General features: G+C 46.5%; 3 protein-coding genes and 1 long non-coding RNA gene across 5 annotated transcripts; 1 reads left to right on the top strand and 3 right to left on the bottom strand.

The window, feature by feature from the left end:
* Nucleotides 1–22,858: 22,858 nt before the first annotated feature.
* DNAI2 (dynein axonemal intermediate chain 2) lies at nt 22,859–62,991 on the bottom strand. Its single transcript, XM_030206579.1, has 14 exons — nt 62,560–62,991; nt 52,895–53,082; nt 49,627–49,788; nt 44,733–44,854; nt 39,938–40,080; nt 38,316–38,429; nt 37,985–38,124; nt 36,497–36,619; nt 35,095–35,318; nt 30,878–31,013; nt 29,585–29,731; nt 27,373–27,609; nt 24,252–24,290; nt 22,859–22,964 (listed from the first exon to the last, which is right to left on the bottom strand). Exons 2-14 carry the CDS (start codon nt 53,075–53,077, stop codon nt 22,959–22,961), a joined length of 1,776 nt encoding a protein of 591 aa, XP_030062439.1. The 5' UTR covers nt 53,078–53,082; nt 62,560–62,991; the 3' UTR covers nt 22,859–22,958.
* Nucleotides 62,992–85,230: 22,239 nt separating this feature from the next.
* LOC115473519 lies at nt 85,231–86,897 on the top strand. The gene is made up of 2 exons (XR_003942678.1): nt 85,231–85,312; nt 86,125–86,897. It is a non-coding gene; the product is annotated as an uncharacterized LOC115473519 (long non-coding RNA).
* On the bottom strand, nt 86,663–174,037 carry TTYH2 (tweety family member 2). 2 transcript variants are annotated; one of them, XM_030208547.1, is made up of 14 exons: nt 173,841–174,037; nt 143,864–144,036; nt 142,431–142,542; nt 121,798–122,018; nt 118,572–118,667; nt 114,808–114,880; nt 100,206–100,275; nt 98,483–98,538; nt 97,631–97,723; nt 96,430–96,522; nt 91,805–91,947; nt 90,630–90,815; nt 89,848–89,926; nt 86,663–88,176 (listed from the first exon to the last, which is right to left on the bottom strand). In XM_030208547.1, the coding sequence occupies exons 1-14, from the start codon at nt 173,967–173,969 to the stop codon at nt 88,099–88,101; spliced, it is 1,602 nt and encodes a 533-aa protein (XP_030064407.1). In that variant the 5' UTR covers nt 173,970–174,037; the 3' UTR covers nt 86,663–88,098. The 2 variants fall into 2 exon arrangements, with proteins under 2 accessions (XP_030064407.1, XP_030064408.1); XM_030208548.1 differs by lacking the exons at nt 143,864–144,036; nt 173,841–174,037 and adding an exon at nt 142,788–142,831.
* An 8,057-nt stretch (nt 174,038–182,094) lies between these two features.
* On the bottom strand, nt 182,095–196,417 carry RPL38 (ribosomal protein L38). Its single transcript, XM_030208546.1, has 5 exons — nt 196,337–196,417; nt 196,091–196,118; nt 194,374–194,434; nt 184,225–184,347; nt 182,095–182,173 (listed from the first exon to the last, which is right to left on the bottom strand). Exons 2-5 carry the CDS (start codon nt 196,091–196,093, stop codon nt 182,148–182,150), a joined length of 213 nt encoding a protein of 70 aa, XP_030064406.1. The 5' UTR covers nt 196,094–196,118; nt 196,337–196,417; the 3' UTR covers nt 182,095–182,147.
* Between the last annotated feature and the right edge of the window lie 32,264 nt (nt 196,418–228,681).

Here is a 228,681-nt window from a genome sequence, read left to right as displayed (position 1 = left end):
GGACAAATCAACGGGGCCAGATGGCATAACATTTTTGTAAGCGATATCGTCAAAGAGCATTCTCTTTGTGGATGATACTAAAACCTGCAATAGGGTAGACAACACACACACACACACACACACAGAATAAAATCACGGTTCCTCACTGCTGGTAGAACAACGTAGGCTCCCTATATGCAGCTGTATCCAATTCAAAATCCTTATGTTAATTCACTGTGCGTTTATTCAAGTCTACCTCTTCATCTTGTTCTCTATGCCCATCCCTCATCCACTTGTCTCAGGTCTTCAAACACTAACCTCTTGATCATCCCCTCTGTTATTAAACTTTGGACTAATTATCTTTTTTAGAGTCTAAATGGCCCTTTTACTAAGCCGAGTATGTGCCTACGTGCATCAATTTGGAGTTACTGCCCGGCTACGTATTAGAAAAAAGGGAAAAAAGACTAAACGTCAGCCGGCGTGGCTAAACAGTAAGATAAAGGAAATCATTAGAGCCAAAAAACAATCCTTCAGAAAGTGGAGAAGAGAACCAACTGAAAGTAACAGGATAGATCATAAGGAATGCCAAGCCAAATGCAAAGCGGAGATAAGGAGGGCAAAAAAGGACTTTGAGAAGAAATTAGCGTTGGAAGCAAAAATACATAGTAAAAATTTTTTTAGATACATTAAAAGCAGGAAACCGGCCAAAGAGTCGGTTGGGCCGCTGGACGAAAATGGTGTTAAAGGGGCGATCAGGGAGGACAAAGCCGTAGCGGAGAAATTAAATGAATTCTTTGCTTCGGTCTTCACCGAGGAGGATTTGTGGGGGACACCGGTGCCGGAAAGAATATTTGAAGCGGGGGAGTCGGAGAAACTAAACGAATTCTCTGTAACCTTGGAGGATGTAATGGGTCAGTTCAGCAAGCTGAAGAGTAGTAAATCACCGGGACCTGATGGTATTCATCCCAGAGTATTAATAGAACTAAAAAATGAACTTGCGGAGCTACTGTTAGAAATATGCAATCTGTCCCTAAAATCGAGTGTAGTACCGGAAGACTGGAGGGTAGCCAATGTTACTCCGATTTTTAAGAAGGGTTCCAGAGGAGATCCGGGAAATTATAGACCGGTGAGTCTGACGTCGGTGCCGGGCAAGATGGTGGAGGCTATTATTAAGAATAAAATTGCAGAGCATATACAAAAACATGGACTGATGAGACAAAGTCAGCACGGATTTAGTGAAGGGAAGTCTTGCCTCACCAATCTAATGCATTTTTTTGAGGGGGTAAGCAAACATGTGGACAATGGGGAGCCGGTTGATATTGTATATCTGGATTTTCAGAAGGCGTTTGACAAAGTGCCGCACGAAAGACTCCTGAAGAAATTGCAGAGTCATGGAATCGGAGGTAGGGTATTATTATGGATTAAGAACTGGTTGAAAGATAGGAAGCAGAGAGTAGGATTGCGTGGCCAGTATTCTCAGTGGAGGAGGGTAGTTAGTGGGGTCCCGCAGGGGTCTGTGCTGGGTCCGTTGCTTTTTAATGTATTTATAAATGACCTAGAGATGGGAATAACTAGTGAGGTAATTAAATTCGCAGATGACACAAAATTATTCAGGGTCGTCAAGTCGCAGGAGGAATGTGAACGATTACAGGAGGACCTTGCGAGACTGGGAGATTGGGCGTGCAAGTGGCAGATGAAGTTCAATGTTGACAAGTGCAAAGTGATGCATGTGGGTAAGAGGAACCCGAATTATAGCTACGTCTTGCAAGGTTCCGCGTTAGGAGTTACGGATCAAGAAAGGGATCTGGGTGTCGTCGTCGATGATACGCTGAAACCTTCTGCTCAGTGTGCTGCTGCGGCTAGGAAAGCGAATAGAATGTTGGGTGTTATTAGGAAGGGTATGGAGTCCAGGTGTGCGGATGTTATAATGCCGTTGTATCGCTCCATGGTGCGACCGCACCTGGAGTATTGTGTTCAGTACTGGTCTCCGTATCTCAAAAAAGATATAGTAGAATTGGAAAAGGTACAGCGAAGGGCGACGAAAATGATAGTGAGGATGGGACGACTTTCCTATGAAGAGAGGCTGAGAAGGCTAGGGCTTTTTAGCTTGGAGAAGAGACGGCTGAGGGGAGATATGATAGAAGTGTATAAAATAATGAGTGGAATGGATCGGGTGGATGTGAAGCGACTGTTCACGCTATCCAAAAATACTAGGACTAGAGGGCATGAGTTGAAGCTACAGTGTGGTAAATTTAAAACGAATCGGAGAAACTTTTTCTTCACCCAACGTGTAATTAGACTCTGGAATTCGTTGCCGGAGAACGTGGTACGGGCGGTTAGCTTGACGGAGTTTAAAAAGGAGTTAGATAGATTCCTAAAGGACAAGTCCATAGACCGCTATTAAATGGACTTGGAAAAATTCCGCATTTTTAGGTATAACTTGTCTGGAATGTTTTTACGTTTGGGGAGCGTGCCAGGTGCCCTTGACCTGGATTGGCCACTGTCGGTGACAGGATGCTGGGCTAGATGGACCTTTGGTCTTTCCCAGTATGGCACTACTTATGTACTTATGTACTTATGTACCACGTGGACTGGGTGGAAATTTCATTTTTTACGTGCGTCCACTAGGGGCGTAGCCACACTTCTGTGGGAGGTGGGTCCAGAGCCTGAGGTGAGGGGGCACATTTTAGCCTCCCCCCACTGCTGCCGACCCCCCCCCCCCCCGCCGCCACCACCACAACCAACAACTTTGACCCCCCCCTGCCGACGACCCTCTCGATCCCCCTCCCGCCGCCAACCCTCCCCCACCGCCGCCGTCGCCTACCTTTGCTGGCGGGGGACCCCAATGCCCACCAGGCGAGGTCCTCTTCTTTCCGCGCAAGGCTTCGTTCTGTTTCTGACGTCCTGCCTTGCGCGGGAAGAAGAGGACCTCGGCTGGCGGAGGTTGGGGTCCCCCGCCAGCAAAGGTAGCCCATGGCGACGGTGATGGCAGGGGAGGGTTGGCGGCAGGAGGGGGTCGAGAGGGTCATCGGCAGGGGGGTCCAGGGCCAAATCTACGGGGGCCCAGGCCCCCGTGGCACCACGTAGCTACGCCACTAGCGTCCGCTATGAGCACTGGAAAATAATTTTTATTTTCTGGTGCGCAGCAGAAACCGGGCGGTAATCATCATCTTCTTTGCACGTAGATGATTACCGCACGGTTACCACATGAGACCTTACCAGTAAGTCAATGGTCTCAGACCCAAAATGGACATGTGCCAATTTTTATTTTGCCGCACGTCCATTTTTGTGAAAATTATTTTAAAAGGCCTTTTTTTTACAGGTGCGCTGAAAAATGGATCTGTGTGCGCCCAAAACATGCGCCTACACTGGCACAGCCCATTTTTCAGTGCACTTTAGTAAAGGGACCCCTTAAGTTCAATGTTTTTACTGAAAAACTCAAATACATACAATCCCTAATCCAAAGGCCTTCATTCTCAAATAACTGAGTTCCCAGCACAATCAAATATTAACATTAACAAATTGACAAAAAGCATCCAACGGTGCCCACCCCCTTTTAAACAGCTGAATTTTACATCTCTTAATATCAGTCACTTCTTCATATTTAGAACTAACCAAGCAGACAACATTCCACCAGGCATTCCTTAACAAATCACTGTTATTTCTCCAGGCAGACAAAACCAGTTATATAGCTAACCCTTGTAAGTATATCAAACAACTTAGCTTTATCCCTTGTTTAAAAGGGATTACATTTCTTTGAAGGGGTGAACAAACATTTGGATAAAGGTGAGCCGGTTGATATTGTGTATCTGGATTTTCAAAAGATGTTTGACAAAGTACCTCATGAAAGACTCCAGAGGAAATTGGAGAGTCATGGGATAGGAGGTAGTGTTCTATTGTGGATTAAAAACTGGTTACAAGATAGAAAACAGAGAGTAGGGTTAAATGGTCAGTATTCTCAATGGAGAAGGGTAGATAGTGGGGTTCCCCCAGGGGTCTGTGCTGGGACCGCTGCTTTTTCACATATTTATAAATGACCTAGAGATGGGAGTAACTAGTGAGGTAATTAAATTTGCTGATGACACAAAGTTACTCAAAGTCGTTAAATCGCGGGAGGATTGTGAAAAATGACAAGAGGACCTTACGAGACTGGGAGACTGGGTGTCTAAATGGCAGATGACGTTTAATGTGAGCAAGTGCAAAGTGATGCATGTGGGAAAGAGGAATCCGAATTACAGCTACGTAATGCAAGGTTCCACATTAGGAGTCACCAACCAAGGAAGGGATCTAGGCATCGTCGATGATACGTTGAAACCTTCTGGTCAGTGTGCTGCGGTGGCTAAGAAAGCAAATAGAATGTTAGGTATTATTAGGAAAGGAATAGAAAACAAAAATTAGGACGTTGCAATGCCTTTGTATTGATCCATGGTGCAACCGCACCTTGAATATTGTGATCAATTCTGGTCTCCACATCTCAAAAAAGATATAGTGGAATTAGAAAAGGTGCAGAGAAGGGCAACAAAAATGATAAAGGGGATGGGACGACTTCCCTATGAGAAAAGGCTGAAGCGGCTAGGGCTCTTCAGTTTGGAGAAAAGACGGCTGAGGGGAGATATAGAGGTCTATAAAATAATCAGTGGAGTGGAAAGGTAGATGTGAATGGCTTGTTTACTCTTTCCAAAAATACTAGGACTAGGGGCACACAATGAAGCTACAAATTAGTAAATTTAAAACGAATCGGAGAAAATCTTTCTTCATTCAACGTGTGATTAAACTCTGGAATTCATTGCCAGAGAATGTAGCAAAAGCAGTTAGCTTAGCAGGGTTTAAAAAAAAGGTTTGGATGGCTTCCTAAAGGAAAAATCCATAGACCATTATTAAAATGGACTTGGGAAAAATCCACTGCTTATTTCTAGGATAGTCCAAAACAAACAAAAAATGGCAACCCTCCACCTATATGTTTTGAAAAATACACAACTAACTATTGGTAGAGCAAAGAAAGTTCGGTAAACAATTCAATATTCGATGAGGGGACGTCTCATAAAGTCACTCAGGCACTGTACATCGTGCTTATAGCGAGCCTCTTATTTTGTGACAGTTTATAATCATCGACTGCCCCCAACCTCCAATAGTGCACAAAACTTGCTTTGTCAAGGGAAAGTCCTCGTATACCTGATATTAACAGCTGCTGCAGACAAAGCTGTCTAATGCGAAACAGGCTCCTGTCGGGACTTAGCGTATACCGTGGTTTGAATGCAGACAAGTGACATGGACTAAATACCTGATGTCAAGATAAGATAAATTTGTGACATCCAGCAGTGAGAAGATAAGTAATGTTTTCCTGCATACGATTAATGCTCGTATAAGCAGTACTATAACTACGTTGCAGTTTTTAAACTGGTAGTGCACGGAAAAAATAAGAAAAATATACAATAAAAATAAAACAATTGTTGCACGGTGGATGTAAGATTGAAATCGAGTAATGGACACTAGTTTGAAGCAAGTTTTGTGCACTGTTGGAGGTTGGGGGCAGTCGATGATTATAAACTGTCACAAAATAAGAGGCTCGCTATAAGCACGATGTACAGTGCCTGAGTGACTTTATGAGACGTCCCCTCATCGAATATTGAATTGTTTACCGAGCTTTCTTTGCTCTACCAATAGTTAGTTGTGTATTTCTAGGATAAGCAGCATATAATGTATTGTAATGTTTTGGGATCTTGCCAGGTTTTTGTGACCTGGATCGGCCACTGTTGGAAACGGGATGCTGGGCTTCATGGACCTTTGGTGTGTCCCAGTAAGGCAATACTTATGTACTTATGAGGAGACAAGACTGCTGATCGCATAACTACTATTTCATACCCTAATTCAATCTGAATACCCAACACAGTTGAAATCCTTTCCCAAATTGAATCCCCAAAATGTTTTAAATTCAAACAAGCAAAAATAGCCACAGCTGACTTGCAGGATCGACACTTTCTGGACTTGTGCTCAGACATCGTATAAGGAGTCCATAATGCTTTGTGAGCAACATAGAACAACGATGGCAAAACTGAGGCTGAAAAAGAAGGCCTTCAAACTGTGATCCCCAATTTTTCCTATACCAACGCAGAAAACCTCCCCTAAATCATACACCCAAATGTGCTCCAATGCAACACATGTAAACACACTTTCAAATGTAACCTTCCTATACACTGCAGAAGCCCTTCTTAGGCACCCCAGCCAGCTCAACACAAAAATCCTTTAACCCTGAATCCCCATCGACCACCTCTGCAACCAGACCCAAGCCCTGCAGACAATGCTGTATTATAGAAAAGATTAGTATTATTGCTATTTGTTACATTTGTACCCTGCACTTTCCCACTCATGGCAGGCTTAATGTGGCTTACATGGGGCAACGGAGGGTTAAGTGACTTGCCCAGAGTCACAAGGAACTGCCTGTGCCTGAAGAGGGAATCTTACTCAGTTCCTCAGGACCAAAGTCCACCACCCTAACCACTAGGCCACTCCTCCACTGTTGCTACTATTTGAGATTCTACATGGAATGTTGCTATTCCACTAGCAATATTCCATGTAGAAGTCGGCCCTTGCAGATCACCAATGTGGCTGCACAGGCTTCTGCTTCTGTGAGTCTGACATCCTGCACGTCAGACTCACAGAAACAGAAGCCTGCGCAGCCTTCTACATGGAATGTTGCTAGTGGAATAGCAACATTCCATGTAGAATCTCCAATAGTATCTATTTTATTTTTGTTACATTTGTACCCTACGCTTTCACACTCATGGCAGGCTCAATGCGGCTTACATGGGGCAATGGAGGGTTAAGTGACTTGCCCAGAGTCACAAGGAACTGCCTGTGCCTGAAGTGGGAATCAAACCCAGTTCCCCAGGACCAAAGTCCACCACCCTAACCACTAGGCCACTATTTGAATGCTCTAATTGTGTGCAACACAACAAAACCAAAGCTAGTACTAGACATAAATTAACTCTTCCCCTCTACGATTCCCTAATGTGTCTGTCACACATGAACTTTATTCTACCACTACATCACTTTGTATTTGTTCATACCGGAATTGGCGATCGCCTTTACGGTACCATGTAAGCCACATTGAGCCTGCAATTAGGTGGGGAAATGTGGGATAAATAAATAATATTGCATCACTATTACGCTTACATCGTATTATATCTCTGTTGTTTGAATTCCAGACAGTGGTGTAGCCAAGGGTGGGCCCAGGCCCACCCAGTAGCAGCACACCTATGATGTGACTGACAGGGATCCCCAAGCCCCACCAGCTGAAAACTCCTAACAACTGGCCCTCCTGCATACCTTGTAAATAGCAGATCTTTGCCTGCAGTGAGCAGCGACTGATACATACTGCTCGCACAGCCTTCCTCCTCATGTATTCCTGCCTCTGCAGAAACAGGAAGTTGCATCAGAGGGAAGGCTGTGGGGCCAATATGAGCAGTGCGTATTAGTTGCTGCTCGCTGCTGGTGAAAATCTGCTATTTAAAAGGTATGCGGGGGAGGGGGGATGTTTGCGAAACCATATGGCATGCAGATGAGAGAGGGAGAGACCAAATCACTTGTGGGATAAGGTGAAGTTCTTCTGCCCATCCATCTTGGGCCCAGGCCCACCCAAAATTAGGTGTCTGGCTACGCCCCTGATTCCAGGGCTGTTAAATGTGTATATTTTTGATCCTGTTCCAGGTAGACCTATTATTAGGTTTCAATTTGCTTTTTCAAGTTTTCCTCTTTCATTGTTTTGATGTTTATACTTGTTTGTTCTACTATTGTTATGCTGTTAGCAAGATTATAAGTATGATGTTACACTGTACCTACTGTACACCGCCTTGGGTGAATCTCTTCATAAGAAATAAATCCCAATAATTCAATAAAAATGCCTCACCTGCAGCCACTGATAATAACCTTTTGGCCCCAGCTTATACTCCCTCTTTAACTCTTTGAAAGATTTAAATTGTCGCCCCTGAAGAAGCTGTGAACAAACCAAATACCCTTCTCCTGCCAACTACACCAGCTAACTACACTATCCTGTACGTGGGCTTCTTTCCTGCCCTCACAGCCGCAGAGGCCACTGCACCACCAGGGAGGGTGGGTGACAGTGGCGTAGCTACGTGGGGCCACGGGGGCCTGGGCCCCCGTAGATTTGGCCCTGGACCCCCCTGCCGACAACCCTCTCCACCCCCTCTCCCGCCGCCAACCCTCCCCCGCCGCCGCCATCCTTTGCTGGTGGGGGACCCCAACCTCTACCAGCCAAGGTCCTCTTCTTCTGGCGCAAGAACGAAGCCTTGCAGATCAGTCCACTGGGTGGGCCCTTCAAGGTAGCACTGTGTACTGTGCGGGGGTTGTGGTATGCAGGAGGGGGGATGGCGGCGACAGCAGCAACTGTGGCGGTGGGGTGGTGGCAGCAGGTTTTGGCACAATATAAGACAAACCAATGGACTGCATTAGGGGCTCATAGTCCGTTTAGTTATGCTTAAACAAATGAGAGATCTGCACGAAATAAAATATTTTTATTATTTTGACTTATGAAAACCATTGGTCCCCGAAACATGCTCAAAACAGAATAATCCATTTGTACAAAAGAGATGAGGTGAATATGTGATTCCATGTGCCCCAGTGAAATTTTATTTCCAGTCTTTATAACACCAGGCTTCCCAAGGTAGATTACAGCAACAGTTAAGAAGAACCCATCCGTAAGCAGGATATCCCCACTGAAATCTGGCCATACTGTATTGTACGGAACAGTGTAGAAAAAAGAGCACAAAATATAACCTTTATTAGAGCTGCTTCCACCAGCTACAATAATTTTTTAAGCAGTTTTAGTGATATTCAATTTTATTTCATGATATTTATATCTACATATGGGAAGCTTTCAAATAAATTAAAAAGCTGTTGAGTAAAAAAAACAAACAAACTTTTGTTCTTCACCTTTTAAGGCACTGGGGTAAAAAAGGGGGCGGGTGGGAGAAGGGGGGAGGGAGAAAAGAGAAAGGAGAAGCTGGATCGGGGGGGGGGGGCACAAACTAATAGTTTGCAGGGGGGGGGGGGTGCCAGAGACCCCAGCACCGGCCCTGCAGGTCAGTGCACCTAAATCTATGCGCAGGGATTTATTGGTGTAAATGGATGCGCGTAGATTTAGGCATTACAGTATCAACTAAGCGTTTTCAATACACCACACCTAAATCTTATAGCGTACGCTTAGTTCCATGTGGATTTTTTAGATGCCATATATAGAATCTGCTCCTTAGTGGTTACATGTTCAGTGTACAATGCTGCGTACGTCTAGTAGCGCTATAGCAATGATAGAAGTAGTAGTAGCCTTTGGGATTCCGGAATCTTGCTACTCTTTGGCATTCTGGAATCTTGTTACAGTTTGGGATTCTACATAGAATCTTACTACTCTTAGGGATTCTACACAAAGCCTTGCTACTCTTTGGAATTTCGGAATCTTGCTACTCTTTGGGATTCCACACAGAATGTTGCTACTCTTTGGGATTCCAGAATCTTGCTGCTCTTTGTCCTTATCCCTTATTTGTCCTGCTTGTCTGTCTTGATTAGATTGTAAGCTCTGTAGAGCAGGGACTGTCTCGTACTTGTTCAGTGTACAGTGCTGCGTACGTCTAGTAGAGCTATAGAAATGATAAGTAATAGTAGTCTTTGGAATTCTGGAATCTTGCTACTCTTTGGGATTCCACACAGAAAGTTGCTACTCTTTGTCCTTATCACTTATTTGTCCTACTTGTCTGTCTTGATTAGATTGTAAGCTCTGTCGAGCAGGAGTAGCCTAGTGGTTAGTGCAGCGGACTCTGATCCTGGGGAACTGGATTCGAACATTCCCACTGTAGCTCCTTGTGACTCTGGGCAAGTCACTTAACCCTCCATTGTCCCAGGTACAAATAAGTACCTGTATATAATATGTAAACTGCTTTGAATGTAGTTGGAAAAACCACAGAAAGGTGGTATATAAGTCCCATTCTCATTACATGTTCAGTGTACAGTGCTGCGTACGTCTAGTAGAGCTATAGAAATGATAAGTAGTAGTAGTCTTTGGAATTCTGGAATCTTGTTACTCTTTGGGATTCCACACAGAAAGTTGCTACTCTTTGTCCTTATCTCTTATCCCACAGGGAGGAATCCTGTGCAGAAGGAAGGGATCCTCAGGAGCTTAGCTTAGAATGGGTGGCAGAGCTGGTGGTTGGGAGGCGGGGCTAGTGCTGGGCAGACTTATATGGTCTGTGCCGGGGCTGGTGGTTGGGAGGCGGGACTAGTGCTGGGCAGACTTATACGGTCTGTGCTGGGGCTGGTGGTTGGGCTGCGGGGATAGTGCTGGACAGACTTATACGGTCTGTGCCAGAGCCGGTGGTGGGAGGCAGGGATAGTGCTGGGCAGACTTATATGGTCTGTGCCAGAGCTGGTGTTGGGAGGCGGGACTGGTAGTTGGGAGGCGAGGATAGTGCTGGGCAGACTTATACAGTCTGTGCCAGAGCTGGTGGTGGGAGGCGGGGTTGGTGGTTGGGAGGCGGGGATAGGGCTGGCCAGACTTATACGGTCTGTGCCAGAGCCGGTGGTGGGTGGCAGGGATAGTGCTGGGCAGACTTATATGGTCTGTGCCAGAGCTGGTGGTTGGGAGGCGGGGATAGTGCTGGGCAGACTTATACGGTCTGTGCCAGAGCTGGTGGTTGGGAGGCGGGTTTGGTGGTTGGGAGGCGGGGATAGTGCTGGGCAGACTTATACGGTCTGTGCCAGAGCCGGTGGTGGGTGGCAGAGATAGTGCTGGGCAGACTTATACGGTTTGTGCCAGAGCTGGTGGTTGGGAGGCGGGGATAGTGCTGGGCAGACTTATAGGGTCTGTGCCAGAGCTGGTGGTTGGGAGGCGGGGATAGGGCAGGCCAGACTTATACAGTCTGTGCCCCGAAGAGGACAGTACAAATAAAAAAAAATAGCACATATGAATTTATCTTCTTGGGCAGACTGGATGGACCGTGCAGGTCTTTTTCTGCCGTCATCTACTATGTTTACTTATTTGTCCTGTTTGTCTGGCCTAATTAGATTGTAAGCTCTGTTGAGCAGGGACTATCTCTTCATGTCCAATGTACAGCGCTGCGTATGTCTAGTAGTGCTATGGAAATGATAAGTAGTAGTACATTACCGCACATTAACTGATTAGCACAGGATTACCACAGAAGCCCTCAACACCTGCAAAACGGGAGGCTGTAGATGCTCATATGGTAAAAACAACGATTCCCAGCAGCCCTTGAGGAAGTCTTACAACAGAATCAAAGACTTCCTATCCCAGCAGCCCCCAGTGGAGCCCAAGAGAAAGGCAGGTAAAGGTGAAACCCAAGACACAGAGGGGAGGCCAGGAATGAAGGGGGAGCCTCTATGCAGAGCTAATCAGGGGGAGGAGGATCAGCTGGGGAATGGGTGGGGCGAGGAGCCCATGGAATGGAAGGGGGAAGAAAAGCAGGAAGAAGTGAGGCAAGAGGAGCCAATGGAGATTGCAGCCCTGGCAAGATCCACAAGTAAAAGGTTCAGACAGCAGGTAATCACTTGGTGCGGGGTCTTGGTAAACAAGGGAAGGCAGTGGCTATCTTGGAGGAGCCAGGGAGCGAAGGGGTCAAGTGGGAGGAAGCCAGGAGATAGAGCTGGCCTGAGGAGGGAGGGGACCCCTGGGAGCTCTCTGCCTCTGAACTGCTGATGGGATTTCTAAACTGCTTGATTGAACTGTCTGTTTTTGTTGAACTGCTTGTTTTTCTTTGTGGAACATTTTTTGCTTTGGGGATTACTTATTTTGAATTGCATCACTGGGACTGCTGAGATTCATGTCCTGTTGGTTTATTAACTGCATTTTTGAAGCTGTGGAGATTCCTGAACTGCTTTGCTTTTGGAACTGCATTATTAAAAACTACTTTTTCTAAACTGTTTGTTTTTGGGATTGCATTCTTGAAACCGCTGGGATAATTTCCCTGGCGAATATCCGTGGAGCTGTGCTGGAATAGTACTGCTGACGTACCTCAGGTCGGAGGGTACACCTGGAGGATTACAGGGAGTTGTACCTAAGTGGAATATCATATAGAAAACTTGTGCTGGAGGCCAGAGTTTTCCTGAGAGGAGCGGAGGGATCCCTCACACTGTGTGGAGCAGAGATGCTGAAAGCCCTTGAAATGACATTGGTGGCCCATCACTAAGTCTGGAGATGACACTTATGAATTCAGCAGACATAAGAACAAAAGGAAGGGTGGAAAGATACACTGGTATGTCCTCAGCAGTGAAAATAAGAACCTCTATCAGCATACAATAATATGGAATGGAAGAGTGGCCTAGTGGTTAGAGCACTGTCTTGCAATCCAGAGGTGGCCGGTTCAAATCCCACTGCTGCTCCTTGTGATCTTGGGCAAGTCACTTAACCCTCCATTGCCTCAGGTACTGTAATGGTATCAGTTTATTACTGAAATATGTAGCATATTTGCTGGATTATATATACACCAATATATTTGTGTATCTTTTAAAAATATATATTTGACACGGCAGCAGAGAGAATAGTTTTATTTCAAGCCCCTCTCTCTCCATTCCTTTTTCTGGGAACTTCTGAGATAGTTAATCACAAACACTTAACAAACACAAAAGAGCTTCCTCTGCCCTCCCACCTAACAAAAGATGGACTAAGGTGGACACCTGAATACTCAGGAGAAGCATAAACAGGACATTTGCTTGTCAAAGGTATACCTGCCCCTCCCATCAGCTTCCAGACATGTGCAGAAAGGAAGGACTTGTAATGTGTATCTGCCCCAGAGACTGCACAGGACATCAAAAGACATTTGCCAGCAAAGTCCAGACTGTAAGTCTCGTGATGTCATAAGACATGGGACCAACTCAGGGGTCGTGTGCAGACCAAGATACCACAATGCTTTGCAAATGCTCAGGGGTCGTGTGGAAACCAGGAAATCAGAACAAAGATCCACATGGCATATGCTCCTGCAGATTGCAAAATATAAAAGGACAAGCTGTTTCCCAAGAGTCAGATTCTCTTCACTGCAAGCAAGTCAGATTCTCTTCACTGCAAGCAAGTCAGATCCTCTTCAGCGCTGATGCCTTGCTCCTAAAACATGTGCTTACCTAATGCTGTTCATACTGTGTAACAAGGACTTGTAAGTAACATAACTTTTGATCTACCTGCTACTTTGTTCTATTTTAGGCACAGATTACCTGTAAAGATTCCTCTTAAAACCTACCTCTCGTGTGCAATTGTATATTAAATCAATCTTTTTGTATACTAAAAATACGGTCTCTTTGTGTTCTGAGTATATAGAAGCTATATATACTTAATATATATTTAATTTATTGCAATTATCACCTTTGGTGATTGGTGGAGAAATTAATATCCTAAAACTTATAAATACAGCACCTGCTCTTAAATTATAAGCAGTGGCGAGTTGCTCTCGAGCTATTTTCCCCAAAATAAATCATTTCTTCCAACATATTAATTGCTGGAGAAGTGGGTAGAATTTCTTGTAACATATTAATTTGTGGAGAATGTGGGTAACGATCCCACTACCTCTCACTGGGACCAACTCAGGGGTCGTGTGCAGACCAAGATACCACAATGCTTTGCAAATGCTCAGGGGTCGTGTGGAAACCAGGAAATCAGAACAAAGATCCACATGGCATATGCTCCTGCAGATTGCAAAATATAAAAGGACAAGCTGTTTCCCAAGAGTCAGATTCTCTTCACTGCAAGCAAGTCAGATTCTCTTCACTGCAAGCAAGTCAGATCCTCTTCAGCGCTGATGCCTTGCTCCTAAAACATGTGCTTACCTAATGCTGTTCATACTGTGTAACAAGGACTTGTAAGTAACATAACTTTTGATCTACCTGCTACTTTGTTCTATTTTAGGCACAGATTACCTGTAAAGGTTCCTCTTAAAACCTACCTCTCGTGTGCAATTGTATATTAAATCAATCTTTTTGTATACTAAAAATACGGTCTCTTTGTGTTCTGAGTATATAGAAGCTATATATACTTAATATATATTTAATTTATTGCAATTATCACCTTTGGTGATTGGTGGAGAAATTAATATCCTAAAACTTATAAATACAGCACCTGCTCTTAAATTATAAGCAGTGGCGAGTTGCTCTCGAGCTATTTTCCCCAAAATAAATCATTTCTTCCAACATATTAATTGCTGGAGAAGTGGGTAGAATTTCTTGTAACATATTAATTTGTGGAGAATGTGGGTTACGATCCCACTACCTCTCACTGGGACCAACTCAGGGGTCGTGTGCAGACCAAGATACCACAATGCTTTGCAAATGCTCAGGGGTCGTGTGGAAACCAGGAAATCAGAACAAAGATCCACATGGCATATGCTCCTGCAGATTGCAAAATATAAAAGGACAAGCTGTTTCCCAAGAGTCAGATTCTCTTCACTGCAAGCAAGTCAGATTCTCTTCACTGCAAGCAAGTCAGATCCTCTTCAGCACTGATGCCTTGCTCCTAAAACATGTGCTTACCTAATGCTGTTCATACTGTGTAACAAGGACTTGTAAGTAACATAACTTTTGATCTACCTGCTACTTTGTTCTATTTTAGGCACAGATTACCTGTAAAGATTCCTCTTAAAACCTACCTCTCGTGTGCAATTGTATATTAAATCAATCTTTTTGTATACTAAAAATACGGTCTCTTTGTGTTCTGAGTATATAGAAGCTATATATACTTAATATATATTTAATTTATTGCAATTATCACCTTTGGTGATTGGTGGAGAAATTAATATCTTAAAACTTATAAATACAGCACCTGCTCTTAAATTATAAGCAGTGGCGAGTTGCTCTCGAGCTATTTTCCCCAAAATAAATCATTTCTTCCAACATATTAATTGCTGGAGAAGTGGGTAGAATTTCTTGTAACAGTACAAACTTAGATTGTGAGCCCTCCTGGGACAGAGAAATATCTAGTGTACCTGACTGTAACTCATCTTGAGCTACTACTGAAAAAGGTCTGAGCAAAATAAAAATGTCACAGGTTTGAATATTAGAGGATATGCATTGGGTTTGCACTTTTAGTTTGAAAAATTTAAGGCATATATTTTTACAAAGCCTTGGTAAGACTCCCGCAGCAATGGCATGCAGCAAATGAGCCCTACTGCCAGGCACCATTTCCGGCACTCAAGAAATCATTACTGCCAGGTTAGTGTGGCAGCCCTTACCATCTCCTAAATAGGAGGCAATAAGGGCTCCCCAGAAAATAGAAGCAGGGCAACTGCTTAACTTCCCACACAGCCATTTCCATTTAAAAAAAAATCCTTTTACCTGCTGCGGTAAAAGCAGGCCTCAGAGCATGGCAAACCCCCATGCTGACAGGGCCGTGCCAATACGGTAAGCAGGGTAAGCATGGCAGGGGGGCGCCGTCCTCTGGGGGCGCCGCCGCACCATGCTTACCTCGCCCTCCTGCTCCCATTGCCCAACTGCCCGCCCTCTTCTTTCCCACAAGATCCCTTTCCTTTTTTTTCTCCTTTTAAATTTACCTCCGTCCGGCAGCGCAGGAATCAGTGAAGGATGCGGCGCTCCCGACATGTCTAGCCTTCCCTTCACTCAGTGTTCCGCCTTCTTCTGACATCAAGGAAATGACATCAGAAGAAGGCGGGACACTGAGCGAAAGGAAGGCTAGACACGTCAGCAGCGCCACCTCCTTCACTGACGCTGCGCTGCCGGAGGTAAATTTAAAAGAAAAAAAAGGAAAGGGATGTTGGGGGGGAGGGGAGAAGAGGGTGGGCGGCCAGTTGGGACATGGGAGCGGGAGGGCGGGGGAGAGAGGAGCATGGATGCGAGGGCAGGGTTCATGGAAGGGAGAGAGGGGAATTGCTGGATAGGGATGGAGGGGGCAGGGGACAGATGGGCATGGATGCATGGGAGGGTAGGGCTCAGGGAGAGAGGGGAATTGCTGGATAGGGATGAATGGAGGGGGCAGGGGACAGATGGGCATGGATGGATATGGATTGCAGGGCAGGGCTCAGGGAGAGAGGGGAATTGCTGGATATGGATGAATGGCGGGGGCAGGGGACAGAGGAGCATGGATGGGCATGGATGGGAGGGCAGGGCTCAGGGAGAGGGGAATTGCTGGATAGGAATAGAGAGGTGTGGTAGCCGTGTTAGTCTACCTTCGAAAGCTAATCAAGAAATGTATTGTTATGTCCAATAAAAAAGGTATCATCTTATTTTATTTACCTGGATAGGAATGAATGGAGGGGGCAGGGGACAGAGGAGCATGGATGGGAGGGCTTGGCTCAGGGAGAGAGGAGAAATTGCTGGACATAGAGGGGAGGGAAGAGAGATGAAGGAGATGAAATGAAGGAAAAGGAAGAGAGGAGAAAAACTGCACGTGGCTGGAGAAAATAGGCAGAAGCTGAGGACCAGAAATGAAGAAGAAAGGAGGAAAGGAAAGAAATAAATGGAAAGGAAGCCCTGGAAATGGAGTTAAGAGGACAGATAGCAGCAGAATCAGATACTGAGCCAGCATGATCAGAAAAAGAAAGTCACCAAACAAAGGTAGAAAAAATTCATTTTATTTTCATTTTAGTGTTTGGAATAAGTCCACTTTGAGAATTTACATCTGCTATCTTATTTTGCAATGTATAGCAATTTGTTTCTAAGAATATCTCTGACAATTCCTTTCAGTGTGGCAAGTGGTGAGCGATCATTTTCACGGGGAGGGGGGGGGGGCGCCAACTGACAGTCTGCAGGGGGGCACCAGAGACCCTAGGCACGGCCCTGCATGCTGATGCCACCATAGCTTGGTAAAAGGACCCCTTAGTAAATTCACATTAAATCAGTCTCAAAATGAATATGGGTAAAGCTAATGTAGAGGCTTCAAAATATTTTTGTGTGCTTTCATCTAAAGTTTACATGTATCACTTTGTGAAACAAAAATAATCTGAAAATTGGTCAAAATGCCTAAAATAATCCAAAACTGAACTGAATAGGTTTCCTGTGCACATCACAGTTGTATCTGTGTGGCGGCTCATGGTGTGCAGTTAAAATCTCTGTGATATGATCTTTTCCTCTTACTTGGGTTAACTTCAGTCTCATGTACTGTTTATGCTCCCTGAATGCAATATTATTCATCTTGTGAATTAAAACAAAACTGTGTGAGTCTCTTCATCTTACAAAAGTAAGCAAACCTGCCATCCAGACAAGAGTTTTTACAATAAATACACCAGTTTTGGGCTATTCTTACACCTTTCGGTATCTTGTTCAAAATGTTTTTTAGGATTTACCGTAATGGAGGTTTCTTCAAAATCTTAAGCACTTAAGTATTGTCATACTGGGACATTGTCATATTGGGTCCATCAAGCCCAGCATCCTGTTTCCAACAGTGGCCAATCCAGGTCACAGGTACCCGGCAAGATCCCAAAATAGTACATTTTATGCTGCTTATCCTGCATACCAGGAAGTTGAAACCGTAAGTCTCGAGCTAAATTTTTCAGGAAGAAGGTATTTAGAGAGTATTTATTAATCAATTTTTTATTCTGTATTGATGGTCTTGCAGGATTATCCCTTGACAAAGCAGTCCAGCGAAACAGGTCCTGTCGGGATAATAAAGGCTCCTGGATGCTCCTCAATACATGCACAAGATAAGTGATTGTGATTGATAAACAGTGGTGGTTTAAACTGATGCCTTCCTACTGTTTTTTTAAGTGTGTGCCTCAAGTATTCCTCACATTAATACATATTTTTTGCACATAAAATACTCATAAAATTCGGATGGAGGGGGTCGTCAATGATTAAAGACTGCCATGGCTGGTAGACAAGAGTATTCTGTCGTATATACAGCCAAATGAGATTATATGAGACGTCCCTGAGATTCAATTCGAATAGTACTTGGTGGCACTCACTTTTCTACTTTCTATTTTTGTACATTATTGCTGTGTTCTTTTGAACATAATAAGTAGAACGCCTTAACATTTTGACAGTATCCTAGAAATAAGCAGTGGATTTTCCCCAAGTCCATCTTAATAAATGGCCTATGGACTTTTCTTTTAGGAAGCTATCCAAACCTTTTTAAAACCCTGCTAAGCTGTTTTTACTACATTCTCTGCCAACAAATTCCAGAGTTTAATTAAACTTTGACTGAAGAAATGTGTTCTCTGATTCGTTTTAAGTTTACTACTGTGTAGTTTCATTGCGTGCCCCCCCTAGTCCCTTCCCATCCCCTTTTTCCTTTATTTCAGGTAGATTCTGGGTTTGGAGGTGGCTGGGAAATTCCACAGAGAAACACATGGTCTGGAAGAGGTCACTGAACTGCCCTGCATTATCCTTTCTGATGGCGCCAGCGTCCGCTCCAAAACCTGAACATAAGTGTCCTTTCTCTTTATAAAGGGGGAAATTCAAATAATGGTGCCTAGAAAGATTTGTGCTAAGCTAGAATTCTGTATAGGCGCTCTGCATGGAACAACCTTTACAGAATACGAGCTTACCCCCGAATTCTATATAGCGTGCCTAGCGTTCCGTGCCAAAATCCAAGCGGATTCTAGAACAGCACATGTAACTTAATTGACCTAACAAGCCAATCAACGTTGTTAACAGCACTTAACAAGCAATAATTGACAATAATTACAATTTACGCGCACAAATCGCTAAGCATATTCTATAATGCAGACCGCCTAAATTTTAATGCAAGCAGGCAAAAAGGGGTGTGGTTATAGGCGGGGAAATGGGGGTTCTAACATTTACACACCTAGTTATAAAATATAGCCCAGTGTGCCTAAATCTGCGCACTGAGCAGTGGCGTAGCTACGTGGGGCCTAGGGGGGCCTGGGCCCCCCTAGATTTGGCCCTGGATCCCCTGCTGATGACCCTCTCGACCCCCCCCCTCCCACCCCCACCAGCCGAGGTCCTCCTCTTTCCGCAAAAGGCTTCCTTCTGTTTCTGACATCCTGCACGTGCAGGACATCAGAAACAGAAGGAAGCCTTTTGCGGAAAGAGGAGGACCTCGGCTGGTGGGGGTTGGGGTCCCCCGCCAGCAAAGGTAGGCGATGGCGGGTTGGTGGCGGGAGGGGGTCGAGGGTCGTCAGCAGGGGGGGGGGGCAAAGTTGGTGGTGGTGGTGGCGGCGGCGGCAATGGCAGGGGGGTGGGGGTCGGTGGCGCCTGGGGGGGGCTAAAATGTGCCCCCTCACCTCGGGCTCTGGACCCCCCTCCCGCAAAAAGTCTGGTTACACCCCTGGCACAGAGATTTACACCATGTTTTCGTTGGTGTAAATAGAGACACATAGTTTTAAGCGCTGGAATATCGACTAATCATGTTCTATATACCGCGCCTAAATCTAGATGCCACTTATAGAAAACGCACAGGTGGAAATGTTTTCCACACGGATTTTTTAGGCGTCATATATAGAATCTCCCACTTAGCATACATTTCATACCTAACTTTGGCCGCAAGCATTTACGCCTGAGAGCGCCACGTTACAGAATAAGACGTTGAGCTAATTTGTAAGTCCTAATTATTGCCAATAATTGATTATTGCCTATCTGGCTAATTAGTTTACATGTAAGTATGTGATCCATGCCCAAAACTGAGCATCCAACTTTGGGTGACACATGAGAGGTGTGTTTTGCGCATGGGAACAATAGGGGAAGGGTGTCTACACCAGTACCAAAGGAATGATCAGATGTTCTTCTATAGTTCTGGTATATGTAGGCTACGTTACCAATTTAATCTCGGAACATAAGAGTAGCCATACTGGATCAGACCAATGGTCCATCTAGCCCAGTATCCTGCTTCCAACAGTGGCCAATCCAGGTCACAAGTAGAAACCCAATTAGTAGCAACATTCCAGGCTACCAATCCAAGGAGAAGCAGTAGCTTCCCTCATGTCCATCTGAATAAAAGACTATGCACTTTTCCTCCAGGAACTTGTCCAAACCTTTTTTAAACCCAGATACGCTAAGCGTCGTTACCAAGTCCTCTGGCAGTGAGTTCCAGAGCTTAACTATTCTTTTGAGTGAAAAAATATTTCCTCCTACTTGTTTTAAAAGTGTCCCCTAGTCCTTTGTACTTTTTGAAAGAGTAGACAATTGATTCACTTCTACCCCATTCTACACCACTCAGGATTTTGTAGACCTCAATCATATCCCCCCTCAGCCACCTCTTTTCCAAGCTGAAGAGCGCTAACCAGTGGTTCCCTGGATCTCCAGATGGTTTATAACTTTTTTTTTCAGGTATAAATTCCTTCCCTAAAAATCTTACAATCTAAGGGGGGGATGCACTAAAGTCGTCGTTACAGCCATTCCGTACCGAATTCCATAGCGAATCAGTAGAGAACGGCTATGCATGAAGGAAAGGGAATGCAAATGAGCTGCTCTTTGCAGCTCACTTGCATCCTCTAATCCTTCGTAAAACCGTTGGATAATCGGCCGGTAGAGCATGCGCAGAGCAGCCAAGCGTTATGCTGGCTGCTCTGCGCATGCCAAGGACGTTAAAAAAAACACGTCCTTTATGGACATCCTTGCCCCCGCCCGAGGTCGCTGCCACCGCTCCCGGCTCCCCCATGCATTGAAATCAGAACTTTACGCAGCCCCGGCCCCCCTCCCTTCCTTCCTTCCTTGAAATGAGAGCTTCCCCGCCATCCTCCCCCCCCCCGTGGCCCCGCCGCTCCCCCTGAAGTCAGCACCGCCGCTGCTCCCCCCTCTACCCGCCCCCCTCCTCCTGCCACCGGGCCCTCACAGCGCTTCTCACCTCTGTGTGAAGGCACTGCACTGGCAACAACAGCTGATCGCCTCTCCGGATTTCCCTACTTTCCTCCCTGGCCCGCCCTCGTCTGACGTAACAGGGGGGAGGGGGGAGGGGGGAGGGGGAAGCGGGGAGCGGTGGCGGCAACATCCGGCGGGGGGGGGGGGGGGCAAGGCCGTCCATAAAGGATGCTCCTGACGAGCACTTGGTCGTTTTTGCCCCCTCCCGATTTTATTTTTTACATTTTATAAGTTTCCAAGCCCGCGCAGCCCCAACGAGAGGTACAGACCTCTCGTTAGATTTCCCAGCGTTAGGGCAAGCGGAAAAGCTTAGTGCATGTCATTTCAATAGGGTTTCTACACAATTTGTTCATCTGCTTTCCGTTTGCGTATTTAGTGCATGCCAGGGTTTACTATGTGCTCGTTAATGGCTCATTATTGGCTCGCAAAGTTTAGTGCATCTGGCCCTAAGTCGGTACCCAAGCCATCAGGAGATGAAGTGACTTGCCCAACATCCCATCAGTGGGAGAAGTGGGGATTTAAACTCTGGTTTCCCTGCTTGGCAGGTTGCTTTTCTTAAACACAGGCCACGCACTGCATTGAGCACTGTTGGACCTATCAGACCATGAACGAGCTTCCGCTCAACTGTGCTTTGAGGCAGCAGAATTCAGTAATCATAAGAAGCATTTTCCTGTGAAGAGTGGTCTTCATTCATACAGGATCTCATCACGCCTTCCCATTGCAAGACTTCAGCACGTGCTCATTTTCTTCATTGGTCTTGATGCCTGAAATGTTGGAGAAGGTGTAGGAATGATGTTCTTATTCAGCAATATTGTTTAATATAAAGAGATACTGGGAGACAAAGAGGGGCATAATTGAACGAAAACGTCTATCTCCATGGGCGTTTATCTCCGAGAACGGGTCCGTGAAGGGGCGGACCGAACCGTATTTTCGAAAAAAATAGACGTCCATGTTTTATTCGACAATTTGTGAGCTGGGCGTTTTTGTTTTTCAGTGATAATGGAAAATGAAAGCGCCCAGCTCAAAAACGAATAAATCCAAGGCATTTGTTCGTGGGAGGGGCCAGGATTCGTAGTGCACTGGTCCCCCTCACATGCCAGGACATCAACCGGGCACCCTAGGGGGCACTTTTACAAAACCAAAAAAAACAGGTAAAAGAGCTCCCAGGTGCATAGCACCCTTCCCTTGTGTGTTGAGCCCCCCAAATCCCCCTCAAAACCCACTGCCCACAAGTCTACACCATTACTATAGCCCTAAGAGGTGAAGGGGGGCACCTACATGTGGGTACAGTGGGTTTGGGGGGGGGTTGGATGACTAAATATTAAGCAGCACAATTGTAACAGGTAGGGGGGGATGGGCCTGGGTCCACCTGCCTGAAGTCCACTGCACCCCCTAACAACTGCTCCAGGGACCTGCATACTGCTGCCAGGGAGGTGGGTATGACATTTGAGGGTGAAAATAAAAAGTTGTGAAACATCATGTTTTGTGGTGGGAGGGGGTTAGTGACCACTGGGGGAGTCAGGGGAGGTCATCTCCGATTCCCTCTGGGGGTAATCTGGTCATTTAGGGCACTTTTTGGGGCCTTATTCGTGAAAAAACAGGGTCCAGGAAAAGTGCCCTAAATTCTAGCTACAAACGCATACTTTTTTTCCATTATCGGCAAAAGACGCCCATCTCTGTTCGGGTGATAACCACGCCCCAGTCCCGCCTTCGCCATGCCTCCGACACACCCCCGTCAACTTTGTACGCTTCCGCGATGGAGTGCAGTTGAAAACGTCCAAGTTCGGCTTTCGATTATACCACGTTATTCGTTTTTGGGAGATAAACGCCTATCTCCTGATTTAGGTCGCAATATAGGCGTTTTTGTCTTTCGATTATAAGCTGGAAAGGGATTCACCCAGGGTCAAATGAAGTGCCTGGGGCAGAGTTGGGGATTAGGAATGAGGCAGAGGGGGGAAAAAAAGGCTCAATTGCCCCCCACCCCCCCAAACAGTATCATTACTATAAGGGCCAGACATATTTTAATCAAAGCAGATCTGTTGAATTATACACTTGAATACAAAGAGTAAAACTGTTAAAATAAAAATGTTATAGAAAGTTTATTCGGACCAAACAGAAAAAAAAATAACAATTAGAATAAATTACTGGTGTTAAATATTCTTCTGTGTTGGGGTTTGAAGGACGATTCCCCTCTCCGTTTCTCAGGTTCAGTCCTAAAAAGACAAAAGTACAGTTAGTACATAATAGAATCTACTAATCTTTTATTATAATAGTAAAAAGACAATATTGATATATATTCATAGGCAAGGACAGAGAAGTGGCCTAGTGGTTAGAGCACGGGTCTTGCAATCCAGAGGTGGCTGGTTCAAATCCCACTGCTGCTCCTTGTGATCTTAGGAAGTCACTTAACCCTCCATTGCCTCAGGTACAAACTTAGACTGTGAGCCCTCCTGGGACAGAGAAATATCCAGAGTACCTGAACGTAACTCACCTTGAGCTACTACTGAAAAAGGTGTGAGCAAAATCTAAGTAAATACATAAAAATTTGAGATTCTACATGGAATGTTGCTATTCCATTAGCAACATTCCATGTTGAAGCCTGCCCTTGTAGGTCAGCAATATGGCTGCACAGGCTTCTGTTTCTGTGAGTCTGGCATCCTGCACGTACGTGCAGGATGTCAGACTCACAGAAACAGAAGCCTGCACGGCCACGTTGCTGATCTGCAAGGGCAGGCTTCAGGCTTCTACAGATGTCAGACTCACAGAAACAGAAGCCTGCGCGGCCACGTTGCTGATCTGCAAGGGCAGGCTTCAGGCTTCTACAGACGTCAGACTCACAGAAAGAGAAGCCTGCGTGGCCGCGTTGCTGATCTGCAGGGGCAGGCTTCTACATGGAATGTTGCCACTTTTTGAGATTCTGGAATGTTGCTACTATTTCAGATTCTACATGGAATGTTGCTAGTGGAGGAGTGGCCTAATGGTTAGAGCATTGGTCTTGCAATCCAGAGGTGGCCAGTTCAAATCCCACTGCTGCTCCTTGTGATCTTGGGCAAGTCACTTAACCCTCCATTGCCTCAGGTACAAACTTAGATTGTGAGCCCTCCTGGGACAGAGAAATATCCAGAGTACCTGAACGTAACTCACTATGAGCTACTTCTGAAAAAGGTGTGAGTAAAATCTAAATAAATAAATAAATAAAAGAAAATACAGAGAGGCAAAGGAGTGAGTGAGGCAAAGGATAGTAAGACAGGGAAAGGCCGAAGATGGGAGAATGAGGAAGAGGATGTCGAATCGGAAAAGACAGACGGGGAGGGAAGCAAAGCAGGAAACAGGGAGAAAGGAAGCTAGGCAGAGGAGGGACAGGTGGATAGCCGATAGGACTCCCTCTGCAAGATCACTGCATCAGTTGGCCATCATCTGTGCAATACATAGTCTTCTCATACATCAGCAGACCCTGGGTCTGTAGAGGGATACGAGAGCAGCATGTGTTAACAAATTACCTTGAGTTCATCCTCTTCTTTTTCATCAAAATAATCCTTCTGAAATCATATGGAAAAACATTAAGTTCGGACTTAGAAAGTGGGGTTTACATTAATCTTTATACTAATCTATGCTCCTTGCGATATGACATTTACAACCATGTAAAAAAGCTTTAGAGACTATTTACGTGTCTGTTCCTGGACCATTACCTGACAGTGAACTCTAGGGTGATAGTTAAACTCCGTTGCTAGGATCCTATACATAAATCTTAATAGTCAAACACCAGCTCATTACATTTTTCTGAATTAAACAGTGCATCCTCAGTTGAACAGTACAGAGGGCTGAGACATAGTAGACATAGTAGATGATGACGGCAGAAAAAGACCTGCACGGTCCATCCAGTCTGCCCAACAAGACAACTCATATGTGCTACTTTTTGTGTATACCCTACTTTGATTTGTACCTGTGCTCTTCAGGGCACAGACCGTATAAGTCTGCCCAGCACTATCCTCGCCTCCCAACCACCAGCCCCGCCTCCCAACCACCAGCCTTGCCTCCCAACCACCAGCTCTGGCACAGACCGTGTAAGTCTGCCCAGCACTATCCCCACCTCCCAACCACCAGCCCCGCCTCCCAACCACTGGCTCTGGCACAGACCGTATAAGTCTGCCCAGCACTATCCCCGCCTCCCAACCACCAGTCCCGCCTCCCAACCACCAGCCTCGCCTCCCAACCACCAGCTCTGGCACAGACCGTATAAGTCTGCCCAGCACTATCCCCACCTCCCAACCACCAGCTCTGGCACAGACCGTATAAGTCTGCCCAGCACTATCCCTGCCTCCCAACCTCCAGTCCTGCCTCCCACCACCGGCTCTGGCACAGACCGTTTAAGTCTGCCCAGCACTATCCCCGCCTCCGAACCACCAGACCCGCCTCCCAACCACCGGCTCTGGCACAGACCATATAAGTCTGCCCAGCACTAGCCCCGCCTCCCAACCACCAGCCCTGCCTCCCAACCACCGGCTCTGGTACAGACCGTATAAGTCTGCCCAGCACTATCCCTGCCTCCCAACCTCCAGTCCTGCCTCCCAACTCCGGCTCTGGCACAGACCGTATAAGTCTGCCCAGCACTATCCCTGCCTCCCAACCTCCAGTCCTGCCTCCCACCACCGGCTCTGGCACAGACTGTATAAGTCTGCCCAGCACTATCCCCACCTCCCAACCACCAGCCCCGCCTCCCAACCACCGGCTCTGGCACAGACCGTATAAGTCTGCCCAGCACTATCCCCGCCTCCCAACCACCAGCCCCGCCTCCCAACCACCGGCTCTGGTACAGACCGTATAAGTCTGCCCAGCACTATCCCCGCCTCCCAACCACCAGTCCCGCCTCCCAACCACCAGCCTCGCCTCCCAACCACCAGCTCTGGCACAGACCGTATAAGTCTGCCCAGCACTATCCCCACCTCCCAACCACCAGCCCCGCCTCCCAACCACCGGCTCTGGCACAGACCGTATAAGTCTGCCCAGCACTATCCCCGCCTCCCAACCACCAGCCCCGCCTCCCAACCACCGGCTCTGGCACAGACTGTATAAGTCTGCCCAGCACTATCCCTGCCTCCCAACCTCCAGTCCTGCCTCCCACCACCGGCTCTGGCACAGACCGTATAAGTCTGCCCAGCACTATCCCCACCTCCCAACCACCAGCCCCGCCTCCCAACCACCGGCTCTGGCACAGACTGTATAAGTCTGCCCAGCACTATCCCTGCCTCCCAACCACCAGCCCCGCCTCCCAACCACCAGCTCTGGCACAGACCGTATAAGTCTGCCCAGCACTATCCCCACCTCCCAACCACCAGCCCCGCCTCCCAACCACCGGCTCTGGCAGAGACCGTATAAGTCTGCCCAGCACTATCCCTGCCTCCCAACCTCCAGTCCTGCCTCCCACCACCGGCTCTGGCACAGACCGTATAAGTCTGCCCAGCACTATCCCCGCCTCCCAACCACCAGCCCCGCCTCCCAACCACCGGCTCTGGCACAGACTGTATAAGTCTGCCCAGCACTATCCCTGCCTCCCAACCTCCAGTCCTGCCTCCCACCACCGGCTCTGGCACAGACCGTATAAGTCTGCCCAGCACTATCCCCGCCTCCCAACCACCAGCCCCGCCTCCCAACCACCGGCTCTGGCACAGACTGTATAAGTCTGCCCAGCCCTATCCTCACCTCCCAACCACCAGCCCTGCCTCCCAACCACCGGCTCTGGCACAGACTGTATAAGTCTGCCCAGCCCTATCCTCACCTCCCAACCACCAGCCCCGCCTCCCACCACCGGCTCTGGCACAGACCGTATAAGTCTGCCCAGCACTATCCCCGCCTCCCACCATGCTATATCATCCTCTCTTGCCCTGTTTACTGTATCCAGGGCCGTAGTGCGCTGTACCGGCCTCTCTTGCTCTGTTGTACTGTATAGAGGGCTGTACACTGCTGAATCGATCTCCTCACACTGCGTGGACACTATACAGGCAGACGATTGGTCCTGCCCAATAAGAGTAGGGGAAATAGAAGGTATAAAGGGCTGAGTGGTGGAATAAGCTGCTGGATGGGCTCCAGAAAGATATTACTTTATAGCAGTTTCATAAGGACCCCGAGGATTATTTATTTCCTTGGAAGTCCGTTGGATAGGATGAGTTTAGGGATGGAGCACTTTCAGTTACAGTATTATGTCATAAATTTCTTTTAATTTTAATTAGATTTTATCTTTCAAGGTTTTCAGACTTTTCTCGAAATATTGTTTGTTTTATTGGCTTGTACGCAAGTTTTGAATGGAATTGCTCCAAGGACAGAGTAAACCCACACATATATAAAGCCATCAATCAAACTACCTGAGGCGAAGCAACACTTCACGGGCAGTTTCTACCCACAAGGTTTGATGCAACAATCTAAATAGTCATTTTACTTATGCACAGCACTAAGAGAAAGTACCCTTAATTTTACGCGCAGATTTGATTTTTTAAATCTGCATGCACACTCCCCCCCACCCCACCCCCAGGAATCCTTCCTAAACCTCACGGTTAAGAGTTTTACTCCGCACAAAAGGTGAGCAACCATTTTATGCGCAGAAAGGGCTTTCGCTGCTGTACATACCTTCCCTTTCTGTTCCATCTCCTTCTTGTTGGCTATTTCTTGCTCCCGCTTGCTCATTTCCGCCTCCAGAGTCTCAAAGAAATCATTCTCCGCCATGACAATCAACTCCCCCTCATTCAGTGACTTCTCCCTCGTGTCAGACTCTCTGCCTTGCTCGGACTTCCCGCGTTCTTTCAGGCGCATCTCCCGGTGGCGGGATTCCAAGATCTTTTCTCTCTTCGTCTCCCGTTCAAACATCTAAGAGGAGAGGCAAACGTCGGAAGGAGAACCAGACTAGCATCAGGTCACTGCCTGGCACAGTACCTCGAGGGTTACACAAACTCAAGACTACATGGAGGAGGCCATTTTGCAAGTAACTCTCTACTGTTGAATCAAATCTGGGTTTGGTTAAGAACACAGACATGTACAAAGCCCAAATAGAAGATCAACAGGCCAACTTTGCAAGTGCATTCAGAACTATTATTGTCAACTTTAAAATTTGCTGCAGTGTCTCTTAAAGGTGCTTAGTCAGCCAGCTGGAAAAAGAGGCTCCCTTGGGCCTGAGAAAGTGCCAGAAAAACTTCCCTTTCGTAAGTCACACAGCTCCCTGGTACCTGCCTCCTGTCGTAAGACAAAACAGCGAAGACGACTCAAGAAGTGGAAGACGCTTCACATAAAAATAACTGTTTATTGAAGGACTAGTAAAAAAGGCCCGTTTCTGACACAAATGAAACGGGCGCTAGCAAGGTTTTCCTCGGAGTGTGTATGTTTCAGAGAGTGTATGTGAGAGTGACTGTGTGTGTGAGAGAGAGAGTGAATGTGCGAGTGTGTGTGTGTGAGAGAGAGAGAGTCTGGGTGCGAGTGTGTCTGTGAGAGAGAGTGTGTGTGTGAGAATGAGAGTGTGTGCAAATGCGTATGTGAGACACAGTGTGAGAAAGAGAGTGTGTTTCACACAGATACAGTGTGTGAGAGAGAGAGAGTGTGTGTGAGACACAGACTCTCTGTGAGACTGAGTGTATGAGACCAAGAGTGTGTGTGAGTGACTGTGTGACACATAGAGAGTGAATGTGATACAGTGTGAGGCATAGAGTGTGTGAGAGTGAGAGAGAGAAAGACATTGACTGTGAGAGAGAGAGAAAGTGTGTGTGACAGAGATACCTCCCCCCCTCTCTGGTGTCAGGCCCTCCCCCTCTCTCTCTAGTGTCTGAGCGTTACTGTGCAGGACGCTGAGCTCTGGCTGTGCTCCAAGGAACTGACCAATCCTATTTAATAGAATGCACCTCCAACATTCTGAAGCTGAGAAACCTCGTGTGGTTGGTCACTTCTGCTTGTGACGAACCCGGAAGTACGTGATGTCAATTCAGGAGATGGATACAGAGAGCAGGAATGCCTCAGCCATGCAGTCGGCTTCAGAATGTTGGAGGTGCCTTTTATTATATAGGAAAGGAACTGACCAATCCTATTTAATGGAATGCACCTCCAACATCCTGAAGCTGAGAAACCTCGTGTGGTTGGTCACTTCTGCTTGTGACGAACCCGGAAGTACGTGATGTCAATTCAGGAGATGGATACAGAGAGCAGGAATGCCTCAGCCATGCAGTCAGCTTCAGAATGTTGGAGGTGCCTTTTATTATATAGGATGATGAACAAGACTCGACACAGCTGTGTTTCGGCCTATGAGGCCTGCGTCAGGAGTCTCTTGTGTTCAATAAATACATCCACTTGTAATATTCCACTTTAAATGGGAGCCTGCTGCACCTTACGCACCAAAATAAGACAGAGCTTATGTCAGCAATGAAACCTCAAGGGTGAGCTCGCAGCTCCCATTTAGACTCATTGTTTGAAGACGAATATTACAAGTGGATGTATTTATTGAACACAAAGGACTCCTGATGCAGGCCTCATAGGCCGAAACACAGCTGTGTCCAGTCTTGTTCATCCTTCAATAAACAGTTATTTTTACCCGGAGCATCATCCACTTTTTGAGTCATCTTCGCTGTTTTGTCTTACGCTACATATTTCACATCGACCTGCCTCCTGTCCACATTCCCTTTCCCCTCGTAGGTGTGTATAATCCCAAACCACAGCCTTAACTTTAATCTTCTTTTTCCCAGGGCAATTTTCTTGAATGCGCTGCAGTATTCCAGGGGTGCCTAAGTCTGGTTTCTGCCTGTTAGTTTGGAAAATCGGAACCTGCCTCTATTTCCTGCTGATGGTAATGGGAAGGACTTACGGAGGTGGCTAGATTCTTTTCATTTCTCTGCAGCGTATAGAGGCCGGAGGAGAATTCCAGTAATGTTGCTGTTCCGTTCTTGGCACCGCAGCCCATAAATCGTCCGTTGTCCTGTATCCGGATGCTGTACAGGGGGTCATCACACACCTGGAAAGACAGCAGATGCCCAGATCTCCGATAACTATGCTACCAGGGCTGAGTAGTTCGTACAACCCAAGAGCCAGCAGAGACATGGAAAGATGCGTTCTAATTGGAGCCCTCCTGTGAAACTGCTACTTCCTGCCTATGAACATTTGCTATTTAATTTAATTTAAAAAAATGTATAACTCATGCTTATGGGAACAGCTGCTATCACACAATGACCACTGGAAAACACTTGACTGCTCTGGCTCAGACCCCTGCCTTCCAAGGGGGGGGGGGGGGGGGGGGGGTGGGGGCGGTCCACCCCGGGTGCATGCACCTGTTCCAGGGCAGAGGAAGCATGGAAACGAACGACGCTGACCGGCGCGCGGCACCCTCCTCCCCAGCGGCGTGCACCTAGGGGGGTTCTTTTGCCAGGGTGGGGGGGGTCCCTTTGCCGGGGGGGGGGGGGGGTCGCGCTACACGGGGGGGGGGGGGGGGCGCTGCACCCGGGGGGGGGGGGGGGTTCTTTAGCCAGGGTGGGGGGGTCGCTGCACCCGGGGGGGGGGTGGGGCGCATCGGCGATCCGCCACGGGTGTCAGCGCCCCTCGGAACGCCACTGGGGGGGATGGGGAGGGCTCAGTAAAATGCAGCTCTGATGACGGCATCTACGGATGCATTAAAAGAGAACATCTGGGAATAGCTGCATCTTATTCTGTCTGCCAAAGACTGCAGAAAGAAAAGTGGGAAACACGGACTGTGCATCATGGAGCTCCACAGATAGTTCGAGATGGCTCCCTCATGAGAGGCAGAAAGGAAAAAAAGCATTCCTGGAGGTGCACTAGAAACACGATTTAACATAGTAACATAGTAAATGACGGCAGAAAAAGACCTGCATGGTCCATCCAGTCTGCCCTACAAGATAAACTCATATGTGTGTATACCTTACCTTGATTTGCACCTGTCCTTTTCAGGGCACAGACCGTGTAAGTCTGCCCAGCACTATCCCCGCCTCCCAACCACCAGCCCCGCCTCCCACCACCGGCTCTGGCACGGACCGTATAAGTCTGCCCAGCACTATCCCCGCCTCCCACCACCGGCTCTGCCACCCAATCTCCACCAAAGATGGAAAACAATCCTGAAAATGCCAGAACTGAACAAATCGATTGTTACCTTCAGATTGAGAGCAGGGTCGTTCTGCTTGAACACAAAATCCCAGACGTCTAGGGTTCCGTCCATTTTGCTGGTGAAGAACACGGTGGGCCTGGTTGGACTCCAGCATCCGTCCGTCATGTATGCCATTTGATACCTGTAACAAAGATCGCAGAACTCCTCAGGCAGCGGTAATGCTGGAAACAGTCTGGTCGATATTCAAAACAATATCCTGCCCTCTTAAATTGCTTGCCACTGGCTTACCACTGAAATTCACTGGCACTTAAACTTGTGGGTTTTCCTGGGGAGGAGTTAGTACTTATGTGGTTAAGAGACGATATTCGGTCCTTGACCACATAAGCTAACCGCTTAAACTGGGCCGCATAAATAGCAGGTCCTATCTTTATGCGGTTGAATATTGCACTTAACTGCATAAGCTTTAGCGGCTAATCTAAAACTGGATATTCAATGCCGATTCTCGGACAAGGCCCGGCATCGACTACCCGAGAACGGTAGTCATAAAAACGCCAACCGCCACCGTCTGAATAAGCAGCACTAAGCCATGATCAGAATAAGAGAGAGGAAAATTTTTTTTTCAATGCTTCCTCTGTCGAAGCACAGCCCTTGAAAAAGCCTGTAAGCGAAACGGATGGGGCCACCGTCGGGCAAGAGATAAGTGCTCAACTTTACTTTATTTGTGAAAATAGCTGCTTCATAGCATTTCATAAGAATTGGTAAAGGTTTTTGTGAACCAAATAAAATTTGAAGTTAGCATTGAGACTGGTAATATATTTTAAAAATTTTTTACAAAAAAGAATAAATTTGCTAAAATCTTTTTGGAAATAAATTAAAAGTTGAAGTAATTGTTTGAAGCAAGGTTTTTATGACCAGTGATGAACACCACATCCCCCCAGTTAAAGCCGCTGAAAATTGAAAGTAAGCGGTCGGACTTTTGAGGTCTTTTCTTTTGCCTTTTAGAAATATTTTGTAAAAATTAAACATTATATTTCCATATAAGTTTTACTGGATTCCTCTTCATTTGTTCCATATCAGGGCACTGCCATAAGGGCACACGGCTGAGGCGGACATCGGCTGCACGGGGAACAGGTAATTTCAAATATCTAGCTTAGACAGTTTCAAATCGTAGGTATATTCAGCTATTTGGTTAGATGGGATAGCTCCATATCCGCATATAAAGCTCAACTGTTTCAAGCCATATGTGCTGTTTGTGTGGCTCACTTGTTTAGCAGATGAATATCACTGCTTAAATGTATAATGTATGTCCCAAATCCCATCCCCTTTAACGATGGATAATTTTGACCTTATAATGACATATGCCAAAATTATCCATTCGATCCACAGCAGCTGAAAAAAAAAGAACCCGAGTGGCCGGCACTGTTGGCGAGTGACCTCTTATTGTCTGCTCAGGTAGCAAAGGGTCACTGATTAAACATCACAGAACTGCTGGACACTTGTCACTTTTCACAGTTGTGCCTAACCTTTTCAATGTGCTCCTCTGAGCATTTGGCTCAGCTGAAATTGTTCCCTGCTGGGCATCTGGAGTCTTCCTCACAACTACCCAGCATCTTCCCCCTACTTTACCTCCTCTCCCCACTTTCTTTAGTGCAGTCATTGCTGTTGACAGATGGGCAGCCCCAGGGCTCTTTTTTGCGCCCAACAATTATGGTCCTTGAATCCAAGCACTAAGTACTGCCTGCTTCATGACCACTATGAATCTTTTCCCTCAAGAGATGTGAATCCTGCCTCTGCAGCATCCCTGCACCTATCCAGCACTAGGGGCAAAAGATACAACTTGAGAATTGAATCCAGGCTCCTTGGCTGACCCATTAAGTACATAAGTATTGCCATACTGGGACAGACCGAAGGTCCATCAAGCCCAGCATCCTGTTTCCTACAGTGGCCAATGCAGGCCACATTTTATGTTGCTTATCCTAGAAATAAGCAGTGGATTTTCCCCAAGCTTTTAGAAAGCAATCCAAACTTTTTTAAACCCCGCTAAGCTAACTGCTTTTACTACATTCTCTGACAATGACATCCAGAGTTTAATTACACACTGAGTGAAGAAACATTTTCTCCTATTTGTTTTAAATTTACTACTTTGTAGCTTCATTGTGTGCCCCCTAGTCCTAGTATTTTGGAAAGAGTAAAGAAGTGATTCACATCTACCCGTTCCACTCCACTCATTATTTTATAGACCTCTATCATATCTCCCCTCAGCTGTCTTTTCTCCAAGCTGAAGAGCCCTAGATGCTTTAGCTTTTCCTCATAGGGAAAGGATAACTCTATAACAGGGCTGCATTGATGTCCAGAGGTGAGAGCCTAATTTTATAATAGCATCTGGGAGCCCCTGATTTCACAATAGAAATACTAGAATAAACCTGCACTAACATGCTGAAATTCAGGTGTGATCATTTATGCCAGGTAAATAGGCCCGTTCTGTAAGTTGGCGACTCCCCCCTCCCCCGTGCAGGTACACATTATCTCATAGAACAGGACCTAGTGGGTTTACATACGCAAGGTGACATAATTGAAGGTGTCCTGTTGTAGAATTGCCATTATTACAGTGGGGGAAATAAGTATTTGATCCCTTGCTGATTTTGTAAGTTTGCCCACTGACAAAGACATGAGCAGCCCATAATTGAAGGGTAGGTTATTGGTAACAGTGAGAGATAGCACATCACAAATTAAATCCGGAAAATCACATTGTGGAAAGTATATGAATTTATTTGCATTCTGCAGAGGGAAATAAGTATTTGATCCCCCACCAACCAGTAAGAGATCTGGCCCCTACAGACCAGGTAGATGCTCCAAATCAACTCGTTACCTGCATGACAGACAGCTGTCGGCAATGGTCACCTGTATGAAAGACACCTGTCCACAGACTCAGTGAATCAGTCAGACTCTAACCTCTACAAAATGGCCAAGAGCAAGGAGCTGTCTAAGGATGTCAGGGACAAGATCATACACCTGCACAAGGCTGGAATGGGCTACAAAACCATCAGTAAGACGCTGGGCGAGAAGGAGACAACTGTTGGTGCCATAGTAAGAAAATGGAAGAAGTACAAAATGACTGTCAATCGACAAAGATCTGGGGCTCCACGCAAAATCTCACCTCGTGGGGTATCCTTGATCATGAGGAAGGTTAGAAATCAGCCTACAACTACAAGGGGGGAACTTGTCAATGATCTCAAGGCAGCTGGGACCACTGTCACCACGAAAACCATTGGTAACACATTACGACATAACGGATTGCAATCCTGCAGTGCCCGCAAGGTCCCCCTGCTCCGGAAGGCACATGTGACGGCCCGTCTGAAGTTTGCCAGTGAACACCTGGATGATGCCGAGAGTGATTGGGAGAAGGTGCTGTGGTCAGATGAGACAAAAATTGAGCTCTTTGGCATGAACTCAACTCGCCGTGTTTGGAGGAAGAGAAATGCTGCCTATGACCCAAAGAACACCGTCCCCACTGTCAAGCATGGAGGTGGAAATGTTATGTTTTGGGGGTGTTTCTCTGCTAAGGGCACAGGACTACTTCACCGCATCAATGGGAGAATGGATGGGGCCATGTACTGTACAATTCTGAGTGACAACCTCCTTCCCTCCGCCAGGGCCTTAAAAATGGGTCGTGGCTGGGTCTTCCAGCACAACAATGACCCAAAACATACAGCCAAGGCAACAAAGGAGTGGCTCAGGAAGAAGCACATTAGGGTCATGGAGTGGCCTAGCCAGTCACCAGACCTTAATCCCATTGAAAACTTATGGAGGGAGCTGAAGCTGCGAGTTGCCAAGCGACAGCCCAGAACTCTTAATGATTTAGAGATGATCTGCAAAGAGGAGTGGACCAAAATTCCTCCTGACATGTGTGCAAACCTCATCATCAACTACAGAAGACATCTGACCGCTGTGCTTGCCAACAAGGGTTTTGCCACCAAGTATTAGGTCTTGTTTGCCAGAGGGATTAAATACTTATTTCCCTCTGCAGAATGCAAATAAATTCATATACTTTCCACAATGTGATTTTCCGGATTTAATTTGTGATGTGCTATCTCTCACTGTTACCAATAACCTACCCTTCAATTATGGGCTGCTCATGTCTTTGTCAGTGGGCAAACTTACAAAATCAGCAAGGGATCAAATACTTATTTCCCCCACTGTATATTTTTAATACAAAAATCAGACTTTTTTTTAAAAACTGTGAAAAGCATTAAACCTCCTACTTGGTCCACATGACGGATGAATCTCGGCTGTCCTCTGACCAGATGCGGGCAGTCCAGTCTCCCACCGAAATAAAGTTCTTTAAGAAGAAAGGGTTCCTCTGCAGAGCGTAGATGGGGCCATGGTGCCCGCCGTAGGTACAGACAATCTTATCCGCGGTGGTCTTGGCTTTGCGGTTGCAGGAAATCAGAATCCCTTGCTCTGTACCTACCATGAACTTTGTCGGCTGTAAACCGAGAAGGCCATCGCCATTAGTACAGAAATGAAAAAGACCATCTCAGAAAAAGGGATAAACCAGGGGTTCCCAAACTTATTCAGTTCGTGGCACCCCCCCCCCCCAACCCCCATGGGTCTCCTTGGCACCTCCCCCGGCCATATGGGTCTCTGCATCCCCCCACATGGGTCTCTCTTTCCCTGCAGCTCCCTCCTCTGCCTCCCTGCAGCCCCCTCCTCTTACACCAGCACACCGCTACCTTCATTCCTGCAGGTCCAGGATCGCTGCCGCCTCCGTCTCCTTGCCCCGCTGCCGCTAGCATTGCAGCTTACATTTTCGGGCCATCTGTAATTCACACAGGCACTTTGGGGCCTTCCCAGTCTGCCGTGTCCGGCCCTCTCTGATGCAACTTCCTATTGCGAGGGCCGGACGTGGCAGAGGGAAGTCCTCGCAGTGCCTGTGTGAATCGAGGACGTCCCGAAAAAGTAAGCTGCAAGCACTGTAGCGGCAGTGGGGGAAGAAGCAGGAAGCGGCAGATGCCGGACATGCGGGAGGAGAATGTAGGGAGCGATGCGCCGTGGCACCCCTGAGAGTTCGCCGAGTTTGGGAACTGCTAGGATAAACATTTCTCAGTAGAACTGTGTATCTTAGTAAGGTGCTCTGTGATCCCCCCGTTGCTCAAATACAGGACATAACCAGTTGAACTGCAAGCTCTGGGGAAGAGATTTATTGAACCTGTCTGTGATTTGGTGTATGCTCAAATAAAAACGTAACAAAATGACTTGGCTCCTGAATGTTCCAAACACTACACTACGGATAGCAGGGGCCAAAGGAAGCAACCTTAACTGGGTGTCCAACCTCAGCCCTCGCCAGGTTGGTTTTTCAGGATTTCCCCAATGAATATGCATGAGACCTATTTGCATACAATGGAGACAGTGCATGCAAATAGATCTCATGCATATTATTGACTGGGGAAATCCTGAAAACCTGACTGGATTGTGGCCCTCGAGGACTGAGGTTGAACAACATAGACAAATATTAAGATGAAAAAAATAAAAGAACATGAGTAGATACATAGACCCCCCCCCTCCCTTCTCCTTTATCCCCTAGAGTAGAGGAAATGCGAGAGTTTCTCCCATCCTTCTGTGCCCTCCTCATCCAGTGTCAATAAATCAAAGGAAGGCCCTTACCATGGTCGGTTCAAACTCAAGTGAGATGCCTCCTAAGGCATTGCTCAGGTCTCCTTTCTTGGATATGTCCAGAATTAGGGTCTCAGTTGGCTCGCTCATTTTACGAATGTCCCACCACAGCACCTGCAGCAGTAAAGAGGTTAGGAGGGAAGGGGAGCAGTTAGCTAAAGTTTTCACATCTTTCATGAAGTTATACATTTAAAAGGGAAAGGGAATGAGACTTGATATACCGCCTTTCTGTGGATACAATCAAAGCAGTTTATATACTATATACAGGTACTTATTTTGTACCTGGGGCAATGGAGGGTTAAGTGACTTACCCAGAGTCACAAGGAACTGCAGTGGGAACTGAACCCAGATCCCCAGGTTCTCAGGCCGCTGCACTAACCACTAGGCTACTAAAACAAATTGCAGAAAATATTTTTTCACTCAATGCATACTTAAGCTCTGCAACTTGGTAAAAATGGTAAAAGCAATTAGTGTAGCTGAGTTAAAAAAAAAAAAAAAAAAAGGTTTGGACATATTTCTGGAGATAAAGTCCATAAACTGATAAGGCAGACCTGGGGATCAGTAGCATGGAATCTTCTACTTTGTGGGATCCTGCCAGGTACTTGTGACCTGGACTGGCCACTGTTACAGGATACTGGGCTGGATGGATATTTGGTCTGACCCTGGATCTATTTGGTAGAATCAAGACGATGGGCCTGGTTAAAAGACTACTCATTCTGCCCCCACTCCCGTGTAATTAAACTCTAGAATTCATTGCCAGAGAATGTGGTAAAGGCGGTTAGCTTAGCAGGGTTTAAAAAAAAAAGGTTTGGACGGCTTCTTAAAGGAAAAATCCATAGACCATTATTACAATGGACTTGGGGAAAATCCACTGCTTATTTCTGGGATAAGCAGCATAAAATGTATTGATTTTGGGGGGGGGGGGGGATCTTGCCAGGTATTTGTGACCTGGATTGGCCACGGTCAGAAACAGGATGCTGGGCTTGATGGACATTTGGTCTGTCCCAGTGTGACAACACTTATATACTTGGGATTTTGAATGGAATCTTGTTACTCTTTAGGATTCTAGAATCTTGCTATTCTTCGGGGTTCTACATGGAATGTTGCTACACTATGAAATTCTGCATGGAATCTTGTTATTCTTTAGAATTCTAGAATCTTGCTACTCTTCGGGGTTCTACATGGAATGTTGCTACACAATGAAATTCTGCATGGAATCTTGTTAATCTTTAGAATTCTAGAATCTTGCTACTCTTTGGGGTTCTACATGGAATGTTGCTACACAATGAAATTCTGCATGGAATCTTGTTATTCTTTAGAATTCTAGAATCTTGCTACTCTTTGGGGTTCTACATGGAATGTTGCTACTCTTTGGGTTTCTGCCAGGTACTTATGACCTGGATTGGCCACTGTTGGAAACAGGATGCTGGGCTTGATGGACCTTTAGTCTGTCCCAGTGTGTCAATACTTATATTTTACCTGCCCATCTGTAGAAACTGAGAAGCAGTCGGTGCCGGTCTTTGACTGTAGCCAGATGACCTTGTAGACAGGGTCCCTGTGACTGTGCTCTATGCTGGACAGTTCCACAGGCTGCCCTCCTTTCCGTGTATCCCAGTAGGCTGTGAAGGAGTATACGGATGTTCAGGTTCCAACACAAAATGACCTCAAATTGGAACTAAAGTTGTATAAAAGTGGATTAGATAAACATCGGTCTAAAGTTAGATAACTATAGTGAGCTCCCTCCTATGCATTCACGTGCTGTACGTCTGTAATAGTGTCACAGTATATAGGATAGCTGACTAGTCCTTACTGAGCTGCCCATTGTAGCACCCGCCTGCCAGAACATGGGAGTCTTTGGGGTTGTATTCCAAGCAGATCAGAGGAGATGCAGGTTTAACAGCCAGCTCTGGTTTATTTGGGTTTTCTGCAAAGTTATAAAAAAAGAGAGAGAGGAACCGTCAGTCCCTGTCACATATAGAATGACCACCTACAAATCAGGTACAACTGGTGCTCATTTTGGGTGCCTTGGAAGGTTGACATATTGCGTTGAGTTATTTTTAAACAGACAGTGGAAAACACGTACATCATTTTGCATTAAATCTGGTGAAGGGAGCAGCAGGTCAGCCCTGGAGTACAGTATCACAAACAAACAGTTTTTTGATTTTTATGTTTACATATAGGGCTAGATTCTACATAGTAACATAGTAGATGATGGCAGAAAAAGACCTGCACGGTCTATCCAGTCTGCCCAACAAGATAAACTCACATGTGCCATTTTTTGTGTATACCTTACCTTGATTTGTACCTGTCTTTTTCAGGGCACAGACCGTATAAGTCTGCCCAGCACTATCCCCGCCTCCCACCACTGGCTCTGGCACAGACTGTATAAGTCTGCCCAGCACTATCCCCGCCTCCCAACCACCAGCCCTGCCTCCCACCATTCTATATATGGTGCTGAAAAAAATCGGTATGGAAAAAACCCCACGCTTAACGCTATTCTATAACCCGCACCTAACGTTAGGCGCGGTTTATAGAATACACGTAGCACCTGGACCCGCAACTAATTTAGGCGCAACCATATCCGCCAACTAATAGCTGGTAGAAATCCCCATGCCTAACTTAGGGGTGGATTGGGCGTATGCTATAACAGTGTGAGTAGTTTCTAGGAACGCCCATGGCCACGCCCCCTTTTAAAAAATCAGCGCATTAGTTTACGCGCACCGCTTTACAGAATACGCTTAGAAAGTTGAATGCTTAATTCTAATTAGTGCCGATAATTTCTCATTACTGGCTGATTATCAGCGCCGATTGGCTTGTTAAACAATTAAGTCGCCATAGACAGAATCTGGGGGACAGGTCTAGATTCAGTAAATGGCACTCAATGCTGTTCTACGATGGGTCCCGAAAGATGAGCGTCCATTATACAAGAGCGCTGAGGGCTGATTTCGGCACCGAAACTTAGGCGCCAGGCGTTACGCCTGCTGAATCCAGGTGTCATTCCCGGCACCCAATTTGGACGCACATCCTCGGAATTCTGCAACACTGCGTGCAAATTTTAGGAATGACCCGCCCGTGCACCTCCCACGGCCATGCCCTCTCTTGGGTTGCACACATAGGATTTTAGCGCACATTGTTCTACAATAGCGCAAATTGAAATTGGTGCCATTTAGAGCCAATTAGCATACAATTATTGGCATTAGTTGGCTCGTTAGCAAATTTATTTGGGTGCAGATCTTGGATCGGTACCCGATTTTGGGCGCCATATATACAATCCCGGGGGATAATGGAGAGAAAACTTTGCTGTGATGTCACCGAGGTATGAAACAGGTTTAAAGACACATTAGTTAAAGTAGAGAGAATTTTGGCCATTTTCTGAAGGCTGGCAGGATTCGCACAGCCCAGGATCTTGCAGTAAGCACGGCTCATCCTTACCAATGTCCCAGATGTAGGAGTCGTAGCTCATGTTTTTGGGGGCTCGCTGGAACTCCAGGCTGGAGTAAGCCACTGCCAGCTTCTTGCTTCTGTCTGGATGCCAGGACAGATGTGTCGCTGTCCGCTTGATTTCATGAGGGTCTCTTCCAAAAAAGAAAACATCATTGTGATCTTGTTACCTTCTGGTGCTTTTTAGTCAACTTAACACTTTACCAGCATGAGGAATTAACAAGGAGGGCTGGGCTCAACGGTATAGGGGGCTTACGTGGAACAAGACTGACAGAAAGGGAGGGAAAGAAAGACAAGATGATCTCTTGGGGTCCATTTCTGTCCTTTCTAGGATTCAGACTATGGAGCGAGCACAGAGTTTTATAATCCTTCCACCGCAGCTGCTCTCAGCAGTGCAGCCAGGCTCAGTGAGAGACCAACAGCTGGACAGCAGATTCTCCAACTGGATCCTGTCCCTTGTCAAAGGAGGAACGGAAACACCATTCAGAAAATGTTGAATTATATTACGTCTCCTTCTAAGGACTTTAACTCAGGGGCGTGGCCAGACAACAGGATAACATGATTCGTCATTTTCATTTCTCGATATCTGGCAGAAATAAATAGAGTAATGTTTTAATATTGCTATAGAGGATTATGGCTCTGGGTATTTCCTACTATTAGCTTTTGCCCGTTTTTTTATAAAAAAAAGAATATAGTGTAGACTCACGTTTAATTACATGGCCTCCCTTTTGGGTATCTCTGATTATTGGCTTCTGCCCGTTTTTATCCTATTATAATACAGTGTCTCAATTTTCAACTTTTTTCACCATATTAAGCTACACTCATATATAATATAATTTTATGCAGGTCCATAACCAATTGTTTCTGCACTTCTGGATGAGCCATTTGTTTCAGGATATCGACTGTATATGTGAGTTTTCTTTCTTTTTAGAGAAAAAATATCCGCCAGAAGGCGGAGAACTCTAGACGCCCCACGGACAACAACAAGAAATAAAATAAAAGTGGGAGGACGACCAAGGATTCCAAAGACTGAAAGGATATATAATAATAAAGATGTTTATTGAGGTATAAAGACTCGACACAACGTCGTGTTTAGGCCGTTAGGCCTGCATCAGGAGTCTTAATGCCGAATGCTTTTGAGAACTATTTGATGAAGGCAAATCCTCAATGCTCCCTAACTAGATCTCAATTGACTTATGCAGCATTCTATACAAGCGTTGTGTCAGAGGAGACAACGAAGCACGCTTACCTTCACAACGGTCTTTCTAAAGACCTCCCTTTGTTGAGGATTTGCCTTCATCAAATAGTTCTCAAAAGCATTCTGCATTAAGACTCCTGATGCAGGCCTAACGGCCGAAACACGACGTTGTGTCGCGTCTTTATACCTCAATAAACATCTTTATTATTATACTAGTAAAAAAGGCCCGTTTCTGACACAAATGAAACGGGCGCTAGCAAGGTTTTCCTTGGAGTGTGTATGTTTGGGAGAGTGTATGTGAGAGTGACTGTTTGAGAGTCAGAGTGAAAGTGTGAGTGTGTGAGAGAGAGAGTGAGTCTGGGTGTGAGTGTGTTTGTGAGAGAGTGTGTGTGAGAATGAGAGTGTGTGCAAGTGTGTATGTGAGACACAGTGTGAGAGAGAGTGTGTGTGTGTGGGCAAGAGAGAGAGTGTGTGTGAGACACAGATTCTCTGTGAGAGTGAGTGTATGACACCAAGCGAGTGTGTGAGTGACTGTGTGGCACATAGAGAGTGAATGTGATACAGTGTGAGACAGAGTGTGTGAGAGTGAGAGTCAGAAAGACATTGTATATGAGAGAGAGAGTGTGAGCCGTGCCCTCCCAATCCATGGCCATCTGTCCCCTGCCCCCTCCATTCATCCTTTTCCAGCAATTCCCCTCTGTCCCTGAGCCCTGCCCTCCCAATCCATGGCCATCCATGTTTGTCTGTCACCTGCCCCCTCCATTCATCCCTATCCAGCATTTCCCCTCTCTGCCTGAGGCCTGCCCTGCAATCCATATCCATCCATGCCCATCTGTCCCCTCCATTCATCCCTATGCAGCAATTCCCCTCTCCCTGAGTCCTGCCCTTCCAATCCATGCTCCTCTGTCACCTGGCCCCTCCATTTTTCCCTATCCAGCATTTCCCCTCTCTGCCTGAGGCCTGCTCTGCAATCCATATCCATCCATGCCCATCTGTCCCCTCCATTCATCCCTATCCAGCAATTCCCCTCTCCCTGAGTCCTGCCCTTCCAATCCATGCCCATCCATGCTCCTCTGTCACCTGGCCCCTCCATTTTTCCCTATCCAGCATTTCCCCTCTCTGCCTGAGGCCTGCTCTGCAATCCATATCCATCCATGCCCATCTGTCCCCTCCATTCATCCCTATCCAGCAATTCCCCTCTCCCTGAGTCCTGCCCTTCCAATCCATGCCCATCCATGCTCCTCTGTCACCTGGCCCCTCCATTTTTCCCTATCCAGCATTTCCCCTCTCTGCCTGAGGCCTGCTCTGCAATCCCTATCCATCCATGCCCATCTGTCCCCTCCATTCATCCCTATCCAGCAATTCCCCTCTCCCTGAGTCCTGCCCTTCCAATCCATGCTCATCTGTCACCTGGCCCCTCCATTTTTCCCTATCCAGCAATTTCCCTCTCTCCCTGAGTCCTGCCCTCCCAATCCATGCCCATCCATGCTCCTCTGTCCCCTGCCCCCTCCATTCATCCATTTCCAGTAATTCCCCTCTCTCCCTGTGCCCTGTCCTCCTAATCCATACCCATCCATGCTCCTCTGTCCCCTGCCGCCTCCATTCATCCTTTTCCAGCAAGTCCCCTCTCGCCCTTCCATGACCCCCCCCCCCCCCCTCGCATCCCTGCTACTCTCTCTCCCATGTCCCAGCCTGGCCCGCCCTCTTCTCCCCCCCCCCCCTTCGCATCCATGCCTCGCATCCATGCATCCCTTTTTTTTTATTATTCTTTTTAACTTTACCTCCGTGGCGGTTCGTGCAGCGAAGCGTCAGGGAAGGAGGCGGCGCTCCCGACGTCTAGCTTTCCCTTCGCTGTGTTCCGCCTTATTTTGAAGGCGGAACACAGCGAAGGGAAGGCTAGACGTCGGGAGCGCCGCCTCCTTCCCTGACGTTTCGCTTCCCGATTTGTTTGTTTTTTTTCGCGAGGGCGGGGCAGAGACGGCTGGCTGGCTTGAAGGCTTCACACCACGAATCCACGAACCCTACAGCTTCAGTGACGTCAGATGGCTTCAGGGCATGGCTTCAGGGCTTCACAGAACGTTGTCCTCATTAGAACGTTCACGGTGCGTTTTATTATATTAGATATCCTTTCAGTCTTTGGAATCCTTGGTCGTCCTCCCACTTTTATTTCATTTCTTTCTTTTTTACATATACTTTTTCATGGATTTTTCTTTTGCATTATTTTTCTATTGCAACATTTCCCTTCTCTATAGTTGGTCATTCTCATTTCTATTTTTTATTTTTATTTTTTCAGTTGCTCTTATCAGCATATTTCTGTTTTCGTAGTGGAGAACTATTGTATAGGTGGGTGCCTTTTGAATCATATTATTGAAGATGGTTGTCTGTTGTTCAGTTTGCTGTTGTGTTTATAATTACTTTCCTGTACTTTTTATAAACATTTTTTTTTTATTTATTTATTTATTTTTTTTTGGATGTTCTCAAATCACTTTTCTGGATTTTTTAAATATGTATTTGTATATTTATGTTGTGGATATATTAACCACTTGTGATCAATATATATGATGTCTGCAATCTCTGACTATCTAACTCAGCTGTCCACTCTGTGAGAAATCATACCTATTCATTCATGAATAGTGAGTCTGTGGGATTTTGATGTTATAGATTTTAATGTTATAAATTTATATGTGATCATATTTTTAATGTCATCTGGTTCTTGATGTTACAAATTTATACGTGACTATATTTTTAAAGTCACCTTATTTTTTACTTTTTTAATTTATGTAATTTCTATGTTATTATGCTATTTTTATTATCTAGATGTTAAGATCTACTACTTATTATTTTGTCTTTTAGCCCCTGAAGCAGCCCAGTTGGGCGAAACACGGCCTGTGTTGGGCTACTGTATGCATATTTTAACTCTTGTTATATCAATAAAATATATTTTGGTTTATTAACGATCTTATATATATATATATATATATATATATATACAGCATACACAAACATCTACATTTGTCAACGATCTGCTCCGTTTATTTTCCACCAATTAGGAGTTATGCACGTAACTGCCCTTAGGCACCTGCATTTGAAGCAAACTTTTGGCTGGTGTAAATGCAAGCACCTAAAGTAAGGCAGTGCACACGCCCAACTGCCTGACATGCCCCTCCCAGGTCCATGCCTCCTTGGAGCTGTGCGCTCTGGAATTTGAGTGCACAAGGCAGTCACAGAATCGGTGCTTAGTGCACATCACTCCAGCCCTAACTTCTGACAATCTATTGAGAATTTACCCCCTTACTGTACTATGAGTCAGATACTGAGTCCCTGACCCAAGAAATAAAGAGATGACTCAGCAAACAGAGGATACTGTATACATAAGAGCGAAGAGGTGTGATCCACTAGGGACCTATCTCTGTGACATGACATGCACGTCACTTGGCCAGATTCTGGGTCCCCAGCACAGGTGAAAAATCTGGTTTCATCCGTCTTGATGTGTCTCGGTATCCCCTACAGCAATACTTTCAACGCATGCCAAAGACATCAAGTTAATTGAACAACGGGATTTTAGGCGCAAAAGGTCTCCAGTATCACCTGAAGATGTTGATGGTCTTTGCTGAAGGAGCCTCATCTGTTCCCTCCACCGCAGTGTCCTCATCAAAGTATTCTTCGTATATATTGATTGCATTATTCTGTTTGATACAATGCTCCATCACCTGGTGCATGAACAAAAGACAAGCTAGTCACAATTCTGCCTACCTTTCAAGTGAGAAGAGAAGGAAAAGGGGTGAAGAGTGGGCCCGATAGTTCAGCTGTCACATGTTCTCAGGCCTCTTGACATCACTTTTGCAAAAACTCACCAACTGCAATTCTTACAAGTCATCTATTGCTGATCCATCTTAAAGAACTCCTAACAACACTTCCTGAGGGGCTGATGACTTTCAATGACTATCACAGATTGCAAGGATCACTGGAAACTGTGTTAATCATTTTGCATAATATCGCGTGCTTCGTAGCTCATTCTCTAAGGTACATTAGGGGGAAAAGCTTTTGCATCTATGCAGCTTTGTAAAAGGATCCTAAAGTTTGCATCTGAGAGGGTAAAATCTAAACCCCTTCATCTATGCTGATGACGTCACCATATTCATCCCATTCCATTCTAACCTTGATGAAATATCGGAGAAAATAAACACTGGCATGAACATCCTAGCCTCCTGGGCTAACGCTTTCAAGATGAAACTGAATAAAGAAAAAACTCAGTGCCTCATCCTCTCATCACAACACTCCACCCTGCTCTCTACCACCCTGATCACCCCCGACGTTACAATCCCAATATCCGACAATCTAAAAATCCTAGGTGTAACGTTAGACAACCACCTAACTTTAGAAACTCATGCAAAAGCCACGATGAAGAAGATGTTCAACATGATGTGGGTACTGAAAAGAGTCAAACCATTCCTTCCCCCCAAAACTTTCCGCAATCTGGTACAATCCACAGTACTCACCCATGCCGACTACTGCAACAGCACTGGTTGCAAAGCCCAAATCCTGAACAAACCGCCCAAAACACAGCAGCCAGACTCATTTTTGGCAAATCACAATTTGAAAGCGCAACTCCACTCCGTGAAAAACTCCACTGGCTCCCTATCAAAGAGCGAATAAATTTCAAAGTCCACACATTGATACACAAGTATCCTCCTTGGAGAAGCCCCAAGCTACATGACCAGTTTGATCGATCTTCCAGCCAGGAACGGGTCCAAATCTTCTCCAACATATCTCAATCTTCACCTTCCCAGCTGCAAAGGTCTCAAATACAAAACCTATTACGCATCCAACTTCTCAGGCATAGGCAGCCAACTCTGGAACGCCATACCAAGACACATCCGAACAACCAAGGAACACCTACCCTTCCGAAAGCTGCTGAAAACTTACCTCTTCAAACAAGCCTATCCAAGTGACCCAACTTAATTCACAAACCTAATCCACACCACTAACACTACCCTTATCTCTTTCCCTCCCCCCACATCTCTTCCTCTTGTCCTAATCTACACAATTGTGTTATTTCTGTGATACTTTGTACCATACATTGTAAGCCGCACTGAACCTGATATCAAGCGGGAAAGAGCGGGGTATAAATGCTACAAATAAATAAATAAAGTGTCTTGTCCAAAATCACAAGCAGCAGCAGGTGGGATCTGAATTCTGGGTTTTCTGGTTCTCCGTCCACTGCTCTAACCTCAACGCTATGCCTTCACACCACTAATCTTTGTCTAGATAACTTTTCTAAGTAACAGTACCACAGGGACTCAGTTACAAGGGACAAGGTTGTATACTTCACTAAGACTCCATGTAGGAAGGGGGATTAGGGCCAGATTAACCGCAGGTCAAGCAGGAGACTACCCTAAGAATGCAGTCAGTGATGGAAAAGAAACACTTCAGGGACTCCAGCAGACTTTCCAACTCTAGAAACAGGAACCTGGGAACTATCAGACACTGCAGAACACAGCCAGGCACTCGAGAAGATTTTCTGTGCAGCAGATGGCTTGGTGCTAGACTTACGGACTCCACTTTACACCCCAGGATAGGAATGCCACAGTTGGCCTTGCTGAGTTTAAAGGGGGTTTGGACAGATTCCTGAAGGAAAAGTCCACTGAACATTATTAATTTAAATTTTTGTTTTTGGGTTTTTGCTGGGTTCTATAGAGGCCTGGATTGGTCACTGTCAGAGACAGGATGCTGGGCTTGATGGTCTTTTCCCAGTATGGCGGTGCTTATGTATTTATAAATAACCCCAGGGCCAGCCTGATCACTATTTGGCAGGGCTTTGATGGGGTTCTTGGGGGTACTGAGTACCGGCACCTTTTCCATTATCTGCTAAAATTGACCCATGGTTCCCAAGTTTTAATGAACGAGCTCAGGCTCTACACACCAATTCTGCCTTGCCATAGATTATGTGACTGGTTGAAGGGGGCCTGGCTATTGTGGGGTGGGTCCCTCAGTGATCACCCCACCCCTGAAGGGTGGCCTTGCATTTGAGTACTGGCACCTTTTTTTGCTAGAAAAAATGCACTGCTATTTGGTCTAGGCATCCACCAAGGCTGGCAAAATTTGGGAGGGGCAGCATCAGTGCAGAAGTTAGCAACTCTGAACAAGAATCGGGCCAGCCTGCGAGGAGCCGTGAACATCTGTGCTCAGGACTATCATATCCTTATGCCCTGCAAAGTTTGGAGGACGGGGAGGAGGGAGGGAAAGGACGGGGAGATGCTGGATACTTCAGGGGGAGTGGGGATAGGTAAAGGGCCTTGAGCCACTCCTGGGGGGGGGCACATGGTTGAAGGTTCGCCTAGGGCATCAGATACTCTTGGCCGGTCTGGCTAAGCTGAGCGTCAGTGGTATCAGCAGTTCCAACATTCCTCTTTGTCAATCAGAGACAAGAACGGCGTAACATTAGGAACAAAGTGACCACGGGAAACATTTTCATTCATGACAGATAAGCAACCAGTTATTCTTTCTACGCCACAGTAAGGAACCTGCGGTAATGTGATGCCGCAGACAGGCAGGGAGTGCTTTCAGACACAGGCAGACAAAGGGGTAAGAGTAAACAGAATTATTCTTTATCACTGTGTTCTAACATACAAATGTTCCATCACAACTTAGTGCAGTGCTGTCAGTGTTCTTGTCGACCCTAAGGAAGCAGTCTAACTAGGGCTGGCTCCTGGCTGCACCCCAAACACAATGTTACTATTCCAAATCAAAAAGACAACTTCAGACCGCCCAAAACACGGCAGCCAGGCTTATATTTGGAAAAACGCGATTTGAAAGCGCAAAACCCCTCCGTGAAAAACTGCACTGGCTCCCAATTAAAAAACGTATTGCTTTCAAAATCTGCACCATGGTTCATAAAATCATCTACGGCGAAGCCCCCGGATACATGACAGATCTACCAACCAGAAACACAATCGGATCAACACGAACATACCTAAATCTCCACTAGCCAAACTGCAAAGGACTCAAATACAAATCAACCTATGCATCCAGCTTTTCCTACATAAGCACACAACTATGGAACGCACTACCCAAAGCCGTGAAAACAACGTATGACCACCTAAACTTCCGGAAATCACTAAAAACTTACCTGTTCAAAAAGGCATACCCTACCGATCCAACTTAAATGCCTGAACTCTGCAACACAATGAAACCAAAGCACGTAATGGATATAACTCTTCCGCTCTACAATTCCCTAATGTGTCTGTTCCACATGAACCTTATCCTACCACAACATCATTTTGGCGAATGTCCCTCCGGTACTATGTAAGCCACATTGAGCCTGCAAATAGGTGGGAAAATGTGGGATACAAATGTAACAAATAAATGAATAAACACGGTCCCACACAGGCTTGCCTTCAGCCCGGACACACAACATGCAAGTCAAGGTAACTGCAGAAACTTTCTACCTTGACTGTCTTTCCCACGTAGACTCTGGAGATATAACCTTGAGGGCCACTCTGCTTCCCCGAGCCTCCCCTAGGTACTATAGCCCAGCCAACTACTTGGAAGCAGTAGCGTGGCCAGAGTTTAATTTTTAGATGGGCCTGGAGGTGGACTGGGTGGGCACAGGCCTCGCATTTCCTCTCCACTCGCTACCACCACCTCCACCCCTGCTGCCCGCCGCCGCATTTCCTCTCCATCCACCCACCACCACCGCATTTCTTCTCTACCCACTATCCCCCCCCCCCCCCCCCCGACAGCCCCCTGCACATGGTCAGTTCTGGTCATTTTTACTGACCTGAAGCGCAGTTCTCCCTCCAGCACCGGTGATTCCCATAGCCAGCCTTCTGCCAGCGCACGTCGTCGGAGCCTCTTCTCAGGCGCGTCCCGCCTACTCTGCAACTTCCTGTTTTCCGCAAAGGTGGGATGCAGGAAATTGCAGAGTAGGTGGGACGTGCCTGAGAAGAGGCTCCAATGACGCGCACTGGCAGAAGGCTGGCTATGGGAATCGCTGGTGCTGCTGGAGGGAGACCGGCGCTTCAGGGCAGTAAAAGTGAGCAGACCACGCGGACGGGGAGAGCAGGCAGAAGAGGCTGGGTGGGCCTGGAGCATAAGTGGCTGGGCCTGGGCCCGTCCAGGCCCTCCCATGGCTACGCCCCTGCTTGGAAGGATTCCTTCTCTCACAGACTTCCTCCAGCAGACCTCTGTATTCGAGGTCTCACTCCTGGGGACCTCTTGCCTCCCTGCTCTCCTCTTTCTCAGGGCATTTAACTACCTCCCTGCCTGAGCCCCGCCCTTCTGACTCTGTCTCCTGCTCAGTGGGCTAGCACCACCTGCTGTAAGGTGGTTTAACTGCAATTATCAGTGAGGGAGTTGCTCTCAGGGACACCCTGCTGCTATATCACTTCCTCCCTCACAGAACCATAAAGAGATAACATACACGGGCAGGTCAAAGGTAGGAGTGACAGACAGACAAAAGAGCGTGAAACGTTGCTCTTACACTGCCCAGCTGTACGATGGTATTCACATAGTTTTCTTCCTTCTCCACTTTTTTCCGATAACGGATGGTCTGCTCTACTTCATGAGGGTTGATGTCCTTAGGCCACCCACCTTCCACGTGGTTGATACCCCGGGATTCCATCTCAAACCTTTCTGTGTTGACCTAAAACAGAAAAACAGAGAAAGAGAGAGAATGAATGAAAACTAAGAAAACATATTTGCTGTGCTGGGAGATTAAAGCAGGCTGAATCCGGTGTACAAAGCGCTTCAACAAATCCACGGAACAGAGCATGAGCGCGAAGCAGCCAGACGTCAGACTCACAGAAACAGAAGCCTGCGCGGCCGCGTTGCTGATCTGCAAGGGCAGGCTTCTACAGGGAATGTTGCTAGTGGAGAAGTGGCCTAGTGGTTTTTTTTTTTTGTTACATTTGTACCCCGCACTTTTCCCACTCATGGCAGGCTCAATGCGGCAGGCTATGGAGGGTTAAGTGACTTGCCCAGAGTCACAAGGAGCTGCCTGTACTGAGTTCGATTCCCAGCACAGGCAGCTCCTTGTGACTCTGGGCAAGTCACTTAACCCTCCATAGCCTGCCGCATTGAGCCTGCCATGAGTGGGAAAAGTGCGGGGTACAAATGTAACAAAAAAAAAAAACATGGGATATTGTTACTATTTGAGATTCTGGAATGTTGCTGTTACTTGAGATTCTACATGGAATGTTGCTACTATTGAGATTCTGTTGCTACTATTGGAGATTCTACATGGAATGTTGCTATTTCACTAGCAACATTCCATTTTTAGATTGTGAGCTTTTTGAGCAGGGACTGTCTTTTCATGTATGGTGTACAGCGCTGCGTATGCCTTTGTAGCGCTATAGAAGTGATAAGTAGTAGTAGTAGTAGCAGTAATGTAGAAGCTTGCCCTTGCAGATCAGCAATGCGGCCGCGCAGGCTTCTGTTTCTGTGAGTCTGACGTCCTGCAGGATGTCAGACTCACAGAAACAGAAGCCTGCGTGGCTGCATTGCTGATCTTCAAGGGCAGGCTTCTAGATGGAATGTTGCTAGTGGAGGAGTAGCCTAGTGGTTAGTGTAGTGGACCATGGGATGTTGTTACTATTTGAGATTCTGGAATGTTGCTATTACTTGAGATTCTACATGGAATGTTGCTACTATTGGAGATTCTACATGGAATTCCACTAGCAACATTCCATTTTTAGATTGTGAGCTCTTTGAGCAGGGACTGTATGGTGTACAGCGCTGTGTATGCCTTGTAGCACTATAGAAGTGATAAGTAGTAGCAGTAGTACAGCTGACAAACATTTAATAGCAAAGTTTAATGGCGCTAGTCAGTGAGATGAAAAAAGCACTTGCAGTGTCAGCGATCGGTGACAAATCAGATTAATATTAATTATTGAAAGAACTACTGCTACTGCTAAGATATTAAACAGTGTCAAACGTTTATGGCCTAATGTTCAAGAAATTAGAGAGTGAATTAGAACTATGTTTATTCTGTCATTAAAGGGACAATAGTATCTCTTTGCAAACCTATCTTGTTAATCATTTGGAATATTTTCTTTCAATGGTTTAAGGTGTATCTGCATTGGGGGGCCTGAGAAGTAATAGTAGTTATCAAATTTTATTTTATTTATTCTTCCTATATATTTTTTGGCGTTCTTTGCTTGTTTTTTGTGTTTTTAATGATTTTGTAAATCGCTTTATTTGCTAAAGAGGTGATTCATCAAATTTGAAGAAACATAAACATAAAAGAAATAGAATATAATTAAGTAATAGCTTTCGACAAGCATCAGCAAACTCAGAGACACCTCCTTGGTCCCTCATACAAGGAGATTAGGAATTTGCTGCTGTTCAGGGCTGTAACACCCCTGACATTTGATGTCAGCCATCCTTGGGAAGGTCCTGTTGAGCAGTGTTTCTCCAGCTAGACCTCGGGGCACACCTAGCCTGTCAGGTTTTATTTATTTATTTTATTGCATTTGTATCCCACATTTTCCCACCTATTTGCAGGCTCAATGTGGCTTACAGAGTTTGGTTATGACATAATCATTCCATGATATCGGTTACAATTAGTAATGTTCAAAGATTAGGTAAGGGAAGAGAGAAGGAAGGTGTTAGGCAGGGTAGAAGGTGGACTGTAATAACTGTGTGGATTGGTGAGGTAGTTTTGTAAGGCTATGGGTACTCTTTGTAGGCCTTGTGGAAGAGATGTGTCTTCAGGGATTTGCGGAAGTTAGTTATTTCGTCAATAGCTTTCAGGGCTGTAGGTAATGCATTCCACAGGAATAGCCATAATGAATATACATGAGACTGATTTGCATGCATATTCGCTGTGGCTATCCTGAAAACCTGACTGTCTGGGTGTGCCCAGAGGACTGGGTTCAGATAATTTTACCCCCACCCTCACCCACTCTACCCCAGGGAAAGATGTTCCATTTACGCATTCCCCTCTTTCTCTACAGGGCTACTGAAGGGGGGGGGGGCAAAATTTCCTGGGCCCAGGCCTCCAAAGGGGGCCCGGCACTGGGGTCTCTCTCTCCTGCTCCTGACAGGACCTGATTGATCACGTCCCGACTGGAGCAGGAGAGAGAAAACTCTAACGCCAGGCCCCCCTTGGAGGTTGGGGAGGACCCGGAGCTTCCTCCACCGCTGCTCTTCTGCCCATTGCTGAGCGGCTGCTTTTCCTCTCAGGCGCGTATGCTCGGTTTTGAAACCGGACATGCCCTGAGAGGAAAAGCAGCTGCAGGGCAGGCAGTCAGTGCTGGAGGAAGAAATACCTGCCAGCCAAGGTATTTCAATCCTGTTGCGGAAGCGGCAGCAATCGTAGGGGGGAGTGCCAGCGGTCGACGATTTGGGGGGGAAGGGCCAAGGTATGTGGAGTTGTGGCAGGGGACAGGGAGGTGGGGCAAAATGTGCCCCTGCCCACTTTGGGCTCTCCCTCCCCAATTTTTGTGGTCTGGCTACGTGACAGTGACTGGGGGGGGGGGCGGTCATGGGAGCGGGCCCAGCAGCAGTGGCCCTGCCCCAGGACTGTCTCAGTCTCTCAGCGGCCCTGGCTGTAATTCATAATTTGACTGTATGCCACTTTGAATGGAGGGTGACACTTGGAATAGAAAGATATAAAAGTTAAATTAAATGAAAAAAAAAAAAACCTTTAATATAAGTGTTCATCTTCACGGAAAGAAGTTTGCAGCATTACACTGCCGTTTCTTTCGTTCCAGTGTCTGCAATATCTGGGACGTCTGAAGGGAGTTTACCTCATGTTCCGACATGTCTTGGGAACACTGGCTTGCCGTGTCGCATGGGTTCCTCTCTATGAAGTTCAAGGCCTGGGCGGGATCTGGGAGGATATCCACATGGAGCTCAGCTGGACGGTCTGAGAAATTACACTGCCGGCCAAATTCACTGCGCTTCCTTGTGTAAATGTAAACAATTTCCATGGTGCCTGTAGAGAAATGTTTTTAGAAGGGTAGCCGGTCATATTTTTGTGCAAGCTATTTTGCTTTCCTTTTTTTTTGTTGTTGTTTTCTACTTAGAGGCAATCCCAGTCATACCACCAGGTCCCCCTTGACTCATTTTGAGTCCCCCTTGAGTCCAAGCTTTTTGTCTTTTTTTTTTTAATGACAAAAAGCTTGGACTCATTATTAACCAGATAAAGCAGCTATAAGTCTTGGAGATCCACTTTCATATCCTCTGAGGCATCTGGAGATGTTCAGCAAAGGGAAAACACCTCATCAGCATTTGCACTACTGCGGGTGGTACCCTGGGTAACAAATGAATGTCAATAGCACCCTCTTATCAGCTGTTCCCAGCCCCAGAGGTATGAGGTCTTCTTGCAACCTTATTCACACTTTAGTAGCAGGGGCGTAGCTACTGTGGGGCCACGGGGGCCTGGGCCCCGTAGATTTGGCCCTGGATCCTCCTGCCGACGACCCTCTCGACCCCCCCTCCCGCCGCCAACCCGCCGTTGCCATCTGCTACCTTTGCTTGCGGGGGACCCCAACCCCCACCAGCCAAAGTCTTCTTCCTTCGTTAGGTTTCCGAGTCAACGTGCAGGACGTCAGACTCGGAAACCAAACGAAGGAAGAATACTTCGGATGGCGGGGGTTGGGGTCCCCTGCCAGCAAAGGTAGGCGACGGCGGAGGCGGGCGGGGTCGAGAGGGGCAGCGGTGGGGAGAGGGGGTCAAAGTTGTTCGTGGTGCTGGCAGCGGCGAGGGCTCTGGACCCCCCTCCTGCTGCCAACCTGCCGTTGCCGTCTGCTACCTTTGCTGTCGGGGGACCTCAACTCCCGCCTGCCAAAGTCTTCTTCCTTCGTTAGGTTTCCGAGTCAACGTGCAGGACGTCAGACTCGGAAACCAAACGAAGGAAGAATACTTCGGATGGCGGGGGTTGGGGTCCCCTGCCAGTAAAGGTAGGCGACGGCGGGGGCGGGCGGGGGCGGGCGGGGTCGAGAGGGGCAGCGGTGGGGGGAGGGGGTCAAAGTTGTTCGTGGTGCTGGCAGCGGCGAGGGCTCTGGACCCCCCTCCTGCCGCCAACCTGCCGTTGCCGTCTGCTACCTTTGCTGTCGGGGGACCTCAACTCCCGCCTGCCAAAGTCTTCTTCCTTCGTTAGGTTTCCGAGTCAACGTGCAGGACGTCAGACTCGGAAACCAAACGAAGGAAGAATACTTTGGATGGCGGGGGTTGGGGTCCCCTGCCAGCAAAGGTAGGCGACGGCGGTGGCGGGCGGGGGGGTCGAGAGGGGCAGCGGTGGGGGTGGGGTCAAAGTTGTTCATGGTGCTGGCAGCGGCGGGGGGGGGGGGGCAAAAATGTGCCCCCTCACCTCGGGCTCTGGACCCCCCTCCTGCCAAAGTCTGGCTACGCCCCTGCTTAGTAGTAGGGCCCCAGATAGATTGGGAACAGCAGTGCAAGTCAGGATATCATCAGTGACTCAGAGTTCTTGGTGATGCCTCTCGTTGCACAGCACACCTCATCCTGCTCTAAACCTGACCCTGCAGTTAACTTCCACCCAAGATATACGAATACTTCCAGAATATTAGTGCAGCTCAGCACAGGGCAATGGTAAAATCTTTTTCACATTTTTATGTTTCAGAGGAAGTGGAAAGATACCCGTTTCTAAAACAGCCACACCATCTTGGCTCTCAAACCATGGATCAACCCAATGCTTGCCCATTTCCCCTGTAAATGTTTCATAAGTACGTAAGTGTTGCCATACTGGGACAGACTGAAGGTCCATCAAGCCCAGTATCCTGTTTCTGACAGTGTCCAATCCAGGTCACAAATACCTGGCAAGATCCCAAAAAAGTACAAAACATTTTATGCCGCTTATCCCAGAAATAAGCAGTGGATTTTCCCCAAGTCCATTTTAATAACGGTCTATGGACTTTTCCTTTAGGAGGCCATCCAAACCTTTTTTTTAAACCCTGATAAGCTAACCGCCTTTACCACATTCTCTGGCAACGAATTCCAGAGTTTAATTACACGTTGCGTGAAGAAACCTTTCTCCGATTTGTTTTAAATTTACTACTTTGTAGCTTCATCGCATGCCCCCTAGTCCTAGTATTTTTGGAAAGTGTAAACAAGCAATTCACGTCTACCCATTCCACTCCACTCATTATTTTGCAGACCTCTATCATATCTCCCCTCAGCCGCCTTTTCTCCAAGCTGAAGAGCCCCAGCCGCTTCAGCCTTTCCTCATAGGGAAGTCGTCCCATCCCCTTTATCATTCTCGTCACCCTTCTCTGCACCTTTTCTAATTCCACTATATCTTTTTTGAGATGACGTGACTAGAATTGAACAGCTGGCACAGCAGAGCTCACTATTCCTTACGGTCAACCCTTCTTTTTTTTTTTTTTTTTTATTTTAAGATTTTACACTTTATAATCAAGTACATACTTGTTTGAAAAGCAATACATTGCAAAACTGATATAAGGAAAATAAAAATAAATTGCAAGAAAAACATTTAACTTCATGCTCAAGTCCACAATTGGAAACAAGGTATTGGAAATGGAATATATTTGAAGTATTTTTATCAGGATGGAGCTAGTAAAGATAACAGGTCAGTGTTTGAGAGCGTTTAAACATAATCAATGGGTAGATGTTTAAATGCCCCTATTCTGCCTTGAAGTAAGAAATGTTGTTAGTTGAGCCGGATCAAAAAAAGTAAATTTATTTGACTGGTATCTTACCACACACTTACATGGGTAGCGCAAGAAAAATGTGGCTCCCAGCTGAATTACTGCTGGTTTCATTAATAGGAATAATTTCCTGCGCTTTTGTGTCTCTCTAGAAACATCAGGAAACATTTGAACTTTCTGACCTAGAAATGTTATGTCCTTATTCTTGAAGAACATAGACATCAACCATTGCTTGTCTGGTGCAAGCGCCACAGTCACTATTAACGTAGTTGGAATTATATCTTCAATGTCTGTAGTTTCTAGTAACGCTGTAACATTCATTAATTGGTCTTGTTCTTTTTTATCAGAATCTTCTTTAATTGGAAGATAGTAAACATATGTAAAAGGAGGAATCAACTCTTCTTTTATCCCAAATATCTCCATCAAATATTTCTTCCACATTTCTCTAGGGGGTTTGGTTATATGTTTAGGGAAATTTAACAAGCGTAAATTATTACCTCTAGCAGTATTTTCAAGAAGTTCAGTTTTTCTCCTTAATGAAGATAAGTCCTTCATCATTGCCTCCTGGTGTGTTTGAAGTATTTTTATATCTATATCATTTTTCTCCCTTGTCTTTTCCAATTCCCCTACTTTTATGTCCAACTTCTTTATTTTTTCCTCATGATTTTTCATTTCCTGATTTAATGTATTTATCTGAGGAGTAAGTGACTTTCCTAAGTCTGCTATCAGAGTCCACAAAGAGTCCATAGTTACTTCAGCTGGTTTGAGCATTTGAAAAGAAAAAAGTGGTGGTATTATTACCTCTTCCTGTAAGGACAGATCCGTATTCAAACCAGCAACACTTCGCACCGTAGTAGTTGATATAATCGGCGTTTCAATCAAGGCACCCTGCTCTCCAAACGGTCGTTGTTCTGCCTCCCGACTCTGGTCGGTCTCACCACTCTCTGGGGAACGGTCTAGAGTCGTCTCCGAAGGAGTGCTAAAGCCAAAAGGCTGAGGGGGCGGTTCCCGTATGTCGGGGCTGAGCGTGAGCTCGAGCCCAGGAGACGCCGCTGTGCTTCCATCTGCACTAGCGTGTATCAGCGGGCTGACTCCCGACAATCCAAACGCAGTAGATGATGGTACTGCAGTCATCTGTAAAAAGGACCGAATGTCTTGAGACGAAGATACCGTGCGTTCTGGGGCCCGGGAAGCGGACTTGCCTCGACGCTTCGGCATCTCTAAAGGTAACGTTAGAGAACTGCAGGAACACTGCCTGTTAGCGTATTAGCTCGGCAGCCATCTTGTTTCCACGGTCAACCCTTCTTTTGCAAAATCACCTCTTCCTCTAAAGCAGTGTTTCCTAAATTGGTCCTGAAGTACCTCCTTGCCAGTCAGGTTTTCAGGATATCCACAATGAATATGCATGAGACTGATTTGCATACACTTCCTCCACTGTATGCAGATATCTTCCGTGCATATTCATTGTGGATATCCTGAAAACCTGATTGGCAAGCAGGTACTCCAGGAACAACTTGGGAAACACGGCCCTAAAGTCAGCTGTGTGTGCTAAGTCGCCCTGTGGGTTGTTTCAGAGTGAAGCTAGAACAGTTATCTGATGATGAACAGTCCAGCAACTCACTGACTTACGTTAACCTGTACCGCTGGCAGTGGTTACTGAAGGTAAGAAGTTGTTGGAAACTTGTGCCTCCATCAGGGTGAAGTAAAAAAGTGAAAATTAACAAAGGACTTACTGATTTGTACCTGCCGCTGCAAAAAAAACAGACAGCTAAGACCTGTCGCTTCTTCCGCTATAATATTAGCAAAATTCGCCCATTCCTCTCTGAACAGACCACCCGAACCCTCGTCCACTCGCTCGTTACCTCTCGTCTTGACTATTGCAACCTTCTCCTCGCTGGCCTCCCGCTTAGCCACCTATCCCCCCCTTCAATCTGTCCAAAATTCCGCCGCACGTCTCATCTACCGCGTGAACCGATACTCTCATATCACCCCTCTCCTCAAGTCGCTTCACTGGCTCCCGATCCGCTACCGTATACAGTTCAAGCTTCTCCTATTGACCTTCAAGTGCACTCAATCTGCAGCCCCCCCCATTACCTCTCTACCCTCCTCTCCCCGTATGTTCCCACCCGTAACCTCCGCTCTCAGGACAAATCACTCCTATCTGTACCCTTCTCCACCACCGCTAACTCCAGACTCCGCCCCTTCTGCCTTGCATCGCCTTATGCCAGAGCCCATACGCCGTGCGCCCTCCCTGCCCATTTTCAAGTCCTTACTCAAAGCCCATCTCTTCTCCCTTGCTTTTGGCGTCTAACCACCTTCCCCTTTCCTGATACCTACACTGGCTACATAGCTTGTTACCGTTAGATTGTAAGCTCTCTTGAGCAGGGACTGTCCTTCCCCATGTCTAAACTTGTACAGCGCTGTGTAACCCTGGCAGCGCTATAGAAATGCTAAGTAGTAGTAGTAGTAGTGAATCAAAGGGATACTGGAATGGTAAGATGTGCGGAAATAAATCAGCAATCTTACATGTTCAGAGTTCACTGGTACACTAATAAAATACAACAAAAAGGCAGAACAATTAGCAAGTAATAATCAAAGCAACTGTGAAATGGATCAGTTGGCAACTTTGGTTCACTTAAGGCAGGGGTAGGCAACTCCGGTCCTCGAGAGCCGCAGGCAGGTCAGGTTTTCAGGATATCCACAATGAATATGCAGGAGATAGATTCGCAAGCACTGCCTCCATGGTATGCAAATCTATCTCCTGCATATTCATTGTGGATATCCTGAAAACCTGACCTGCCTTCGGCTCTCGAGGACCGGAGTTGCCTACGCCTGACTTAAGGCATTAAAGCCCAGATGCACAAAACCTAAGGAGCCAGCAGCATGGTTTTTACACTGGTTTAAGCTGGTTTAGCAAACAAGGAGTAAAGCGAGACATGCACAAAAGGTTTCTCTGAGTTCTTTTCCTGTCACGGTAGTGGCTAACAAAATTTGTATGCAAAGCTATTATAATGATCTAATTACTATACAAATGTGCATGCAAAGTGATGCATAATCATTTTCCCAGTGATGCACAGAAGCAGCTCCTACCTTTACCGTGGAAAATTTAACAGGTGGTCAGGAGCTGCCGGGTACTACCTAGAATGACAGCTGAAAGAGTGGAGGGAAGGGGTGAAGGGAAGAATCCAGCTCGGCAGAGCTTTGAAGATCTGGACCCTCACTGAACTGCTTGCCCACAGTGCTTCCAGCCTAGCACAAAGCCCCACTTGGCCTCCCTTTCTCTGCTGGTATTTCTGGAGGGGTTGGCCCGATGATCCAAAAGCAGAAAGAAAAAAAGATCAAGCTTGAAAGCGGAAGCGCCAGCTCCTAATAGAAAAAGTTTTTTACATTGTCGGGGCGGCCGGTGCAGATAGAAGAGGTAGGAAAGAGGAGAGATCCCGATCTTCCGGGACCAGGGTGTGGGCTCAGGTGTTCGGCAGGGAGCAGCATATGGGACACATGCAGGACATACAAATGGCAATGAAAGGGGAACCCACAGAGGCTGCAGCAAGAGCTGGCCTGGCAATGTTCACCTACGATCAGGGGCATTGGCTTGCTCTCTGCCCGGAGGAGCAAGAAAAAGACGAGGGATCCCAGGAAAGACCAGACCAGCACTGAGGCACCGGGAGAAAGAGCGGAAAACAAACAAAACAAAAAGGCTTTCATACATGCAGCTTGTCTGTGTGAATAAAAGCTGTCTGTGGCATGCGCAGAGCAGCCACGCTTAGCAATTGGCTGCTCTGCGCATGCTCAGCTGACCGACTGACTTCACCCCCTATGGAGGAAATCGCATGTAAATAAGCTAACAGCGAGCAGCTCATTTGCATGCGATTTCCTACGTGCGTGCCCGGCTTTTTAAAAATCAGTGAGTGGCAATGGTGATCGGTAAGGTAGGAAGTATTTGCATGGAGTTTAGTGCACTGGGCCTAAGACAATTGAGTATTTTTATTTGGATTTTGGACATTGCTTCTTCCCAAACCTTCTGCCAATATAACTCTGTTTTAACACTTGAAAATTAACATTACCCCAAACAATTAAAAACAAACATCCCTGATATTCAAAACTATTTACCCGGCCAGGAACGGCACCTGGGCGGTTAAATGGCACTTAACCGTATATCCAGCGATATTCAGTGGAGGGATAGCCAGATATCCCCAAATATTCAATTCATAACCAACTATTGTAAGCGACCTCATCGCACCACTTAAAGAGCTGGTATATCTTTGGCTGGTTTAAAGTTAACCGGCTATCTCCAAATATCGACTTAGCCAGTTAACTTTAAACTGGCTAAAAAAGTAAACCAGCTATCCAATGCTGGTCACTGGAAATTGCCCGACATTGAATATCCAAGCTGACCGCTGACCATCTGAACACTGACCGCACCCTCCCCATCTGAATATTGGCTCTAAAGTGTCTGGAGTGGAGGTGTAGCCCTAATAGTTAATGCAGTCAGTCCTGGCCTGAGAATTGGGGAGGCCGGGGTTCAGATTCCCAGTGCCGCTGAGAGACTGGGCCGGGCCCAGGGCAAGGACGCCCCCGAGGCCGCCGCGCTGCAGTCCCCAGACGCCCACCCCCAGCCCCATCGTCAACCCCCCCGCCGTCCGCCACCAGGCCCCCCTGCATTCAAATCATAGCGCCTCACCTCCGTGTGAAAGCGCAGCGGCAGATCGCCTCCCTTTGGGCCTTCCCTTCCTGTGTCCCACCCTCGTGGAAACAGGAAGTTACAACAGACGAGGGCGGGACACAGGGGGGGAAGGCCCGAACAAAGGCGATCTGCCGCTGCGCTTTCACATGAAGGTGAGGCGCTGTGATTTGAATGCAGGGGGCCCGGTGGCGGACGAAGGTGGGGCTGTCGAGAGAGCCGAGTGCGGGCGGGTGAAACCAGGGACTGCGGCGCCGGGGAATTTTGTCCTCCTTGCCCCCCCCCCCCCCCCCCCCCTCTCGGCGGCCCTGCAGATTCCACACTCCTTGTGATCTTTGGCAAGTCACGTAACCTTCCATTATCTCAGGAAAAAATTCAGAGGCTCTTTTAGAGGGCATTAGAATCTGTGATTAATGTGCCTTAATGCTGGACTTTCCCAAATGCTAAGCCCAAATTCAATGTGGCAGTATTTTGGGCTTTTTAATTTTGCAGGCTCTGTGCTGAATTTTCCATTAATGTGTGGGACTTGCAAAAAATTAATATGGGAGCACTTACCACCTCCTATTTAAGAGGCACTGATGCCCCAATATCAAAAGCAAATGTGGGCGCTACAGACTTTTAGCTTCATACTAGCATCCGCGTTTGCTCCCATATCACAACTGGTGAGTGCATAAAACAATGAGCTTTTTGGCTCTGACCGCAAATAGCATGCAAATGCATGCAACACAGGGTATTATCTATTCCTCCCCAATGCTCAGCGGACAGCGCACTAAACATTGGCGCTGCTCCTGCGGCAAACCCAATGCCAGCTCAGAGCTGGCATTAGGGTTTGCACAGCATTGAGGAAGAATGGGGAGCCCTGTCCAGTATGCATTTGCATGCTTACAGGCCTCCCACCCCTAGACACTGGACCTCCAGCTTTCCTAATCCCCCCCCCCCCCCCTGACAAATTTCCTTGGTGGCCCAGTGGCTTTCTCCCTAACCTTCTTACACAAGGGCACAAGGGGCTGGAGGTCCAGTGGACATCTAGCCCCCTAATCCCAATTTCACTGAAAAAATGTCCCTGGTGGCCCAATGGGCAAATCTACCGCCACCTGCCCTGGTGGCCTAGTGCTCCCCAAATCCCCTTTAGAGGGGAGGAGCGAGTAGCACTCCTTCCTCCTGGAGCACTGCCTTCAAAATGGTGGCACCCTGACCTGCCCAATGCATCTTGGGATGCACAGGGTGTGGCTTTAATAACATATAAGGGAAAATCTCCCTTATATGGTATTGAAGCCCTGCAGCCCTGCCCAGTGCATCCCATTTTGAAGGCGGCACCCCAGGAGGAAGGAGTGCTACTCGCTCCTCCCCTCTAAAGGGGGTTTGGGGAGCACTAGGCCACCAGGGCAGGTGGGGGTAGATTTGGCCACTTGGCCACCAGGGACATTTTTTAGGTGTCATGGGGAGGGGTTTGGGGGCTAGAGGTCCATCGGACCTCCAGCCCCTGTGCTCTTGTATCCAGCGGGTGGAGAAAGGGAGAAAGCCACTGGGCCACCAGGGAAACATCTGTGGGAGGGGGGTTGGAGGTCCACCAGATCTCCAGCCCCTTGTGTGCAGGAAGGGGGGTGGGGGTAGAAGCTCCGCTTTCACAGTCCGGACCTGTCAACAACTTCTGCGGGAGGATTGTGCCTTGGGCCGTGTCAAAACTAATAGCGTGCATAAATTTGCATGCAATTAGTTTTGGTCATCGGGGCTTTAATTCCTCTCGCTGTTCCAGGGCTAATTTTTCAACGCTGTTTGGAACAGAGCAGGGAATTTTCTCATCGACCTCTAAGTGCTCCCATGTTAACTCAGTGTTAGCCAGTAAGCGTGCACTAATTGTGAATGCATTAGCTGCTTAACGATTCCATGCCATTTTCTACCCACGACACACCCACTGTAAAAAAAAAAAAAAATTAAATAACATTTTCCACCCATAACACATCCATTCTAAAAATATATATTTTAAAATAGCTAACAGGCCAATAACAGTAGCCTGTTTTTGCATTATGGTTTAGCCTCCTTTAGTAAAAAAGACCCCTTAGATTGTAAATCCTCCAGGAACAGAAAACCTCCTGTAACTCACCTGGAGCTACTAGTGACACACAGTTTGAGAAGCAGCTTTAGTGGACTTACTCCCCCTTTTAAGGCTGAAGCTGTGATCAGCAAAGTCTCCGTTCCTGATGGGCTGAATCAGCGGCATTGTTATACCATAGTAACCAAGGCAGTGACATCACCCGTTACCAGGGAAACCAAGCCACGCCCCCCACGCCGAACAGTCCTCCTTAGTACTGAGGGACCCGGAAGTGGAACCGGACCGGAGTCGGAAGCCCCCCTTCCCTCCCTCCTCGTCTTTGAAATCTCCGTCAGCGGGGGCCACTCATAACAGCTGTCAATCGCGATCCCCCCCCCCCCCCGGCGTTTTCCGTCGGTCACCTCCCGCCACGCCGGAAACAGGAAGTTACGTCAGATGAGGGACGGACGCAACGGCGGGAATGCGTCGAGGCAGGGGCCCGAGGTGTTGCTATAAATGGGTCGATGGACGCGTCCGGGGGAAGGAGAGGAGTCGAGGGGGCCCCACTGGGCCGGCTTCCACCTCGTTAACGACCCCATGGTGGGGTTGTCCGGGACTCGGAGTCAGGACCTTGCGCGTGTCTAGTGAAGCGCAGCGCGAGCGCCTGCGGACCGCCCTCTAGTTTACCCTCGCGCGCGTGCAGGGACGGACTGCCACGTGCTCACGTACCGCGCCTTAAATCTGCTAAATCAAATGCAAGACATTTCTTTTGCATTTAATCTGGATGAGTCTCACTCACACGCACAAGGAGTGACTCGGGCTGCACATACTGCAGCGGGACATGTTTTTGTTTGCATTTGTATCCCACATTTTCCCACCTATCACTCCTACTAGTTTCTATAGCGCTACTAGACGTACGCAGCGCTGTACACCTGAACATGAAGAGACAGTCCCTGCTCCACAGAGCTTACAATCTAATCAGGACAGACAAGGACAAAGAGTAGCAAGATTCTGGAATCTCAAAGACTACTACTACTTACCATCAGTGGCGTAGGAAGGGGGGGGGCGGGAGGGGCTGTCTGCCCCGGGTTCCGGGGCAGGAGAGAGCAGGGAACCAGCGAGGCCGACGCAGCTCTGAGTGATGTGCACTCAGGGCGGATCGGCCCTCCCGCAGGTATGAATGCGGTCCAGTGGGGAGGGGTTTCGCGGGCCGGAGGGGGGGTGCGCAGCGGCGACCCGCCCTGGGTACCATTTGCCCTCGCTACAGCACTGCTTACCATTTCTATAGCACTACTAGACATACGCTGTGCTGTACACTGGACATAGAAAGACAGTCCCTAAAGAGCTTACAATCTAATTAGGCCAGTCAGACCGGACAAACAAGAGATAAGGGAATATTAAAGTGAGGATGATAAAATAAGGGTTAGGAGTTAAAAGCAGCATCAAAAAGGTGGGCTTTTAGCTTAGATTTGAAAACGGCCAGAGATGGAGCTTGACGTACTGGCTCATGAAGTCTATTGCTACCCTAGCTGAGATAATATTTACCCATCTCTCAGACCTCACATGCAACTTGTTTTCACATCAATCACCTTACTTTGCCTTACCCCTCACTACCAATTATAATGTTCTAGTACATATTGTGTTGTCATTGCAAGTAGTATATACCATGCCATACTTTGTATCGTTGTTCGAATATTTCTACTGCTCTAATTGCCTACTGCTCATGTTTGATCTATTCTTACTGTACACCACCTCGAGTGAATTTCTTCAAAAAGGCGGTAAATAAATCCTACAGGAAGCAAGCTTCCAATTACAGATCATTCTTTCCCAGGTTTTTATTAGTCCACCATAATGGAAGAGACCCAACTGGCAAAGCTGAGGAAATAGTGGAAGAAATAAAAATAGGGATAAGTAAAAAAAAAATAATAAATAAACCATAATAGCAGTTCCCGCAAATCCTCTTAACATGCAGGAGAACTTGTCAGTAGTTATGAAGTCCACTGGAAACCTGAGGCTCCAGCGTCGTCTCGGTGCTCACAAACGGAAAAAGCTGCTGCGGTTCAAAGAAAATACATATACAACACCCTTATATTTAATGAAAACAACATAGAAATCTAAGGAAGAATCAAGATGGCGTCAGTAGCGGATGTGTGCTCCCAAAGCTCCTGAGACACATCGTTGTTTTTTTCGAGAGAAGTTCTTTTCCCCGATTTCAAAATGGGGAAAAGAAAGGGGAAGACGGCGGTTCCTACCTCCGTGGTTCCGCCGACGACGCCAATCTCCCGACAAACAACTTTGGAAATCTTCGGAATTGGGAGCCATGGTGAACAGTTTACTGCTTCGACGGGTTCGGCTGTTTTAGAAGCGGACCGCAGCATTGAAGGAGCGACGTTGAGCCCTCCTTCTTACACCGCTCCTCCACAACCCGGAAGCGAAAGATTTCCTGAAGGGCCACGGCAGTTGGAAATGCTATTTGCAACGCCGTTGGGAGGAGGACCTTCAGGCACTTCAACCCCGGGAAAGGAGATAACAACGCAGGAGCAATTGCTGGTCAATGCCCCTGCTCCCCGAGGTTCCGCCGCCGAGAGTAATGGAGGAATACAGAGACCTTCAGTGGTGACTATGAATTCATTATGGGACGCAATTCAAGGGGTTAATAGTACATTCCATATCATCAAGCTGATCAATCCATAGACTGGTGGGTTGTGTCCATCTACCAGCAGGTGGAGATAGAGAGCAAACTTTTGCCTCCCTATATGTGGTCATGTGCTGCCGGAAACTCCTCAGTATGTTCTCTATCTCAGCAGGTGGTGGTCACACACAGCAGCAGCTCTGGCTAGGCCTCCAAGCCTAATCCTTAGGTTTTGTTGAGGCCTGGGGTTGAGGGCTCTTTTGAGCAAGTGCAAACCTGGTGGTGCCAGGTCCCTCCTTTTCTCCCCCCTCCCGCTGGCTCCGCCTAAAAAAAAAAAAAAAAAATTTTAAACGTCCTTAAAGGCGTTTATTTCGACGTTTATTTAAACGTTCATTGCAGCTACTCACTGGGACACCAGTTCGTTACAGCTCGGAGCGGCAAGCAGGTAATTTTTACCTTTTTATAGCGGGCAGGGGGTTCCCCGATTCTTCTCCTCGTGGCATATGGCGTCGGAGGGCGAGGGCGCAAAGGGTCGCTCCCCGGATCGCTTGAGCGCTTCTAGAGGGGATGCGGGGGTCTTACAGCCTGATTCGCCCTTGTTGGGTGACAGTTTCGTGACCGATGAATGTCCCGGTCCTTCCTCCGGCGTGGCGGTTTTTCCCGCCATAAACGCCCATCCCCCGCTCCTCGCCTCCGCCATCTTGGCCGGCCACGCGGCTCGGACGGCTTCTTCGGGGCCGCCCTTGAGGTTGGAGACATTAATGCCATGAACGCCCTTAATTTGGGCGAGGGCACAAAGCGGCTAAAGTAAGCGCCGCTCTTCCCGCGCGGCTCCTTCGCGGAGTGTCGCGCCGGACGCCATTTTGGATGCGCAGCATGTTTCTCCCCCGCTCTTGCGAGCGCCGGTTGAGGGTGCGTCTAGGGCTGTTGCCCAGGCTGCGGAAGTGCACAGTCTGGGGGGTTTCTCCCCCGAGTTTGTTTTGCTGCTGCATCAGGCTTTCCTCATGCACAACGCTGCCCCTGCTCCCTCTTCTGATAAAGAGGTTGAGGTTCCCAGAGGTAACGCCCTCGGGTTGATTTCCAGGCCTTGGAGGACTGTGTCTCCTCCGATGTAGATGAGGGCAGCGTGTCTGAGGTCTCCCAACGGTCCTTTGCGGATTCCTTGGAGGAGACGGATCCCCGCTCGGATGGAGCGGATGACCCCTCTGCAGCGCGTTTAGCCCAGAGGATTTGCCCAACCTGTTAGTGCAGGCCATGGGCATTTTGAAGATTTCCTCTCCGGAGGACGTCTCTCCCTCAGCCCCTGTTGGCTCTGCCATTATGCTGGGGACGAAGCGCCCGCCTAGAACCTTCCACGTGCATGATGCCATGCACACCTTAATTTCGGCTCAATGGGATGTCCCGAAAGCGAGCCTCAAGGTGGCTAGGGCTATGTCCCGCCTCTATCCTTTACCTGAAAGTGAACGTGAGGCCTATCTGTGGCCTACTGTGGATTCTTTAATCACTGCGGTGACTAAGAAAACGGCTTTGCCGGTGGAAGGTGGCACGGCCCTAAAGGACGCCCAAGACAGAAGATTGGAGGCGGCCTTAAGGTCGTCCTTTGAGGCAACTGCTTTAAGTTTGCAGGCCTCGGTTTGCGGTTCCTATGTGGCCAGGGCGTGCCTGACTATGGTGCAGCGGGCTTCCCCCTCGGATCATTCCTTGAGGGTTGATTGGCCGGCCCTGGAATCGGGCCTAGCCTATTTGGCAGACTTGCTGTATGATGTCTTGAGAGCCTCAGCTAAAGGCATGGCTCAGACAGTCTCTGCGCGGTGGTGGCTTTGGCTGAAACATTGGTCTGCTGACCACGCCTCTAAATCCCGCCTGGCTAGATTGCCTTTTAAAGGCAAGCTGCTCTTTGGGGTCGAGCTGGACAAAATCGTGACCGATCTCGGCACGTCTAAGGGCAGAAGTTACCAGAGGTCAGGGCTCGGGCTAGTACTCGTCCCGGTACCTCCAGAGGACGGTTTCAGGAAGCCCGTCGGTACCGCCCGGGCAGGTCGGGCTCCTCTGCCCCCTCTTCCTTCAAGAGGTTTTTCTCCCCCAAGCAGCATTCATTTCGCAGAGACCGCCGTCCCGGAGGTGCTCCCTCCGGTCCTCCCCCAGGGTCTCGTACCCAGTGACGGGGCCTTGGTCCACGCCCCAGTGCAGATTGGAGGACGGCTGTCCTCGTTTCTGGGTGAGCGGACCACAGTAACTTCACAAGCTTGGGTGCTGGAAGTCATCAGAGACGGCTACAAGCTAGAGTTCTGCCGACCCTTAAGAGACGGGTTTGTACTCTCTCCCTGCAAGTCTCCGGTCAAAGCTGTGGCAGTGCAGCAGACCTTGGACAACCTGATCCGCCTGGGTGCGGTTGTTCCGGTGCCAAAAAAAAAAAAAAAAAAATCAGATTGGCAAGGGACGTTACTCCATTTACTTTGTGGTACCAAAGAAAGGAGATTCTGTCCGGCCTATCCTCGACCTCAAAGGGGTCAATCGGGCCTTGAAAGTGGAGACTCTCCGCTCTGTTATAGCGGCAGTGAAGGCAGGAGAGTTCTTGGCTTCCTTGGGCATCTAGGAAGCGTACCTGCATATTCCCATCTGGCCTTCTCTCCAACGCTTTCTGCGTTTTACAGTCCTGAGACGACACTTCCAGTTCAGAGCCCTCCCTTTCGGGTTGGCTACTGCTCCGCGGACCTTTTCCAAAGTAATGGGGGTCATAGCGGCCTTCCTGCTAAAGGAAGAAGTACAAGTCCATCCTTATCTGGACGACTGGTTGATCCGAGCCCCCTCTTATGCAGAGTGCGGCAAGCTATGGACCGGGTAGTTGCTCTTTTGAGCTCCCTAGGATGGATCATCAACTGGAAGAAGAGCCAGCTGCGCCCGACTCAGTCCCTGGAGTATCTGGGAGTTCGATTCGACACCCAAGTGGGCAGAGTGTTCCTGCCAGACAATCGGATTGTCAAGCTTCAGGCTCAGGTGGACTAGTTCCTAGTAGCCTCTCCTATTCGGGGCTTCGGACTACGTGCAGCTGTTGGGCTCTATGACGGCCACGATGGAAGTAGTGCCCTGAGCCAGGGCTCATATGAGACCACTACAGCTATCTCTGCTGTTGCGCTGGACTCCGATGTCGGAGGATTATGCTGTGCGCCTTCCCTTGGACCCAGCAGTGCGCAAGGCGCTGAGCTGGTGGACGCAGACAGTCAAGTTGTCTGCAGGAATGCCTCTGGTGACCCCGGAGTGGATTGTCGTCACGACAGACGCCTCTTTGATGGGCTGGGGAGCCCAATGCTTGGGAAGGACAGCGCAGGGGCTCTGGTCTCCTGCAGAGGCAAGTGGTCTATCAACCTCCTGGAACTCAGAGCCATTCGGTTGGTGTTTTTGGAGTTCATCCCGGTACTGGTGTTGAAGCCTGTACGGGTCCTGTCGGACAATGCCACGGCTGTGGCTTATATCAACCGCCAGGGAGGTACCAAGAGCGCCCCTCTAGCCAAGGAGGCTATGAGTCTAGGCCAGTGGGCGGAAGCGAACCTGGAGCAGCTTTCAGCGGCCCACATTGCCGGAGTCATGAATGTCAAGGCGGACTTTCTCAGTCGCCATACCTTGGAGCCCGGAGAGTGGCAACTATCTGCTCAGGCGTTCTTGGACATCACGAAGCGCTGGGGCCAGCCGAGCCTAGATCTGTTGGCGTCATCGGCCAATTGCCAAGTGCCGCGCTTTTTTCAGCAGAGGACGGGACCCTCGATCCCTGGGAGTAGATGCTCTTCTCCAACAGTGGCCGACACAAGAGCTTCTCTATGTGTTCCCGCCCTGGCCCAGGTTGGGCAGGGTGCTAGACCGGGTGGCAAAGCATCCCGGCAGGGTAATCCTGGTGGGTCCGGATTGGCCCAGACGTCCCTGGTATGCGGACTTGATCAGGCTCTCAGTCGACGATCCTCTGCGGCTCTCAGTGGAGCAGGGCCTGTTACATCAGGGTCCCGTGGTGATGGAGGATCCCTCCCCCTTTGGTCTTACGGCCTGGCTATTGAGCGGCAGCGTCTGAGGAAGAAGGGCTTCTCAGACAAGGTCATTGCCACTATGCTAAGAGCGAGGAAGCGCTCTACTTCTACTGCTTACGCCAGGGTTTGGCGTATCTTTGCAGCGTGGTGTGAAGCAGGCTCACTTTCTCCCTTCACTGCTCCAATTTCTTCAGTGTTGGCGTTCCTGCAAGAAGGTCTGGAGAAAGGCCTGTCGCTCAGTTCCCTTAAAGTCCAGGTAGCAGCTCTGGCTTGCTTCAGGGGCCGCCTGAAGGGTGCTTCCCTGGCTTCGCAGCCAGATGTGGTGCGCTTTCTCAAGGGAGTTAATCACCTGCGCCCTCCTCTGCACTCAGTGGTGCCTGCGTGGAATCTCAACCTGGTGTTAAGAGCCTTGCAGAAGCCGCCTTTTGAACCCTTGTCGAGGGCATCTCTGAAAGACCTGACGTTGAAAGCAGTCTTTTTGGTGGCTATCACTTCAGCCAGAAGAGTTTCCGAGCTCCAGGCGCTCTCATGTCGAGAGCCTTTTCTGCAGTTCACTGAGCAGGAGTGACTATTCGCACAGTGCCTTCCTTCCTGCCCAAGATTGTTTCTCGCTTCCATGTGAATCAGCAGCTCTGTCTCCCTTCCTTTCGGAGGGAGGACTACCCAGAGGAGTACTCTGCTCTTAAATATCTGGATGTGAGACGAGTCATCATCAGATACTTGGAAGTGACCAATGATTTCCGGAAATCGGATCATCTGTTTGTCCTGTTTACAGGTCCTCGTAAGGGTCTGCAGGCTGCTAAGCCTACAGTGGCAAGATGGGTCAAGGAAGCCATTGCAGCGGCTTATGTGGCCGCAGGGAAGGTGCCGCCTATCCAGCTGAAGGCTCACTCCACGAGAGCTCAGGCGACCTCGATGGCAGAGGCCGGGTCCGTCTCCTTGGAAGAGATATGCAAGGCGGCAACTTGGGCTTCGGCTCATACATTCTCCAAGCATTACCGTTTGACTGTGGCTGCACGGGCGGAGGCCCGGTTTGGAGCTTCAGTGTTGAGGTCAGGGATTTCAATGTCCCGCCCTGGGTGAGTACTGCTTCGGTACATCCCACCAGTCTATGGATTGATCAGCTTGATGATATGGAAGGTAAAATTATGTATAATCATACCTGATAATTTTCTTTCCATTAATCATAGCTGATCAATCCATAGCCCCTCCCAGATATCTGTACTGTTTTTATTCTGGTTGCATTTCAGGTTCAAGTTTAGTCTTCAGTTTCTTCAGAAAGACTTCGTGTTCAAGTTTTTTCACTTGGATTCTTCAAGAGTTGAGACGAGTTTGTGTTACAGTGAGCTGCTGCATTCCTCTCCCCTCCGTTTTACGGGGCTGGATTGAGACATAAATTCTGCCGGCACTCCCTCCCGCTTCGTGCGGCTGTAGGGCAGCTTTGTACCCTTCCCGCTTCGGCGGTGTTAGGGTCAGTCAGCTCCTCCCGCGGTTGCGGTTGCAGGATAAGCCAGATCCCCCCGCATCGGCGGGTGTGGTGTCCCTCCCCCGCTCCGCGGGGATGAGCTGGACGGATTCCCCTCCCCCACTTGTGTGGGGATGAGCTGGGTTAATTCCCCTCCCCCGTTTCGGCGGTGGTGAGCTGGGCAGAGTGTCCCTTCGTGGGTGTAATTCTCTAAGTGCTGAGTCCTGCGGATGGAGCTTTGATATCGACATACTGAGGAGTTTCCGGCAGCACATGACCACATATAGGGAGGCAAAAGTTTGCTCTCTATCTCCACCTGCTGGTAGATGGACACAACCCACCAGTCTATGGATTGATCAGCTATGATTAATGGAAAGAAAATTATCAGGTATGATTATACATAATTTTACCTTACTCCAGATGAATATTACTATTAATGGTGAAATTAAGGAAATTAAACAGACTAGTGAAAATCTGTCCAAAAATTTTCAGGAACAGAAAGAAAAAGTTTTGAAGATAGAAGCTGAAGTTGGAAAACTTCAAAATCTAACGTTTTCCTTAATTAAAGAAAGAGAAATACAGGAAAAGAAACTAGAAAATCTGGAAAATAATGCCCGAAGGAACAATCTAAGGCTAATTAATTTTCCAAAATCACCCCTTGTTACTGCCATAGATATGCTTAAGAGATATTTTACTCAAATACTGGGAATCTCAATGGAGGGTTATCCCCCTATAACGAGAACCCAGTATATTACGGGTGTTTCTAAAATCCCAAAGGAGCAATTATTAGCTGCTCCAGATTTAAACCTGACAGAATTTCTAGAGAACTCTCTGGAAGTAGTTACAGAGAGAACGACACTTATTGTGACTTTCGCACTGGAAATGGACAGAAACAATATTCTGAGACTTTATTTTCGCCATTTAAATGAAATCTTCTTGGGTCAAAAAATACAAATTTTTCCGGATTTGGCAAGGAGTACGCAAAAAAGAAGAAAAGACTTTTTGATATATAAAACTAGAGTCTTGAAGCTGGGTGCTACATTTTTGCTTAAATTTCCTTGCAAATGTTATATTACCTGTGAATCAGTTAATTACATATTTTTTACTCCCTCGAAGTTATTAGATTTTATTGTTTCCAAGGAGAGTGCTGGTATACCTGTTGTCTTGCCTCCCTAATTAGAAATGCTGTTTAGTTGGCTGCAGTAATCTGTTTTGACCCCTCCGCTTAAACAATTTAGTTTATATTAATAATCTCTTGTATAATATTTCCTAGTATCTTGATTCAAACTTATTGAGGACAAATTTGAAATATTATTTTCTATAAGTAATGATAAATGTATATTTCCTTATTTAATTTTCTGATATTGCTGAACTTTATATTTTGATGTAAATGGAAAATTCATAAATAAAGAGTTAAAAAAAAAACCAAAAACATAGAAATCTAAGAAAACATAAAGCTCCCCAATTGTAACAAAAGTCTCTTCTGTGTATCGTTGGCTACATGTGGGAGGTGGGGGAACAACGACCTTACAGTTCATACACATAGCAACATTGGTACAGAAAAACATTTTAAAGAGTCAGTCTCTGCGAATCAGATCTTTGGGGGGGGAAAAAATCACTTATTTCTAAACACCACCACCCTTTTTCTTCTTCAGCTCTGGGAGTAGTATGCCCTAACCAAAAGTGGGAATTGATGAACCTTAAATACACTTGTTATACTTTTTTTTTTTTTTAATTCATATCCAACGCTGGTGCCGTAGGTATACCAAAATATCTCAAGTTTCAATGTCATTAGCCTTCTCTAAAGCTTTTTTAAAAAACTTTATAAACAATTTTTACATAGTAACAAGCAATCCTCATCTAGAAAATATGATAACCAAAGAAGTACCTCAATGCAAAAGGAAAATAATACAAGTCAGTTATCTCCTCGTAGTCCCATGTATCAGGGGATCTATTGGTAAAACAGGTGAAATACAATAGGCAACAGATAATAATCAAAAACATTCTCTAAAGTGTCTAATTTCCAATGGATAAGGTTTGAATCCTTCATTGTAGCTGTTCCGCTGTTGCACTTAACAGACTTATCTGTGTTTAAACCTGTTTTAAATCCAGAAAACTCCAGTCCGCGTTGCACTTTGCTGTTAGTTACCATCTCCATTTTGTTTCCATTTAATGCGCTGTTCAGACCAAAGACTATTTTAAATGTAGAATTCCTTCCCACAAAACCTCTAAAGTAAAAGTTGTCTTATGAAAACTGAAGCAGGAGTTGGACTAATAGAAGAAAAACAGCACTTCCCTATCTTCTATCTAGATAGAAGACCCATCCGCTCACTCATACCGGTGGTATTACTGTCTATTTCCCAACTGAAGCCCAGGCCACTTCAGTCTTCGCCTGGAATCTCTGCCTCAGATATTGGGATGGAGGAAGGGGCTCCAGGATTGATCGTTTTGTGGGCTTCCATTCAGCCTTTCTGGGACCATCCATTGCCCAGGACCGTGAAGGAAATCATAGGCCTATGTTTTCTGCTCTTATGATTTGTACAGTCAGTGAAGGAATGTTGGGGGCTTGCGGTAGCAAGTATTTAGCAATACACACTGAAGGCCATGGAAAACATACAGGAGGGGGGTCTGCTCAGAAATGAAATGGTCATGTAGAAGTTATATAAATAACAGGGATGTGTCTTAGCAATATACTATGTGCCCAGTATTTTATATATCATACAGATACAGACTGGTTTTGGGCAGAACTTGTTTTCCTCAGAAGTGTGTGAAGATGTGAGAGTTCAGACATAAGAATAGCCATACTGGGTCAGACCAATGGTCCATTTAGTCCAGGATCCTGTTTTCCAAACAGTGCCCAAGCCAGGTCACAAGTACCTGGCAGAAACCCAATTAGCAGCAACATTCCATGTAGAACCCCAAAGAATAGCAAGATTCCATGCTACCAATTCCAGGGCAAGCAGTGGCTTCCCCATGTCTGTCTCAATAGCAGAATATGGACTTTTCCTCCAGGAATTTGTCCAAACCTTTTTTTAAACCTAGATATGCCAACTGCTGCTACCACATCCTCCGGCAAAGAGTTCCAGAGCTCAACTATTCATTGAGTGAAAAACTTCCTTGATTGTCCCCCTAATCTTTGTACTTTTGGAATGAGTATAGAATTGATTTACTTCTACACCACTCAGGATTTTGTAGACCTCAATCATATCTCCCCTCATCTGTCTCTTTTCCAAGCTGAACAGCCCTAACCTCTTTAGTCTTTCCTCATATGAGAGGTGTTCCATCCCCTTTATCATTTTGGTCTCTCTTCTTTGAACCTTTTCTAATTCTACTATATCTTTAAGATACTGCGACCAGAACTGAATGTAATACTCAAGGTGTGGTTGCACCATGGACTGAGAGGCATTATAATATTTTCGGTCTTATTCACCATCCCTTTCCTAAAAATTCCTAGCATCTTGTTTTGCTTTTTTGGCCGGCGCTGCACACAGCAGAAGATTTCAGTGTTATTATCTATAACGCCACCTCGATCTTAAGTGCTAACCCTTAGCATCAGGTAACTATGATTCGGATTATTCTTTCCAATGTGCATCACCTTACGTTTGCCCACATTAAATTTCATTGACCTGTTGCCCGACTTTCACTAAATATGCATGTCTACACTGTATCATTTATGTACCTTCTGTGAGGAGCAGTTAACAAGATTAGCAAGTGTTACTAAGCAGCATTACTAACAAGCCATTATTATGTTGGGTTGTACTTACCCAATATTGTAACGCTATATAAGGTGCAGCACAATGCTTTGTAATTCAGACAGAGAATCTGATTGCCAAATCCCACTCTCTCAGCACTGATACGGTAAACACTTTCTTTTAAAATGCTATGGGAACTGGTTGTTTGACCATTGTTGGTGGATGTTAATCTGGAGACTTTGAATTGGACTGTTTTGGATTGCCCAGGGATACCGGTTACTGCTTGGCATCAGTTAAGAATATTTCTTCTTACTACAGTGCTTTTTATGGCTAGGCTTTCTCTGTAGTCCCTTCAGTGGATAAAATTTGTCCCCATCCCTTGGGTTCTGTCTCCATCCCCACCCTATCCCTGCAGGCCTCGCCTCCATCCGCATGGGCTCATCTGCAGAAGCCTCGAACACTTACTTTTTATTTAAATATTTTATTAAAGTATAAAAAGGAACAATGTTGTGTATAAATTACAAATAGAAAACAATAACAATGAGTAGCTATGTTAGCCCTCTCCACCACCACCCTCTACCCTTCCAACCCCAACAGCTGACTTCTACTGCCCCCAGGCATCCTAATCCACCCTAAAATGTCCAGGGGTACAAAATACAACCTGTTCCGTATGCTCTAGAGGGGAGAAAAATGCCCTATGAAGCACGATTTTTTAATCTGTTGATGAATAAGAAGTCATCAACAATCTCAGGATTCAGTCGAGCTCTCCTGTCTTCCACAGTCCTTCCTGGAACAGAAGTTGTCTTCTTGGAAGATGTGCTGGTAGCAGGATGTACAGGATCCCCCATGCAAAGTTTGCTAGCTGTGGCCAGCATGTTTTTCCCAAAAATAAAAATATTGTTGTCTGCATCAATCAAACAAATTTTATTTATTTTTGTTAGTTTGTACCCCGCGCTTTCCCACTCATGGCAGGCTCAATGCGGCTTACATGGGGCAATGGAGGGTTAAGTGACTTGCCCAGAGTCACAAGGAGCTGCCTGTACCTGAAGTTGGAATCGAACTCAGTTCCTTCCTCAGTTCCCCAGGACCAAAGGCCACCACCCTAACCACCACTCCTCCACTGTTGCTACTATTTGAGATTCTACATGGGCAACATTCCACGTAGAAGTCGGCCCTTGCAGATCACCAATGTGGCCGCGCAGGCTTCTGCTTCTGTGAGACTCACAGAAACAGAAGCCTGCGCAGCCTTCTACATGGAATGTTGCTAGTGGAATAGCAGCATTCCATGTAGAATCTCCAATAGTATCTATTTTATTTTTGTTATATTTGGACCCTGCGCTTTCCCACTCATGGCAGGCTCAATGCAGCTATGGAGGGTTAAGTGACTTGCCCAGAGTCACAAGGAGCTGCCTGTGCCTGAAGTGGGAATCAAACTCAGTTCCTCAGTTCCCCAGGACCAAAGTCCACCACCCTAACCACTAGGCCACTCTTCCACTGTTGCTACTATTTGAGATTCTACATGGAATGTTGCTATTCCACTAGCAACATTCCATGTAGAAGTCGGCCCTTGCAGATCACCAATGTGGCCGCGCAGGCTTCTACATGGAATGTTGCTAGTGGAACAGCAACATTCCATGTAGAATCTCCAATAGTAGCAACATTCCATGTAGAATCTCCAATAGTATCTATTTTATTTTTGTTACATTTGTACCCTGCGCTTTCCCACTCATGGCAGGCTCAATGCAGCTTACATGGGGCAATGGAGGGTTAAGTGACTTGCCCAGAGTCACAAGGAGCTGCCTGTACCTGAAGTGGGAATCAAACTCAGTTCCCCAGGACCAAAGTCCACCATTCTAACCACCAGGCCACTCCTAGTTCAGTTCATTAACAGGCTTCAAAGTAGAAAGTGACATGGGGACAAAGTTTGTCCCCATCCCCGCGGGTCACCATGTCATTCTCTATCTCTCACTGTTCTTTCCTCCAGCTAGTACAAAGACAATATTATAGAAACTGTGAAGGTGGTTTATTTAGCTGAAGAATTTGGCCAAATATTTCAGTTTGCAGTTCTATTAATCCGTCTCATAGCTGGGAATTTTTCTGTTATCTCAGTGTTTCACTCTCAGGGTTGGTTTTGGGGCTACCTTTCTTTCCAGTTTGAAGGATCCTCAAACCCTGTCTGGGTGACACCTGTTGTAGGAGGTGGAAGGCACAAACACACCCCTCTTTCTTGGTTGAGGGGATCCCAGGTCTGTCCCATCACCAGAGAGACTGCCTCCATTGTATGCAGATTCGTAGTGGGGATCCCAGGTCTGTCCCATCACCAGAGAGACTGCCTCCATTGTATGCAGATTCGTAGTGGGGATCCTGAAAAGCAGACTTGACTTGGTGTGTCCCAAGGCTCAGTAGCTGCTTGAGATTGAACGAGACATTCACAGACCAGTTGGGGAAGACCAGTAATGGATCTCATGGCCATGGCTTGCACTGCCAAAGTTCCCCAGTTCTTCAGCCACAAATGGCAACCAGGATCTGCAGGATTGGACACTCTTCTCCAGCCATGGCCGGAACAACAGCTACTGTATGTTTTTCCTCCGTGGCCTCTGACAGAGTTCTTTGCCGCATAGGGCGGCATCAGGGGCCGGTCGTTCTAGTGACCACAGACTGGCCCCAACGGCTGTGGTATGCGGATCTCGTTCGAGCACTCTGAGCCACCATTGTGACTTCCAGTGACTCCCGATCTGCTGCATCAAGGGCCGGTTTAGACAGAAAATCCCTCCCGCTTTGGTCTTACGGCCTGGCAATTGAGAGGTGGCAGCTGAGGAAGAAGGGATTTTGAGGAGCAGTCATTGCCACTCTTTTGGGGGCACGGAAGCAGTGTACTTCAGCAGCGTACGCGCGAGTGTGAAAAGCTTTCTCAGCATTGTATGCTTTGCGTGCTGAATCACCTTTTTGGGCAGACATTCTGGTTATTCTGGAGTTCCTTCAGGATGGTCTTCAAAAGGGATTGGCATATAATTCCCTTCGAATGCAGGTGGCCGCATTAGCTTGTTTTAGGGGCAAACTGGACGGTTCCTCTTTAGCAGCTCACTCTGATGTGGTCCGTTTCCTACGCGGTGCTGTTTGGCTTCGGCCTCCTCTGTGGCATCCGTGCCCTGCGTGGCATTTGAATGTGGTACTGCGAGCCCTCCAGGCCCCACCGTTTGAGCCGTTGAATAACATTTTTGAGAAGGATCTAACACTGAAGACAGTGTTTTTGGTGGCCATTGCTTCGGCTAGGAGGATTTCTGAAATTCAGGCTTTGTCTTCCAGAGATCCTTTTTTTGCGGTTTTCTGAAGCAGGGGTGTCGATCCGGACGGTGCCGTCGTTTCTACCTAAAGTGGTTTCGGCTTTCCATGTCAATCAGGCAGTTTACCTTCCATCTTTTCAAAGAGAGGATTATCCGGGGGAGTTTGCCTCGCTACGTTTCCTGGACGTGCGGAGAGCCTTGTTTCGGTACTTGCAGATCTCTAATGTGTTTTGACGCTCGGATCATCTCTTTGTGCTCTTCTCAGGATCGAAAAGAAGTGAGGCGGCTTCTAAGGCTTCCATTGCTTGCTGGATTAGGGAAGCCATTGGAGCAGCGTATCTGCTACACGGGCGGGCGTCGGCTTTATCTCTGGAAGAGATTTGTCGGGCGGCTACTTGGGCGTCTCGTCATACTTTTGCGAAGCATTACAGCCTAGACGTGTCTGCTTGGAAGGAAGTGAGTTTTGGGGTGGGAGTGTTGGTGTGGGGAGCGTCGGCTTCCCACCCTACTTAAGGAATGCTTTGGTACATCCCACTGGTTCCTGGATTCATCTGCTGCAAGTGACAAGGAAGGTAAAATTATGTCTTACCTGATAATTTTCTTTCCTTTAACGCAGCAGATGAATCCAGGATCCCTCCCTAGTTCAGCCGACTGTTTTTTCATTTTCCGAGCAGTGTGGCTATTTTTTCCTTCCGGGTTCTCTTTTGCAGAGTTCAGACAGATATGGGAACACAGAAAGGGTTCCGATTTCTGGATCAAGTTGCAGTTATTTCGAAGTTCTTATTTGGTTTTCTGTTTTTCAGAGTGAGGATGGTTTCTGGTTGTTATTGGTTTTTCATATTTTTGGCCTTGGCAAATGCTTACGAATGACATACTAACTGAGGAAGGTGGCCGTCTGGTATCACTACCTTTAGTTTGTTTATCTCTATCTCCACCTGCTGGTAGGCGGACTTAACCCACTAGTTCCTGGATTCATCTGCTGCGTTAAAGGAAAGAAAATTATCAGGTAAGACATAATTTTACCATTTAATCAGGCTAATACAATATCCCCAATCCAACAGATATAACTAAAATGATATGTTTCAGTTAAGGCATATTGGTAAGTTTTAAAGATGCTTTCTAAATAAGACATAGGATATAATATGCCAGAGCTGAATCGGGATACTGTTCCAAATTTTAACACTTTGAAAAACAAAACAACGTTCCCCAAGCTAATTTGCAATTTATATTCTTCATAGAAGGAAACTACTACTTAACATTTCTAGAGTGCTACTAGGGTTAAGCAGCGCTGTACAGTTTAACAAAGAAGGACAGTCCCTGCTCAAAGGAGCTTACAATCTAAAAATTCAATAAACTTGCTTCTGGAATTAAATCCACTACCTGGAAATATTAAACACTGAGCTGTTATTGCAGGATTTAATCTATAACAATTACGACTATCCACATTAAGTCAATGCAGATCATTTAAGAAAGGAGTAGCTTTGTAGTATCTTCAACAGGACCAGCCCAAGGGTAGCTGACACCTTAAGTCAGGGGAGTCACACTGCAATCCCAGATGCCACAAAAAAAACAGTTAAGTTTTCAGGATCTCTGTAATGAATACGCATGCAAATATTTTCTGATTATTCATTAGGGATATCCTGAAGCCTAGATTGATCCGTGGCTCTCCGGGATTGCAGTGCTACACCCCCATCCTAGGCAAACCTTCAGCATGGCAGATTATGGCAATCTGCTGCATAAACTACAGGATGAAGTAGTGCCCTCCCCCCCTCCCTTGAAGGCATCCAGATCAATAACATGAGACCACAACTCACTTTTTTTTTCAGATTTCAAGGCATGGAATGTTTTGAGAAAGTGGCAGTGCAGATTCCTGGATGCCTTGTGCAGGAATAAAGTCTAACAGGAGAGGGTCCTGGTTACTAAAACACTGGTCTGCTAGGGTTACCTTAGCACATAAGCACTGCCATACTGGGAAAAGACCAAGGGTCCATCAAGGCCAGCATCCTGTCTCAGACAGTGGCCAATCCAGGCTTCAAGAACCCGGCAACCCCCCCACCCCCCAAAAAAATATATATTTACTAATGTTGAATGGACTTTTCCTTAAGGAATCCGTCCAACCCCCCCTTAAACTCCATAAGGCCAGCTGCTGTCACTACATTCTCCAGTAACGAATTCCAGAGTCCAACTACAAGCTGAGTAAAGAAAAACTTTCTCCTATTTGTTTTAAATCTACCATAGTCTAGCTTCATCTTGTGTCCCCTGGTTCTATTCTTTTTTGAAAGTGTAAACCCCTAAGAGAGAAACTTCATTAGCTCCCACTCAAAGAACGCGTGGCGTTCAAGATCTGCACGATTGTACACAAAATCATTCACGCAGACACCCCAATCTACATGTTAAACCTTGTGGACTTGCCTCCCAGAAACGCAGTAAGATCATCCCGCAAATTTCTCAATCTGCACTTCCCCAGCTGTAAAGGACTAAAATACAAGCTGATACATGCCACCACCTTTTCCTACTTGAGCACGCAGCTATGGAATGCCCTACCTACAGACCTGAAAGCTACTGACGAAATAACTAACTTCCGCAAATCTCTGAAGACCAATCTCTTCCAAAAGGCTACAAAGAAAACACATTGAGGGGCATAATCGAACAGAAACGCCTATCTCCATGGGCGTTTTATCTCCGAGAACGGGTCCGTGAAGGGGCGGACCGAATCGTATTTTCGAAAAAACATGGACGTTTATCTTTTTTTGAGCTGGGCGTTTTTGTTTTTCAGCGATAATGGAAACCGAAAACGCCCAGCTCAAAAACGAATAACTCCAAGACATTTATTCGTGGGAGGGGCCAGGATTCGTACTGCACCGGTCCACCTCACATGCCAGGACACCAACCGGGCACCCTAGGGGGCACTTTTACAAAAAAAAAAAAAAAAAGGTAAAACAGCTCCCAGGTGCGTAGCACCCTTCCCTTGGGTGTTGAGCCCCCAAACTCCCCCTCAAAACCCACTGCCCACAAGTCTACACCATTACTATAGCCCTAAGGGGTGAAGGGGGGCACCTACACGTGGGTACAGTGGGTTTGGGGGGTGGTTTGGAGGGCTCCCATTTACCAGCACAAGTGTAACAGGTGGGGGGGGGGGGGGGGGGATGAGCCTGGGTCCACCTGCCTGAAGTCCACTGCTCCAGTGACCTGCATACTGCTGCCAGGGAGGTGGGTATGACATTTGAGGGTGAAAATAAAAAGTTGTGAAATGGCATATTTTGTGGTGGGAGGGGGTTCGTGACCACTGGGGGAGTCAGGGGAGGTCATCCCCGATTCCCTCCAGTGGTCATCTGGTCATTTAGGGCACTTTTTGGGGCCTTATTCGTGGAAAAACAGGGTCCAGGAAAAGTGCCCTAAATTCTCGCTAAAAACGCATATTTTTTTTCCATTATCGGCGAAAGGCGCCCATCTCTGATCGGCAGATAACCACGCCCCAGTTCCGCCTTCACCACGCCTTCGACACGCCCCCATCAACGTTGTCCGCGACGGAGTGCAGTTGAAAACGTCCAAATTCGGCTTTTGATTATACCGCTTTATTCGTTTTTGGGAGATAAACGTCTATCTCCCGATTTGGGTCACAATATAGGCGTTTTTCTCTTTCGATTATAAGCAGGATAGTGTACGAAACTACCTCAACAATCCACACAGTTATTACAGTTCACCTCTATCCTACCTAACACCTTCCGTCTATCTTCCTTTACCTAATCTTCAAACTTTAATAATCGTATTTGTTACCATGTAATGATTATGTCTATCTTCACTACCTAATCTTCAAACATTAAGAATTGTACCTTCTATCATGAAATGATTATGTCATAACCACACTCTGTAAGCCACATTGAGCCTGCAAAAAGGTGGGATACAAATGCAATAAATAATAATAACAAACTCTTCACATCTGTCCGATCTACTCCGCTCATTATCTTGTAGACTTCTATCATATCACCCCTCAGCCGCCTTTTCTCCAAGCTGAAGAGACCTAACCTCAGCCTTTCCTCATAGGGAAATCGTTCCATCTTTATCATTTTCAGCCAGGGGCGTAGCCACGGGTGGGCCCAGGCCCACCCACTTTCCGTCCAGGCCCGCCCGCCCACGTCGCTCGCAGAAATTCGTTGTCCTCCCCAGTCCCCACCAGCGCTGCATTCTTTTCTTCGATCGTCGCCGGCAGCGCTGCCATTCACACAGGCAGCTCCGCCCCCCTTTGCCACGTCCATCTGGCCTTACGTACACAGGAAGTGCATCAGAGTGGGCCGGATGGACGCGGCAAAAGGGAGCGAAGCTGCCTGTGTGAATGGCAGCGCTGGCGGCGACGATCGAAGAAAAAAATGCAGGGACTGAAGCTGCCTCGTCTCTTCTGCTGCGCCGGTTGAAAGGGTTGCTGGCAGCGTGTAAGAATCACTGCTGCTGGCTGAGTCTCACCTGAAATCCTTCCCTCTGCCATGTCTTCCCCCCAACTATGAAGTAATTTCCTGGGAGGAACGCACAGCAGAGGGAAGGCTTCTGGGTCAGCAACAGCAGTGCAGCAATTCTCTCTCTTACATGCTGCCAGCATGGAGTGGGGGTTGGAGAGAAGATAAAATTGTTGGGCTGCTTGGTCATGGGAGTGGAGGGGAGGGAAAGAAAAGAGATGCTACACAGGGGGTGTAGGAGTGAGGGAAATTGTTAGGGAGGGGAGAGATGCAGGGGGGTGTAGGAGAGGGAGAGATGCAGGGGGGTGTAGGAGAGGGAGACATGCATGGGAGAGTAGAAGAAAGGGGATCATTATTGAGATATGGGGGGAGAGAGAGGGATAATTGCTGGATGTAGGGTGGGGAGGGAAGGAGAAATGTTGGACCTGGGAGGGAGGGGAGGAAAAGGTACTGCACAGGGGAGAGAGGGATGAAGGAGAAATGTTACATGGTGGTGGAAGAGATGCTGCAAGGGGGGAAACAGATGTTAGACTTGGGATGCAAGGGTGAGAGAGAAGAGGAAAAGAGGGAACAATGTTGAACATGAGGGCGGAGGAGGGGGAAGAAGGAGGGACATGTAGGATCCAGGGGTAGAAGACAGTGAGGGAGAAATGCTGGAATGTGGGTGGGAGGGAAGAGGGGGAGAAATGCTGGCCCCTGGGGGAAGGGGCAAGAGGAAAGAGAGAAAGGACAGGAAGACGCTAGGAGGGGATAGAGGGTGGAGAGAGGAGAAAGAGGGAGCAGGTGCTGGGCTAGAAGGGTTGGAAGGAGGCAGACACTGGGATGGTGGAACCATGTGGAAGGCCAAGGGGTGGTAAGGAAATGAACGAGAGGATGATAGTGATTACGGGGAGTAGATTGAAGATGGAAGGCTGGAGGAGGAGTGAGATGGGGAATAGGAGAGCTAGTGGGTGAAAGAAGGAGATGGAAATCAGATAGGTATCTGAAAAGTAAAAAGGAAAAGGATTAGAAGATGAAATTTGAGTGGACAGAGAGCAGGAAAGAAAGAAAAAAGATAGGAAAGAGCTAAAATGAAACAAACATCAATATGTCAGTGTAGTGAGGGAATGGAATGAGAGTGGAGAAAAGACAAATGAAGAGCAGCTGCTTGAAGGAGAATTAACAGAAAGACAGGAAGTGGAAAAGAGAAATTTGAACCAACATAATGGAAAAATAAAATGACCAGACAACAAAGGTAGGAAAGACATTTTATTTTGAATTTATTAACTGAAATTTGTTAGCTTGAGAAATGTGCACAGCGGATATCATTTTATTGTGTTCAGTAGAAAAAAAGAAATATATTTATGATTTTATTTCTCCACTGTAACATGCCGAGGTTCCGAGTTCAATTTTTGTCTACATATTTTTATTTCTAATTTGTGATCCCTTGTTCTGTATTTGGTGAGAGTCTGGGCCCTAGCATGTCTAACACTAGTCCCGACCCTTGCTGTAGCTGGTGGGGATCAGCTGAGGACCTCCTCTAAAAGCAGCTAAAACTCCCTTCTACTAAGCTTGGCAGATGGCGGCAACATCCTTGAGCCACCGATAACTAAGCATGCATGGGGTGCCAGCATCGGTGACTCAAGGCATTGTTGCTATTGCTGCCTGCCAAGCTTGGTAAAAGGGATTTGTGGCTGTCTTCGAAGGAAGTTTTCAGCTGACAGGGCTTGGGGATCTTTATGAGCTAAAGTATATTTTGAATTGGGAAGTGCCAGGGGAGATGTGGAGAGTGTGGGGAGGAGGGGGCGGAGACAGAGAGAAAATTTTTTGCCCACCCACTTTGGGCTCAGGCCCACTCAAAATCTGGCTACGCCACTGTTTTCAGCACCCTTCTCTGCACCTCCTCCAATTCTTTTATATATTTTTTGAGATGCGGCGACCAGAATTGGACACAATATTCGAGGTGCGGTCGCACCATGGAGTGATACAATGGCATTACAACAGCCTCGTGTTTGTTTTCCATCCCTTTCCTAATAATACTCAACATTCTGTGGGCTTAGCCGCCGCAGCACACTGAGCAGAAGTTTTTCAACGTCTTATCAACGATGACTCCCAGATCCCTTTCTGTTCAGCATTAAGGTAGGATTTATTTCCTAAAGCTCTGAAACGCTGAGTGCCTTGGGGGGGGGGGGGGGGGGGGGGAGGGGGCATGGAAGCACAAGAACACCCATAAGCAAAGTTTCTATTTCCCACTCATATGTGAGCTGCTGCTGCTCCTCCCTTCTACAGCATCTGGGAAGGAAAGACAGGAGACAGTGCTGTAGTTCAATTTTTTATTCCCCTCTCACAAGGGGGACTCATAGAAATCAAGCAGGACTTCTTTGCCTTGGATCTGCCAAGGCAATTTACATGCATTACAAACATCCCTGTTCATTACAGACAAATGACAGTTTCACACCTACAAGTAGAGTTACAGTACAGACATACAAATGACAGATCAAGGTATGTACAGGATAACACAGCCATAGAGGACAATTCCCTGAGACCCCGCATTGAGCATCATTAACCCATTTTTTTGCTTTACTGTTCCAAAATTGTGTTTAGAAAATAAAAACAATTGAGCAAAACCAGGTTAAACAGCCAACTTCAAAGACCTGCCAGCTTCTTTCTATAAGCAATGGAAGGCAGCTGGAAAGAACACTGGACACGTGACCCCGATGGTTCTGACATGGGAGTCCTGGATTAGTCTCAGAATTTTTACAAGTCAGGAGGAGAAGCTGGCTTTGGCCAAGATACTTACAGAAGGTCCATATACAGCAGAGCTGGGAGTCTTATACTGGGCTCATAACCCGTCTAAAATTAAAACAGTTTATTAAAAATTGACAGTCTTAGACTTTACAAGTTACAAAAATTACAACAAACTTTTCATAAACTCAACTTTACATATTTGGAGTCAGCCAGGAGCCCAACAGGTTAGCCATGGTACCCAATGGAGGACAGCACCCAGTCCCTGGCTCCTGTACCTCCCAGGAGCCAGCACCATCTCCTTTTAAATCGATCAATTTTCAGAGAAACTGGATGATCTAGCATTAATATTGAAAATTAATGATTAAAAAAAAAAACCCAGCTGGACGCTGTAAATTATTCTCTGTAAATTAGGAAAGTAGCCATCAGTACCCCACGACAAATGAGCAGATGACTGCTAATCCAGCACAGCTTAAATTATCGAGTATAAAATATCTCCCAACCAGTTCACAAAATACAGGTATTCTTAAAAGGCAAACCATTCACATTTATGATATACTAGTTAAAAAAGGCTCGTTTCTGGAAGAAATGAAACGGGCGCTAGCAAGGTTTTCCTCGGAGTGTGTATGTTTGAGAGAGTGAGAGAGAGAGTGAATGTGTGTGTGTGACAGAGAGAGAGAGAGTGAATGTGTGTGTGTGTGACAGAGAGAGAGACTGGGTGCAAGTGTGTCTGTGAGATTAAGAGTGTGTGCCAGGGGCGCCCCCCCTCCCTCCGAGTTCCAGGGTCGTTGTCCCCTCCCTCCGAGTTCCAGGGTCATCCCCTCCCTCCAAGTTTCAGGGTCCCTCCCTCCAAGCTTCACGGTCCATCCCTCCCTCCCTCCGAGTTCCAGGGTCCCCCCCCTTCCCTCCCTCCCAGTTCCAGGTTTGTCGTCCCTCCCTACGAATTTTAAAAGTCATCTTCACTTAATTTGTTGGGATTACGTCGGCCGCCAGCAGTGGTAAAAGGCGTGCAGGCTCGGCCCTTCTCTCTCAGCTGTGGTCCTGCCCTCATTATCTGTTTCTGCAAGGGCGGGACCACAGCTGAGAGAGAAAGAAGGGCCGAGCCTGCACGTGTTTTACCGCTGCTGCCGTCCGCCATAACCCTGACTTGGTCAGTGAAGATGACTTTTAAAAAATCGGAGGGAGGGGGCCTGGAACTGGAAGGGAGGAAGGGAGTGACGATGACACCCTCATACGTGGGACGAACCAGGAAGTACGCTAACGTCACAACAGGAGATGGATACAGCGTTACAGGCAGCACGAACCCCACAACCCTTCACTGCCACGGAGTCAGCTTCAGAACGTTGGAGGAGCTTTTTATTATAGTAGATTAGGGTTTCTTAATATCAGGTGCAGCAACATTACTGCACTAAGGGGTCTTTTTACCAAGCTGTGGTAAAAAGGGTCTGTGCTAGCAGCAGGGTCCGTTTTTGCTACGGCAGATTAAAAAAAAGGCTGAAAACAGCCGTGGCCATGCGAGGGGGAAAACAAACCCAGAAGTAACCGGGTAGCAAGCAGCGCTGCGCACCGTGCTAAAAATAATACAGCCCTATTTTCCCCAGCGTGGAAAATGACACGCACTGGGGCCGGAACTACCTGCAGATCAGCGTGTGTTAAACTTGCGTTGGGCTTACAACCATTTTGTAAAAGGGCCTCTGAGTGAGGACTCAACACAAAATCCAACCCATGTGGGAATGACTGTTATCTACCAGCAGCAGAAAGTCAACATGTTAAAGCTGGAAGGATAAAATCTACTGCACCCTTTGGACCTGGCTTCCCAGCTCCAAAGAGAGAAGCCTTTATCAGCCATGAGTTGGGAAGCCTCAAGAGAGAGAGGTGAGGTTCTTCCTGTGCCATAGGAAACAGTTTTCTATTTCTACACTGCAGGTGATAAGCATCATCCCTTTTGAAACAGGACATTTTCCAAACACTTCAAGTCTCTCTCTAACAAAACTGCCGGCTTCTGGTGACACTGCATGTGATGATGGAGGCATGTTGGTCCTAGCTAGAGATTTGATGGTTTAAATGGTTTGTCCTGCTTATTGGTATAACAGGAGACCCAAGATTAAGTGGCATTGTGAGTGTTTTTCTATTCATAGGGTTTTTTTTTTTTTTTAAATAACTTTTTATTTAACTGCAGACAGAACCACATCTCATAACTGCAGGTTCCCTCATAAACAACCAAGAACAGAGCAAACAATATTAAAAAAAAAAAGCCCAAATAACATAAAATTGTCTTTAACCCCCACATACTTTTTAAAAATATGATACAATTAACCTTTACTTTGAGGTGTGCTATTAGCAGCCTCCATTTTTCCTCCAAGTTGTGGTTAATAGAAGACAGTGAACAACCCAATCCTTTCCCTGTGTGCACATTTCCCCACTCGTGTGGACCAAACATCATATTCTGTCACAGTAAAGGCATAAACCCAGACAGCTAAAAGTATTTGTTCATTTTATCAATGGCATTGCTAACGACATTTCTGTGTGCAGAATAAAAGGGGAGTTAGACAGTACATTTTGCCAGCCCTTCCTATAATCCCAAGTAAAAAATCTCCCATTATTGGGGGTGCCCGAAGATGGTGCTTGTCTCTCGCATGTGCTTGGTTTTGGTGCTGGCCTCAGAACTACGATAGAAGCAGAGCTGCTAAGGGGGGCCGACCTTCCGAGCGGGAGATTTAGGGCCCACCCATAGCTCTGCCCCGGCACACACATTCGCAACCAGAGGCACTAGAAGTAGCCTCCCTTCCAACAGCAGCAGCCAGGAGACACCTTCACAGAATGTCATCTGCTGCCATGGGACCAGCAGGAGATGATGTTTTATGAAGGCATTTTCTGCTGTCGCTGGAAAGGCTGGCTGTTCAGTAGGAGATGACCCGCCAAAGCAGAAGGTGAAGCAACGAGAGCTGTTCAGGTCCGGGGTCGCTGTCTGGGTGGAAGCCGATGTGCTTGCTGAATCTTTAAGTCCCCCAAGTGCAACAGGAGAGTGGGAGTGTAAATAAAAAGTCTGTGTCAATTCCTCTTGTCACTCTTCCAGGTGTCCCCCAAACTAGAGAAAGATCCCAGAGCATGCCTGCAGCATAACGGTCCACGGCTTGTTCCATACTACGGGGTGTCTTCTGTACTTGGGAATCTTTCTAGATCCCCTCGTCTCCAGTAAAAGGGCATTGCAGCTTCTTTTCCTGGCGTCTTTGAGGATTACGGTACCTTCAGCTGTTTTATATAAAATTATTCTAAAAACAGTATCCCAGCCCCTTCCCAATGTCTATTTCTTGGTGTTATTTTGAAAACAGGAAGGTAAGGTGGTCTTAGGCTGGAAGCTCATTCCCAAAGTGTCTCTGATCGTCACTGATGGAAAGGTAGGTGGCTCTCATGCTAGGAGAATACTAGATTTTGTTGGGGGGGGGGGAGAGGAGAGAGACAGAGAGAGAGAGAGTTAAAAACAATCCTGAACAGTCGAAAACCTACTCACTAACTCATTCTTTATTATTCAAGGATCAACTTTACTTATTTATTGCATTTGTACCCCACATTTTCCCACCTATTCGCAGGCTCAATGTGGCTTACGTAGTACCGTCAGAGGCGTTTGCCTAGTCGGTTTACCAATTAATGTATGGAATCTTTTTTTAGTTTCTCTTTACAGGTCACTTCACTTGCTTCCAGAAAAGAATCTTTATGAGCCCAACATCCACCCCAGACCTCAGATTCATGAAACTTCTCACATAAAAGAGAAATCTCCACTTGTTTGGTGTATTAGGTTTAAAATTTGTAGTTTTCATATATGTAAGGCATTGAGTAATAATGCTCCTGTATTGAAAATCTATAGACCTTTCAAAAAAAAAATTTTTTTAATACTTATATTTCATTCAACTTCCCAAATTCCTTACAAGGGTCCAACCCCAACTGTAAATTCTCATCTCCTTATTCTGATAGTTCAGGACTTGATTCTCAGTATATCAAAATCAGACTGTAGCACATGCTTGGATAAACAAAAATGTTTTCCGTTCCTTTTTAAAGATCAAGATTCTTGTACAAAGGGATTACTCTGTGTTCCATCTTTTCGCCATTTTGAAAGATCTCATACAAGAATGTTTTCAGTGGCTGGGTCCACAGTATGGAATTTGCTCCCTGAAGAGTTAAACACAATTTCTAATCTGCTGACTTTTCATAAGACCCTGTTCTTACACGTTTTTGATGGATAGCCATATTCATAGGTGATGTATTTATTTTAATGCTGTTTTATTGTTTTGTTATTATTCAGTGGTGTAGCCATGGGGGAAGGGGGGGCTTAGCCCCCCCCCCCCCAACTTTGGGCTCAGGCCCTCCCCCAAAATAGCAGCTCCTCCCCTTACTCCACCACGCAGAACTGGCATCTATCTGCAGCTGCTCACTCCGCCCCCCCCTCTGGGCGGATCTGGCATCTCTGTGCTCCTCCTCCCCAGCTCCGGGCAGTTGGTCCTCTAGTCACAACATGCAACTGGCAGAGGCAGTGAAACAGCCTGCCTGCGGGGGCCTTTCCTCTTATGTCCACCCACAGGAAGTTACATCATCTCCACCTCCTGTCTTGAACTCCCCTTCCTTTCAACAACCCCCTCCCCCAAGATCTTTATGTACTTCCTGCCCCCCCAAGCTCATTTTAACACAATGAACATCAAAGTTGCCACACAATTGGGCAGGTTTCTGTGACCTGCCGTGGTTTTCTCAACAGCCACGGGTTGCAGGATTTTGGGTGGCTTTTTGCCGCCGCGGCCAATAGAAGCCCCGTGGAGGTGGGCTGCAAGCTTCTATTGGTCCAAGTGGACCAATAGAAGATGAGGCTGCAGGCTTTATTTAAATGCCTGCAGCATGCACCCTGGACCCTCTCTTGCCCCTGGCCCCTACAGGACAGCAGCACGCCATCAAATTTTATCCATTCAGTGGACAAGAAAGCAAGACAGATGCAAAGATTTCTCACCAACAAAGATGAAAAATATTGGTACTTCTGAATGATTTTTAAGAGAGGAAAGCAAAGGAAATTTTGCACTAGTGGAATGATTTAGCTTAGAAGCCCAGTGTACCGTGGGAGGAGGGGATCCTCTTCCAATCAGTGGGACATTTTCGTAGCGTGGGTTTCCTCCAAACAGCACCGCCTGGTTCCTGCAAGGGTGAAAAGGGTGACAGCATGTTAGAGCTTTCACAGGTTGTACAGAGAAAGTGATAGTGTTGCTCATAATGGTGAGAGTGGTGAACGACATATGTGGGAGCTGAGGGGTGACAGCTGTTGACAAGCCACATCTGTAAAAATGCTTATACATTCTGCAAATATGCAACAGGAAGAACAGCAGTGTGGAAGATGGAATTGCACATGGACAGAGACAGATAAACCAGGGCTGGACACAGCCTGGCCAGCAAGAGAGCTGCCCTATATGGTGGTAGAAGACAGGCAGGCATGGAAGGAAATGAGCCGAGATGTAAAGCAGAGGTTTTCCAAGGTTAAGAACCTGCCTCAAAAGCCCTGGCGAGGGTAAATATAGCACTTCTCTTACAGGACAGAATGGGAGTGAAGAACAGAGCATACAGTAGGTCTTGAGGATATGACACCCATCTCAGCTTCAGCTGGTACCAGAAAGCCGATGTAATGGAAGGAGAAGGACAGAAAACGGTGTAACAGGAGTAATGTTGTCCAGTAGATTTCTTAAAGATTAGCCTTCTAAGAAATCTGGAACTATTCACCAACCCATCTAGTGGAGGCTCTGCAGTCAGGATGGGGATCAGGGTGAAACAGGAAGGGGATGTTGGTTGGGGCGAGTCCTGTCGAGAGCTGGCTGTAGCATCAAGTAGATCGTGCAACTGTCCTTACATGTACTCTGAAACGGGTGCATTGGAGACGGCCTGGGCTGGTGGGGGGAGGCTGCCCTGACTGCCCAGACTACTGCTGTAGCTGCAGAAACTGCGCATCTGCCCCAGGGGAGGATTGTGCCCCGCAATGCGCCGAGCCTGCGGGTTAAAGGGGTCTTCCTCATCGATGTCGTCATAGTCTCGAACACTGAAAGAAAGGAAAGAGTTCAGGCTTCTTTACCCTTTCACTCCTGGCCTCTTTCCTTAGATTGTTGACCGACTGAGTGATTACAAACAAATGCTTTTTGCAGTGTGGCCCACTGAAAAGTACAAGGGGATCCACCCATTTCAGGTGCTTTCTGTCCCCTTCCTAGCCATGGGCAAAATGGGAAGGTGCCCCTGATACAGACTTGTACAATGCTGCTGGTTACCTCTAGAGCAGGGGGTCCTCAACCTATTCTGGTTTTCAGGATTTCCACAATGAATATGTATGAGATCTATTTGCATGCAATGGAAACAGTGAATGCAAACAGACCTCATACACATTCACCGTGAAAATCCTGAAAACCAGGCTGGGTTGAGGATCTCTGCTTTACAGCAAAAATTCCCCCCATTTTCAAAATCACCACTCAAATACATCACCTACACAGATCCAGAACACTCTAGAACAGCTAAAAGCCAGGTCACCTTGCTGCCCATAATCATTCATACCAGTGGCGTAGATTTGGCCCTGGACCCCCCTGCCAACGACCCTCTCAACCCCCCCTCCTGCCGCCAACCCGCAGTCAACCCACCGTCGCAGTCTGCTACCTTTGCTGGCGGGGGACCCCAACCCCCGCCAGCCGAAGTCTTCTTCCTTTGTTTTGTTTCTGAGTCTGACGTCCTGCACATACAACGTGTAGGACGTCAAACTCACAGAAACAGAACGAAGGAAGAAGAGGACCTCGGCTGGTGGGGGTTGGGGTCCCCCATCAGCAAAGGTAGGCGGGGGGGGGGGGCTAAAATTTGCCCCCCTCACCTCGGGCTCTGGACCCCCCTCCAGCCGAAGTCTGGCTACGCCCCTGATTCATACTACACAAAATAGTAAACTAGGACCTTGAGGTGCCACATTATTGCCTATGAGGTTTTAATCTGTAGTGTATTCCTACGTGGGAAGTTAAAAGCACAAAGAGAGAGAGAGAGAAGGCATGCGCTTACCTGCTAGCAAGACATTTCCAGGCACGAGGCATAGCACATATCATAGCTGAAAACGCAATTACTGCCAGAAGCGAGAATAAGGTCAAATACAACAGTCCCTCCACCCCGTCGTAGCAGATGCCAATGACAGCGTCCAGGTAATCCTGCAATAAGGCAAGAAAGGGGTTAACCTTACTCTTAAAAATACAACACACGCCAGCTCATAGTAAGTACGTGCATAACAGTGCACACTCACTAAACACACAGACACGTGGAGACTGCCGGAGAGGTCACTGGGTTTACCAGGGGAGAGAAAAAGCAAACGAGCTCAGATTAACAGAAGAGAGAAAAACAATTAAAAAAAAATTTTTTTGTGGGAATATCATCAAAATACGTATACATCTTTACAATACTGAGTGCTACCACATTAAGGAGCACTTTTACCAAGCTGTGGTAAAACGTGGCCTTAGTGCGTCCTTACGCGTGTTTTTCCCCACGCACTAAGGGGGGGTCTTTTGTTAAGCCGCGGTAGCGTTTTTAACTTGTGGTAGAATCCTCTGGCGGTAAACGCCGAGATGCTCAAATTCCTATGGGTGTCTTGGTGTTTACCGCCAGCTGATTTCTACCGCGAGCTAAAAACGCTACCCAGCTTAGTAAAAGGCCCCCTAAAGACGTTTTTACTGCAGGCGTAAATCTGGCCTTTTTCTATTTTTTTAAAAAATATTAATGGTCATGTTCTAATGTTGCCATTAAAAAAAAAAAAAAATTACCGCGTCAGCACTTACTGCCACCCAGCCTGTAAGGGCTCGAGCACTATCCATGCAAAACCAGTGGCTGCGGTTATTAGCACAGGAACACACACTCTCTGCCCCTTGACATGCTCCCCTCAAAAAAAAAAAAAAAAAAAGTTTTAGCCCATGGTTAGTGTGCACAGATTTGGAAGTTAGTACAGAATGCCTGAGCGCGTCCCATAGTACAACATTTTAAGCCTAACACAGCTTAAGAAAAAAGGCCCCAAACTTCAATTTAGACATGTGGGTGTTATAATCAGACACTCATGTACTTGCTCAGATTTCTCTATTTTCATTTTTACACGTGTACTGATTTAAATAGAGAAAGGGAACGGTCTTGATATATCGCCTTGCTGTGGTTACATTATTATTAATTGCAGGTACTTATTTTGTACCTGGGGCAATGGAGGGTTAAGTGATTTGCCCAGAGTCACAAGGAGCTGCAGTGGGAATTGAACTCAGTTCCCCAGGATCAGAGTCCACTGCACTAACCACTAGGCTACTCCTCCACTCTTTCCACCAATAAGAGCCAACCTCATCAGTGATGTCACAATGGCTTGATTGCCCAATACAGTTCCCCAGGATCAAAGTCCACTGCACTAACCACTAGGCTACTCCTCCACTCATTCCACCAATAAGAGCCAACCTCATCAGTGATGTCACAATGGCTTGATTGCCCGATACTTGGCTCACTTCTGATATTGTGATGTCATAAGGGAAAGGGGGAAATGGGACTTGATATACCGCCTTTCTGAGGTTTTTGCAACTACATTCAAAACGGTTTACATATATTCAGGTCCTTATTTTGTACCAGGGGCAATGGAGGGTTAAGTGACTTGCCCAGAGTCACAAGGAGCTGCAGTGGGAATCAAACCCAGTTCCCCAGGATCAAAGTCCACTGAACTAACCACTAGGCTACTCCTCCATTAGCAACATTCCATCTAGAATCTCAATTAGTAGCAACCACTAGGCTACTCTTCCACTCCTTGGGATTCCGGAATCTTGCTATTCTTTGGGGTTCTACATGGAATGTTGCTACTGGAATCTTGTTACTGAGACGATACACTGCCTTTCTGAGGTTTTTGCAACTACAGCAGTTTACATATATTCAGGTCCTTATTTTGTACCAGGGGCAATGGAGGGTTAAGTGACTTGCCCAGAGTCACAAGTTGCTGCAGTGGGAATCAAACCCAATTCCATTGGTTCTCAGCCCACTGCACTAACATTAAGCGACTTCTCCACTACATGCCTCAACCCCATCAAAAGCTGATTTTCCAGCTACATTAGGCCTTTTATTTGCAGTACCCCCATAAAACAATTTTTTTCTGATTTGTTTTTAATAGAACGGGCTTCGTTCTCGGAAGTTTGAACTCTTCTGTGAGTTACAGTTCTTTTGATTCATTTTGGTAAGAGGATAGAGTTCATTAGATTTAGGGAAGTATGAGGTTCTGGACAGAAACAATCCTGGTTCTGGGGTGCCACAAGACTCACCACTCAGTTCTTTAGGTGAGTATTTTTCAAACAGCGAGATCTCTGTGCTGTCTTATGCAGACGTCTTCCTTTTCTGTCCAGTATTAGACCATTTTGAACACACCTTAAAATCCATTAAATATTTTATCTCATTCAGAGATGGATGGGCCTCTAATCATTTTTTAAAAAATTGAACAAAGATATTGTGGTTTAGTGATCTAAATAAGGGTCCAATTAGATTGGTCCAGGCAAAATTCTGAAAATAGATGATCATTCTACAATTCTGGGGGGTGTAATTTTAGATTCAAATCTGTTATTTGACAAGCACATAAGAGAGATTTTTTTTTTTTTTTTAAACGTAGACAATTGTGAGCGATTAGGTCATTTTGGCAATGTGAAGACTTCAGGGTCTTAGCTCAGTTGGATTACTGCAATATGCTGTATTCACAGGTTACAAGAGCTGTATAATCAACAACAACAACAACCATTTCTAAAGCGCTACTAGGGTTACGCAGCGCTGTACAATTCAAACATAGAACGACAGTCCCTGCTCAAAGAGCTTACAATCTAAAAGACAAGAAAACAAACTAAAGACAAGTGAACAATCTAGAGGACGAGTGAACAGTTAATCTGATAGGGTGGATAGATTGAGGTATTTTATATTTATCAAGCGGTTAGGCACCAAAGGCAGCATTGAAGAGGTGAGTTTTAAGCAGAGATTTGAAGATGGGTAGGGAGGGGGCATGGCGTATGGGTAAAGGAAGATTATTCCAGGCATAGGGTGAGGCAAGGCAGAATGAGCGGAGCCTGCAGTTGGCAGTAGTGGAGAAGGGTACTGAGAGAAGGGCTTTGTCCTGTGAGCGGAGGTTGCGGGCGGGAACATAGGGGGAGATGAGGGTGGAGAGGTAGTGAGGAGCCACAGACTGAGTGCATTTGTAGGTAAGGAGGAGGAGCTTGAATTGTATGCGATATCTGATCGGAAGCCAATGAAGTGATTTAAGGAGAGGGGTGATATGAGTATATCGGTTTTGGCGGAATATAAGACGTGCAGCAGCGTTCTGAACGGATTGAAGGGGGGATAGATGGCCGAGTGGGAAGCCGGTGAGGAGTAAGTTGCAGTAATCGAGGCGAGAGGTAATGAGAGCATGGACGAGAGTTCTGGTGGTATGCTCAGAGAGGAAAGGGCGAATTTTGCTGATATTGAGGAGGAAGAAGCGACAGGTCTTGGCAGTCTGTTGGATATGCGCAGAGAAGGAGAGGGAGGAGTCAAAGGTGACTCCGAGGTTGCGGGCAGATGGGACGGGGAGGATGAGGGTGTTATCAACAGAGATAGTGGAGGAAGAGGAGAAGTGGGTTTAGGAGGAAAGACAATCACTTGCAAAATACTGCAGCCAGACTGATTTATGGTCTTGGTCGGTTTCACATCGTCACCTATTCTGCAAGACCTGCATTGGCCTGGCGGTGTGCAAATGTTTTAAGTTTTAAGATGATTTGCTTAATTTTTAAATCAATTTTTGGTCTGAACTCAGAGGGGTTAAGCAAATTCATTGTTTTTCTACCTTCTGAAAGAAGTTTGGGGTTTTGTTTTTTTTAATGAACATTGAAATCAGGCTTTCCCTCTCTCAAAAATATCAATTTTAAATCAGTTTACAAAGGTTTCTTCCCATTTGGGGGGCCAAGGCTGTGGAAGAAGCTGCCTTTGGATATGAAAACTCTGCCCTCTTACCCTGTCTTCTAGGAAAGTTTTGAAAACTCGTTTATTTAGCCAGCGATTGTCATTTCTATCTAATCACATTATGTTACAGTTTCTAGATGTTAATTTTATTTTTCTCGTAGTTTTTTTAGACTTGTTAACCGCTGTGAATCCATTGGAATTTAGCTGTATATAAAACTCAAATAGAATAGAAAGAAAGTGCACAAGGCCGATGTGTTATTGATTTGGTATAATTTTTAAGTGACATCATGTGCCTGAGAATTCGATTTTATGTATCTTCAGAAAGGGAAAAGATTGTAGAGACAGACATCTGCTGAAAAGCTCTGCAGAACATACTGGAATTAGATAGAGATCTCGTTGGCCTTTCTATATAAATGTACTCAGGTTTTTAAAAATGTATTATTTATTTTCCCCTTCCAGAAGTTTCAGGAAATAAAACTTAAACGATGCATCATCACAGCAGACAAACTGGCTTGCAGGCCTTCTGTTTTTTGGGCTTTTTCGCCCTGCCCTTGATTGAAACATTAAATCTGAAACTTTGCTTATTACAATGTATATAGATCCACAGCCACAAGCCCCACAAATCTTTCACATGACAGACTCATTCCAGTGGAGCACAGAAAAATGCTCCCCATGCAGTGAACCGGCAGGCCGCAACGTCCTCCACTCACCTTGTGTAAGCCACGGCAGTCCAGCATGGCGGTAAGCTGGTGGAGGCTGGTCTCTGAAGAGTTCAGTAACTGCTGGATGCCTCGCAGGTCCTTCTGCAGGAGAAAAGACGACATGAAATGGACAGATACCTAAGTTACGGCATCCAGTAGCCACAGAGAGCAACAGGTGACTTCTGGAAGACACCAAAGATGGACCCATGTAGGACTCTAATGATTTACCATGGAAATGGCTGAATGTTCATCCTGGTGTTTCATCCCTTATCCATCTGGGCCCCCCAAAAAAGGGCAACTCTCTGCTGGGCCTGCTGAGTCGTCATCACAGACCCACAAGGGGCAACAGAATCAAATTGAACTACCGCTACACAGAGTCGGGTTCAGGCCAACTCATGACGGCTAATAGTGGATTATGTCCTCATCTCAATCCTGTAGAGTTGCAAACTATCAGCGACATGAGCTCTGACCCTCCTGCCTCACTTCAGTCCTCCTTCCAGGACATCTGCAAGTCAGGATCCTCAGTAGTGCAGATCAAACTGAGATCTTCTGTCTCTCACCCTTCCACCAAGTCCTCCTTCCTCCCACTGCTCTCCTTTTTCCCCACCTCCATCTTCCTCTGCTCTCTCCTATTCCTTTCTTCTCTCTCTCCTTGTGGAAAGGGTGCAGAGGCCAGAAATGTGATAGGTGAGCCACGTGGAGCCAAACACTCATTCCCAACCAGAACTAAAGTAGATTTTTCCCGCCAAACCCTGTCTGTTGATTTTTCTCTTTTTTGGTTCTGTCACTTCATTTCTGAGATTTTCCTTTCTGCATTCTTGCTCTTTGCCATCTTTTCTTTTTTTTTGTTACATTTGTGCCCCGCACTTTCCCACTCATGGCAGGCTCAATGCGGCTTACATGGGGCAATGGAGGGTTAAGTGACTTGCCCAGAGTCACAAGGAGCTGCCTGTGCCTGAAGTGGGAATCAACACAGTTCCCCAGGACCAAAGTCCACCACCCTAACCACTAGGCCACTCCTCCACTTCTCTTCATGTCCCCCTTCCTTCCTCTTCTCCCAGCCTCCTTCTGTTCCTCTCCCCAGAAAACAACTACTGCAAAAATCACCCCGAGTCAGACGTCTAATCCTAGCTCTGCTACCTGCCCGTAGGTGACTTTAGGGCAGGTCACTTCATTCTCATGTGTGCTAATACTGCGCCGTCCTGCTTACCTCGGCTGTCGGAAAGATGGGCACAGCAAACTGCAGCAAACCTTGAATCTGGATTTGCATCGTAGTCAGAGATCGCTGGAATGTGGTCAGTGCCTGGACAGTTAAAACAAAACGAGTTACTCTGGAGTTAGCGATGGGCCCACACTTTACTGCTCCTTTCCCCTCACCCTCTCCAAAGTGGCTATCCACGATATGGGAAACCACGCACAAAGCTAACTCTCTCCCCCACCACTCCGTTGACTGTATCAGGAACACATCATTCACTGTGCGCAGAACACGGAGCTAGAAAAGCAAATTCTGCATCTGTATGAGCTGGGTCTGGCTCATGCCTTTTTTCAGGTACAATAAGTATTTTTATTTCCTCGGAGGGTGTACAATCTAAGGGGCCCTTTTACTAAGCCGCGTTAAGCGTCTACACGCACCCAACGCGTGCCATAATGGAGTTACCGCGTGGCTCTTGTAATTTCATTTTTGGCGCACGTCCGAAAAATAATTTTTATTTGGCGCGCACCAAGTGGCATTTGACGCATGTAGGTCATTACCGCACGGTTATCACATGACATTTTACCACTAGGTCAGTGGCTGGCGGTAAGGTCTCAGACCTAAAGTGGATGCGCAGAAATTTTCATTTTGCCTCACGTCCATTTTTGGGCAAAAATTTTAAAAAGGCATTTTTTTACAGGTGCGCTGAAAAATGACTCTGCGCACGCCCAAAATACACGTCTACCTCAGGCCATTTTTCAGCGCGCCTTTGTGTGGGATTTGAACTGGGCTCCCCTAGTTCTCAGCCTGTTCTTTTAACTACTCCCATACTCCACTCACCCAGAAAGATTTGTGCCAGATGTCACATACCTGCTGGAAGGGGTTGCTGAGGCTCTGGCTGCAGTACACATAGTAATGGACGACTTCTGAAATGCAAACACGCATTTTAAAAAAACCTCTTTTAGATCATCTACAATTCAAGGGTGTAGCCAGACACCCAATTTTGTTGGGCCTGAGCCCAAAGTAGGTGAGAACGAGAACCCCCATCCCCTGCCCGGCATTTGTTCCACCCCTCTCTCCCCAGGCGATCAGGTGTCTCTCAACTCCCTCCCCCTCCATACCTTTTAAATATTTCAGTTCTTCGCTGGAAGCAACTCCTACCTGCTGCTCGTGCCAGCCCCCCAAGTCTTCCCTATGCCTGGCTCTGCCTATGTGGAAACAGGAAGTTACATCAGAGAGAAGACTCGGGACCAGCAGGAGCAGTGGGTTATGAGTTCCTGCTTGCTGTCAGTGGGGGGGTGGGGTATAGAGATGCCCGATCGCCTGGGAGAGGAATGCCGGGAGTCTTCAGCCGGTGGGGTTTGGGGAGCCCTGCCAGCCATATCAGAGATGTGCCAGTACAATTCTGGGCAGTATACACACAGAAATACATAAAGACAATGCGGACTAAACCCCAAATACAATAAAATAACTAAAAACTACCACAGTAGTGCAAAATCAAAACTATACCTACAACACAAAACAGTAAATAAAAGATACCTTCAATCTATCCCGCAGTGAGGCTAGCAGGCCCAACCCAACCCCCCTTTCCCCAGGGAATGGAGTGATGCCTACCAACAGGAGGAAGGCAGCTATGCACATGTCGAGCAAAATCCCCTGACACTGCCATCCCCGGCCCTCGAATCAGTCTGGGTGAGCTTGGATAAGTCAATTCCTCTTGGTTTACCTATCTAAAAGTAGGCACAAGCAGCACCTTTTGGGAGCTTCAGGTGGCAGGAAATGTTCAACAAGAATTCACCCCAGAAGTGGCTGCAAGCAGCTTTCTAAAGACTAAGGGCAGATGTACTAAACCTCTTCTCCACAGACACAAGGAGCGAATTTTGAGAGCGTGCCAGTACTTTCTACCTGCTTTAAATATTTCAGATCTTCAGGGGTACTCCTCTCTGTTCCCTCTCCTCTCCCCCCTTTACCCCTAGAGGTAAAAAAGTCTGCGGGCCGCTTTACAATGTGTAAACTTACCTACACAGGGAAGAAAGGTTCCAACATGCTTTTTACAAGCGTAAATCTCTTCACCCTCATACAGAGTTCAAACCCTTGGATCCAACCAGCAGGCCCCTGGCACTTTCATGCCTACTGGGATCCTGTTTGGATGATGTGCAATCTTGAAAAGCCAAAAAATACCAAAATATCCCAAGAAGCAGCCTTTTGTCCAGTCCTGTGTTTAGGGGATAAGTGGAACAGACACGGCAGCCTTTTGTCCATCCCTGTTGGGGGGGGGGGGGGGGGGCGGTCCGCCCCGGGTGCACGCCGCTGGGGGGGGGGGGGGTGCCGCGTGCCTGTCGGCTCTTCATTTTCATGTTCCCTCTGCCCCGGAACAGGTTACTTCCTGTTCTGGGGTAGAGGGAGCATGAAAACGAAGAGCCGGCAGGCGCGCGGCACCCCCCCCCCCAGCGGCATGCACCCGGGGGGGGGGCATCACACTGTTCCGGGGGGGGCGCTGCACCCGGGGGGCGGGGCGCATCGACGATCCGCCCCGGGTGTCAGCCCCCGTAGGAACGCCACTGGTTGAGGGTCCTACACATCTGTCAATTACCTCCACTTATTTCATTCTGTGTTTGGTTCATTATGAATGTGTGTGGGGCGATGCAAAAATCACTTGTTCCCTATAAGAGACAAAAAGGAAAAAAAAAAAAAAAATCAAAGTGATTAGTAAGTTCCAGACATTTAATAAGAACATAAGCGTTGCCATACTGAGACAGACCGAAGGTTCGTCAAGCCCAGTATCCTGTTTCCAGTAGTGGCCAATCCAGGTCACAAGTACCTGGCAAGATCCCAGAACAGTAAAACAGATTTTATGCTGCTTATCCTAGAAATAAGCAGTGGGTTTTCCCAGGTCCATCTTAATAATGGCTTATGGACTTTTCTTTTAGGAAGTTATTCAACCCTTTTTTAAAACCCCGCTAAGCTAACTGCTTTTACCACATTTCTCTGGCAATGAATTCCAGAGTTTTAATTACACACGGAATGAAGAAATATTTTCTCCGATTTGTTTTAAATTTACTACTTCTAGCTTCATTGCGTGCCCCCTAGTCCTAGTATTTTTGGAAAGAGTAAACAAGTGATTCATGTCTACCCGTTCCACTCCACGCATTATTTTTATAGACCTCTTTCATAATCTCTCCTCAGCTGTCTCTTGTCCAAGCTGAAGAGCCCTAGCCGCTTTAGTCTTTCCTCATCGGGAAGCTGTACCATCCCCTTTATCATCTTCATCGCCCTTCTCTGTACCTTTTTTTTAAATTCCACTATATATGTTTTTTGAGATGCGGTGACCAGAATTGTATTTATGCTGTACTTCTCAGAGGAAGTACAGCATAAACAGGAAACAAGCTCTACCTCAACTTATAAACATTCTTTTAAATGTGCTGGTAATGTAAGGTGAAGTGCTCCATTTATTTACAGGGCAGGCAGAGCATAAGCCAGGCATAGGTGCACACAGAGCCCCACCACAGGACAACCAAAGATAGCCAAACCAGTCTGTGAAAGCACAAATAATAACTGATCAAACTGAATATGTAATTTAATGACTTGAAACAATTTTTACATTACAAAAAAAATACTGTAGAAAAACTTAACAGGCAGTTGTATGAACTTTCCATCCTGCCCTGCTGATGAGCTTCAGTCCAAAGGGTCCCCTGGCATGAGCAATTTTTGGTCCCTTTGCTGAGACCATAAACTTGAGGTGGAATTACTATCATGTCATGGCTTTCAGCTGATAACTATTTTAAGTTGCTGGACTTGAGTCAGACTGAACTACTGACTTATAACACTTAGGTCCAATATTCAGAAAAAAGCTGATCTCCTAAATATGTGCCCTATTTTCAGCCAAAGTTAGTAGTGTATGTTTTCAGCTGAAAACGCATTTTAATTTAGGAGCTTAAAAGCTATGTTTATAAATTTAGGTCTGACATTTCATCTGCCTAATTTATGAGCCTAGTGCTGGAAATCAGTTCTGTGCAAATAATGTCTTTCCCTGCCCTAAATCTGCCTTTGTAACCACCCACTTTTTATGCTCCCAATTTTAGGAGTTTAATGAAATTTTAAGTAAAAATGTATGCACTCAGCCCCATCAAAGAGGCCAATTTATGAGCATAACTCAATAGTCAGGAGCATAAATCCTTTGAATACTGGGCCCCCCCCATTTTTTTATGGTGCTACTGAATGTATACTGAGTGGTGCACTTGTGATACGTTTTAAGTACAGTGTGCTCCCGTCTCGGGGAGCTTAGAATCTAAATGGTACCTGAAACAATGCAAACGAACCTTTTCCGGAGATGCGAAGGCGGTAGAACGAGAGGACATGAAATGAGATTGAAGGGGGGCAGACTCAAGAAAAATGTCAGGAAGTATTTTTTCACGGAGAGGGTGGTGGATGCTTGGAATGCCCTCCCGCGGGAGGTGGTGGAAACGAAAACGGTAACGGAATTCAAACATGCGTGGGATAAACATAAAGGAATCCTGCTCAGAAGGAATGGATCCTAAGGAGCTTAGACGAGATTGGGTGGCAAAGCCGGTGGCGGGAGACGGAGATGGTGCTGGGCAGACTTATACAGTCTGTGCCAGAGCCGATGGTGGGAGGCGGGACTGGTGGTTTGGAGGCGGGGATAGTGCTGGGCAGACTTATACGGTCTGTGCCAGAACCGGTGGTGGGAGGCGGGGCTGGTGGTTGGGAGGCGGGGATAGTGCTGGGCAGACTTATACGGTCTGTGCCCGGAAAAGGACAGGTACAAATCAAGGTAAGGTATACACAAAAAGTAGCACATGTGAGTTTATCTTGCTGGGCAGACTGGATGGACCGCGCAGGTCTTTTTCTGCCGTCATCTACTATGTTACTATAAAGGTCACAAAAGCTGTCAACCCCACTGCTCCAGCTACTAAACCACATCCTCTCTCAGACCTAGAGATGACAGATGACATAACCTTGTGGCAAATGCTCTCGTAGCTCACAAGAGAAACCCTCAGCAGCAGAGCCTGATGCCTAAAGGGTTAAAGGAGACCAAGTTTTGCTTTGTAATTACAGAAGAAATCTTTGCCTTTCCCTTCCAAAGCCACGAGCAGCCCTCCATCTATCTTATTCCACAATTAATGCCAAAAGCTCGGAGAAAAGTCAAGATAATCGTATAGGAGGGAGGGGGAGGTGCCAAGGGGGATTTATATATGCTGATACCAGGTTTTCATGTTCTGCTGTTGTGTGGAATTCTTGTTTTCTAATAAAAGCTTTTAAAGTTAAAAAAACAAAACATAATTGTATGCCTCCCCGTTAACAAAGATTAATCACAGGGAGCCTAATACTTAATACACTTTGAGATGTGGGTATACATTGATAGGACAACAACCACAGTAAAACTTTAATGGATCATAGGGGAGGGGTGGGGAGGGGGAGGTAGGGATAGGGGGAAGAGGGGACGGGGGGGAAAGTTCATAAAGAATGTCCATTTTTGAACAAGCTTTAAAGAATTATAATGACTAATAGCCTAACTCAGACACAACAATAATATTTATCACACAACAAGGAACATCAGTTGATTTAATCACTTTATTGTGCTGTTAGTTTCACGATATCTGTAAACGTTTGGGTCATCATAGGGGAAGATGAGAGGGAGGGGAATTAAAACACTGAGGATAACAGTTTAGGTTGTATATACATAAGTAGGAAGTATAGTACCAAATGTCAAATGTTAATTACACATTATACAACTGTTAAAATATCAATGAAAACTGTGGAATCTAGCAAAGAGGATAGGGGAGGGATGGGGAGGAAAATGTTTAAAAAATTTTTTTTTGATGATGGACTATATAAGTTTGTATAAGCTGTGTACCAGGGGCGTATCTGCGTGGGGCCTCAGGGGCCTGGACCCCCCTACCGCTGCCAACCCTTCCCCTCCGTTGCTCGCCTACCTTCGCTGGCGGGGGACCCCAACCCCCGCCAGCCGAGGTCCGCGTCCTCCTGCCGCTGCCGGCTGCCTTTGGTCCTTTAATTTTTCCATTGAAGCTGGCGCCGACGAAAGTTTCTTTTGAATCTGACGTCGCTGCACGTTGTACGTGCAGGACGTCAGACTCAGAAATTGTTTCTGAGTCTGACGTCCTGCACGTACAACGTGCAACGTGCAGCGACGTCAGATTCAAAAGAAACTTTTTCGTCGGCGCCAGCTTCAATGGAAAAATGAAAGGACGAAAGGCAGCCGGCAGCGGCAGGAGGACGCGGACCTCGGCTGGCGGGGGTTGGGGTCCCCCGCCAGCGAAGGTAGGCGAGCAACGGAGGGGGAGGGTTAGCAATGGCAGCGGCTGGGGGGAGGGGGATCGGCAATGGCGGCGGCGGCGGCGGGGGGGGGGGGGCTATAATGTGCCCCCTCACTCTGGCCCTGGCCCCCCCTACCGCCGCAGTTCAGATACGCCCCTGCTGTGTACAATTTCTTATTTGAATCTCTGTATACTTATATTATCTGGAGGTGTTTATTATGAACTGTCATCAATAAAAATGTTGAAATATAAAGATTAATCACAGGTTTATGCCTCATCTTCAGGAAATTCCCCCACTGACTAAAGTGGAGATGCCTGACTTTACTGGGCAGATTCCAAGGCAGACTGGGGACACGGATACAAAGCAGTTTCGCATTTTATTTACTTCACCCCCAGTTTTTTTTTTTTATTAAGGGTCTGTGTGCTTTTCCATTTGAAGAACTCAATAAAAAGCGTGCAAACTCCAGAGGACAGACCAGAAATCAGGAACAGCAGCAGAAGAGGAGGAAGTGGAAGGCAGTTATTAGGGGAGAAAAAGAGAGTTTGGTTTCATTTATGACACACACTGCTGGTGTTAAGACGTGCTGGGACCCAGTGGCCAGAAATTTGCACGGAGGTCTCAAAGCCTGCCAGCAGACTCTGCTACTTTCAGTTTTGGACAGGCTTGGGGGGGGGGGGGGCTGCCCTGTTTTCACCTCCCTGACAGCGGCCCTGTGTGACAGAAATTAAAGTCACAATACTAATGGTTGAGGGTAGGAATCTTATCACAAAGATAAATCAAGAAACAATCAAAAGTCCAACAAAAATGTCTGACAGACTGCACCACTCATGTAACTCCTGAAGGAAAAACCTCAGAACCCACTTCTCTGTGCTCAGGTACATACGTACATATAAGTATTGCCATACTGGAAAAGACCAAAGGTCCATGAAGCCCAGCATTCTGTTTCCAACAGTGGCCAATCTAGGTCACAAATACCTGGCAAGATCCCAAAAAAGTACCAAAACATTCTATACTCCTTATCCCAGAAATAGTGGATTTTCCCCAGTCCATTTAATAATGGTCTATGGACTTTTTCTTTAGGAAGCCGTCCAAACCTTTTTTAAACTCCGCTAAGCTATCCGCCTTTACCACATTCTCTGGCAACGAATTCTAGAGGTACTCTGTCATTGTGTCGGCATAAAAACCTTCTGGTTTTCTGAATTAAATTTATAAGAAATTTTTCACAAAAACTACTTTTCCTTGAAATAATATATGGAATAGACTTTAAAATCTTATCTTTAAGTGTTCAATCTGCAGAGACTCGGTCCACCTGACGATGGCCAGGGTTTCACAGTATAAACACCAGTGCCTCAGGGACTAAATTGGGCCGTCATACTTTTTTGTGCATTTCATTCTTCACCCATCTGATTGAGGCATACAAAACAGTATGAAGGGTCCGATAAGAGTCCCCGAGGCAGCGGCGTTTTCACTGCAAAACCCTGGCCATCATTAGGTGGACCGAGAATCTGCAGATTGAACCCTTAAAGACAATGTATGGAAGAGACTTCCAAAAAGTAGTTTTTCTGAACAATGTCTTAATAAAGTTATTTCAAATAACCAGAAAGTTTTAAAGCCGATAACCTGAGCACGGAAAGTCCCATAGCGGGTTCTGAGGATTTCCCCTTCTGGAGTTACATGAATGGTACAGTCTGCGTCACACATTTCTTTTGGAGTTTGGTTATTTCCTGATTTATCGTAGGAGTTAAAAGTCAAGCACTTATTCTGTCATGTTCCAAACCGCAGCCCCCCCCCCCCCCCCCCCCCCCCCAGCTGCTGCTAAAAAAAAAAACAAAACAAAAGATCACAGCTGTAATTGTACAACAGATTCATCTTTAGCAGGGGTCGACTGACCGTTGGGACAATAGGGCAGTGCCTGAGGACCCACAGTTATAGGTGGCCACTCACCCCATAACATCTATCTAGATTAATCACTTCTTATATTTTATGTTATTTTTGTTACATTTGTACCCTGTGCTTTCCCACTCATGGCAGGCTCAGTGCGGCTTACATGGGGCAATGGAGGGTTAAGTGACTTGCCCAGAGTCACAAGGAGCTGCCTGTGCCTGCAGTGGGAATCGAATTCAGTTCCCCAGGACCAAAGTCCACCACCCTAACCACTAGGCCACTCCTCCACTGTTGCTACTATTTGAGATTCTACATGGAATGTTGCTATTCCACTAGCAACATTCCATGTAGAAGTCGGCCCTTGCAGATCACCAATGTGGCCGTGCAGGCTTCTGCTTCTGAGTCTGACGTCCTGCACGTATGTGCAGGACGTCAGACTCACAGAAACAGAAGCCTGCGCAGCCTTCTACATGGAATGTTGCTAGTGGAATAGCAACATTCCATGTAGAATCTCCAATAGTAGCAACATTCCATGTAGAATCTCCAATAGTATCTATTTTATTTTTGTTACATTTGTACCCTGCGCTTTCCCACTCATGGCAGGCTCAATGCGGCTTACATGGGGCAATGGAGGGTTAAGTGACTTGCCCAGAGTCACAAGGAGCTGCCTGTGCCTGAAGTGGGAATCGAACTCAGTTCCCCAGGACCAAAGTCCACCACCCTAACCACTAGGCCACTCCTCCACTACTATATGTAGTTAGGCATCCATGAACCTTATTGTCCATGGGCCCAGATTACTGTCAATCCACCCCTGATCTCTAGAAATGTCTCCCCCAGTGTCCACTTGTTCTGACGGGCGATTACATCAAAATCTGACCTTTAGTCACCATTTTCATCCATCCACAGCTGTCCTAGTCCTTCACTCTCCTCCTCATCCAATCGGAAGCCTACGTTTGTGATGGCTTGTGCTAATTAATGGCCCAAAGAGCTCCGGAGATGGCCAAAGCTCCAAGCTGAATCATGTGGGCAGGGGACCCCATTCTAATAATTCTACCCCTTGGGGAAGAGGCACACGAAGGCCTCATCTCTCTCTCTCTGGCAATCTCCTTATTTCCCTGGAGGGCAAGGTGAGTTCCAGGGCACATATGGCAAAAAAACAGAGCTCAGTAGCAGGGCACAGATTGTTAAAAAGCCTATACAATTCAATAAAATGTTACACAGTGCTAAAGAATGTCCAGTGGGAAGGGTTTTTGGGCTCTCTCCTGATAAGTAACAGTTCCCCCAGGCCTTCAAATCCAATTAAGCACACAACCAGCTGATTCTACCTCTCAAGTACCCACTAACCAAATTAGAAAACAAAGCTTTAAGTGCTGGAGCTCAAACATGAAGATAAGACGGAGAAACCCTCATTAAGGGCCAGACATTGAAATGGGAGGAAAGGCACAGACTTAGAAGCTGTGGGTTTTTTTTAAATACAATTGCATTGGTATCTCTTGTCAAGTCTCTGGATGCCGTAGGGAAGAACCTGTCAAGCTACTGCATTGGGCTGGAGAAGACAGTCAGATGCTTTACTTTTAAAGTCAGCCGGTCTTAACATTCAGAGAGGCGCAGTGCCCCCTTGGGTGCACGGAGCCGAAGATAACATGGCACCGTGCACCGAGGGGGCATGCGCGTTCGGGGGTGCCCAGGACAGGTACAGGTGGTCGTGTACCGACGCAAAGGGGCACCCCACTGGGCGAGGGAGGAGAGAAAACGGGGTATAAAAGCCCCGGGGAGGAGCCCGGATGCCCTCTTTTGCGTCCGGGCTCCAGGTGCACCTGATCAGCTCACCTCCATTCCAGCGGCGATCCGAATGACCCAGCGGTGCTCCAGGACAAGCGACACAGCGGCGATCCCCCCCCCCCCCCCGATAGCGTTAAGAGACGATCGAGGAGCACAGAGCGACTGGAGCCAGAATTCACTTGTTTCCGACATCCGAGCGTTTATAGGGGACTGAAGCGATTGCCGGTTTGGGAGAGCACGCCGAAGGAGAGGCCAGGCAGAGGTCCGGGGCAAGCTATGCTTCCCCGGCCTGGTGGCGGGGTACCCAAGCCTGATGGTGTAAGCTAGGCAGCTGGGGCAGCTGCGAGTACGGTGGAGCTCCCTTGCTAGACGGCGGGGAGCTCAGGTTACGATTGGTCAGTCCTGCTAGGACGGCGGACTGAGGATGGACATTGGGTATACCCATATGTAAGATGTTTGTATATAAATAAAGCTGCGGCCGAGTTATACCAGATTAAATACATTGTCTCTTGTGATGATTAATGCTGTTACTGCTAAAAATTGTAAACCGAGGTCTCTCGGCTGCCTATGTTATAGATTTTCCTGAACTCCTAAAAGGGAGCACCATGATTCATGATGAGAGAGAGACGACAGAAACTGACTTGAACTTTTGAAAATGTACCTGAAAGAAACTTTACAACATCCTCTGGCCAACACATTATTTTATGTTATGAGAAGCTTCGAGGGTCTTTTACTTAGCCACGGTAGTGTTTTTAGCTGCGGTAGAAATCAGCTGGCGGTAAACACAGAGACGCCCAAAGGAATATAATGGGAGTCTCGGCTTTTTTCCGCCAGCTGATTTCTACCACGAGCTAAAAACGCTATTGCGGCTTAGTAAAAACACCCCCTTTAACGAGGAGGGAGATTTAGAGCAGATAGTTTCCGCTGACAGCCTCGATGTATCTCAATTCCTAGAGTCTTCTCAAGACTTAATTAGTAAGCGACCTGTTTTATTAGTGAAATTTCACTCTAAAGTTGAAAAAAATAATGTACTGAAACTATATTTTCCTAAGAAGAATATTCTGTGGCCAGAGAAACAGCTTCGTAGAAGGTGAAACCTAGAGTTTGACTCCACAGGAGCTGTGTTTCTTTTAGATTCCCTTGCCAAGTGTCTGATCACGTATGGAAATAATTGTTCTGGTTTTACAGATCCCACCCATTTAGACATGTTACTTGAATGGCTTTTTCCCAAGGTTCTTGGGGTTAATAAGTGGATAACTTCATTTAGTTTATATCCTGTCTTTTTTTTGTTGTTTTTTTGTTACATTTGTACCCCGAGCTTTCCCACTCATGGCAGGCTCAATGCGGCAGGCAACGGAGGGTTAAGTGACTTGCCCAGAGTCACAAGGAGCTGCCTGTGCCTGAAGTGGGAATCGAACTCAGTTCCTCAGGACTAAAGTCCACCACTCTAACCACTAGGCCACTCCTCCACTGTTGCTACTATTTGAGATTCTACATGGAATGTTGCTATTCCACTAGCAACATTCCATGTAGAAGTCGGCCCTTGCAGATCACCAATGTGGCCGCGCAGGCTTCTGCTTCTTTGAGTCTGACATACGTGCAGGACGTCAGACTCACAGAAACAGAAGCCTGCACAGCCTTCTACATGGAATGTTGCTAGTGGAATAGCAACATTCCATGTAGAATCTCCAATAGTAGCAACATTCCATGTAGAATCTCCAATAGTATCTATTTTATTTTTGTTACATTTGTACCCTGCGCTTTCCCATTCATGGCAGGCTCAATGCGGCTTACATGGGGCAATGGAGGGTTAAGTGACTTGCCCAGAGTCACAAGGAGCTGCCTGTGCCTGGCCCTTGCAGATCATAAATGTGGCCGCGCAGGCTTTGTTGCTAGTGGAATAGCAACATTCCATGTAGAATCTCCAATAGTAGCAACATTCCATGTAGAATCTCCAATAGTATCTATTTTATTTTTGTTACATTTGTCCCCTGTGCTTTCCCACTCATGGCAGGCTCAATGCGGCTTACATGGGGCAATGGAGGGTTAAGTGACTTGCCCAGAGTCACAAGGAGCTGCCTGTGCCTGGCCCTTGCAGATCATAAATGTGGCCGCGCAGGCTTCTGCTTCTGTGAGTCTGACATCCTGCACGTACGTGCAGGACGTCAGACGCACAGAAACAGAAGCCTGCGCAGCCTTCTACATGGAATGTTGCTAGTGGAATAGCAACATTCCATGTAGAATCTCCAATAGTAGCAACATTCCATGTAGAATCTCCAATAGTATCTATTTTATTTTTGTTACATTTGTCCCCTGCGCTTTCCCACTCATGGCAGGCTCAATGCGGCTTACATGGGGCAATGGAGGGTTAAGTGACTTGCCCAGAGTCACAAGGAGCTGCCTGTTCTGGAAATCGAACTCAGTTCCTCAGTTCCCCAGGACCAAAGTCCACCACCCTAACCACTAGGCCACTCCTCCACTCCTCTTTTAATTCCTCCCCCCCTTTTTTTTTTAAATGTTTTCTACGTTTTTTTCTAATCTCAAGTACTTCAGCCTCTCTGTCTGTTCCGAAGATGTGGACTAAAAGATTTGCTTTTTTGTGTGTGTCAGGATTCTTTTATGAGACATTTACTATTTCGTCTTCATTTTCTGGAATTGTAATTCTGTTAAAAAAAAATGTTTTTTGAAATAAAAAAAAAAAAAACATGATGTCAGAAATGGAGAAGTTTGGGCACCCGAGTTTGTAGAGAGTTTCACTGCTAGGTCACCTTCATGTTAAGAATGAAAATGTTTACCACGTTGGTTTGGAGAAGTGCATGTTGGTGCTTGAGGGGCCCTTTTACAATGCAGTGGTAGGGCTAGCACACGCCAAATCGACACTACCACTCGCTTAGCGCACCCACCCGGCGGTAATTTCGGTTGGCGCACGCCGTTTCCCACAGTAGAAAATATTTTTCTATTTTCTACCTGGGGGGCGTTCCCAGCGGCAATCGGCAGGGCGGCCACATTGGCGCACACTGCATGAGTACCGCATGTGCAGCGTGTGAGCCCATACCGCTAGGTCAGTGGGTGGCGGTAAGGGCTCAGGCAGTAAATAGACGCATGCAACTTTTAATTTTAGTGCACATGGCATCAACAAGTGAAGAGTCCAGTATATATACTTAATCAAGTTAATCAACACGATGTATTCAAAGTTTCAAATCTTCCTTTATTCCCATAAGTACATAAGTAATGCCACACTGGGAAAAGACCAAAGGTCCATCGAGCCCAGCATCCTGTCCATGACAGCGGCCAATCCAGGCCAAGGGCACCTGGCGAGCTTCCCAAACGTACAAACATTCTATACATGTTATTCCTGGAATTGTGGATTTTTCCCAAGTCCATTTAGTAGCGGTTTATGGACTTGTCCTTTAGGAAACTGTCTAACCCCTTTTTAAACTATGCCAAGCTAACCGCCTTCACCAAGTTCTCTGGCAACGAATTCCAGAGTTTAATTACGCGTTGGGTGAAGAAAGCTTTTCTCCGATTTGTTTTAAATTTACTACACTGTAGTTTAATCGCATGCCCCCTAGTCCTAGTATTTTCAAATCTATGCTGAAAACCCACCTTTTCACCACTACTTTTAGCTCCTAACCACTACTCAATTGCCCTCCCCTTGTTCCTTCTGACCCAGTACTTCCCTCACCCTTAATTGTCTTGTCTGTCTGTATTTTAGATTGTAAGCTCTATTGAGCAGGGATTGTCTCTCTGTGTCAGGTGTTCAGCGCTGCGTGTGTCTGGTAGCGCTATACAAATGCTAATAACAATAATATATAAAAATACAACAAGAAAAGAATGTCTGAGAATAAAGGAAGATTTGAAACTTTGAATACATCGTGTTGATTAACTTGATTACGTAAATATACTGGACTCTTCACTTGTTGATCCCTAATCACTTGCGTTAAGTCATAGCAGCCTTCCTCTCTTTGTTACTACTAAATTTTAGTGCACAGCCATTTACTGCCCCCATTAAAAAGAGCCTTTTTTTCCCCAGCTGCGGTAAAAAAAAAAAAAGTGGCCCAGCGTGTGCCAAAAACATGCGCCCACACTACTGCGGGCCACTTTTACCGTGGCTTAGTAAAAGGACCCCTGAGTTATTTCTCTGAGGCTGGGAGACATCATTAACCGTGCACTTGTGCTCACAGTAGCTTTCTATATCAGCCTCTTAGGGCTTTTCTCTTACAAAGCCGCGCTAGTGATTCCTGCGCAGAAAGCCCATTCAGTTCTTAAGGGCTTCCTCTCATTTACTGCATAGGAATCGCTAGCGTGGCTTTGTAAAAGAAGCCCTTAGTTGGGTAAATATGGCTCTTTCCAACAGAGAGAACTCACCTAGCTAGAATGCTCCTATCTGATGTCTCTTTTTAATGGGGGCAGTAAATGGCCGTGCACTAAAATTAAAACATGGCTGCTGTTAGCGCCTGAAACGTTTCTGCTTGCATCTAGTCTCCTTTTGCCTGTTACAGCGCAAGCTATGCATGCTTCAAAGTTGCATACAATTTGTTTACTGCCTCGCCGCGCAATATATTCTTGTTAATCTTGTGGTAGACGGTCGTAATGCTCAGCCACTGGCATAGGCTTTCTGCATCGACCTCTCATATAGTAAAACCTCCAGGGACATGGAAATACCCACAGTACCTGAATGTAAACTGTGTGCTAAATGCAAACTCCTTGCTGCCTGCACAATCCTGAGCAGGAGAGGGCTGAATGCCTCTTCATAGGAACATATGGGTCAGACCAATGGTCCATCTAGCCCAGTATCCTGTTTTTCAAACAGTGGCCAACAGTGGTCACAAGTACCTGGCAGAAACCCAAATTGTGGCAACATTCCACGCAGAATCTCAAAGAGCAGCAACATTCCATATAAAGCCCCAAAGAATAGCAAGATTCTGGAATCCTAAAGAGTAACAAGATTCCATGCAGAATTTCAAAGAGTAGCAACATTCCATACTACAAATCCCAGGGCAAGCAGTTGCTTCCCATGTCTGTCTCAATAGTACACTACGGACTTTTCCTTCAGGAATTTGTCCAAACCTTTTTAAAACCCAGATACGCTAACCGCTGTTACCACATTGAAACATAGAAACATGACGGCAGATAAAGGCCATACGACCCATCCAGTCTGCCCATCCTCTGTAACCCCTAATTCTTCCTGTTCCTAAAGCGATCCCACATGCTTATCCCAATGGATAAAAACATCCTCCGGCAAAGAGTTCCACAGCTTAACTATTCGTTGAGTAAAAAAAATATTTTCTCCTATTTGTTTTAAAAGTATTTCCATGTTAACTTCCTCGAGTGTCCCCTAGACTTTGTACTTTTGGAACGAGTATAAAATCGATTTACTTCTACTCGTTCTACACCACTCAGGATTCATGTCAGAGCGCTTTCACCTTTTGCTGTTTGCTATTTCCTCTCATCTTTTTAAGGTTCCCTTCTTAACTTTTAGCCAGTTTACCTCAGAAGCTGTGATGCATAAGGGTAAACAGGCAGCTCCTGGGGGTTTGAAGTGGCCTAGTGGTTAGGGTGGTGGACTTTGGTCCTGGGGTACTGAGTTGGATTCCCACTTCAGGCACAGGCAGCTCCTTGTGACTCTGGGCAAGTCACTTAACCCTCCATTGCCCCATGTAAGCCGCATTGAGCCTGCCATGAGTGGGAAAGCGCAGGGTACAAATGTAACAAAAATAAAATAGATACTATTGGAGATTCTACATGGAATTTTGCTACTATTGGAGATTCTACATGGAATGTTGCTATTCCACTAGCAACATTCCATGTAGAAGGATGCGCAGGCTTCTGTTTCTGCACGTACGTGCAGGACGTCAGACTCACAGAAGCAGAAGCCTGCGCAGCCTTCTACATGGAATGTTGCTAGTGGAATTCCATGTAGAATCTCAAATAGTAGCAACAGTGGAGGAGTGGCCTAGTGGTTAGGGTGGTAAACTTTGGTCCTGAAGAACTGAGTTCGATTCCCGGCACAGGCGGCTCCTTGTGACTCTGGGCAAGTCACTTAACCCTCCATTGCCCCATGTAAGCCGCATTGAGCCTGCCATGAGTGGGAAAGTGCAGGTACAAATGTAACAAAAATAAAATAGATACTATTGGAGATTCTACATGGAATGTTGCTACTATTGGAGATTCCACATGGAACGTTGCTATTCCACTAGCAACATTCCATGTAGAAGGCTGCGCAGGCTTCTGTTTCTGTGAGTCTGACGTCCTGCACATACGTGCAGGACGTCAGACTCACAGAACAGAAGCCTGCGCGGCCACATTGGTGATCTGCAAGGGCCGACTTCTACATGGAATGTTGCTAGTGGAATAGCAACATTCCATGTAGAATCTCAAATAGTAGCAACAGTGGAGGAGTGGCCTAGTGGTAAGGGTGGTGGACTTTGGTCCTGGGGAACTGAGGAACTGAATTCGATTCCCACTTCAGGCACAGGCAGCTCCTTGTGACTCTGGGTAAGTCACTTAACCCTCCATTGCCCCATGTAAGCCACATTGAGCCTGCCATGAGTGGGAAAGCGCAGGGTACAAATGTAACAAAAATAAAATAGATACTATTGGAGATTCTACATGGAATGTTGCTACTATTGGAGATTCTACATGGAACATTGCTATTCCACTAGCAACATTCCATGTAGAAGGCCGTGCAGGCTTCTGATTCTGTGAGTCTGACGTCCTGCACGTATGTGCAGGACGTCAGACTCACAGAAGCAGAAGCCTCATTGGTGATCTGCAAGGGCCGACTTCTACATGGAATGTTGCTAGTGGAATAGCAACATTCCATGTAGAATCTCAAATAGTAGCAACAGTGGAGGAGTGGCCTAGTGGGTAGGGTGGTGGACATTGGTCCTGAGGAACTGAGTTTGATTCCCACTTCAGGCACAGGCAGCTCCTTGTGACTCTGGGCAAGTCACTTAACTCTCCATTGCCCCATGTAAGCCGCATTGAGCCTGCCATGAGTGGGAAATGCGGGGTACAAATGTAACAAAAAAAAAATGTTTTTTTGAGTTCAAGGGGGAGACCCATACCTATCAGAGGTATCTCTGCGATGGATTTTTACATGCATGGCTTAAAATAAATATATTAGAAAAGTCTTAGCTGCTCACTAACACACAGCCATAGGTGCATGTTTCAAAAACTGCACACATTGTTCACAGAACACACAAGCGAACATAGACAGATGGGTTTACCACAGCTGTAGCAGTGTCCACGGCCAAAGAGATCCAGCTGAGTACCAAAGTCAGCAGCGTACAGCCCAGCATCCTGAAAGAGAAATCCATCGACAGGTCACACAATCCGGGCCAACAGCCAGCAAGAAGCCTGACAAGGTTATGAAGAAATGCACCCGGTTCCCTCAGAGTTTGCCATCAGGTGCATGCGTTCTAGTGGATGGAGTCCAGGAGCAGGATGCAGAATTTCTGCGGCTCCAATCACGGCTCTGCCACCAACGCATGTTATTTTGGTCATGTCACTATCATTACGTGACATTTGTATCCCACACATGCCAACAAAGTTCAGTGTGGCTCGCAAAAGAATAGACTGGGCCAATTCCAGGAACCAATTACAAATAATTAAAAACAAATCAATAATGAATTCAAACTCAAATACTTTCTAAACAGATAAGCTTTAAACAGCTTTCGAAATACTACATAAATTAGTTTGAGCTCCAGTTTCTAAGGGTAATTCATTCCGCCAAGAATGCAAATGACCCAGCAAAAAAAATGTTTTTATAAACCACCTTTTTTGGATCTGGATACTGAAGAATTAGAAAACATCTGGACCCAGGACTAAAGTTTCTAGCCAATAATCGGATTAGATTTGGCATAAGCGGGAGTTTCACCATACACAATAAAAAAAAAACAACAACACACACACACACACACACACACCCCCCAACAAAGCTTAAAGACAATACGTGACTGAACTGGTAACCAGTGCGGTTTCAACAGCAATGGTGTGGCTCTATCGTACTTACATACCCTAAATATTAATCGGGCAGTTGTATTTAACAAGGTTTGAAGTTTCTTTGCAACCAAATCTATACAGCCCATACAAAAGATGTTACAATAATCAATATAAGCCAACACCATTGATTGCACAACCCATCGAAAACACCCCTGGCTTAAAATTTGATCTTATACGACGTAGCTTCCGTAATACTAGTCTGAATTACTCCCAGCTACGGCACTGCCTTTACTGTCCATGTGCTTCAGTTGTAAGCTCTCTGGATGATTTCAGACAAGTCAGGACTGTCCACAGCATCATTTTATGGAGCTGCAATGAGTTAACTTAAGACCCAAGAACCAATGCAGAAAGCCTCACAGCTGCTACTGTGAAATTCGCCAAAAGAATTTCATGACTATGTAGTAAGCAATGAGCATGAAAAATTACTAGAGCATTAAAAACATGGCAGTATTCCACAGCTCACTGTGAAATGCCCCCCCCCCTTCCTGTCAGTACATGAGAAGTGATTGGCTCATGCATTGACTGGAAGGGATACAACCCCCCCCCCCCCCACAATCTCTAGTGTCACCCCTCACTTCCCACACCCCCCACTTGCTTCTGCTTCTGTTGCTGCCATCTTGAGAAACGGCAGCACCTGACCTCACACAGTGCATCCTGGGATGCACCAAGTGGGGTTGGTCTACCAAATAAGGGAATTTTTTTCCTTCTTTCGTAGTCTCCGTCCAAATTACCTAGGATTTTTCTTGAAAGGTTTGAGGTGGCTGGGGTCCACTACACTACAAGGGATTGTTGTGTGTTTTGGGGCAAGGAGGTCACTCAAATCCAGGAGGCCATCTGGGGTGAGGGGACTCTCTATGCTGCCTCAGACCTGGGGGTAAGTTTCTCGCCTTGTGTCCGTGCTGTAGACATCAGCGTACAGCTCCGCATTGCTACAGGTTAATTAACAGGCTCCTTTTTTTAATATGTTGTACGCCAAAGTCTACTGCACGAGTTAACTTCAGCGCAGAAACCCTTTCTGCGTCCAGCAGCCATTAATGAGCAAGTAAACTGCTCATTAACCAGGTGCTTCTGCCGCGGTAGCTTTCTGTATCGGCCCCTCGGAAGCCTCCAAAATTCTCCAAGAACTTTCTGGTACTATAATTTCCCCATTTACATTACACATCAAAGAGCTGATCAGATCTACGCTGTGACCCTTGGCCTCAGAAACAGAAGGTCCCTCAGCCTAATTATCACGCTAAACGTAAGGAACTGCTGCACGGTAATTAGCAGACAGATTGCATAATTGCCTCCAGCACAGACCTGATACCCACTCAGGCTTTGTAGCTGGTGCTAATTTCCGAGCTCTGACCATTTCTGAATTATTGATAGGAGTCAGTCAGTCAGTTCTTGGATTAGCAGGGTTGTTGTTTTTTTTTTTTTTTTAACCATCCTTTTAAGTAATCAGCCTGCCTGCCTCCAGTCCATCTTGGCCTTCCCACACACACCACAGCTCCACAGAAAAATCAATGCCCCAGAAGAGTGAAGTTTTGAGATTGGCCGAACACAACCCTGGCAGGGATACCCTTGTCTGCACTCTTGGCACTGCCCATACCAGGGGCGTAGCTACTATGGGGCCAGGGGGCCTGGGCCCCCGTAGATTTGGCCCTGGACCCCCTGCCGTGATCCTCTCGACCCCCCTTCCCGCCGCCAACCCTCCCCCGCCGCCGTCGCGTACCTTTGCTGGCGGAGACCCCAACCCCCGCCAGCTGAAGTCCTCAGCCACACGGCGTTGCTTGCTGAATGATCTGATCAAGTTTCTGTGCGTGCATCTAATGTCCTGCACACACACAGAAACTTGAACAGATCATTCAGCAAGTAATGCCGCGCGACTGAAGAGAGGACTTCAGCTGGCGAGGGTTGGGGTCCCCCGCCAGCAAAGGTACGCAGCGGGAGAGGGTTGGCGACAGGAAGGTGCGGTCAAGAGAGTTGCGGGGGGGGAGGGGTGAAAGTTGGCGGCGGCGGGCGGGGGGGGGGGGGGGCTAAAATGTGCCCCCTCACCTCGGGCCCTGGACCCCCCCCCTCCCGTCGAAGTCTGGCTATGCCCCTGGTCCATACACAGGTCTGAGTACACAGGACAGGAGTGGCTTTTTCCTTGGGTTTTAGAAACAGCAACGCATCTTAAAGGTAAGGGTCAGGCATTTTGATATTCTACCTTTCTGTGGTACAACCAAAGCAGTTTTGCATTCATTGTATGTAGGTATTTTCTCACAATCTAGGTTCTGTACCCGGGGCAACAGACGATTAATTGACTTGCCCAGAGTCATAAGGAGCTGCAGTGGGAAATGAACCCAGTTCCCTAAGTTATCAGCCCACTGCACTCCTCCACTCCTTTCATGCACCCCCCCCCCCCCCCCCCCCCCCCAAGAAAACTGCTGATCAATTGGAACAGGACACAATGCTCGGAAGGTGGCAGAACAGTGAGAATGTTGCAACGGAGGGGATTCACATGCAGCAACGCTTATAACCATGGGATGTGTGCGTCGCTGGCCAGTGTACGCATGACTCTGTATGGACGCATGTCCAGCGTTTAGTGGCCATAACTTGCTTTACCAACTGACCTATTGGTTGGACCATGATGCTTTATAGCTGAATGGCCATTCTAATTTCATAGTCACAGTTACCCAGTGAACAGATGTTATCTGAAAATGGCCCCTCCATGCCTGGGTAACAACATAAAGGCTCTTAGCTGGACTGAAAGTACATGAACTACTCAAATCAGCCCCATAACGTAAACTAATAAGGGACACAGGGAAGCAGGAAGATGCAAAGGATCTCTCCGTTACTTTAACTACCTCTGGCTCTGCTGTTTTTAGGGCCAACTGTACAGCATTGAGAAAAGCCGGTACATAACCTTCCACATGCTCCAGCCTTGAATGTGTCCAGATGTTACCAGATTGCAAGGACAAGGGAGGAAAAATAAAATTCCAAAAACACACAGCTTTGCACTTACAGGATGAGAAGACACTTCGAGTACTTGGCCAGAACAAAGCAGGTAATGAGGCACACGACCATGTCTAGGCTGAACAGCAGGAGATACGAAAGCCACCTGATAAGAGACAGAGAGAGTGTTAGAGGTCTCAACACACCAACTTACAAAACAGTCACTGGTTAGAGTGACAATCACACGTCCGACTAGAGGGGGTTCAGTGAAGGTTGGCAAATCTTTTACGGTGTTGTGTCTAACAAACACACAAGGCTAACAGTGCATAGTAACATAGTAAATGACAGCAGATAAAGACCTGAACGGTCCATCCAGTCTGCCCAACAAGATAAACTAATTTTGCATGGTATGTGATACTTTATACCAGAGTTTGATTTGTCCTTGTCATTTTCAGGGCACAGACCGTAGAAGTCTGCCCAGCACTCTTCTTGTACTAAGTTCTGAAGATTCTGGAATCCTAAAGAGTTACAAGATTCCGGAATCCCAATTAGTAGCAATATTCCATTTAGAACCCCAAAGAGTAACATAGTAACATAATAAATAACAGCAGATAAAGACCTGAATGGTCCATCCAGTCTGCCCAACAAGATAAACTCATTTTACATGGTATGTGATACTTTATACCCGAGTTTGATTTGTCCCTGCCTTTCTCAGGGCACAGACCGTAGAAGTCTGCCCAGCACTGTTCTTGTACTAAAAGTTCTGAAGCTAACGTCGAAGCCTCTTAAAATTTACACTCCAGCCCATCCATATCTATTCTTCAGATGTGGTTTCAAAAATTCAGGTCCTTCAACTTGGGACAGAACTTATTCTGGCCGTACAGAAGGTATCAGAATGTGCAAAGAATTCAGCTCTTCCAGAACCAGGGTAGTCCTTAGGCTTCCGCACACCACGTCCATCGCTGCTGTTCCGTGGCCCATGCGTTATCCTCACGAAGCAGCAGCAGACTTGTTACAGAAGGAGAGCAAACAGGACACTGTGTTTTAAGAAGTCTCAGCCATTTCGTCCCCAGTGTGCTGCACAGGGAAGAGCCCAAGGACAACTCGGTTCTTTAAAAGAACAACCTTATGCTAATGTAATTATTTTCAGGGAGACAAAACTGGTTTACACATTAGTCGCAGCTGTTGGGTTTTTGCAGTAATTTCATCATTAACGCCACAAAGAGAGAACAGGAAAGGGAGCAGAGATAAAATGCAGGTGAGAAATAGAAAGAACCAAAGAGGAAGGCGAGAGAAATGTAAGGGCATAACATACAGAGAAAAGTGAAAATGGAAAGAGGAGAAACCGACCGAGGAGCTGTAACTGGAGCCCGACCACTTCATTTTCAGTGTACAGAACACTAATGGACTGCGGGAACAGGTCAATTACAACATTCATCTAAGAATGATTTTAATCTGATGGAATGGCACAGAAAACAGGCAAGAGATCTCGTTTAGATTAATCTTTGTAAGTGAACTGAGTGGGAAGCAATGGGAAATAAAGAGATGAAATCGAAGGTCTCCGAGAACTGCAGTAGAACAGAGGGCGGACGACATGGAAGGACAGCTGAAGAGTGAGCTCCAGGCCTTCTGCCCCCTGAGGGCTGAGCCCTGGATGGGTCTTGTCCTTGGGCTTGTGGCGAAGACGGCAAATCTGCCCAGTACTGAAACTCAGCCCCCAGTGGAGATATAAAACCCTGGCCAAACCAGGATTAAACCTTCTGCTAAATACAATCAGATTTAAAGAAGGGGCCCAGCCTAGCTTTTCCCACATAGCAACACTATTTGAACTGAGAAAGGAAGGAAAGGAAAATGGGACTTGATATACTGCCTTTCTGAGGTTTTTGCAACTACATTCAAAGTGGTTTACATATATTCAGGTACTTATTTTGTAGCAGGGGCAATGGAGGGTTAAGTGACTTGCCCAGAGTCACAAGGAGCTGCAGTGGGAATTGAACCCAGTTCCCCAGGATCAAAGTCCATTGCACTAACCACTAGGCTACTCCTCCACTAGCAACTAGGATGTCAGACTCACAGAAACAGAAGCCTGCGCGGCCGCGTTGCTGATCTGCAAGGGCAGGCTTCTACATGGAATGTTGCTAGTGGAATAGCAAAAATTGTAGATATCTCTTTGGAGAGAAGCATCATACGCTTTTTGTGCTTTTTAGCACATTTTATATATATGTTTTTCTAGAAGAGAGGAGTATACAGATCTTAGAGATTTTCCGCTCAGATATTTGCCTTGGAGTACATACCTTGATATACATCTTCTGAGGTTGCAAAGACCCCTGAGGCAGGCCTTAGGGCCGAAACACGGCCGTGTCGGGTCCGTTTTATACTTCATACAACCATTGTTAATTTTTTAATTTTGATTTTTTTTATGCGAATAAACACATTTTTTGGTATCCTCATCCATTTTCCTCACTTTTTTCTTTCTAGCTAGTGGAATAGCAACATTAACATTCCATGTAGAATCTCAAATAGGGAAAGGGAAATGGGACTTGATATACTGCCTTTCTGAGGTTTTTGCAACTACATTCAAAGTGGTTTACATATATTCAGGTACTTATGTTGTACCAGGGGCAATGGAGGGTTAAGTGACTTGCCCAGAGTCACAAGGAGCTGCAGTGGGAATCGAACTCAGTTCCCCAGGATCAAAGTCCACTGCACTAACCACTAGGCTACTCCTCTTAGATATTTCCCTCCCCCTCTCCCCCCCACCATGTTCACTGCTCACCACATTCTTTACAACTAAAAATTCACATAATTTATATTATGTGCCATCAGCACATTAGACTTCAATCTGATCGTTCACATGTGCTCTGCCACTCACTGTGTCTCTAAGCAGTATACACATAATCACATAATCAGCTGATCCGCAAGGCTTCATTCTGCGAGTCTGATGTCCTGCATGTTGTACGTGCATGACGTCAGAAACAGAAGGAAGCCTTTTGCAGGAAGAAGAGGACCTCGGCTGGCGTGGGTTGGGGTCCCCCCGCCAGCAAAGGTAGGCAACGGCAGGTTGGCAGCGGGAGGGTCGAGAGGGTCGGCGGCGGGGGGGGGGGGGGGCTAAAATGTGCCCCCTCACCTCGGACTCTGGACCCCCTTCCCGCCGAAGTCTGGCTACGCCCGTTTCAGTCTCTTTTTCTGCTGCTACGCGGGTTTGCGGATCCCCGTCTCTTCTGTCGGTTGTTTTACACTCAAGACACCTGTATCCCCCTCACGTGTATGGTTCCAGCTTTGTGCCTTGTACTCGCCTGTAGTATTCCACGTAACTGGTCTTGCTGACCACGTCTCCCAGGTTCACGCTGACGTTGCGCCAGACGGGCAAACCCGAGAGCTGCACAACAATGTTTTCTGCCATCTGCTGCATGAACTTCAGAGACAGCACATAATCACCTCGCGTGGCAAAGATCTCATTCAACCGTGCCAAATGCTGCTCCAAGGCCGTGTTCATCCTCTTTGAGTTGGCAGAAACCTACAATGGAAGGGAAAATGCCAGAGTTCAGGAGAAGGAAAAGTAACTTCAAAGCTAGGTGAGTGCCAAACTGCTCCTTCTGTCACTGACAATGTGGTGTTCATTTGTGGTTCTAAGGATTAGTAAGGCCATGGCCCATGTTGTACACACATCCAATGACACGGACAAAGTACTGGAGCTACGTGGTTACCCGGAAGACAAAAGAGAAATTGTACAGCTCCTCCTCTCCCAATACACCTTACTCTTGCCCTCCAGTACCCTCTGCTAGCCAGGACCCGAGACCTCCCTCTTTCCAATCTACACACAGCTCTCCCAATGCACCTTATTCCTGCCCTGCAGCACCACCAGTACGGTCAGCCTCTCCAAAACACCTCCTGCTGTACCTCATTCCTGCCCTGCAGCACTCCTCATTATTCCAGTATGGAGATACATATCCAGCTTTGCTGTTTCACCTCATTTCTACTCCACTATTCAAGTATATAATTCCAGAAAATTATCCAGGGCACCAGCACATAAATCCTCAGGCCTGGCAGGAGCCCTAGAATGTAGGAGTAAGAAAGCACAGCTGTCCAGACCAAAACACAGCCTACTATGGGAGTAATGAGCAGAGTTTAAAGCCACAGCACACAAAACATGCGCGTGTGTGTGTGTGTATCTGCATGTCTGCAAACATATGCTGACATTCACGGCGAGAGTAGTGGATGCTTGGAATGCCCTCCCGCGGGAGGTGGTGGAAATGAAAATGGTAACGGAATTCAAACATGCGTGGGATAAGCATAAAGGAATCCTGCGCCGAAGGAATGAATCCTCAGGAGCTTAGTCAAGATCGGGAGGCGGGGCTGGAGGTTGGGAGGCGGGGATAGTGCTGGGCAGACTTATACGGTCTGTGCCAGAGCCGGTGGTTGGGAGGTGGGGATAGTGCTGGGCAGACTTATACGGTCTGTGCCAGAGCCGGTGGTGGGAAGCGGGACTGGTGGTTGGGAGGCGGGGGTAGTGCTGGGCAGACTTATACGGTCTGTGCCAGAGCCGGTGGTTGGGAGGTGGGGATAGTGCTGGGCAGACTTATACGGTCTGTGCCAGAGCCGGTGGTGGGAAGCGGGACTGGTGGTTGGGAGGCGGGGATAGTGCTGGACAGACTTGTACGGTCTGTGCCAGAGCCGGGGATGGGAGGCAGGGCTGGGGAGGTGAGGATAGTGCTGGGCAGACTTATACGGTCTGTGCCTGTGCCAGAGCCGGTGGTGGGAGGCGGGGCTGGTGGTTGGGAGGCGGGGATAGTGCTGGGCAGACTTATACGGTCTGTGCCAGAGCCAGTGGTGGGCAGCGGGACTGGTGGTTGGGAGGCGGGGATAGTGCTGGACAGACTTGTACGGTCTGTGCCAGAGCCGGTGGTTGGGAGGCAGGGCAGACTTATACGGTCTGTGCCCTGAAGAGCATAGGTACAAATCAAAGTAGGGTATACACAAAAAGCAGCAAATATGAGTTATCTTGTTGGGCAGACTGGATGGACCGTGCAGGTCTTTTTCTGCCGTCATCTACTATGTTACTATATGTTACTATATGCGTGTTTGTATGTGTACATATCAGAGACTGGAGGACAGACAGAGTGAGACGAATGATCATTTCTTCTTTCATTAGGCCTGGTGGCTCCAGGTTTACTGTAGGCCAAATTCTACAAATGGCGCCTTAAAAATCAGTGCCGAACCATGCGGGTAGCATGATTCTATAAACTACACCTAAAGATGTCGATCCATCCGAAGACTATCAGTGACATCCAAAACTGACGAAAACCGAGGCGATCAATAAAAAAGCACAAAAACACTGGAAAGCAATGGAATTGTTTGGCTAGACCCGCGGGGTGATGATGCTCACACAACGAGAAACGAGCAGGAGAACGCGTGTTTTCGCAAAATTAGCAGCAAGGTTACGTGGGCACGCCGATGAAATCCGAGACAAATTTCTCACGGAAAAAAAAAAATCAATGAAAACCGAAACCAACGATAACCGAAGTCAACGAAAACCAAGGTATTACTGTAGTTTAAAGAAAATGCTCACGTGCCGTTCTTGTGACTAAAATTTAGGCCTCCTAAAATCATGCCTTAATACCTACGTGTAAGTTAGGCGCAGATCGGGTATATTGCATAACAGTGCGCAAAATATTTTGCAAATGCCCACGACCCGCCCATTCCACACCCCCTTTCTGACCAAATGCATTTGAATCTATGCACGCCGTGTTATAGACTACGCCTAGAAAGTTGTGCACGTAAATTTATTTATTTATTTATTGCATTTGTATCCCACCTCTTTGCAGGCTCAATGTGGCTTACAATTCATCATGGATACTGGAAGTAGAAGAGAATATATATTTGGTTTTACAGAGGGTTATGGGTTACATGGTGGTGTTAAAGCAAAAGATAGTATAAAACATTTCTGGATAAATTATTGATTGTACAGTTACATGTGTTGATCTTTGTGATATATCTTGTCGAAGAGATAGGTTTTCAATAGTTTGCGGAAATTGATCAATTCATAGACAGTTTTCAAGTTGCGTGGCAACGCGTTCCAGAGCTGCGTGCTCATATAGGAAAACGTAGATGCGTAAAATGATTTGTATTTCAGGCCTTTACACTTGGGAGGATGAAGATTGAGGATAGTGCGAGAAGATTTTTTTTGCGTTTCTGGGTGGAAGTTCTATTAAGTCTGACATGTAGGCTGGGGCGTCACCATGGATTATTTTGTGGACTAAGGTACAGAGTTTGAACGTGATGCGTTTTTTGAGTGGGAGCCAGTGTAGTTTTTCTCGTAGGGGTTTTGCGCTTTCGTGTTTTGATTTGCCGAATATTAGTCTGGCTGCCGTGTTCTGGGCTGTCTGTAGTTTTTTTAATTATTTGCTCTTTAATTCTAATTAAAGCCAATTAGTGCCACTAATTGGTTATTAAGCAGGGACGTAGCCAGACCTCGGCGGGGGGGCACAATTTAGCCCGCCACCGACCCCCCCCCCCCCCCAACGATGACCCTACCCCGCCATCAGGTACTTTTGCTGGCGGGGGTCCCCAACCCCTACCAGCCGAAGTCTTCTTCCATGACGGTCTCCGGCGCGTTCACTGATCTGTTTCTGTGAGTCCTGACTCCTGACATCCTGCATGCACGTCCATACCTGGCAGCAGGGGAGGGTCGGTGGCGGCGGGAGGGGGGTGTCGAAAGTGGTGAGGGGGGAGTCAAAAGTAGGGGGGCCAAGGCTAAATCTGTGGGGGCCCATACCCCCGTGGCCCCACCTAGCTACGCTCCTGTTAATAAGTATCAATTATTGGCACCGATTGGCTTAATTATGTTGGGCGTACAATTTGGCCATGCGGTAAGAGAACTCTCACTGCATGGCTATGTGGCAGGGAGCCCTTAATGCCTGTCCTGTGCACACTGACGCTCCTTCTCAGTTTCATGTAAAGGAGTGTCAGCGTGCACAGGAGGAGCAAGAAAGAAAGAAGAGCAGGGCAGCTAACGCGGCTGCGCCGGAGACCGGCGCTGAAGAAGGCTTTGGCTGGCAGGGGTTGGGGACCCCCGCCAGCAAATGTATTTGTTTTTGCAGGGGGGAGCGACGAGGCGTTGAGGGGAAGCGGCAAGGAGGCAAGGGGAGACGGTGGGGGAGGGGAGGCGTGGTGGGGGAGCGGGGCAGCACTCAAAATGTGCCCCCAACCTCAGGCTCTGGCCCCTCCCACTGTGAGGTCTGGCTACGCCCCTGGTTTACACACATTTCATCAAGTACACACGGACTTCGCATGTATGCCCTTGCTCCATTCAAATTACACTCCCGTGCGTGGTCTGTATGAAAAGTTTGCATGCTCTTGTTAGCATGTGGGACTTGTACACGTGTGTTCATCTGTGCAATTTTATAAGAGCTATTTCTCTATTTAAAATATGCTTCTTAATGATAACGTTACCCCTAACTGGTTAATAATTTCCTTCCTAGGAGTCTAGAACATGTTTCTCATAAGCAGGAGTTTGTCAGAACAGCCGCTAGGAAGTGTGTATTAAAAGGAGACTAGCACCATATTGGATAGCTAAACCTGTACATCTACGAACTACGAAAATGTCCTATTTGTGTTATTTATTTATTTATTAGAGTGACTAGGAATATCTTAATTGATATTGAGGGATACGATGCACACTCTGTGGCATGATCTGATCACCTTCTACCGACTTTTACTCTTCTGCGAGGCCGTTCTTAAATCTACTCCCGCTTCAAGGAAGTCCTTCTATGGGCAAGATAAATAGTTGAGGAGCGACACCGAGGCAACGACGGTGGCAACTTTGGTAGCCACTGTTGCATTAATGCCGGATAAGAACTGGTTCATGAAAATGTTCCCGAGATAAGACCTTTTTAGGTCTAAAAGTTCAACTTTCTCCTGATGTACCTAGGGATACTCAAAAAAAGATGTAGGCAGTTCTTGCTGATGAAACAGTGTTCTTCGACTCAGTGCTACTTCCTTAGATATCCGTATAAACAGTGGTGTAATGAGGCCAGGGTGGTGGGGGCGGACCGCCCCGAGTGGAAGCTGCTGGAGGGGTGCAAGGAGCAGCCGCACGGCTGTCGGCTCTGCTGGTTCCCTGCTCCCTCTACCCTGGAACAGGTAAGAATGCACCCGGGGGGGGGGGGGGGGGGGGGGGGGGAGTTGTCGTGCTGCACCCGGGGATGGGGCTTCGGTGATACGCCGGAGTGGGGAGGGGTGTCATGCTGCACCCGGGTGGCAGCCGACCAAGGATCGCCACTGCGTCTAAATGTGTCGTTAGCTACCAAGCCACAAAATGTGGGCCCTGTATACTACGCCGCGCTAGAGGCGTGTTAGCAATTTTAGTGAGCACTAATCACGTAGACACCTATAATATTCCTTAGAAAATGGGACTCTATGTCCTTTTTGAGCTGTGTCACCCAGCGGTGTTCCTTGGTCGGCTGCCTTCCGGGGCAAATCGTCGCTGTGAACTTACTCTCCCCCCCCCCCCCCGGATGCAGCGTCATGCCCCCCCCCCCCCCCCCCCCCCCCCCCGGTGCATCACCTCCATACACACACACACCCCCCTCGGGTGCATTGTTCTTACCTCCTGGGGTGCTGGGAGCAGCCGCACAGCAGTCGGCTCCGCCGGTTCCTTGTTCCCTCTGCCCCCGGAATAGAAAGTAACATCAGAGGGAGCAGGGAACCAGCAGAGCCAACAGCCGCACAGCTCCTCCTTGCACCCCCCCCCCCCTGCAGCGTGCACCTGGGGCAGACCACTCTATCGCCCCACCCGCTGGTCTCACCTCTGCTTTCTTAGCTGTGAAAAGTATTGTGGGCAACCAAGGTGGTGGTGAAATGGTGGCAAGTCCTTCACGTGAGAATATTTGTGTATCTGTCAGTGTTTCAGGTATAAATTGCTTATTTTAAAAGTTTTATTACTTTTTTTTGTAGTCTTAAATCTGTAGTTGTGGACTTGAGCGATTTAAATGTCATAAGGCACGATGACCAGTTTTCTTTTCTTTTTTTGTATTTCACTTTACTGTACAAGTATATTGCTTGGTTGTAAATTTAAAATTTCACAAATAAAACATTTTTTTTTTAATAATTAAAAAAAGCCGAGGAGCATCATAACTCCAAACTGCATCCTTAAAGACTGTACCTGAAAACCTGGCTTGGAGAGATTGCAAATCTTGAATTATTTGCTAAAAATATGTCATTAGATCCTATTGCCCCTCTTAAAATGTGGGAACACTATGAAATATATATATATATATATATATATATATATATATATATATCTTATTAATTGCCCCTTGGTATAATTCTAATTTGTTAAAAATGAAAGTGGAAGGTCGCTATACTGAAAGGCATTGTCTAGCTTCAGTCGATCCTGTTTTGAAGACTCAATGGTGATCTCATCTCATGCAATATAAAAAAGTGATTATGAAGGTTAATATTCAACTTTGATAATAAAAAGCATTAATGAATCCAGGGAGCTGTTTAGAATAATGAAGCGTTTGACTAGTTCAAAACAGATAACGGAATTAGTTATTACGGTTTCCACCTTAGCAACCTTTTTTCAGTCTAAAATTGGAGAGGTTCGCAAGTCCATCTTTTGAAGATGTGTGGGATGATTCACTACAGATAATGAATCGCTTATGCATATTGATTGGCCTTTGATAGATATTAAAATGCACCATGGGTGGGACCAGTTTTACACAGCATTTGTTGGTTCGTTAATAAATTTGCAAGTGGAGTTTGTTCACCTTATCAGGAGTGGAGAAGCACTGGGTTCAATTGCCACTGTGGCTCCTTGTGACCCTGGGCAAGTCACTCAACTCTCCACTGTCCCAGGTACAAAAATTCAGATTGTGAGTCCACTAATGACAGGGAAAGTACCTCTCTACATTATATTTATTTCTTTGATTTGCTCATACCTTTTTCAGTAATAGTTCAAGGTGAGTTACTGTCACGTGCACGAGGACCTTGGCACACTGTCAGGCTTCTTCCCCGGGAGCACTGGTTTCGTGAGTCCTTGGACCACTACCGTGGAGCGGCAGTGGCAGGCAAGATCACCTACAAGGTAGAGATAAGACAAGACTGGACCGGAACTCCGGACTGGAGTTCTACACTGGAATACTCGGAACTGGAACGCACCGGACAGGTGCGCACTGGAGTGGGGCCCGCTGGACTGGACACACTGGAGTGGCCCTACTGGACAGGAACATACAGGAGTGAAACCCGCTGGACTGGAACACACTGGAGCGGAACTGGAACACCCTGGACCTAGGCTTCACCTACACTTGACTGCCTTCCCCCTCGGGTTGAGCCCTCAGGTTCTGGCAGCCGGTAGGACTTACAGGAACAGCAGGAATGAAGATCCAGGAGTGCCCCCTGGCACCGAGGTGAAGGCAAGGCAGACAAGCAGGAACTGTCCGGGTTCTGGCAGTCAGCAGGAATCAACACAACGACTAGTAGACTGTACCCAGGCTAATAGGAACGCTATACCCAGGCAACCAGTCATACACAGGAACATACACAGAGCAAACTCAGGAGACTTAGAAAAGCTATACACCAGCTAACAACAAAGCTGTGCCCAAGCTAACAAGTCATGCACTGGAAACATACACAGAGCAAACTCAGGAGACTTAGTAAAGCTATACACCAGCTAACAACAAAGCTGTGCCCAAGCTAACAAGTCATGCACTGGAAACAGACACAGAGCAAACTCAGAAGACTTAGTAAAGCTATACACCAGCTAACAACAAAGCTGTGCCCAAGCTAACAAGTCATACACAGGAAACAAACACAGAGAACTAGCAGAGCTAGACACAGAAGGATAGGAAACCCATAGAGCCATAAACACAGAAGGGCTGAAACCCTACAGAGCCATAAACACAGAAGGGCTGGAAACCCACAAGCGATAAACACAGAAGGGCTGAAAACCCACAGAAGGGTAGGAGACCCACAGAGCAATAAACACAGAAGGGCTGAAACCCTACAGAGCTATAAACACAGAAGGGCTGGAAACCCACAAGCGATAAACACAGAAGGGCTGAAAACCCACAGAAGGGTAGGAGACCCACAGAGCAAATAACACAGAAGGGCTGGAAGCCCACAGAACAATAAACACAGAAGGGCAGAAAACCCACAGAGCAAAAGACAAGGAAAGCAAACGGTGCTAACAGCACACTAACCTCGGGACCTAAGGCACTGCGGAGGAAATGGCAATGCAAAGGCCAGGACTGTAGTTTCCAAATCACTAATAAAGCCCCTCAACACCAGAGCCACAGGTGCAGCAATCACCTTGCAACCAAACAGAGGCTTGACACTCAGAGCAGGCATCCCATAGAAAGTAACAGCGGGAGCCATCTTGGATACTGGCAGAGACGAAGAGGCGGCAGCCATCTTGGAAGAGGCAAAGCCCACACAGGTGAGATTCAGTAGGGCAATCAGCACACAGAGCCAGAGAGAAACTAAGACAGAGACAGACACAGAGACACGCAGAAGCCAGCACAGCCACTGACTCCCAGAAACAGGGTGAGTATGAGGGTGGTCACGGCCACAGACGTGACAGTACCCCCTCCTCAAGACCCCCCTCTCGGTCTCCCTGAGGAGGTCAGGTGTCCAGGGGTAACTGTGGTGAAACCTTCTGATCGGTTTCAACCCCCAGACATGGATCACTGGACTGGAAGTCACAAAGAAGTTCAAAACTGGCAGACAGGAGCGGAACTTGTCAACAGGAGGCTCCTTCCAATCACCGCTGGGCCAACTCAGGAACTTGGATGCATCAAGAGGAACCATGTTCAAAAGGGACCCTTCTCTGAGGGAACACAGACTGAACTCAGGAAGCAAACCGGGACTGGGACCCGGACTAGAGTCAAGAAGCAAACCGGAACTGGGACCCAGGCGGGCGTCAGAAGCTTGACTGGAACTGGAACTCAGAGCAGGCTCAGCATCTTGGCTGGAAGTGGAACTTGGAACTGGCTCAGCATCTTGGCTGGAACTGGAGCTCGGAGCAGGGTCAGCATCGTGGCTGGAACTGGAACTCGGAGCAGGCTCAGCATCGTGGCTGGAACTGGAACTCGAAGCAGGCTCAGCATCGTGGCTGGAACTGGAACTCGAAGCAGGCTCAGCATCTTGGCTGGAACTGGAACTCGGAGCAGGTGCAGCATCTTGGCTGGAACTTGGAAGAGATTCAGCTGCAAGGCTGGATGCCCCCCTCTGGCCGGACTGGGACGTCTCTCTAACATTAGCTTCAGGCAGCGTCTGCCGAGCAGGGTTCAAGAGGAGACGGCCCTGGGATCCCCAGAGCATGCTAGCAGGCTGAAATGCAGAAAATGGGTTTCTCCGGGCCCCAAGCCGTTGAACACATCTTCTCTCAGCTATTGCTTCGGACTGAACAGGAGCTGCACCGGGACCCGGACTGGTATCAGAAGCTTGACTGGCAGGGCCCCTCAAACTGGACTCAGGAGCTTGGCTGGGAGCGCCCCGCGAACTGGACTTTAACTGAGGCTTGACAGAACACACCCTTTGGACAGGGATCGGAGGCTCGAGCGGAAGCGCCACTCGAACTGGCCTTCGGAGCTTGATTGGAGGTACCCTCCAGACTGGAAGCGGAGGTGCCACCTGAACCACCCTGTGGACTGGCATCGGAGGCTTGGTTAGAAGCCCCCCTCGAACTGGACTTAGTGGCTTGACTGGACGGGTCACTTGAACAAGAACCGGAGACTTGACCCGAAGCGCCACTTGCAAAGGAATCTGAGGCTCCATCGAAGGCTTCCCTCGGACTGGACTTGGAGACTTCAAAGGGCGTGCCACTTGAACGAGGACTGGAGGCTCGACCTGGAGCGCCACTTGCATAGGAATCTGAGGCTCCGTCAGAAGCACCCCACGGACTGGACTCAGAGGTTTCAGAGGGCGTGCCAGTTGAACGAGGACTGGAGGCTCGACCTGGAGCTCCACTCGAACAGGAATCCAAGGCTCCATCGAAAGCCTCCCTCGGACTGGACTCGGAGCCTTAAGTGGCATCGTTACTTGGACTTGAATTGGAGGTTCAGTATGAAGCATCCCCTGGACTGGACTCAGGCTCTTAAGCGGCCGCGCTACTTGAACTGGGGTCAGGGGCTTGGTCCGACGCCTCACTCGGCCCGTCCTCAGAGACCTGGTCAGGACCGTCCCTCGGAACGAACTCAGAGGCTTAACTGGCGGCTTCACTCGAACCGGAATTGAAGGCTCCACTTGAAACTCTCCTTGGACTGGACTCAGCGCCGGTGGACTGGAATCCCGAATAGGAACTAACCCGCTATGGTACCGCAGGCTGCTCTGCTGAGGAGACCAGAGCGGAGGAATTCCCCGGCGTCTTCTTTCGGCCTCAGCTTCTGGAGTATCCCGCAGAGCTGGCTCCTCCAGGAGTCTGAGGCGGTACTCACAGAGCGAGATAGCAGGATTCATGTCAGAGACTGGGCTATGGCGGACCAGACGCCACCAGAGACGCTTTCTTTCAGCTGCTGCTTCAGGAGTAGCCTTCAGGGCTGGATCAGACAAAAGTTTATCTCGGTACTCCCGAAGCGTCATAAAAGGACCCAAAAAAGAAACTGGGCTGACATAAAGATCAGAGTCAAAATCAGAAACTGCACCCGGATTGTCCACAGGGAACGAAGCTGTGGACAGGTAGCCAACCTGGACGGCTGATCTTGCCGGACTCATGGCCTTTGCATTCTGTCACGTGCACGAGGACCTTGGCACACTGTCAGGCTTCTTCCCCGGGAGCACTGGTTTCGTGAGTCCTTGGACCACTACCGTGGAGCGGCAGTGGCAGGCAAGATCACCTACAAGGTAGAGATAAGACAAGACTGGACCGGAACTCCGGACTGGAGTTCTACACTGGAATACTCGGAACTGGAACGCACCGGACAGGTGCGCACTGGAGTGGGGCCCGCTGGACTGGACACACTGGAGTGGCCCTACTGGACAGGAACATACAGGAGTGAAACCCGCTGGACTGGAACACACTGGAGCGGAACTGGAACACCCTGGACCTAGGCTTCACCTACACTTGACTGCCTTCCCCCTCGGGTTGAGCCCTCAGGTTCTGGCAGCCGGTAGGACTTACAGGAACAGCAGGAATGAAGATCCAGGAGTGCCCCCTGGCACCGAGGTGAAGGCAAGGCAGACAAGCAGGAACTGTCCGGGTTCTGGCAGTCAGCAGGAATCAACACAACGACTAGTAGACTGTACCCAGGCTAATAGGAACGCTATACCCAGGCAACCAGTCATACACAGGAACATACACAGAGCAAACTCAGGAGACTTAGAAAAGCTATACACCAGCTAACAACAAAGCTGTGCCCAAGCTAACAAGTCATGCACTGGAAACATACACAGAGCAAACTCAGGAGACTTAGTAAAGCTATACACCAGCTAACAACAAAGCTGTGCCCAAGCTAACAAGTCATGCACTGGAAACAGACACAGAGCAAACTCAGAAGACTTAGTAAAGCTATACACCAGCTAACAACAAAGCTGTGCCCAAGCTAACAAGTCATACACAGGAAACAAACACAGAGAACTAGCAGAGCTAGACACAGAAGGATAGGAAACCCATAGAGCCATAAACACAGAAGGGCTGAAACCCTACAGAGCCATAAACACAGAAGGGCTGGAAACCCACAAGCGATAAACACAGAAGGGCTGAAAACCCACAGAAGGGTAGGAGACCCACAGAGCAATAAACACAGAAGGGCTGAAACCCTACAGAGCTATAAACACAGAAGGGCTGGAAACCCACAAGCGATAAACACAGAAGGGCTGAAAACCCACAGAAGGGTAGGAGACCCACAGAGCAAATAACACAGAAGGGCTGGAAGCCCACAGAACAATAAACACAGAAGGGCAGAAAACCCACAGAGCAAAAGACAAGGAAAGCAAACGGTGCTAACAGCACACTAACCTCGGGACCTAAGGCACTGCGGAGGAAATGGCAATGCAAAGGCCAGGACTGTAGTTTCCAAATCACTAATAAAGCCCCTCAACACCAGAGCCACAGGTGCAGCAATCACCTTGCAACCAAACAGAGGCTTGACACTCCGAGCAGGCAGCCCATAGAAAGTAACAGCGGGAGCCATCTTGGATACTGGCAGAGACGAAGAGGAGGCAGCCATCTTGGAAGAGGCAAAGCCCACACAGGTGAGATTCAGTAGGGCAATCAGCACACAGAGCCAGAGAGAAACTAAGACAGAGACAGACACAGAGACACGCAGAAGCCAGCACAGCCACTGACTCCCAGAAACAGGGTGAGTATGAGGGTGGTCACGGCCACAGACGTGACAGTACCCCCTCCTCAAGACCCCCCTCTCGGTCTCCCTGAGGAGGTCAGGTGTCCAGGGGTAACTGTGGTGAAACCTTCTGATCGGTTTCAACCCCCAGACATGGATCACTGGACTGGAAGTCACAAAGAAGTTCAAAACTGGCAGACAGGAGCGGAACTTGTCAACAGGAGGCTCCTTCCAATCACCGCTGGGCCAACTCAGGAACTTGGATGCATCAAGAGGAACCATGTTCAAAAGGGACCCTTCTCTGAGGGAACACAGACTGAACTCAGGAAGCAAACCGGGACTGGGACCCGGACTAGAGTCAAGAAGCAAACCGGAACTGGGACCCAGGCGGGCGTCAGAAGCTTGACTGGAACTGGAACTCAGAGCAGGCTCAGCATCTTGGCTGGAAGTGGAACTTGGAACTGGCTCAGCATCTTGGCTGGAACTGGAGCTCGGAGCAGGGTCAGCATCGTGGCTGGAACTGGAACTCGGAGCAGGCTCAGCATCGTGGCTGGAACTGGAACTCGAAGCAGGCTCAGCATCTTGGCTGGAACTGGAACTCGGAGCAGGTGCAGCATCTTGGCTGGAACTTGGAAGAGATTCAGCTGCAAGGCTGGATGCCCCCCTCTGGCCGGACTGGGACGTCTCTCTAACATTAGCTTCAGGCAGCGTCTGCCGAGCAGGGTTCAAGAGGAGACGGCCCTGGGATCCCCAGAGCATGCTAGCAGGCTGAAATGCAGAAAATGGGTTTCTCCGGGCCCCAAGCCGTTGAACACATCTTCTCTCAGCTATTGCTTCGGACTGAACAGGAGCTGCACCGGGACCCGGACTGGTATCAGAAGCTTGACTGGCAGGGCCCCTCAAACTGGACTCAGGAGCTTGGCTGGGAGCGCCCCGCGAACTGGACTTTAACTGAGGCTTGACAGAACACACCCTTTGGACAGGGATCGGAGGCTCGAGCGGAAGCGCCACTCGAACTGGCCTTCGGAGCTTGATTGGAGGTACCCTCCAGACTGGAAGCGGAGGTGCCACCTGAACCACCCTGTGGACTGGCATCGGAGGCTTGGTTAGAAGCCCCCCTCGAACTGGACTTAGTGGCTTGACTGGACGGGTCACTTGAACAAGAACCGGAGACTTGACCCGAAGCGCCACTTGCAAAGGAATCTGAGGCTCCATCGAAGGCTTCCCTCGGACTGGACTTGGAGACTTCAAAGGGCGTGCCACTTGAACGAGGACTGGAGGCTCGACCTGGAGCGCCACTTGCATAGGAATCTGAGGCTCCGTCAGAAGCACCCCACGGACTGGACTCAGAGGTTTCAGAGGGCGTGCCAGTTGAACGAGGACTGGAGGCTCGACCTGGAGCTCCACTCGAACAGGAATCCAAGGCTCCATCGAAAGCCTCCCTCGGACTGGACTCGGAGCCTTAAGTGGCATCGTTACTTGGACTTGAATTGGAGGTTCAGTATGAAGCATCCCCTGGACTGGACTCAGGCTCTTAAGCGGCCGCGCTACTTGAACTGGGGTCAGGGGCTTGGTCCGACGCCTCACTCGGCCCGTCCTCAGAGACCTGGTCAGGACCGTCCCTCGGAACGAACTCAGAGGCTTAACTGGCGGCTTCACTCGAACCGGAATTGAAGGCTCCACTTGAAACTCTCCTTGGACTGGACTCAGCGCCGGTGGACTGGAATCCCGAATAGGAACTAACCCGCTATGGTACCGCAGGCTGCTCTGCTGAGGAGACCAGAGCGGAGGAATTCCCCGGCGTCTTCTTTCGGCCTCAGCTTCTGGAGTATCCCGCAGAGCTGGCTCCTCCAGGAGTCTGAGGCGGTACTCACAGAGCGAGATAGCAGGATTCATGTCAGAGACTGGGCTATGGCGGACCAGACGCCACCAGAGACGCTTTCTTTCAGCTGCTGCTTCAGGAGTAGCCTTCAGGGCTGGATCAGACAAAAGTTTATCTCGGTACTCCCGAAGCGTCATAAAAGGACCCAAAAAAGAAACTGGGCTGACATAAAGATCAGAGTCAAAATCAGAAACTGCACCCGGATTGTCCACAGGGAACGAAGCTGTGGACAGGTAGCCAACCTGGACGGCTGATCTTGCCGGACTCATGGCCTTTGCATTCTGTCACGTGCACGAGGACCTTGGCACACTGTCAGGCTTCTTCCCCGGGAGCACTGGTTTCGTGAGTCCTTGGACCACTACCGTGGAGCGGCAGTGGCAGGCAAGATCACCTACAAGGTAGAGATAAGACAAGACTGGACCGGAACTCCGGACTGGAGTTCTACACTGGAATACTCGGAACTGGAACGCACCGGACAGGTGCGCACTGGAGTGGGGCCCGCTGGACTGGACACACTGGAGTGGCCCTACTGGACAGGAACATACAGGAGTGAAACCCGCTGGACTGGAACACACTGGAGCGGAACTGGAACACCCTGGACCTAGGCTTCACCTACACTTGACTGCCTTCCCCCTCGGGTTGAGCCCTCAGGTTCTGGCAGCCGGTAGGACTTACAGGAACAGCAGGAATGAAGATCCAGGAGTGCCCCCTGGCACCGAGGTGAAGGCAAGGCAGACAAGCAGGAACTGTCCGGGTTCTGGCAGTCAGCAGGAATCAACACAACGACTAGTAGACTGTACCCAGGCTAATAGGAACGCTATACCCAGGCAACCAGTCATACACAGGAACATACACAGAGCAAACTCAGGAGATTTAGAAAAGCTATACACCAGCTAACAACAAAGCTGTGCCCAAGCTAACAAGTCATGCACTGGAAACATACACAGAGCAAACTCAGGAGACTTAGTAAAGCTATACACCAGCTAACAACAAAGCTGTGCCCAAGCTAACAAGTCATGCACTGGAAACAGACACAGAGCAAACTCAGAAGACTTAGTAAAGCTATACACCAGCTAACAACAAAGCTGTGCCCAAGCTAACAAGTCATACACAGGAAACAAACACAGAGAACTAGCAGAGCTAGACACAGAAGGATAGGAAACCCATAGAGCCATAAACACAGAAGGGCTGAAACCCTACAGAGCCATAAACACAGAAGGGCTGGAAACCCACAAGCGATAAACACAGAAGGGCTGAAAACCCACAGAAGGGTAGGAGACCCACAGAGCAATAAACACAGAAGGGCTGAAACCCTACAGAGCTATAAACACAGAAGGGCTGGAAACCCACAAGCGATAAACACAGAAGGGCTGAAAACCCACAGAAGGGTAGGAGACCCACAGAGCAAATAACACAGAAGGGCTGGAAGCCCACAGAACAATAAACACAGAAGGGCAGAAAACCCACAGAGCAAAAGACAAGGAAAGCAAACGGTGCTAACAGCACACTAACCTCGGGACCTAAGGCACTGCGGAGGAAATGGCAATGCAAAGGCCAGGACTGTAGTTTCCAAATCACTAATAAAGCCCCTCAACACCAGAGCCACAGGTGCAGCAATCACCTTGCAACCAAACAGAGGCTTGACACTCAGAGCAGGCATCCCATAGAAAGTAACAGCGGGAGCCATCTTGGATACTGGCAGAGACGAAGAGGCGGCAGCCATCTTGGAAGAGGCAAAGCCCACACAGGTGAGATTCAGTAGGGCAATCAGCACACAGAGCCAGAGAGAAACTAAGACAGAGACAGACACAGAGACACGCAGAAGCCAGCACAGCCACTGACTCCCAGAAACAGGGTGAGTATGAGGGTGGTCACGGCCACAGACGTGACAGTTACATTCAGGTACACCAGGCATTTCTCTGTCCCTGGAAGCCTAAAGCAGCAAGAACTGCTGACCAAACTCTTCACACTTTTTTTTTTTTGTCTGTGAGGAAAGAGAAATGAGGAGCAGCAGGAGAGGGCACGGGATGGAGGAGGGATTTGGCTCCACTAAGTGTACCCCAAAGTACGTAAGTGTTGCATTACTGGGACAGACCGAAGGTCCATCAAGCCCAGCATCCTGTTTCCAACAGTGGCCAATCCAGGTCACAAGTACCTGGCAGAAACCCAAATAGTAGCAACATTCCATGTAGAACCCCAAAGAGTAGCAAAATTCCATTCAGAATCCCAAGTACATAAGTATTGCCAAACTGGGACAGACCGAAGGTCCATCAAGCCCAGCATCCTGTTTCCAACAGTGGCCAATCCAGGTCATAACTACCAGGCAAGATCCTAAAACAATACAATACAAGTTATGCTACTTATTCTAGAAATAAGAAGTGGATTTTCCTCAAGTCCATTTTAACAATGGTCTATGGACTCTTTTCCTTTAGGAAGCCATCCAAACCTTTTTAACCCCCCGCTAAGCTAACCGCTTTTACTACATTCTCTGGCAAAGAATTAGAGTTTAATTATACATTGAGTGAAGAAATATTTTCTCCGATTCGTTTTAAATTTACTACTTTCTAGCTTCATTGCGTGCTCCCTAGTCCTAGTATTTTTGGAAAGAGCAAACAAGCGATTCGCGTCTACCCCCTAAAGCAGGCACTGCTCAGCCTAAACACCCCCCAAGCTCTACTGAATTGGAGACCAAGAACAGGAGCTATGAGACCAGGAGCTTGTGCGAGACCATCCACTGCCTTCTGGAGACAGAGATATGCTGGAGCGTTTCTCACGTTGTTGGATCTCAAGGAAGCCTACTTCCATATTAAGTAACCCCAGGATTGTTCGAATTACACATCTCTTGCCAATGTTCCTATTTTAGCTGAGCTTGCTGAAGCTCTCTGGTCAGTCACTCTTTTTAGTTCTGTAATGCACTTTGATCATTTTATAGGAGGAGCGGCAGAGCAAATGTTAAAAATAAAATAATTTGCTGAATCTGACTCAGACAGGTTTTCAGGCTTCATTCAGCACTGAAGCCTAAACCAGGGGCGTCGCTGCTATGGGGCCACGGGGGCCAGGGCCCCCGTAGATTTAGCCCTGGACCCCCCTACCGACGACCCCCCGCCTGCCCGCTCGCTGTCGCCTACCTGTGCTGGCGGGGACCCCATCCCCTGCCAGCCAAAATCTTCTTCCTTCCTTTCAGGTTTCTGAGTCTGACGTCCTGCACGTACAACATGCAGGACATGAGACTCAGAAACCTGAAAGGAAGGAAGAAGACTTCGGCTGGCGGGGAATGGGGTCCCCGCCAGCACAGGTAGGCAACGGCGAGCGAGCGGGGGGGGGGGGGTCGAGAGGGTCGGCGGCGGTAGGAGGGGTGTGGGCGATGATGATGGCAGCGGGGGGGGGGGGGGGGGTAAAATGTGCCCCCTCACCTCAGCTTTGGCCCCCCCCTACCACTGAAGGTCAGATACGCCCCTGGCCTAAACGTCCCTTTTTTCATGAAATTCGATTATTACTTGATCAAGCGGGTCAGGGGATCGTGGTGCTGTTGGATCGTGCTGTATTTCTATTAGAGAATTTGAACAGCATTGGAATGGCAGGAGCCCTTAATGACACCTCAAAGAGTGGCAGCGAGTGCTCTCCGCTGCATGGTCACATGGTAAGAGCAATCTTATTTCAGCCTTTTTACCCGCTGCAGTAAAAATGGCCTCAGCAAGTGGCAAAATCAGCTCCCGTTGCTAGCGCAGGGCCCTTTTTAGCACAGCTTAGTAAAAGGGCTGCTAAAAGCCCAGGTGAGGTTTCAGAGCACTCCTGCAAATGATGGTTAGTGGACTGAGAACTGGGTTCAATTCCCACTGCAGCTCTTCGTGACCCTGGGCAAGTCACATAACCCTCCACTGGCCCCAGCTATAACATACATATAATTTGTGAGCCCACTGTGGACAGACAGCTGTATGCAATGTGTACATCACTTTGGTTGTACCACAGAAAGGTGCTACACCAAGAATAGAATAATAATAATCCTATATAATAATTTGCACCTCCAACGTTCTATGTTTGGATGCCTGGGTTCGTAACACAATTCCCATTGCTCCGCCCTCTCGTCGGAATGTGATGACGTCAGAGGGAGGACCAATGAGAGGAAAGAGAAACCAGCACCAGCCAGCCACAGAACGTTGGAGGTGAGGATTCAATCACGGGAGAATCGCCTCCCTGCCTCCCTCCCTCCCCCCCTGGAACGCGGAGGAGAGGGGGGGGCTGGAACTCAGAAGAGTTCCAGGCCCCCCCTCTCCTCTGCGTTCCAGGCCCGCCCCCTCCCTCCCTCTCCTCCTGCCCTTCCGGAAACAGGAAATTAGGACGGGACCAGAGGCAAAGCTGAGACAGAAGGGAAGGCAGGCTGAAGCGCCGTGCCTACTCGCCTTTTACTGCTGCCGGCGAACCCCGAGGTAAAAACTTTTAAACTAAAGCGAGAACGCAGGAAGGCGAGGGGCAGGCGGAGGACTGGGAGAAGAGGGCAGACAACGCAGGTAGGGCTGCCACTCGGAGGGGAGAGAGAGGGAAGAAAGCGTGGGGGTCTGGAACTCAGAGAAGAGAGGGGGGTCATGGAACTCGGAGGGGAGGAGAGAGAGGGAGGGAGGCATGGAACTCAGAGTGGAAGGAGAGAGGGGGCCACGCTGGAACTCGGAGGATAACCTTGCTAGTGCCCGTTTCATTTGTGTCAGAAACGGGCATGTTTTACTAGTAATAATAATAATATGAAGGCAGCACCGTTCAGCCAGTTTTGTCTCCTGGGCAACATACTCAAAAAATCAAGCGCCCCACGTATGCATTTCCAAAATTCCCAAGTGGCCTGAGCTGAGCTACAAGGTGACATGTCTAGATTCACTATAATCAGCAGCAGCTGAGCAGAACCGAGGCTGGGCTGAGCCTTTGGCAGTATATCGTATGCATTTTCAGGATTTGCTGGGCTGAACTATCAGACAGACATGCTTCTGGGAGTTGATCGCCAATGGGTCAGAGCTCTGTCGGGCTTCCACAGACTTTGCTGGACACAGTGACTGCTCAGCATTGACTGGACAGCACCTCAAAAGGCACTTATATATATATTGTTTAGCCTTTACATTTTTGGATTTTGTATATTTGGAAGGCTTGTTTCATTGTTAGTTACCCCTTAATTTTTGATATATTTTGAATTTATACATTATGAATTACTAATTATTAAAACTTCACCGGCTACCAGTACAATTCAGGGCTAAATTTAAAACTCTATATCTGATCTTCAAGGCCCTTAAATGGAAAGGGAATTGGAACTTGATATACCGCCTTTCTGTGTTTTTTTGCAACTACATTCAAAGCGGTTTACATAGATTCAGGTACTTATTTTGTACCAGGGGCAATGGAGGGTTAAGTGACATGCCCAGAGTCACAAGGAGCTGCAGTGGGAATTGAACTCAGTTCCCCAGGATCAAAGTCCACTGCACTAACCACTAGGCTACTCCTCCACTCATTCCACCAATAAGAGCCAACCTCATCAGTGATGTCACAATGGCTTGATTGCCGGATACGTGACTCACTTCTGATATTGTGATGTCATAAGGGAAAGGGGGAAAGGGAAATGGGACTTGATATACCGCCTTTCTGAGGTTTTTTGCAACTACATTCAAAGAGGTTTACATAGTATATAAAGGTACTTATTTGTACCTGGGGCAATGGAGGGTTAAGTGACTTGCCCAGAGTCACAAGGAGCTGCAGTGGGAATCGAACTCAGTTCCCCAGGATCAAAGTCCACTGCACTAACCACTAGGCTACTCCTCCACTCCTATGGCCCCTAGTACTTCAAAAACAGAATGACCCTCTAAACACCTCCAAAGATATTAAGGTCCTCCTAACCACACCCTCTCCAAAAGACATTACGCGATGTGATACCCGCAAGCGAGCCTTCTCCGGAGTAGCCCCCACACTCTGGAATGCATTGCCTGAAAGGCTCCGCTTAACAAAAGACTACCTCTACTTCAGGAAGCAGGTGAAAGCTTGGCTCTTCAACCAAGCCTTTAATGGAAGAAGTAACTAACTTGTTAGTCTCACTCACACACACAAAGATTGACTCGGGCTGCACATACTGTAGCAGGACATGTTTATTCAGTCCTACCCTAGCTGAGATAATATTTAACCATCTCTCTGACCTCATGTGCAGCTTTCTTTAAATTAGTCGCCTTACATTCTAACTCCTCTTACTCTCTTACCTATCTCTATGTTCCATCTTTGCTTATACCCTACACTGTCAATTAAAATATTCTATTACATATTGTGTTGTCATTGTAAGTAGTAACTATGCCATACTTTGTATTGTTATTTGAATATTTTTACTGCTGTAACTGTCTATTGCTCCTGTATGATATATTCTTACTGTACACTGCCTTGTGTGAATTCCTTCAAAAAGGCGGTAAATAAATCCTAATAAGTAAATAAAATAAATTTGCAAGAAACATGGCAATCACTGAGCCTGGGAGGGATACTAGGGCTAATCTGATGTCAGAGTAAGGAGAGAGTGACATCACAGAACTTAAGAATGGCAGGAAAATTCTGGGGACAGTGTGATGTCACAGAATCAGAGAGCAGCAAAGAATAACAGGGATATTGTGACATCACAAAACGTATTAACACAGCCTCCTCCAAGAGATGGATTGGATTCCTAAAAGCAAGTTTTATCCAAGGAAGATGGCAGTTTACATTCTTACTAGCCCACATCACTGCCCTTCCCAACCCCTACCCACATCATCCTTACCAGCTCATCAATGCCAGCGAGGGTGTGATTGGCGTTTTCAAGGGAATACGTCAGCTGGTAGACCCCATCATTGGTTTCACTGTTTCCATAGAATCCAATCCCAATAGCGACACTGGTGAACAAAAACAAGTTGAAAAGGAATTATTTATATTTATAACTTTGCTCTACAATCTTAAAAAATCCTTTCCTGCTCTCCATTACCCACACCCTCTCTTCCCTGGGTGTCTCTCGATTTTTAATCTACCATTCTGCATAAGCCCAGGATTTAGAATTTAGATTACTATTTTAGCCTCAAATCTCAAAAATATAAAACCAGCATAAGGACTCCGAGTGAGTTCATATCGAGAGGAGTCTTACATTATTCCAGAGACAGAACCAGGAGGCACTGAATGTCACTGCTCAGAACACACAGGGGACTCTTCTCAGAATAATGCGACTCTCGCTGGGAGACAGAAGCTGAAACCCTTCCAGTCCTGTCATGCTGCAATGGAGAGGAAGAGGAACGGGTCAGCTCAGCGACACACAGCCCGTTACCTCCAGAAACAGAGGGCTCAGGAGACTAGCACAGCGATACATAAGTATTGCCACACTGGGACAGACCACAGGTCCATCAAGCCCAGCATCCTGTTTCCAACAGTGGCCAATCCAGGTCACAAATACCTGGCAAGATCCCCAAAAAGTACAAAACATTTTATGCTGCTTATCTCAGAAATAAATTCTCCTCTCTTCAATAGTCCCTTATCCCTATGTGTCCTTCTGTCTGTCCTGAATTAGATTGTAAGCTCTCTTGAGCAGGGACTGTCTCTTCTTCATGTTCAATTGTGAAGCGCTGCGTACGACTGGTAGCGCTATAGAAATGATTTGTAGTCGTAGTAAATAAGCAGTGGATTTTCCCCAACTCCATTTTAATAATGGTCTATGGACTTTTCTTTTAGGAAGCCATCCAAACCTTTTAAAAACCCCGCTAAGCTAACTGCTTTTACCACATTCTCCAGCAACGAATTCCAGAGTTTAATTACACACGGAGTGAAGAAACATTTTCTCTGATTTGTTTTAAATGTACTACTTTTTAGCTTCATTGTGTATCCCCCTAGTCCTAGTATTTTTGGAAAGAGTAAACAAGCGATTCACATCTACCCATTCCACTCCACTCAGTATTTTATATAGCTCTATCATATCTCCCCTCAGCCATCTTTTCTCCAAGCTGAAGAGCCATAGCCATTTCAACGTTTCCTCATAGGAAAGTCGTCCCATCCCCTTTATCATTTTCGTCACCCTTCTCTATACCTTTTCTAATTCCACCATATCCTTTTTGAGATGCGGTGACCAGAACTGCACCCAAGCCAGTCTCACCTAGTCCCTTCTTCCACCTGCAAGAAAAGTTGAAATTCCAGGGACAGGTGAGCTAGCTTTGGGTCAAGCCCAGAACTCACCAGCAGATGAGTCCAGCAACCACAGCCGTCCATGTTATGCAGCAGGATCTGGGCCTCTTGGTCTCAGCTGCCTCCTCTCTCTTACAGCAGCAAACACAGAGCAGGTACACAGCGAGGGCAAACAGGTTCACACCCAGGCAGACGGCAGCAGCAGCACCCAGAAACAGCAGAGACTAGAAAACAAGAAATGTTGGTTCATTACCACGGTTCTGTATGAAGTCATTCTCCATCAGCAACTGCGTAATGGACATAACTCCTCCTCGCTACGATTCCCTATTGTGTCTTTTACACATGAACCTTATTCTACCACTACATCACTTTGTAATTGTTCATACCAGAATTGGCGATCGCCTTTACGGTACTATGTATGCCACATTGAGCCTGCAAATGGGTGGGAAAATGTGGGATACAAATGTAAAAAATTAAAAAAAAATTTTTTAAATGAAGACAAATGTAGCTCCCACAATCCTGTTACATTTCCACAGAATTAAATCAGATACCAAGAGAGAACTCTGTAACGAAAACTCAAGGCGGCTTCCTGTCCAAAGATCACCTGACTAGGCTAATAGTGTAGGAAGGAATTTTTTTTTTTTACAGGGGTGTGTCTCCCCGCCCCCTCCCCCCCAATACCTTAAAATCCTCTCGGCTTTAGTCTTCATCCAGGCACTTGTAGGTTGCCTGGGACCTATTCTGGAACGTTCTCCCGGAACCATCCCGCCCTTCACAAAACAGGAAGTTACATCAGAAGGGGCGTGACGGTTCAGGGAGAAAGTCCCAGAGCAGGCCGCAGGCAACCTATGAGTGCTGTTCAAAGGGTGAAGACTAAAAGTGGGTGTGTGTGTGGGGGGGGGGGGGGATTCGTCACCAACACACCTAGTTTAAATACGCCGCTGGACCGGACAGTTTTAATGTGCCTTGCAGATGCAGCTGCGGGCAGCCATTTTGTGCTGTCAGCCTTAGCAATTACGGGGGATCTATATGGATACGTTTGGTGCCCCCCACCCGACTAGGACTTAAGATTTCAAATCAGGTGTCAGGGATTTATTTAAACAGAATTCTTTAAATTGCCAACAAATATTGTAATCTTAGTGATTGACAAGCTTGGGATACCCTGGACCCCAGAACTAGTACAATAGCAAAAACAGAGAACCACTGAACAGACATTTATCATCTAGCTGACACTGCTATATTGTACCACCTACTTATTTCAATGTTTAAAAAATAAAACATTAACTTATAATCATTTTTAAACTCAACTCTCGGTGGCCATTTTGAATCAGCGCCGAGTATCACCAACAGGAAGGATGCATGCAGGGCAGCGCTCCAGGCAGGAAAGAGGGGGCTCTTTCCTGCCCCGAAGGCGGAAGAGGTCACTAGACCACCAGGGCACTAGTAAGTAAAGGGAGGGGAGACTAGCAATCTGCCCATTTGTCCAGAAATCCGGACAAACGGGTAGATTGGCAAAACCCGCCCGGTTGCCCAGACATGCCCTCAAAAAGAGGACATGTCCGGGTAAATCCGGACATATGGTAACCCTATGTGTGGAGATTAAGCTGAAGACAATACAATGACACTATTCATCTGAGAAGCTCAAAACCAAGGATCAAGGGGGAGTGAGAGGGAGGAGCTGTAAAGGCTGGCCTGCGGGTGCCGTGGAAAGAGTAGAGTGTGTCAGTGCTCAGGAGCACGATTATCTAGGGGGAGGGGGAGAGAAAAGCAGCATAAACATTAGGTCCAGTGTTGCCAGGTGGGCGGTTTTACCGCCCAATTGGGCGGTTTTCCTCGACCCGCCGCGGGAAATTTTTGCCTGCGGCAGGTTGCGGTTTTTTGGGCTTCTTTTTTTTCTTTTGGGTGGTTTTCAGGCGGATTTTTCGGCCGAGGGGGGCGGGGTTAGTGACGTTCTGGGCAGGGCCGATGATGGGGGAGGCGGGGCCGGTGACTGGGGAGGCGGGACTGATGACGGTGGGGGCGGGGTTGATGATAGCGGGGGCGGGGTTGATGACGCGGGGTGGGGGTGTCAGGGGCGGGGTTTGAGTTTGGGCGGGTTTTGGGCTGGATTTAGGCTGGTTTGGGTGGGAAAAAAATTTTCCACCTGGCAACCCTGATTGGGTCAGTTGCCAGTTGCAAAGCTGACTCAGTTAAGCACTGGGCCCCCTAGGAGAGTCGGGCCTCTGTTGTCCCTGCTTAAAGCCGGCCTTCATCAACACCTGGGAAGTGAAGTGGATGACTTAGGCTTTTGTTTTATAGCTAGCAGTACAAAGACCTTCTTCAAAGCAAGCTTCCATGCAGTCTATGTGGTCTCATACTTCCCACTCAGCAGGAAAATACTTTCCAGGGATGTGTGTGCGCTTGAAATGACAAAGGAAGTCTGAACATTTCTCAGGTTCATGTCATTTTTAAACTAAAACAGGACAACCCTCACCCCCCCCCCCCCCCAATAATTTGTCCTGGGTTATTGATAGTGTGCCACTATTGCTCAGACAGTGTGTACTATGGACACCATCCTGAAGTGAACCCCCCCTCCCCCACATAAACCCCAAATTAAAAAAAAGAAATACCATAAACTAAACAAGCAAACTTTTTGACCAGCCTCAGGTTTAACAGTTTGAGATAATCAATAGAAATCAAACAAAATTAAAACATGGAAAAGAAAATAAGATGATCCCTTTTTTATTGGACATAACTTAATACATTTCTTGATTAGCTTTCGAAGGTTGCCCTTCTTCGTCAGATCGGAAATAAGCAAATGTGCTAGCTGACTGCGTATATAACAGTCTCTCATAGACAGTCTAGCAGGGTGGGTAGGAGATGTGTATGGGGACTTCAAAGCATTCCATAGTCTAGCAGGATGTTTGTGGGGAGGGGAGGGAAGGGTGATAAGCAGTGAAATACAACTTATGGTTTATAGTGGGCTAGAAAACCCAGATCCTTGTTAAGTCCTGTCCGTTGGGTGTCAAAATATTCAATCATTCTGACTTCAAAGGTCTTACGTTCTTGTATTGTTTTACAGTTACCTTTCAGTATTCTCACTCTGAAATCACTGGTACGGTGTCCTGGTTCTGTAAAGTGCTGTCCCACCGGGGTTGGGGCCCTACTGGCAGTATTGTTCATGTGATGTCTATGTAAATTGAATCTTGTCTTAAGCATCTGGCCAGTTTCTCCAATATAACAACCTTCGTTGCATTTTTTGCACTGAATGATATATACCACATTGGAAGATGAGCTAGACTATGGAATGCTTTGAAGTTCCCATGCACATCTCCTACCCACCCTGCTAGACCATCTATGAGGGACTGTTATATACACTGTCAGCTAACACATTTGCTTATTTCCGATCTGACGAAGAAAGGCAACCTTCGAAAGCTAATCAAGAAATGTATTAAGTTATGTCCAATAAAAAAAGGTATCATCTTATTTTCTTTTTTATGTTTTAATTTTGTTTGATTTCTATTGATTACCTTTAAGAGTGGACTAACACGGCTACCACACCTCTCTACTACAGTTTGAGATAAAAAGTCTCCAGGCTCATCTGCTGTGGGGGTGGGAGGGAGGAGGAGAAAGATGAAGGGTCTGTATCTGAAGCCTTCCCCTCCCTTGATTCCCTGAAGTCAAGGCTTCTGTTAGGCATCCAGGAAACAGAAGAACTTGTTTCCTTCAGTAAACAGAAATATTTAGGCAGATAAATGACCATATGGCCTATCCAGTCTTCTCCTCTCCCTATCACCGCTTTAGAGATCCTGTGTACTTGTCCCAAGCTCTCTTGAATTCAGATACTGTAATTTGTCTCCACTATTTCCATCAGGAGGCTGCTCCATGAATTCACCACCCTTTCCGTGAAGAAGTAATTGCTTAGGTTACTCTTGAGTCTGCTCCTTTCACCTTCATCCTATGCCCCTCATTCCAGAGCTTCCTTTCATTTGAAAGACTCGCCCTCCTGTGCATTTATGCCGTGTATTTAAATGTCTCTATCACATCTCCCCTCTCCCGCCTTTCTTCCAAATACATATTGAGATCTTTAAAGTCTGTCCCCATACGTTTTATGACAAAGACCACTGACCATTTTAGTAGCCGCCCTCTGGACCAACTCCATCCTGTTTATATCTTTTTGAAGGTGCTGTTCCCAGAATTATACACAATATTCTAAATGGGGGTCTCACCAGAGGTCTTACACAGGGGCATCATCACCTTTTTCCTACTGGTCATTCCTCTCCCTCTGTACCCAAACATTTTTGTAGCTTACACCGTCACCTTTTCTACCTGTTCCACTTCCTTAAGATCATCACATACAAACACACCTAAGTCCCGCTCCTCTTTTGTACTCAAAAAGTCATGCCGTCTCTAGTCATTAAACCTCATTAGTCCTTCCACTTGCTGAAGACAGAAAATACTGAGGAGCTGGACTGGATGCCATGAGAGATGTCTCAGTTTAGTTTTCAGTTCTCTATCTCCACCTGCTGGTTGGTGGACACAACTATACCAGAATAGTAGGAAACCACATTAATGGAAATACTGCTTGCTCTCTTGGGCTCTCTGATTGCGCTGGTAATTGAGACTCTTCTTGTTGCAAACCACTTAAAAATGCCATTTTGGGTTAAGGCATACAAAAATTGAACAAAATGAAGAGGGCAGTTTCCAAACACCATTTATTTGGGAACGGCATAGCTAGATGGGTTGGGAGCCGCTGCTCCCCCAAATGGACGTCCAACAGCATTGGCGCCTATTTTTCACACAATTTGTTGCATTTAAAAGATGCATCAGTGGCGTCGGCAGCCCGCTCTCCACTCCCCCCCGCGCCCTCAACCCGGTTACGCTTCTGGCTTTGAGTCTGTGGCTGAAAGTCTATTTCTTTTGACTGCAGCTGCCCTTTGCTAACTCAGGTGACTTCCTATTCTGTCTAATGGCTACGCCAGCCTCAACCCCATGCTCACCTCTCCAGTCTGAGCATAATGGGGCACAAATGCAGGTACATGTCATGTCGAAAACATGAAAAACAAAAAAGGCAACAGTCTACTTGCTACATAAAAGTCTATTATAAAAAGTAGACCGATACACATATATAAAAACAAAGAAATAATGTATTCAAACCAAGATAAAAGCAGTACCCGACGTGGCCACGTTTCGCCCGCAGGCTGCGTCAGGGGTAAAACTAAAAATCAGGGGTGATCAACATACCCCTTCAAAAAAAAGCTGTGCCTGTCAACAGACACTGCTCTGGATCAAAGTGCACAGCTTTTTTTGAAGGGGTATGTTGATCACCCCTGATTTTTTAGTTTTACCCCTGACGCAGCCTGAGGGCGAAACGTGGCCACGTTGGGTACTGCTTTTATCTTGGTTTGAATACATTATTTCTTTGTTTTTATATATGTATATCGGTCTACTTTTTATAATAGACTTTTATGTCGAAAACATGGAAATACGTAATGGAAGTATGGGCCATATCTGTCAGTGCTCTTGGGGCAGTGTGAGCTTCTTTGGTAAATTCAGCTATCTCCCAAAATTCAGCAGCCCAGCATTCCTCTTTGATGTTTTCATCATGAAACACCAGAACCCTGTTGCTTATTTTCTTTCTGCATATTACAAAAGTATGAAGCTGCCCCGAGGTCACTGTTAGAAAGCCCGGGACCCCTGCACTCTGGAGTTAAAGGAGCCCTGACCCACAGCAGCGTGACTGACTGCTGACACTGACTCAGAGGCTCTTATGAATGGAGCTTCTTGTTAACCCATTTCTTCCTGAGAGTCTGAAGCCTGGTCGGGCCTCCCATTGTGCTGGATTTTCCTTCCAATCCCAGTCTGCAGGTTCATCAAGGATACCCGGAGGCAACAACTGAACTAGGGTCAGAAACTTGTAGGAAGAAAGCAGCCCCTCTAAACATGAAGGCCTCACATTACAAAGCACAGATCGGGAACAAGCGAGCCGCAGCTATGGGGGGATGTGTCTACTGCCTTTGTAAAGAGAATAACAGGACTTGAAAGCTTCTAGCGGGGCTTAAAAACCCTCATCAAAATTATCAACATGGGTTTTTTTTTTAATTTCTAAGTTTGAAAACCCCTTCCTAGTCTGCCTCATCAATGTAGGTTAGCAAGGATGCTGCTGAACTGTTTATAATCAAACGGCCGTCTCTTTTCTATATTTTATGGCGTTCTTTTATCAATATTTCAAAGTTTTCATTAAATTGTGACTGTTTCGACAATGCCTTTATAGCAATTTTTAAATAAATGAAATGATCTCAATATATCAGTGAGGAGGGCAATTTTCAAATGATTTTACCTGGGTAAAACTGGTAGCTGAAAATCACCCTTTGAGGGCAGAATTGCCCTCAGTTTCACAGTACAGGCAATGTTACTCATGCTGCAGAGAGGCAGAACTACCAAGCAACATACATAACATAGTAACATAGTAGATGACGGCAGAAAAAGACCTGCATAGTCCATCCAGTCTGCACAACAAGATAACTCACATGTGCTACTTTTTGTGTATACCCTACTTTGATTTGTACCTGTGCTCTTCAGGGCACAGACCATATAAGTCTGCCCAGCACTATCCCCGCCTCCCAACCACCAGCCCCGGCACAGACCGTATAAGTCTGCCCAGCACTATCCCCGCCTCCCAACCACCAGCCCCACCTTCCAACCACCGGCTCTGGCACAGACCGTATGTCTGCCCAGCACTATCCCTGCCTCCCAACCACCAGTCCCGCTTCCCACCACCGGCTCTGGTACAGACCGTATAAGTCTGCCCAGCCCTATCCCCCCTCCCAACCACCAGCCCCGCCTCCCGATCCTGACTAAGCTCCTGAGGATCCATTCCTTCGGCACAGGATTCCTTTATGCTTATCCCACGCATGTTTGAATTCCGTTACCGTTTTTCATTTCCACCACCTCCCGCTCGATTTAACATAGTACAAGAAACACCTCAAAGTACACAGATTCAACATTAGACTCGAATGACGTATTCCAACCTTTCTGTACATCAAAAATATGAGCAACCCACCCCTCTGATCAATTGTTTTTAACATGTGGGATATTCCTTTAAACACCAACTTTCCCACTTGTTAGGAAGCAGGAACAGAAGCGCTTTAATTTTGAAAGGGAAATGCCATCTTTTAAAATTTGCTTGCAGGTGTGAGCTCATAGATCTATTCAGGATATAGGTGTAAGGACTCCACCCATCACAATATCCTTCTGCCTCCTCATCCCCACCTGCTTACTCTCCAGCCCATAACAACATCCAGAAGAAGGATTCATCTTCCCTCATCACCTTCTTTGCAGCTGCTTCACACCCCCCCCCCCCTCCATTATTCCACTGCACTTCTGTGCCCTGTGTCTGTGCCCTTACAGTCAATGCAGACTGGGGCTGGCGGTGTGCCAAGTGCTGCTGTACAATGCCATGGATTCCACCAGTCAAGCGCCAGCTTTATAGATCATACACGGTCATAAATCATCATCAAACATCAAAAGTACAAAACATGCCAGACCCATTAAGTTTCTGTTTCTAAATAATGTAGCAAGCATTAAAACTTTAGCAGTAAGTAAGCAATGGACAGAGTACAGACCATTGGGTATTCCGTGCTATTTTTCAAGTCCCTCCAATACTCCTTCTCAACGTTCACCAGCTCATGTATTCCAAGTATAGGGCAGATGTTCCAGGGCAGCTCAGGTGTGAGGTGTACAGCTGTGCCCCTCAGTGCTGCAGAAGGGACTAAAAAGCAGGTCAGTGGAGGGGAAGAGGTCAAGGAAGGACCTGGTCCACTGCAACAGTAGAGAATGAAAATAAGACACATTCTCTCTAAGAAATCCAGTCCAAGGAAGAGAGACTGAAAAAGCAATGGGGTGGGGGGAAGCAGGGAGGAGGAGGAGAAGGCAGCAGAGGGTGCAAGTGGAAGGGAAGAGGTCAAGATTGTTCATAAAATCATTTATGGAGATGCCCCGACGTACATGATGGACCTCGTTGACCTGCCACCCAGAAATGCTAAAAGATCTGCCCGGACATTTCTCAATCTACACTTCCCCAACTGCAAAGGATTAAAACACAAACTAACACATGCGACTAGCTTCTCATACATGAGCACGCAAATGTTGAATGCACTACTAACTAACTTGAAACAATCAACGAATTAGCTAACTTTCGCAAATCTCTGAAAACCTACCTTTTCAACAAGGCCTACCAAGAGAATCCTTAACCTAACTATAGCACTCCTCCACTCCACCCTCTTACTCTGAAGGTCTTTTCTATATAACCGCTTAGATAATTCTTTTTGTCATCCCTTGATCTCATTGTAACACCAATTGTATTGCTTACCCTGTACGGCGATGCCATAACAGGTTCTCTGTAAGCCACATTGAGCCTGCAAATAGGTGGGAAAATGTGGGATACAAGTGCAAGAAAGAAAGGAAGAAAGAAAGGAACTGGTCCATTGCAACAGCAGAGAATGAAAATAAGACACATTCTCTCCAAGAAATCCAGTCCGAGGGAGAGAGGCTGAAAAAGCAATGGGGTGGGGGTGAAGCAGGGGGGAGGAGGAGGAGAAGGCAGCAGAGGGTGCAAGTGGAAAGGAAGAGGTCAAGGAAGGACCTGGTCCATTGCAACAGTAGAGAATGAAAATAAGACACATTCTCTCCAAGAAATCCAGTCCGAGGGAGAGAGGCTGAAAAAGCAATGGGGTGGGGGTGAAGCAGGGGGGAGGAGGAGGAGAAGGCAGCAGAGGGTGCAAGTGGAAGGGAAGAGGTCAAGAAAGGAACTGGTCCATTGCAACAGCAGAGAATGAAAATAAGACACATTCCCTCCAAGAAATCCAGTACAAGGGAGAGAGGCTGAAAAAGCAATCGGGGTGGGGGGAGGCAGGCAGGGCCACCGAGAGACTGAGCCAGGCCCGGGCAAGGCTGCCCACCACTGTCGCCTTCCAAAATCATCTCAGTTTCCTTTTCCTCTTGTGTTTATGTGTTGTCACTATTATCGCTCCTCAGTTTCATTCACTTTCTTCTTCCCACCCTGCCAGGACCTTCTTAACTCACTTATCCATTTTATCAAAGTCTGTATGTTTGGAATTCAGGACTTTGATTTTTATCTCTTTCTTCTCTGCCTTGGCTGCTATCAAACCATATTATCTTCTACTGATCGCTGGTACTCAGGGATGAACCTACCCAGGCATTGCACACACTGCATATAAATACCAGGTTCAGTATTGCCACTTCCCTTGCGAATTCCATCAGGTTTTGTCTTTGTCGATGAAGGAAATATTTTCAATATTTTCAACAAAATTACCTTCCCCGAGGGTGCAAAGTAAATGAAGAGTGATCAAATGCTTGGAAATTCAAATTTGATGCCAAAAAAGTGCAGAGTTACATAAGTACACAAGTAATGCCACACTGGGAAAAGACCAAGGGTCCATCGAGCCCAGCATCCTGTCCACGACAGTGGCCAATCCAGGCCAAGGGCACCTGGCAAGCTTCCCAAACGTACAAACATTCTATACATGTTATTCCCGGAATTGTGGATTTTTCCCAAGTCCATTTAGTAGCGGTTTATGGACTTGTCCCTTAGGAAACCGTCTAACCCCTTTTTAAACTCTGCCAAGCTAACCGCCTTCACCACGTTCTCCGGCAACAAGTTCTCCATTTGGGTTGAGAAATCTGAAGGAGAACATGAAGCCAATATACATACTGAACCACGGCAGATGTCTACTATCGAGATAGACATAGGGGAAGCCACTGCTGTCCCTAGGATCGGTAGCATGAATCTTGCCACTCTTTGGTACTTGTGACCTGGATTGGCCACTGTTGGAAGCAGGATACTGGACTAGATGGACCATTGGTCTGACCCAGTATGGCTATTCTTATGCAAGACCTGTAGGGTCCATCCAGTCTGCCCAACAATTTGCCTAACATTTATGATTAAGCTATACCACACCCAAAAATCAAGGTGCCATTATATTCATCTCTATATTACAGGGTTGGCAAGCTTCAGTCACACAGTTACAGAACCTGGAAAAGAATCTGAAGGTTAGCAGCTCTCAGAATTGCTATAAATGCATACGCATGTAAAAGTCGCTGTATAACGCCATCTTTTCACTTAACTGAGTCACTGACCAGGCAAGAGAATCAATGGTGATAATTGCTTAGGATTTCAAGGTGGTCAAACTGTGTGAGAATAATAGAGGTGGCAGACCAGAAGAATGCCAGAGTTCAGGTAACTGGTGAGGTTTCACAAAGAATACAGTGCTCAGTTCTAAGTCAGAAGGAACATTGACAGACTAGAGGCAGCCCAAGATGTTGGCATCTACAAACGGACTTCACCCACTACCTCACAGAATGGAACAAAAGATGCAAAAACATATTGGATGAAATAGCACCCTTACGAACAAGAACCTTGCGTAAGCATAACTTGATACCATGGTTCAACGATGACCTGATAAAGCTAAAAACACATACCAGGCAACTCGAACGAGCATGGAAAAAAAACAAAAAATAAGCATACACTCAACACATGGAAACAAATACAAAGAAAATACAAATATGCAATAAGACAGACCAAAAGATCCTACCACAAAACTAAATTAGGGACAGACTACAAAGACACGAAGAAACTATTCCAACTTGTGAACAAACTTTTAGACACCAGCTTGGTCACCATAACAAATACAGGCATCCCATCTGCAGATAAACTGGCTAATTATTTCAATGAAAAAATTGTAAACCTATGCAACACACTACCTCAGGATAACCCCGAAAACTTCATCAATGAGTTGGACCCAACCACTGGTGAACACCCGGCCGACCGGACCTGACTAAACGTCACCCACCATTACCGTCAAAACTGTTGCCCAAGCGATAAGCCGGTTCTCCAAGACCCACTGTAAACTAGACACCTGCCCCATTTACCTAATGAAATCCGCCCCTGACCGCTTCATAGCAGACCTCACATCCTACATAAACTACATGCTCCAGCAAGGTCTCTTCCCTAAGGAAAATAGCAACATCCTACTCACCCCAATACCAAAGGATACCAAGAAAAAAACAACCAAAATCACTAATTACCGTCCAGTAGCATCTATCCCGCTGGTAGTCAAACTAATGGAAAGCATGGTAACTAAACAACTCACAGATTATATCATCAAAATCTCAATACTTCACGAATCACAATCAGGTTTTTGCCCCCTCCACAGCACTGAAACAGTACTAATTACTCTCCTAGCCAAATTCAAGCAGGAAATAGCAACAGGCAAAACACCCTCCTCCTCCAATTCGACATGTCTAGTGCATTCGACATGTCAAACCATAATATACTAACAAGATTACTAGATAAGTTCGAGATTGGTGGAAACATACTTAGCTGGATCAAGGGCTTCCTAACCACAAGAACATATCAAGTAAAATCAAACTCTAACATATCATCACCGTGGAAAGCAGACTGTGAAGTACCACAAGGATCACCGATCCTTTTCAACCAAATGATGACCCAACTAGCCAAGTCCTTATCCAGCCAAGGCCTTAACCCTTTCATATACACAGATGATGTCATCATATACATTCCTTACATTACCAAACTGACAGAAATCACCGACGAAATAAACCTCAGCTTGAACATCATGCACTCATGGGCAAATGCATTTCAACTAAAACTTAATAAAGAAAAAACACACTGTCTCATCCTCTCATCCCAACACAGTGCGGACAACCCCACAAGTGTCAACACCCCAAACTGCACCCTTTCTATCTCAGACAGCCTGAAAATCCTCGGCGTTACAGTAGACCGTAACCTAACGCTAGAGAGCCAAGCGGCATCCACAACAAAGAAAATGTTCTACTCAATGTGGAAACTCAAACGCGTGAAACAATACTTCCCGAGGAAAACCTTTTGCAACCTGATACAATCAATGGTACTAAGCCACATAGGCTACCACAATGGAATTTATGAGGGGTGCAAAGAGCAAATTCTAAAGAAACTCCAGACCGCACAGAACACGGTAGCTAGGCTCATATTTGGAAAAACGCGATTTGAAAGTGCAAAACCGCTCCGCAAAAAACTACACTGGCTCCCAATCAAAGATTGCATTGCTTTTAAAATCTGCACCCTGGTCCACAAAATTATCCACGGTGAAGCCCTGGGATACATGATTAACTTGATCGACTTACCAACTAGAAACACATCCGAATCATCACGGACATACCTAAACATACACTATCCAAGCTGCTTAGGACTTAAATACAAATCAACTTACGCATCCAGCTTTTCCTACATATGCACGCAACTGTGGAACGCACTACCAAAGACCGTGAAAACGACGTATGACCTCCTAAACTTCAGGAAATCACTAAAAACTCATCTGTTTAAAAAGGCATACCCTACCGATCCAACTTGGACAACGGATCCCTGCAACAAAAATCGAAATACGTAATGGACATAACACAACCCTCCCAATGAACGATTCCTTAATGTGGCTATGCCACACGAACACGATCTTACCATAACATCACTTGTATTTGTTCACACCGGAGTCTGCAAACGCCACTCCGGTCCTATGTAAGCCACATTGAGCCTGCAAATAGGTGGGAAAATGTGGGATACAAATGTAACAAATAAATAAATAAACCTTATGAGATGAGATTTAAGGCCCTAACTATATATTCTCTAGAGGAAAGAGAAGACGGGAACAACAGAACAGATTATCACCATCATGCCTGACGTGCACGAGTAGCAAATCTTTTTCAACACAAAGCTCTGGAACTAGGTTCACAATATGAAACTCTGAAGGTAGGAATGTCGTCTCCATGGAAAGGGGTGGTGAACATCTGCAATACCTTCCCAGAGGAGGGGAAGAAAACAAAATGCCATGATGAACAGAGCAATTGTTTCACTCCATCACCAAGATGAAGACACATTCCAGATAATGTCTGCTCAGTCTTAATCAAATGGCCTCTCTACTGTGTTTCCCCGAAAATAAGACACTGTCTTATATTAATTTTTGCCCCCCAAAATGCGCTAGGTCTTATTTTCAGGGGCTGTCTTATTTTTCGGGGAAGCATCGGGGTTGGCCCGCCCGCCCTCCGTCGCTCCCGGAACTAACCTTAAACGCCTCCTTTCACCTTCGCAGCAAGCAGCAGCAGAGCAGGCCACTCCTTCCTTCCGTGTCCCGCCCTTGCCTGACGTAACATCCGCGAGGGCGGGGCACGGAAGGAAGGCGAGGTCTGCCCTGCTGCTGCTTGCTGCGAAGGTGAAAGGAGGCGTTTAAGGTTAGTTCCGGGAGCGACGGAGGGGGGGCCCGGCGACCTCGGGTGGGGGGGCGGCCCGGGGGCGGCCTTGTCTGGCTCTCGGCGGCCCTGCTTTCAAATACAAATTTGCTAGTTCTTACTTTCGGGGGAGGCCTTATATCTACCAATTCAGGAAAACCTCTACTAGGTCTTATTTTCGGGGGATGTCTTACTTTCGGGGAAACAGGGTACAACTAGATAGTAAACATAGTAAATGACAGCAGAAAAAGACCTGCACGGTCCATCCAGTCTGCCCAACAAGATAAACTCATATGTGCTACTTTTTGTGTATACCTTACCTTGATTTGTACCTGTCCTTTTCAGGGCACAGACCGTGTAAGTCTGCCCTGCACTATCCCCGCCTCCCAACCACCAGCCCCGCCTCCCACCACCGGCTCTGGCACAGACCGTATAAGTCTGCCCAGCACTATCCCCGCCTTCCAACCACCAGCCCTGGCACAGACTGTATAAGTCTGCCCAGCACTATCCCCGCCTCCCGCCACCGACTCTGCCACCCAATCTCGGCTAAGCTCCTTAGGATCCATTCCTTCTGAACAGGATTCCTTTATGTTTATCCCACGCGTGTTTTAAATCAGGCCTGTCTGTATTTGTTCTCGTGTTTTTGGGACGCTGCACAAGCGAGAGATTTAGGACATGTTTTTAAGTCCCCTTTCTTCCCATTAGGGCTTCTTCGTCTGAACACGTCTTGAGAAGTCAGCTGGTTTGCTCTGGGTGACTTAGGATGAAGTATCCTGAGGAGTAGGGGCAGAATCGCTCTGTAATAATGCTCAGAGATGCCTCTTCACACGGCATTTGCTGGCACCGTGAAAAGCTTTCCTCGTAATAGCCTGGATGTGAGGAATGCCTTCAGCCTATTATGGCCCATTAGATACAGCAGCCCACTGACTCCTGTGACCATTTACTGGAAGAGGTGTACGCCATGTAAATGTTAAGAGCTTAAACCTTCTCCATTCACTTACTGACTTTCCATTTGTGGGACTCCTCTTTCCCACAGCTAGCCATCATATGCCAGACCTGGGGACAGAGTAGTCTGTCCCCTTCTTGGATATGCAAAATGATGTGACAGGGTGAGCATCGAGTCCGACACCCAATTGATTCAACACTGTGTGGCCATACACTCAGTGGCGTAGGAAGGGGGGGGCGGTGGGGCGGTCTGCTCCAGGTGCACGCCGCTGGGGGGGGTGTCGGCTCTGCTGGTTCCCTGCTCCCTGTGCCCCGGAACAGGTTACTTCCTGTTCCAGGGCAGAGAGAGCAGGGAACCAGCGGAGCCAACGCAGCTCCCAGTGACGTGCAGTCGGGGGCGGATCGGCCCTCTCGCCCGCCCCTCGCTTCCTAATATAAGTATGAATGCGCTCCGTGGGGGGGGGGGGGGTGCGCAGCAGCGACCCGCCCCGGGTGTCAGCCGCCCTCGCTACGGCACTGCATACACTTCCTCCCATACAAAACCAATACCTTCTCAAATGGCTGAAAAAAAAGATCCCCATTTCCCAATGGCTCATTCTTACAATTTTATGACAAACACCTCATCCCGATAGATTTCTCACAAAGTCCTCAGAGCATAGAAGCCAGCTCAGTGGGTGCTTGAGCACCCCCAATATTGAGAGAATTCCTTGTATATGCCCAGGGAGGGGCTATTGCCATTGGGTTTAGCACCCCCAATAATTCTGAAAAGTTGGCACTTATGCCTTAGAGCACACCCAACTGATCAGGTTTTCAGGATACCCATAATGACTATGCATGAGACAGAGAGTTGCATACTAAGAAGGCAGTGCATGCAAATCTCTCTCATGCATTTGCAGAGTGAATATCCTAATAAGCTAACTGGCCAGGTCTGTGGCGTTCCTAGGGGGGGGCTGGACACCTGGGGCGGATTGCCGATGCACCCCGCCCCCCCGGTGCAGCGCCCCACCGGATGCAGTGCGACCCCACCCCCCGGTGAAAGGACACCCCCCCTCCGCGAAAGACCCCCCCCCCCCCGGGTGCACCTGGGGCGGACTGCCCCCGCCCCCTTGGTACGCCACTGGGCCAGGTGTGTCCCATGTTGAGGAGCACTCTAGGGTACCTTTCTATCACCTATCCTGGGGGACCACCCACCACACATAACTGTCACCTCCATTATATGCAAATCTCTCCTATGCATATTCATAAAGCATATTCTGAAAACCTGTGTGGCGGGTGGTCCCCCAGGACAGGTTTGAGAATCACTGACCTAAAGTACGGAGCTCTAAAATGTATCCCAGGGCACTTCTGGACAGCTGTTAGCAGCTGCACAGTCTGTAATCCCAGACAGCTGTTGCATCGCTTCCTATAGATCTCCTTTCCCACATAGATTCTTGTTTTCCAGAGGAAGTAATTAGATACACTGAGGGTGGGGGGGGGGGGTATAATGGCTAGGATTTATCGGGGCTGGACACCGGCCCATTTCCTGCAGCTGAAAATCCCTTAGCACACAGCAGATATGCAGAAATATCACGTCTGGGTCAACGCCAACCATTAGCTCAGCGCTGGCTATGGAGAGCGTTCTCATGAGAGAAAAAGTCCCTTCTGGCTGCACAGACAGCGGAATTAGGATCAGCAGGGAGGACACACTCCGAGATCAGAGAGGTCTCAGAACCTACCAGATTCCTAGACCTGGCCTTTCTCAATTAGAATAAGAGTGGAGGAGTGGCCTAGTGGTTAGGGTGGTGGACTTTGGTCCTGGGGAACTGATTTTGATTTCCCACTTCAGGCACAGGCAGCTCCTTGTGACTCTGGGCAAGTCACTGAACCCTCCATTGCCCCATGTAAGCCGCATTGAGCCTGCCATGAGTGGGAAAGCGCAGGGTACAAATATAACAAAAATAAAATAGATACTATTGGAGATTCTACATGGAATGTTGCTATTCCACTAGCAACATTCCATGTAGAATCTCAAATAGTAGCAACAGTGGAGGAGTGGCCTAGTGGTTAGGGTGGTGGACTTTGGTCCTGAGGAACTGAATTTGATTCCCACTTCAGGCACAGGCAGCTCCTTGTGACTCTGGGCAAGTCACTTAACCCTCCATTGCCCCAGGTACAAATAAGTACCTGTAAGCCGCATTGAGCCTGCCGTGAGTGGGAAAGCGTGGGGTACAAATGTAACAAAAATAAAAACAATAAAAATAAATAAACTCATTTTACATGGTATGTGATACTTTATGCCTGAGTTTGATTTGTCCTTGCCATTCTCAGGGCACAGACCGTAGAAGTCTGCCCAGCACTGTTCCTGTACTAAAAGTTCTGAAGATTCTGGAATCCTAAAGAGTTACAAGATTCCGGAATCCCAATTAGTAGCAACATTCCATGTAGAACCCCAAAGAGTAACATAGTAAATGACGGCAGATAAAGACCTGTATGGTACATCCAGTCTGCCCAAAAGATAAACACTTCAGGCACGGGCAGCTCCTTGTGACTCTGGGCAAGTCACTTAACCCTCCATTGCCCCAGGTACAAATAAGTACCTGTATATGTAAGCCGCATTGAGCCTGCCATGAGTAGGAAAACACAGGGTACAAATGTAACTAAAATAAATAAAAGAAAATAAAAATAAAAGAAAGCAAAAATTGAAGAACAGGGTGAGTTTCAGAAGCACAAAGAGCCCCAGATACAAAACATTTTCTAGAACCAATCACTACTTGCTCCCCTCCCAATGTTCACCAGCTGGTGTAACAATCAAGATGAGACACAGCTATTTAATAAAAAGTCACGTTAATATTTATTTTTTTTTAATTTCATTTATTTAAAAAGTAAATACATTCCACATGATCTCAGCAAATTACAACTAAAACATTTACCATAAAACACCATCAACATACATAGAGTACTACAAATCAGGGGTGTTGCCAGACACCCAATTGTGGGTGGGCCTGGGCCCAAGATGGGTGGGCAGAAGAACCCCACCCTGTCCCACAAGTGATTTGGTCTCTCTCTGTCTTGCCTGCATGCCATATGGTCTTTCAAGCATCCCCCCCTCTCCCACATACTTTTTAAATAGTAGATTTTCACCAACAAGCAGCACCTAATACGTACTTTCATGTTGGCCCCACAGCCTTCCCTCTGATGCAACTTCCTGTTTCCACATAGGCAGGAATACATCAGAGGGAAGGTCGTGGGGCTTGTGCGAACAGTACGTATCAGCCGATGCTCGCTGCAGGCGAAGATCTGCTATTTACAAGGTATGCAGGAGGGACAGTTGTTAGGAATTTTCGGCTGGTGAGGCTTGGGGATCCCTGCGAGCCACATCATAGGTATGGTGCTACTGGGTGGGTCTGAGCCCAAAGTGGGTGGGGGCCTGGGCCCATCCGGGCCCACCCTTAGCTACGCCACTGCTACAAATACTCAAAATCCAAACATAAGTTCACTCCAATAATACAAAACTCTATTCCCAGTAGATCACAATTACAATGTGCCATATGTCTCGACAAGTGCTTGTCCTCTCTTAACCCCAACAAAACGGGAATCCATTCTCATGTCAGTGTTAATCTCCACCATATGCCTGAATGAACAGAAACGCCTTCAATTGCTTTTTAAAGAGATCGAAGCTCCCCTCAATATTCTTTTCACACAAGAACAGCAAAGCTAATCTACTGGCTCTTGATGCCGATTTTGAGATGAAAACTTTTAACAGGGCTGGTTTATTTATAACACAGAGACTGCTCGATAAAATATTTAGGCGGTTTAGAAACATCACATCCGTAGTAAAATTAAACAAGGACAAAGTCTTCCATACAAAAACAAGAAAGTAACACAAACAGTTCCCCAATCGAGTAACATCCGCAAATTACTGAAGACCCACCTCTTTGACAAAACATACCACAACGATCAACACATGTGAACTCTTCCACATGTAACCAGAACTATCCTACTCTATTATGTGTTATAATATGATCATGTTTTATTATCATCACGCTATCCAAGATCCTTTCGCAATACTAAATGTATACTTTCCTACAAATTTCCACAATTCATGATGTATTGTAAGCCACATTGAGCCTGCAAAAAGGTGGGAAAATGTGGGATACAAATGCAATAAATAAATAAATAAAATCAACTATTAGCCTGAGAAAAAAGATAACCCTGAAGCAAATTTCTAAATTGCAAATAATTCTCAGCCAGTGGTGTTCCTAGGGAGGCGGACACCCGGGGCGGCGCCCCACCCCCCCAGCGAAAGACCCCCACCCCCCCCCCGCAAAAGAGCCCCCCCCCGGGTGCATGCCGCTGGGGGGGGGGGGTGCCGCAGCGCGTGCCTGCTGCGAGTTTACTAACTTTGCTCGTTCGCTGCAGCTCCCTCTGCCCCGGGACAGGAAGTAACCTGTTCCGGGGCAGAGGGAGCTGCAGCGAATGAGAGAAGTTAGCAAACTCTCACAGCAGGCGCGCGCCGCGGCACCCCCCCAGAGGCGTGCACCCGGGGCGGACCGCCCCCACCTTGGTACGCCACTGTTCTCAGCCTTTCTTAATTCAATGGGTAACTCATTCCACAAACGGGAACCTTCAATATAAAATGTTTTGGATCCGATATCCTCCAATTTAACCCGTTTATAAGAAGGAACAATAAATAACAGTTTATCAGCAGATCTAAGCGGTCGTGGTGGACAGTAAATTCTTAAAGCCGAGGCTAAAGGAATAGGGAGCTCACCCTTTACAACTGTAAATCAAAGTCAAAGCCTTCAACTGAACTCTCCACTTCACCGGTAACCGGTGTAATCCATACAAAACCGGAGAAATGTGATGAAATTTGTTGGGCAGATTGGATGGACCGTACAGGTTTTTATCCGTCGTCATTTACTATGTTACTATATGTAAATCTAGAAACCCCTGAAATTAAACGGGCTGAGGCATTCTGGGCCAGCTGCAAAGGTTTCAACAGATAGCGAGGTAAAACCCAAGAATAACAGATTACAGTAGTCAAATAAAGGGACCACAAGCGATTGTACCATTGTCCTGAAATTCAAACTCGAAAGCAGAACCTTCAGTCTACACAACATTTTCAGCTTATAAAAAAAATCTTTTTCACCAATATTTTAATATGAGACTAAAATAACAGGGTAGAATCTAATATAAACCCCAAATACTTAATCTCAAGCAAAGTTTGAACAGTATTTCCACCTATCTTAAACTCAATCGGGAACTCCCATCAGAGAGGATTAAGACAGAGCCAAAAACCGTGCTTTTGATACATTCAGTTTCATTCTATTGGCGTTCATCCAAGAATTAACAGTATGTAAACACAGCCGCAGGAAGTCTAAAGATTTCTCCAAAGAACCAGAAATTGGTATAAAAAAAATTGAACGTTGTCAGCAGAGATCTTCTAAAATAGTCCCAAGCCTGACAGCAATTTACAAAGAGAAAGCATATAAATGTTAAAAAGTACCGGGAATAAAGCAGAGCCCGGAGACTACCTTAACTCAAGAACTATCCCGCTCCACCTCCACTAGAAAAAAAAATCTATCACTATGAAATGACTTAAATCATTTCAAAACTTACCCCTGGATTCCCATAAATTCTAACCTCTGAATCAGGCGGCAATGATGAATGATATCAAAAGCTGATAAAACAACTTTTTTTTTTTGTTACATTTGTACCCTGCGCTTTCCCACTCATGGAAATTTATTGGAATTTAGTTCCCACCTTTTCCAGTAGTAGCTCAAGGAGAGGTATATTCAGGAAAACTAGTCCCTAGTGGGCTCACAATCTGTTTAAGTGTCTTGATTCAAGATCACAAGGCTGAAGCGTAGCCAGGTTGAAGGCGGTGGGGGAGCAAAGTACATAAGCGTTGCCATACTGGGACAGTGGCCAATCCAGGTCACAAGTACCTGGGAGAAACCCAAAGAGTAGCAACATTCCATGTAGAACCCCAAAGAGTAGCAAGATTCTGGAATCCTAAAGAGTGACAAGATTCCATGCAGAATCTCAAAGAGTAGCAACATTCCATGTAGAATCCCAAAGAATAGCAAGATTCCATTCAGAATCCCAAGCACATAAGTATTGCCATACTGGGACAGACCAAAGGTCCATCAAGCCCAGCATCCTGTTTCATCAGTGGCCAATCCAGGTCACAAATGCCTGGCAAGATCCCAAAAAACATTCTTTACTGCTTATCCCAGAAATAGTGGACTTTCCCCAAGTCCAAAGAGTGGACTTCCGACGGCGCATGTTATAAATGAGACAGATCACGTAAAGAATAGGTGCCGGAGGAAGTCCATTTGGGGAAACAGGCACTCCCCTGGTGCCTGCCCCCCTCCCCCCCCCCCCCCCCATCAACAGCAGGATTTGAACTAAGCTTCCCTGATATCTAACCAGTGTATCCCTGGGTCGCACCCAGGCAGTTGGGTTTTCTGGATATCCACAATGCATGAGTGGAGGAGCAGCCTAGTGGTTAGTGCAGTGGCCTGAGAACCAGGAGAACTACGTTCAATTCCCACTGCAGCTCCATGGACTCTGGGCATGTCACTTAACCCTTCACCGTCCCAGGTACAAAATAAGTACCTTTCTATACTATGTAAACCGCTTTGATTGTAACCACATTGAGGCAGTATATCAAATCTCATCCACTTATATGTGTGACACAGATCTGGAACCAAGCAGGCAGTGCATGCAAATCTCTCATATGCATAGTAGATATCGTGAAAACTTGACTGTGTGGGTGTGTCCGATGACTGAGTAGAAGTAAAATCGATCTTATTACTCGTTCCAAAAGGACAAAGACTAGGGGCACTTGAGAAAGTTACATGGAAATACTTTTAAAACAAATAGGAGGAAATATTTACTCAATGAATAATTAAGCTCTGGAACTCTTTGCCGGAGGAGATGGTAACTGTGGTTAGTGTATCTGGGTTTAAAAAAGGTTTGGACAAATTCCTGGAGGAAAAGTCTGTAGTCTGCTATTGAGACAGACTTGGGAAGCAACTGCTTGCCCTGGGATTTGTAGTATGGAATGTTGCTACTCTTTGAGTTTCTGCATGGAATCTTGTTACTCTTTAGGATTCCAGAATCTTGCTATTCTTTGGGGTTCTACATGGAATGTTGCTACTCTTTGAGATTCTGCATGGAACCTTGTCACTCTTTAGGATTCCAGAATCTTGCTATTCTTTGAGATTCTTCATGGAATCTTGCTATTCATTATGATTCTGGAATTTTGTTACTCTTTGAGGTTCTAGAATGTTGCCACAATTTAGGTTTCTGCCAGATACTTGTGACCTGTCTTGGCCACTGTTTGGACAACAGGATACTGGGGTAGATGGACCACTGGTCTGACCCAGTATGGCTACTCTTATGGGTTCAGAACCAGTGCTTGCTCCACTCCTTGGAAATTACACTTGAGTTCCGATTAAATAGGGGAGATCTGTGATTTTCTCCAGGGCTGTACTCACAATCTCTAGGATTTAGGCCAGCTGCTTGTCCACTTTTCTTAATGAACTGTGTAATTATTTCCCTGAGGGCTCAACTGCCAGTTAGTGAATTCACTGTTTCTGAAAACAGACGACTAGGACTCTGTTCATAAATTTTCCCCAGAAACCTTATCCATTCTCTGCTTTTTATTTCTACTTAAATAAGCTTTTAGAGTGGCCCTTCCGTTTTGGAATAAGAGCGGTGAAGGCTTCAGATGGGCCACCATAACACCCCAACACACAGAGGAGCTGTGGAGAAGGACAAGGCAATGGCAGTGCTTCAAAATACTTTTTCCAAATTTCGCACCTGTTGCAACAGCAGTTCTCAAACACGCCAAAAGGCAGCTGTTTACTGCAGAATTAAAATAACAGTACCACTGGACTATCATAGCCCCACCCGGATGCCAAGTTACCCAGTTCCAGGCTGGAGATTTTGGAATAGCCTTGGATTTCTGACCAGATAAAATTTAATGTGGGCAAATGCAAAGTGATGCACACTGGAAAGAATAATCCAAATCATAGTTACCTGATGCTGGGGTCAGGGGTGTGCTGGTAAATTTTTAACAACAGGCCCTGAAATTTGGGGGGGGGGGGGGGGGGGAAATACATGCCTCTCTCTCCCCTCCCTTGTGCGGGCACGCTAGGCATACCTTTGCCGAGCCCCACCAGCCAATAAATGGACTGCCACCATTCTCTGCTGCTTGTTTCTGGCTCTGAGCGGCATGATGGAACCTTCTTGCGCTTGCATGAAAAGTCCCAGCCTGATGCTCAGAGTCAGAAACAAGGAGCAGGGAGCAGCAGCAGTCTATTTACTTGGCTGGTGGGGCCAGCATCACTGCCAGCAAAGTAAAAGAGAATTCAGGAGGGGGCCCAAGCCCACATTTTGGGAGTCAGTTGTTAAAGTAGCTATGGGGAGGCCTACTTTAACAACCGGCTCCCAAAATTCTTAAAAACTTAACAAATGGCTCTCGCAAGCCCGTGAAAGCCCGCTCCAGCACACCACTGGCTGGGGTCCACCTTAGGAGTCTGCACAAGAAACAGATCTAGGTTTCATTGTAGACAATACACTGACATTTTCTGCCCAGTGTGAAGCAGTGGACAAAAAAACCAAACAGGATGGAAGGAATTATTAGGAAAGGGATGCAAAATAAGACCATAAATATTACAATGCCTCTGTATCACTCCATGGTGCAACCTCACCTTAAGTATTGCGTTCAATTCTGGTCGCCGTATCTCAAAAAAAGATATAGCAGAATTAGAAAAGGTTCAAAGACGAGTGGCCAAAATGATAAAGGGGGTGGAACTCCTCCTGTATAAGGAAAGGCTAAAGAGGTTAGGGCTGTTCGGTTTGGTAAAGAGACGGATGAGGGGAGATATGATGGACGTCTACAAAATCCCGACTGGTGTAGAATGAGTAGAAGTGAATCGATTTTTCACTCTTTCAAAAAGTACAAAGACCAGAGGACACTCAAGGAAGTTACATAGAAATACTTTTAACACAAATAGGAGGAAATAATTTTTCACGCAAAGAATAGTTACGCTCTGGAACTTAGACGCCGGAGGATGTGGTAATAGCGGTTAGTGCATCTAGGTATAAAAAACAAGTTTGGACAAGTTTCTGGAGGAAAAGTCCATAGTCTGTTATTGAGGTGGACATGGGGGAAGCCACTGCTTGCCCTGGAATTGGTAGCATGGATTGTTCCTACCCTGTGGGATTCTGCCAGGTACTTATGACTTGGACAGGCCACTCTTGGAAGCGGGATACTGGGCTAGATGGACCATTGGTCTGACCCAGTATGGTATTCTTATGTTCACCCCATCCTGCTGCATTTCTCCCAACCACTGATTTCAATGGGCAGAATCTGCCACTACCTATCTCACACTGCTTTGGGATAGAAGTTCAAAATCAGAACTGGGAATAAATCTCCAGCCTGGAACTGGGTAACTTGGCATCTCTGCACTGTACAAACCTAAAGAGAGGAAGGGGCACCCAATGCATGCTCCCACCCTGCTCCACCTGCAGAAGGGGACACACAATGTGTACTCCGTGACATAGCCACTAAGCACGATTTTATTTTATCCGTTTCCTTGTTCTCTGTTTAATTATAATGCTGTGTAGACCTTTGATATAATCTTGTTTCCATTTATAGGGAGCAATGCACTTACGGAGCTTTCCTGTCTAATAGATTTCTCCATTTATGCGCACAAGGCCTGAAAAGTGGCTGACCTTAAGCCTGAATGCACAGCTCCCAAACATCAATTTATTATTCATACAGTGAAGCACCTACACTTCCTGCCCCTGACAGCCAATGCTCGAAAGCTATTGCCAGCGTTAAAGGCATAAGACTAGCATGCACAGTAATGTGTGCGTAATGCTCTAATGCTTTTAGCGCGGGCGCTGAAACCATTAGCACAGACTGCATTTAAATGCACTCATTAGATACCATGTAGCAACGCTGGGAAAAAAAAAAAAAGAGAAGTTTCTCAGGCGGGTTTAGCACCAGGTCTGGGTCAGTGTTAGAAAGGTTGGTTGAGAAGTGTCTTGCGGTACCTCTTCTCTCTCTCCAACCTGACCAGCCTGCCCTGAACAGGCTTCTGTTAAAAAAAAAAAAAAAAAAGCCTGGTAGCCACGGACCCCTCCCCCCAAACCTTAAAAAAATGCCCTGGTGGTCCAGTGACCCGCCTCCTTTCTTTTCCTTCCTCCAGTCACAAATAGTCTGGTAGTTCAGTCCTCCACCACCCCCAGCAGTAATTTTAGTCCAATGGTCTAATGGTTTCCTAGCCTTTTTTTTTTTTTTGCGAATTTGGCTCCTACAGTCATTGTAAGAAGCTTGTCCGTTTGCTTTGACCGCCACAGCATTTGGGTAAGGTCTACAGCTTCAAATCGGGAGTTTATTGTTTGACCCCTTAAGTAGACGCTTGTGCGCGTCGAAACACGGCCCGTGTCATGTCCTTCTTTTAAGCATAACAATAAAGACTGTTGGGTTAATATCTCCTGAGGTGATTCGTCTTTGGTCAGCCTCTACTTTTGCCTGCTGTGTTTTGTCGTCATAGAGGATTTTTCCTGTCTCGTACTTCGGTTCCTAGCCTACCCCACAGACCCCTTATACCTTTAGCTGGAAGCAGGAGTGATGCCCACTCACTTCTGCTTCACCAGGCCACCATCTTCAAAATGGAGGCACCCCACCCCTGGATGCAGGGAAGCCCCATTTTGAAGACGGCAGTCTGGAGAAGCAGGAGCGAGTGAGCATCAGTCCGGCTTCTGACTAAAGGTTGGGAGGGGGAAGGTTACCACTAGACCACGAGGTCAAAATTACCAGGGGGGCATGCCTAGCCTAGCTGGGGGGGGGGGGGGGGGGTGCTATTGGACTACCAGGGCATTTTTTTAATGTTGGGGGAAGAGGTTGGGGATAAGGGACTTGCTGTGGCTTTGTTTTGTTTGTTTGTTTGTTGTTTTCAATGTCAACTTTCCAGTCAGTGTCTAAGCCAATCACTGCTCAGGAAGTGAAAGTATGCTTTCACTCGGGTAATTTTCGCAAAAACTACTTGGTTGGGAGTTAGGAGTTAGAAGAGGGACCTGCACTTCCAGTTTATGGGTCATAAACCCACGGATTCTGTATAGATTGCCCAAAGGTTGGGTGCAGATTGTAGATTTGCATGCTAACTAATTTGGTGATAGTAGATGATGGAAGGAAAGACCTGCCCGGTCCATCCAGTCTGCCCAACAAGATAAACTCATATATGCTACTTTTTGTGTATACCTTACCTTGATTTGCATCTGCCATTTTCAGGGCACAGACCGTAGAAATCTGCCCAGCACTAGCCCCGCCTCCCAACCACTAGCCCCGCCTCCCACCACCGGCTCTGCCACCCGATCTCCGCTAAGCTTCTGAGGATCCCTTCCTTCTGAACAGGATTCCTTTATGTTTATCCCACGCATTTTTGAATTCCGTTACCGTTTTCATCTCCACCACCTCCCGCGAGAGGGCATTCCAAGCACTTAATTGGCAGTAACTAGCAGTTACACGTGAATCTGCCCTATGACTCTATTCTATAACTTACACACTTAAATCATGGGAGGGGCATGGGCAGGTCAGAGGCATTTCCAGAAATTAGGTGCAGTGTTAAAGAGCGCCTGCTTTTGTTCCTGCCATCAGAATAAGGCATACGGTCTTTAGATGTTTTGTTCTTCCTTATTGCAGATTTGACTATCAAAGAAACATGAGACAATTGTTGCTTGCCATGTCCTAAAACTTCCTACACTCAATATTTATTATCTGAATTTCGTTTAGTTGGTCTAACTGAATTAGGAGTTGACCAAATGGATATGTACAGGTCTTGAAGTATTTCATCTATAGGGAGCCGCAAAATACTCTCCTTATGAAGGTCATATACTAGTACTACTTATCATTTCTATAGCGCTACTAGATGTACGCAGCGCTGTACACTGGACATAAAGAGACAGTCCCTGCTTGACAGAGTTTACAATCTAATTAGGACAGAGAAACAGGACAAAGAATATGCAGTGGATTTTCCCAAGTCCATCTTAATAATGGCTTATGGACTTTTCTTTTAGGACTTTATCCAAACCTTCTTAAAAGCCTGCTAAGCTAACTTCTTTTCATACATTCTTTGGCAACAAATTTTCCCTGGTTCATTTTAAATTTGCTACTTATATAATAGACATATAATAACTCTTCTTCTCTACGATTCCCTAAGGTGTCTATACACACGAACCTTATTCTACCACAACATTACTGTATTTGTTCATAACCGGAATTGGCGAACACCTTTACATTACTATGTAAGCCACTTTGAGCCTGCAAATAGGTGGGAAAATGTGGGATACAAATGTAACAAACAAACAAACAAACAAACAAATAAATAAATAAATAAATAAAGTTAGTGCAGAACAATTACTGCTGTGATTTCAATGTGGCACTAATTTGCAAGCTCCTTACTCTGAGTGTGCCATGGCAATTTTTCTGCAACTAGGTTTCACTCTACTGCAAACCTTTGAGCATCGGCCCCCTGGGCTGCAAAATACACATGCACACATAAGCTACTTTTGGTAGAAGTGGATAGAAGATACTCAAAGAGGTGCAATCATGCAAAACCTTTTTAACTTGCTCCTTTTTCCTTCCATTTGCAGCTCAAGTGGAAGGCAGAGACCTCCACCGGCCCTGACCTGTTACCTTAAAAAGAAAAAAAAATTACTGCTGGAGAAGAAATGTCAAAACAGCCTAATGCAGATTTCCTGCCCAGTTACTCTTGCGGTTTCTATTCAAAAGGTTCTTCAAAGCAAAGCAGGCAACCTCATCTGCTGACAATCTGCATAGCAAGACAGGAACACTGCAAGACAGCCTGGTTATGGAGACCAGAAGAAAACGGCCTGCTTATCCGACACTGGTGCCTGGATGTCCAACCGCCACCCGAAACTGAACATGGCCAAGACTGAGCTTATTGTCTTCCCTCCCAAACCCACTTCTCCTCTCCCCTCACTTTCTATTTCAGTAGATAACACCCTCATCCTACCTGTTTCATCTACCTGCAACCTCGGAGTCATCTTCGACTCCTCTCTCTCCTTCTCTGCGCATATCCAGCAGACAGCTAAGACCTGTCGCTTCTTTCTCTATAACATCAGCAAAATTCGCCCTTTCCTCTCCGAGCACACCACTCGAACACTCGTCCATTCTCTCATTACCTCTCGCCTTGACTACTGCAACCTACTCCTCACTGGCCTCCCACTTAGCCATCTATCCCCCCTTCAATCCGTTCAGAACTCTGCTGTGCCTCTTATTTTCCGCCAGGACCGTTACACTCATATCACCCCTCTCCTCAAGTCACTTCACTGGCTTCCGATCAGGTGCCGCATTCAGTTCAAGCTTCTCCTACTAACCTACAAATGCACTCAATCTGCAGCCCCTCACTACCTCTCTAACCTCATCTCCCCTTACGCTCCTACCCAAAACCTCCGCTCACTGGACAAATCCCTCCTCTCAGTACCCTTCTCCACCACTGCTAACTCCCGACTCCGCCCTTTCTGCCTCACCTCACCCCATGCCTGGAATAAACTCCCTGAGCCCATACTCCAGGCCCCCTCCCTGCCCATCTTCAAAGCCTTGCTCAAAGCCCACCTCTTCAATGTTACCACCTAACCATTATACCTCCATGCAGGAAATCTAGACTGCCTCAATTTAATTGACTACACATTTTTGTCCTTTAGTTTGTAAGCTCCTCTGAGCAGGGACTGTCTTTCTGTGTTAAACAAATGGTGAGAGCTCCAAACAAAGTTTATTGGGTCTCAATAAACTTTGTTTGGAGCTCGCACCATTTTTTCTTCCATCCTGTGTTGATTTCAGCCAGAAGAAAACAGCACATATCCAGCAGTCTCCAGCGGTGGCTAATCCAGGTCACAAGTAGTCACCAGAGTCCTAAAGTGAAGGTTTAAGCTGTGGTTTGAGAAGCGCTGTCGCAACAGCTGTGAAATTTGGAAAAGCATTTTACGCTGTGGTTTTTCTCAAGTCTTCCTGGCTAGTAATGGTTTATGGACTTGGCCTCCAGAAACTTGTCCAAAGCCTTTTTAAGCCCAGCTTTGCTACCTACCTTGACTACATCTTCCTGCAACAAAGTCCACGGCTTAATTTTGCAGTGTTTCTCTAATTTGTTTTAAATGTTTAGGAGATTCTTGATATATCGTCTTTCCATATTACATACAGGTACTTTCTCTGTCCCTCGTGAACTCACAATGTAACGTTTGGTACCCAGAGTAATGAAGGGTTAAGTGACTTCCCAAGGTCATAAGGGGCCGCAGTGGGAATTTCTTGAGAAATAAAGGGGGATCCAGAGATGTCATCCAGACCCTCCGTATCTGATTTTAGGTTTAAGGACAAGTGATGCACCCTGGAGCAGTGAACAGGTAAAAGCTGAATCCTCTCCATGCTAAACCCAATTTCGTACTCAGGAACTTTCATGTATTACCATAATTTATCCTTAACATATATATGCACATGATATATATCTATACCATGATCTGTTCATGTATGTTATGCTAAATGTATGTTACCATGTATGTATACAACTTAACACATTACCATTTGTAATTCTATTACCCGGAAATGGCAACCGCCATTACGGCAAATGTAAGCCACATTGAGCCTGCAAATTGTTGGGAAAACGTGGGATACAAATGCTACAAATAAAATAAAAGTTGTCTCCAGTAATTTTTTTTTTTAAAGAATAACTTCTACCATTTCCCCTAAACCTGTCTCAGCAGTTGATGCTTTTCAGAATCGCCCCAGAGACTTTTCCCAAAAGCTGGTGCTACTAGTCCTTATCATTTCTATAGCTCTACTGGACACACTCCAGCCTTCATTTAGACACTGTTGCTAATTTCATGCCAGATAAAAATACCAGGTCTGTAAGTTTCTTTTTGAGTTTCCACATCCTTAGTTGACCCCTTGCAGCTTCCTCCCCACTCCATGGAAAACCTCCCAAACCTCATAGTAATAATACCGCCTATTATGAAAACTCTCCTTGCTTAAGAAACGAAAGGAATTTCTGATAAATCTCCTCGGGTGATGGAAGTGTTAGGAACAAAATGCATCAGCCTGGAAGAGATCAGCCTGTGTGAGGTGGGGGATGGGCGAGAGTAGCTCATATATCCTCCTCCAACTCACCCATTATCAGGCAACCCGTAGAGTTTATGTAGACCCGAAGCCAAGCAATAAAGAACGTTCCTATTTATAATCTGATTAATTCAAGACAACACAAGCAGGAGGAGGGCGAGAACAGCCATCAGTAGACTCACAGGTCACACAACTTTCCTATTTCCAGGACAGCTGACCTGCTGGTCAGGCGATCAATCGTGATTAAACACCTACAGAAAGCATTACAGGACTAAACCCTAAAGAACTCCGGGTGTGGGGTGGTTCATTCACCAGAGTGCCTCGGGATCACCCTGTGAACACAGAAGTGTCTTCCTCCACCCCCCGCCGCCTTTGCACGATTGTTCACAATTCCCCTCTCCCCAGCGTGCAAATTCCAAGCATGGTAGAGGAGGTGATAAATACACGAGCAGGATTTTACCGATTTCCTTGCACTGTAAACCACCAGGGTGTGCAAAAAAAAAAAAAAAAAACAACAACCCATGTCTGTGTTTGTGCAGAATTTCAGATAACAGAATTAAATCCTCCCTGTACACAAACAAAGGTGATGGCCACAGAAGAGAAGTTTCTGCTGAACCCACCCCACACCATGGCAAGGCTACTACTACCACTTGCCAGTCTCCGGAACACACTGACCTGCTGGTAGCTTGAATTTCCGGGCTGGAAGCTGCTATCCACGGGCCGGAAGGTGAAGTCCAGATGGGGCAAAGAGTGCAACCAGTAAATCCACCAGGGAGCGACGTAATCCACCCTAGCCGCGGCCATGGCTCGCCGGCGCCCAGGGCAAAGTGGGAGCAACCCCACTGCAGCAAGCAACAGCAGCAGCCACGGGACCTGGCGAGAGGCAGGGGCGGAGCCGTGTGGGGAAACACCCACAGAGGGCGGGGATGATCTGTGACCACTCCTCCGGAGAAAATTCCCTCCTGCATAACACAGCCTTCACAGGGTCGAGCTGGATCATCAAACAACAACCCGGATGGAGGAATGTTCCAAGGAACGAACAGAAGTCAAATTTTCCAAGAGGTTACTTTCTTTTCCTTAAAAAGTCACATGAATCACGTTTCCGCTGTTATGCCTTCTTCATGGGTGACATATGTGACCATCAAGCTCATTTTCAAAGCACTTAGCCTCCCAAAGTTCCATAGAAACCTATGGAACTTAGCCTCCCAAAGTGCTTTGAAAATATGCCTCTATGGTAACTTTGAGAAAATACTTCAAGAGAAAACAAATGTTGTAAGCCTTGAAAGTATAAAAATCAGGGCTTTTTTGAGGGTACTGAGTATTGGCACCTTTTCCATTGTCTGATAAAAATCGACCCATGGTCCCCAAGTTTTAATGAAAGAGCTCAGGCTCTACACACCAGTTCTGTCTTGTCATAGATTCTGTGACTGGTTGCAGGGGACCTGGCTATTGTGGGGGTGGGTCCCTCAGTGATAATGCACTGATAAAAATGCACATAGTGATTACAGCGGTGAAGTGTCTATGAAACAAACTGTAATCACTACGTGCATTTTTAGACTTCCAAGGATTCAGGTATTTGTTTTCTTGCAGATGTTTTCTCAGAATTTACCTGTGGTCACATATCCTCAGCTATGGCCCATGAAGAAGGCATTACAGCCAAAACATGGACCATGTCAGGAGAATAAAGCTCTTGGAAAATGTGACTTCTGTTGTTCTCTGGAACATTCCTCCACCCTGTTGCTTGCTTGATTGCTGTGGAAAGACTTTCCCACTCTTTCTGCTGGGACAGCTGGATCATCAGCCCCATTTCAGCCAGGTCTCTATTCAAAAATGAGTTATGGTGTTTTCACTATATTGGGGAAGTCACGTTTGCCCTGCTATACTGAGAATTTCAACATGAATCTGCTTTTTCCTTTGACAGTGCATCGCGCACAGACTTTTTAAAGACCTACTCATTGTTTCCAGTCCCCACTATCATAGTAAATGAAATGACTGTAAATGACGGCAGATAAAGACCTGTACGGTCCATCCAGTCAGCTCAAGATAAACTCATTTTACATGGTATGTGATACTTTATATCTGAGTTTGATTTGTCTTTTGCCATTCTCAGCACACAGACCATAGAAGTCTGCCCAGCACTCTTCTTGTACTAAAAGTTCTGAAGCTCACGTCAAAGCCCCTTAAAATTTACACTCAAGCCCATCCATATCTATTCAGTCACGATCAGGGCGTAGACCGTAGAAGTCTGCCCAGCACTGGTTTTGCTTCCCAATTACCAGAATAGCCACCCAACCTCCGCTAAGATTCTGTGGATCCATTCCTTCTAAACAGGATTCCTTTGTGTTTATCCCATGCATGTTTGAATTCCTTTACCGTTTTCATCTCCACCACTTCCCGCAGGAGAGCATTCCATGTAGCCACTACCATCTCTGTGAAAAATTACTTCCCGTCATTACTCCTGAGTCTGCCTCCCTTCAACCTCAATTCATGTTCTCTAGTTCTACCGCCTTCCCGTGTCCGGAAAAGGTTTGGTTGCTGATTAATACCTTTCTGTATCATGTCACCCGTTTCTCCTTTCCTCCAAGGTATACATGTTGAGGTCGGCAAGTCTCTCCTCATACGATTTGCAATGCAAATCCCATACCATTTTCGTAGCTTTTCTTTGCACCGCTTCCAGTCTTTTTACATCTTTAGCAAAATGCATCTTTAGCAAAACTGAATACTCCAGGTGGGACCTCACCAATGACAAATAGAGGGGCATCAACACATCCTTTCTTCTACTGGTTATGCCCCTCTCTATGCAGCCGAGCATCCTTCTGGCCACAGCCGTCGCCTTGTCACATTGTTTCTTCACCTTTAGATCCAACACCAACACCCCAAGGTCTCTCTCCTGAGTCAAGCTTACTAATCTCTCCCCTCCTATCCCGTATCTCTCTTTTGGGTTTCTGCACCCCAAGTGCATCAATCTACACTTCTAGGCATTACATTTTAATGACCATTCTTCTAACGTTTGGAGATCCCTTCTCATTGTTTCTACTCCCTCCAGGGTATCCTCTCTATTGGCTATTTTCATGTCTTCCACAAAAAGGGAAACCTTTCCTTCCAACCCTTCGGTAATATCTCCCACAACTATATTAAACAGAATAGGCCCCAGCACCAACCCCTGAAGACCTCCACATGGATTCCATTTACCACAACCCTCTGCCACCTGTCAGTCAACCAGTTTCCTATCCAGTTCACCACTTTTGGTCCTAAGTTCAACTCTTTCAGTCTTCTGTGGGGGACTTTGCTGAAACCCAAGTAGATTACACCTAGCGCATGTCCTTCATCCTTTTTATACCATCAGACTCCTGAAGCAGGCATGTTGTATGCCAAAACACGGTTGCCATGTCGCATCTTAATATTGGTTTTAAGAAATATATTGGATTGGATGAAGGGAAATGGGACTTGATATACTGCCTTTCTGTGGTTTTTACAACTACATTCAAAGCAGTTTACATATATTCAGGTACTTATTTTGTACTAGGGGCAATGTAGGGTTTAGTGATTTGCCCAGAGTCACAAGGAGCTGCAGTGGGAATAGAACTCAGTTCCCCAGAATCAGAGTCCACTGCACTAACCACTAGGCTACTCCTCCACTGAGGTCTGTCTAGCAGTCCTTCATTTCCCACTCATAGACTTGCTGTTGGTTGCTCCGTGGGATCTTTCGTGTTCAGTTACCGTTCAGTTTATGATGTTTTCTGCCAGGACTTTCTCCAAACCCCTCCTGAACTCAGCTATAAGAGGTTTAGTGGACTCGATTTCTATCAAAGCGGTTTATAACATTCACACTCTGTCAGACTGTCAAAGTAATGCTTTGATGTTTCTCTCATATATATACTATCTGCTACCTCATTTGCTTATTTCCAATCTGAGGAAGAAGGGCAACCTTCGAAAGCTAATCAAGAAATGTATTAAGTTATGTCCAATAAAAAAGGTATCATCTTATTTTCTTTTCCATGTTTTATTTTGTTTGATTTCTATAGATTCTACATGGAATGTTGCTATTCCACTAGCAACATTCCATGTAGAAGTCGGCCCTTGTAGATCACCAATGTGGCCGCGCAGGCTTCTGCTTCTGTGAGTCTGACGTCCTGCACATACGTGCAGGACGTCAGACTCACAGAAACAGAAGCCTGCGCAGCCTTCTACATGGAATGTTGCTAGTGGAATAGCAACATTCCATGTAGAATCTCCAATAGTAGCAACATTCCATGTAGAATCTCCAATGGTATCTATTTTACTATCATAGTAATGCTTGAATGTTTTCACTTATATACACTGTCAGCACATTTGCTTATTTCCGATCTGACGAAGAAGGGCAACCTTCGAAAGCTAATCAAGAAATGTATTAAGTTATGTCCAATAAAAAAGGTATCATCTTATTTTCTTTTCCATGTTTTATTTTGTTTGATTTCTATTGATAACAATTGTTACGGTAAACTCTAAAATACTATACTCTGAAACAGCTTCTTCATGAAACCCTGACAGAAACTATTCTATAGTCTAAACTGACTTTGCTAAATAAGCAAGGGGTCTTGACCACAGTTTTTGGCAATAAATTTCACAGTCCAGCTGGACTGTGTTTGATTTAAAAATACTTTCCTCTGCTGGCTTTGATATGATGTGCTGCCCCTTAGGTCCATCATAGCATGCTAGTATGAGTAAACTATAGCTTCCTGTTTGTTCCATCCCGCTCATTGACCCTCTCCCCAACATAGATTTTGTTGGGCAGACTGAATGGATCGTGCAGGCCTTTGTCTGCCATCATCTACTATGTTTATTATGTAACCGGTAGCATGCTCATTCAATAAGGCACAGAGACAATGTCCTTCTGTTCATCAGTCTGTATAAAACAAAGGTGGCAATCCACTATCAATAGCAAAAAGGGCAACACACTCAGTTCCTAGACTCATTATGCAAGATTCGCATTGTGTTCTAAGCAGGGGCGTAGCCAGACTTCAGCAGGAAGGGGGTCCAGAGCCCAAGGGCAGGGGGTACATTTTAGCCCCCAGCCGGTGCCACCGACCTCCCGCCATTTTTGAACCCCCCCCCCCCCACTGTCACCACCACCACCTTTACCTCCCCCCTGCCAACAACCCTCTTGACCCCCTCCCACCGCCAACCCTCCGGCGCCGGAGCCTACCTTTACTGGCGGGGGACCCCAACCCCCACCAGCCAAGGTCTGCTTCTTCCTTCGTTCTGTTTCTGAGTCTGACATCCCGCAAAGGTAGCAGACGGCAACGGCGGGTTGATGGCGGGAGGGGGGGGGGGGTTGAAAGGGTTGTTGGCAGGGGAGTCCCAGGCCCCCGTGGCCCCACATAGCTACGCCCCTGGTTCTAAGCGAGAGAATTCTTGCAATTAATACTTTTGTGAAGGTAGCAGTAGTGCAGGCAGAGGGGAGGGGGGTCTGGACCTCCTTCCAAACCTGCAGCACTCCTTAAGTTGCAGGGATGCCAAAGTCCTGCCGCTCCCCCCTCCTCTTTGTGCTGCTTTTGTAACATGGAGGTCCGCAGTGTGCCTCCTGCTGCCGACACCACCACTTCTCATACATGCTGTTTGCGCAAGAACTGGGCATGTTCAGAGTCCTGGAGTCAGCTGCTGAAGGCAACACTGCCAACTTCATTACAAAAGCAGCTTGGGCACTGAGGGGTCCTTTTACTGAAAAAATGGCCATAGGGCAGGGTGTGTTACCACCACCCGCTGAGGTGGCGGTAAGGGCTCAGGAACCAGGCAGCACCACAGCAATGCCCGATTATCGCTGAGTTAGTGCTGCGCTAGGCAAAGAAATTTAATGGCACACTCTCGAGACGGGACTTAGCGTGCAGGAGGCCCACATTGGACTTACCCTACACTTTGTAAAAAGGCCCCTGAATTTATTTAGCTTGCAGGGTTTAGGCATTCCCTGCCAACAAAGGTATGTTTAGCGGGGGGGGGGGGGGGGGGGTGCAGGAAAAATGGAGGAATGCATTCCCCCCCCCCCCCCCCCCAAAAAAAAGGTATAAAACTTGATATTAGTTTAAAATTAACTGCACCCACCATTTCAAAGCTGCTGCTCCCCTCCCCCAGAGGATTTGTAGTCAGTGCACAATTAAGTTTGTATGGAAAACACTACTGAAACAGCAATGCCACCAGCTGCAAGTAACAACGGAGGTCTTCTCGCTGAAGTGTAGTCCCAGAAGATGGTTCATACAATGAGGATTTCACAAAATACGGATTCACTGCGGACAGGTAACTGCTAGCAACTCGGAGCCACTATCAAGGCCAGCCTCCACATACACATGTAAATTTACACAGACATGTCCTGGTAGAATGATCCATCCCTGCACTATAATGGATTTTGAGAGAAACAAGCCTGCATCATATAAGGTTTACTAAATTTCTGTATCATTTCATCAACAGTTCTCAATAGAAATCAAACAAAATAAAACATGGAAAAGAAAATAAGATGATACCTTTTTTATTGGACATAACTTAATACATAACTTAATACAAGAAATGTATTAAGTTATGTCCAATAAAAAAGGTATCATCTTATTTTCTTTTCCATGTTTTATTTTGTTTGATTTCTATAGATTCTACATGGAATGTTGCTATTCCACTAGCAACATTCCATGTAGAAGTCGGCCCTTGCAGATCACCAATGTGGCCGCGCAGGCTTCTGCTTCTGTGAGTCTGACGTCCTGCACATACGTGCAGGACGTCAGACTCACAGAAACAGAAGCCTGCGCAGCCTTCTACATGGAATGTTGCTAGTGGAATAGCAACATTCCATGTAGAATCTCCAATAGTAGCAACAGAATCTCAATAGTAGCAACATTCCATGTAGAATCTCCAATAGCAGCAACATTCCATGTAGAATCTCCAATGGTATCTATTTTACTGTCATAGTAATGCTTGAATGTTTTCACTTATATACACTGTCAGCTAGCACATTTGCTTATTTCCGATCCGAGGAAGAAGGGCAACCTTCGAAAGCTAATCAAGAAATGTATTAAGTTATGTCCAATAAAAAAGGTATCATCTTATTTTCTTTTCCATGTTTTATTTTGTTTGATTTCTATTGATAACCTTAAGAGTGGACTAACACGGCTACCACACTCCTCTAATCAACAGTTCTGAATTCCCCACTGAGGATTTAATTAACCTGCCTCCATGATAATATGTACAGTTTATTAAATAATAATTCAGGGGGATCTCAACCTACAATGCATGAAAAAAGATGCTATGCACCCTTTAGGCAGTATTAAATTCTACCGAGCACTCGCATTTGATCATGTGACTGCTGCCACCTAGTGGCCCCAACCTTTTTCTTCATAAGGTGTTTATATAGGACTTGTCTAGTTTGAAAGTAATGCCACACAGGAGTTCATGTTTATAACACCTAAAATACGAAGTAAGACAGTTTACAATCAAACTACTCTAACAAAACATTTTGAAAACAACACAATAGGAAAGTAGGCAATAGACATAGTATAAACAATAAAGACACTGGGCTACTGAGCAGATGAGGTCCAGCCCTGCTCAAGTGTTCACCGACAGACAGCTGATCAAAACCCTGCGCTGGGGCATTATTAGACCTATGATCAGAGATAATTGCATGCAAATTTAAGCACGCAATCATCTCTGATCATGGGGTAGAAGTGCAGGCGAATTGTGCGCTCAGCACAATCCTCCCGCACTTGTTTGACAGGTCTGGGCTGTCAAAAGCCCAAAACTGTCAAACACAGGGGCTGGAGGTCCATGGGACCACCAGGCCCCAACTACCCCTGCCCCGAGCAATGGGGGCAGGAGGTCTGGTGGATCTCTGGTCCCCCCCCAGGTTCAGGGAGGGCTGGAGATCCGGTTGGTCTCCAGCCCCCCTTAACTCCCCAAGCAAAGGGTCCCTGGTGGCCTAGTGGGCAACCGACCAACCAACACAACCCCCAGCGACAGGGGAGCTGGAGGTTCACTGGACCTCCGGTCCCTCCCCAGGTTCAGGAGGTCCAGTGGGTCTCCAGCCACCCCCTAGTCCCCCAAGCAAGGGGTCTCCCTACCTTGTGTGTTGGAAGGAGGGTAGCCTGCCTCCCTCCTCTTCTTGCAACGCCGCAAAATGGCGGTACCCAGCCCTACCCAGTGTATCCTGGGATGCGCTGAACGGGGCTATACACCAAAGCACAATTGATATATTTGTGAGTGACACTGCCAAAGGGTTAGAAGGTAAAGTTTGCCTATCTGCGGATGATACTAAGATCTGTAACAAGAGTGGACACCCAGGAGGGAGTGGAAAACATGAAAAAGGATCTCAGGAAGCTAGCAGAATGGTCATTGTACATGACATTATATAAGGAGATTCTTAAACAATTAAGGATTGTGGGCAAGACGACAATGAAACTAATACCACACTTCATTGAACTGAATCAGAAAAGTTAGTCAGAGCTCATTCTAGGTCATGTCCCAAGCTTAGATTTAAACCTAATCCTTTCAGCCACAAAATAGGGGATGTTCCTTTAACTCTTGTTTAATTCTGGACACCATTTGTGCACCCATAATTCTATTCTAAATGGGGAGGTTCCAACAGAAACAACCTTTCAAAACTCCCAGGAGACGGTATTAGATATCCAGGGCTGGTGGCAGAGCCGGTGGTGGGAGGCGGGGCTAGTGCTGGGCAGACTTATACGGTCTGTGCCAGAGCTGGTGGTTGGGAGGTGGGGCTAGTGCTGGGCAGACTTATACAGTCTGTGCCCTGAAGAGGACAGGTACAAATCAAGGTAGGGTATACACAAAAAGTAACACATATGGGTTTACCTTGTTGGGCAGACTGGATGGACCGTGCAGGTCTTTTTCTGCTGTCATCTACTATGTTACTATGTATATGTTTTTTTAGGTAGACAAGACAAAGTGCATTCCATGGGGTTTTTTAAAATTTTATTATAATACAACAGTGAACGTTGCACGCAGAGTTTACTTCAGCTCCTTGACAGCCAAACCTAAAGAAATAAGAAATAGATGAGACGATGTTTTCCATAACTTCACCAAAACTCCTGTCCCTTCTACTGTTCTTGCATCTTGCAGATCAGACATTACTGTAGCAGCTTACATTAACTACATAATTAATGCAACAAGCTGTAACATCCTTAACAGTGGAAACCCAAAACCAAAAGGGTACACTGGGTACCAAGACCACACTTATAAAGTTGTCAATCGAAAACCCCTGCACACCTCTCCTTCACATATGCTACTTACCTGCTTCTGCACATCTGATATTTGGATTCAGAGGAGGCAGTAAGAAACAGCTGTGAAACCTACATTTTTTTTACATAGGCACTTAAACCCAGCAAGATCCCATAACAGCTCCCTGCGGTTTACACAAGATTCAAAGTACAAGGCCTGCCTTGCGAGCTACAAGTTTTTAAGAATACATTTCATTACTTATTAAATAGTTTAGAAAAAAAAACAAAAAGATGTGTTTTAAGAGCTTTCTTAAACCATTTCGATTGGCCTGTTGTTCTAAAACTCAAAGGTAAAGAATCCCACCATTTCACAGACTGAAAAGAAAATAATCCATCAAAAACAGGCCTATAAATAACATCCTTAGGACTAGGATACTACAATAAAAAAAAGCTAGTCTATCTAATGGGGCACCATGACGTTGTGAAAAAAAAAAAAAATCCACAAGATCCGATAGATATGCAGGAGCAAAAGCATTTAAAAACAGACTGTACACAATTTAAAGGTCCCTCCCAGTAGATTCTGTGCCCTAGAAACAATTCCTTGCTGATTCACCCAATTGGGTTGGACGGTCCTCGTCTTCAGTTGGACTTTACCCACTATCCAGACTCTGAACGCTCCTGAAGCTGATTATTTAAACAGACCCCACTGGTAACTCAAAAGACTCCTTCCCCTTTGACGCCACCTTCGTGGTGGCCCTCTCAGCAATGCTGCAATAACATATTGTACATCACAGCTTTATGCCACATGGGGCTACCAAGTACTTAAACGTCATTCTCCGAGATGGCCTAGTCACATTCAGCAAGCTGAGGTCGGACCAGATTACTCTTTTAGGCTTTCAGCTAGGGCCATGAACCATCAATCAACTACGGTATTTTGCAACCTGGCTAATATGGACCCTAAATCTAACCAGTAGATGTTGCTGTTGAGCAACGGTTGATATTCTGTCCCCCCCCCCCCTCCATCCCTAGACACCATTAAGCCAACCGGTAGTCAGTTTGTCCCAAGTGTCATTCTCAGGAAGGCTTTTTCCCATGTCCACGTAGGGAGTACTTTGAGGAAGAGGTCAGTTAAGGGAGGCAAACACATGTGACTTTTCTTTCATAAGCTGTCCAAAGCCAGTTCAGCCACCCTTTGACCAGCTGTATACAGCTGTATATCACCCCTCTCCTCAAATCACTTCATTGGCTTCCAATCAGATATCGCATACAATTCAAGCTCCTCCTCCTCACCTACAAGTGCACTCAGTCTGCGGCTCCTCACTACCTCTCCACCCTCATCTCCCCCTATGTTCCCGCCCGTAACCTCCGCTCACAGGACAAAGCCCTTCTCTCAGTACCCTTCTCCACCACTGCCAACTCCAGGCTCCGCTCATTCTGCCTTGCTTCACCCTATGCCTGGAACAATCTTCCTTTACCCATACGCCATGCCCCCTCCCTACCCATCTTCAAATCTCTGCTTAAAACTCACCTCTTCTATGCTGCCTTCGGCGCCTAACCGCTCTAGATAGACAGAATGCCCCAATCTATCCCCTCTATTAGATTAACTGCTCACTCGTCCTCTAGATTGTTCACTTGTCTTTAGATTGTTCTCTTGTCTTTTAGATTGTAAGCTCTTTGAGCAGGGACCGTCCTTCTATGTTTAAATTGTACAGCGCTGCGTAACCCTAGTAGCGCTTTAGAAATGCTAGTTAGTAGTAGTAGGAAATGTTTCTGGCACATCCCCCCTTTCACCTATGTGTACCTACTATTCAACAGGTGCAAACCAACTTTTGCTCACTCAATCTAACTGAAGCATGCGTGGTACTGACCTGGAGGCAGGGACTGTTTCAGTTTCTCAGCCTTCTCCTTGTCTGTGATAACCAGGGTGTACAAGTATTTACTACAGCGCACTTTAAATTTCACATTGTCCTTGTTTTTCTTTATTTTAACAGCTGCAAAATTAGAGAGAGAGAGCACACGCTGAGACATGCACACCAAAAGACTGTATTGGGTCCTAATGAAGGACCAAGAAAACATCCTACCAGCCAAGTCAGAAACTAGACTATCACTACCAGACCGAGTCATACTCCACACACAGGTCCAAGAGCTCTGATGTGCTAACGCAGCACCGGGTATGTAGTACTAGAAATATTTAGTAGTCTATCCCAAGCAAAGCTCAGAGCAGTTACATAAGGGTTATTGATCTGGGGATGCAGCACATTTCCTTGCAGGGATGGGACGAGTAAGACTCCAGGCATTTTCAGATTAACTTTCCTCGTTAGCTTCAAACAATTTTTATTACGCTTAAAAGAATATAACAGAAAACATACAAAACAGGTTTGAATTACATCAAATCAGTTCTCTCCCCCCCCCCCCCCCCCCCCAATTACAAATTACAGCACAATGATTCATAGCAAAAAAGGGGGCTTTGACTTTTACAGACCCTCCCTCCCTTTACTAGTTTAATAAATGGTACAATTTGGGGCCTTTAAATCTTCCTGGCTTTCTACTATAATCACTCCAGCTAATGAGGCAGGACCCCGGGACCCTCAATTCTTTCACATGTTCAAAATATAAAAAATGTTAAATGTCTGTTCCCAATCACCCCCTCGTAAAGATATTACAGCTCCTCTGGCACTATTTAGATACATATCAAGAAAGCCCCCATTAGGTACAGAACTATCAGGTTGAGATCTGGTTTTCTATAAACGAACAAAATTATAACCCTAAGTGTAAACTTCACATGAACTCCTTTCTGCTGTGTATTCACAAAGAATGTGTTTGTATGTATTGATTTTATGTTTGATTTGGGGGCGGTTTTAAGGTTTGAAACCATGGGCTAAAGTGGCAAATTTAATCTCTAGGTAAGATAACACGTGCCTTGAGTGTGAGAAACTTTAATGTAGTAATTTTTAGCTATTAAAAGCTGCCCAAGGTGGCTTAAAAAAAACAAACAAAAAAAACCCCACACAAATCATGCGTACAGATAATATCACAGCTCCTTAAATCCCATGCCAATATCCATCTACCAGGACTTGGACCCAACACTCAGCTCCCACATACAGGCTGCCTACTAATAAGGGAACACCCAGGTTTTCATATGCTTTCTAATCACCTTAAGATTTACCGTACTCTCTCACTTCGAGACTTACTTGGATCAGGAGTAATCAAAATTCTCTTCACCCATGTTTGAAACAAAACAAAACAAAAACAAAAAACCCACCATAAAACCCCCCCCCCCCACCATTAAAAAAACAAACAAACAAAAAAAAAAAAAACAACGCCATATACCTCTTACTTCATAAAAAAAAACCAAAAAAAACCCCAGACTAAATTGTTGTCAAGATACTCTAACTAAAAATATTAGTCAAGTTGCTTTTTATTAAAACCTCTTAGCTACTATCATAACAGAATAAAATTCCACAGCTTTGGGCCTACTTAACTAAAGTACCTTCATCAGTTAATTGCAGTCTAGTCCCTTTCAGTATTTCTAATAACTCATTCTGCTCCAACCTCAATGCACGTCATATTCCACCACTGAGAGCGAAAAATTTTATCTTACAGGCTAAATTTTCTTTCCTTTAGTTGAAGAAGATGAATCCAGAGACAGGTGGGTTGTAATCATCTACCTGCAAGAGACAGAGTACAGAGCACTCTATCTTATTGGAGGGAGTTCTCCTGGCATCCTCAATATTTCTCATAACCACAGCATAGGACAGAACATGTAAACCATACCTTTCCTTCCTCACAGCCCCCTCCCATATCCATGTAAACAAAAGCCTGAATACCAACAAGAAACAGTTACCACCACCAACACAGTTCCAGTGTGCACTTCCCCAGCTCCTTCCTTGTTGGCACCGGGTGAGACTCTGGATTTATCTGCTGTGACTAAAGAAAAGAAAATTATCAGGAAAAATATTTAAAAATATATGTTTCATAGTATCATCAGCAAAAGAATCCAGAGAAAGGTGGGATGTAGCAAAGCAGTACCTAAACTGGGTGGGGAGCCCAAACTCCCGCCACCAGAACAGAGATCCCAAACACTGCCTCCGTGCTTGCAGTCACATCTACATGATAATATTTGACAAATGTATGCGCCAATGTGAAAGTCGCCACCCTACAGATGTCATTTATAGTCACTAAGCAAGAAGTCGCCAACGCCCGAGTGGAATGCTCGCAAAGCCCCGTCAGTGGCTTGCGACCTGACAGAACATATGCTGAAGAGACAGCTTCCTTAACCCAACAAGACGGCAGAATCATTCATCGCAGCATCGTAGGAGAACACACCTCACATTCATCAAATGTAAATTGAGAAAAGTCCTCTGGATACTGGTCCACGTGAAACAAAGGCAGAAAGAAGGGCTGATTCAGATGAAAAGCGGAGACCACCTTCAGGAGAAAGGACGGCACTGTGAACACCGTGACCCCTGCCTCCGAGAAAAACAAAGGGCTCCCTGCAAGAGAGAGCCTGAAGCTCAGACACTCTTCAAGCAGACGAGACTGCAACTAGAAACACCAATTTCAGAGTAAGATCTTACAGGGTGGCTCTCTGCAAGGGCTCAAAGGGTGCCCCCTGCAAGGATCACAGAACCAAATTAAGGTTCCATGGGGGACACAGTTGAGCCAGCGGGGAGATGGGACACAGCCGCATAACCCCTTAATAAACTGGATGACATCCGGATGCAAAGCCAGGAAGGAGCCTGAAACCCTGTCGCGATAGCAGACAAGTGTCTCTACTTGCTTTGCAGAAAGGTAATCGCAAAACCCTTCTGCAACAAAGCCAAAATCTGCATTAGGGAGACCTGAAAAGGAGATCAGGCTCTACAGCAAGTGGTCTCAAATACGCCACATCAGTGCGTAAGCCATGTAGACAGCTTTTTAGCGCAAAGTAAGGCAGCAATAACCTCATCCGAGTACCCCTTCTTCCTCAATCTCGACCACTTAAGAGCCAGTCCCTGTAAGACCAAAGGGGAAAGAATCTTTCATAACCAGGGGACCCTGGCACAGGAGTCCCGAAGCTGTCGGAAGGACTGATCGACCAACAGAGTTACCAGGTCTGTGTACCATAGCCGTCCTATTGTCATGATGGTCCCTTGTGTCTGGACCAACGAGTACGTGACCTCGATTTTGAATGCGGTGAAGAACTCGCCCGATAAGCAGCCATGGGGGAAATATGTAGAGGAGGCCGGCCATCGGCCACCGCTATAGCAGTGCATCGCCCTCCAATCCTTAGCTCCGCCTCCTGCTGAAAACCCTGGGGGCTTCGCATTGTGATGTGTCATGAGGTCTATCACTGGAACCCCCCACTTCCGCATGAGCAAGTGGAAGGCCACCTCCGATAGCTCTCACTCTCCCAGGTTCATATTGTGCCAACTGAGAAAGTTGGCCATTACATTCTGCGTTCTCGCTATGTAGCTGCTGACAGCAGAGACAAATCACGCACCGCCCAAATCAACAGCAAATCCACCTCGTGTGCCAGCACCGTGCTGCGAGTGCCCCCCTTGCGGTTGATGTAAGCTACTGTCGTCATGTTGTCCGAGAACACTCGGACCGGCTTCCCCTCCAGCAGATGAGCGAACAACCGGAGCACTAGGTGCACAGTCTGGAGTTCCAAGCGACTGACTGACCAAACGACTTCCAGAGTCCCTGAGTGTACTGGGACAGACAATGTGCTCCCCAGCCAGAGAGGCTGGCATTGGTGATCACTACAACCCAAACTGGGAGGAGCCAACGGAACCCTGCAAATCAGATTGGCGAGCAAACTGGCCTTTGCCACCGGCAGCAACTGGAGATGCCACTCATAATCCTGGGACTTGGGGGGGGCCATCATGACAATAGGGAGAGCTGTAACGGGAACATATGAGCCCGAGTCCAATGTACCACCTCTACCATTGCCGCCATAGACCCCAGTACCTGTGCATAATCCCATACTCAGTGCGGGGGATTGAAGCAACTGAACTGAGCCCTCAGCTTGTCCCGTCTCTGGATGGGCAAAAGCACCCTGCCCTGCACTGTGTAGAAAACCACCCCAAGATACTCGAGAGATTGAGATGGCAGAAGATGACTCTTGCCCAAATTGACAACCCAAGAGCGCCATGACCCTGGCCATCGCTATCATACTCTCTTGCCAGGATGACGCCCTGATGAGCCAATCGGCAATGGAGCTGGTGGACTCTGATGCCCTCCATCAGCAACGCCATCGCCACCACTACCACCATGGAAAAGGTTCATGGGGCTGTGGCCAAACCGAAAGGGAGGGCTCAGAACTGGAAGTGCTAGCCCAGCACTGTGAAGCGAAGGAAGAGCTGATGGGCTGGCCAAACTGGAACGTGTAAATATGCCTCTTTGATGTCCAACGCCATGACAAATTTACCAGGTTGAACTGCCGCGATCACGGATCGGATGATCTCTATGTGAAAATGACGGACCTTGAGACAACGGCTGACACCCCAAGGTCTAGAACTGGGTGGTAGGAACCCTCGCTTTTTGGGAACTACGAAGTAGACAGAATAATGCTCTGTTCCCACTCCTGGCACGGGAAGGGAACCACCGCCCCTAACTGGAGTAAACGCTGAAAGGTGTCCTGCACCGCTGCCCTCTTGCAGAGTCCAGTGCACGAGGAAACAAGTCACTTAGCCCTCCATTGCTCCAGGTACAATATACTTAAGATTGTCAGCCCATCCGGGTCAGTGCAAGTACCTGAATAGTTATATGTAAACCGCCTCGATTAATGCTTCGAAAGAGACAGTACATCAAATTGGGATTGAGTGGTCCGAGACACCATCATTGCAAAGGCCAGGGGGCCGAGGGGGTTCTACAATCAGTCCCCTCGGAGCGCCTGTCTGACCCAAAGGACTGCTTCTGCCGATACAGAGATTGCTGGGAAAAACTGGAACGTCCTGGCTGGTATTTCTTTTTTTATTTATTTATTTATAAATTTGCGTTTACATCAATAAACAAACATAAGAATATCAGAAATCAAATTAATAGGTAAAAAGAAATTTACAACCAATTTGGTTTAAAGTACAAGATACTTGATTTACATTTGTCCCCAATAAATGGATCAAAAGATACTAGGAAATATTAAACCTATAAAATAAGGAAAAAATTAATTATAACAGTAGGGGCAGCCCGGGTGTCTACAGCCGACATTACAGCGCTCTAATTAGGGAGGCAAGACAACAGGTGATTTAACATGTTCCTTAGATGAGATGAATTCTAACAATTTCAAAGGGGAAAAAATATGTAATTATTCAATTCATAAGTTACAAAGCATTTACAAGGAAATTTTAACATGAAAGTAGCACCCTAAATTAAGTACTCTAGATTTACACTTACTATCCTTGAACCACAGCTTCGACTGCCCAGGTTTCCTAGAAGGCCTGGGCTTCCAGCAGATGCAGAAACTTCCAGAGTCCCCCAGATCCTTAACCAGTTTCTCCAAGTCCTGCCAAACCAAAAGCTTGTCCTTAAAAGTAGCCTAACCAGCTGCTGTTTGGAGGCAGCATCCGCCACCCAATGGCTGAGCCACAACAAGCGTCATGCAACAACTGCCAGGGAGATCTACTTGGCTGACGCACGCACAAGATAAGTGGCCAAAATAGGCCAGAATAATTTCTACATCAGGACACTCCAAGGGATGCTGTGCCCCGGACTCCAGAATGACATCTGCTGCTTGATGCACGCACAAAAGGCAAGCTTGAGAGACAGGGCCGAGACCTCAAAAGAAAGCTTTAAAGCCGACTCCAGCTTGTGGTCCTGGACATCCTTAAAGGCTATGCCCCCTTTAGTGACTGCCACCACCAAGACATCCACTCCCAGCAACGCCAAGCGGTTCAGCTCCGCCTAAACCACCGGGCAGAGGCAAGACATCTCTTTGGCCACCTGGAGGCTAGCCTCCAGTGTGGACTAACTGAGCAGAAATAAGCTCCTACATCACATCATGGACAGGAAAGATCCTTGGTGGTTTGTGGGTATTTGCCATCTTAGGATTAGCTGCCACTGCAGGCTGCGCCTCTGGGGCCAAAATATTTAAAGCCTGCAAGACTTTAGTAACGAAGGTCAGGAGCTCCCCATTATAGAACATCCAGAACGCCGTGGGATCGTCCGGTTCATCTCAGACTAGTTCCCCCTCCTCCAGGTCTTCCACCTGCTGCGAGGAAAGGGATGGCACTGAAATACGCTCAACCAAGAGAACCAGAGAAAGAAGAGCAAGCGATCCGCTCAATGAGAAAGACCCCAAATGCGGTCTTTTTGCCGTACCCGCTTCTGGGACAGATGGAGGGCCCATAGAGCTGCACTGGTCCTTCAGGACTCTGCTGTGTTTTCTTCAACAGGAAAGCTCTGTGTAAGAGCAAAATAAATTCCGGGGAAAATGGGGCCTCCACATCAGGGCTCTGCAAAACAACCCCAACTACCGTGGCATTCGACATGCAGGAATCCAAAATGGTTGCTGAAACTGCGGTAGCGAGAAGCCGGTCTTGCGTCCAAAGCGTGGGAAGAACTCGCACCTAAATCCACTGCCACATCTGAGGCTGAACATCTCCCTCCCCCCCCCCCCCCACCCAGAGGGTCCCCGATGCCGTTCTCCGCTTGCTACAGCACTTTACTTTCACCACCATCTGAGGGACCGACATCGCAAGTCTCACCCTGCTAGTAATAAAAAAAAAAAATCAAACTCACCCTGAGGCGGGTCTAGACGTCCCTAGAAGGCAGTGCTGCAACTGAGACAATAGCGCTCGCTCTCCTTCAAAGCCCAATAGTACTAACAGTGCTAATATTCACCAGATAGCGTTCTTAAAAAGATCCCCCCCCCCCCACAGAAACTGGAGGTGCTGTAAGGAGAAGGTGGAAGAGGCCTCACCAGGTGTACCCCCTAAAGTTGGCACCGCTCAGCCCAGCACTCACAAGCTTACTGAACCAGTTACCCGGAACAGAAACAGCAGCCAGATGAAGCCAGAAGCACCTGCCTGCTGGAGATAGGGAATACTGACCAGGAGCACCCTGTCCAATAAAACGGGGTACAAATTGGGACTCTCCAGCTTCGCCTGCTGGTAGATAGTCACAATCCACCCACCCGTCTCTGGATTCATCTGCTGCTGATGCTAAAGAACATCCTATTCTGGAAACTACCTTCTTTCTTCACCGAACACAAAATATTAAAACAATTTCTCAAGGGACAAGGTAAAATGCCAATCTGCATGCTATACAATCCCATATAATAATTCTCACCTCCAACAGGATGTGCTTGGGACCGTGCCTGCCGGAAGTGGTCTGCTAGGCAGGCATGCACTGACCTCAGTGACATCAGTGACAGACAATTTGGCAAAGCAAAACAATCTGAATGCTGGCCATTAGGACACAGGGTTGATAGGAGAGTTTTAAAAGACTGAAGGAACCAAAAGTGTTAAATGGGGGGAGGGGGGAGTTCTGAACGACTGAAAGACATGAACATTTGGGAAAGGAAAACAATCTGACAGGGTACATAGGAGAGTTTTAAAAGACTGAAGGAAACCAAAGGGTTAAACTGGAGAAGGGGGGGGGGGGGGGGAGTTGTGAATGACTGAAAGACATGCAAATTTGGGACAGGAAAACAATCTCAATGCTGGCCATTAGCACAAAGGTTACATAGGACAGTTTAAAAAGACTGAGTGAACCAAAAGTGTTCGGGGGGGGGGAGTTCTGAATGAATGAAAGAAATGAAAATTTACGAGAGGAACACAATCTGAATGCCGGTCATTTGTACATAGGGTAGATAGGACACTTTTTTTTAAAAATGAAGGACGTGAAAGTATTACATCTTGGGGGAGGGGTGAGGAGGAAAGCGGTGGGGTATCCGGATACTGGGCATTAGGGCCACGGGGGTACATAGACTTTTGAAAGCCTTAAGAAACCCAAAGTGTGGGAAGGAGGAGGAAAAGGAGGGGAGGGAACGGGGTGAGAGGCATTAGGAACAGGGGAGGGGGCCCTGTCACACACTTTTTCACACACACACTGTCACACAGACAGTCTCACTCTGTCACACACCCGCACATTCACTCTGGCTCTCTCTCTCTCAAACATACACACTCCCAGGAAAACCTTGCTAGCACCCGTTTCATTCGTTCCAGAAACGGGCCTTTTTTACTAGTTAAATATATTTACACACATACAACACGTGTGAATGCTGCCCAGATTTCACAAAACAAATGCATTTTTACCCAGTAGAAAGAGACTTTCCCAGGTCAGCTGAGCAACTACACACAGTAAATGCTATCCAGCCGCAATTCAGCCCATGGGAGGCAGGCCTACTAAGTGCCACAATCGGCGCTGATCTCAGATATTCAATGCCAGAAAGTTTCTGGTGGCCAGCACTGAATCTCTTTTGTTTTTTTTGCAGGCTTAAACTTAACCAGCCAGGTTAATGCTGAGTGCTGGTTGAAGGATAGGAAACAGAGAGTGGGGTTAAATGGGCAGTATTCACAATGGAGAAGGGTAGTTAGTGGGGTTCCTCAGGGGTCTGTGCTAGGACCGCTGCTTTTTAATATATTTATAAATGATTTAGAGATGGGAGTAACTAGCGAGGTAATTAAATTTGCTGATGACACAAAGTTATTCAAAGTTGTTAACTTGCGACAGGATTGTGAAAAATTACAAGAGGACCTTACGAGACTGGGAGGCTAAATGGCAGATAACGTTTAATGTGAGCAAGTGCAAGGTGATGCATGTGGGGAAAAAAGAACCCGAATTATGGCTACGTCATGCAAGGTTCCACATTAGGAGTTACGGACCAAGAAAGGAATCTGGGTGTCGTCGATAATACACTGAAACCTTCTGCTCAGTGTGCTGCTGCGGCTAGGAACGCGAATAGAATGTTGGGTATTATTAGGAAAGGTATGGAGAACAGGTATGAGGATGTTATAATGCCATTGTATCGCTCCATGGTGCGACCGCACCTTGAGTATTGTGTTCAATGCTGGTCGCCGCATCTCAAGAAAGATATAGTAGAATTGGAAAAGGTGCAGAGAAGGGCGACTAAAATGATAGCGGGGATGGGACTTCCCTATGAAAAAAGATTAAGGAGGCTAGGGCTATACAGCTTGGAGAAGAGACGGCTGAGGGGAGACATGATAGAGGTATATAAAATAATGAGTGGAGTAGAACAGGTGGATATGAAGCGTCTGTTCATGCTTTCCAAAAATACTAGGACTAGAGGGCATGCGATGAAACTAGTGTAGTAAATTTAAAACAAATCAGAGAAAATTTTTCTTCACCCAACGTATAATTAAACTCTGGAATTCGTTGCCAGAGAAAGTGAAGGCGGTTAGCTTAGCAGAATTTAAAAAGGGATTGGATGGTTTCCTAAAGGACAAGTCCATAAACCGTTACTAAATGGACGTGGGAAAAATCCACAATTCCAGGAATAACATGTATAGAATGTTTGTACGTTTGGGAAGCTCGCCAGGTGCCCTTGGCCTGGATTGGCCTCTGTCGTGGACAGGATGCTGGGCTCGATGGACCCTTGGTCTTTTCCCAGTGTGGCATTACTTATATACTAACAGCGGCCAAAGATAGGACTGATATTTAGATTGCTGGCTAAGTTTACCGACCAAATTGGACAAAGTGTTGAATATTCACAGCTAGCCAATTATATCATGCAAAATAACCTGTTAGCCACTGTGCGCTAATATTCAGCGGAGATAGCTGGCTATTCTGCAATGAATATTAGCACTTAGCCAGCTAAGTCGTATTTCACAGGCAAAAGCAGTTCCAGGTCCGTTAAACAGAGCTTAATATCAGCTGATTTTTTTATTTTTAAACTAGCTGACACTACCCCACCAGTTCTTCCAGGACTCCAGCCCTCATTCTCTATTACATGGGAGTGAGCTCCTTCCACTCAAATCAGGTTCCTTGCAGAAGGAGGAACCGTACAGGGATTTTCACAATCACTTACTCCCTAAACCCAACTGCATTTAGAACCAAATCAAGATCAAACTTACATTTTGCATCCTTTCTCCTGGCCGTCAACAGGAAGTCTTTAATCTCTTCAATTTTGCGAGGCTGAAACGAAAAAGAGAAGATGAAACCATATAAAATGGAATTTGGCTACTAATGGAAAAAAAAAAAAAAAGCAATGGAGAATTGAGGGGTCCTTTTACAAAGGCACGCTACCTTTTTTGGTGAACGCTAATGATTAGCGCATGCTAAACGCTAGAGACGCACATAGAAATATATAGGCGTTTCTAACATTTAGCGCGTGCCAAAAATGCTAGCGTACCTTTGTAAAAGGACTCCTAAGTGACTTGCCCAATGTCACAAGGTGCAGTGGTGGGATTTGAACCTGGGTCTTAGCCTGCTGCTCTAACCATTAGGCTACTTTTTTTTATTTCTTACATTTGTATCCCACGTTTTCCCACCTATTTGCAGGCTCAATGTGGCTTACATTGTACTGATGAGGCGTTCGCCATCTCCGGCATAGAAACAAATACATGGAGTTACTGTGGTCGGTTAAGGTTCATGTGTTAAGACACACATTGGGAATCATAGAGAGGAAGAGTTATGAATAGTCTGATACAAGCTTTGGTATCGTTGTGTTGCAGGGTTTAGGCACTTACGTTGGGTCGATGGGGTATGCCTTTTTGAACAGGTTGGTTTTTAGTGATTTCCGGAAGTTTAGGTGGTCGTACGTTGTTTTCACGGCTTTTGGTGGTGCGTTCCACAGCTATGTTCTTATGTAGGAGAAACTGGATGTACAGATTGATTTGTATTTGAGTTCTTTGCAGCTTGGGTAGTAGAGATTTAGGTGTGTCCGTGATGTATAGAACGTTTGTACGTTTGGGAAGCTCGCCAGGTGACCTTGGCCCGGACTGGCCGCTGTCGTGGACAGGATGCTGGGCCGCTCGATGGACCCTTGGTCTTTTCCCAGTGTGGCATTACTTATCTATATATATAAAAGGCAGCCCCCAACGTTCTATGAAGCCTCCAGCCGGAAGTGTGAAGCGCCGGAGATATCCGGTTTCCCCATGAGTGAAGGAAAACAACACAGCACGAAATCCCTCTCTCTGTAACAGTGAAGGACTCAGAGGGGGGAGGAGAGAGATGCCCTCACTCTCTCTGTAACACAAACACAGCACAGCTTAACACTGAAGGATTGGGGGGGAGGGGGAGGGAGTGAGGGCAGGGACACTCCCACATGCACACTCTGAAGAAAACCTTGCTAGCCCCCCCCCCCCCCCCGTTTCATTTGCATCAGAAACGGGGCTTTTTTACTAGTGTATTTATATGATCCTGTTGTGTTTCTTGTTGGTAGGTCACTATGAGGTCTGTCATGTACTTGACACACACAAGACTCTATTCAGTGCAGCTACTTCATAGTGAAAAAAAGCTCGTCAGTATAAGCAATGGAGACCCCCCCCCTCCCCATTAATATAACCCCCCCAATAGCACACAGGACACTAGCCCTCTCCCCCACCAAATTTGTAAATATAGCATCCCCCCCCCCTCAACAGAACACAGAGCACCAGCCCTGCCCCCTATAGCATCCCCCCCCCCCAACAGAACACAGAGCACCAGCCCTGCCCCCCTCTTTATTAATATAGCCCCCCCAGAAAAAAAAGAACACCGCGCCCCAGCCCCCTCCCCCACCCTCCCCCACCCTCCCCTGAACCAAAATAACCCAAACACCTCCCCTCCACCAGGCCCGTCCTGATCCCTCACCATAGCGACAAATCCTGGAGTCGGAGACCTGGGAAAGAGAAGAGAAAAATGAAACATGGCGTCAGCGTCAGGCCCGTCCCCAAAACACTCGCCCTCCCGCTGCTTTCTGCGTCGCTGCCTCCTCCATATCGGCCCAGCACGTCTCAGGGAGACCACGGCCTCGGGTCCGAACGGGACCCGGGTCAGTCCAGCCCGTAACGGCCCAGGATGGAGCCGGATTCCCCACGGAAGCCGGAAAATACTTACTCCACTCGCTAGCGACTGTGGCAAGAGAAGAAAGACCCGGCACTTCCGCATCCGGGGACTTAAAGCGGCGGCACACGACCACCTACGGCAGCTGCTGAGGGACAGAAGACGTCAACGAGCGCTGCTGTGCTTTATATTCAATCTAACTGATACCATAATTCCGAAGCATGTTTCAGCGACAGAGTTTGTGCAAAGTCTCCGTTTCCCAAGCGCCCCAAATATGCAGCCATGAGCTGTGGGTCAACTCTGAATTATTTTTGCAAGAAATGTTATGCTCATATTTACTTTTATTTTGTATTCTAAAACAGGAAAATCATTCCAATATGTAAATTGGACGGGCTTGACTTTAAAAGTGAAAATATTATTGGACTTTTGAATGAAACCATGTATGTAATATTCTGTGCACAAAACAAAAGGGAGCATACACAGTAACATAGCCCTGTACTGTCCATCCCATCCAGTTTGCCCAGCAAGGTAACATAGTAGATGACGGCAGAAAAATACCTGACCGGTCCATCCAGTCTGCCCAACAAGATAAACTCACATGTGCCACTTTTTCTGTATACCTTACCTTGATTTGTACCTGTCTTTTTCAGGGCACAACCGTATAAGTCTGCCCAGCACTATCTTCGCCTCCCACCACCGGCTCTGGCACAGATCGTATAAGTCTGCCCAGCACTATCCCACCTCCCGCATCTCAAGAAAGATATAATAGAATTGGAAAAGGTGCAGCGAAGGGCGACTAAAATGATAGCGGGGATGGGACGACTTCCCTATGAAGAAAGACTAAGGAGGCTAGGGCTATACAGCTTGGAGAAGAGACGGCTGAGGGGAGACATGATAGAGGTATATAAAATAATGAGTGGAGTGGAACAGGTGGATGTGAAGCGTCTGTTCACGCTTTCCAAAAATACTAGGACTAGGGGGCATGCGATGAAACTACAGTATAGTAAATTTAAAACAAATCGGAGAAAATTTTTCTTCACCCAACGTGTAATTAAACTCTGGAATTCGTTGCCGGAGAAAGTGGTGAAGGCGGTTAGCTTAGCAGAGTTTAAAAAGGGGTTGGACGGATTCCTAAAGGACAAGTCCATAAACCGCTACTAAACGGACTTGGAAAAATCCAAAATTCCAGGAATAACATGTATAGAATGTTTGTACGTTTGGGAAGCTTGCCAGGTGCCCTTGGCCTGGATTGGCCGCTGTCGTGGACAGGATGCTGGGCTCGATGGACCCTTGGTCTTTTCCCAGTATGGCATTACTTATGTACTTATGTTGCAGAAGGAGACGTTTTGGCAGGTCTTGGTTTATATCCCAAAGGCGTGTAGTATTTGTAGTCCCTGATTCTATCTATTGAAAACCAGTGCAGCAAGTCCCATAATGCATCAGGATGAGGTTGACAGAAATCCTGGACTGGCCAAAACGTCTCCCTCCTGGAATGGGTAATTTGGCAGCTCTGGAGTTGAATCTGGCACTCTGCACAGGTTCCATTTCATGATTAAACACTGCTATACTTTATCTCCCTCTCTTCTTGTCAATTTTGGGGCACAGAATGTAGAAGGCAGCCCAGAACCACTTCATGGTGATAATTAAACACTGGTATGCTGAGCCCGGATATTCAATGCTGGGCTGTTTCTGGTGACCGGCATTGAATATCTGGTTTATTTTTGGCCGGTTTAAACATATCAAAAATGGCCCTCCAAGTCTATCAAAGGCGGCACTTGAGCCCAATAGAACCAGTAAGACATCATTCCCGTTTTCTAAATATTTCCAACAATATCCAACAGTTTCCATATGGAAACTTCCTAAAGCCAGAGAGAAAGAACCCCCTGCTTCTCAACAAAATCAAGCAGTTCTGTTAATAAAACACCGTTTCTAAAACTTTAGATAACAATGTCAAAATTACTTGGCAGACCTGTCATTGTGTACAGCTAAGATGTCCCCTTTTACTTTTTTCCATAGTAAAAAGGTATTCAAATTCTGGTAGGACCTCGATAATAGCAACACAAAATCCTTTCACTGCCAGATTCTTAAAGATTTACCCCCTTCTTCCCCCCACCCCATCCTCCCATTTACTAAGCCGGGCGGCAGTACTGACAGCCCATTCAAAGTGACTGGGCTGTGTCAGCATTAGCGTGTGGATTAGTAAACCGGGAGGGGGGGGGAGGGTAAATCTTTAAGCTTCTCACTATGTAGCAAACCTTAACACCACCAAGCCTGAACACACAAATTCCAATAGCAGTGAATATACACAACAGCAATACGTGTCCCATTGGAAAAGCCAGATAAGTCAGACTAGTTACTGTAACTACATAAACTACATGCAGAATCTCCCACCTTGGGTCACATGCAGAACTCAGACAAACCTACACCAATTACAGAATAAAGGATCAAAAATTAGAAATTGTTCTGTAGCCTGGCATCAGCCCTGTCCTTCCCTACCTCCCATAGCCCAGCATCAACCCTCCCCATCAAAGAGGCACAAGCAGGTTTAATAAAGACAGGAGACAGCACCAGCCTATCTGGCCCCTTATCTGTGCTGAAGCCAGTGGGCGGAGTTTGCCTCCATATATAGTGACCCAAAACATTTGCAGATGCTCTTGAAAACAATTGCAAACTTGTGAGGGTTTATATTGTTTTATTAAACCTCCTTAGTTTTGCATTCTTTCTGATAGGAGGGGATCGGGTGGGGGGGGGGGCAGATGTAAAAGAAGTTGGGAAGGTTGGTTGGTTGGAGTTTTTGAGAGGTCTGTGAAGGGGGTGGGGGGGATGGTTATATTCAAAATGTTTTTCTCAGTGCTCCGGAGCTTGCTTTGTTATAAGTACATAAGCATCGCCATGCTGGGACAGACCAAGGGTCCATTGAACCCAGCACCCTGTCACCGTCAGCGGTCCAAAAGAACAAACAATTTGTCCCGCCCATCCTAGAAATAGTGGATTATTCCCTCGTCCATTCAATAACATTCTATGGCTTTTTCCTCCAGGAAGCCGTCCAATCCTTTTTTGAAGTCCGCTAAGTTAACCGCCTTAGCCACCTTTTCCGGCAGCGAATTCCAGAGTTTAACTACACGTTGAGTGAAGAAAAATTTCCTCCGATTCGTTTTAATTTACCACACTTACCACACTGCAGCTTCATCGCATGCCCCCTTGTCCTAGTATTTTTGGAAAGTGTAAACAGACGCTCCACATCGACCCGTTATGTGCAATGCTGTATTGTGGATTTCAGTACCGCGCTACATGCCCTTAGTTTTGCTTATGATGACAAAGATATTTCTACATAAAAACAATAGCAAATGCTTATGACTACCTATGTGTGGATTTTTTTACAGCTTTTTTATTTACTTGAAAGCTTCCTATATGTAGATTTATATCATGAAATATAACTGAAAAACACTAAAACAGCATAAACACTTATTGTAGCTGACAGACACAGCAGTAATAAACTCTCTGTATTTTGTGCTAATTTTTCTAAACTGTTCTATACAATGCAGTAATACACGGCCACATCTCATTGAGGGTATCCCGTTTCCTGATGGGTTCATCTTAACTGCAGTGGGAAGCCTGGAGGGGCATAATTGAAGAAAAACGTCTATCTCCATGGGCGTTTATCTCCGAGAACGGGTCCATGAAGGGGCGGACCGAACCGTATTTTCGAAAAAAAATAGACGTCCATGTTTTATTCGACAGTTTGTGAGCTGGGCATTTTTGTTTTTCAGTGATAATGGAAAATGAAAGCGCCCAGCTCAAAAACGAATAAATCCAAGGCATTTGTTCGTGGGAGGGGCCAGGAGTCGTAGTGCACTGGTCCCCCTCACATGCCAGGACACCAACCGGGCACCCTAGGGGCACTTTTACAAAAAAAAAAAAAAAAAGGGAAAAGAGCTCCCAGGTGCATAGCACCCTTCCCTTGTGTGTTGAGCCCCCCAAATCCCCCTCAAAACCCACTGCCCACAAGTCTACACCATTACTATAGCCCTAAGGGATGAAGGGGGGCACCTACATGTGGGTACAGTGGGTTTGGGGGGGTTGGACGACTAAGCATTAAGCAGCACAATTGTAACAGGTAGGGGGGGATGGGCCTGGGTCCACCTGCCTGAAGACCACTGCACCCCCTAACAACTGCTCCAGGGACCTGCATACTGCTGCCAGGGAGGTGGGTATGACATTTGAGGGTGAAAATAAAAAGTTGTGAAATGGCATATTTTGTGGTGGGAGGGGGTTTGTGACCACTGGGGGAGTCAGGGGAGGTCATCCCCGATTCCCTCCAGTGGTCATCTGGTCATTTAGGGCACTTTTTGGGGCCTTATTCGTGGAAAAACAGGGTCCAGGAAAAGTGCCCTAAATGCTCGCTAAAAACGCATATTTTTCTTCCATTATTGGCGAAAGGCGCCCATCTCTTATCACCCGATAACCACGCCCCAGTTCCGCCTTCACCACGCCTTCAACACGCCCCCATCAACTTTGTACGCATCCGCGACGGAGTGCAGTTGAAAACGTCCAAATTCGGCTTTCGATTATACCGCTTTATTCGTTTTTGTGAGATAAACGTCTATCTCCCGATTTGGGTCACAATATAGGCGTTTTTCTTTTTCAATTATAAGCTGGCTGGTGTTAATAAAATGGAATATATTGAAATTAAATGGAAGTAAAATTAAACTCTCCTTTCATTGAGGCACACGGAACCACACCTTCACTTCATCTCTTTTGTAGAAGTTAACATTTTAGATGCACAAATGGATTATTCTGTTTCGAGCATGTGGTTTTATAAGCCAAAATAATCAAAATACAAATGTTGTTTCATGCAGATTTCTCGTTGGTGTTCTTATAGTTTTTTCTTGTGATGACTTACACTGTACCAAAACTGAAAACTCTTTCCTCTGCTTTCTGCTGGATAATAAAAGGAGCTCATTGTGAACACTATCCACCGTAAAAGGTAGTCTTGTGGCAGTATATGAGGAATTGTGATATTTCATATGTGTGCATTTGTGTACCTAGTCATGCATCCACAGGTTATGTAATCCTTTCAAGAAAGCCAGTTAGGGTCCTCTTTGGTGTGTCTCTTGGGCTTATATAATGAGAGGGAGTCTTGGGAGGAGCGGAAATGGTTGCACTGGGGGTTGACAGCGGCTATAGCACAGTATTGGAAGAGGGCAGACCCCCCCCCCCCCCCCCCCGACATTGGGTGACTGGACATGTAAATTGGGTCAGTTAATACAAATGGAGCGACTAACGGCATACCACAGGGAGGGAGCATTGAGACATACGGGGGGGGGGGGGGGTGGATGGGATCGATTACAACAGCGATTGACAAGTATTTAAGATCATGGAGCATTAAAGGGAGGTGGAGGGATGGGGGGAGGGGAAGGGGAGAGAGAGTGTCCCAAAGTACCAGGGGGCACTCTCAAGTTGAGTTGGGGTAGGAGGTGGTTAGAGGGTGGGGAAGGGGATGCTGTATATTAGGGATGCACAGTTTAGTTGGGAAGCGTATATTGTTTAAGGGATTATTTTGATTACATGTGTTTGTAACGTACATATAGTGGATAAGTTAGTTCTAGATGTAGTAGTTCAGTATCTATGAGCCCCTGCGTGGGCAAATGTGAGCAGGGTGTGCTCTTTGCGAAACTACCTGTTGTAGAATTATTATAATAAAAAAAAAATTTTAAATGAAAAAAAAAAGAAAGCCAGTTAATCGTTTAACGTATTAGTGGAACATAACCACAAAGGCATGGTATGGTTGCATTTTCAATATGGTAATACTAGAGCCCCACTAAGGAAGAGGTTATTTTGAGGTAGTCTTCAGTGGACCAACCTTGCTTTCCTTGTGCCCTCACTATCCAGTTGGACAGGCAATGCCTTAAAAAGGGAGATTTTGGTAATTAAATTCAATATTTAAAATCATTCCAAAACCACTTTTCCAAACAATTCTAGAAAAATGCATTATTCAACACCACACTTTTAAATTTTAATGTTTTTTTTCACATAGTTAAATATTGAGGCCATTTTCCAGAATCCATTTACACAGCTAAATGGTTATTTTTCCTGGGCAAATGGGTTATTTGAAAACTGCACAATTACTTGCAGGTAAAAATACGCTCTAATGCGTCTTTCAGTTTTTGTTGTCTGTCAGGATCTAAAGATGCTGCTTTGACTGCAGCTGTCTCGCCTCCCCCTCAGAAGCTGCTGCCCTGGACCACTGCAGAGACGCCAAGTCTCACTCATTAGTGTGTCACATTCATTTGAAGGCTCTCTCACTCTCATGCTGAGTCCCTTCTCTCAATCTTTAGGAGGATGTCACACTCATTTGAAAGCTGTCTCTCTCACACTCTCTGAGACCCTTCTGTCACTCATTATGAGGGTGTCCCACTCATTTGAAAGCTGTCTCACACTCTCTGAGACCCTTCTCTCACTCTTTAGGAGGATGTCACACTCATTTGAAAGCTGTCTCTCACACACTCTCTTTTCTCACTCTTTAGGAGGATGTCACACTCATTTGAAAGCTATCTCTCTCATACTCTCTGAGACCGTTCTCTCACTCAGGAGGATGTCACACTCATTTGAAAGCTGTCTCTCTCACACTCTTTGAGACCCTTTCTCACTGTTTAGGAGGATGTCACACTCATTTGAAAACTGTCTCTCACACACTCTCTTTTCTCACTCTTTAGGAGGATGTCACACTCATTTGAAAGCTGTCTCTCACACACTCTCTTTTCTCACTCTTTAGGAGGATGTCACACTCATTTGAAAGCTATCTCTCTCATACTCTCTGAGACCGTTCTCTCACTCAGGAGGATGTCACACTCATTTGAAAGCTGTCTCTCTCACACTCTTTGAGACCCTTTCTCACTGTTTAGGAGGATGTCACACTCATTTGAAAACTGTCTCTCACACACTCTCTTTTCTCACTCTTTAGGAGGATGTCACACTCATTTGAAAGCTGTCTCTCTCACACTCTCTGAGACCCTTCTCTCACTCTTTAGGAGGATGTCACACTCATTTGAAAGCTGTCTCTCTCACACTCTCTGAGACCCTTTCTCACTCTTTAGGAGGATGTCACACTCATTTGAAAGCTGTCTCTCACTCTCTGAGTCTCTTCTCTCAGTCATCAGTGAGTGTAGTGTGTCTGACTCATTTGAAGGTTCAAAAGAAAAGCAAATGCTTTGCTGTTTTTATTCATTTGTAAAGCAACCTGCTACTACAGTTAAATCTTTCTTAATTTATAGCTTGGATGCACCATCTAGAAAATGCCACTCAGAGGTGGGTCACCCTTGGCATTTCTGGAATTGTCTAGTGTCCCCAGTGGTTAAGCCAATTATGTTCAGATACATAACTATTTTCCTTTCCCTGCTAGCTGTGCCTCTCCCTGTGTACCCACATCTCTTGTGCTCTAGGCACTGCCTTGTCAGGTAGTTTTACAGCATCATCCCCAGGTCTCTGCCCTGGCCAGTACACAGCAGCTCCTCCCCTCCCCCTTCCTCCATCATATACCATTTCTTTGGATTTCTGCATCCCAAATGCATGATGACTCTGCACTTTTTTGTACTAAATTTTAGACCTGAAGATTTTTTTTTTTTTTTAGATCACTTCTAATTCTGTCTACTCCCTCAGGGGTGGCCGCTCTGTTGCTGGTCTTGGTATCATTCATAAAAAGACAAAGTTTTATTTCTAACTCCTCCACAATTTCACTCAGAAAGATATTGAACAGAAGCAGCCCCAGGACCTGGTCCCCAGAGGAAACTCCGCTAATCACTGCTCTCTCTCCTCAGAGTCAATTCCATTTACTACCCCTCTGTGTCATTACACCGGATTGTAATCCAGTCCTCACCTCCAGTGACCCGTCCTCAGGCTGCTCATTTGATCTGTGAGCCTCCTCTGTGGGAGGACATCAAAAGCCTTGCTGAGATGCAAGCAAACCATATCCAGTGCATGCCCTTGATTTAATTGAAGAAATGAATCAGATATATTTGACTCAATAAACCAACGGTGTGAAATCAGGCTGCCTTGAATCCTGCAACCTGCTGGACTGCAGTTAATTCACTATCCTTTCCTCCAGTAGAGTCTGAAATTGGGTGGCGGGGGGGGGGGGGGGGGGGGGGGGGGGGGGAGAGGGGTTGGTGGTTGAGAGGCTAGGATAGGGGAGGACAGACTTATACGGGGTCTGTGCCAGAGCCGGTGATGGGAGGCGGGACTGGTGGTTGGGAGGCGGGAAATACAGACTTATACGGTCTGTGCCCTGAAACAGACAGGTACAAATCAAGGTAAGGTATACACATATGAGTTTATCGTGGGCAGACTAGATGGACCTTGCAGGTCTTTTTCTGCCATCATCTACTATGTTACTATGTTACTATGTAGAACCCCAAAGAATGGCAAGATTCTGGAATCCGAAGAGTGACAAGATTCCATGTAGAATCTCAAATAGCACCAACATTCCACAGAAGCTTAACTGAAATTGGGTGGCGGGGGGAAGAGGGGTTGGTGGTTGAGAGGCTAGGATAGGGGAGGGCAGACTTATACGGGGTCTGTGCCAGAGCCGGTGATGGGAGGTGGGACTGGTGGTTGGGAGGCAGGAAATACTGCTGGACAGACTTATACGGTCTATGCCCTGAAAAAGACAGGTACAAATCAAGGTAAGGTATACACATATGAGTTTATCGTGGGCAGACTAGATGAACCGTGCAGGTCTTTTTCTGTCGTCATCTACTATGTTACTATGTATTAATTTTTCCAGCACCAGGGTAAGATGAACCAGCCCGTAATTTACAACTTCCTGTTACTACTCCATTCCAGGGGCGTAGCCAGACCCCCAATTTTGGGTGGGCCTGGGCCCAAGGTGGGTGGGCAGAAGAACCCCACACCGTCCCACAGATGATTTGGTCTCTCCATCTCTTGCCTGCATGCCATATATTCTCTCAAACATCATCTCCCCTCTCCCACATACCTTTTAAATAGCAGATTTTCACTGGCAGCGAGCAGCAACTAATACACACTGCTCATGTTGGCCCCACAGCCTTCCCACTGATGCGACTTCCTGTTTCCGCATAGGCGGGAATAAGACTGTGGGGCCGGAGTGAGCGGTATGTATCTGCTTTCTGCAGATGAAAATGTGTGCAGAAGGGACAGATGTCGGGAGTTTTCAGCTGTTAGGGCTTGGGAATCCCTACCAGCCACATCATAGGTGTGCTGCTACAGGTTGGGCCTGAGCCCAAAGTGGGTGGGCCTGGGCCCATCCGGGACCACCCTTGGCTATGCCACTGCTCCATTCACTCTTTGCCAGTCTTGTGGCATCACCTCATGTTCTTTAGCAGACTGGCTGGAATCTCTCATAATACCCTCAGGCCTTTGTTCACGCTTTGTTTTTTCCAGTTCCACACAAACACATTGGGGCCCCCAATGCAGAAAGGTTCGTGGTAGAGCCACACGTGGCTTCTTCTGACAGCGTAATACTGTGGCATGCGAAAAGCTAATTATGTGCAAATTTTATGCCTTGGCAAACATGGGGGGGGGGGGGGGGGCAGGATGCTGGATGCATGCACACAGGGTTTTGCAGTAAGTGTGGCTTCTCTTGCACGTGTCCCAATCACAAACAAAAGTGTTGCACACATCAACGCCTGTTCTTCTGGCCTGAATATAAGCCTTGCACTTGAAATTTTTCAGAGGTGCAGAAGGACAGGCATCGAGGTGTTCTAAAGGATTTTAAAAATTGCTTTTCAACTCTGAGTGACCGACAGTGCACTCTGTCATTAAAGTGATAATTCTGTTTGTGTGAAAATTGTTGGATTATTTGTAGTAAATAATTAGCAGATCTTAGTACACACAGCTTCAGCTTTAGAAATGTTAATTTCTTTCTTCATCTCTCTCTCATTCACCCCAGAATAATTCACTGCTGAGTCACTTTAAAGTTGAAGTAACAAAACATCTGTTTACTCACAGTTTGTAGTTAGATTATAATCAGACAGGCTTATATATACATAATACTATACATTTGTATTATCAGCTCCTTCCATGTGCTTAGATGGTAATGGATGCTCACACCACCATAGATCCTCTCAGGTTAGGAGAGATCATGAGCTCCATGTGCTGTGCCTAACCCCCACAGGAAGTTGCATAGGTGTGACCTCTCTAAGTAATTCACATCAGAGGTCACAGAGTAATCACAGAGAAATAATAGGTGACAGGCAATGCATGTAAAATACAATACATTCCAACAAACCCCTTCTCATGCATAACTGTCATGCAATTATTTATTCATACAAAGTCCAAGCTTTATACGCAGATTCACAAAATATTCTCTGGGTAATGGTTTGGTCATGATGTCAGCTGTCATCTCACTGGTGTGACAATAGTGTAGACTGATGACCCCTTCTTTCGCCAACTCTCGAACATTGTGGTATTTCGTTGCGATGTGCTTGGTGCGTGACTGAACCTTGTCATTCTGTGACAGTCGGATGCAGCTCTGATTATCTTCCATTATCTGGATTGGTCTCTGTTCAGCTATTCCAAAATCCAGCAAAAGTTTTTCAATCCACATCAGTTCTCTGCACGCTTCCGATACGGCCACATATTCAGCTTCTGTAGAAGACAGACTCACAATACTTTGTTTATGACTGGCCCATGAAATTTGTACATTTCCATACATAAACACATATCCACTTGTGGATTTATAATCAGAATGATCCCCTGCCCAATCTGAATCACAGTAACATATTAGTTTTGGATTACTATTGGCTGAAATCTTTAATTTACAATCAATGGTACCCTTTAAATACCTTACCATCCTTTTAACTGCAGTCCAATCTGATTTGGTAGGTGAGCTGACCCTTCTGCTCAAAATTCCTACTGCATTTGCTATATCAGCCCTGTATGTGGTAGTCAGATATAAAAGCTTACCTATGGCTGATCTATATTGGATGTTATCTGGTAAAGGTTCTCTTACTGTTTCATCCTTCAGAAAATCAGTGATCATGGGAGTGCTTACAACTTGGGCATCTTGCATACCTAAACTTTCAATAAGCTCATTTATTTTCTGCTTCTGGCTTAGAAGATAAGAACCATCATTTTGTTTCTCAATTTCTATACCAAGATAGTATGACACATTACCAAGTTCTTTTATCTCAACATTGAGGTTTAAATATTTTACAATGTCCTTGTACTCTTGCTCACTTTCGCTTGCAATGAGCAGATCATCCACAAAAGCTAAAATGTATGCATATTGTCCATTTCTGCACCTAGTGTACAAGCATTTATCTGCTTCACCTTGCTTAAATCCTAAATTTGTCAATATTTCATGCAATTTTTTCATTCCAACATTTTGCACTTTGCTTTAATCCATAAAGACCTTTGTTTAATTTACACACTAGCTGTCTTTGTTTTGTATTTATGAAACCTGTTGGCTGTTCCATGTACAAGTCTTCAGTTATATCTCCATGAAGAAATGCTGTTTTCACATCAATGTGGTTGACTTGCATGCCTTTTGAGACTGCAATGCTCAGAAGTGTTCTAATTGTCGTGTGTTTCACTACAGGTGCAAACACTTCATCAAAATCTTCTCCATATTTTTGAAGATATCCCTTTGCCACTAATCTGGCTTTATACCTTTCCACTTTTCCTTGTGCATTCCTTTTTAACTTGAATACCCATTTGCATCCTATAGCTTTCTTGCCAGGAGGTAATTTTGTAAGAATCCAAGTATTATTTTTATCCAATGCATCAATTTCTTCTTGTGCAGCTTTTCGCCATTCAGCAGCTTCTTCTGCTGGCATTTTCTCAATCTCATCCCATGTTAAGGGCTCTTGAGCTTCTGCTGACTTTGTTAGGTAAGACAGTCTTGGGGGTGGAACACCTTTGTTTTCCCTGGATGAGCGTCTGACAACAGGTTGGTCTGACCTTTCCGCATCCTCTAAATCTGAGAGTCCTTCTCCAATTGATTCCCCTTCTCCAACTGTACTGTCTTCTTCAATGATTCTTTCTGTGTCTGCTTCCTCTGCCTGTTCCTCGTTAGATACAGATGAGTTGCTTTCAGACATCTGCCTTGGTATGGCATTTATATACACTGGCATGTCTATTATGGTTCTAGTTTCATATTCTGGATGATAAGGCTCATCTGGGATAATCCAGCCTTTATCAACCCTTTTGTTTTCATCAAAATATGTAACATGTCTTATGCCAACAATGCCAGTTTTCAGATTCAAAATTCTATATCCTTTGTGTCCTGGAGCATAGCCAACTAAAATGCCCCTTTCTGTTGTGGAATCCAGCTTATGCCTTCTTTGCTTTGGTACATGAGCATATGCTGTACTTCCAAATGTTCTTATGTGTGACAGGTTTGGCTTCCTACCATGCCATGTTTCATGTGGTGTGCGCTCAGCGCCTTTAGTTGGCATTCTGTTTTGTAGGTACACTGCTGTGAGAATGGCTTCCCCCCATAGCCTTTTAGGGAGATTGCTATCTGACAGCATACATCTGGTCATTTCCACAAGTGACCTAAATTTTCTCTCTGCAACAGAATTTTGCTCTGGTGTATTAGGTTACTGTTGTGATATGCTGAATGCCTTCTTGTTCTAGAAATGTGCGCATGCTTTGTGAAGTGAACTCACCACCATTGTCGGTCTGAAGAACCTTTGGTTTTCTTTCAAATTTATTGCTCACCATGGCTACGTATTTCTTCAGCATGTCTGTGACTTGACTTTTTTCTTTCAGCAAATAGGCCACACAATATCTAGAGAAATCATCCAAGAATATTAGCACAAATCTGTTATTTCCCAATGATGGGATATTAAACGGTCCACATAAGTCACTGTGTATTAAGTCCAGCACTTTATTACTCCTATTTCCTGTGTATGCAGGAAATGAGGGTCTCACACCTTTTTGAGTAACACAGTCTATGCATTTCTCCATTTTACCAGCATCTGCACTTATCTGAATGCCTGTGGCTAGTTGCTTACTGTAAAGATCCTGGATCACCTTAAAATCACGATGTCCCAGGCGGCGGTGCCAGATTTCCAGACTACATTTACCATCATTCTTCCTTACTTGCGCCAGATGTGAGGCTTCACCTGAAATGCTCAGTTTATAAACATCATTATGCATAAAAGCTTCAGCATACACTTCATCATTTTTAGAGATTGTGCACTTACTGTTTTCAAAATGAATCACAAATCCCTTCTTATCTAATGTAGATACACTAAGCATATTACAAACTGCTTGGGGAATATACAAGACATCACTTACAGGAATTTCTTTAACTTCATTAGACACTTTGCATTTTAAGAATCCAATGCCTCTTGCTTGGATCTTAGCAGTCCCTGCGTTTGCAGTTTTAAGAATACCTTCTTCTGGACTCATTTCCTGAAAGAAATCCTTACAATTGGTTAAATGGCATGTGCTCCCCGAATCCAAAATCCAAGTACTTTCATTTGAATTATTATTTACCATAGTCAAAGATTTTTCTGCCATTAGAAAGCCCTTTTGTTTATTATTGTCCTTCATACATTTCCTGGTTTGAAAATTCTTTAGTTCCATTGGCTTAGGTGAGCTAGAGGGAGTGTTTTGTGTTTCCTTACACCATTTAGATACATGTCCCTCCTTTCCACATGAGTAGCAAATCAGCTTGCCCTTGGGTGGAGTTTTCCCATAGCTCCGCCTTCCTCTGTTCTTTGCCAAGAAATTTGTTTCATTTCTCTCTGACTTGCTTTGAGAACACATCTCCTCAGAATCATTTATTATGCATTCCTGCCTTAGTTTTGATGTTGCCTGTTCAAAAGATTGCCCTTCAATGGCTTCATTTACAGACCTAAAAACATCAAACTTCTTTGATAGTGAGGTAAAAGAAATGCTCTTTTCAATGCATCACACATGGGAATTCCAGAAAGTTCTAACTTTTGAAATGAAGACATAAGATGCATAATGTGATCATTACATTTACTTTTATCCCTTAATTTGGTTTCATTCAACTCTGCTAACCAAATTGGTTGCTGCTTTGCATATGTAGTTGCATACATAGTTCTCAGTTTATATAAAATGTCCTTTGGTGTATCTTTTCCCTCCACTAATATGGCTTGTTTCTCTGAGAGAGCTTCCAAAAACATGCACTTCACATAATAGTTTGCATTGTCCCATTCAGCCATATTTTCAGCTGTTCTGTCTTGGTCTAAGCATATATTTAATCTTTTTGCTCGAAGGAGACATATGAATCTTAGTTCCCACTGCTGATAATTAAATTCAGTTAATTTAGGCACCTTGAGAGAGTAGAAAAATGGTGAATTTCTTCCCTCAGCCATTTTCTTAGCCTTCTGTCTGCTGTGTGGGGGGGAGAGAGAGACAGACTGAATCTTTCTTTTAAAACTTAAGAGAAAAAATGTGGCTTTTTTTTTTACTGCCTGGTAATATTTCTCTTCTTTTTCAATTCCTGGGCCCTGGGCCCATAACCCTTTTGTTGGATTATTTGTAGTAAATAATTAGCAGATCTTAGTACACACAGCTTCAGCTTTAGAAATGTTAATTTCTTTCTTCATCTCTCTCTCATTCACCCCAGAATAATTCACTGCTGAGTCACTTTAAAGTTGAAGTAACAAAACATCTGTTTACTCACAGTTTGTAGTTAGATTATAATCAGACAGGCTTATATATACATAATACTATACATTTGTATTATCAGCTCCTTCCATGTGCTTAGATGGTAATGGATGCTCACACCACCATAGATCCTCTCAGGTTAGGAGAGATCATGAGCTCCATGTGCTGTGCCTAACCCCCACAGGAAGTTGCATAGGTGTGACCTCTCTAAGTAATTCACATCAGAGGTCACAGAGTAATCACAGAGAAATAATAGGTGACAGGCAATGCATGTAAAATACAATACATTCCAACAAAAATGATATGGAATGTGGAAGAAGATAAGATGCGAAGAGGGAGGTGGAGCAAATTTTGAGTTCAGGCTGGCCACCTGGATGGAGAAACATGTGACCACATTCAAGCATATTTTGTATGGCTTGTTTAGCAAAACAGAGAAATTCTCAAGATTTGTATAATTTTCCTTAGCTCTGAACATGAGTTCTAAGCCTAATAAAAAGGGGAATTTTTGCCAGTGAAATGGGGAGCTTGTCTGTGACTAACGTACATACTGTGCAGAGAACTATATTTCCTGGTCAAGACTCCTGGCTTTCGCTGTGAATGCCCCCCCCCCCACCCCCCACCAGCTGATGATAAGAGCCTGGATGTAGAGATTAATGATCAGTGATGTATGTATATTATGTATAGTGTATTATTGCTTCTTTTCCTGGTCAAGAGACTCCTAGTGTTGCTTGAATGTAGGAACCAGTGATGTAATGATTGTTTCTTTTTCACTATAGTTAGGTATATATCCTAATCATTGTGTATCTTAGACAATAATGAACCTCTAATAAAAGTCTCATTTACCTAATAGAATTCAGAAGAATCCACAGTAATTATTGAGTAGTCTGTGTTAGTGCTGTGTTAATGAGGCAGGCTGTAAAACCAGATCAGGTGTGCTTTCACTTTCAGTTTTGTTCGGACCTGTACATATTTGTTGCTTACCATTTGCCTTTAAAACTTTCACAGGCTTCCTTTGGCTCCCAAAACAAAACAAATGAGTGGAGGAGTGGCCTAGTGGTTAGAGCACTGGTCTTGACATTCAGAGGTGGCCGGTTCAAATCCCACTGCTGCTCCTTGTGATCTTGGGCAAGTCACTTAACCCTCCATTGCCTCAGGTACAAACTTAGATTGTGAGCCCTCCTGGGACAGAGAAATATCCAGTGTACCTGAATGTAACTCACCATGAGCTACTACTGAAAAAAGGTGTGAGCAAAATCTAAATAAATAAAATAAAACCAGCACTTAAATATGAAAGATTGACAAGAAATTCTGGGGCCCTTTTACTAAGCTGTGTAGGCACCTACTTGCGGCCAACGCACACCAATTTGGAACTGTCACCCAGCTACCACGTGGCCCGAGCAGTAATTCCATTTTTTACACATGTCTGATACGTGCGTCGGAAAATATTTTTTAGTTTCCACCGCATGATGCTAACCAGGCAGTAATCATCAGTGTACACACGCTGATGATTTCTGCCCGGTTAATGTGTAAGACCTTACCGCTAAGTCAGGCCAAAATGGACGTGCACCAATTTTTATTTTGCCGCTCATCCATTTTCAGCCAAAAAAAGGGGCCTTTTTTACAGGTGTGCTGAAAAATGGACCTGCGCATGTTCAAAATATGCGCCTACACTAGCGCAGGCCATTTTTCAGCGCACCTTAGTAAAAGGACCCCTCTCTTCTCAAAACCTTCTATGCCATCCTGGACCCTGGCAAAATAATTCTTGCATTGTGCACGTGTAAAAAATGGGCAGAGTACGCTCCGTTTTGCACAGAACACCTAAGGGCTTCTTTTTACAAAGCCGCGCTACTGATTCCCGCGTGGCAAATGAGAGGAAGCCCAGAGGAATTGAATGGACTTCATCTCCTTTGCCGCACTGAGAATCGGTAGCGCAGCTTTGCAAAAGAAGCCTTGAGTACCATTAGCATATATTTTAATACAACCTGTGCTGTGTCTTCTCACACAAGGTAACACCCACACACAATTTCCTCTCTGCATCGCTCAGTGCGTACCAGTGGCGGGGGTCCCCGAACCCCACCAGCCGAAGAGAGTCTTCTTCAGCGCCAGAGTAGCGCCTTCGTTCAACGAAGTTCCTGGTGTGATCAGTTGTTTCTGATGCCTTACGTCCTGCACCGTGCATGTAGCCCCGGGGCAGGCGGCAGCGACGGAGGGTTGGTGGCGGGAGGGGGGTTCAAGAGAGTCGTCGGCAGGGGGGGTCCAATGTGGAGGCTGCAGCGGCTGGGGGGGGCGGCGAAACACCCCACCTCGGGCTCTGGCCCCCCCTCCCGGCGAGGTCTGGCTACGCCCCTGGTGCGTACAACCTGCGTTCAGCCTGCAGGAACCCTGCGGCTAAACCCATGGTCGCTATCCGTATCGGCCCCTCGGTAAATGATGTTGTATCCACTTTACTTGCCAATAATCAGTGGTCCTTGTCCAAAGCAGCCTTCGGTGAATACCCAGCGGAAGTATTTCTGTCTGTTCCTCATCTCCCTCCACACATGGCCTCCTCGTCATCTATCTATATTACAGTTCCACCTCTGGCCTTCCTCCTTTCTCTGACATACTTTGCTTTACCTCTTTAGCTATTTCTTCTCCCATGGCTGTGACTATTTGAAAATAAGGAAGATTAGTGTGGCAAGCAGTCTCTTTTTTTTACACTGTAATATCCTGCGCTTGCTGATTTCATATTTCAAGTCCTTCTTTCTTCTTGAATTTCAGTAGTAACTTCAAGTTAATAGTAATCATCAGAACAGTTTAGAGGGCAGTTTTCAGAGGTATCTCCATTGGTAGTGCAATGATTGACCCACAGAAATAAGGTTTTGTAATATCGCCTTCCAATATGCGGGTAAAGATTTGCACATGCAAATTTACCAGGACTGAGCGGCAGTATTCCCAGGGGAGGAGTTAACGTTTACATGCATATTTTATAAAATTCATGCATATGATATAAATTCATCTGACAAACTCAAGAAGTAGAGGATAACACAAGAACTTCCAACGGGGAGTGTAGGTTAAGAGCCAGTGGCATAGCCACAGGTGGGCCTGGGTGGGCCGAGGCCCACCCAACAGTAGCACACGTTTAGCGGTAGCTGTTGGGGATCCCAAGCTCCGCCAGCTGAAGACTTCCCCCTGACGGTAACAAAAACTCTGCTCTCCACGATACTGGCAACTGCGCATGCTCAGTTTCAACGCATGCCTGCTGCAGACTGCTAAGTTGGACAGAACCATTTTCCTGCCAGCTGAGATATATTTTTGATGTGTGTGTGTGTGGGGGGGAGAGTAGTTGGTGCCCACCCACTTCTTGCCTAGGCCCACCCAAAATCTATTGTCTGGCTACACCCCTGTTAAGAGCATTCTTTATTAGGCACCAGAAGAGACCCAACATGGGGCCGTGTTTCGGAGGAAGAGTCCACCTGCCTCAGGGGTCAAATACAATTATGATAAGGATTCCTTTATTTTTAAACACAGCGATCTATAGCGTCACTGGCTTGACAAAATCAGAGCATGTCCTGTGCTCTCTTCCGTCTAGTGCAGCGTTTCCCAAACTGTGAGCTGCAGCGCCGCAGCAAATCCTGACCTCCCTCCCACCCAAACCACTACTGAAGACAGCAGCGGCGGAAAATCAAATACAAAAAAAAAAAAAGCAAGCGCAGGGCTGCAGAAGCATTCAAGCATGTGTTGTCAGTTCTGCCAGTCCTCTGTCCCTGGAAGTTGACGTCAGCGGGGTCAGAGGACCAGCAGAGCCGACAGTGCATGTCTGAAGGCTGCTGCGGCCCCTGCGCCTTTTTTTTTGTCGCGGCCACTCTGGGGACAGGGAGAAGGAGGTGTCCGGGACTCGCAGAGGTGACTGCCAAGGAGGCTTAGCCTTGCTTTGAAAATACACCTCAATGTGTGCCTAATGAAAACAGGAGACCTTTCTTTCCGAGCACTCTACCAAAACCCCTCATCCACACCCTTGTCACCTCTCGTTTAGACTACTGCAATCTGCTTCTTGCTGGCCTCCCACTGAGTCACCTCTCCCCTCTCCAGTCGGTTCAAAACTCTGCTGCCCGTCTCGTCTTCCGCCAGGGTCGCTTTACTCATACTACCCCTCTCCTCAAGACCCTTCACTGGCTCCCTATCCGTTTTCGCATCCTGTTCAAACTTCTTCTACTAACCTATAAATGTATTCACTCTGCTGCTCCCCAGTATCTCTCCACACTCGTCCCTTCCCTACACCCCTTCCCGTGCACTCCGCTCCATGGATAAATCCTTCTTATCTGTTCCCTTCTCCACTACTGCCAACTCCAGACTTCGCGCCTTCTGTCTCGCTGCACCCTACGCCTGGAATAAACTTCCTGAGCCCCTACGTCTTGCCCCATCCTTGGCCACCTTTAAATCTAGACTGAAAGCCCACCTCTTTAACATTGCTTTTGACTCGTAACCACTTGTAACCACTCGCCTCCACCTACCCTCCTCTCTTCCTTCCCGTTCACATTAATTGATTTGATTTGCTTACTTTATTTATTTTTTGTCTATTAGATTGTAAGCTCTTTGAGCAGGGACTGTCTTTCTTCTATGTTTGTGCAGCGCTGCGTACGCCTTGTAGCGCTATAGAAATGCTAAATAGTAGTAGTAGTAGTCTCTTGTAACCAGAGCTAATATTGTGATGTCATAATGCCTCAGGCCACCAATAAGAGCCAACCTCATCAGTGATGTCACAATGGCTTGATTGTCCTATACTTGGCTCACTTTTATTACATAGCTCTTTGAGCAGGGACTGTCTTTCTTCTAAGTTTGTGCAGCACTGCGTACGCCTTGTAGCGCTATAGAAATGCTAAATAGTTGTAGTAGTAAGTTAATAGGTCAGTCTCTGTTCACCTTCCCATTCAAAAAAAAGCAAGCACACGTATGAGCTGCTGCATCCAAGTTGTCATTCTTTATTGTTGGTAGCATTTTTAAAATTTAATCTCACTTATATTTTTAAACATGCTGGCTTGTGCAACATACAGATGTACAACGAAGAAGTATAATAACAACTGGAGGACACCACTTTGTATTATTAGGGAAGATTACATGAATTAAGTATAACATTCTGGTTTTGGCACCTCAATATTTGCATTGACTTTTAATTCCTTATCAGCCCATTAGACCAGGGGCGTAGCTAGGTAGGGGCCATGGGGGCATGGGCCCCCCCAGATTCAGCCCTGGCCCCCTTCTTTCACCCCCTCCACCGCCGACCCTCCACCTCCACATTTGACCCCCCCCTCTCGCCGCCGCCAACCCTCCCCTGCCATCAGATACCTTTGCTGAAGGGGGTCCACAACTCCCACCAGCCGAAGTCCTCTTCAGCGCCAGTCTCCAGCGCGTTGCTGATCTGGATTCTGTTTCTGTGACTCCTGACGTCCTGCACTCTCCTTCTAGGAGACCTCCCTCCTCCAAGGTAGCACAAGGGCTACTAGACTAGAGGTGGGACTTCTCTACAACATCCCTGTAGGTCTCCTCTATGTACCTCTCTGTCTCCCTCAGCTCCACCAAGTCTGCTACTCTAGCCTCAAGAAGGGGAGACTTCTACTACTACTACTATAAATCATTTCTATAGCGCTACCAATCATACACAGCGCTTTACAATTGAACATGAAAAAAGACAGTCCCTGCTCAAAAGAGCTTACAATCTAAATCAGGACAAACAGACAGGATCAATAAGGATAAGGGAAGGACAGACAGAAGGACACAAGGATAAGGTAAAAGTGACAAGTCAGGAGTCGAAAGCAGCATCAAACAGGTAGGCCTTTAGCCCGGATTTGAAGGCGGCCAGGGATGGAGCTAGACGTAATGGCCCAGGAAGCCTATTCCAGGCATAAGGTGCGGCGAGATAGAAGGAGCGGAGTCTGGAGTTAGCCATGGAGGAGAAGGCACTTAACCAGTTATATCTGCTGAAAATGACTGGTTAGTGCCAAAATTAAAATGCGTCTAACTCGTGGGCATTCCAGGGGCTGCGTCAGATTAAGAGCCGATATTCAGCCCCTCACTGCATAAGTAAACCGCTTAACGGGCTGCATAAATAGCAGTCCTATCTTTAAGCAGTTTGGCTTATGTGGTGAGGGGCTGAATAGTGATGTAACCAGTTATGTGTTAGCTGGCTCAACCCCCCCCCCCCCCGCCCCTCCCCAGATATTCAATGCTGAGGCCCAGACAAAACACTCACCACCGCCAGTTGAATATCAGCCAGATGGCTGTTTAGGAACATAGTAACATAGTAACTTAGTAGATGACGACAGACCGTAGAAGTCTGCCCAACACTAGCCCCGCCTCCCAACCACCAGCCCCGCCTCCCACCACCGGCTCTGGCACAGACCGTATAAGTCTGCCCAGCACTAGCCCCGCCTCCCAATCACCAGCCCCGCCTCCTACCACCGGCTCTGCAGCAGCAAATCTTTTGAATGTTAGTGGTATAATTTGCTGTGATAAAAGCTCTCCAGGACAATGAACGCTGTTTTTCCTATTGTCGCTCTGATTTTGTAATTAGCATGGTTTATTGGTGGTGAATGATGCTATCATCATACTCTTTGTATTTAATTTTTGTTCATTTTATTTTAATGCTCGATTTTCAGGAGGAATATATATTTATTGTAAACTGCCTTGATATACTGTCGTTTGAAAGCTGGCAAATTAATTTTTATGAAATAAAAAGTATGTAACCTTATGAATAAATATGATGAAATAAGGAAATAAGAAAGAATAGCAGGGAATATATCACAACAACAGGAAGAAAGAAAGCCAGACCATGCAAACATTAAGGGTAGTGGTGTAGACACAATAGATTTTTTTTGGGGGGGGGGGGAGGGGGAGGGGAGGAGAGGCAAGGCCTACAGATCTGCTTTTTTCTGTCCCCCATATTTGCTTTTTTTCCTGCATCCCTCCCTCCTCCCATCTCTGCCTTTTTCCCCGCTCACCCTTTCTAATTGGCATTACCAGTTAATGAGAGAAAAGGTGTCTCTCCAGTTCCCAATTCTCTCTTCTCCGATTTTTTAAAATATTTTTGTTATTATATTCCAAGCACGATGAAAAAAGTTGGGACAGAAAATTCTATTGACCTACAAAATGTCACAGCCATTTTGGAGCAAACAATTGAGGAATCACCAGAAAGGGGGACATTGATAATTTCCTTTGTATTTCAACAGGATTTAAATGCAGTTATGCGTCTTTACTTTAAATCTACTAATCGAGAATTTGCAGGTCAAAAGATTTGGCTTTATCCGGATGTGACTAAATCCACACAAGAAAAACGTAAAAAGTTTCTATATATGAGGTCTAAAGTATTGGAAATGGGAGGCTCTTTCCTCCTGGCTTACCCATGTAAATGTGTCATCAGGTTGAATCAAGCTAAATACATATATTATATGCCTGAACAGCTTCAGACTTTTCTAGACACTAAACAACGATAGAATTAGAATTATAAATGGGACTGACGGTACCATAAAAGTTTCACTAATATGTTTTGATTTTGTATATCTTCACTATTTCCTGCCTCCCCACTATTGAGGTCTAAGGAAGCCAATATTTGTCTTTATTTAGATGATTTGTTGTATTTAATGGCTGTATTACACTTTTGCAGTATGATAACTTCTGTAATAAGTATATAAAAATTAATAAAAATTATGAATCATAAAATATTTTTGTTACATTTGTACCCTGTGCTTTCCCACTCATAGCAGGCTCAATGCAGCTTACATGTTGTATACAGGTACTTGTTTGTACCTGGGGCAATGGAGGGTTAAGTGACTTACCCAGAGTCACAAGGAGCTGCAGTGGGAATTGAACTCAGTTCCCCAGGATCAAAGTCCACCACCCTAACCACTAGGCCACTCCTCCACTGTTGCTGCTATTTGAGATTCTACATGGAATGTTGCTATTCCACTAGCAACATTCCATGTAGAAGTAGAAGTCGGCCCTTGCAGATCACCAATGTGGCCGCGCAGGCTTCTGCTTCTGTGAGTCTGACGTCCTGCACGTACGTGCAGGACGTCAGACTCACAGAAGCCAACAGAAGCCTACGCAGCCTTCTACATGGAATGTTGCTAGTGGAATAGCAATATTCCATGTAGAATCTCCAATAGTAGCAACATTCCATGTAGAATCTCCAATAGTATCTATTTAATTTTTGTTACATTTGTACCCTGCGCTTTCCCACTCATGGCAGGCTCAATGCGGCTTACATGGGGCAATGGAGGGGTTTAAGTGACTTGCCCAGAGTCACAAGGAGCTGCCTGTGCCGGGAATTGAACTCAGTTCCTCAGGACCAAAGTCCACCACCCTAACCACTAGGCCACTCCTCCACTGTTGCTACTATTTGAGATTCTACATGGAATGTTGCTATTCCACTAGCAACATTCCATGTAGAAGTCGGCCCTTGCAGATCACCAATGTGGCCGCACAGGCTTCTGCTTCTGTGAGTCTGACGTGCAGGACGTCAGACTCACAGAAACAGAAGCCTGCGCAGCCTTCTACATGGAATGTTGCTAGTGGAATAGCAACATTCCATGTAGAATCTCCAATAGTAGCAACATTCCATGTAGAGTCTCCAATAGTAGCAACAGAATCTCCAATAGTAGCAACATTCCATGTGGAATCTCCAATAGTAGCAACATTCCATGTGGAATCTCCAATAGTAGCAACAGAATCTCCAATAGTAGCAACATTTCATATAGAATCTCCAATAGTAGCAACATTCCATGTAGAATCTCCAATAGTAGCAACAGAATCTCCAATAGTAGCAACATTTCATATAGAATCTCCAATAGTAGCAACATTCCATGTAGAATCTCCAATAGTAGCAACATTCCATGTGGAATCTCCAATAGTATCTATTTTATTTTTGTTACATTTGTACCCGGCGCTTTCCCACTCATGGCAGGCTCAATGCGGCTTACATGGGGCAATGGAGGGTTAAGTGACTTGCCCAGAGTCACAAGGAGCTGCCTGTGCCTGAAGTGGGAATCAAACTCAGTTCCTCAGGACCAGAGTCCACCACCCTAACCACTAGGCCACTCCTCCACTGTTGCTACTATTTGAGATTCTACATGGAATTCTACTAGCAACATTCCATGTAGAAGTCGGCCCTTGCAGATCACCAATGTGGCTATGCAGGCTTCTGCTTCTGTGAGTCTGACATCCTGCACGTATGTGCAGGACGTCAGAATCACAAACAGAAGCCTGCGCAGCCTCCTAAATGGAATGTTGCTAGTGGAATAGCAACATTCCATGTAGAATCTCCAATAGTAGCAACATTCCTTGTAGAATCTCCAATAGTAGCAACATTCCATGTAGAATCTCCAATAGTATCTCTTTTATTTTTGTTACATTTGTACCCTGCACTTTCCCACTCATGGCAGGCTCAATGTGGCTTACATGGGGCAATGGAGGGTTAAGTGACTTGCCCAGAGTCACAAGGAGCTGCCTGAAGTGGGAATCAAACTCAGTTCCCCAGGACCAAAGTCCACCGCACTAACCACTCGGCCACTCCTCCATGGGTGGCACAGCCCTGCTGATGTCCTCATGTGCAGATGCAGGTATTACAAGAGCCAGAAAACGGAGCAATGGGAAGCAATGAGCTCATGACACTCAAGTATCTTCAGCTGGTGTGGCATGGCATTAATGTAACCAGTCAGGGGTGAACAGACCTTTTGTAAAATAAGCACCAGTATGAGGTTGAAGGGCCGATCTTCACAGGCATTTAATTCAAAATACATAGTGGTTGATCCCCTTGTGCCCCCCCCCTCCAGCTACGCCTCTGGAGCTTGGAGTTCCCCACCAGCTATAGTAATTTTCTTTCCTGGGACACTGGAGAGGCCTCTGCACCTCAATAGCCCCTCGCCATGGCTAATTAAGAAGAACACTAACAATAAATCTGAGAGACCAAGATTTCCAATGTTTCAGTGCTTTTTCCATGATTATACTCCTTAACGATACTTTACCTTTGACTCAAATAACTCATCACAATGTAATCCATAACCAAGTTGTAACAAATTGTATTTCCATGATTCATAATGTATTGTAAGCCACACTGAGCCCGCAAAAAGGTGGGAAAATGTGGGATACAAATGCAATAAATAAATACTCAATGAACTCTGCCTTAAAAGTTCAGTCTTGTTTGCAGCAAAACCCAAGAGACAAAGCAGGCTGTGGAAAGTAATACCTTTCTAATGTTGCTTTTGTATGCATAAATAATTGAATTATTTTTTTAAAGTACAATCTGCAATCTTTTCTCTTTTTCACACTGATGAATTAGCTGGTGCCAGGTTGGACAGATGTTTCGCTGATGCACATTGCCACTTTCTATTATTGTAACAGCCATCGCATCCATATGCTTGACAGGAAACTGTGTCTCCTTATTCTGCTAAATTTACAGTACTAGGTTGCTCACAGTTTTTTGCTTTCTTCCTCACAGTAATGGAAACCCGCTGTCTCACCTAAGGGGCTCTGTCTGTCTGTCTGATTTTGTGACCCTCGCACAGTACAACCTGTGCCAACCTTGCGTTTGCAGTGCAGTCCTCCTCTGTGCCACTGGAGGGAGCCAGAGTAACACAAATACAGTGAACCAAATTACACATAGTAACATAGTAGATGACGGCACAAAAAGACCTGCATGGACCATCCAGTCTGCCCAACAAGATAACTCATATTTGCTACTTTTTGTGTATACCCTACTTTGATTTGTACCTGTGCTCTTCAGGGCACAGACCGCATAAGTCTGCCCAGCACTATCTCCGCCTCCCAACCACCGGCTCTGGCACAGACCGTATAAGTCTGCCCAGCACTATCCCCGCCTCCCAATCACCAGCCCCGCCTCCCAACCACCGGCTCTGGCACAGACCGTATAAGTCTGCCCAGCACTATCCTCGCCGCCCAACCACCAGCCCCGCCTCCCGATCTTGACTAAGCTCCTGAGGATCCGTTCCTACTGCACAGGATTCCTTTATGTTTATCCCACGCATGTTTGAATTCCGTTACCGTTTTCCTCTCCACCACCTCCTGCGGGAGGGCATTCCAAGCATCCACTACTCTCTCTGTGAAAAAATACTTCCTGACATTTTTCTTGAGTCTGCCCCCCTTCAATCTCATTTCATGTCCTCTCGTTCTACCATCTTCCCATCCCAAGTTGATGCTTATTTATTTATTAAGATGTATTTTCTGCATCTTTGAATAAATTTGCCCAAGGTAGTGAAGAGCGTGAATAGATCAGATATGGGCAACAGACAATTACAGCAGTAAAACTATTAAAATAAGACTATATATTGTGGAATGGTATGCTACCCGCGATGAGAGAAACATGACGGCAGATAGGGGCCAAATGACCCATCCAGTCTGCCCATCCTGAGCAACCACTAACTCCTTCTTTTCCTAAGGGATCCCATGTGCCTGCTCCATGTTTTTTTTAAACTCTGACACAGTTTTTGTCTCCAGCACCTCCACCGGGAGGCCATTCCACGTCAGGGGCGTAGCCAGACAACAGATTTTGGGTGGGCCTAGGCAAGAATTGGGTGGGCACCAAGTGTTCTCCCCCCTCCAAAAAAAATCTCAGCTGGTGGGAAAACGCTTCTTTCCACCTTGGCAGCAGGAATGCACTGAAAAATGAGCATGCGCAGGTGCCGAGGTTGTGGAGAGTAGCGTTTTCGTTACCATCAGGGGGGAAGTCTTCAGCTGGCAGAGCTTGGGATTCCCACCAGTTACCACTAAACATGTGCTACTGTTGGATGGGCCTGAGCCATAAATGGGTGGGCGCTGGCCCACCCAAGCCCACCTTTGGCTACGCCACTGTTCCACGTGCCCACCACCTTTTCTGTGAAAGAGTATTTTCTCCTAAGCCTATTTCTTCTTAACTTCATCCTGTGCCCTCTCGTTCACTTATACCCTATGCTGTCCATTAAAACATCTTAATGGACTGCATAGGGTGTAAGCGAAGGCGGAACATATATACAGATAAGAGAGGGAAGGGAAGGGAAATGGGACTTGATATATCGCCTTTCTGAGGGTTTTCCAACTACATTCAAAGCGGTTTACATATATTCAGGTACTTATTTTGTACCAGGAGCAATGGAGGGTTAAGTGACTTGCCCAGACTGCAGGGGCGTAGCCAGACAGCAGATTTTGAGTGGGCCTAGGCAAGAAGTGGGTGGGCACCAAGTGTTCTCCCCCTCCCCCCAAAAAATATCTAAGCTGGTGGGAAAATGTTTCTCTCCACCTTGGCAGTCTGCAGCAGGCATGCGCTAAAAACCGAGCATTCACAGGTGCCAGTAATGTAGAGCACACTATTTTCATTACCATCAGGGGGACGTCTTCAGCTGGTAGAGCTTAGAATTCCCATCAGCTACTGCTAAACATGTGCTACTGTTGGGTGGGCCTGAGCCCTAAGTGGGTGGGCCCCGGCCCACCCCAGCCCACCTGTGGCTACGCCACTGGCCCAGAGTCACAAGGAGCTGCAGTGGGAGTAACAGGAGCTAGATAGAAATAAGGCGACTAACTTAAAGAAAATTGCACAAAGTCAGAAAGGTGCATGAATATGATCTCAGTTAGGGTAGTAATTTATTTATTTATTTATGGCATTTATATCCCACAATATTCCCGCCCACAGGCAGGCTCAATGTGGCGTACAATAGTCTATTAGGCAATAGTCATAAGAGGGAAAGAGAAACAACTGAGGGGGGAAAGGGAGAGAGGAGAGGTAATAATTTGTCGCTGAGATAGCCGTGGTTCAGAAGGATGTGGCGCCAGGCGGGCTCTCGGCGTATGCTCTACCAAAAAGGAAGGTCTGAAGTCGCCTCTTAAAGGTCTGATGATCCGGAGTGAATTTCACCTCTTGAGGAAGGCCATTCCACAATTGAGTGCTGAGATAGGAGAAAGAGGAAGCATAGACGGTCTTATATTTGAGGTACTGTATTTGCAGCTGGCGTAAGTTCGTGTGTGTGCCATAATGGGACAGACCGAAGGTCAATCAAGCTCAGCATCCTGTTTCCAACAGTGGCCAATCCAGGTCACAAATACCTGGCAAGATCCCCAAAACAGTACAATACATTTTATGCTGCTTATCCCAGAAATAAGCAGTGGATTTTCCCCAACTCCATCTTAATAATGGCTTATGGACTTTTTGTTTTCAGGAAGCTATCCAAGCTGAAGAGCCCTAGCTGCTTTAGCCTTTTCTCATAGGGAAGTCGTCCCATCCCCTTTATCGTTTTCATTGCCCTTCTCTGTACTTTTTCTAATTCCACTATATCTTTTTTGAGATGCAGTGACCAGAATTGCACACAATATTCGAGGTGTGGTTGCACCATGGAATGATACAAAGGCATTACAATGACCTCATTTTTGTTAGGTATTATTAGGAAAGGAATGGAAGAGAAAAATGAGGTTGTTATAATGCTATTCTATCTGCTTTCTTAGCCGCCACCACACACTGAGTAGAGGGTTTCAATGTATCATCAATGATGACACCTAGATCCCTTTCCTGGTCGGTGACCCCTAATGTTGAACCTTGCATCACGTAGCTATAGTTTGGGTTCCTCTTTCACACATGCATCACTTTGTACTTGTTTACATTAAACGTCATCTGCCATATGGGCTGCCCAGTCTTCCAGTCTCGTAAGGTCCTCTTGTAATTTTTCATAATCCTCTTGCGGTTTGACAGCTTTGAATACGTTTATGTCGTCAGCAAATGTAATTAGCTCACTAGTTACTCCCATCTCTAGATCATTTAGAAATGTGTTAAAACACAGCATAGGCTGCAGCTTTATTACCTCAACAAAACACACAATTTTGGAGAGCATCCAAGCCATGAATCAGATAATCCGTATCGCTACCTCCACGCCTTGCACTGCCAGCTAGGGAGCTACATCATCTGAAATCAAGCAGTGACTCGCCATGTTATTCACCAGCTAGATCACATAAGTTGCATCAGGTTTTCCAAGCTGCAGAGCTTCCAACTCCACGACCACTGTGGCAACCAGCTAGGCACAACCATAAGAACATAAGAATAGCCATACTGGGCCCATCTAACGGAGTATCCTGTTTTTAACAGTGGCCAATCCAGGTCTCAAGTACCTGGCAGAAACCCAAATAGTAGCAACATTCCATGTAGAACCCCAAAGAGTAGCAAGATTCTAGAATTCTAAAGAATAACAAGATTCCATGCAGAGTTTCAAAGTGTAGCAACATTCTATGTAGAACCCCAAAGAGTAGCAAGATTCTAGAATTCTAAAGAACAACAAGATTCCATGCAGAATTTCAAAGTGTAGCAACATTCTATGTAGAACCCCAAAGAGTAGCAAGATTCTAGAATTTATAGAGGTCTATAAAATAATGAGTGGAGTTGAACAGGTAGATGTGAAGCGTCTGTTCACGCTTTCCAAAAATACTAGGACTAGGGGGCATGCGATGAACCTACAATGTAGTAAATTTAAAATGAATCAGAGAAACGTTTTCTTCACTCAATGTGCAATTAAACTCTGGAATTCATTGCCAGAGAATGTGGTAAAGGCAGTTAGCTTAGTGGAGTTTAAAAAAGGTTTGGACGGCTTCCTAAAGGAAAAGTCCATAGACCGTTATTAGATTGGGAAAATCCACTATTTCTGGGATAAGCAGTATAAAATGTTTTGCACATTTTTGGGATCTTGCTGGGTATTTGTGACCTGGATTGGCCACTGTTTGAAACAGGATGCTGGGCTCGGTGGACCTTTGGTCTTTTCCAGTATGGCAATACTTATGTATTTATTCTAAAGAATAACAAGATTCCATGCAGAATTTCAAAGTGTAGCAACATTCCATGTAGAACCCCAAAGAGTAGCAAGATTCCATTCAGAGTAGCAACATTCCATGCTACCAGTCCCGGGGCAAGGAGTGGCTTCCCCCATGTCCATCTCAATAACAGACCATTCACTTTTCCTCCAAGGTTATCCACAGAAGAAGCTTCAAAATTTTGGTTCCAAGCCAATACTATGCTGACTGTGTTGCTCTTTGATCCAAGGATGCCTCTTTGGCTCAGGTGCTTCCACCAGCTGAGACAAGTGAAACCAGGGCAAAGTATTACAGGGCACAGATAACCAACAGCCTAGTTGGTATTCAGTTCCTGCCCTGTCCGGTAAGTCCTGCCGGCCGCCTGCACCCAGGGGCTCAACTCCTGAGGAACGGCGGTCAAGTGCAGGTGAAGTCTAGCTGTTCCTGTCGGAGTGCTGCCTTGTCTCTGGTGTGGAGCGGTTTTGCCTGCCACTGCTGCTCCAAGGCAGTGGTCCAAGGGCTCACGAACTTAGTTTCTGCCTTGAAAACCTGACAAGCATGGATCGAGTAGGAAAGCACCTACTGGCTCCCAGAGGAGCCCTCCACATAGTCAGTCATGCACAAATCGCAGTTGACTAGCTAGGGCATAAGCTTGCAGATCTGGCAGTCCCAGTCCACCATTCCCTCTCCCTAATTGCAGATATTTAAGGGCTACGCCGTTAACGGTTATATGTAAGCCACATTGAGCCTGCAAAAGGTGGGAAAATGTGGGATACAAATGTAACAAATAAATAAACTAGCTAACAAAGACCACCTGACCTAGACCATGCAAAACATAATGAGACTGTGAGCAAAGGGCAGGGAGGGCGGGAAAGCAGCTCTAATGGCGGAAAAGAGGGACCGGTGATTGTTAACAGCCCTCTTTATGTCTAGGCTTTTGCTCTGTCCCTTCTAATCTAAATCCAGCCAATCAAGACCCAGGGGATCTCAAGGCGTCATGATGTCAGACTCATTAGTATCACCTTGCATGTACACTGAGCATGCAAAGCTGCGTGCACATATTATAGAATAGCATCTATTATCCTGCAATTCTTTATGTGGCGCCTTAAATTCTGCATGGAAATCAAAGCATATGCTACAACAATGCATATATCTGAATTGGTTAACTAGCTAATCAACGCTGTTAATTGGATATTAACAAGCAATTATCAGCACTAATTGGCATCGAGATTTATGCGCATAGCTCGCTAAGTATATACTGTAACGTGGTGTGTGTAAATTCTAAGTCACACAATTGAAAAGGGGGGGGGGGGGCGTGGTAATGGGCATGGATTCGTCAGGATGTGCCATAGGAGCCAACTTTTCAAAATGATTGGGGGTGTTGAATTTTTTTTTTTACAGGTGGTGCATTCCCCCTCCTCCTGTCCCCCCTCCCCCTCATCCCCCTCCCTCTCCCCTGTCCCCCCTCCCTGTCCCCCCTCCACCTCCCTCATCCCCCTCCACCTCCCTCCGAGTTCCAGGCCCCCTCCCTCCCAGTTCCAGGGTCCCCTCTCCCTCCCTCCCTCCCAGTTCCAGGGTCTCCCCTCCCTCCCTCCCTTCCTCCCTCCGTCCCTTCGAGTTCCAGGCCCCCTCCCTCCCAGTTCCAAGGTCCCCTCTCCCTCCCTCCCTCCCTCCCAGTTCCAGGGTCTCCCCTCCCTCCCTCCCTTCCTCCCTCTGTCCCTTCGAGTTCCAGGCCCCCTCTCTCCAAATTTTAAAAGTCATCTATCTTACCTCGTCGGAGTTAGGGCAGCAGGCAGCAGTAAAAAGCATGCAGGCTCAGCTCTGTGCTTAGCTGTTTTCCCTTCTCTCTCAGCTCTGGTCCTGCCCTCATTTCCTGTTTCCGCAAAGGCGGGACCATTGCTGAGAGAGAAGGGAAAACAACTAAGCACCGAGCCGAGCCTGCATGCTTTTTATTTATTTGTTACATTTGTATCCCACATTTTCCCAACTATTTGCATGCTCAATGTGGCTTACATGGTACCGTAGAGGCGATCGCCACTACCGCTGCTGCTGCTCTAACCCCGACGAGGTAAAATAGATGACTTTTAAAATTCGGAGGGAGGGGGCCTGGAACTCGAAGGGAGGAAGAAGGGATGGAACAAACTTCCGGTGGGTGAAATATTGGGGGTGCTCGAACACCCACAGCACCCACGGAGTCGGCGCCTACGGGTGTGTCTATGATCTATGCGCATTAATATAAAATACACCCACTCTGCACCTAATTTAGGCATCAGGATTTATACCTCTGGCCTAAATGGAGGCAACCAAATTTGGTCACATGGAGAGGAACTTGGCGTATTCCATATATAGCACAGAAATTTAAGCCTATTCTATAAAATGTAGGCGTGCTTTTGGCCACCACCTTGTTTTACTTCATTGACGTCACTCTCACTATCACCCCTGATTGGTGGGCCTACAACTTATTTCTAAGTATCACCCCAGAACTGGCTGCACACACATGGAACAGAAAGTATTTATACCTGATAAAGGCATTAATCTGCAAACGAACCTTTTCCGGAGATGGCAAGGCGGTAGAACTAGAGGACATGAAATGAGGTTGAAGGGGTGGGGGGGGGGGGAGACTCAAGAAAAATGTCAGGAAGTATTTTTTCACGGAGAGGGTGGTGAATACTTGGAATGCCCTCCTGTGGGAGGTGGTGGAGATGAAAACGGTAATGGAATTCAAAAATGTGTGGGATAAACACAAAGGAATCCTGTTTAGAAGGAATGGATCCTCAGAAGCTTAGCCGAGATTGGGTGGCAGAGCCGGTGGTGGGAGGCGGGGCTAGTGCTGGGCAAGACTTCTACGGCCTGTGCCCTGAAAATGGCAAATACAAATCAAGGTAAGGTATACACAAAAAGTACCACATATGAGTTTATCTTATTGGGCAGATTGGATGGACTGTACAGGTCTTTCTCTGTCGTCATCTACTATGTTACTATCCAGC

The sequence above is a fragment of the Microcaecilia unicolor genome, chromosome 6 (assembly GCF_901765095.1).
Source record: "Microcaecilia unicolor chromosome 6, aMicUni1.1, whole genome shotgun sequence".
Lineage (NCBI taxonomy): Eukaryota > Metazoa > Chordata > Amphibia > Gymnophiona > Siphonopidae > Microcaecilia > Microcaecilia unicolor.
The sequence above is the reverse complement of the archived record's forward strand: the minus strand, read 5'-3'. Positions and strand labels throughout refer to the sequence as shown.

Excerpts from the sequence above, each read along its gene's own strand:
- DNAI2 (XM_030206579.1), bottom strand. The coding sequence starts at position 53,077 with ATGGAAATTGTTTACATTTACACAAGGAAGCGCAGTGAATTTGGCCGG. Across the intron at positions 44,855-49,626 it reads CCATCGTACAGCTGGGCAGT|GTGATGGAGCATTGTATCAA; the intron begins GTAAGAGCAACG and ends TTCATGCACCAG. Across the intron at positions 38,430-39,937 it reads CTCCTACATCTGGGACATTG|AAAACCCAAATAAACCAGAG; the intron begins GTAAGGATGAGC and ends ATAACTTTGCAG.
- TTYH2 (XM_030208547.1), bottom strand. The coding sequence starts at position 173,969 with ATGGCCGCGGCTAGGGTGGATTACGTCGCTCCCTGGTGGATTTACTGG. Across the intron at positions 100,276-114,807 it reads TGGACACTGCTACAGCTGTG|GGAACAAGTGATTTTTGCAT; the intron begins GTAAACCCATCT and ends TGTCTCTTATAG. Across the intron at positions 97,724-98,482 it reads TCAGCAACCCCTTCCAGCAG|GCACTGACCACATTCCAGCG; the intron begins GTATGTGACATC and ends TTAACTGTCCAG.
- RPL38 (XM_030208546.1), bottom strand. Across the intron at positions 184,348-194,373 it reads CAGGAGAAAGGATGCAAAAT|CTGTTAAAATAAAGAAAAAC; the intron begins GTAAGTTTGATC and ends CTAATTTTGCAG. Across the intron at positions 182,174-184,224 it reads GAAACAGTCCCTGCCTCCAG|GTTTGGCTGTCAAGGAGCTG; the intron begins GTCAGTACCACG and ends TTATTTCTTTAG.